At 45.9% G+C, this 288,358-nt stretch overlaps 1 long non-coding RNA gene across 8 annotated transcripts; it reads right to left on the minus strand.

Annotated features, from left to right (window-relative positions):
- Nucleotides 1-110,244: 110,244 nt before the first annotated feature.
- On the minus strand, nt 110,245-212,973 carry LOC144301696 (uncharacterized). 8 transcript variants are annotated; one of them, XR_013368430.1, is made up of 10 exons: nt 212,841-212,973; nt 196,592-196,727; nt 195,602-195,753; nt 195,008-195,353; nt 176,902-177,038; nt 173,768-176,772; nt 157,550-157,686; nt 154,486-154,575; nt 133,734-134,128; nt 125,412-126,281 (listed from the first exon to the last, which is right to left on the minus strand). It is a non-coding gene; the product is annotated as an uncharacterized LOC144301696 (long non-coding RNA). The 8 variants fall into 8 exon arrangements; XR_013368433.1 differs by lacking the exons at nt 125,412-126,281; nt 196,592-196,727 and adding an exon at nt 110,245-111,417 and having other exon boundaries at nt 212,841-212,934; XR_013368427.1 differs by lacking the exon at nt 196,592-196,727 and having other exon boundaries at nt 154,486-154,558; nt 212,841-212,934.
- Nucleotides 212,974-288,358: the final 75,385 nt, after the last annotated feature.

The raw sequence follows: 288,358 nt of genomic DNA on the forward strand, positions 1-288,358 counted from the left end.
CGGATCCTTCCCTGAGATTCTTCCCCTGTTTCAACTGACACTGAAACACTTTGAACTCTTTGGCAGACAAATGTCAAGGAAATAAATGTTATGCATTGCTAATTTTAAATGCACTTGCAATATGGTGTCTATTTTACTAGAAGTATTTTTATCTGATTTTTGCTATTTATTATCCTTTCCTGCTTTTCAGGTTGAGGAGGCATTATACGAGTTCTTAAGTGTTTTTCGTTCCTTTGATCTAAAATTCTTACTTTGTTTCCATCAAAGGAACTCTTTAAGAATAAGGCAAAAGTTAATTCAACAATTCTTTTTTTTTTATTTTTATTTATTGATGATAGTCAAACACACAGAGAGAGAGACAGAGACACAGGCAGAGGGAGAAGCAGGCTCCATGCACCAGGAGCCCGACGTGGGACTCAATCCTGGGTCTCCAGGATCGCACCTTGGGCCAAAGGCAGGCGCTAAACCGCTACGCCACCCAGGGATCCCTAATTCAACAATTCTTAAAATGTCTTCACACTTGGAGCCTGATTCATTTCAGTCAATTTTCAAAATAAATCTTATTTATTAGGAAAATAACAAAGATTTATAGGGAAACTGAGAAGATAGTACAGAGCATTCGCATGCACTTGCACTCAATTTCTCCAATTATTGATATCTTATATTGGTACGGTACAAATATGAGCTAATGAATCAATATTAAAAAATTCGCATTAAACTAAGACAAAAAAAAAAAACAAAGACCATAGTTTATTCAGATTTCCTTAGTTTTTGCTAAGTTACCAATCCTCAAATCACATTCCATTTGTCCTCTTTCCTTAGGCTCATCTGGATTGTGACAGTCTTTCAGCCTTTTCTTGTTGTTGAACTGGAACACTTTGACAAGTAGAGTATTTTGTAAAATTTCCCTCAGTTGGGACATGTCTGTTGTTTATCTCATGATTGAACTGTTTTTGTGGATTATATACAGAGATATACTGCCATTTTCATTATATCATATAAAGGATAGATACTATCAACATGATTTATCAGTCTTGGTATCGATCTGATCATCTTGCTGAAGTAGTGTTTGTCAGCTTTCTCAGTAGTAATCTGATTCTTTATTATTATTATTATTATTATTATTATATTATCATTATTATTTTAAGGTTTTCATATTATATTTTGTAGAAGGAAGTTACTATGTGTATTCCACACTTAAGAGTGGGAAGCTATGCTCATGAACTTGAGGGTGGAATGTCTTCACAAATTGTTTGAAATTATTCTACATGGGCAATTTCTCATCCTTGTGGATTTGTTTGTTTGTTTCTTTTTCAAAGATGTTTTTTATTTATTTGAGAGAGAGAGTAGAGATAAAGCATGAGCGAGGGGGAAGAGGGAGAGGGAGAAGCAGGTTCTCTGTTGAACAGGGAGCCTGCCTTGGGACCTGGATCATGATCTGAGCCTAAGGCAGAAGCTTAACTGACAGAGCCACACAGGTGCCACTCATTCCTTCCTTCCTTCCTTCCTTCCTTCCTTCCTTCCTTCCTTCCTTCCTTCCTTCCTTCTTTCTTTTCTTTCTTTCTTTTCTTTCTTTCTTTCTTTCTTTCTTTCTTTTTCTTTCTTTCTTTTCTTTCTGTTCAAACAGCAACATCTGAGGAATTCCTCCCTCAGATGGAAGCTACATACTAACTTCCAAACCTGAGAACCTACCTGAAAGCTCACTCTGGGGAACTTCCCTCTCGGAGATGAGCTGAAACGTGGTCCTTCCCAGTTCCACACTGCCTGCAGATACACTTATAAACATCCTCAGTAGACATGTTTGTCAGAAGCTCATGGGATGCAAGGGGCAAGCTGCAGGCTTCAAGGTTGTGTCTCCAGGTGCAGTAAAGCGGTATTCATGGAACATCCTGAATTACAATGCTGCCACGTTCTCATGCCCATCAGAACGCGGTTAGTAGAAAGCTGGCCTCCAGGCATGCCTCCTTTGAAAGCTGAGCTCAGGGCAGGAGCCTCCCGCATCCTGCCTGCCGGTAGTCGTAGCTGCTAACATCCTTATGTTAGGTGTTCGGAGAGGTTGGAGAAATGCCAGTGGAAGTGTCAGGACTGTACTCATATGTATCTGAGTTCAATAGAGCGATTTCCAATGTCCATGTTCAATTAGAGTGTAGCTCCTGTATACCTCGTCTCGATAAGTGTCTAGCAGACATCGGCCTGCAAAGCAAACACACTTCTGCGAGTTCAACTTATGGCCTGTACCTCCCCCATCCTGACTGCCTGTATGTTCCACGTCCACAGCATTTCGTTGTATGCGGGACAGTAGCAGAGTGAAAACCACGTGTCTCCCTTGTCAATTTTGTGTGTAGCGGACAGCTGCCATCAAGGCATGCACACTCCTTTGGATTGAGCGTATGGCTTGTACCTCCCACATGTTGATGGCCTGTACGCTTCACTTCCAAAGGATTTCGTCCAATACGGGACGCAAGTTTTGCGAGAGGCAAGGGTCTCTTAGTTCCATCCAGCGACTTCTGAGGAATTCCTCCCTCAGAGGGGTGCTACATACTAACTTCCAAACCTGAGTACCTAGTTGAAAGCTCTCTCTCTGCGGAATTTCCTTCTGCGAGATGAGCTGACACGCGGTCCTTCCCAGTTCCACACTGCCTGCAGATGCAGTTATGAACATCCTCACTAGACAGGTTTTCAGAAGCTCATGGGACACAAGGGCCAGCTGCAGGCTTCAAGGTTGTGTCTCCAGGTGCAGTAAAGCAGTATTCATTGTAAGCGTACCGCCTTACAATGCTGTCACGTTCTCACGGCCATCAGAACGAGCTAGTAGAAAGCTGGCTTCTAGGCATGCTTCCTTCTGAGAACTGAGCTCATGGAAGGACCCTCCAACATCCTGTCTGCCCATACACGTACCTGCTAATATGCTTATGTTAGGTGCTGGGAGAGGTCGGTGAAATGCATGTGGAAGTTTCTGGCCTGTACTCCCGATTATCTGAATTGAATACAGCGATTTCAAACAGCCTTCTTCAAAGAGTGTAGCTAGTTTCTAACTCCCATGTCCGAGTGGGTAGCAGACATCTGCCTCCCAGGCGTACACACTTTTGAGAGTTGAGCTTATGGCCTGTATTTCCCACATCGTGCCTGCAGGTACACTTCGCTGCTAAAAGGCCTAGGCTCGATGCATGACTGAAGTGTTGTGAGAGGTAAGTGGAAAGTCTCAGCACACAAGACTAGTGCCTCCAAGCTCAATCCAGCGACTTCCTAGTAATTCCTGTCTTAGACAGGTGCTACATACTAATTTCCATACGTGAGAAGCTAGCTGAACCCCGAGTCCAAAAGAGTCTCTCTTCTGAGAGTTGAGCTCACACCCAGTACCTCACAGTTCCACACTGCCTGCAGAATGAGTTTTGATCATCTTCACCAGAGACGTTTGTCAGAAGCTTGTGAGACGCAAGTGGAATAATGCAGGCCTGGAAGGTGTCTCCAGGTGCAGTAGAGTGGTAATCTTGGAACCTCTTGAATTAGAATACTGCTACATTATCACTGCCATAAGAACGCAGCTAGTTAAAGCTGACTTCTAGGCATGCTTCCTTGTACGAGCTGAGATCAGGGCAGGACCGTTCCGCATCCTGACTGCCTGTAGACATAGGTCCTAGCATCTTTATGTTAGGTGCTGGAAGAGGTTGTGTGAAAAGCATGTGGAAGTGACAGGCCTGACTCACGTATATCTGAGTTAAATGCAGCGATTGCCAACGTCCTTATTTAATTAGAGTGTACCTCGGTTCTACCTCCCATCAATAAGTGTCTAGCAGACATCTGCCTGTAAAGCATACACACTTCTGAGAGTTGAAATTAGGCCCTGTACCTCCCACGTGCTGACTGCAGATACACTTCGCTCCTATCAGGCCTAGGCTTGAATCGTGACAGAAGGGTTGTGAGAGGTTAGTGGAAGGTGCCGGCCCACACGCCTAGTGTCTCCAAGCCCAATCCAGAGATATGTGAGGAACTGCACTCTACGATTGGTGCTACATAGTAAGTCCCATACATGAGAAGCTAGTGGAACGCAGTGTCCAAAGGGTACTTTCTTCTGAGACTTGAGCTCACCTCCAGTCCCTCACAGTTCCACATGGCCTTCAGATGAAATTTCGAACATCTTCACTAGACGTGTTGGTCAGAAGCTCATACGACAAAAGGAGCTAGCTGCAGGCTTCAATGTTTGTGTCTCTAGGTGCAGTAGAGCGGTATACATGGAACCTCCTGACTTACAATGTAGCTACATTCTCACGGCCATATGAACGCAGCTAGTGGAAAGGTGCATTTGAGGCATGCTGCTGAGGATCAGAGTCACCCGTTCCAGGTGAGGCCCAGGTGGGGCCAGAGTCACATGGTACAGAAGAGGCCAAAGTGAGGACAAGAGTCACCGGGTCCAGGTGAGGCCAACCTGCAGGCCATGCAGAGGAACCATGTCCCGATGATGCCCAGGTAGGGACCAGAGTTACCAGGTCCAGGTGAGGCCAACCTGCAGGCCATGCAGTGGAACCATGTCCCGATGATGCCCAGGTAGGGACCAGAGTCACCAGGTCCAGATGAGGCCCAGATGGGGAGCATATTCACTAGGTCCAGGTGAGGCCCAGTTGAGGACCAGAGTCACCAGGTCTGGTTGAGGCCTAGAGGGGTACCAGAATCACCTGGTCCAGGTGACATCCAGATGGGGACCAGAGTCACCAGGTCAGGGTGAGGCCCAGACAGGTTCCAGAGCATCATGTCCAGGTGAGGCTCAGGTGTGGAACAGAGTAACCAGGTACCAATGATGCCCAGTTGAGGACCAGAGTCACCAGATCTGGGTGACGCACAGATAGGATCAGAGTCACCAGTTCCAGGTGAGGCCAAGAAGGAGTCCACAGCAATCAGGTCCAGGTGGAGAACAAAGTCACCAGGACTGGGTGAGGCCCAGATGGGGACCAGATTCACCAGGTCCAGGTGAGGCCCAGGTGGTGACCAGAGTCCCCGGGTCTGGGTGAGGACCAGGTAAGGACCAGATTCACCAGGTCCAAGAGGCCCACGTGGGGACCTAACTCACCAGGTATGGGTGAGGCCCAGGTGGCAACCCCACTCACCAGGTCCAGGTGAGGCCAACCTGCAGGCCAGAGTCACCAGATCCAGGTGAGTCCCTGGTGGGGACTGGAGTCACCAGGTAAATGTAATTCTACAAGAACACCACAGTTACCAGGTCCAGGTGTGGTTCATGTGGGAACGAGAGTCACCAGGTCCAGATGAGACCCAGGTGGGGACCACAGTCACCAGGTCCAGATTGAGGCCTAGGTCGGGGGCCCAGAGTCATCAGGGCCAGGTGAGGCCAAAGTGTGGAGCAAAGTTATCATGTCCAGGTGAGGCCCAGGTGGGGAAAAGAGTAACCATGTCCCATTGATGCCAGGTGGGACAAGAGTCACAAGGTCCAGATGAGGCAAGTGAGGAGTAGATTCACCAGGTCCTGTTGAGGCCCAGTTGAGGACCAGTGTCCCCAGCTCCGCGTGAGTCCCAGAGGGGGACCAGAGTCACCCGGTTCTGGTGATATCCAGGTGGGGACCAGAGTCACCACGTCAGGGTGAGGCCCAGAGGGGGACGAGAATCACTAGGTCCAGATGAGGCCCCGATGTGGAACTGAGAAACCAGGTCCCATGATGCCCATATGAGGACCTGAGTCACCAGGTCCAGGTGAGGTCCCTGTGGGAACCAGTCACCTCATCCAGGTGAAGCCCAGGTGAGACCAGAGTCACCAGGTCAGGGTGAGGTCCAGAGGGGGACCAGAGTCACCAGGTCCAGGTGAGGCCCAGGTATATAAGAGAGTAACCAGGTCCCAATGATGCCCAGGTAAGGACCAGAGTCAACAGGTCCAGGTGAGGCCCAAATATGGATCAGAGTCATTTTGTTCCAGGTGAGGCCAGATGGAGACCACAGGAACCAGGTCCAGGAGAGCCCCATATGGGAACCAGAGCCACCAGATCCAGGTGACGTCCAGGTGGGACCACAGTCACAAGGTCCAGGTGAGGCCCAGGTGGCAACAGGATTCACCAAGTCCAGGTGAGGCCCAGGTGGTGACCAGTCACCAGATTCAGGTGAGGACCAGCTAAGGACCAGATTCACCAGGTCCAAGTGAACCCCAAGGGGTGACCAGAGTCACCAGGTAAGGGTGAGGCCCAGAGGGGGAACCAGAGTAACCATTTTAGTTTGAGGCCCAGAATGGGACCAGAGGTCCCTGGTCAAAGTGAGGCCCAGGTGTGGAATAGAGTATCCAGGTCCCAATGATGCCTGGGTGAGGACCAGAGTCACTAGGGCCATGCAGGGCCCAGATGGGGATCAGAATCACTAGGTCCTGGTGAGGCATAGAATAAGAACACAGTCACCAGTATCAGGTGAGCCCCTTGTGGGAACAAGAGCCACTCTATCCAGCTGAGTCCCAGGTCCATGTGAGGCCCACGTGAGGACCAGATTCATCAGGTCGAACTGAGGCATAGCTGGGGACAAGAGTCACCAGGTCTGGGTGAGGCCTAGGTGGGGCATGATTCAGCAGTTCTGAGTTAGGTCAAAGTGGGGATGAGAGACACCAGGTCCAGGTGAGGCCAAACTGAGGACCAGAGTCACCAGATCCAGGTGAGGTCCATGTTGGAAAGAGAGTCACCAGGTCCAGGAGAGGTCCAGTTGGGGACCAGAGTCACCAGATCCAGGTGAAGTCCAGGTGGGGACCAGAGTCACCAGATCCAGGTGAAGCCCAGGTAGGGACCAGAGTCACCAGGTCCAGATGAGGCCCAGGTGAGGACCAGAGTTACCAGGTACACGTGAGGCCCCGGTGGGGATCAGAGGCAACAGGTCCATGTGAGGCCGGCTTGGGGACCATGGTCAACAGGTCTACTTGAGGCCCAGGTGTGGAACACAGTAACCAGGTACAGGTGAGTCCCCGGTGGTGACAAGAGTCACCACGTCCAGGTGAGGCCCAGGTGGGGACCAGGATCACCAGGTACAGGGGAGGGCCTTGAAAGAACCAGAGTCAACAGTTAGAGGTGAGGTGCAGGTGGCAACCAGGGTCAGCAGGTCCAAGTCAGGCCAAAGTGGAGTTCACAGTCACTAGGGCATGGTGAGACCCAGAGGGGGACCAGAGTCACCTCGTCCAGGTGAGGTCCAGTTGTGGAACACAGTCACCGGGTCCCAATTATGCCCAGTTGAGGACCATGGTCAACAGGGCCAGGTGAGGCCCAGATGGGGATCGGAGTCACCAAATCCAGGTGAAGCCCAGGTGGGGACCACAGTCACCAGATCCAGGGTAGTCTCAGGTGCAGACCAGAATCACCAGGTCCAGGTGAGGTGCAGGTGGCAACCACACTCACCAGGTCCCAGTGAGGTCCTGGTGGGGACCAGAGTCACGAGGTACATGAGAAGCTAGAAACACTGCAGCCACCAGGTCCACATGATGTCCATGTGGGAACGAGAATCACCAGTTACAGGTTAGGACCAGGTGGGGATCTGACTCACCAGGTCCAGGTGAGACCCAGGTGGGAACCAGTGTCACCATGTCCAGGTGTGGCCCAGGTGAAGACCAGAGTTAATAGGTCCAGCTGGGTCACTGTTAGTGAACAGTGTAAGCATATCCTGATGCTACCCAGGTGGGTACCAGAGACACCAGGTCCTGGTGAGGCCCAGGTGGGACCAGAGACATGAGGTCCAGGTGAGGTCCCGATGGGAACCACAGTCACCAGGTCAGGTGAGGCCATGCTGAGGATCAGAGTCACCAGTTCCAGGTGAGGCCCAGGTGGAGCTAGAGCCACCTGGTACAGAAGAGGCCAAAGTCAGGACCAGAGTTACCAGGATCAGGTCAGTCCCAGTGGGGAATAGAGTAACCATGTCCCGATGATGCCCAGGTAGAACCAGAGTCACCAGGTCCAGATGAGGCGCAGGTGGGGAGCATATTCACAAGGTCCCGGTGAGGCCCAGTTGAGGACCAGAGTCACCAGGTCTAGTTGAGGCCTAGAGGGGTACCAGATTCACCTGGTCCAGGTGACATCCAGATGGGGACCAGAGTCACCATGTCAGGGTGAGGCCCAGAGGGGATCCAGAGTCATCATGTCCAGGTGAGGCTCAGGTGTGGAACAGAGTATCCAGGTCATAATGGTCCACAGGTGAGGTCCAGAGTCACCAGATCTGGGTGAGGCCCAGTTAGGATCAGAGTCACCAGTTCCAGGTGAGGCCAAGAAGGAGTCCACAGCAATCAGGTCCAGGTGGGGAACAAAGTCACCAGGACTGGGTGAGGCCCAGATGGGGACCAGATTCACCAGGTCCAGGTGAGGCCCAGGTGGTGACCAGAGTTACCAGTTCTGGGTGAGGACCAGGTAAGGACCAGATTCACCAGGTCCAAGTGAGGCCCACGTGGGGACCTGTGTCACCAGGTATGGGTGAGGCCCAGGTGGCAACCCCACTCACCAGGTCCAGGTGAGACCAACCTGCAGGCCAGAGTCACCAGATCCAGGTGAGGCCCTGGTGGGGACTGGAGTCACCAGGTAAATGTGAGTCTACAAGAACACCACAGTCACCGGGTCCAGGGGTGGGTCATGTGGGAACGAGACTCACCAGGTCCTGGTGAGACCCAGGTGGGGACCACAGTCACCAAGTCCAGATTGAGGCCTAGGTCGGGGGCCCAGAGTCATCAGGGCCAGGTGAGGCCAAAGTGTGGAGCGAAGTTATCAGGTCCAGTTGAGTCCCAGGTGAGAACCAGTCATCTCGTCCAGGTGAGGCCCACAAGAGTAGTTCCTCCAAGCTCAATCCCGCGACTTTCTAGTAATTCCTGTCTTAGACTGGTGCTACATACTAAGTTCCATACTAGCTAATTGAACCCTGCATCCAACGGCAACTTACATCAGAGAGTTGGGCTCACACGCATTCCACACTGACTGCAGAATGTGTTTCCAACGTCTTCACCAGAGAAGCTTGTCAGAAGCTTGTGAGACGCAAGTGGAATAATGCAGGCCTGGAAGGTGTCTCCAGGTGGAGTAGAGTGGTATTCTTGGAACCTCCTGAGTTAGAATACTGCTGCGTTCTCAGGGCCAGAAGAATGCAGCTAGTTGAAAGCTGGCTTCTAGACATGCTTCCTTGTGAGAGTTGAGGTGAGGGCAAGACCCTCCCGCTACCTGACTGCCTGTAGACATAGGTCCTAACATCCTTATGTTAGGTGCTGGAAGAGGTTGTAAAAAGCATGTAGACCTTTCAGGCTTGTAGTCACGTGTAACTGAGTTCAATACAGCGATTTCCAACAGCCTTGTTCAATTAAAGTGTAGCTAGGTTCTAACTCCCATAAAAGAGTGGCTAGCAGACAGCTGCCTGCAAAGCATACACGCTTCTCAGAGTTGAGCTTATGGCCTGTACCTCCCACAATCTGACGGCCTGTACGGTCTGCTTCCACAGCATTCCGTTCTATGCGGGACTGTAGCCAAGTGAGAACCAAGTGTCTGCATTGTCAATTCGCGACTACCGGACACCTGCCTCCAAGTGATGCACACTCCTTTGGATGAGCTTATGCCTTGTTCCTCCCACATGCTGACCGCCTGTACCTTTCACTTCGAAAGGACGTCGTTTGATACGGGACACAAGTTTTGTGAGAGGCAAGTGCCTCCTAGCCCAATCCAACTTCTGAATAATTCCTCCCTCAGAAGGGAGCTACATACTAACTTCCAAACCTGAGTACCTAGTTGAAAGCTGTCTCTCTGGGGAACTTCCTTCTGAAAGATGAGCTGACACGCGGTCCTTCCCAGTTCCACACTGCCTGCAGATGCAGTTACGAACATCCTCACTAGACATGTTTTTCAGAAGCTCATGGGACGCAAGGGGCAAGCTGCAGGCTTCAAGGTTGTGTCTCCAGGTGCAGTAGAGCTTTATTCATGGAACGACCTGACTTCCAACGCTGTAAAGTTTGAGTTAGGTTACGGGTTAGGGTTAGGGTTAGGGTCCTGTTTAAGCTTAGGGTTAGGGTTAGGGTTAGGGTTAGGGTTCAGGTTAGGGTTAGGGGTAGGCTACAGGTTAGGATTAGGGTTAGGGTTAGGGTTAGGTTACGGGTTAGGTTACGGGTTAGGGTACGGGTTAGTGTTAGTGTTAGGGTTAGGGTACGGCTTAGGGTTAAAGTTAGGGTACTGTTTAGGGTTAGGGTTAGGTTACAAGTTAGGGTTAGGGATAGGGTAAGGGTTAAGGTTTGGATTAGGTTAGGATTAAGGTTAGGATTAGGGATTGGGTTTCGTTAGGTTTAGGGTCGGGGTAAGATTAGGGTTAGGGTATGGGTTAGGGTACAGGTGAGGCTTAGGGTAAGCGTTAGGGTTAGGGTTAGGATTAGGGTACGGGTTAAGGTTAGGTTTAGGGTTAGGTTTAGGGTTAGGTTTAGGGTTAGTGTATGGGATAGGGTTAGGTTTAGGGTACTGTTCAGCATTAGGGTTAGGGTTAGGTTACAGGTTATGGTTAGGGTTAGAGTACGGGTTAGGGTTAGAGTTAGAGTTTGGGTTATGTTTAGGGTTCTGGTTAGGGTTAGGCTACAGGTTAGGGTTAGTGTTTGGGTTATGATTAGGGTTTGGTTTAGGCTTAGGTTAGGGTACAGATTAGGGTTAGGGTACAGGTTAGGGTTAGGGTGAGGGTACGGCTTAGAGATATGGTATGGATTACGGTACGGGTTAAGGTATGGGTTAGTGTACTGGTAATGGTTAGGGTTTGGGTTAGGTTTAGGGTTAGGGTTAGGGTACAGGATAGGGTTAGGTTTACAGTGTTAGGGTTTGGGTTAGGGTACAGGTTAGGGTTAGGGTTAGGGTAGGTTATGGTTAGGGTTAGTGTTAGGGTTAGGTTTCGGTTAGGGTTAGGGGTAGGGTTAGTGTTTAGGGTTAGGGCTAGGGTTAGGGTACTGTTTAGGGTTAGGTATAGTGTTAGGTTTAGGTTACGGGCTAGGGTTAGGTTATGGGTTGGGGTTCGGGTTAGGGTATGGGATACGTTTTGGGTTAGGGTTAGGGCTGGGTTTATGGTTAGGCTTAGGGTACGGGTTCAGGTTAGGGTTAGGGGTAGGGTATAGGTTTGTTTATGGTTAGGGTATGGGTACGGTTACGGGTTAGTGTACGGGTTAGTGTTAGGGTTTGGGTTAGGGAACGGGATAGGATTAGGGTTTGGGTACGGGTTAGGGTACAGGTTAGGGTACAGGTTACGTTACGGTTTAGGGTTAGGGTACAGGTTAGAGTTAGGGTTCAGGTTAGGGTTAGGATTAGGGTTAGGTTTAGGGTACGGGTTAGGTTTAGGGTCACGGTATGGGTTAGGGTACGGATTAGGGTTAGGGTTAGGGTACGGCTTAGGGTTAGGTTTAGGGTTAGGGTTAGGGTTAAGGTACATGTTAGGGTTAGGGTTAGGGCACTGTTTAGGGTTAGGGTTAGGGTTAGGTTTAGTTTATGGGTTAGGGTTAGGGTTAGGGTTAATTTATGTGTTAGGGATACAGTTAGGGTGAGGGTTTCGGTTAGGTTAGGTTTAGGTTTAGGTTTAGAGATAGGGTTAGGGTTATGATTAGAGTTAGCGTTTGGTTTAGGGGTAGTTTTAGTGTTATGGTACGGGTTATGTTTAGGGTTAGGTTAGGGTACCGTATAGGGTTAGGGTACGGGTTAGGGTTAATTTTAGGGTTAGGTTTAGGGTACGGGTTAGGGTTAGTGTTAGGGTACCATTTAGGGTTAGCGTACACGTACGCATTAGGGTTGGGGTTAGCGTAAGGTTTAGGGCACAGGTTAGGATTAGGGTTAGGCTATTGTTTGGGTTTGGGTCAGGGTTAGATTTAGGTTATGTGTTAGGGTTAGTGTATGGGTAGTGTTAGGATACGGGTTAGGGTTAGTGTACGGGTTACAGTTGGGGTTAGGGTATGGTTCAGGGTTAGGGTACGGGTTAGGGTTAGGGTACGGGTTACGGTTAGGGTTCGGTTAGGGTTAGGGTACGGGTTAGGGTAAGGGTTAGGGTTAGGTTTAGGGTTAAGTGTTGAGTTTAAGGGTTACGGAGAGCATTAGAGGTTAGGGTTAGGGGTTAGGGTTAGGGGTAGTGTTAGCGTTAGGGTTAGGGTTAAGGTTTGGGGTTACTGTTAGGGTTTGGGGTTAGGGTTAGGGTTTGGGTTAGCGTTAGGGTTAAGGGTAGGGTTAAGGGTTAGGGTTAGGTGTTAGGGTTAGGGTTAGGGTTATGGTTAGGTACGTGTTAGGGTTAGGATACGGGTTAGGGTACGGGTTAGGGTATGGGTTAGTGTTAGAGTACTGGTTAGGTTAGGTTTAGGGGATGGGTTAGTGTATGGTTATGGGACGGGCTTAGGGTTAGGGTACGGGTTAGGGTCCGGGTTAGGGTTGGGGTAGAGCTTAGTGTTAGTGTACCTGTTAGGGTTAGGATATGGGTTTGGTTAGGGTACGGGTTAAGTTTAGGGTTAGTGTTCGGGGTAGGGTTAGGGTTAGGGTTAGGGGTTAGGGGTAGGGTTAGCGTTACGGTTAGGGTTAGGGTTAGGGTTAAGAATTAGGGTTATGCCTAGGGTTAGGATAGGTTTAGTGTTAGGGGTTAGGGATTAAGGTTATTGATTTGATTCGATTCGATTCTTTTTGTTTCGATTCGATTCTTTTCGATTTGATTCGATTCGATCATTTGGATTCAATTTGTTACATTTCGATTCGATTCTTTTCGATTACGTTTGATTCGACTCTTTTCAATTCGATTGGATTCTTTTCCATTCGATATGATTCCATTCGTTTCGATTTTTTCGATTCGTTTCGATTCGAATCTATTCAATTCTTTTTTTTAAACATTTTTTTAAATTTTTATTTATTTATGATAGTCATCAGAGAGAGAGAGGCAGAGACACAGGCAGAGGGAGAAGCAGGCTCCATGCACCGGGAGCCCGATGTGGGATTCGATCCCGGGTCTCCAGGATTGTGCCCCGGGCCAAAGGCAGGCGCTAAACCGCTGCGCCACCCAGGGATCCCCTATTCGATTCTTTTCTATTCAATTCGATTCGATTGATTCTTTTCGATTCATTCGATTCGATTCCATTCGATTCGATTCTTTTCGATTCGATTCGATTCTTTTCGATTCGATACGATTCGATTTGATTCTTTTCGATTCAATTTTTTCGATTCCATTCTTTTCAATTCCATTCTTTTCGATTTGATTCTTTTCATTTCAATTCGATTCGATTTTCAATTCGATTCGATTCGATTCTTTTCGTTTCGATTAGATTCTCTTCTATTCGATTCTTTTCGATTCGATTCGATTTGATACAATTCAATTCTTTTTGATTCGATACCATTCAATTCGATTCTTCTCGAATCGATTCAATTCAATTCGATTCTTTTCGATTCGATTCTTTTTGATTTGATTCGATTCGATCATTTGGATTCGATTTGTTATATTTTGATTCGATTCTTTTCAATTCGATTCAATTCGATTCAATTCTTTTGGATTTAATTGGATTCATTTAGATAATTTTTTTAAAGATTTTATTTATTTATTCATGATAGTCACACAGAGAGAGACAGAGAGGCAGAGACACAGGCAAAGGGAGAAGCAGGCTCCATGCACCGGGAGCCCGATGTGGGACTCGATCCCGGGTCTCCAGGATCACGCCCCGGGCCAAAGGCAGGCGCCAAACCACTGCGCCACCCGGGGATCCCTCGTTTAGATAATTTTTGATTCGATTCAATTCTTTTCCCCTAGCTTCGAATCGATTCTACTAGATTGAATTCATTTCGATTCTTCTTGATTCAATTCTTTTGATTCGGTTTGATTCTTTTCGATTCTTTTCGATTCGATTCAATTCAATTGTTTTTTAATCCATTTGATTCGATTCGATTATTTTCGATTTGACTCGATTTGATTCGATTCGATTATCGATTCGATTCAATTCCAATTATTTTCGATTCGATTTGATTCGATTGTTTTTTATTCAATTCGATTCAATTATTTTCGTTTCGATGCAATTCGATTCGATTCTTCTCATTTCAATTCAATTCGATTCTTTCGAATTCGATTCGATTCGATTCTTTTCGTTTCGATTCGATTCTTTTCGATTTGATTCAATTCTTTTCAATTTGATTTGATACTGTTCAATTCAATTCTTTTCGACTCAATTCAATTCGATTCGATTCTTTTCGATTAAATTCGATTCGATTCTTTTCGAATCGATTCGATTCTTTTTGATTCAATATGATTCAATCGATTCTTTTCGATATGAATCAATTCGATTCCATTCTTTTTGATTCGATTCGATTTGATTCTTTTAGATTTGATTTGATACGATTTTTTTCAATTCGATTCGATTCGTTTCGATTCGTTTCGATTCTCTTTGATGTTTTTTGATTTGATCTTTTCAATCAATTTGATTCGATTTGATTAATTTCGATTCGATTCGATTCGAATTTTTCGATTCTATTCTTTTCAATTCGATTCTTTTCGATTCGATTCGATTTTTTTCTATTCGATTCTTTTCGATTTGATTCAATTCGTCTCTTTTCGTTTTGATTCTATTCTTTTCGATTCGATTTGATTCTTTTCGTTTCGATTAGATTCTCTTCAATTCGATTGTTTTCGATTCAATTCTTTTCGATTTGATTCTTCTCCATTCGATTCAATTTGATTCTTTTCGATTCAATTCGATAAGATTCTTTTCATTCGATTCAATTCTGTTCGATTCTATTCTATTCGATTCGATTAGATTCGATTATTTTCAGTTCGATTCTATTCGATTCTTTTCGTTTCGATTCGATTCTTTTCGATTTGATTCGATTCGATCATTTGGATTCAATTTGTTACATTTCGATTCGATTCTTTTCGATTCAGTTCGATTCGATTCTTTTCAATTCAATTCGATTTGATTCGATTCTTTTCAATTCAATATGATTCGATTCGATTCTTTTCTATTCGATTCAACTCAACTCGATTCTATTAGATTCGATTTTTTCGATTCGATTCTTTTCAATTCAATTCGATTCTTTTCGTTTCAATTAGATTCTTTTCTATTTTATTTGATTCGATTCTTATCAATTCGATTCAGTACTGTTCGATTCGATTCTTTTCGATTCAATTCGATTGGAATCGATTCTTTTCGATTCAATTCGATATGATTCGATTCTTTTCGATTCAATTCGATACGATTCGATTCTTTTTGATTCAATTCGACATGATTCGATTCTTTTCGATTCCATTCGATACGATTAGATTCTTTTCAATTCGATTCGATTCTTTTCATTTTGATTCGATTCGTTTTGATGCTATTCAATTTGATTCTTTTCAATTCGATTCGATTCATTTCGATGCTATTCAATTCGATTCTTTTCGATTCGATTCGATAATATTTGATTCGATTTGATTCGATTCTTTTCGATTCATTTTGATTCTTTTCATTGTATTCGACTCGATTCTATTCGATTTGATTCGATACGATTCGATTCTTTTTGATTCGATTCGAATCTTTTCGATTCTATTCGATTTGATTCTTTTCAATTCAATTCGATATGATTCGATTCTTTTCGATTCAATGATACCATTTGATTCGATTCTATTCGATTCGATTCCTTTCTTTTCGGTTTGATTTGATTCTTTTCGATTCGATTCTTTTCAATTCGAATCGATTATGTTCCATTGGATTCTTTACGATTCAATTCGATTCAATACGATTCTTTTCTTTTTGATTTGATTCATTTTGATTCGATTCGATTCTTTTCGATTCAATTCGATTCGATTCATTTGATTCAATTAAATACGATTCTATTCTTTTCGATTCGATTCGATTTGATTTTTTTGATTCGATTAGATTCTTTTCGATTTGATTCAATATGATTATTTTCAATTCGATTTGATTCGATTTGTTTTGATCCGTTTTGATTCTCTTTGATTTTTTTGATTCGATCTTTTCAATCGATTTGATTCGATTCGGTTCTTTTCGATTCAATTCTTTTCGATTCGATTTGATTCTTTTCTATTCGATTCTTTTCCATTCGATTTGATTCTTTTCGATTCGATTCGATTTGATTCTTTTCGTTTAGATTCGATTCTTTTTGATTCGATTCGATTCGAATCTTTTCGTTTCGATTAGATTCTCTACAATTCGATTCTTTGGATTCGATTCTTTTTGATTCGATTCGATTTGATTCTTTTCGATTCGATTCGATTCTTTTCAATTCGAATCGATTCAATACGATTCGATTATTTTTGATTCGATGCAATTTGATTCGATTTTTTTCGAATTGATTTAATTCGATTCGATTATTTTCGATTCAACTCGATTTGATTCGATTCGATTATCGATTCAATTCAATTCCAATTATTCTCGATTCAATTCGATTCGATTATTTTTTATTCATTTCAATTATTTTCGATTCGATGCGATTCGATTCGATTCTTTTTTTTTTTTTTTTTTTAATTTTTATTTATTTATGATAGTTACAGAGAGAGAGAGAGGCAGAGACACAGGCAGAGGGAGAAGCAGGCTCCATGCACCGGGAGCCCGATGTGGGATTCGATCCCGGGTCTCCAGGATCGCGCCCTGGGCCAAAGGCAGGCGCCAAACCGCTGCGCCACCCAGGGATCCCGATTCGATTCTTTTTGATTCAATCAATTCGATTTGATTCTTTTCAATTTGATTCGATTCTTTTCGATTTGATTGCATTCGATTCAATTCTTTTCGATTCGATTCGATTCCATTCTTTTCGATTCGATTCGATTCTTTTCATTACGGTTCAATTCGATTCAATTCTTTTCAATTCAATTTGATTCTTTTCGGTTCGCTTCGATTCGATTCTTTACGATTCGATTCGATTCTTTTGTATTCTTTTCAATTCGATTTGATTCGATTATTTTCGATTCGATTAGATTCAATTCGATTCGTTTTTTTCGAATCGATTCAATTCTTTTCGATTCCACTCCTTTCGACTTGATTTATTTAGATTCTATTCTTTTTGACTCGATTAGATTCTATTCTTTTCAATTCGATTCGATTCTTTTTGATTCGTTTCTTTTCTATTCTATTCGAATATTTTTGTTTCGATTAGATTCTTTTCGATTCAATTCGATTCGATTCGAAACTCTTAGATTCAATTCTTTTTGATTCGATTCAATTCGATTCGATTGTTTTCGATTCGATTCAATTCAATTCTTTTCGATTCGATTCAATTCTTTTCAATTTTTTCCATTTGATTCTTTTTATTTGATGTTTCGATTATTTTCAATTCGATTTGATTCGATTCTTTTCCATTCGATTCGATATTTTCGATTCGATTCAATTCTTTTTTATTAGATTTCTTCGATTCTTTTCGATTCGTTTTGATTCGATTTTTTTCGTTTTGATTCGATAGTTTTTGGTTTGTTTCTTTTTGATTCGATTCGAATAGAATCTTATGATTCAAGTCTTTTTGATTCGAATTCCTTTCTTTACCAAACGATTCGATTCGATTAGATTCTTTTCAATTTGATTCGATTCTTTTCCATTCGATTCGATATTTTCGATTCGATTCTTTTTTATTAGATTTTTTCGATTCTTTCCTATTCGATTCAATTCGATTGTTTTCGATTTGATTTGATTCTTTTCTACTCGATACAATTCGATTCGATCCTTTTTGATTTGATTCGATTCTTTTCAATTCGATTCGATTCGATTCTTATATTCGATTCGATTTGATCTTTTTCGATTCAATTCGATTCTCTCTGATTCGATTCGATTTTTTTCATTTCCATTCGATAGTTTTCTATTCGTTTCTTTTCTATTCGATTCTTTTCGATTCGATTCAATTTGAATCTTTCTATTCGAGTGTTTTTGATTTGAATTCCTTTCTTTTCGAATCGATTCGATTTGATTCTTTTCGATTCGATTCGATTCTTTTTGATTCGATTTGATTCGATTCTTTTTGATTCGATTCGATTCAATTCGATTATTTTCACTTCCATTCGATTCGATTCTTTTGATTTGGTGCGATTCGATTCGATATTTTTCTATTCGATTCGTTTCGATTCTTTTCGATTCCAGCCTCTTCTATATGAATTTCTTTCTTTTCGAATCAATTTGATTCGATTCGATTCTTTTCGATTCGATTCGATTCTTTTCGATTCGATTCGATTCTTTTCTATTCGATTCGATGTTTTTCTATTCGATTCTTTTTTATTTGATTTGTTTCGATTATTTTCTATTCTATTCGATTCGATTCTTTTTGATTCGTTTCGATTCTATTTGATTCGTTTAGAATTGATTAGATCCTTTTCTTTTTTTATTTTTATTTTTAAAGATTTTATTTATTTATTCATGATAGTCACAGAGAGAGAGAGAGAGAGAGGCAGAGACACAGGCAGAGGGAGAAGTAGGCTCCATGCACCAGGAGCCCGATGTGGGATTCTATCCCGGGTCTCCAGGATCACGCCCTGGGCCAAAGGCAGGCGCCAAACCGCTGCGCCACCCAGGGATCCCGATTAGATCCTTTTCGATTCGATTCAATTCGATTTTTTTGATTCGATAAGATTTTTTTCTTTTTGATATGATAGTTTTCGATTAGTTTCTTTTCGATTCTATTCGATTCGATTCTTTTTGTTTCCATTAGATTTGATTCGAATCTTTCGATTCGAGTCTTTTTGAGTCGAATTCCTTTCTTTTAAAATCGATTCCATTCAATTCTATTCGATTCGATTCAATTCGATTCGTTTTTTCTGAAACAATTCGATTGTTTTTGATTCCACTTTTTTTCGATTAGATTCATTTGGATTCGATAGTTTTCGATTCGATTCGATTCGATTCTTTTCTAATCGATTCGATTCAATTCTTTTTGATTCGTTTCTTTTTGAAACCATTCGAATCTTTTCGGTTCGATCAGATTCTTTTCGATTCAATTCGATTCGATTCGAAACTCTTCGATTCAATTGTTTTCGATTCGATTGTATTCGATTGTTTTCGATTCGATTTGATTCTATTCTTTTCAATTAGATTTGATTCTTTTCAATTCGATTCGATTTTTTCTATGCGATTCTTTTTTATTTGATTTATTTCAATTATTTCCTATTCGATTCGATTCTTTTTGATTCGTTTAGAATTGATTAGATCCTTTTTGATATAATTCGATTCGATTTTTTTATTCGATACGATTTTTTTCTTTTCGATATGATAGTTTTCGATTAGTTTCTTTTCGATTCTATTCGATTCGATTCTTTTGGTTCGATTCGATTTGATTCGAATCTTTCGATTCGAGTCTTTTCAATTCGAATTCCTTTCTTTTAAAATCAATTCGATTCAATTCTTTTCAATTCGATTCACTTCGATTCGTTTTTTCTGAAACAATTCAATTCTTTTTGATTCCATTCTTTTTGATTAGATTCATTTGGATTCGAAACTTTTCGATTCGATTAGATTCGATTCTTATGAATCGATTTGATTCGATTCTTTTTGATTCGTTTCTTTTTGATTCCATTCGAATCTTTTTGGTTCCATTAGATTCTTTTCGATTCAATTCGATTCGAATGGAAACTCTTCGATTGAATTCTTTTCAATTCGATTCTTTTTGATTCGATTCGATTCTTTTCGATTCGATTCAATTCATTTCTTTTCGAATCGATTTTTTCTATTCAATTCCTTTTTATTTGATTTGTTTCAATTATTTTCGATTCGATACGATTCTTTTCAATTCGATGCGATTCGATCCTTTTGGATTCGATTCAATTCCATTTTTTTGTATCGATACGATAGTTTCCGATTCTTTCTTTTTGATTCTATTCGATGTGATTCTATTTGTTTCGATTCCATTTGCATGTGGAAGTATCAGGCCTGTACTCACCATTATCAGAGTTGAATATAGTGATTTCAAATGGCCTTCTTCAGAGTGTAGCTAGTTTCTAACTCCAATGTACGAGTGGGTAGCAGACATCTGCCTCCAAGGCGTACACACTTTTGAGAGTTGAGCTTATGGCCTGTACTTCCCACATCCTCCTCCAGGTACACGGCGCTGGTAACAGGCCTAGGCTCGATGCGTGACTGAAGTGTTGTGAGAGATAAGACGAAAGTCCCGGCACACAAGAATAGGGCCTCGAAGCTCAATCCTGCGATTTCCTAGTAATTCCTGTCTTAGACAGGTGCTACATACTAAGTTCCATACGTGAGAGCTAGCTGAACCCCAAGTCCAAAAGCATCTCTCTTCCAAGAGTTGAGTTCACACCAAAACCCTCACAGTTCCACATTGCCTGCAGAATGAGTTTTGAACATCTTCACCAGAGACGTTTGTCAGAAGCTTGTGAGAAGCAAGTGGAATAATGCAGGCCTGGAAGGTGTCTCCAAGTGCAGTAGAGTGGTATTCTTCGAACCTCCTGAGTTAGAAGACTGCTTTAGTCTCACGGCCATTAGAACGCAGCTGGTTGAAAGCTGGCTTCTAGGCATGCTCTCTTGTGAGAGTTGAGCTCAGGGCAGGACCCTCTCGCATCCTGCCTGCCCATAGTCATACCTGCTAACATCCTTAAGTGAGATGATGGGAGGGGTTGGAGAAATGCAAGTGGAAGTGCCAGGACTGTACTCACGTGCATCTGACTTCAATACAGCGATTGCCAACGTCCTTGTTCAATTACAGTGTAGCTTGGGTATACCTCGCTTCGATAAGTGTTTAGCAGACATCAGCCTACAAAGCATACACTATGCTGTGAGTTGAGCTTATGGCATGTACCTCCCCAATCCTGACTGCCTGAAAGTTCGGCTTCCACAGCATTTCGTTGTATACGAGAGAAGCGGAGTATAAACTAAGTGTCTCCCTTGTCAATATCGCGCCTAGCGGACAGCTGCCTACTAGGCATGCACACTCCTTTGGCTTGAGCTTATGTCTTGTACCTTCCACATGCTGACCGCATGTACGCTTCACTTCCAAAGGATTTCGTTCGATACAGGATGCAATTTTTGCAAGAGCCAAGTGTCTCTTAGTTCAATCCAGCGACTTCTGAGGAATTCCTCCCTAAGATGGGAGCTACATACTAACTTCCAACCTGAGAACGTAGCTGAAAGCTCTCTTGGGGAACTTCCCGCTCGGAGATAAGCTGAAACATGGTCCTTCCCAGTTCCACACTGCCTGCAGATACAGTTAGGAACATCCTCACTAGACATGTATGTCAGAAGCTCATGGGACACAAGGGCCAGCAGCAGGCTTCAATGGTTGTGTCTCCAGGTGCAGTAGAGTGGTAGTCATGGAACGTCCCACCTTACAATGCTGCTACATTCTCATGGCCATCAGAACGAGCTAGTAGAAAATTGGCTTCTAGGCATGCTTCCTTCTGAGGCTGAGTTCAGGGCAGGACCATCTTGCATCCTGCCTGCCCGTAGACGTAACTGCTAATATCCTTATGTTAGGTGCTGGGAGAGGGTGGCGAAATGCATGTGAAAGTGTCAGGCCTGTACTCACGATTATCTGAGTTGAATACAGCGATTTCAAACAGCCTTCTTCAAAGAGTGTAGCTAGTTTCTAACTCCCATGTATGAGTGGATAGCAGACATCTGCCTCCCAGGCTACACACTTTTGAGAGTTGAGCTTATGGCCTGTACTTCCCACATCCTGCCTGCAGGTACACTTCGCTGCTAACAGGCCTAGGCTCCATGCGTGACTGAAGTGCTGTGAGAGGTAAGTGGAAAGTCTCAGCACACAAGACTAGTGCCTCCAAGCTCAATCCAGCGATTCCCAGTAATTCCTGTCTTAGACAGGTGCTACATACTAAGATCCATACGAGAGAAGCTAGCTGAACCCCGAGTCCAAAAGCATCTCTGTTTTGAGAGTTGAGCTCACACCCAGTCCCTCACAGTTCCACACTGCCTGCAGAATGAGTTTTCAAAATCTTCACCTGAGACGTTTGTCAGAAGCTTGTGAGACACAAGTGGAATAAGGCAGGCCTGGAAGGTGTCTCCAGGTGCAGTAGAGTGGTATTCTTCGAACCTCCTGAGTTAGAAGACTGCTTTAGTCTCACAGCCATTAGAACGCAGCTGGTTGAAAGCTGGCTTCTAGGCATGCTCTCTTGTGAGACCGGAGCTCAGGGCAAGACTCTCCCCCATCCTGCCTGCCCATAGTCATAGCTGCTAGCATCCTTAAGTGAGGTGCTGGAAGAGGTTGGAGAAATGCGAGTGGAAGTGTCAGGACTTTACTCACGTGTATCTGAGTTCAATACAGCGATTGCCAATGTCCTTGTTCAATTAGAGTGCAGCTGGGGTATACCTCGCCTCAATAAGTGTCTGGCAGACATCGGCCTACAAAGCATACACACTTCTGAGAGTTGAGCTTATGGCCTCTACCTCCGCCATCCTGACTGCCTGTACGTTTCGCTTCCACAGCATTTTGTTGTATGCGGGAGAGTAGCAGAGTGAGAACCAAGTGTCTGCCTTGTCAATTTCGCGCCTAGAGGACAGCTGTCTCCAAGGCATGAACACTCCAATGGATTGAGCTTAGGACTTGAACCTCCACATGCTCACCTCCTGTATGCTTCGCTTCCATAGGATTTCTTTCGATACGGGACGCAAGTTTTGCGAGAGGCAAATGTGTCTTAGTTCAATCCACAACTTATGAGGAATTCCTCCCTCAGATGGGAGCTACATACTAACTTCCAAACCTGAATACCTAGCTGAAAGCTCTCTCTCTACGGAACATCCCTCTCAGAGATGAGCTGAAACAGTCCTTCCCAGTTCCTCACTGCCTGCAGATACAGTTACGAACATCCTCACTAGACATGTTTGTTAGAAGCTCATGGGACACAAGGGGCAAGCTGCAGGCTTCAAGGTTGTGTCCTCAGGGGCAATAAAGTGGTATTCATGGAACATCCAGAATTACAATGATGCCACTTTCCCATGGCCATCAGAACACAGTTAGTAGAAAGCTGGCTTCGGGGCATGCCTCGTTTTGAAAGCTGAGCTCAGGGCAGGACCCTCCTGCATCCTGCCTGCTCATAGTCGTAGCTGCTAACATCCTTATGTTAGGTGCTGTGAGAGGTTAGAGAAATGCAAGTGGAAGTGTCAGGGGTGTACTCACGTGCATCTGACTTCAATACAGCGATTGCCACGTCCTTGTTCAATTAGAGTGTAGCTCGTGTATACCTCGCCTCGATATGTTCTAGCAGACATCAGCCTGCAAAGCATACACACTTCTGATAGTTGAGCTTATGGCATGTACGTTCTGCTTCCACAGCATTTCGTTGTATGCGGGATAGTAGCGGAGTGAGAACCAAGTGTCTGCCTTGTCAATTTTGCGCCTAGCTGACAGCTGCCTCCAAGGCATGCACACTCCTTTGGATTGAGCTTAGGAATGGAATCTCCCACATGCTGACCGCCTGTACACCTCGCTTCAAAAGGATTTCGTTCGATACGGGACCCAAGTTTTGCGAGAGGCAAATGTGTCTTAGTTGAATCCAGCAAATTCTGAGGAATTGCTCCCTCAGATGGGAGCTACATACTAACTTCCAAACCTGAAACCTAGCTGAAAGCTCTCTCTCTGGGGAATTTCCTTATGTGAGAAGAACTGACACGCCATCCTTCCCAGTTCCACACTGCCTACAGATGCAGTTATGTACATCCTCACTAGACATGTTTTCAGAAGCTCATGGGACGCAAGAGCCAGCTGCAGGCTTCAATGGTTGTGTCTCCAGGTGCATTAGAGCAGTATTCATTGTAAGCGTACCGCCTTACAATGCTGCTACGTTCACAAAGCCATCAGAAGGAGCTAGTAGATAGCTGGTTTTTAGGCATGCTTCCTTTTGAGAGCTAAGATCAGGTCAGGACCCTCCCTCATCCTGCCTGCCCGTAGACGTAACTGCTAATATGCTTATGTTAGGTGCCGCATCCTAACTGCCTGTAGACATAGGTCCTAGCATCCTTATGTTAGGTGCTGGAAGGGTTGTGTGAAAAGCCTGTGGAAGTGACAGGCCTGCACTCTCGTGTATCTGAGTTCAGTACAGCGATTGCCAACGTCCTTGTTCAATTCGAGTGTAGCTCGGTTCTAGCTCCCCTGAATAAGTGTCTAGCAGACATCGGGCTGCAAAGCATACACACTTCTGAGAGTTGAGCTCATGGCCTTTACCTCGGCCATCCTGACTGCCTGTGCGGTCTGCTTCCACAGCATTTCGTTGTATGCGGGACAGTAGCGAAGTGAGAACCAAGTGTCTGCCTTGTCAGTTTCACGCCTAGCAGATGGCTGCCTCCAAGGCATGCACACTCCTTTGGATTGAGCTTATGGCTTGTACCTCCCACACGCTGACCGCCTGTATGCTTCGCTTCCAAAGGATTTCGTTCGATACGGGACGCAAGCTTTGTGAGCGGAAGTGTCTCTTAGCTCAATCCAGCTACTACTGAGCAATTCCTCCCTCAAAGGGGAGCTGCATACTAACTTCCAAACCCGAGTACCTCGTTGAAAGCTGTCTCTCTGGGGAACTTCCTTCTGCAAGGTGAGCTGACACGCAGTCCTTCCCAGTTCCACTCTGCCTGCAAATGGAGTTACGAACATCCTCAGTAGACATGTTTGTCAGAAGCTCGTGGGATACAAGGGGCAAGCTGCAGGCTGCAATGCTTGCGTCTCCAGGTGAAGTAGAGTAATATTGATGGAACGTCCTGACTTATAATGTTGCTACATTCTCACGGCCATACAACTCAGCGAGGGGAAAGCTGGCTTGCAGGCATGCTTCCTTTTGAGGGCAGAGCTCAGGGCAGGACCCTCCCGCATCCTGACTCAGTCTAGACGTAGCTGCTAACATCCTTATGTTAGGTGCTGGGAGACGTTGTGACAAAAGCATGTGGAAGCGTTTGGCCTGAACTCATGTGTATCTGAGTTGAATAGAGATTTCCAATGGCCTTCTTCAACCAGAGTGTAGCTAGTTTCTAACTCCCATGTACGAGTGGATAGCAGACATCTGCCTCCCAGGCGTACACACTTTTGAGAGTTGAACTTATGGCCTGTACTTCCCACATCCTGCCTGCAGGTACACTTCGCTGCAACCAGGCCTAGGCTCGATGCGTAACTGAAGTGTTGTGAGAGGTAAGCGGAATGTCCCGGCACACAAGACTAGTGCCTCCAAGCTCAATCCAGCGATTTCCTAGTAATTCCTGTCTAAGACTGGTGCTACATACTAAGTTCCATAGATGAGAAGCTAGCTGAACGCCCTGTCCAAAAGCAATTTACTTCTGAGAGTTGAGCTCACACTCAGTCCCTCACAGTTCCACACTGCCTGCAGAATGAGTTTCCAACATCTTCACCATAGACGTTTTTCAGAGGCTTCTGAGACGCAAGTGGAACAATGCAGACCTGGAGGGTATGTCCAGGTGCAGGAGAGTGGTAATCCTGGAACCTCCTGACTCAGAATACTGCTGCGTTCTCACTGCCATAAGAACGCAGCTGGTTGAAAGATGGCTTCTAGGCGTGCTTCCTTGTGAGACCTGAGGTCTGGGCAGACCCTCCCGCATCCTAACTGCCTGTAGACATAGGTCCTAGCATCCTTACGTTAGGTGCTGGAAGGGGTGGTGTGACAAGCCTTTGGAAGTGACAGGCCTGCACTCTCGTGTATCTGAGTTCAGTACAGCGATTGCCAACGTCCTTGTTCAATTCGAGTGTAGCTCGGTTCTAGCTCCCCTGAATAAGTGTCTAGCAGACATCAGCCTGCAAAGCATACACAGTTCTGAGAGTTGAGCTCATGGCCTTTACCTCGGCCATCCTGACTGCCTGTGCGGTCTGCTTCCACAGCATTTCGTTGTATGCGGGACAGTAGCGAAGTGAGAAGCAAGTGTCTGCCTTGTCAATTTCACGCCTAGCAGATGGCTGCCTCCAAGGCATGCACACTCCTTTGGATTGAGTTTATGGCTTGTACCTCCCACACGCTGACCGCCTGTATGCTTCGCTTCCAAAGGATTTCGTTCGATACGGGACGCAAGCTTTGTGAGCGGAAGTGTCTCTTAGCTCAATCCAGCTACTACTGAGCAATTCCTCCCTCAGAGGGGAGCTGCATACTAACTTCCAAACCCGAGTACCTCGTTGAAAGCTGTCTCTCTGGGGAACTTCCTTCTGCAAGGTGAGCTGACACGCAGTCCTTCCCAGTTCCACTCTGCCTGCAAATGGAGTTACGAACATCCTCAGTAGACATGTTTGTCAGAAGCTCGTGGGATACAAGGGGCAAGCTGCAGACTGCAATGCTTGCGTCTCCAGGTGAAGTAGAGTAATATTGATGGAACGTCCTGACTTATAATGTTGCTACATTCTCACGGCCATACAACTCAGCGAGGGGAAAGCTGGCTTGCAGGCATGCTTCCTTTTGAGGGCAGAGCTCAGGGCAGGACCCTCCCGCATCCTGACTCAGTCTAGACGTAGCTGCTAACATCCTTATGTTAGGTGCTGGGAGACGTTGTGACAAAAGCATGTGGAAGCGTTTGGCCTGAACTCATGTGTATCTGAGTTGAATAGAGATTTCCAATGGCCTTCTTCAACCAGAGTGTAGCTAGTTTCTAACTCCCATGTACGAGTGGATAGCAGACATCTGCCTCCCAGGTGTACACACTTTTGAGTGTTGAGCAATGGCCTGTACTTCCCACATCCTGCCTGCAGGTACACTTCGCTGCAAACAGGCCCAGGCTCGATGCGTGACTGAAGTGTTGTGAGAGGTAAGTGGAATGTCCCGGCACACAAGACAAGTGCCTCCAAGCTCAATCCAGAGATTTCCTAGTAATTCCTGTCTCAGACTGGTGCTACATACTAAGTTCCATAGATGAGAAGCTAGCTGAACGCCCTGTCCAAAGGCAATTTACTTCTGAGAGTTGAGCTCACACTCAGTCCCTCACAGTTCCACCCTGCCTGGAGAATGAGTTTCCAACATCTTCACCATGGACATTTTTCAGAGGCTTCTGAGACAAGTGGAAAAATGCAGACCTGGAGGGTATGTCCAGGTGCAGGAGAGTGGTAATCTTGGAACCTCCTGACTCAGAATACTGCTGCGTTCTCACTGCCATAAGAACGCAGCTGGTTGAAAGCTGGCTTCTAGGCATGCTTCCTTGTGAGACCTGAGGTCTGGGCAGACCCTCCCGCATCCTGACTGCCTGTAGACATAGGTCATAGCATAAATACGCTAGGTGCTGGAAGGGGTTGTGTCAAAAGCTTGTGGAAGTGACAGGCCTGCACTCTCGTGTATCTGAGTTCAGTACAGCGATTGCCAACGTCCTTGTTCAATTCGAGTGTAGCTCAGTTCTAGCTCCCCTGAATAAGTGTCTAGCAGACATCGGGCTGCAAAGCATACACACTTCTGAGAGTTGAGCTCATGGCCTTTACCTCGGCCATCCTGACTGCCTGTGCGGTCTGCTTCCACAGCATTTCGTTGTATGCGGGACAGTAGCGAAGTGAGAACCAAGTGTCTGCCTTGTCAGTTTCGCTCCTAGCAGATGGCTGCCTCCAAGGCATGCACACTCCTTTGGATTGAGCTTGTGACTTGTTCCTCCCCACAGCCCGAGGAGAAGGTGGAGGGTGACACTTTAAGCTGAATGACCTCTGTGTTCAGCTTTCTTTACTTGGGAAAGATATCATGCCAAAAAAAAATTAAAATTGAAAGTAAAAGAAAAAATTACGTATTATGGAAAGAGTATTATCGCTGAGACATATGTAGGAAGCTTTGCCACTGCCATCAAGGTGGGTGACACAAAAGGCAATCTGGAATGAAGAAGCAGGAACGCGTTAACTGTCTAATAAAATACATTCATTATGCAAATCTCCTACTTCCTGCTACTTGGACTCTCATTCTTATAGATTAGGAGGAGGTTCCTCTCTTTCACAATTGCTGCAGAATCGTTTTGTATGAAGTATGGTGGTGCCTCCCCGACCCCCTGAAAACCATGAGCATCGATGTTGACTGCTGGATCTGTCACCTCAGCAAACTGGATGTGACTTGTGCCTTGTTGGATTGCCAGAATGTAGAAAGAAATGTACTGTTCTTTTTTTTTAAACAATGTAATTGCTGCTTGATAAGGACCGAACATTATTTTAGTTTCATGTTTAATTTGAATTAAATATATTCTGTGGTTTAAAAAAAAGAATCGAATCGAATAGAAAATAATTGAAACCAATCAAATAAAAAGGAATCGAATGGAAAAAATCAAATCTAAAAGACATGAATTGTATCGAATTGAAAAGAATCAAATCGAATCGAATCGAATCGAAAATAATCAAATCGAAAAGAATTTAATCGAAGTATTTCGAATCAAATCGAATTGAATAGAAAAGAATTTAATCGAACCGAAAAGATTAGAATGGAATCAAAAAGAAACAAATCAAATATCATCGAATCGAATCGAATCGAAAAGAATCGAATCGAATCGAATAGAAAATAATCGAAACAAATCAAATAAAACAGAATCGAATAGAAAAAATTGAATCGAATCGAAAAGAATCAAATCGAATTGAAAAGAATTGAATCAAATCTAATCGAAAACAATCGAATCCAATCGAATCCAATTGAAAACAATTGAATCGAAGAGATTCGAATCGAATCGAATTGAATCGAAAAGAATCTAATCGAACCGAAAACATTCGAATAGAATCAAAAAGAAATGAATTAAATAGAATCAAATCGGAATGAATCAAAAAGAATCGAATCAATCGAATCAAAAATAATCGAATCCAAATAAATCGAGTCCAAAGGAGTGGAATGGAAAAGAATCGAATCATTTAGAAAGAAATGAATCGAATTGAATCAAATTGAATCCAAAATAATCGAATCAAATCGAATTGAAAAGAATCAAATCGAATCAAAAAGAATCAAATCGAATTGAAAAGAATCAAATTCAAAATAATCGAATCAGAGTCGAATTGAAAAGAATCGAAACGGGATCCCTGGGTGGCGCAGCGGTTTAGCGCCTGCCTTTGGCCCAGGGCGCGATCCTGGAGATCCGGGATCGAATCCCACGTCAGGCTCCCGGTGCATGGAGCCTGCTTCTCTCTCTGCCTGTGTCTCTGCCTCTCTCTCTCTCTCTCACTGTGTGCCTATCATGAATAAATAAAAAAAAAAAAAAAAAAAAAAAAAAAAAAAGAAAAGAATCGAAACGATTCGAATAAACCGAATCGAAGAGACTCGAAAAGAATCGAATCGAATCGAATCAAAAAGAATCGAATAGAATTGAAAAGAATCGAATCGAATCGAATAAAAAAGAATCGAATTGAATTGAAAAGAATCGAATCGAATCGAATCAAAAAGAATCGAATCATACCAATTTGAAAAGAAAGACATTCGAATTGAAAAGAATCGAATCGAAAAGATTCGAATCGAAAAAAATCGAATCAAATCGCACTGAATCAAATAATCGAATCTAATGGAAGTGAAAATAATCGAATCAAATCGAATCGAATCAAAAAGAATTGAATCAAATCAAATCGAAAGGAATCGAATTGAATCGATTCGAAAAGAAAGGAATTCAAATCAAAAACTTTCGAATAGAAAGATTCGAATTGAATCGAATCGAATAGAAAAGAATCGAATTGAATCGAGTAGAAAAGAAACGAATAGAAAACTATCGAATGGAAATGAAAAAAATCGAAGAGAATTGAATCGAATCGAAGAGAATCGAATCGTAAAGAAAAGGATCGAATCTAATTGTATCGAATAGAAAATAATCAAATCAAAACAAAAAGAATTGAATCGAATCGAAAAGGATTGAATCGAATCAAATTGAATAGAAAAGAATCGAATCTAATCGAAAAGAATCGAATCTAATCGAAAAAAATAAAATCAAATCGAAAAGAATTGAATCGAATCGAAAAGAATCGAATCGAATCAAATTGAAAAGAACCGAATTAAATCGATTCGAAAAGAAAGAAATTCAAATCGAAGAGACTCGAGTCAAAAAGAATTGAATCGAATCGGAAAAAATAGAATCGAATCACACCGAATCAAAAGAATCGAATCGAATGGAAGTGAAAATAATCGAGTTGAATCGAATTGAATCAGAAAGAATCAAATCGAATTGAATCAAAAAGAATCGAATCGAATCAAAAAGAATCGAATCGAATCGATTTGAAAAGAAAGGAATTCAAATAAAAAACACTCGAATAGAAAGATTCAAATTGAATCGAATCGAAAAGAATAGAATCGAATCGAATAGTAAAGAAATGAATAGAAAACTATCGAATGGATGCGAAAAAAATCGAATCGAATCGAATCGAAGAGAATCGTATATAATCGAAAAAATCGAATCAAATCGAAGATAAGAATCGAATCGAATCAAAAGTAATCGAATCGAATCGAAAAGGATTGAATCGAATTTTATCGAATAGAAAAGAATCAAATCAAATCGAAAAGAATCGAATCGAATCGAAAAGGATCGAATCGAATCAAATCAAATAGAAAAGAATCGAATCGAAAAGAATCGAATCGAATTGAATCGAAAAGAATCAAATCAAATCAAAAAGAATCGAATCAAATCGATTCGAAAAGAAAGAAATTTGAATAGAAGAGACTCGAATTGAAAAGAAACGAGTAGAATCGAATAAAAAAAATCGAATCAAATCGCACCAAATCAAAAGAATCAAAATCAATGGAAGTGAAAATTATCGAATAGAATCCAATCGAATCAAAATGAATCGAATCGAAAAGGATCGAATCGAATCGAATAGAAAAGAATCGAATCGAATCGAATAGAAAGTAATCGAATCGAATCGAAAAGAATCGATCGAATTGAATCGAAAAGAATCAAATCAAAAAAATCAAATCAAATCGAAAAGAATCGAATCAAATCGAAAAGAATTGAATCGCATTGAAACAAATCGAAAATAATCGAATCAAATCGATTCAAAAAGAAAGAAATTTGAATAGAAGAGACTCGAATTGTAAAGAAATGAATAGAATCGAATAAAAAAATCGAATCAAATCGCACCGAATCAAAACAATCAAAATCAATGGAAGTGAAAATTATCGAATCGAATCCAATCGAATCAAAAAGAATCGAATCAAAACGAATCGAATCCATTCGACTCGAAAAGAAAGGAATTCAAATCAAAAACACTCGAATAGAAAGATTCGAATAGAATAGAATCGAATCGAAAAGAACCGAATCGAATGGAATAGAAAAGAAACGAATAGAAAACTATCGAATCGAAACAAAAAAATCGAATCGAATCATATCGAATTGAATCGAAAAAGATCAAATCGAATCGAATAAAAGAATCGAATCGAAAAGAATTGAATCGAATCGAAAAGAATCGAATAGAATTGTATCGAATAGAAAAGAATCAAATCAAATCGAAAAGAATCGAATCGAATTGAAAAGGATCGAATCGAATCAAATCGAATAGAAAAGAATCGAATCAAATTGAATCGAAAAGAATCAAATCCAATCGAAATGAATCGAATCGAATTGGAAAGAATCGAATCGAAACGAAAATAATCAAATCGAATCGAATCAAAAAGAACTGAATCGAATCAAATTGAAAAGAATCGAAAATAATCGAATGAAATTGAAAAGAATCTAATCAAATCAATTCTAAAAGAAAGGAATTCGAATCGAAAAGACTCGAATCGTAAGATTCGAATCAAATCGAATTGAAACAAAAAGAATTGAATCGAATAGAATCGAAAAGAAACGAATCGAAACTATCATATCAAAACGTAAAAAATCATATCGAATTGAAAAAAATCTAATCGAATCGAATTGAAAAGGATCAAATCGATTCGAAATGAATCAGAAAGAATTGAATCGAAAAGAATCGAATTGAAAAGAAACGAATCAAAAAGAATCGAATCGAATCAAAAAGAATAGAATCTAATCGAATTGAAAAGAATCGAATCAAAATAAATCGAGTCGAAAGGCGTGGAATTGAAAAGAATCGAATCGATTCGAAAAAACGAATCGATTGAATCGAATCGAATGGAAAATAATTGAATTGAATCGAATTGAAAAGAATAGAAAAGAATCGAATCGAATCGAAAAGAATCGAATCGAACCGAAACGAAAAGAATCGAATCGAATTGAATTGAAAAGGATCGAATTGAAGAGACTCGAATCATAAAGAATCGAATCGAATCAAAGAGTCGAATCGAAAAGAATCGTATCGATTTGAAAAAAACGAATTGATTCGAATCGACTCAAAAAGAATCGAATCGAATCAAAAAGAATCAAATAGAATCAAAAAGAATCGAATCGAACCAAATCGAAAAGAATCAAATCAAATCGATTCGAAAAGAAAGAAATTCGAATCGAAAAGAATCGAATCGAATGGAATCGAAAATAATCGAATCGAATCGCACCGAATCAAAAGAATTGAATCGAATGGAAGTGAAAATAATCGAATTAATTGAATCGAATCAAAAAGAATTGAATCGAATCGAAAAGAATCGAATCGAATCGATTCAAAAAGAAAGGAATTCAAATCAAAACCACTCGAATAGAAAGATTCGAATCGAATCAAATCGAATCGAAAATAATCGAATCGAATCGAATAGAAAGAAACGAATAGAAAACTATCAAATGGAAATGGAAAAATCGAATCGAATCGAAGAGAATCGAATCGAATCGAAAAAGATCGAATCGATTCGAATATAAGAATCGAATCGAATCGAAAAGAATCGAATCGAATCGAAAAGGATCGAATCGAATCAAATCGAATAGAAAAGAATCGGATCGAATCGAAAAGATTCGAATCGAATCGAAACAAAAAGAATCGCATCGAATAGAATCGAAAAGAACGATTCGAAAACTATCGTATCAAAACCAAAAAAATCGAATCGAATCTAAACAAAAAGGATCGAATCAAATCGAATTGAAAAGAATCGAATCGAATCGAAAATAATTGAAATAAAAAAGAATCGAATAGAAAAAATCAAATTGAAAAGAAATGAATCGAATCAAAAAGAATCTATTTGAAAGGAATCTAATCGAATAGATTCAAATCGAATCGAGTCGAAAATTGACTCGAAACGAAAAGAATCGAATCGAAAAGTATCGAATCGAATTGAAAAAAACCAATCGAATCTAATCTAAAAGAATTGAATCGAATCGAATCGAATTGAAAAGATCATATCGAATCGAATAGAAAAGAATCGAATCAAATCAAATCGATTCGAAAAGAATGGAATTCGAATCGAAAAGAATCAAATCGAATCGAATTGAAAAGAACTGAATCGAATCAAATAGAAAAGAATAGAATTGTAAAGAATCGAATAGAATAGATTCAAATCGAGTCGAATCAAATCGAAAAGAATGGAATTGAATCGAAAAGGATCGAATCGAATCAAATCGAATATAAAAGAAACAAATCGAATCGAAATCGAATCGAATCTAATCAAATCGAAAGAATTGAAGCAAATTGAATAAAAAAGAATCGAATCCAAATGATTCAAATCGAAAAGAATCAAATCAAATCAAATCAAAAAGAATCGAATCAAATCGAATCCAATCGAAAATAATCGAAACAAATCGAATGAAAAAGAATCGAATCAAATCACAAAAATCGATTTGAACTGAAAAGAATCGAATCAAAAAGAACCGAATTGATTCAAATCGAAAAGAATCGAATTGAAAGGAATCTAATCGAATAGATTCTAATCGAATCGTATCAAAAAGAATTGATTCCAATCGAAAGGAATCAATCGAAAAGTATCGAATCGAATTGAAAAAAACGAATCTAATCTAAATCTAAAAGAATAGAATAGAATAAAATAGAATTGAAAAGATCATTTCAAATCGAATAGAAAAGAATCGAATCAAATCGATTTGAAAAGAAAGGAATTCGAATCGAAGACTCGAATCGAAAAGAATCAAATCGAATCGATTCGAAAAGAAAGGAATTTGAATCGAAAAGACTAAAATCGAAAAGAATCAAATCGAATCGATTCGAAAAGAATCGAATCGCATGGAATCAAAAGAATCGAACCTAATGGAAGTGTAAAGAATCGAATCGAATCGAAAAGAATCGAGTCGACACATTTGATTCGAATCGAATCAAATTGAAAAGAAATGAATCGAAAACAATCGAATCAAATTGAAAAAAATCGATTCGAATCGAATCGCATCCAAAAAAAATCCAATGGAATCGAATCGAAAAGAATCGAATCGAATCAAATCGTTTGGAAAAGAAAGGAATTCGAATCGAAAAAACTCGAATCGTAAGATTCGAATCGAATCAAATAAAAAAGAAACGAATCAAAAACTATCGAATCAAAACAAAAAAAATCGAATCGAATCGAATCGAAATGGATTGAATCGAATCGTATCGAATAGAAAAGAATCAAATCAAATCGAAAAGAATAGAATCGAATCGAAAAGAAAAAATCTAATTAAAAAATTATATTGAAAAAAATTATATTGAAAATATTGAATTGAATGGAAAAGAATCGAATCGAATCGAAAAGAATTAAATTGAATCGAACCGAAAACAATCGAATCGAATCGAATTGAAAGGAAACGAATCAAAAACTATCATATCAAAATGAAAAAAATCGTATCGAATCGAAATAAATCAAATCGAATCAAAAGGGACCGAGTTGATTCGAAACGAATCAAAAAGAGTCGAATCGAATGGAAAAGAATCGAATCGAATCGAATCGAATCGAAAATAATTGAAATAAATCAAATAAAAAACGAATAGAAAAAAATCAAATCGAATCGAAAAGAATCGAATCAAATAAAAAAGAATCGAATCAAATCTTTTGGAAAAGAAAGGAATTCGAATCGAAAAGACTCGAATCGTAAGATTCAAATCGAATCGAATCAAAAAGAAACGAATCAAAAACTATCAAATCGAAATTAAAAAAATCGAATCGAAAAGAATGAAATCAAATCGAAAAGGATCAAATTGAATCATATCTAATAGAAAAGAATCAAATCAAATTGAAAAGAATCAAATCAAATTGAATAGAATCAAATCGAATTGAATAGAAAAGAATCAAAAAATCTAATAAAAAAGAATCGAATCGAATCGAAAATATCGAATCAAATGGAAAAGAATCGAATCAAATGGAAAAGAATTGAGTGGAAAAGAATTGAATCGAATTGAATCGAGAGGAATCGAATCGAATCTAAAAGAATCGAATCGAATCGAATCGAAAGGAATCGAAAATAGAAAACTGTTGATTCGAATCTAAAAGAATCGACTCAAATCGAATCGAAGAGAATCAAATTGAATCAAAAAAATCGAATTGAACCTTAAAGAATAGAATCGAATCGAAAAGAATCAATTCGAATCGAAAAGAACCGAATCGAATCAAATCGAAAAGAATAGAATTGAAAAGAATCTGATCGAATAGCTTCAAATCGAATTGAATCGAATCGAATATAATGGAATCGAATCGAAAAGAATTGAATTGAAAAAATAGATTCGAATGGAATCAAAAAGAATCAAATTGAATCAAATCGATTCGAAAAGAAAGGAATTTGAATCGAATTGAATCGAAAAGAATCGAATAGATTCGAATCGAATCGAATTGAAAAAATTTGAAACGAATCTAATCAGATCGAATGGAAAAGAATCGAATCAAATAGAAAAGAATTGAATCGAATCGAACCGAATCAAAAATAATCAAATAGATCGAATCAAAAAGAATCGAATCGATTTGAAATGAATAGAGTAGAATCAAATCGAAGAGAAGTGAAAAGATTCGAATCGAATCGAAAAGAATTGAAATGAATCGAACTGAATCCAAAAGAATTGAATCCAATCGAACAGTATAGAATCGAATGCAAAGAATCGAATGCAAAGAATCGAATCAAATCAAAAAGAATTGAATCGAAAAGAATCGAATCGAAACGAAAAGAATCCAATTGTACCGAATCAAATCGTAAACAATCAAATCGAATCGAATCGAAAAGAATCAAATTGAATCAAATCGAAAAGAATCGAATGGTATCGAATTGAATAAAAAAGAATCGAATCATATCTAATTGAATTGAAAAGAATCAAATCGAATAGAACCGAAAAGAATCGAATCGAATCGAATTGAAAAGAATCGAATCGTATCGAATCGAATCTAAAAGAATCAAATTGAATAGCATCGAAAAGAATCGAATCGAATCGAAAAGAATCGAATTGAATCGAATCGAAAAGAATTCAATCGAATTGAATCGAATCGAAAAGAATTCAATCGAATTGAATCAAATCGAAAAGAATCGAATCGAACCGAAAAGAATCAAATCGAATGGAATCGAATAGAATTTAATTGAATCGAAAAGAATTGAATTGAATCGAATTGAATCGAAAAGAATCGAATAGATTCAAATCAAATCGAATTGAAAAAATTTGAAACGAATCTAATCAGATCGAATGGAAAAGAATCGAATCAAATCAAAAAGAATTTAATCAAATCGAACCGAATCAAAATAATTGAATAGATCGAATCAAAAAGAATCGATCGATTTGAAATGAAGAGTAGAATTTAATCTAAGCAAAGTGAAAAGATTTGAATCGAATTGAAAAGAATCGAAACCAATCGAATTGAATCCAAAAGAATTAAATCGAATCAAACAGTATCGAATCGAATCCAAAGAATCGAATTGAATCAAATTGAAATGAATCAAATAGAAAAGAATCGAATTGAAACGAAAAGAATCCAATTATATCGAATCAAATTGTAAACAATCAAAAAGAATCGAATTCAATTGAATCGAAAAGAATCGAATGGTATCGAATTGAATCGAAAAGAATCGAATCATATCTAATTGAATTGAAAAGAATCAAATCGAATAGAACTGAAAAGCATGGAATCGAATCGAATCGAAAAGAATCGAATTGTATCGAATCGAATCAAAAAGAATCTAATCGAATAGCATCGAAAAGAATCGAAATGAATAGAAAAGAATCGAATCTAATCAAATCAAAAAGAATCGAATCATATCGAATGGAATCAAAAAGAATTGAATCATATTGAATTGAATTGAAAAGAATTGAATCGAATAGAACTGAAAAGAATCGAATCGAATACAATCGAAAAGAATCGTATCAAATTCGAATCGAATCGAATTGAGTCGAAAAAAATCGATTCCAATGGAATTGAATCGAAAAGAATCTAATCGAACAGTACCGAATCAAATTGAAAAGAATCGAATCAAATAAAATCGAAAAGAATCTAATTGAAATGAAAATAATCAAATCGAATCGAATAGAATTGAAAAGAATCGAATCGAAACGAAAAGAATCAAATCGAAGAGAATCGAATCGAATAGAAAAGAATCGAATTGAAAAAATCGAATCGAAAAGAATCGAGTTGAGTTGAATTGAATCGAAAAGAATTGAGTCAAATCGTATCGAATAGAAAAGAATCGAATCGAATCGAAAAGAATCGAATCGAATGGAATTGAATCGAATTGAGTCGAAAAGAATCGAATCGAATTGAATCGAAAAGAATCGAATAGATTCGAATTGAAACGAATCGAAAAAAATTGAAACGAATTGAATCATATCGACTGGAAAAGAACGAATCGAATCGAAAAAAATCAAATCGAACTGAATCGAAAAGAATCGAATTGAACAGAACCAAAAAGAGGCGAATCGAACTGAATCGAAAAGAATCGTATCGAATTGAATCGAATTGAATGGAAAAGAATCGAATCGATTCCAATCGAATTGAATCAAAAAGAATCGAATTGAACAGTATCGAATCTAATTGAAAAGAATCGAATCAAATAAAATAGAAAAGAATCAAATCGAAAGGAAAAGAATTGAATCGAATCTAATTGAAAAGAATCGAATCAAATAAAATAGAAAAGAATTGAATCGAAACAAAAAGAATTGAATCGAATCGAATTGAAAAGAATCGAATTGAATCAAAAAGAATCGAATTGAAATGTATCGAATCGAAGCGAAAAGAATCAAATCGAATCGGAAAGATCGAATCGAATCGAATTGAATCGATTCGAATCAAAAAGAATCGAATCTAATCAAATTGAATCGAAAAGAATCGAATTGGATCGAAAAGAATAGAATCGTATAGAATCTAATTGAAAAGAACCAAATCGTATTGAAATGAATCGAAAAGAATCGAAATGAATAGAATCAAAAAGAATCGAATCGAAAAGAATCGCATCAAAACAAAAAGAATCGAATCAAATCGACTCAAAAAGAATCGAAACGAATCGATTCGAAAAGAATCGAATGAGATCGAATCGAAAAGAATTGAATCGATTTGAATTGAAAAGAATCAAATCAAATTGAATTGAAACGAAAAGAATTGAATTGCATCGAATCGAAAATAATTGAATCGAATTGAATAAAAAATAATCGAATCGAATTGAATATAATTGGAATTGAATCGAATCGATAATCGAATCGAATCAAATCAAATCTAGTCGATTGAAAATAATCGAATCAAATCAAATAGATTAAAAAACAATCGAAACAAATCGAATCGAATTAAAAATAATCGAATCAAATCGTAACGAATCAAATAAAAAAGAATTGAATCGAAAAGAATCGAACCGAATTGAAAAGAATCGAATAGAATCGAATCAAAAAGAATCGAATAGAATCGAATCAAAAAGAATCAAAATGAATCGAATCGAGTAGAATCAAATCGAAGCTAGGTGAAAAGAATCGAATCGAATCAAAAATTATCTAAACGAAAAATAGAAAAATTATCTAAACGAATCCAATTGAATCAAAAAGAATCGAATCGAAAAGAATCGAATAGAATCGAATAGAATAGAATCGAACAGAAATGATTCGAATGAAAAGAATCTTATCGAATCGAATCAAAAAGAATCTTATCGAATCAAATTGAAAAGAATCAAATATAATCGAAGAGAATTAAATTTAAAAGAATCGAATTGAAGAGAATCTGATCGAAAAGAAAAGAATCAAATTGAATCCAATCGAAAAGAATCGAATAGAATCGAAAAGAAAGAATTGAAAAGAATCAAATTGAATTGAATCAAATCGAAAAGAATCGACTCGAATCATATCGAACCGAAAAGAATCAAATCAAATCAAATCGAAAAGAATAGAATTGTATTGAAAAGAATCGAATCGCATCGAAAAGAATCGAATCGAATCGAATCAAAAAGAATTGAATCGAATGCAATCAAAACGAAAAGAATCGAATCGAATCGAATTGAAAAGAATCAAATCGAATTGATTGAATCGAAAAGAATCGAATCGAATTGAATCGCATCGAATCAAAAATAATTGAATCGAATTGAATAAAAAATAATCGAATCGAATCGAAAATAATTGGAATTGAATTGAAAATTGAATCTAATCAAGTCGAATAGAAAATAATCGAATCGAATCAAATCGATTCGAAAAAAATCGAATCAAATTGCATCGAATCAAAAATAATCTAATCGAATGGTGTTGAATCGATTCGAATTGAAAAGAATCGAATCAAATCAAATCGAAGTGAAAAGAATCAAATCGAATCGTATCAAATCAAAAAGAATCGAATCGTATTGAATCGGATCGAATCGAAAAGAATCGAATCGGAAAGAATTGAATTGAAGAGAATCTAATCGAAATGAAAAGAATCGAATCGAATCGAATCAAAAAGAATCGAATCGAAACGACAAGAGTCGAATCGAATCGAATCAAAAAGAATCAAATTGAAAAGAATCGAATCGAAAAAGTCGAATGGAAAAGAATCAAATTGAATTGAATCGAATTGAAAAGAATCGAATCGAATCATATCGAATTGAAAGGAATCAAATTGAATCGAAAAGAATCAATCAAATCGAATTGAATCAAAAAGAATCGAATAGATTCGAATCGAAAAGAATTGAAAAAAATCTAAACGAATCGAATCATATCAAATCGAAAAGAATCGAATCGAATCGAAAAGAATCGAATCAAAGTGAATCGAAAAGAATCGAATCGAACAGAACCGAAAAGAATCGAATCGAAAAGAATCGTATCGAATCGAATCAAATTGAATCAAAAAGAATCGAATCGATTACAATTGAATTGAATCGAAAAGAATCGAATCGAACAGTATCGAATCTAATTGAAACGAATCGAATCAAATAAAATAGAAAAGAATCAAATCGAAACGAAAAGGATCGAATCGAATTGAATTGAAAAGAATCAAATTGAATAGAAAAGCAACGAATCGAAAAGAATCGAATCGAAATGGAAAGAATCGAATCAAATGGAAAAGATCGAATTGAAAAGAATCAAACTGAATTGAATTGAATCAAAAAGAATCGAATCGTATCAAATCGAAAAGAATCAAATCAAATCGAATCGAAAAGAATAGAATTGTATTGAAAAGAATTGAATCGAGGGATCCCTGGGTGGCGCAGCGGTTTGGCGCCTGCCTTTGGCCCAGGGCGCGATCCTGGAGACCCGGGATCAAATCCCATGTCGGGCTCCCGGTGCATGGAGCCTGCTTCTCCCTCTGCCTGTGTCTCTGCCTCTCTCTCTCTCGCTGTGTGCCTATCATAAATAAATAAAAAATTTAAAAAAAAAGAATCGAATCGAATTGAAAAGAATTGAATCGAATCGAATCGAAAAGAATTGAATCGAATGCAATCAAATCGAAAAGACTCGATTCAAATTGAAAAGAATCAAATCGAATTGATTGAATCAAAAAGAATCAAATCGAATTGAATCACATCAAATAGAAAATAATTGAATCGAATTGAATAAAAAATAATCGAATCAATTCGAATTGAATCGAGAATAATTGAAATTGAATGGAATCGATAATCGAATCGAATCAAATCGAGTCGAATCGAAAATAATCAAATTGATTCGAAAAAATCGAATCAAATTTCATCGAATCAAAAGTAATCGAATCGTATTGAATCGATTCGAATTGAAAAGAATCGAATCGAATCGAAAAGAATCAAATTGAATCGAATCAAAAAGAATCGAATCCAAAGAATCTAATTGTAGAGAATCTAATCGAAATGAAAATATTCGAATCGAATCGAATCGAATCGAATCAAAAAGAATCGAATCTAAACGAAAAAATCGAATAGAATAGATCAAAAAGATCGAATTGAATGGAATCAAATCGAAAAGAATTGAAACGAATCGTATCAAATAGAAAAGAATCAAATTGAATTGAATCAAAAAGAATAGAATTGTATTTAATTGAATCGAAAAGAAATCGAATCAAAATGAATCGAATCAAATCGAAAAGAATCGTATCGAATTGAATTGAATCGAAAAGAATCCAATCGAACATAATCGAATCGAATTGAAACGAATCGAATCGAAAAGAATCGAATCGAAACGAAAAGAAAGGAATCGAATCGAAGCGAAAAGAATTGAATGGTATCATTGAATCGAAAAGAATTGAATCATATCGAATTGAATTGAAAAGAATCAAATCGAACAGAACCCAAAAGAATCAAATCAAATCGAATCGAAAAGAATCGAATTGTATCGAATCGAATAGAAAAGAATCAAATCGAATACATCAAAAAGAATCTAAACGAATCGAAAATAATCGAATCAAACCATTGAATTGAGTCAAATCAAAAATAATCGAATCGAATTGAAAAGAATCAAATTGAATTGAATCGAATCGAATCGATTTGAAAAGAATCGATCAAATCGAAAAGAATCGAATCGAATCGAATCGAAAAGTATCGAATCAAATCGAATCAAATTGAATCAAAAAGAATTGAATCGTGGGATCCCTGGGTGGCGCAGCGGTTTAGCGCCTACCTTTGGACCAGGGCGTGATCCTAGAGACCTGGGATCGAATCCCACGTTAGGCTCCCGGTGCATGGAGCCTGCTTCTCCCTCTGCCTATGTCTCTGCCTCTCTCTCTCTCTGTGTGTGACTATCATAAGTAAATAATAAAAAAATTTTAAAAACCTTAAAAAAAAGATTGGAATCGAATCGAAAGAATCGAATCAAATCAAAAAGAATAGAATCGAATCGAATCAAAAAGAATAGAATCGATTCGAAAAGATTCGAATCGAATTGAATCAAATCAAAAAGAATCGAATCTAATCGAAAAAGATAGAATCAAATCGAAAAGAATCGAATCGAAACGAAAGATTTGAATCGAATTGAATCGAATCTAAAAGAATCGAATCAAATTGAAAAAATCGAATCGAATCAAAAAGAATAGAATCGAATCGAAGAGAATCGAATCGAAAAGAATAGAATCGAATTGTATCGAAAAGAATCGAATCAAATCAAATGGAAAAGAATCGAATCAAATCGAAAAAAATCGAGTCGAATTGAAAAGAATCAAATCAGTTCGTAAAGAATCAAATTGAATCACATCGAAAAGATTTCAATCGAATCGAACTGAAAAGAATCGAATAGAAACGAATCAATCAAAAAGACTCGAATCAAATCGAATCGAAACGAATCGAATCGAATCAAATTGAATCGAATAGAAAAGAATCTATCGAATTGAAAAGAATCGAATCGATAAGAATCGAATTGAAAGAATTGCATCGAATCAATTCGAATCAAAAAGAATTGAATCGAATCGAATCGAAAAGAATCGAATCGAAACAAATCCCTAACCCTAACCCCTAACCCTAACACTAAACCTATCCTAACCCTAACTCTTTTTTTTTAATTTTATTTATTTATGATAGTCACAGAGAGAGAAAGAGAAAGGCAGAGACATAGGCAGAGGGAGAAGCAAGCTCCATGCACCGGAAGCCCGATGTGGGATTCGATCCCGAGTCTCCAGGATCGCGCCCTGGGCCAAAGGCAGGCGCCAAACCGCTGCGCCACCCAGGGATCCCCCTAACCCTGACTCTTAACCCTAACCCTTAACCCTAACCCTAACTCTAACCATAACCCTAACCCTAACCCTAACCCTAACCCCTATCCCTAACCCTAACCCGAACACTAACCCTAAACTGAACCCGTACCCTAACCCTAACCGTACTCTAACCCTAACAGGTACCCTAACACTAACCTGTACGTCAACCCTAACCCATACCCTAACCCGTACCCTAAACCTAAGCCCACACCCTAACCCATACACTAACCCGTCCACTAACCCTAACCCTAACCAGTACTCTAACACTAACCCGTACCCTAACCCGTACCCTAACCCGTATCCTAACCCTAACACTAACACGTACCTAACCATAACCCTAATCCTAACCCCTAACCCAAACCCTAACCCTAACATCTAACCCTAACCCTAAAACCTAACCCCTAACCCTAAACCTAAACTAAAAACAAACCCTAAACTTAACCCTAACCTTAATCCCTACCCCTAACCCTAATCCTAACCGGAACCCCTAACCACTAACCCTAAACCTAACCCTAACCCTTAACCCTAACCCTTAACCCTAACCCTAATCCTAACACTAAACCAAACCCTAACCCTAACCTTAACCCCTAAACTTAACACTAACACTAACACTATCCCCTAAACCTAACCCTAACCCCTAACCCTAACCCTAACCCTAAAACTAACACTAATACTAACCCTAACCCCTAACTCTAAACCTAACTCTAAACTTAACCTGAAACCTAACCCATACACTAAACCGCACCCTAACGCTAACACTCACCTGTAACCTAAACTGAACCCTAACCTGTACCCTAACTCTAACCTGTACCCTAAACCTAAACCTAACCCGTACCCTAACCCGCACCCAAACCCGTACCCTAACCCTAACCCTATCCCGTACAGTATCCCTAACCCTAACCCTTACACTAACCCTATTCCGTACCCTAACCCTAACCCGTACCCGTACCCTAACCCTAACCCATTCCCTAACCGTAACCGCAACCCATACTCTAACTGTAACCCGTACCCTAACCCCTAACCCTAACCCTAACCCTTAACCCTAACCCTTAACACTAACGCTAACCCTAACCCTAACCCTAAACCAAACCCTAAACCTAATTCCTAACCCTAACCGTAACCCTAACCCTAACCCTAACCCAAACCCTAACCCTAACCCCTAACCGTAACCCCAAACCTTAATCCTAACCCTAACCCTAACACTACCCCTAACCCCTAACCACTAACGCTATTTATTTACCCTGACCCTCAACACTTAACCCTAAACCTAACCCTAACCCTTACCCTAACCCTGCCCCCAACTGAAGCCTAACTGTAACTCGTACCCTAACCCTAACCCGTACCCTAACCCTAAACCATACCCTAACCCCAACCCTAACCCGTACACTAACCCTAACCTGTATCCTAACCCTAACCCGTACCCTAACTCTAACACATAACCTAAATCTAACCCAGACCCTAACCCAAACAATACCCTACCCATAATTCTAACCTGTGCCCTAACCCTTGCGCTAACCCCAACCATAATGCTAACCTGTACACTAACTCTAAATGGTACCCTAACACTAACCCTAACCCGTACCCTAATCCTAACCCTAAAACTAACCCTAACCCGTACCCTAACCCTATACCGTACCCTGCCCTAATTCTAACCATAACCCGTACCCAAACACTAAAACTACCCCTAAACCTAACCCTAACTAACCCTAACCCTAACCCTATCTCTAAACCTAACCCTAACCCTAATCCTAAACTAACCCTAACCCTCACCCTAACCGTATCCCTAACATGTAAACTAACCCTAACCCTAACCCTAACCCATAAACTAAACCTAACCCTAAGCCTAACCCTAGCAGTACCCTACCCTAACCCAAACATGTACCTTAACCCTAACCCTAACCCTAAGCTGTATCCTAACCCTAACCCTAACCCAAACCCTTACCCTAACTCCTAACCCTAACCGTAACCCTAACCCTAACCCTAACCCCTAACCCTAATCCTAAACCTAACCCCTAACCCCTAACCCCTAACCCTAACCCTAACCCTTAACCCTAACCCTTAACCATACCCCTAACCCCTAACCCTAACCCTAAACCAAACCCTAACACTAACTCCTAACCGTAACACTAACCCTAACCCGTACCCTAACCCTAAACCGTAAACTAACCTGTACCCTAACCAGTGCCCTAACCCGAACCCAAAACCCAATCCTATCCTGTTCCCTAACCCGAACCCTAACACTAACCCGTACACTAACCCGTAACCGTACCCGTACCCTAACCCATAAACAAACCCATACCCTACCCCTAACCCTAACCTGAACCCGTACCCTAAGCCTAACCCTAACCCCAACCCTAACCCTAACGCGTTCCCTAACCCTAACCCTAAACGTATCCCATACCCTAACCTAAACCCTAACCCATAACCTCACCCTAACCCTAACCCTAACCCTAACCCGTAAACTAAACCTAACACTATACCTAACTGTAAACAGTACCCTAACCCTAACCCTAACCCTAACCGAAACCTAACCCTAACACTAACCCTAACTGTAACCTACCCTAACCCTAATCTTAACCCTAACCCGTAACCTAAACCTAACCCTAACTCTAACCCTAAACAGTACCCTAAACCTAACCCTAACCCGTACCCTAACCCAAACCCTAACACTAACCCTAAACCTAACCCTATCCTGTACCCTAACCCTAACCCTAAACCTAGCCCTAACCCATACCCAAAACCTAACCCAAACCCTAACCGTTACCAGTACCCTAACCCATACCTAAACCCGTACCGTAATCCATACCATATCTCTAAACCGTACCCTCACCCTAACCTTAACCCATACCCTAACCCTAATCTGTACCCTAAACCTAAGCCTAAACCAACCCTAATCATAACCCTAACACTAACCCTAACCCGGAGCCTAACCCTAACCCGAACCCTAAACATAACCCGAACTCTAACACTAACCCTAACCCGTACTCTAACCCTAACCATAACTCTAACCTGTAACTTACCCCTAACACTAACCCTAACGCTAAACAGTACCCTAAAGCTAACCCCATCCCATACCCTAACCCTAAACCTAACCCTAAACCTAACCCAAAACCTAACCTTAACCTGTACCCTAATCCTAACCCGTACCCTAACGCTTACCCTAACCCTCACCTGTACCCTAACCCAAACTCTAACCCGTACCCTAACCCTAACCTTACCCCAACCCTAAACCTAATGAAACCCAATCCCTAATCCTAACCCTAACCCTAACCTAATCCTAACCTTAACCCTTACCCTATCCCTAACCCTAACCCATAACCTAACCCTAACCCTAACCCTGAACAGTACCCTAACTTTAACCCTAACCCGTACCCTAACCCTAATCCTAACCGTAAACCTAAACCGAACCCTAAACCATTCCCTAACACTAACCCTAACCCTAACCCGTACCCTAACCCTAACACTAACACTAACCCATACCCTAATCCATAACCTAACCCGTACCCTAACCCGTAACCTAACCCGTAACCTAACCCTAACCCTAACCCTACGCTAACCTGTAGCCTACCCCTAAACCTGAACCTACCCCTAACCCTAACCTGAACCCTAACACTAACCCTAACCCTAACCCTAAGCTTAAACAGGACCCTAACCCTAACACTAACCCATAACCTAACCCAAACTTTACAGCATTAAGTCAGTTCGTTCCATGAATAAAGCTCCACTGCACCTGGAGACACAACCGTTGAAGCCTGCAGCTTGCACCTTGCGTCCCATGAGTTTCTGACAAACATGTCTAGTGAGGATGTTCGTAACTCCATCTGCAGGCAGTGTGGAACTGGGAAGGACCGCGTGTCAGCTCATCTTTCAGAAGGAAGTTCCCCAGAGGGACAGCTTTCAACTAGATACTCAGGTTTGGAAGTTAGTATGTAGCTCCCTTCTGAGGGAGGAATTACTCAGAAGTCGTTGGATTGGGCTAAGAGACACTTGCCTCTCACAAAACTTGTATCCTGTATCGAACGACGTCCTTTTGAAGTGAAAGGTACAGGTGGTCAGCATGTGGGAGGAACAAGCCATAAGCTCATCCAAAGGAGTGTGCATCACTTGGAAGCAGGTGTCCGGTAGTCGCGAAATTGACAATGCAGACACTTGGTTCTCACTCCGCTACTGTCCCGCATAGAACGGAATGCTGTGGAAGCGATCCGTACAGGCCGTCAGATTGTGGGAGGTACAGCCCATAAGCTCAACTCTGAGAAGCGTGTATGCTTTGCAGGCAGATGTCTGCTAGCCACTCTTTTATGGGAGTTAGAACCTAGCTACACTTCAATTGAACAAGGCTGTTGGAAATCGCTGTATTGAACTTAGTTACACGTGACAACAAGCCTGAAACGTCTACATGCTTTTCACAACCTCTTCTAGCACCTAACATAAGGATGTTAGGACCTATGTCTACAGGCAGTCAGGTTGCGGGAGGGTCCCGCCCTCACCTCAACTCTCACAAGGAAGCATGTCTAGAAGCCAGCTTTCAACTAGCTGCATTCTTCTGGCCCTGAGAACGCAGCAGTATTCTAACTCAGGAGGTTCCAAGAATACCACTCTACTCCACCTGGAGACACCTTCCAGGCCTGCATTATTCCACTTGCGTCTCACAAGCTTCTGACAAGCGTCTTTGGTGAAGACGTTGGAAACACATTCTGCAGTCAGTGTGGAACTCTGAGGGACTGCGTGTGAGCCCAACTCTCAGATGTAAGTTGCCGTTGGATGCAGGGTTCAATTAGCTAGTATGGAACTTAGTATGTAGCACCAGTCTAAGACAGGAATTACTAGGAAATCGCAGGATTGAGCTTGGAGGCACTACTCTTGTGGGCCTCACCTGGACGAGGTGACTGATTCCCACCTGGGACTCAACTGGACCTGATAACTTTGATCCACACTTTGGCCTCACATGGCCCTGATGACTCTGGGGCCCCCACCTAGGCCTCAATCTGGACCTGGTGACTGTGGTCCCCACCTGGGTCTCACCTGGACCTGGTGACTCTCGTTCCCACATGTACCACACCTGGACCTGGTGACTGTGGTGTTCTTCTAGCCTCCCATTTACCTGGTGACTCCGGACCCCACCAGGGCCTCACCTGGATCTGGTGATTCTGGCCTGCCAGTTGGCCTCACATGGACCTGGTCAGTGGGGTTGACAACTGGGCCTCACCCATACCTGGTGACTCAGGTCCCCACGTGGGCCTCACTTGGACCTGGTGAATCTGGTCACCACCTGGGCTTCACCTGGACATGGTGAATCTGGTCCCCATCTGGGCCTCATGCAGTCCTGGTGACTTTGTTCCCCACCTGGACCTGATTGCTGTGGACTCCTTCTTGGCCTCACATGGAACAGGTGACACTGATCCTATCTGGGCCACACCCAAATCTGGTGACTATGGTCCTCACCTGGGCATCATTGGGACCTCGTTACTCTGTTCCACACCTTTGCCTCACCTGGGCATGATGACTCTGGAAACCCTCTGAGCCTCACCCTGACCTGGTGACTCTGGTCCCCATCTGGATGTCACCTGGACCAGGTGATTACGGTACCCATCTAAGCCTCAACCATATGTAGTGACTCTGGTCCACAACTGAGCATCACCTGGACCTAGTGAATATGCTCCCCACCTGGGCCTCATCTGGAACTGGTGACTCTGGTCCTTACCTGAGCATCATCGGGACATGGTTACTCTATTCCCCACTGGGACTCACCAGGATCTGGTAACCCTGGTCCTCACTTTGGCCTCTTCTGTACCTGGTGACTCTGGCCCCACCTGGGCCTCACCTGGAACTGGTGACTCTGATCCTCATCATGGCTTCACCTGACCTGGTGACTGTGGTTCCCACAGGGACCTTACCTGGACCTGTTGTCTCTGGTACCCACCTGGGTAGTATCAGGACATGGTTACACTGTTCCCTAACAGGAACCCACCTGGAACTGTCAACTCTGGTCTTCACCTGGACCACACCTGGACATGGTGACACTGGTTCCCACCTGGGTCTCACCTGGACCTGGTGAGTCTGATACCCACCTGGGCCTCACCTCTAACTGGTGACTCTCGTTCCCACATGGACCTCATGTGGACCTGGTGGCTGCAGTGTTTCTACCTTCTCATGGACATGGTGACTCTGGTCCCCACCAGGGCCTCACCGGGACCTGGTGAGTGTGGTTGCCACATGCAACTCACCTGGACCTGGTGACTCTGGTCTGCACCTGAGACTATCCTGGATCTGGTGACTGTGGTCCCCACCTGGGTCTCACCTGGACCTGGTGACTCTCGTTCCCACATGAACCACACCTTGACCTGGTGACTGTGGTGTCCTTCTAGCCTCACATTTACCTGGTGATACCGGTCCCCACCAGGGCCTCACCTGGATCTGGTGACTCTGGCCTGAAGTTTGGCCTCACCTGGACCTGGTGAGTGGGGTTGCCACCTGGGGCTCACCCATACCCAGTGACTCAGGTCCCCAAATGTGCCTCACATGGACCTGGTGAATCCGGTCCTTACCTGGTCCTTGCCCGGACCTGGTGACTCTGGTCACCACCTGGGCCTCACCTGGACCTAGTGAATCTGGTCCCCATCTGGGCCTCACCCAGTCCTGGTGACTTTGTTCCCCACCTGGACCTGATTGCTGTGGACTCCTTCTTGGCCTCACCTGGAACTGGTGAATCTGATCCTTTCTGGGCCTCACCCAGACCTGGTGACTCTGGTCCTCACCTGGGCATCATTGTGACCTGGTTACTCTGTCCCACCTCTGAGTCTCACCTGGACATTTTGACTCTGGAACCTATCTTCGCCTCACCCTGACCAGGTGACTCTGGTCCCCATGTGGATGTCACCGGACCAGGTGATTCTGGTACCTCTCTAGGCCTCAAAAAGACCTGGTGACTCTGGTCCTCAACTGGACCTCACCTATACCTAGTGAATATGGTACCAACCTGGGACTCATCTGGACCTGGTGATTCTGGTCTGCACCTGAGACTACCCTGGATCTGGTGAGTGGGTCCCCACCTGGGTCTCACTTGGATCTGGTGACTCTGATCCCCATCTGGGCCTCACCTGGCCCTGTTGACCATGGTCCTCAACTGGGCATAATTGGGACCCGGTTACACTGTTCCACAACTGGACCTCACCTGGACCAGGTGACTCTGGTCCCCCTCTGGATCTCACCCTGCCCGGGTGACTGTGAACCCCACATAGGTCTGACTTGGTCGTGCTGACTCTGGTTGCCACCTGCACCTCACCTCGAACTGTTGACTCTGGTTCTTTCAAGGGCCTCCCATGTACCTGGTGATCCTGGTTCCCATCTGGGTCTCACCTGGACCTGGTGACAGTTGTTACCACCTGGGACTCATCTGGACCTGGTTACAATGTTCCACACCTGGGCCTCACATAGACCTGTTGACCATGGTCTCCAGCCGGCCTCACATGGACCTGTTGCCTCTGGTCTCCACCTGGGCCTCACGTGTACCTGGTAACTCTGATCCATACCTGGGCCTCATCTGGACCTGTTGACTCTGGTCCCCACTTGGGCTCCACCTGGATCTGGTGACGCTGGTCCCCACCTGGACCTCTCCTGGACCTGGTGACTCTCTTTCCAACATGGACTTCACCTGGATCTGATGACTCTGGTCCTCAGTTTGGCCTCATCTGGACCTGGTGACTCTAGTCCTCACTGTAACCTAACTCAGACCTGGTGAGTCATTCCGCACCTAGGCCTCACCCAGACCTGGTGACTCTTGTCCCCAGCTATGCCTCAATTCAACCTGATGAATCTGGTCCTCACGTGGGCCTCACATGGACCTGGAACTCAGCTGGATACAGTGGCTCTGGTTCCCACATGGGGATCACCTGATACTGGTGACTGTGGTCTCCTTCTATGCCTCACCGGGACCTGGTGATTCTGATCCTCATCTGGGCCTTGCATGGTCCTAGTGACTCTGGTCCTCACCTAGGCAGCATTGCGACCTGGATACTGTATTCCACACCTGGGCCTCACTTTGACCGTGGACCTCTGGTCAAACTCTGGGCCTCAATCTAAACTGCTTACTTTGGTTCCATTTTTGGGTCTCACCCTTACCTGGTGACTCTCGTCCCTCCCTGGGATTCACTTGGACCTGGTGAATCTGGTCATTACCGGGTCGTCACCTGCACCTTGTGATTCTGGTCACCACCTGGGTCTCACCTGGACTTGGTGAATCTTGTTGCCACCTGGGCCTCACCTGGACCTTGTGACTGTGGTCCCCACCTGGATCTCCCCTGGATCTGGTGGTTCTGGTTCCCATATGGGTCTCTCCTGGACTTTGTTCCTGTGGTCTCCTTTGGCCTCACCTGGAACAACACGACCCTGATCCATATTTGGGGCTCACCTGGACCTGGTGACTCTGGTCCTTACCTGGGCATCATTGGGACCTGGTTACTCTCTTCTCTACCTGGGCCTCCCCTGGACCTGGTGACTCTGGTCACCCTCTGGACCTCACCCTGACTTGGTGACTGTAGTCCCACCTGGGCCTCACCTGGAGGAGGTGACTGGTTCCCACAGGGACCTCACCTGGACCTGGTGACTCTGGTCCTCACATGGGCATCATGGGACCTGGTTACTCAGTTCCACATCGGGGCCTCATCTGGACCTAGTGACTCTCGATCCCTCTTGGCCTCACCCTGACGTGGTGACTCTGGTCCCCACCTGTTTATCACCTGGACCGGGTGACTCTGGTCCTCCTCTGGGCCTTCACTGAAGCTGGGGACGCTGGTCCTCAACTGGGTCTCAACAGGACCTGGTGAATCTACTCCTCACTTAACCCTCGTCTGGACCTTGTGACTCTGGTCCCACCTCGGCATCAATGGGACATGGTTACTCTGTTCCCCACCTGGGACTCACCTGGAACTGATAACTTTGATCCACACTTTGGCCTCACATGGCCCTGATGACTCTGGGCACCCCACCTAGGCCTCAATCTGGACCTGGTGACTGTGGTCCCCACCTGGGTCTCACCTGGACCTGGTGACTCTCGTTCCCACATGAACCACACCTGGACCTGGTGTCTGTGGTGTCCTTCTAGCCTCACATTTACCTGGTGACTCTGGTCCCCACCAGGGCCTGACTTGGATCTGGTGACTATGGCCTGCAGGTTGGCCTCACCTGGACCTGGTGAGTGAGGTTGACACCTGGGCCTCACCCATACCTGGTGAGTCAGGTCCCCACGTGGGCCTCTTGGACCTGGTGAATCTGGTCCTTACCTGGTCCTCACCCGGACCTGGTGACTCTGGTCACCACCTGGGCCTCACCTGGACCTAGTGAATCTGGTCCCCATCTGGGCATCACCCAGTCCTGGTGGCTTTGTTCCCCACCTGGACCTTATTGCTGTGGAATATTTCTTGGCCTCACCTGGAACTGGTGACTCTGATTCGATTTGGGCATCACCCAGATCTGGTGACTCTGGTCTTCACCTCAGCATCACTGGTACCTGGTTACTCTGTTCCACACCTGAGCCTCACCTGGACATGATGACTCTGGACCCCCTCTGGGCCTCACCGTGACCTGGTGACTCTGGTCCCCATCTGGATGTCACCAGGACCAGGAGATTCTGGTACCCCTCTAGGCCTCAACCAGACCTGGTGACTCTGGTCCTCAACTGGGCCTCACCTGGACCTAGTGAATATGCTCCCCACCTGGGCCTCATCTGGACCTGGTGACTCTGGTAACTACCTGGGCATCATCGGGACATGGTTCCTCTGCATGGCCTGCAGGTTGGCCTCACCTGGACCTGGTAACTCTGGTCCTCACTTTGGCCTCTTCTGTACCAGGTGACTCCGGCCCCACCTGGGCCTCACCTGGACCGGGTGACTCTGATCCTCAGCAGCATGCCTCGAATGCACCTTTCCGCTAGCTGCGTTCTAAAGGCTGTGAGAATGTAGCTACATTGTAAGTCAGGAGGTTCCATGTATACCACTCTACTTCACAAGAGACACAAGCATTGAAGCCTACAGCTAGCTCCTTTTGTCCTATGAACTTCTGACGAACACGTCTAGTGAGGATGTTCGAAATTTCATCTGAAGGCCATGTGGAACTGTGAGGGACTGGGGGTGAGCTCAAATCTCAGAAGAAAGTACCCTTTGGACACTGCATTCCACTAGCTTCTCATGTATGGAACTTAGTATGTAGCACCAATCCTAGAGAGCAGTTCTTCACATATCTCTGGATTGGGCTTGGAGACACTAGTCGTGTCGGCCGGCACCTTCCACTAACCTCTCACAACCCTTCTGTCACGATGCGAGCCTAGGCCTGATAGGAGCGAAGTGTATCTGCAGTCAGCATGTGGGAGGTACAGGGCATAAGTTCAACTCTCAGAAGTGTGTATGCTTTACAGGCAGATGTCTGCTAGACACTTATTGATGGAAGCTAGAAACGAGGTACACTTTAATTGAACAAGGACGTTGGCAATCGCTGTATTGAACTCAGATACACGTGAGTACAGGCCTGTCACTTCCACATGCTTTTCACACAACCTCTTCCAACACCTAACATAAAGATGCTAGGACCTATGTCTACAGGCAGTCAGGATGCGGGACGGTCCTGCCCTGACCTCAGCTCTTACAAGGAAGCATGGCTAGAAGTCAGCTTTCAACTAGCTGCGTTCTTATGGCAGTGAGAATGTAGCGGTATTCTAATTCAGGAAGTTCCAAGATGACCACTCTACTGCACCTGGAGATACCTTCCAGGTCTGCATTGTTCCACTTGCGTCTCACAAGATTCTGACAAAAGTCTATGGTGAAGATGTTTGATACTCATTCTGCAGGCAGTATCGGACCGTGAGGGACTGAGTGCGAGCTCAACTCTGTAAAGTAAGTTGCTTTTGGACAAGTCATTCAGCAAGCTTCTCACCTATGGAACTTAGTATGTAGCACCAGTCTAACACAGGAATTACTAGGAAATCGCTGGATTGAGCTTGGAGGCACTAGTCTTGTGTGCCAGGACTTTCCACTTACCTCTCACAACACTTCAGTCACTCATCGAGCCTAGGCCTGTTAGCAGTGAAGTGTACCTGCAGGCAGGATGTGGGAAGTACAGGCCATAAGCTCAACTCTCAAAAGTGTGTACACCTGGGAGGCAGATGTCTGCTACCCACTCGGACATGGGAGTTATGGGCAGGCAGGTTGCGGGAGGGTCCTGCCCTGAGCTCAGCTCTCAAAAGGAAGCATGCCTAGAAGCCAGCTTTCTACTAGCTCATTCTGATGGCCATGAGAACATAGCAGCACTGAAAGGCGGGACTTTCCATGAATACTGCTCTACTGCACCTGGACACACAACCATTGAAGCCTGCAGCTGGCCCTTGCGTCCTATGAGATTCTGACAAACATGTCTAGTGAGGATGTTTGTATCTGCATCTTCAGGCAGTGTGGAACTGGGAAGGACCGCGTGGCAGCTCATCTCGCAGAAGGAAATTCCCCAGAGAGTGAGCTTTCAGCTAGGTACTCCGGTTTGGAAGTTAGTATGTAGCTCCCATCTGAGGGAGGAATTCCTCGGAAGTCGCTGGATTGAACTAAGAGACACTTGCCTCTCGCAAAACTTGGGTCCCGTATCGAACGAAATCCTTTGGAAGTGAAGCGTACAGGCAGTCAGCATGTGGCGGGTACAAGCCATAAGCTCAATTCAAAGGAGAGTGCATGCCTTGCAGGCAGGTGTCCGCTAGGCGCGAAATTGACGAGGCTGTCACTTGGTTCTCACTCCGCCACTCTCCCGCATACAACGAAATGCTGTGAAAGTGGATTGTACAAGCAATCAGGATGGGGGAGGTACAGGCCATAAGCTAAACTCTCAGAAGTGTGTATGCTTTGCAGGCTGGTGTCTGCTAGACACTTTTCGAGGCGAGGTATACCACTGCTACACTCTAATTGACCAAGGACTTTGGCAATCGCTGTATTCAACTCAGGTACACGTGAGTACAGTCCTGACACTTCCACTTGCATTTCTCCAACCTCTCCCAGCACCTAACGTAAGGATGTTAGCAGCTATGACTCTGGGCAGGCAGGATGCGGGAGGGTCCTGCCCTGAGCTCACCTCTCAGAAGAGAGCATGCCTAGAAGCCAGCTTTCAACTAGCTGTGTTCTAATGGCCGTGAGACCATAGCAGTCTTCTAACTCAGGAGGTTCGAAGAAGACCACTCTATTACACCTGGAGACACCTTCCAGGCCTGCATTATTCCAGTTGCTACTCACAAGCTTCTGACAAATGTCTCTGGTGAAGATGTTCAAAACTCATTCTGCAGGCAGGGTGGAACTGTGAGGGACGGGGCGTGAGCTCAACTCTCGGAAGAGAGATGCTTTTGGACTCGGGGTTCAGCTAGCCTTCATGTATGGAACTTGGTATGTAGCACCTGTCTAAGCCAGGAGTTACTAGGAAATCGCTGGGTTTAGCTTGGAGGCACTAGTCTTGTGTGCTGGGACTTTCCACTTACCACTCACAACACTTCAGTCACGCATCGGGACTAGGCCTGTTAGCAGCGAAGTGTAACTGCAGGCAGAATGTGGGAAGTAGAGGCCATAAGCTCAACTCTCAATAGTGTGTACGCCTGGGAGGCAGATGTCTGCTACCCACTCGTACATGGGAGTAAGAAAGTAGCTACACTCTTTGAAGAAGGCCGTTTGAAATCGCTGTATTCAACTCAGATATTCGTGAGTACAGCCCTGACATTTCCACATGCATTTCGCCACCCTCTCCCAGCACCTAACATAAGGATATTAGCAGTTTCATCTTCGGGCAGGCAGGATGCGGGAGGGTCTTGCCCTGAGCTAGCAAAGAATCGAATCGAATCAAAAAGAATCGACTCAAATTGAATCGAAAAGAATCGAAAAGATTTGAATCGAATCAAAAGAATCAAATCGAATTGAAAAGAATCGAATCAAATCGAATTGAAAAGAATCAAATCGAAATGAAAAGAATCGAATCGAATCGAATTAAATCAAAAGAATCAAATCGAATCAAAAAGAATCAAATCGAATCAAATTGAAAAGAATCGAATCGAATCAAAAGAATCGAATCGAATTGAATCGAGAAGAATCGAATCGAATCGAAAATAATCATATCAAATCGAATTGAATCAAAAGAATCGATTCGAATAAAATCGAATCGAATTGGAAAAATCGAATCAAATCAAAAAGAATCGAATCAAATCGAATCGAAATGAATCGAAAAAAATCGAATCCAATCGAATTGAAAAGAATAGATTCGAATCAAATTGAATTGAAAAGTTTCGAATCGAAAAGAATCGAATCGAATATAAAAGAATCGAATCGAATCGAATCAAAAATAATTCGAATCGAATCAAAAAGAATCGAATCAAATAAAAAAGAATCGAAAAAAATTGAATCGAAATGTCGAAAGAATCGAATCGAAAAGAATTGAATAGAATTGCATTGAAAAGAATCGAATTGAATCAAAAAGAATCGAATCGAATCAAATTGAAACGAAAATAATAGAATCGAATCGAATCTAATATAATAGAATCGAATAGAATCGAATTTAATCAAAATAATCGAATCGAATCGAATTGAATCGAAAAGAATAGAATCAAATTGAATAGAAAATAACCGAATCGAATGGAATCGAATCAAATCGAAAAGAATCAAATCGAATCGAATCGAAAATAATCGAATCAAATCGAATCGAATTTAAATGAAAATAATCAAATATAATCGATTCGAATCGAATTTAATAGAAAATAATGGATCGAATCGAATCGAATAAAATAGAATCGAAAAGAATAGAATCGAAAATAATCTAATCGAATCGAAAAGACTCAATTGAATTGAAAATAATTGAATCGAATCACTAATATTCGAATCGAATAGAAAATAATCGAATGAATTCGAATCGAATTGAATCGAAAATAATAGAATCTAATCGAAACGAACATAATTGAATTGAATCGAATCGAATCCAATCGAAAATGAGCGACTTGAATTGAATCAAAAATAAGAGAATCGAATCAAATAGATTAGAATAGAATAGAAAATAAACGAATCGAAAATAATCATATCGAATAGAAAATAATCGAATAGAATAGAAAATAATCGAATCGAATCGAAAAGAATCGAATCGAAAAGAATCGAATCGATTCGAATGAAAATAATCGAACGAATCGAAAAGAATCCAATTGAATAGAAAATAAGCGATTCAAATCGAAAATAATCGAATCGAATCGAATCGAATCCAAAATAATCGAATCGAATGGAATCAAATCGAATCAAAAAGAATCGAAATGAATTGAATAGAAAATAATGGAATAGAATTGAATCGAATAGAATCGAATCGAAAATAATTGAATCGAATCGAAAATAATCGAATAGAATCTAATCGAATCGAAAATAATTGAAATGAATAGAATCGAATAGAAAATAATCGAATCGAGGGATCCCTGGGTGGCGCAGCGGTTTGGCGCCTGCCTTTGGCCCAGGGCGCGATCCTGGAGACCCAGGATCGAATCCCACATCAGGCTCCCGGTGCATGGAGCCTGCTTCTCCCTCTGCCTATGTCTCTGCCTCTCTCTCTCTCTCTGTGACTATCATAAATAAATAAAAATTAAAAAAAAAAAAAGAAAGAAAATAATCGAATCGAATCGAATCAAAAATAATCGAATCGAATCGAATTGAAATGAAAATGAATCGAATCACAAATAATTGAATTGATTCGAATCAAATTGAATCGAAAATAATCGAATCGAATGGAACCGAATCGGATCGAAAAGGCTCGATCGAATCGAAAATAATCGATTTGAATAGAAAAGAATCGAATCAAATAAAAAATAATCAAATCAAATTGAATCGAATCAAATATAATCGAACCGAATCGAATCGAAAATAGTCGAATCGAATCAAATAGAAAATATCGATTCGTATCGAATCGAATGGAATCGAAAATAATCGAATCGAATTGAACGAAATATGATCAAATCGAATCGAAAATAATCGAATCGAATCTAAAATAATCGAATAGAAAAGAATGGAATGGATTCGAATCAAAAATAATTGAAACGAATCAAAAAGAATCAAATTGAATCGAAAATAAACGAATAGAATCGAAAATAAACGAATTGAATCGAAAATAATCGAATCGAATTGAATGGAATCGAATCGAAAATAATCGAATTGAATCGAATCGAATCGAATCGAATAGAAACAAATCGATTCGAAAATAATCGATTCACATCGAATCGAATCGAAAATAATGGAAACAAATAGAATCGAGTCGATTCGAATCAAAAATATTGAATCGAATCGAAAAGAATCGAATCGAAAAGAAAAGCATCGATTTGAATAAAAAAAATCGAATCGAATCGAAAGGATTCTAATCGAATTGAAAAGAATTGAATCGAAACGAATTGAATCAAAAATAAAGGAATTGAATCGAATCTAATCGAATCAAAAATAATAGGTTCGCATCAAATCGAATCGGAAATAATCGAATTGAATTGAATTGAAAATAAGCGAATCGAATTGAAAAGAATCGAATCGAATCTAAAATAATCTATAAGAATCCAATCGAATCGAATCGAAAATAACCGATTCGAAATGAATCAAATAGAAAATAATCGAACCGAATCGAACCAAATTGTATCTAAAATAATCGAATCGAATCAAACCGAATTGAATCGAAAATAATCGAATCGAATTGAACCGAATTGATTCGAATATAATCGAATCGAATCGAAAATACTTGAATAGAATCAAATCGAATTGAAAATAATCGAATTGAATCAAATTGAATCGAAAAAAATCGAATCGAATCGAAGAGAATAGAATTGAATCGAATAGAATCAAATTGAATAGAAAATAATCGAATTGAAAAGTATCGAATTTATTTGAATCGAAAATAATAGAATCGAATCGAATCAAATCGAATAGAAAATAATAAAATCGAATCGAAAATAATCGAATCGAATCGAATTGAATTGAAAATAATTGAACCGAATTGAAAATAATCGAATCGATTCGAATTGAATTGAATCGAAAATAATAGAATCGAGTGGAATCGATTGGATCGAAAAGACTCGATCGAATCGAGAATAATCGAATCGAATCGAAAATTATCAATTCAACTCGAATCGAATAAAAAATAATCGAATCGAATCAAATCGAATCTAAAATAATGGAACTGAATTGAAAATAATCGAATCGAAAATAATCGATTCGAATCGAAAATAATCGAATCGAATCGAAAATAATCGAATAAAATCGAATTGAATCTAATCAAAAATAATCGAATCGAATCAAATCGAAACTACTCGACTCGAATGGAATCGAATTGAAAATAATCGAATTGAAACGAATTGAATAAAAAATAATCGAATCGAATCGAAATTAATCGAATCGAAAATAATTGAAAATCATCAAATCGAATTGAAAAAAATCGAATCAAATCGAATTGAATTGAAACGAATAGATTCAAAAATAATCGATTCACATCGAATCGAATCGAAAATAATGGAAAAGAATAGAATTGAAAATAATTGAATCGAATCGAAAAGAATCGAATTGAATCTAAAATAATCGAATCGAAAAGAATCGAGGCAATACGAATAGAAAAGAATCGAATCAAATAGAATAGAATCAAAAAGAAAATAATCGAATCAAATCAAAAATAATCGAATCAAAATGAATCTAATCGAAAATAATCGAATCGAAAAATAGAATCAAATCAAAAATAATCAAATCGAATCGAATTAAAAGTAATCGAATCGAATCAGAAAGAATTCATTATAATCGAATCGAATCAAATTGAAACGAAAATAATTGAATAGAATCGAATTGAAAATGACCAAATTGAATCGAAAATAATCGAATCGAATCATATCAAAAAAATCAAATCGAATCGAATCGAATCGAATCGAATCTAAAATAATCCAATCGAATCCTTAGAATCGAAAACAATCAAATAGAATGGAAACGAAAACAATCGAATCGAATCGAAAAGTATCAAATCGAATCGAAAATACCGAATCAAATCGAATCGAGTAAAAAATAATCGAACCAAATCGAATCAAAAATAATCAAATTGAATCGAATCGAATAGAAAATACTGATTCGTATCGAATAGAATCGATCTAAAATAATCGAATCTAATTGAATCCAAAATAAGCAAATCGAATCAAAAATAATCCAATCGATTCTAAAATAATCGAATCAAAAAGAATGGAATCGATAGGAATCGAAAATAATCGAAACGAATCGAAAAGAATCGAATCGAATTGAAAATAATCGAATCGAATCAAAAATAATCGAATTGAATCAAATTGAATCAAAAATAATCGAATTGAATCAAATCGAATCGAAAATAATCGAATTGAATTGAATCAAATAGAATCGAATTAAGACGAATCGATTCGAAAATAATCGATTCACATCGAATCGAATCGAAAATAATGGAAACGAATAGAATAGAAAATAATCGAATCAAATTGAATAAAAATAATCGAATAGAATCTAAAATAATCGAATCGAAAAGAATCGAGTCGATTCGAATCAAAAATATTGAATCGAAGCGAAAAGATTCAAATCGAAAAGAAAAGAATTGGGATCCCTGGGTGGCGCAGCGGTTTGGCACCTGCCTTTGGCCCAGGGTGCGATCCTGGAGACCCGGGATCGAGTCCCACGTTGGGCTCCCGGTGCATGGAGCCTGCTTCTCCCTCTGCCTGTGTCTCGGCCTCTCTCTCTCTCTCTCTGTGTGACTATCATAAATAAATAAAAATTAAAAGAAAGAAAAGAAAAGAATCGATTCGAAATGAAAATAATCGAATCGAATCGAAAGGATTCGAATCGAATTGAAAAGAACTGAATCGAATCCAAAAGAATCGAATCGAATCGAATCAAATCAAAAATAATCGATTCACATCGAATCGAATCGGAATTAATCGAATTGAATTGAAAATGAAAATACTCGAATCGAATTGAAAAGAATCAAATCGAATCGAAAATAATCTAAATGAATCCAATCGAATCAAATCGAAATTAATCGAATTGAAATGAATCAAATCGAAAATAATCGAACCGAATCGAACCGAATTGAAATTAAATTAATCGAATCGAATCGAACCGAATTGATTCGAAAATAATCGAATCGAATCGAATCAAAAATAATCGAATCGAATCGAATCGAATCGAAAATAATCGAATTGAATCGAAAATAATTGTATCGAATCAAATTGAATCGAAAATAATCGATTCGAATAGAATCAAATAGAAAATAATCCAATCGAATTGAATAAAAATAATCAAATCGAATCGAAAATAATCAAATCGAATCGAAAATAATCCAAACGAAAAGAATCGAATCGATTTAAATCGAAAATAATCGAATCGAATCAAAAATAATTGAATAGAATCGAATCAAAAAGAATCGAATCGAATCAAATCCTTAACCCTAACCCCTAACCCCTAACACTAAACCTATCCTAACCCTAACCCTTAACCCTAACCATAACCCTAACCCTAACTGTAACCCTAACCCTAACCCCTAACCTCTAACCCTAACCCTAACCCTACCCAAACCCTACCCTAACCCCTAACACTAACCTTAACCCCTAACCATAACCATATCCCTAACATAACACCAACCCCTAAACCCTAACCCTAAACCTAAACCTAACCCTAACCCTAACTCCTAACCCTAACCCTAACCCTAAACACTCACCCTAACCCTAAACCTAAAGATAACCCTAACCCTAACCCCTAACCAGTAACCCTAAACCCTAGCCCTAACCCTTAACTCTAACCCTAACCCTAATCCTAACACTAACCCAAACCCTAACTCTAACCCCTAACCCTAACCTTAACCCCTAACCTTAACCCTAACCCTAACACTAACCCTAACACCTAACCCCTAACCTTAACTCTAACCCTTAACACTAACAATTAACCCTAACCCTACCCCTAACCACTAACCCTAACACTATCCCTAACCCTTAAACCTAACACTTAGCCCTAACCCTAACCCTAACCCTAAACCTAACTGTAACCCTAACCCTAACCCCTATACCTAACCCTAACCCTAAACCCTCACCCTAACGCTAACCCTAACCCTAAACCTAACACTAACACTAACCCTAACCCCTAACTCTAAACCTAACCCTAAACCTAACCCGAAACCTAACCCATAAACTAACCCGTACCCTAACCCTAACACTAACACTCACCCGTAATCTAACCCTAACCCTAACCTATACCCTAACCCTAACCCGTATCCTAAACCTAACCCTAACCCTAACCCATAACCTAACCGGTACCCTAACCCTAACCCTATCCCGTACAGTAACCCTAACACTAACCCTTACACTAACCCGTACCCGTACCCTAACCCTAAACCGTACCCGTACCCGAAACATAACCCTAAGCCGTACCCTAACCCTAACCCGTACCTTAACCCTAATCTTACCCGTACCCTAACACTAACCTGTACCCTAACCCTAACCCGTACCCTAACCCTAAACCATACCCTAAACCTAACCCATACCCTAACACGTACCCTAACCCTAAACCAACCCTAACCTGTACACTAACCACTACCCTAACCCTAACCCTAACCCGTTCCCTAACCCTAACCGTAACCCGTACCCTAACCCTAACCCGTACCCTTACCCTAAACCTATCCCGTACCCTAACTCTAACCCTTACCCTTACCCTAACCCTAACCCGTACACTAACCCTAACCCTTACCCTAACCCTAAACAGTAACCTAACCTTAACCCGTACCCTAAACCTAACCCGTACCTTAACCCTAATCTTACCGATACCCTAACCCTAACCCGTACCCTAACACTAAACCATACCTTAATCCTAACCCGTAACCTAACCCTAACCCGTACCCTAACCCTAACCCGTACCCTAACCGTAACCCGTATCCTAACCCTTAACCCTAACCCTAACCCTAACCCTTACCCTAAACATAAACATAACCCTAACCCTAACCCCTAACCCTAAACCTAATCCTAACCCTAACCCGAAACCTAACCCATACACTATCCCGTACCCTAAACCTAACACTCACCCGTAACCTAACCCTAACCCAAACCTGTACCCTAACCCTAACTGAACCCTAACCATAACCCGTACCCTAAGCCTAACCCTTACCCTAAACCTAACCCATAACCTAACCCGTACCCTAAACCTAACCCTAACCCATGCCCTAATCCTAACCGAACCCTAACCGTAACCCGTACCCTAACCCTAACCCGTACCCTACCCCTAAACCAGACTAACCCCAACCCTAACCGGTACACTACCCTAACCCGTATCCTAACCCTAACACATACCTAACCCTAAACCGTAACCTAAACCTAACCCATACCCTAAACCTAACCCGTACACTAACACTAGACTTAACCTGTACCTTAACCATAACCCATACCCTAACCATAACCCGTACCCTAAAACAAACCTGTACCCCAATTTTAACTAATACACTAAACCGTACCTTAAATAGTACCCTAACCCATACCCTAACACTAACCTGTACCCTAACCCATAACCTAACCCATACCCTTCCCTAACCCTAACCGTAAAGAGTACCCTAACCCTAACCTGTACCCTAACCCGTATCCTAACCCAAACCCGTACCCTAACCCTAACCCTAACCATAACCCCTAACCCTAACCCAAACCCCTATCCCTAACCCTAACCCTAACCAATAACATAACCCTAACCCTAACCGTAAACCCAACCCCAACCCTAAACCTAACCCTACCCCCTAAATCCTAACCCTAACCCTAAACCAAAACCTAACCCTAACCCCTAACCCTAACCTTAACCCCTAACCCTAATCCGAACCCCTAACCCCTAACCCTTAACCCTAACCCTAACCCCTAACCCTAAACCCTAACTTCTAACCCTAACCCTAACCCATAACCCATAAACCTAACCCTAACCCTAACCAGTAACCTTAACCCTAACCCTAACCTTAACCCAAACCCTAACCCTATCCCCTAATCCTAACCCGAACCCCTAACCCATAACCCTAACCCTAACCCTTAACCCTAAACCTTAACCCTAACCCTAAACCAAACCCTAACCCCTAACCCTAACCTTAACCCCTAACCTTAACTTTAACCCTACCCCTAACACTACCCCTAACCCCTAACCCCAAACCCCTAACCCTAAGCCCTAACCCTAACCGTAACACTTAACCCCAACACTTAACACTAACCCTAACCCTAACCCCAACCCTAACCCGTACACTAACCCTAACCTGTATCCGAATCCTAACCCGTACCCTAAACCTAACATGTAACCTAAATCTAACCCTGACCCTAACCCAAACAATACCCTAACCCTAACCCTAACCCGTTCCCTAACCCTTACCCTAACCCCAACCCTAAGGCAAACCCGTATACTAACCCTAAATGGTACCCTAACCCGTACCCTAACCCTAAACCATACCCTTCCCTAACCCTAACCATAACCCGTACGCTAACACTAAAACTACTCCTAAACCTAACCCTAACTATAATCATAATCCTAAACCTATCTCTAAACCTAACCCTAACTCTAACCCTAACCTAACCCTAACCCTCACCCTAACCCTATCCCTAACACGTAAACTAACCCTAACCCTAACCCTAACACATAAACTAAACCTAACCCTAACCCTAAACAGTAACCTAACCCTAACCCTAATGTGTACCTCAACCCTAACCTTAACCCTAAACCTAACCCTAAATCGTTGGATTGGGCTAGGAGACACTTGCCTCTCACAAAACTTGTGTCCAGTATCGAACGACGTCCTTTCGAAGTGAAAGGTACAGGCGGTCAGCATGTGGGAGGAACAAGCCATAAGCTCATCCAAAGGAGTGTGCATCACTTGGAGGCAGGTGTCCGGTAGTCGCGAAATTGACAATGCAGACACTTGGTTCTCACTCCGCTACTGTCCCGCATAGAACGGAATGCTGTGGAAGCGATCCGTACAGGCCGTCAGATTGTGGGAGGTACAGGCCATAAGCTCAACTCTGAGAAGCGTGTATGCTTTGCAGGCAGCTGTCTGCTAGCCACTCTTTTATGGGAGTTAGAACCTAGCTACACTTTAATTGAACAAGGCTGTTGGAAATCGCTGTATTGAACTCAGTTACACGTGACTACAAGCCTGAAACGTCTACATGCTTTTCACAACCTCTTCCAGCACCTAACATAAGGATGTTAGGACCTATGTCTACAGGCAGTCAGGTAGCGGGAGGGTCCTGCCCTCACCTCAACTCTCACAAGGAAGCATGTCTAGAAGCCAGCTTTCAACTAGCTGCATTCTTCTGGCCCTGAGAACGCAGCAGTATTCTAACTCAGGAGGTTCCAAGAATACCACTCTACTCCACCTGGAGACACCTTCCAGGCCTGCATTATTCCACTTGCGTTTCACAAGCTTCTGATAAACGTCTCTGGTGAACACGTTGGAAGGACATTCTGCAGGCAGTGTGGAACTGTGAGGGACTGCGTGTGAGCCCAACTCTCGGATGTAAGTTGCCGTTGGATGCAGGGTTCAATTAGCTAGTATGGAACTTAGTATGTAGCACCAGTCTAAGACAGGAATTACTAGGAAGTCGCGGGATTGAGCTTGGAGGCACTACTCTTCTGGGCCTCACCTGGACGAGGTGACTGGTTCCCACAGGGACCTCACCTGGACCTGGTGAATCTGGTCCTCATATGGGCATCATGGGACCTGGTTACTCAGTTCCACATCGGGGCCTCACCTGGACCTAGTGACTCTCGTCCCCCTCTGGGCCTCACCCCAAGGTGGTGACTCAGGTCCCCACCTGGATATCACCTGGACCGGGTGACCCTGGTCTCCTCTGGGCCTCACCCGGACTGGGGACTCGGGTCCTCAAATGGGCCTCAACAGGACGTGGTGTATCTACTCCTCACTTAGGCCTCGTCTGGACCTTGTGACTGTGGTCCCACATGGGCATCAATGGGAAATGGTTACTCTGTTCCCCACCTGGGACTCACCTGGATCTGATAACTTTGATCCACACTTTGGCCTCACCTCGTCCTGATGACTCTGGGCCACCCACCTAGGACTCAATCTGGACCTGGAGACTGTGGTCCCCACCTGGGTCTCACGTGGACCTGGTGACTCTCGTTCCCACATGAACCACACCTGGACCTGGTGACTGTGGTGTCCTTCTAGCCTCACATTTACCTGGTGACTCTGGTCCCCACCAGGGCCTCACCTGGATCTGGTGACTCTGGCCTGCTGGTTGGCCTCACCTGGACCTGGTGAGTGGGGTTGCCACCTGTGCCTCACCCAAACCTGGTGATTCTGGTCCCCACCTGGGCCTCACCGGGACCTAGTGAGTGTGGTTGCCACCTGCACCTCACCTGGACCTGGTGATTCTGGTCCCCACTGGAGCCTCACCCATACCTGGTGACTTAGGTCCCCACGTGGACCTCACTTGGACCTGGTGAATCTGGTCCTTGCCTGGTCCTCACCCGGACCTGGTGACTCTGCCCGGGTGTTGGGCTCCGTTTCAGTGAGACGTTTCCGAAGCTCACAGGCCTCAGCTGGAGCCTGGAAGGAGGCAGTTCGGCCCCAGGGAGAGGGACGCCTCCTCCTGCACGGCCTCCTGCAGTGCGTAAGCGTTCTGAAGATGGCGCCCGACCCCAGTCCCCGTGCAAGGTGCACGCATGCGCAGTAAGCCTCCTCCGCCTGCACTAACAGGAGCCTGCCTGTGCTTGGGAGGCCTGAGGAGGACGTGGGGTCACGTCCACGCTGATGACCCCAGCCTCCTCAGGACCCGCGGTGAGGCTTCAGGAGGACATTGGGCCGTGTTCATGCTGTCAGGAGCCCTGGTCTCCTTAGGACCCGCGGTGAGGCTTCAGGAAGATGTGGCGCCGTGTCCACTCTGGCAGTAGCTCCCGGGCTCCTCACGACCCAAGTTGAGGCTTCTGGAAGATGGGGGCCACATCCATGTTGACAGGAGCCCCGGCCTCCTCAGAACCCACGGTGAGGCTTAGGGAGGATGTGGGGCCACGTCCACACTGACAGGACGCTGACCTCCTCAGGACCCCTGGTGTACACTTCAGGTAATATGGGGATGTGTCCATGCGGACAGCAGACCCCAGGCTTGTCAGGGCTCGTGGTGAGGCCTAAGAAAGATGTGGGGACCGCATCCACACTGACAGGTCTCCGGCCTCCTCAGGACCCACTCTGAAGTTTTGGGAAGATTTGGGGCCACGTCCATGCTGACAGGATTCCCCAACCTCCTCAGGTCTTATGATGAGGCTTGAGGAAAATATGGGGCCACGTCAACACTGACAGGACCCCCGTCCTCCTCAGGACATGCTTCGGGACATATAGGGCTGCGTCTATGCTGACAGGAGCCCACAGCCTCCTCAGGACCCATAGTGAGTTTTCAGGGGGACAGGGGGCCATGTACAGGCTGACAGAAGCCCCCGGCCTCCTGAGGACCTGCTGTGAGGCTTCCAGAGGATGTGAGTCATAGTCTACAGTGACAGGAGCCCCGTCGTCCTCAGGACCCACTGACTCAGGAGCACATGGGGTCCCGTCCGCACTCACAGGAGCCCGGCTTCCTCAGGACCCCCTGGAGGACTCTGGAGGCGCTATTGGGGTCCACGTCCACAACAGAAGGGACTACTCAGAACCACAGGGTAAGTGAATGGGTAGAATGAATGGTAGGGTCAGGAGAGGGGAGGCAGTTGGTGGTTAGGCTTAGGTTAGATGTTAGGTGTTTGTGATTAAGCTTATGATTACAGAATACAGGTTAGGGTGAGGGATAAGGGTAAGGGTCAGTGGTTAGGAGTTAGGATGGGGGTTAGGGATTAGGGAAAGGGGTTAGGGTTAGGGTTAGGGACAGGATTTAGAGTTAGGGTTAGGGTTTAGGCTTTAGGGATTAGGGCAGGAGGTTAGGAGTTGGGGTTAGTGTTATGGTTAGAGTTAGGGTTGGGCTTAGGTTTGCAGTTAGGGTTAGGGGTAGAGACAGGCTCCCTAAAGGGAGGGCGATGTGGGACTCGATCCTGGGATCCCAGGATCACACCTTGAGCCAAAGGCAGATGCTCAACCACTGAGCCACCAGGTGTCCCCCAGGGTTTGTTTCAAATCTAGTTTGTCTGATATAAGTACGGGTCCTCCAGCTTTCTTTTGCTGTCCATTAGCGTGATAGATGATTTTCCATCCCCTGACTTTCTTTTTTTTTTTTTTTTTTTTTTCATCCCCTGACTTTCAATCTGCTGGTGTCTATAGGTCTAAGGTGAGCATCTTGTAGGCAGCATACAGATGGATCTTGTTTTTTAAATAAAGACTTTATTTGAGAGAGAGAGAGAGAGAGGGGCAGAAAATTAGGCAGAGAGAGGGGCAGAAAATTAGGCAGAGAGAGAAGCAGGCTCCCCACCAGGAGCCCAATATGGGACTCAATCCCAGACTCCAGGATCACACCCTGAGTCAAAGGCAGAGGCTCAACCCCTGAGCCACCCAGGCATCCTGGATCCTGTTTTTTAAGCCACTGATACCCTATATCTTTTGATTGGAGCATTTAGTCTATCAGCATTCAGAGTGATTATTGAAAGATATGAACTTAGTGCCTTTGTGTTACCTGTAGAGTTGGTGTTTCTTGTGATGTTCTCTGGTCCTTTCTAGTTTTTTGCTTTTGGTCTCTTTTTTTCCCCCACTAGAAGAGTCCCTCTTAAAATTCCTTACTGGACTGGTTTAGCGGTCATGAACTCCTTTATTTTTTGCCTCTCTAAGAAACTCTTTATCTCTCCTTCTATGCTGAATGACAGCTTTGCTGAAGAGAGAATTCTTACAAATTGAACTCCAATTAAAAAAAATTTAAAAACATAAAATAAATTTTTGCTATTATGATTGAGGAAAATGGCATTTTATGTTCAGAAATTTTTAGTTTCTACCTAGGGAGATTAAATAAATTTTGATGATTATTCTTAAAAAAAAAAACAAAAGAAAGAATTCTTGGCTGCATACTTTTCCCATTCAGCATATTGAATATTTCCTTCCACTTCCTTCTGGCTTGCCAAGTTTGTGGACAGATCTGCTGCAAACTGATTCATCTTCCCTTGTAGGTTAAGGACTACCCCCCCAAGCCCCACCTCCAATGCTTTCAAGATTCTTTTCTTGTCTGTGTATTTTGTGACTTTGACTCTGAGGTGCCTGGGTGATGGTCAGCTTCTGTTGAATTTATTGGGAGTTCTCTGTCTCTCGATTTCAGTGTCTGTGTCCTTCCTCAGGTTATAGAAGTTTATATAATTCATTCAAATAAAACTTCTACCTTTTCTCTCTCTTCATCTTCTGAGTCTCCCATGATATGAATGTTATTGTTTTAATAAGTGGCTGAGTTCCCTCAGTCTGTCTCTGTGGTCCATAACCTTTCTTGTTTTTAAGGCTTCCACTTGGGACTGCATCTCAGTTATAGCATTTTTAACGTTTGCCCAACTAGATTTTAGTTCTTTTATTTCTACAATAAGGGATTCTCTAATTTTCTTCTGTGCTCTTTTTCCAGCCCAGCTGCTATCTTTCTAATCATTGTTTTAAACTGTGGTTAGACATCATATATGTGTATTGATGAACTTCCTGGCTGTGAGTACTACCTCATGTTATTTTATGGAGGTGAATTTCTTCATCTCATTTTTTCCAGAAAAGAAAGAAGGAAGAAAAAGAAAAACCAAGAAAAACAATAACAACTGCCCTCCCCCAAAAAACACCAGATTATTTTGGCCTGCTTCTTAAAAGATTCTAAATCCCAAAATAAGAAACACAAAGTACCATGAAAGTAAAAATAAGAAATATATAAGGTACATACATAAAAATTAAAATAAGGCAATTAATAAAAAAGAATCAAAGAAAATAAATGAAAATAAAGCACAAAGTACAAAGGAAGCTAGACCCTACTTTCCAGGCAGAGCTGAAGCTCTGCAGCCTCTGTGGTCCAACAACTTGGTGGCAGCAAGTGGTCTGTGCGGGGTCTGGGGATGGGCCTTGGGGCTGATTCTCAGCTGCACATCTGCAGGGTCAGAGGCGGGGTGGGCGTCAGCGCCTCTGGCCTCCAGTGGGCAGTGCTGTGCTGTTCCCTGAGACTTGGCGCTGATGGGCGGGATGTGGGTGGGGACGCTGGGTCCTCTGGCTCTGGGGCTGAGTATCCTGACCCCCAGTCTGCAGGGGCCTCCACAGAAGAGTCCCCAAGCCCCCGGGTCTCCGCCGCTTCTCTCAGAACCCTGCGTTCACTCTGCCTGCGTCCCAGCTTCTTTTGGTTTTGTTTTTTTATCTCAGACTGTTGTGCCCAAGATTGCAAATCCGAGAAACCACTGAGAAGCCAACACCGATGCAAACGCACGAGGGTTTATTTACAAGCTGGAGCTTGCGTCCCAGTACACCCGACACAGCGCAGCAGGGACTTGGACCCCGAAGTGGGTTTTAGCTTAGTTTTAAGGGCTGGTCTCAGGGACCTCCAGAAGGGCTGGAGCAATTCCTCAAGTTCTGTTTACATTTTGATATGGGGCCTTCAAGGGCATTGAGCTCTGTTCTCATTCTAATAGGGACTTCCTGCCCTAGGCCTGGGCTCAGTTCCTATGCTAATGTGGGGCTTTCAAAGATATTAAGCTGTAAACTTTTGTTTTTTTTTGCTGTAACTGAAGTAATGGAAATTTCAGCTCTTCTTTGCAGGAGCCTGGGATGGCTGGACGTGTGCTAACACTGGACTTAAAGTGGAATGGCCTTAATTTTCTTGGCCTCCACGCATCCTGTCTTCCTATCTAGCTCCTTCCCCCTTCCTGGAGCTCCTAAGAGAGCAATTGCAAATGACCTCTGGTGGCAGCCTGTGTTGGGGGACAGGCCCAGGGATTTGGGATCAGGAAGACCTGGAGCACGGGTGTCCCTGCTGTGCAGCCGGATTCAATGCTGCAGACTCTTATTCCCTAAGGCTATCTTGACAACTGACTTTGTACATAGAAAAGCTCTCCTTTGTCTTTAAAAGATGGAGAGCAAGTCAAAGTGGTTTTTCTCTGCCCATCTGATTGCTCAGATTCCAAACTGAGACGTATTTCCTGTTAATAAGGATAATTTACTATCCGTAGTACTATGGTGAAAATATTCTGACACAAGTAATTCAGAGGGATGAGGGTTTCTCATCTCTTTCTTCACAGCTCAGTCACTCATCAGGAAATGCATCTTTATGGATTTGGAAAGAACTGAGAGACATTATTACCAATGGTCATATTATTAGGTTAAGGATTCTTCTCTGAGATCCCATCACTGGGACCTGGATACTCTATTCCACACCTGGGCCTCATTTTGACCAGGGACCTCTGATCCCACTTTGGGCCTCAAACTAAACTGGTTACTCTGGTTCCCCCTCTGGTCGCCCATCCCGGGTTTCACTTGGACCTGGTGAATCTGGTCCTTACCTTGTCCTCACCTGGAGGACCTATGTCTACCGTGGGTCCCACCTGGACTTGGTGAATCTTGTTGCCACCTGGGCCTCACCTGGACCTTGTGACTGTGGTCCCCACATGGACCTCACCTGGATCTGGTGGCTCTGGTTCCCATATGGGGCTCTCCTGGACCTGGTTCCTGTGGTCTCCTTCTGGCCTCACCTGCAACAAAACGACTCTGATCCATACTTGGGCCTCACCTGGATCTGGTGACTCTGGTCCTTACCTGGGCATCACTGGGACCTGGTTACTCTCTTCTCTACCTGGGCCTCACCTGGAGCTGGTGACTCTGGTCACCCTCTGGACCTCACCCTGACCTGGAGCCTGTGGTCCCACCTGGAACTCACCTCAATGAGGTGACTGGTTCCCACAGGGACCTCACCTGGACCTGGTGAATCTGGTCCTCACATGGGCATCATGGGACCTGGTTACTCAGTTCCACATCGGGGCCTCACCTGGACCTAGTGACTCTTGTCCCACTCTGGGCCTCACCCTGATGTGGTGACTCTGGTCCTCAACTGGGCCTCAACAGGACCTGGTGAATCTACTCCTCACTTAGGCCTCGTCTGGACCTTGTGACTCTGGTCGCACCTGGGCATCAATGGGACATGGTTACTCTGTTCCCCACCTGGGACTCACCTGGACTTGATAACTTGCTCTACACTTTGGCCTCACCTGGCCCTGATGACTCTGGGACCCCACCTAGGCCTCAATCTGGACCTGGTGACTGTGGTCCCCACCTGGATATCACCTGGACCAGGTGACACTCGTTCCCACATAAGCCACTCCTGGACCTGGTGACTGTGGTGTCCTTCTAGCCTCACATTTACCTGGTGACTCTGGTCCCCACCAGGGCCTCACCTGGATCTGGTGACTCTGGCCTGCAGGTTGGCCTCACATGGACCTGGTCAGTGGGGTTGCCACCTGGGCCTCAACCACACCTGGTAACTCAGGTCCCTATGTGGGCCTCACTTGGACCTGGTAAAACTGGTCCTTACCTTGTCCTCACCCAGACCCGGTGACTCTGGTCACTACCTGGGACTCACATGGACCTGGTGAATCTGGACCCCATCTGGACCTCACCCAGTCCTGGTGACTTTGTTCCCCACGTGGACCTGATTGCTGTGGACTCCTTCTTGGCCTCACCTGGAACTGGTGACTCTGATCCTATCTGGGCCTCACCCATATCTGGTGACTCTGGTCCTCACATGGGCATCATTGGGACCTGGTAACTCTGTTCCACACCTGAGCCTCACCTGGACATGATGACTCTGGAACCCCTCTGGGCCTCACCCTGACCTGGTGACTCTGGTCCCCATATGGATGTCACCAGGACCAGGTGATTCTGATACCCTTCTAGACCTCAACCCGACCGGGTGACTCTGGTCCTCAACTGGGCCTCACCTGGACCTAGTGAATATGCTCCCCACCTGGGCCTCATCTTGACCTGGTGACTCTGGTCCCTACCTGGGCATCATCGGGACATGGTTACTCTATTCCCCACTGGGACTCACCTGGACCTGGTAACTCTTATCCTCACTTTGGCCTCTTCTGTACCAGGTGACTCTGGCCCCACCTGGGCCTAACCTGGAACGGGTGACTATGATCCTCAGCAGCATGCCTCGAATGCACCTTTCCACTAGCTGCATTCTTATGGCCGTGAGAATGTATCTACAATGTAAGTCAGGAGGTTCCATGTATACCGCTCTACTGTACCTAGAGACACAAGCATTGAAGCCTGCAGCTAGCTCCTTTTGTCCTATGAGTTTCTGACAAACATGTCTAGTGAGGATGTTCAAAATTTCATCTGAAGGCTGTGTGGAACTGTGAGGGACTGGGGGTGAGCTCAAGTCTCAGAAGCAAGTACCCTTTGGACACTACGTTCCACTAGCTTCTCATGTATGAAACTTAGTATATACCACCAATCTAAGAGAGCAATTCCTCACATATCTCTGGATTGGGTTGGAGACACTAGTCGTGTGGGCCGGCACCTTCCACTAACCTCTAACAACCCTTCTGTTATGCATCCAGCCTAGGCCTGATAGGAGCGAAGTGTACCTGCAGTCAGCATGTGGGAGGTACAGGGCATAAGCTCAACTCTCAGAAGTTTGTATGCCTGGGTCACAGATGTCTGCCACCCACTCGGATATGGGAATTAGAACCTAGCTACAATCTGATTGAAGAAGGCCTTTGGAAATCGCTGTATTCAACTGAGATACAGGTGAGTTCAGGACCGGCGCTTCCACATGCTTTTCTCACAACCTCTCCCAGGACCTAACATAAGGATGTGAACAGCTACGTCTACAGGCAGTCAGGATGCCGGATGGTCCTGTCTTGAGCTCACCTCTCAAATGGAAACAAGCCTCGAAGGCACCATTCCACGAGGTGCGTTCTTATGGCCATGAGAACATAGCTACATTGTACGTCAGGACGTTCCATCAATACCGCTCTACCGCACCTGGAGACACAACCATTGAAGCCTGCAGCTTGCCCCTTGCGTCCCATGAGCTTCTGACAAACATGTCTAGTGAGGATGTTCGTAACTCCATATGCTGGCAGTGTGGAACTGGAAAGGACCGCATGTCAGCTCATCTCGCAGCAGGATGTCCCACAGAGAGACAGCATTCAACTAGGTACTCAGGTTTCAAAGTTAGTATGTAGCTCCCTTCTGAGGGAAGAATTCCACAGACGTCGCTGGATTGAGCTAAGAGACACTTGCCTCTCACAAAACTTGCGTCCCGTATCGAACGACATCCTTTAGAAGTGAAGCGTTCAGGCGGTCAGCATGTGGTCGGTATAAGACATAAGCTCAATCCAAAGGCGTGTGCATGCCTTGCAGGCAGCTGTCCACTAGGAGCGAAATTGTCAAGACACACACTTGGTTCTCATTCCGCTACTGTCCTGCATACAACAAAATGCTGTTGAAGTGAACCACACGGGAAGTCAGGATGTGGGAGATATAGGTCATAAGCTCAACTCTCAGAAGTGTGAATGCTTTGCAGGTAGATGTCTGCTAGACACTTATTAACGGGAGGTAGAACCGAGCTACACTCTAATTGAACAAGGATGTTGGCAATCGCTGTATTGAACTTAGATACACGTGAGTTCAAGCCTGTCACTTCCACATGCTTTTCACACAACCTCTTCCAGCACCTAACATAAGGATGCTAGGACCTATGTCTACAGGCAGTCAGGATGCGGGAGGGTCCTGCCCTGACCTCAGCTCTCAAAGGAAGCATGCCTACAAGCCAGTTTTCAACTAGCTGTTTTCTTATGGCAGTGAGAACGTAGCAGTATTCTAAGTCAGGAGGTTCCAAGATTACCCCTCTAATGCACCTGGAGATACCGTACAGGTCTGCAGTGTTCCACTTGCATCTCAGTATTCTCCGACAAACATCTCTGGTGAGGACGTTCGAAACTCACTCTGCAGGCAGTGTGGAACTGGGAGAGACTGAGTGTGAGCTCAACTCTCAGAAGTAAGATGCTTTTGGACAAGGCGTTCAGCACATTCTCATGTATGGAACTTAGTATGAACCACGAGTCTACCACAGGCTTTACTAGGAAATCGCTGGATTGAGCTTGGAGACACTAGTCTTGTTGCCAGGACTTTCCACATACCACTCACAACACTTCAGACACGCATCGAGCCTAGGCCTGTTAGTAGTGACATGTACCTGCAGGCAGGATGTGGGAGGTACAGGCCATAAGCTCAACACTCAGAAGTGTGCATGCCTGGGAGGCAGATGTCTGCTACCCCCTCGTACATGGGAGTAAGAACCTAGCTACACTCTAATTGAAGAAGCAGTTGGATATCGCTCTATTCAACTCGGATACACGTGAGTACAGGCCTCATGCTTCCACATGCATTCTCACAACCTCTCCCAGCACCTAATATAAGGATGTTAGCAGCTACGTCTACAGGCAGTCAGGATGCCAGACGGTCCTGTCTTCCACTCAACTCTCAAAAGGAAGCATGCCTCGAAGGCACCTTTCGACTAGCTGCGTTCTTATGGCCGTGAGAACATAGCTACATTGTAAGTCAGGAGGTTCCATGTATACCGCTCTACTGCACCTGGAGACACAAGCCTTGCATCCTGCAGCTAGCTCCTTGTGTCCTATGAGCTTCTGACAAACATGTCTAGTGAGGATGTTCGTAACTCCGTGTGCAGGCAGTGTGGAACTGGGAAGGACCGCGTGTCCGCTCATCTCGCAGAAGGAAGTTCCCCAGAGAGACAGCTTTCAACTAGGTACTCCGGTTTGGAAGTTTGTATGTAGTCCCTTTTGAGGGAGGAATTCCTCAGAAGTCACTGGATTGAGCTAAGAGACACTTGCCTCTCACAAAACTTGCGTCCCTTATCAAACGAAATCCTTTGGAAGCAAAGCGTACAGGCATTCAGCATGTGGTTGGTACAAGCCATAAGCTCAATCCAAAGGAGTGTACATGCCTTGCAGGCAGTTGTCCACTAGGCACGAATTTGACAACACAGACACTTGGTTCTCACTCTGCTACTGTCCCGCATAGAACGAAATGCTGTGGAGGCGAATCACACAGGCAGTCAGGATGTGAGAGATACAGGCCATAAGCTCAACTCTCAGAAGTGTGTATGATTTGCAGGCAGATGTCTGCTAGACACTTATTGACGGGACCTAGAACTGAGCTACACTCTAATTGAACAAGGATGTTGGCAATCGCTGTATTGAAGTCAGATACATGAGAGTGCAGGCCTGTCACTTCCACAAGCTTTTCACACAACCTCTTCCCGCACCTAACATAAGGATGCTAGGACCTATGTCTACAGGCAGTCAGGATGCGGGAGGGTCCTGCCCTGACCTCATCTCTCACAAGGAAGCATGCCTAGAAGCCAGCTTTCAACTAGCTGCGTTCTTATGGCAGTGAGAATGTAGCAGTATTCTAAGTTGGGCGGTTCCAAGATTACCACTCTACTGCACCTGGACATACCATCCAGTTCTGCATTGTTCCACTTGCATCTCAGTAGTCTCTGAAACGTCTCCGGTGAAGACGTTCGAAACTCACTCTGCAGGCAGTGTGGAACTGGGAGAGACTGAGTGTGAGCTCAACTCTCAGAAGTAAGATGCTTTGGGACAAGGCATTCAGCTAGCTTCTCACCTATGGAACTTAGTACGTAGCACCAGTCTAACACAGGAATTAAGAAGAAATCGCTGGATTGAGCTTGGAGGCACAAGTCTTGTGTGCCAGGACTTTCCACATACCACTCACAACACTTCAGTCCTGCATCGAGCCTAGGCCTGTTAGGAGCGATGTGTACCTGCAGGCAGGATGTGGGAGTTACAGGCAATAAGCTCAACACTCAGAAGTGTGTATGCCTGGAAGGCAGATGTCTGCTACCCACTCGTACATGGGAGTTAGAAACTACCTCCACTCTAATTGAAGAAGCAGTTGGATATCACTGTTTCAACTCGGATACTCGTGAGAACAGGCCTCACGCTTCCACATGCATTTCTCACAACCTCTCCCAGCAGCTAACATAAGGATGTTAGCAGCTACGTCTACGGGCAGTCAGGATGCCGGAGGGTACTGTCTTGAGCTCACTTCTCAAAAGGAAGCATGCCTCGAAGGCACCTTTCCACTAGCTGCGATCTTATGGCCATGAGAAGGTAGCTATATTGTAAGTCAGGAGGTTCCATGTATACCGCTCTACTGCACCTGGAGACACAAGCCTTGCATCCTGCAGCTAGCTCCTTGTGTCCTATGAGCTTCTGAAAAACATGTCTAGTGAGGATGTTCGAAATTCCATCTGAATGCCGTGTAAAAATGTGAGGGACTGGGGGTGAGCTCAAGTCTCAGAAGCAAGTTCCGTTTGGACACTGCGTTCAACTAGCTTCTCATGTATGGAACTTAGTTTGTAGCACTAATCTATGAGAGCTGTTCTTCACATATCTCTGGATGGGCTTGAAGACACTAGTCGTGTGGGCCGGCACCTTCCACTATCCTATCACAACCCTATGTCACGCATCGAGCCTAGGCCTGATAGGAGCGAAGTGTACCTGCAGTCAGCACGTGGGAGGTACAGGCCATAAGCTCAACTCTCAGAAGTGTGTATGCTTTGCAGGCAGATGTCTGCTAGACACTTATTGATAGGAGCTAGAAACGAGCTATACTCTAATTCAACAAGGACGTTGGCAATCGCTGTATTGAACTCAGATACATGTGAGTAGAGGCCTGTCACTTCCACATGCTTTTCACACAACCTCTTCCAGCACCTAACATAAGTTAGCTAGGACCTATGTCTACAGGCAGTCAGGATGTGGGAGGGTCCTGCCCTGACCTCAACTCTCACAAGGAAGCATGCCTAGAAGCCAGCTTTCAACTAGCTCCATTCTTATGGCAGTGAGAACGTAGCAGTATTCTAAGTCAGGAGGTTCCAAGATTACCACTCTACTGCACCAGGAGATACCATCCAGGTCTGCATTGTTCCACTTGCGTCTCAGAAGCCTCTGACAAACGTCTTTGGTGAAGACGTTCGAAACTCACTCTGCAAGCAGTGTGGAATGCTGAGGGACTGAGTGTGAGCTCAAATCTAAGAAGTAAGATGCTTTTGGACAAGGCGTTCAGCTACCTTCTCACGTATGGAACTTGGTATGTACCACCAGTCTAAGACAGGAATTACGAGGAAATCGCTGGGTGAGCCTGGAGGCACTAGTCTTGTGTGCCAGGACTTTCCACATACCACTGACAACACTTCAGTCACGCATCGAGCCTAAGCCTGTTAGGAGCGATGTGTACCTGCAGGCAAGATGTGGGAGGTACAGGCCATAAGCTCAACTCTCAGAAGTGTGTATGCCTGGGAGGCAGATGTCTGCAACCCACTCGTACATGGGAGTTAGAACCTACCTACACTCTAACTGAACAAGGAGTTTCATATCCCTGTATTGAACTCAGATACACGTGAGTACAGGTCCGACGCATCCACTTGAATTCCTCCAACCTCTCCCAACAACTAACATATGGATGTTAGGAGCTACGACTATGGGCAGGCAGGATGCGGGAGGGTCCTGCCCTGAGCTCAGCTTTCAAAAGGAGCCATGCCTCGAAGCCAGCTTTCTACTAACTGCGTTCCGATGGCCATGAGAACGTGGCAGCATTGTAATTCAGGATGTTCCGTGAATACCGCTTTACTGCACCTAGAGACACTACCTTGAGCCTGCAGCTTGCCCCTTGCGTCCCATGAGCTTATACAAACATGTCTAGTGAGGATGTTCGTAACTGTATCTGCAGGCAGTGTGGAACTGGGAAGGACCACGTTTCAGCTCATCTCCGAGAGGGATGTTCCCCAGAGAGAGAGCATTCAGCTAGGTACTTAGGTTTGGAAGTCAGTATGTAGATCCCATCTGAGGGAGGAATTCCTCAGAAGTTGCTGGATTGAACTAAGACACATTTGCCTCTCGCAAAACTTGCGTCCCGTATCGAGCGAAATCATTTGGAAGTGAAGCGTACAGGCGGTCAGAATGTGGGAGGTTCAAATCCTAAGCTCAATCCAAAGGAGTGTGCATGCCTTGGAGGCAGCTGTCCGCTAGGCGTGAAATTGACAAGGCAGACACTTGGTTCTCACTCTGCTACTCTCCCGCATACAACGAAATGCTCTGGAAGTGGAACGTACAGGCAGTCAGGATGGGGGAGGTTCAGGCCATAAGCTCAACTCTCAGAAGTGTGTATGATTTGCAGGCTGATGTCTGCTAGACACTTATCGAGGCGCGGTATACCCGAGCTACACTCTAATTGAACAAGGATGTTGGCATTGCTGTATTAACTCAGATACACGTGAGTACAGTTCTGACACTTCCATTCGCATTTCTCCAACCTCTCCCAGCACCTCAATTAAGGATGTTAGCAGCTATGACTATGGGCAGGCAGGACGCGGCAGGGTCCTGCCCTGAGCTCTGCTCTCACAAGAGACCATGCCTAGAAGCCAGCTTTCAACTAGCTGTGTTCCAATGGCTGTGAGACCATAGCAGTCTTCTAACTCAGGAGGTTCGAAGAATACCGGTCTAGTGTACCTGGAGACACCTTCCAGGCCTGCATTATTCCACTTTCATCTCACAAGCTTCTGACAAACTCTCTGGTGAAGATGTTCAAAACTCATTGTGTAGGCAGTGTGGAACTGTGAGAGACTGGGTATGAGCTCAACTCTCGGGAGAGAGATGCTTTTGAACTCGGGGTTCAGCTAGCTTCTCACGTATGGAACTTAGTATGTAGCACCTGTCTAAGACAGGAATTACTAGGAAATCGCTGGATTGAGCTTGGAGGCAATAGTCTTGTGTGCTGGGACTTTCCACTTACCTCTCACAACACTTCATTCACGCATCGAGCCTAAGCCTGTTAGCACCGAAGTGTACCTGCAGGCAGGATGTGGGAAGTACAGGCCATAAGCTCAACTCTCAAAAGTCTGTACACCTGGGAGGCAGATGTCTGCTACCCACACTAATATGGGAGTTAGAAACTAGCTACACTCTAGGCCGTTTGAAATCACTGTATTCAACTCAGATAACGTGAGTACAAGCCTGACACTTCCACATGCATTTCACCGCCCTCTCCCAGCACCTATCATAAGGGTGTTAGCAGGATATGTTTACGGGCAGGCAGGATGCAGGAGGGTCCTGCCCAAAGCTCAGCTCTCAAAAGGAGGCATACCTAGAAGCCAGCTTTCTACTGCCTCGTTCTGGTGGTCGTGAGAACGTAGCAGCATTGTAAGGCGGGACGTTCCATGAATACCGCTCTACTGCACCTGGAAACACAACTTTTGAGCCTGCAGCTGGCTCTTGCGTCCCATGAGTTTCTGACAAACATGCCTAGTGAGGATGTTCGTAACTGCATCTGCAGGCAGTGTGGAACTGGGAAGGACCGCGTGTCTGCTCATCTCGTAGAAGGAAATTCCCCAGAGAGAGAACCTTCAGCTGGGTACTCAGGTTTGGAAGTTAGTATGTAGCTCCCATCTGAGGGAGGAATTCCTCAGAAGTCGCTGGATTGAACTAAGAGACACTTGCTTCTCGCAAAACTTGCGTCCCGTATCGAGCGAAATCCTTTGGAGGTGAATTTACTGGTGGTCAGCATGTGGGAGGTACATGCTATCAGCTGAAGCCAAATGAGTGCACATGCCTTGCAGGTAGCTGACCCCTAGGCGCGAAATTGACAAGGCAGACACTTGGTTTTCACTCCCCTATTGTCCCACCTACAACGAAATGTTGTGGAAGTGGAAGGTACAGGCAGTCAGGATGGGGGAGGTACAGGCCATAAGCTCAACTCTCCGAAGTGTGTATGCTTTGCAGGCCGATGTCTGCTAAACACTTATCGAGGCGAGGTATACCCGAGCTACACTCTAATTGAACAAGGACGTTGGCAATCGCTGTATTGAACTCAGATACACGTGAGTACAGTCCTGACACTTCCACTTGCATTTCTCCAAGCTCTCCCAGCACCTAACATAAGGATGTTAGCCGCTACGACTATGGGCAGGCAGGATGCAGGAGGGTCCTGCCCTCAGCTCAGCTTTCAAAATAAGGCATCCCTCAAAGGCAGCTTTCTACTAACCGCGTTCTGGTGGCCATGAGAATGTGGCAGCATTGTAATTCAGGATGTTCCATGAATACCGCTTTACTGCACCTGGAGACACAACCTTGAAGCCTGCAGCTTGCCCCTGGCGTCCCATGAGCTACTGACAAACATGTCTAGTGAGGATGTTCGTAACTGTATCTGCAGGCAGTGTGGAACTGGGAAGGACCACGTTTCAGCTCAGCTCCAAGAGGGATGTTCTCCAGAGAGAGAGCTTTCAGCTAGGTACTCAGGTTTGGAAGTTAGTATGTAGCTCCCATCTGAGGGAGGATTTCCTCACAAGTAGCTGGATTGAACAGAAAGAAAGAAAGAAAAAAAAGAAAGAAAGAAAGAAGAAAGAAAGAAAGAAAGAAAGAAAGAAAGAAAGAAAGAAAAAAGAAAGAAAGAAGAGTGGCACCTGGGTGGCTCTGTCAGTTAAGCTTCTGCCTTATGCTCAGATCATGATCCAGGTCCCAAGGCACGCTCCCAGTTCAGCAGGGAACCTGCTTCTCCCTCTCCCTCTGCCCCTCTCGCTCATGCTTTATCTCTCCTCTCTCTCAAATAAATAAAAAACATCTTTGAAAAAGAAACAAACAAACAAACCCACAAGGAAGAGAAATCGCCCATGTAGAAGAATTTCAAACAATTTTTGAGGACATTCCACCTTCAAGTTCATGAGCATAGCTTCCCACTCTTAAGTGTGGAATACACATAGTAACTTCCATCTACAAAATATAATATGAAAAACTTAAAATCATATTGATAATATAATAATAATAATAATCAGTTTACTTCTGAGAAAGCTAACACTACCTCAGCAAGATGATCAGATCGATACCAAGACTGATAAATCATGTTGATAGTATCTATCCTTTATATGATATAATGAAAATGGCAGTATATCTCTGTATATAATCCACAAAAACAGTTCAGTCATGAGATAAACGACAGACAGGTCCCAACTGAGGGAAATTTTACAAAATACTCTACTTCTCAAAGTGTTCCAGTTCCACAACAACAAGGAAAGGCAGAAAGACTGTCACAATCCAGAGGAGCCTAAGGATATAGGAGGACAAAAGGAATATGATATGAGGGATGGTAACTTAGCAAAAACTAAGGAAATCTGAATAAACTATGATCTTTGTTGTTGTTTTTTTTTTTTTTTTTTTTGGTCTTTCTTTAATGCGAAATTTTTTTTTAATTTTTTTTTATTTATGATAGTCACAGAGAGAGAGAGAGAGAGGCAGAGACATAGGCAGAGGGAGAAGCAGGCTCCATGCACCGGGAGCCTGATGTGGGATTCGATCCCGGGTCTCCAGGATCGCGCCCTGGGCCAAAGTCAGGCGCCAAACCGCTGCGCCACCCAGGGATCCCTAATGCGAATTTTTTAATATTGATTCATTAGCCAATATTTGTACCGTACTAATATAAGGTATCAATAATTGGAGAAATTGAGTGCAAGTGCATGCGAATGCTCTGTACTATCTTCTCAATTTCCCTATAAATCTGTTTTTTTCATAATAAATAAGATTTATTTTGAAAATTGACTTAAATTAATCAGGCTCCAAGTGTAAGAGATTTTAAGAATAGTTGAATTAACTTTTGCCTTATTCTTAAAGAGTTCCTTTGATGGAAACAAAGTAAAAATATTAGATCAGAAGGAAATAAAAACACTTATGAACACGTATAATGCCTCCTAACCTCAAAAGCAGGAACGGATAATAAATAGCAAAAATCAGATAAAAATACTTTTAGTATAATAGACACCATATTGCAAGTGCATTTAAAATTAGCAATGTATAACATTTATTTCCTTGACATTTGTCTTCCAAAGAGTTCAAAGTGTTTCAGTGTCAGTTGAAACAGGGAAAGAATCTCAGGGAAGGATCCTTCACATAATAATAGGACCATTGGTACTAATGTCTCTCAGTTCTTTCCAAACCCATAAAGATGCATTTCCTGAGGAGTGACTGAGCTGTGAAGAAAGAGATGAGAAACCCTCATCCCTCTGAATTACTTGTGTCAGAATATTTTAACCATAGTACTACGGATAGTAAATTATCCTTATTAACAGGAAATACGTCTCAGTTTGGAATCTGAGCAATCAGATGGGCAGAGAAAAAATGCTTTGACTCACTCTTCATCTTTTAAAGACAAAGGAGAGCTCTTCTATGTACAAAGTCAGTTGTCAAGATAGCCTTATGGAATAAAAGTCTGCAGCATCGAATCCCCTGCACTGGCACGCGCCCCAGGTCTTCCTGACCCAAATCCCTGGGCCTGTCCCCCAACACAGGCTGCCACCCTGAGGTCATTTTCAATTACTCTCTTAGGAGCTCTGGGGAAGGGGAAAGAACTAGATAGGATGTGACTGGAAGCGTGGAGGCCAAGAAAATTAAGGCCATTCCAGTTTAAATTCAGTGTTAGCACAAGTCCAGCCATCCCAGGTCCCTGTGAAGAACAGCTGAAATTAACATTACTTCAGTTACAGGAAAAAAACAAAAGTTTACAGCTTAATGACCTAGAAAGCCCCACAATAGAATAAAAACTGAGCCCAGGCCAAGGACAGGAAGCCTCTATTAGAATGAGAACAGAGCTCAATGCCATTGAATGTCCCATATCAAAATGTAAACAGAACTTGAGGAATTGCTCCAGCCCTTCTGGAGGACCCCGAGACCAGCCCTTAAAACTAAGCTAAATCCCACCTCAGGGTCCAAGTCCCTGCTCCACTCTGTCGGGTATACTTGGACACAAGCTCGAGATTTTGAATAAACCCTCTTGTGTTTGCATCAGTGTAGGCTTCTCAGTGGTTTCTCGGATTCGCAATCTTGGGCACAACACTCTGAGATAAAAAAACAAAACCAAAAGAAGCTCGGACGCAGGTAGAGTAAACTGAGGGTTCTGAGAGAATTGGCGGAGACCCGGGAGCTTGGGGGCTCTTCTGTGGAGGCCCATGCAGACTGGGGGCAGGATGCTCAGCCCCAGAGCCAGAGGACCCAGAGACCCCACCAGCATCCCTACCCATCAGGGGGTCTCAGGGAGCAACTCTGCGCCGCCCACTGGAGGCCAGAAGTGCTGATGCCCACCCCGCCTCTGACCCCACAGGTGCATCTACCACGCCCATGTGCACCTGATAATCAGCGCCAGAGCCCATCCCCAGACCCTGTACAGACCACTCACTGCCACCAAGTTGTCAGACCACAGAGGATGCAGAGATTCAGCTCTGCCTTGAAAGTAGGATCTAGCTTCCTTTGTACTTTGTGCTTTATTATCATTTATTTTCTTTGATTTTTTTATTAATTGCCTTATTTTAATTTTTATGTATTTACCTTATATATTTCTTATTTTTACTTTCATGGTACTTTAATTGTGTTTCATATTTTGGGATTTAGAATCTTTTAAAATGCAGGCCATAACAATCTGGTGTTTTTGTTTTTGTTTTTTTTGGAGGGCAGTTGTTATTGTTTTCCATGGTTTTTCTTTTTCTTCCCTCTTTCTTTTCTGGAAAAGGTAATGAGATGGAGAAATTCACCTCCATAAAATAACATGAGGTAGTACTCACAGCCAGGAAGTCCATCAATACACATATGATGTCTAACTACAGTTTAAAACAATGATTATAAAGATAGCAGCTGGGCTGGAAAAAGAGCACAGAAGAAAACTAGAGAATCCCTTACTGTAGAAATAAAAGAACTAAAATCTAGTCAGGCCAATGTTAAAAATGCTATAACTGAGATGCAGTCCCATGTGGAAGCCATAAAAACAAGAAAGGTTATGGACCACAGAGACAGACGAAGGGAAGTCAGCCACTTATTAAAACAATAACATTCATATCTTCGGAGACTCAGAAGATGAAGAGAGAGAACAGGTGGGCCTTGCTCAGGCATCAGAAACGACAAATACCCAGCATTTGCTTCAACATGAATGGAAATGGAAGGTATTATGCTGAGTGAGGTAAGTCAATTGGAGAAGGACAAACATTGTATGTTCTCACTTATTTGGGGAATATAGATAATAGTGAAAGGGAATATAAGGGAATGGAGAAGAAATGTGTGGGAAATATCAGAAAGGGAGACAGAACATAAAGACTCCTTACTCAGGGAAATGAACTAGGAGTGATGGAAGGGGAGGAGGGCGGACGGTGGGGGTGAATGGAAGATGGGCACTGAGGGGGACACTTGACGGGATGAGCACTGGGTGTTATTCTGTATGCTGGGAAACTGAACACCAATAAAAAATAAAATTATTATTAAAATAAAATAAAGAAATAAAGAAATAAAGAAAGAAGAAAGAGAAAGAAAGAAAGAAAGAAAGAAAGAAAGAAAGAAAGAAAGAAAGAAAGAGTGGCACCTGGGTGGCTCAGTCAGTTAAGCTTCTGCCTTAGGCTCAGATCATGATTCAGGACCCAAGGCAGGCTCCCTTTTTAGCAGGGAACCTGCTTCTCCCTCTCCGTCTGCCCCTCTCGCTCATGCTTTTTCTCCTCTCTCTCTCATATAAATAAATAACATCTTTGAAAAAGAAACAAACAAAGAAACTCAGAAGGAAGAGAATTCTCCCATGCAGAAATTCAATTCGTGCAGACATACCACACTCAAGTTCATGAGCATAGCTTCACACTTTTATGTGTGCAATACACATAGTAACTTCCTTCTGCAAAATATATTATGAAAAACCTAAAATAATAATGATAATAAGAAAGAATAAGAATAAGAATAAGAATAAGAATAAGAATAAGAAAAGAATCAGTTTACTATGGAGAAAGCTGACAAACACTACCTCAGCAAGATGATCAGATCAATACCAAGACTAATAAATCATGTGGATAGTATCTATCCTTTATATGATATAATAAAAATAGCAGTATATCTCTGTATATAATCCACAAAAACTGTTCAATCATGAGATAAACAACAGACATGTCCCAACTGAGGGAAATTTTACAAAATACTCTACTTCTCAAAGTGTTCCAGTTCAACAACAAGAAAAGGCTGAAAGACTGTCACAATCCAGATGAGCCTAAGGAAAGAGGACAAATGGAATGTGATTTGAGGATTGGTAACTTAGCAAAAACTAAGGAAATCTGAATAAACTATGGTCTTTGGTTAATACGAATATTTTAATGTTGATTCATTAGCTCATATTTGTACTGTACTAATATAAGATATCAATAATTGGAGTAATTGAGTGCCAGTGCATGCAAATCCTCTGTACTATCTTCTCAATTTCCCTATAAATCTTTGTTTTTTTCCTAATAAATAAGATTTATTTTGAAAATTGACTTAAATGAATCAGGATCCAAGTGTGAAGACATTTTAAGAATCGTTGAATTAACTTTTGCCTTATTCTTAAAGAGTTCCTTCGGTGGGAAAAAAGAAATAATTATATATCAGAAGGAAAGAACAACACTTATGAACACGTATAATGCCTCCTCAACCTGAAAAGCAGGAAAGGATAATAAATGCAAAAATCAGATAAAAATACTTCTATTATAATAGACACCATATTGCAAGTGCATTTAAAATTAGCAATGTATAACATTTATTTCCTTGACATTTGTCTTCCAAAGAGTTCACAGTGTTTCAGTGTCAGTTGAAACAGGGGAAGAATCTCAGGGAAGAATCCTTCACATAATAATAGGACCATTGTAATAATGTCTCTCAGTTCTTTCCAAATCCATAAAGATGCATTTCTTGATGAGTGACTGAGCTGTGAAGAAAGAGATGAGAAACCCTCATTCCTCTGACTACTTGTGTCAGAATATTTTAACCATAGTACTACGGATAGTAAATTATCCTTATTAACAGGAAATACGTCTCAGTTGGAATCCCAGCAATTAGATGGGCGAGAAAAAAAACTTTGACTCGCTCCTCATCTTTTAAAGATAAAGGACAGCTTTTCTATGTACAAAGTCAGTTGTCAAGATAGCCTTAGGGAAAAAGAGTCTGCAGCATGGAATCCTGCTGCACAGCTGGGACGCCCATGCCTCAGGTCTTCCTGATCCCAAATCCCTGGGCCTGTCTCCCAACACATGCTGCCACACTGAGGTCATTTGCAATTGCTCTCTTAGGAGCTCCAGGGAAGGGGAAAGATCTAGATAGGATGGGACTGGATGCAGGGAGGCTGAGAAAATGAAGGCCTTTCTACTTTAAGTTCAGTGTTCGAACAAGTCCAGCCATCCCAGGCCCCTGCGAAGAAGAGGTGAAATTTACATTACTTCAGTTACAGGAAAAAAAAAACAAAAGTTTACAGCTTAATGTCCTAGAAAGCCCCACAATAGAATGAAACTGAGCCCATGCCAAGGGCTGGAAGCATCTATTAGAATGAGAGCAGAGCTCAATACCCTTGAAGGCCCCATATCAAAATGTAAACAGAACTTGAGGAATTGCTCCAGCCCTTCTGGAGGACTCCGAGACAAGCCCTTAAACCTAAGCTAAAACCCACCTCGGGGTCCAAGTCCCTGCTCTGCTGTGTTGGGTGTACTTGGACTCAAGCTCAAGTTTGAAAATCAACCCTTCTGTGTTTGCATTGGTGTCAGTTCCTTAGTGGTTTCTCGGATTCGCAAACTTGGGCACCACACCCCCATGTCCCCTCCCACCTTGGCTGAACCACTATCCCCTCCCACCCAGGGTGAGACTCAGTCACCTCCCTGCCTACAACAGCTGGGCACAGGTCGTCACACAGGTCCCATGGGCACGGTGGGCACTCCCACCATCCCTGGCCTCCCAGAGAAAGGAAGGAGGTTTTGGCAGTACACACTTCCATGGTGGCCCCAGGGCTCCCTGCCCAGGACAGACAGGTTGGGGTCTGTGTCCCTGATGCCAGGTCCTCCTCCCCAGTTTTCCCACAGGAAATGAAGGAGGAGGCCCTGGTCTCCTCTAGGGACATCATGCTGGAGGACCTGGACGTCAACAGGATGTTCAGCAGTCACGTCATGTTTTGGGAATACTATGGGTTAGGGTGAGGCTGAGGGGCCGGGGTATCGGGACCTGGGAGGACCGGGGGCTTCTGGTTAGGGAACACGGGGCTTCAGAGCCTGGGGGAAGAACAGCAGCCAACAACACACGGCTGCATGGTAGGGTGTTGGGGATGAACACCGTGCCCCCACCCTCGGGGTATCAGGGATAAGGAGGCCACTAGGACGGGGCCTCCAGGGATTGCCATGTGAGCTGAACCCCAAAGGGGTGAGGGACGGCCCCCTGTAAAGCAGGGGGCTGGGGTGGGGGCCGTGGGGCCAGTAAGGGGACATGGGGGCAGGGTGCATGGCCGTGACTGTAGGAGGACACACATCAATCTGATGAGGGTCGGACGGGTCAGGGTGATACCCACCTTTAGGACTTCATATATTTCTAAATTCTATGCATTAAATTTGAGACAATTTGCAATTTGTAAACATACATAGTATGATGACCCCCAGATAATGCCCCTGGTCCAGCCAGGGCCCTGCACTCACCACACGGGGCCCCAGGGGCAGGTGTCACAGCATACCCAAGACTGGGGTCGCCTTTATCTGTAGATGTCTCCGTGTGCATCTTAGAGAAAGAGGATGCCCTGTGTCCGCCGGCCCCCCACACCATCCTCCCATTCCCCAGACCCACACCATCCCCTAACATCATCATCCCCCATGGCATAGCCCCTACACCATCCCCCTCACACACACACAGCCTCACACAATCCCCACCTACACTATACCCCAACACCATCCCCCCTACACCATCCCCCACACCCCACCACCATCATACCCATGCCCCCACACCATCCACCCCCACACCATTGGCCCCAAGCAAGGACCCAGTGCAGCTGCACCCTGTGGGACATGCTCAGACTCCCCGGGGTTCTTTGGATACCCTGCTCCCATCAGAAGTCTGGGTGTCCCATTGAGTATCCAGGGGTTGCAGGGAGGAGGAAAGGCAGGGAGCCCCGGACAGTGTGTGTGCAGGAGAGTGGTGCAGAGGACACACTGTGCCCTGCCTCCAGCCACTGTCCCTCCTGGAGGGTGAGACACCCTGCACAGGACACCAGCCCCTAACCCAGAGGGACCTGGGCTGACTTGGGCCCAGGCTCTGTGGGGGCTGGGTTGATTTGAGTCCCCACCAGTCCCAACTCAAAGACTAATGGAATCAGGCCCCCATGGCCCTGGCCAACCCTGGATTCTGGCCATGGGCTGAGCGAGCCCTCTCAAAGCTGGATGTGGCCTCCTGGGCCCTAGGCGTGCCCCACAGATCCAGGTCGCTTATCTAGGGCAGCCCTGGGGATCCTGGGACACACCAGTGTGGGGAGTGGAGGGGTAAGCCGGTGGGCCACACCCGCACCCACACCATGAGGCAGGTAAGTGAGCACTATATATTGAATAGCAGTCTCTGGTGCTATCCTGCTTAGATTTGAATCCACATTACTGTGTGACATTGATCAATTCAAGTGTAATTTTTCTGTGTCTCAATTTCTTCATCTGTAGAATAGGAATGACAGTAATTACTTCACAGAGTTAAGGCAGGGACTAAATGAACTATACTTGTAAAGCATTTAAAATATGATCCTATGCAATGAAACGCCGGGACACCTGCACCCCGATGTTTCTAGCAGCAATGTTCACAGTAGCCAAACTGTGGAAGGAGCCTCGGTGTCCATCGAAAGATGATGGATAAAGAAGCTGTGGTCTATGTATACAATGGAATATTCCTCAGCCATTAGAAATGACAAATACCCACCATTTGCTTAAACGTGGATGGAACTGAGGGTAGTATGCTGAGTGAAGCAAGTCAATCAGAGAAGGACAAACAGTGTGTGTTCTCATCCATTTGGGGAATATAAATAATACTGAAAGGGAATATATGGGAATGGAGAAGAATTGTGTAGGAAATATCAGAAAGGGAGACAGAACATAAAGACTCCTAACTCTGGGAAATGAACTAGGGGTGCTGGAAGGGGAGGAGGGCCGAAGTGTGGGTGAATGGGTGATGGGCACTGAGGGGGACACTTGATGGGATAAGCACTGGGTGTTATTCGGAATGTTGGTCAATTCAACGCCAGTAAAAAATAAATTTATTTTAAAAAAAGATCCAACAACTAAATATTTATGCTGCCAACATGGGAGTACTTAAATATAGAAACGAATTAACAACAAACGTACAGGAACTCACTGATAATAATACAATGACAGCGGATTTTAACACCCACTTATGGCAATGGACCGATCATCTATGCATTAAATCAAAGGGGAACAATAGCCTTGACACACTGGACCACAGGGACTCAACAGATATAGTCTGAACATTTCTTCCTAAAGCAGAATACACATTCCTTTCAAGTGCACATGGGACATTCTCCAGAACAGATCATATCATGGGCCACAAATCAGCCCTCAACAGGTACAAGAAGGTTGATATCACACGCTGTACATTTTCAGAACACGATGCTGTGAAACTCAAAGTAGACAGTAAGAAAAAAAATTGGACAGACCAAAAATACGTGGAGATTATGAACATCCTACTAGAGAATGAATGGAGCAACCAGGAAATTAAAGAGGAAATTTAAAACAAATGAAAATGAAAACATGTTTCTTCAAAACTCTGGGATGTAGCAAAGGCAGTCCCGAGGGAAGTATATAGCAATACAGGTCTACCTGAAGAAACAAGAAGTCTCCAATACACAACCTAACCCTACACCTAAAGGAGCTGGAAAAGGAGTAGGAAACAAATCCTAAAGCCTACAGAAGAAAGGAAAAAATAAAGATGAGAACAGAAATAAACAATGCAGAAAAAACAAAACAGTAGAATGGAATAACGAAAATAAGATCTGGTTCTTCAAATAATTAATAAAACGGATCAAGCCCTAGCCAGCCTTATCAATGAGAAAAGAGAAAACCTAAATAAATAAAATCACAAAAGAGAGAATAGAGATCACAATCAACACCAGAAAAATAAGACAATTATAAGGGAATACTATGAAAGATTATACGCTAAAAAACTGGGAGACCTGGAAGAAATGGACAAATGCCTAGAAATGTGCAAACAAGCAAAACTGAAATAGGAAGAAATAGAAAATGTGAACAGACCCATGAGTAGCAAAGGAATTGAATCAGCAAGGCACCTGGGTGCCTCAGTGGTTGAGCATCTGCTTTGGCTTAGGTCATGATCCCGGGGAAGTGGCGGATCACGTTCCATATCAGGCTCCCCGCATGGAGCCTCATTTTCCCTCTGCCTATAACTCTGCCTCTCTGTGTCTCTCAAGAATACATAAATAAAATCTTTAAAAAAGAAAAAAGATAAAAAGATTTGAAAGGTCCCAAATAAAATCACAAATGAGAAAAGAGAAATAACAACCAACACTAGAGAAATACAAACAATTATAAGAGAACATTATGAAAAATTATATGCCAGCAACCAAGAACCTGGAAGAAATAGATCAATTCCTGGAAATATATAACATAACAAAAATGATAAAGGAAGAAATAAGAAACTTGAACAGACATATAACCAGCAAAGAATTTGAATCAGCAATCAAGAATCTCCCAACAGGAGATGCTTAGATCAATAGAACAGACTGGAAAGGGAAAACAAGATACAAACCTGTAACTCTATGATCCATTAATCGACAACAAGGCAGGAAGGAATATCCAAAGGCACAAAGACAGTCTCTTCAACAAACCTTAACCCTGACCCCAGGATAAGAAGAAATGGAAAAAAAAAACAAACAAAGGGTGTTGGGAAAACCAGACAGCCACATGCAGAAGAATGAAACTGGACCACTTTCTTACACCATATATATAAAAAATAAAAAAAATAAATTCAAAATTGATGAAAGACCTAAATGTGAGACCTGAAACCATACAAAGAAAAAAGAAGAAAAGATAGGCAGCAACGTCTTTGACATTGGCCATTGGATGTTCTTTCTAGATATGCCTCTGAGGTGAGGGAAGCAAAAGCAAAAATACTATTGGGACTTCATCAAATTGAAAAGCTTCCACACAATGAAGGAAACAACCAAAGCTAAAAGGCAACATAGAGGAGGAGGGGCAAGATGGTGGAAGTGTAGTGTCCCCAAATCACCTGTCCCCACGAAATTACCTAGATAACCTTCAAATCATCCTGAAAATGTACGAATTCGGCCTGAGATTTATACAGAGACCAGATCGAATGCTACAGTGGAAAAGTTCGTGATTCTATCAAGGTAGGAAGACGGGAAAAAGAAATAAACAAAAGGCATCCAAGGGTGAGGGTCCCTGTGAGGAGCCTGGCTAAGGCCGGCGTGAGTGCCCACAGGACAGAAGAGCTCTTTCCTGGGAGAAGGAGGAGCTTCACCAATCTTCCAGGGCAGAATGGCACCTTCAAGGAGTCAGAGCTGGACCCCAGGAGGGCGGGGATGCCCTAGGGCTCCCTGGGACACTAATAGACACCTGCACTCCCAGGAAGATTGCAGCAAGCTCCCTAAGGGCTGCAGGGCACATGCATTGACCCCGGACCAGCTCTGAGGGGCTAGGGTGGCGGCACAGAGGGGTTTGCACGGCCCTGGGAGCAGCTTGGCAGCGGCGCCTCCTGCAGAGGAAGAGGCTCCATTCGGAGGGGGATGTGAAGCACCGGGAGCAACTTGGAGGGGCTCGGGCGGTGGCTCCGCAGTGAGGTGGCTGTGCGGCTGGGAGCGAAAATCCAACATCGCAGGCCCCGGAGCACAGGGCACCGGGACACAGCCCAGGATTCGGCCTCCCCCGGGACAGGCAGAGGCCCAGAGGGCCCAGGATAGCAAGGACGCTCCTGTCGAGAGATGAGCAGATCAGCGCCCTGCCCCAGAGCCTCCAGGACTGCTCCCGAGTTACTGCTGGGGCTGAATACAGGTTTCCAGAGCTGGCCGCTGACACTGGGGTTGTTCCTCCTGGGGCCTCACGGGGTGAACTACCCCCATTGAGCCCTGCACCAGGCAGGGTACAGAGCAGCTCCCCCAAGTGCTAACACCTGAAAATCAGCACAACAGACCCCTCCCCCAGAAGACCTGCTAGACGGACAAGTTCCAGGGGAAGTCAAGGGACTTAAAGTATACAGAATCAGAAGATACTCCCCCATGTTTTTTTTTTATTTCTGATTGCTTCGCCCTCCACTTTTCCCCCCTTTCTTTCTTTTTCTTTCTCTTTTATTTCTTTTTTCCTTCTTTCTTCCTTTATTCTTTTTTCTTTTTCTCTTTTCTTTCCTTCTTTCTCTCCTCTCTTTTTCTCCTTTTCCCAATACAATTTGTTTTTGGCCACTCTGCACTCAGCAAAATGACTAGAAGGAAAACCTCACCTCAAAAGAAAGAATCAGAAACAGGTCTCTCTCCCACAGAGTTACAAAATCTGGATTACAATTCAATGTCAGAAAGCCAATTCAGAAGCACTATTATACAGCTACTGGTGGCTCTAGAAAAAAGCATAAAGGACTCAAGAGACTTCATGACTGCAGAATTTAGATCCAACCAGGCCGAAATTAAAAATCAATTGAATGAGATGCAATCCAAACTAGAAGTCCTAACGATGAGGGTTAACTAGGTAGAAGAACAAGTGAGTGACATAGAAGACAAGTTGATGGCAAAGAGGGAAACTGAGGAAAAAGGAGATACAATTAAGAGAGCAAGAAGACAGATTAAGGGAAATAAACGACAGCCTGAGGAAGAAAAACCTACGTGTAACTGGGGGTACCGAGGGCGCCAAAAGGGACAGAGGGCCAGAATATGTATTTGAACAAATCCTAGCTGAAAACATTCCTAATCTGGGAAGGGAAACAGGCATTCAGATCCAGGTAATAGAGAGATTCCCCCCTGAAATCAATAAAAAGCGTCCAACACCTCAACATTTACTAGTGAAGCTTGCAAATTCCAAAGATAAAGAGAAGATCCTTAAAGCAGCAAGAGACAAGAAATCCCTGACCTTTATGGGGAGGAGCATTAGGGTAACAGCAGACCTCTCCACAGAGACCGGGAAGCCCAGAAAGGGCTGGCAGGATATATTCAGGGTCCTCCATGAGAAGAACATGCAACCAAGAATACTTTATCCAACAAGGATCTCATTCAAAATGGAAGGAGAGATAAAGAGCTTCCAAGACAGGAAGGAAATGAAAGAATATGTGACCTCCAAACCAGCTCTGCAAGAAATTTTAAGGGGGACTCTTAAAATTCCCCTTTAAGAAGAAGTTCAGTGGAACAATCCACAAAAACAAGGACTGAATACATATCATGATGACACTAAACTCCTATCTGTCGATAGTAACTCTGAACGTGAACGGGCTTAATGACCCCATCAAAAGGCGCAGGTTTTCAGACTGGATAAAAAAGCAGGACCCATCTATTTGCTGTCTACAAGAGACTCATATTAGACAGAAGGACACCTACAACATGAAAATGAAATGTTGGAGAACCATTTAACATTCTAATGGTCCTCAAAAGAAATCAGGGGTAGCCATTCTTATATCAGATAATCTAAAATTTACCCCGATGACTGTAGTGAGAGATGAAAAGGGACACTAAATCATACTTAATCGATCTCTCCAACAAGAGGACTTAACAATCCTCAATATATATGCCCCGAATGTGGGAGCTGCCAAATATTTAAACCAATTAATAACCAAAGTGAAGAAATACTTAGATAATAATACACTTACACTTGGTGACTTCAATCTAGCTCTTTCTACCCTCGATAGGTCTTCTAAGCAAAACATCTCCAAAGAAACGATACCTTTAAATCATACACTGGACCAGATGGATTTCACAGAAATCTACAGAACTTTACATCCAAACTCAACTGAATACACATTCTTCTCAAGTGCACATGGAATGTTCTCCAGAATCAACCACATATTGGGTCACAAATCGGGTCTGAACCGATATCAAATGATTGGGATCGTCCCCTGCATATTCTCAGACCATAATGCCTTGAAATTGAACTAAGGTATCCCTGGGTGGCGCAGGAGTTTGGCGCCTGTCTTTGGCCCAGGGCGCGATCCTGGAGACCCAAGATCGAATCCCACGTCAGGCTCCCAGTGCATGGAGTCTGCTTCTCCCTCTGCCTATGTCTCTGCCTCTCTCTCTCTCTCTCTCTCTCAGTGTGGCTATCATAAATAAATTTAAAAAAGAAAAAAAAGAAATAAAGTAGACCTTCCCTACAATCCAACAATTGCACTGTTGGAGATTTACCCAAAGATTCAGATGCAATGAAACGCTGGGTCACCTGCACCCCGATGTGACAAACACTAGTTTATATTTGTACCGTACTAATATACCACCACCATCATATCACGGCCCCACATCATCCACCCCCACACCATTGGTCCCCAGCAAGGACCCAGTGCAGCTGCCCCCTGTGGGACATGCTCAGCCTCCCCGGAGTTCTCTGGATACCCTGCTCCCATCAGAAGCCTGATTGTCCCATAGAGAACCCAGGGTTTGCAGGGAGGAAGGAAGGCAGGGATCCCCGAAGGGTGGGTGCAGGTGAGTGGTGCAGAGGACACATTGGGCCCTGCCTCCGCCCACTGTCCCTCCTGGAGGTCGGCACACCCTGCACAGGACACCAGCCCCTAACCCAGAGGGACCTGCGCTGAACTGGCCCCACACTCTGTGTGGGCTGAGTTGATTTGAGCCCCACCCAGGCCCAACAAAAATACTAATGGGATCCAGGCCCCCATGGTCCTGGCCAGCCCTGGATTCTGGCCCCAGACTAAGCGAGCCCTCTCAGAGCTGGATGTGGCCTCCTGGGCCCAGGGTGTGTCCCACAGATCCAGGTCGCTGACCTAGGGCAGGCCAGGGGATCCCGGGACACCCCAGGGTGAGGAGAGGATGGATAGGCTGGTTGGCCCCACCCGACCCCACACCAGAAGGTAGGTATTGGTGCCCCAGAGGGCGCAAGGCCGGGGTCCAGCTGCCCAGTGGGGGCCCAGTGCAGGAGCCCATGAGCTGCAGGTCCAGGTCATCTCTTCTGTCCTCAGAACAGTCACTCAGGCTGAAATCTCAGGACACACGCTCCCACCCGGAATCCACACATGCTCCCACGATGTGGACTCTAGCACCCGCCCCCCCACACTGTGTGATTCTTGCCCTCCCCGAAGGGACAGAAAGGTCTTCCCCCCCAGGGGAAGGTGCGCAATAGGCTCTGAGCCCGTTTGCTGTAGAAAGTCAATAAAGTGTTGTGGTGTGAAAATGCACAGCCAGCCCAGTTCTGTGTCTCCCAGAACTCTGTGCATGGGGAGTGGAGAGATACCCAGAGAGGAGGAGGGGGCACCATCCAGGCCCCAAACAGCCCCAGCAGGGATGCCGCCAGGTACACACAGCTGACGTCCCCACGTGCATTCCAGGGGCAGCCAGATGCCAGGGTCAGGACCCCACAGACTTTACTTCTACTCAGGCTGTGCCCCCCGGGCCAGGAGGGGCTGGGACAGAGTGACAGCCAGGGAGCTTCAGATCACCAGGGTCTGTGCACAGCGACCTGGGAGGTCTGTGCTCCCTCTGTCCAGAGGGCCGAGGATGGCCGAGTTCTGGGGCACTTCCTCCCCTCTGTGCATCCCTGTGCCTGTATGCCTGAGGCACAGAGGGCCTGTGGGGTGGTCAGCGTGGCCCTGGAAGGGATGCCAGGACACCAGGCCCTGGTGTTGTGCCCAAGATTGCAAATCAGGGAAACCACCAAGGAGCCCACACCGATGGAAACTCCTGAGGGTTTCTTTACAAGCTGGAGCTTGGGTCTAATTGCACCCGACACAACAGAGCAGGGACATGGATCCTGAGACTAAGAGGCATAGCAGCTTTATAGGGGCCAGTGGCACATGGGATTCGCAGAAAGTTGCACAGTCATGCCGGGCCACACGCAGGTGGCTGATTGAATTACACCAACCCTATAGTATCCACTTGAGCTGGAATATTACTTTGGTCAGAATCGTCGCACAGTTTTGGGGGGCACAAAGAAAAGTTACATTGTTATGAGCCGATTTCTGATTAGGGTGAGCCCAGCGTCCTGACTAGGGTGGGGCAGCACCTTAAGCAATAAGCAGGTCATGTGGGGGTCATAGGGGAGGTGGTGGGTGTAGCACAAAATGGAATCAGTCCTGCTCTGCTTGTCCAGGGGTAGGGGAATTTGTTAACTTTCCTGGGTCCCACACTTGCAGCTCATGCACCGGGGTCACCCTCACCAGGTGGACTCAGCCTGCATACCTTGTGGTGCTGGATCTCTCATGCCAGCCTGTGGAGGACACCCTCCTTGCCCTAGTGAGTAGGGGCTGGGTGAGCATGGGGCTCGCCAGAAGGCCAGGCAGCACAGGGGATGGAGAACCCCACCCCTGACCCCAACTCGACTCCCACACACAGGCAACAACAGGGATCCCTGCCATGGGCAGCCAGCTCCTCAGTATCTCCCCCCAAGGCGCCGCTGATGTCTGGCTCCCTGCTGGAGAGGTATCGGGGAGAAGAGAAGCAGCCAGCGCTCAGCGGGACCCCCTGCTGGACATGGGAATTTGGCTGAGTGAGAACTTCAAGCTCAGCTGACCCTCCAGCGGAAAGTCACTGCAGGAGCAAGCCCCGAGTCGACAAGGAGAGCCCAGCTATCTGCCCAGCGCCACCACCAGAAATGATGTTGGGCCAACCATTTCGGCACTTGGGTGACCCAGCCAGAGGGTCAGATAGCTGCACGTGATAACTGCATGTGATAGACACACACACAACCCAAAACCAACAAAAGTCTGAATTCCCCCAATGTTGCCAAACAGCAGCCGGATGGTTACATACACGACGCTGTGGTCCCCAATAGGATACATGAAAAAAAAAAGGTTACATGGAAGACGCTATAAACCATGACTGCAGAGGTACTGGAGGCTCGGAGATGTGCCTGCTGGGTTTCTAAAAGGAGCACAGAGAGGCAGGAAGCATCCTACGGAGGGGGTGTCCCTCCTAGGAAAGGACACCAGGTCCCTGTGAATACAATGGATGGTGAAATCTGTCCTCCTCTCTTTCAGCTTCTGGTTTTCCTCCTCTTTTGTTCTTCCTAATTCTAGTTTAGCCTCCACCCTGCATCCAAGACAATGACCAAAGAGGCTTCCTTATGACATCGCGTCGTAAAAGGAGGACGACCCCTGGCTACCGGGTTGAGAAATGTTCATTGTCTAGGTGTATGCTGATCCTCCGAACTCGTGGCTTCACAGCTCTTCTCTCCCTGCAGAATGAGGGGAACCACAGGTCTTACAATGAAAGACGCCCACTTCCACTGGGGCGGGACTATCCCTTGTGGAGGATGTCATCTGGGCCAAGTAGTGCAAGCGGGGTGATCAAGAATAGTTCGCAGGTGAGACATAAGCAAACACTTACCTTTGATGTCATGCTTTATTTGTTCATCCATTTATTATTTGTTAAATATTTTCTTTTCATGTCCTCTCTATACCCAACATGGAGTTCAAACTCACAACCCTGAGATCAAGATCCCCCAACCAGGCCAGCCAGGCACCCCAGTGCCATGTTTCAAAACTCTTTGCTTCCTTGCCTATCTCTGCATCGAACTGGAACATTGAGTCCTTGACGGGAAGCTTTAGTTACCTCCGAATCCTAGAACGTTCTCACTGTATCCCAATCCTAGATTGACATTTACCATTGAATAGCACTTTAAATAAATAGTCAGTAAAATAACTACTACAGTAAAGGAAATTATCAACTTTTCACGTGTTTGGGCCCTGCTCCCTGGGCTCCCAGGGAAGCTATGGTTTCTCTCACATTGATCAGGTCCAAATGACTCCACCACACCTCAAAGCGTGGGCTCAGTTTCTGCCCTGACACATGCAAGACCCTGCTTCAATTAACATGTATCAATCAATCAAAGAGAGCCCGACCGGCTCAGTGTGGTTTGTAAGAACATGGGACTCTTGTTCTTGTGGTAGCAAGTTCAATCTCCTTGTTGGCTGTAGAGATTACAGAAAAAAAATATTAAAAAAAAATCAATTAGTCGATATTGGGGAGACACAGCCCCGGATCCCACAAGAGCAGAGAGCCAGCTGACGGTTCTACGCACAATATTATGCAGCAGTGCACAAAATCTGAACTTTCAGAAGTCTCCTAGAGTGGGGGACACACCAGCCTTAAGGTATTCAGGTGGAGAAGTGGGGGGCAGTCTTTGGAGGAACAGGGTGGGCTCAGGATCCCAGGGGTCCCAAGGACGGTGGCTCCAACTGTTCCCAGGCACAGGAGCAGGAACCCGGCTGAGAGCAGTGGGACTCGGGCCAGCTGTCTGCCCTGTGTGGCCATAAGCTACAAACCCCTGTGCAGTCACGGGGCCCAGTTCCTGGGACAGGCCAGCAAAGGACAGGAGTGCAAGGACACCCTCCTGGGCAGGAAGAGCACAGGTCTCCACCAGGGCAGCCCCTAAAATTTGAAGTTTTAAAATTCAGTCACTTGTCTGTGTGGAGGCTGAGAAAATTGAGGCCGTTGCACTTTAAGTTCACTGTTAGCACAAGTACTGCCATCCCAGGACCCTGTGAATAAGAGCTAAATTTTACATTACTTCAGTTACAGGAAAAAAAGAAAAAAACAGCTTACAGCTTAAGGTCCCAGAAAGCCCCATATTAGAATGAGAACAGAGCTCAATGCACTTGAAGGCCTCATGTCAAAATGTAAACAGGACTTGAGGAATTGCTCCAGTCCTTCTGGAGGACCCTGAGACCAGCCCTTAAAACTAAGCTAAAACCCACCTCGGGGTCCAAGTCCCTGCTCCACTGTGTGGGGTATACTTGGACCCAAGCTCGAGTTTGTAAATCAACCCTCCTGTGTTAGCATCAGTGTCAGCTCCTTAGTTGTTTCTCCGATTTGCAATATTGGGCACAGCACCCCCAAGTCCCCTCCCTACCTGGGCTGTTCCCCTGTCCCCTCCAACCCAGGCTGACTCTCAGTCACCTCCCGCCCACAACAGCTCAGCACAGGCCCTCACAGAGGTCCCACAGCCACGGTGGGCACTCTGGTCGTCCCCGGCCTCCCAGGAGAAGAAAGGACGTTTCTGCAGGACACACTCCCATGGTGTCCCCAGGGCTCCCTGCCCACGATGGCAGCTGGTGACAGGCCGGTGTCTGTGTCCCTGACGCCGGCTCCTCCTCCCCGGTTATCCCACAGGAAATGAAGGAGAAGGCCTCGTCCCCTCCAGGGACATCACGCAGATAGGCCTGGACATCAACAGGACGTTCGGCAGCAAAATCATGTCTTGGGACTGCTAGGGGTTGGGGTGATGCTGCTGAGTCAGGGGGCTTCAAGGCCCCGGGGGAGGCCCAGGGGCTTCTGGGTAGGGAACATGGGCCTTAAGAGACAGGGGGAAGCAACAGCAGCCAACAACACACCACTGTATGGCAGGGTGCCTGGGATGACCCCTGTGTCCCAACCCCCGGGGCTTCGGGGATGAGGAGGTCACTACATTGGCGCCTCTAGGGGTTTCCATGGGAGCTGAAGCCCACAGGGGCGAGGGACGGCCCCTTGAAAAGCAGGGGGCTGCGGTGGGGTACGTGGAGGGCAGTAACTGGACCTGGGGGCCAGGCGGCATGACCATGGCTGGGGCAGGACACACATCGGTCCGATGAGGGTCGGACGGGTCAGGGTGACACCCACACTCCGTGTTTATATATATCTAAATTCTATGCATTTAATTTGAGACAATTTGCAATTTGTAAACATACATAATATGATGACCCCCAGATAATGACCCCGGTCAAGCCAGCGCCATGCACTGACCACACAGGGCCCCAGGGGCAGGTGTCACAGCAAACCCCAGACTGGGGTCGCCTTTATCTGTAGACATATCCGTGTGCATCTGAGAGGAAGTGGATGCCCTGTGTCGGCAGGCCCCCCACGCCACCCCCTCATTCCCCACCCCCACACCATCCCCCTTCATCTTCATCCCAAATGGCATCCCACCTATACCATCCCCCTCACATCCATACTCCCTTACACAATCCCCACCCACACTATACCCCCCACCTTTCCCCCTACAACATTCCCCACACTCCACCACCATCATGCACCTGCCCCCACAACATCCACCCCCACACCAACAACCTCAGCAAGGACCCAGTGCAGCTGCCCCCTGTGGAACATACACAGCCTCACTGGGGTTCTCTGGATACCCTGCTCCCATCAGAAGACCGGGTTTCCCATAGAGTACCCAGGGATTGCAGGAGGGAGGGAAGGCAGGGAGCTCCCGACAGGGTGGGTGCAGGTGAGTGGTGCAGAGGACCCACTGTGCCCTACCTCCACCCAGTGTCCTTCCTGGAGGGCGGCACACCCTGCATAGGACACCAGCCCCTAACCCAGCGGGACATGGGCTGGTCTGGCCCCGGGCTCTGTGGGGGCTGGGGTGATTTGAGCTCCCCCCAGGTCCAACACAAAGACTAACGTGATCCAGCCCCCCATGGCCCTGGCCAGCCCAGGATTCTGGCCCCAGGAGGAGAGAGCCCTCTCACAGCTGGATGTGTCCTCTTGGGCCCTGGGTGTGCCAAACAGATCTAGGTCACTGACCTACGGCAGCCTTGGGCATTCCAGAACACCCCAGGTTGGGGAGACGAGGGGTAGGCTTGTGGGCCCCACCCGCACCCACACCAGGAGACAGGCTCCACCAGTTTCTGGGGCCCCAGGGCGCCCGAGACTGGGGTCCAGATGCCCTGCGGTGACCCAGCGTAGGAGCCCATGAGCTGCAGGTCCAGGTCAGCTCTGCTGTCCTCAGAACCGTCTCTCATGCTGAAACCTCAGGACATGTCCCCACTCGGAGTCCAAACATGCTCCCAGGTGGGGGACTCCAGCACCCGCCCCCGCCCCACATGTGATTCTTGAACTCCCCAAAAGGACAGAAAGGTCTCCCTCCCCTGGTAAGGCGCGCACCCGAGGCTCTGAACCCCTTTGCTGTAGAAAGTCAATAAAGTGTTGTGGTGCGAAAATGCACAGCCAGCCCGTTTCTGTGTCTTCCAGGACTTTGTGCAGAGGGCGTGGAGAGACCCTGAGAGAGGAGGAGGAGGGGGCTACATCCACGCCCCAAACAGCCCCTGCAGTTGCGCTGCCAGGCACACCCAGCTGACCTCTCCACGTGCCTTCTGGGGGCGGCCAGATGCCAGGGTCAGACCCCACAGACATTACTGGGACTCAGCCTGTGCCCCGCAGGCCAGGAGGGGCTGGGACAGAGTGACAGCCAGAGAGGTTCTGGTCACCAGGGTCTGTGAAAAGCGACCTGGGAGGTCTGTGCTCCCTCTGTCCAGGGACCCGGGGCTGGCCGGGTTCTGGGGCACTTCCTCCCCTCTCCGCATCCCCGTGCCTGTGTGCCTGGGGCACAGAGGGCCTGCGGGGCAGTAGCGTGGCCCTGGAAGGGATGTCAGGACAACAGGCCCTTGTGTTGTGCCCAAGGTTGCTAATTCGAGAAACCACCAAGGAGCCCACACCGATGCAAACTCCCGAGGGTTTCTTTACAAGCTGGAGCTTGGGTCCAAGTGCACCTGACACAGAGGAGTAGGGACTTGCACCCTGAGACTAAAAGGCGTAGCAGCTTTATAGGAGCTAGTGTCCCATGGGAACGCTGAAAGATGCATAGTCATGTCGGTCCACACGCAGGTGGCCGATTGAATTACACTTTACCCTATAGTATCGACTTGATCTGGCCTATTACTTTGGTCAGAATTGGCGCGCAGTTTTGTGGGGCACAAAGCAGTGTTACATTGTTATGAACCGATTTTGGATTAGGTTGTGCCCAGAGGCTTTGGTCGGGTGGGGCAGAACCTTAAGCCATAAGCAGGTCATGTGGGGTCATAGGGGAGATGGCAGGTGGAGTACAAAATTGAATCATTCCTGCTCTGCTTGTCCAGGGGAAAGGGATTTTTGTTAAATTTCCTGGGTCCCACACTGCAGCTCACGCACGTGTGCCACCCTCACAAGGTGTACTCAGCGTGCACACCTTGTGGTGCTAGATCTCTCACACCAGCCTGTGGAGGATACCCTCCTCACCCTAGTGACTAGGGGCTGGGTGAGCATGGGGCTCGGCCTGAAGACCAGGCAGCACAGGGGACTGAGGAACCCTAGCCCCGTCCCCACACACACTCCCAAACACAGGAAGCCCCAGGGCTCCCCCCCATTGGCAGCTGGTGTTTAAGAGCTCCCGCCAGGGTGGCCCGAGGTCTGGCTCCCTGCTGGAGAGGCATCAGGGAGAAGGTAAGCAGCCAGCGCATTATAGGACCCACTGCCCCACATGGGAATATAGCCAATCCGGACCTTCCACAAAGTGAAGGAAACAACCAAACCTAAAAGGCAACATACAAAATGAGAGGAGATATTTGTAAACAACACATCCAATAAAGATTTACTATCTAAAATACATAAAGCAAATATAAATCTCAACATCCTAAACACAAATTATCCAACTGCAGATGGGCAGAAGACATGAATGGACTTTGTCTCTGACAAGACATCCAGATGGCCACCAGACACACACGGAAAGACACTCAGCGTCACCCATCAGCAGAGAAATGCAAACCACATCCAAAATGAGATGTCACCTGACAGCCGTCACAATGGCTAAAATTAACAACACAAGAAACAACAGTGCAGTGCAGTGTTAGGTGTTGGAGAGGCTATGGAGAAAGGGTAGCCCCCTTAAACTCCTGGTGGGCATGCAAAGATGTGCAGCCACTGTGGAAAACTGTGGAAGGTCCTCGAAAATTTAAAAATAGGGGATCCCTGGTGGCGCAGCTGTTTGGCGCCTGCCTTTGGCCCAGGGCGCAATCTTGGAGACCCGGGATCGAATCCCACATTGGGATCCCGGTGCATGGAGCCTGCTTCTCCCTCTGCCTGTGTCTCTGCCTCTCTCTCTGTGACTATCATAAAAAATTTTTTTAAAAAGAAGTTAAAAATAGAGCTACCCTACGATTCCAAAATTGCACAGCTAGGTATTTATGCTGAGAATACAAAAGTAGTTTAGTAGATTTGAAGAAGGACACGCAGACCAGTGTTGGTAGCAGCGTTATCAACAACAGCCAATCTGTGGATACACCCAAGATGTCCATCGACAGATGAATGGGCAGAAAGATGTGGTAAATATACACACTGCGACATCACTGGGTCATCAGAAGGGATGAAATGAAGCCATTTACAATGACGTGGGAGAAGTGGAAAGGACTTATTCTAAATGAACTCAGTCAGAGAAAGACAGATACCAAATACCATACAATTGCATTCACATGTGAATTTTAAGAAACCAAACAAACTGGCAAAGGGGAGGAGGAGGGAATGAGAGAAGCAAACCAAGTTACACACTCTTAACCACAGAGAATAAACTAATCAATACCAGAGGAAGGTGGGGGGGAAGGGGAATCAGGGGATGGGGATAGTGGAAGTCACCTCTGACCAGTAACAGACGTTGTATTCAAGGGTTGAATCACTATGTGGTAAACCTGAAACTATATCATATCATACTGTGTTTACAAACAGGAATTCAAGTAAAACTTTAAAATAATAATTGGTAGTATTGATGAAACGTGCGCACAAGAGATAAAATCAGAAAAGCAACTGAAAATCCAAACAAAGAGTCTTTAGAGCCACAAATCCCCTCCTTAGCTCAGCTCAGGAGAAGCCTGCCATGCCTTCACCCCAGCAGAAGCCTGGATTTTGATTCTGTGGGGAGGCCACTGACTTGGTGGAGTCAGGCTATCTTTGAACCCAAAACCTAAATAGAGTGCATAAAACTAAACTGCCCAAGATACTAGGAGTCCCAGGGCAGGCACATGCTAAGACCCAAACTCTAACCATACACAGACATAACCCTAAACCTACACTTAAGCCTAATGTTAACCTAACCCTTAAACAAGACCTAACAGTAATCAAAACCAAGCACAAACCCCAAGACCGAAACGCATTCACTGAACCTTCCTGCCAACCCTCACCCTAACTCCTAAACCTATTCTAAACCCTTAAGCCTGACCCCTACCTTAAATCTTTTTTTTCCCTACCTTAAATCTAACCCTAACCTCTAAACCTAAGCTTAACTTAATGTACTCAAATCCTATTCCTAACCTTAACCTGTACCCTAATCCTAATGCTCTAATACTAATCCTATCTCATACCCCAAACTCTACCCTAACCCGTACCCTAAAACAAACCCCTAACCCACTCCCTGACCGTATCTCTAACCCTCTTCCAAAACCGTACCCTGACCCTGACCCTAACCCCTAACCAAACACTAACCCTAACCCTAGCCCTAACCCCTATCCTAAACCTAACCCTTGCCCTAACCCTAAACCTAGCCCTAAGTATAACCCTAACCCCTCACCCTAAACCCTAACGATAACTCAAACCCTAACCCCTAACCCTCACTGCAAACCTAAGCCCAACCCTAACCCTAACCCCAACTCCTAACCTCCTGCCATAATCCCTAGAGCGTAAACCCTAACCCTAACACTAAATCCTGTCCCTTACTCTAACCCCCATCCTAACTCTTAACTACTGACCATTACCCTTATGCCTCACCTAACCTCTAATCCGTAACCATAAGCATAATCACTAACCCCTATCATCTACCCTAAGGCTAACCACCAACTATCCCCCTCCGCTAACCCTACCATTCATTCTACCCTTTCACTTACCCTGTGGATCTGAGGAGTCCCTTCTGATGTGGACGTGGCCCCCAACGGCTCCTCCAGAGTCCTCCAGGGGGTCCTGAGGAAGCCGGGCTCCTGTGAGTGTGGACGTGGCCCCACGTGTTCCTGAGTCATAGTCAGCGGGTCCTGAGGAAGCCGGGTCTCCTGTCACTGTGTCCTATGCCTCACATCCTCTGGAAGCCTCACAGCATGTCGTCAGGAGGCCGTGGGCTCCTGTCAGCCTGGACATGGCCCCACGTCCCCCAGAAGACTCACCGCAGGTCCTGAGGAGGCTGTGGGCCCCTGTCAGCATCGACACAGCCCCATATGTCCCGAAGCCAAAGTGCAGGTCCTGAGGAGGACAGGGTTCCTCTCAGGTTTGACGTGGCCCCACATTTTCCTCAAGCCTCAGCATAAGACCTGAGGAGGCTGGGGGCTCCTGTCAGCATGGATATGGCCCCAAATCTTCCCATACCTTCACAGTGGGTCTTGAGGAGGCTGGAGACTCCTGTCAGTGTGGATGTGGCACCCACATTTTTCTTAGGCCTCACAACAGGCCCTGAGAAGCCTGGGGTTTTCTGTCCACATCGACACATCCCCATATTTCCCCAAATCCACACTGGTGATCCTTAGGAAGTCAACGTCCTGTTGTGTCTATGTGGCCCCAATTCCTCCCGAAGCGTCACCGAGGGTTCTGAGGAGGCCGAGGCTCCTATAACCATGAATGTGACCCCCAGCTTCCAGAAGCCTCAACTTATGTCCTGAGGGGCCCGGGAGCTCCTGCCAGAGTGGACGCGGCGCCACATCTTCCTGAAGCATCCCCGCAGGTCCTGAGGTGGCTCAGGGGCTCCTGTCAGCATGGATGCGGGCCCATATCTTCCTGAAGCCTCCCCGCGGGTCCTGAGGATGCTCAGGGGCTCCTGTCAGCGTGGATGCGGGCCCACAATTTCTTAAGCCTCCCCGCGGTTCCTGAGGTGGCTCAGGGCTCCTGTCAGTGTGGATGTGGGCCCACATCTTCCTGAAGCCTCCCTGTGGGTCCTGAGGCGGCCTTAGGGCTCCTGTCAGGGTGGATGCGGGCCCACATCTTCCTAAAGCCTCACCGCGGGTCCTGAGGAGACCGGGGCTCCTGTCAGCGTGAACGCGGCACAATTTCCCCCAAAAGACTCCCGCACGTCCTGAGGAGGCTGCAGCTCATCAGCGTAGATGCGTCCCCAAGTCCTCCTCAGGCCTCCCCAGCAGAGGCTGGCTCCTGTTACTGCAGGCAGATGAGGCCTACTGCACATGCACACCCCATGGGAGGGGCCTGGTCTCGGGCAGCCCCTGCTGGAAGCTCCGGCACTGCAGGAGGCTGTGCAGGAGGCAGCGGGTGCTCCATGGACCCCACCTGCCTCCTTTCAGGCTCCAAATGGGACAAGTTAGCTTTAGAAACCTCTCACTGAAAAGGAGCCCAACACCTGGCTTCCCCAGAAATACTTAAGGACAAGGAATTGCAGCCCACAGGACGTGAAATGAAATGTGGACCAGACTTTTACCACGTCCTGGAAATCTCACATACCCTCATCCACTGTGGGCGGGACCGCGGGCTGGTGCAGCAGCCCTGGAAACAGTGTGGAGGCCCCTGAGGAAGTTACAAATAAAGCCGCCCTGTGACCAGCAGTTGAAAGGCCTGGAGCTCACTCAGAAGATACAGATGCAGTGAGACTCGGGACACCTACACCCTAATGTCCACAGCAGCCGTGTCCACATTAGTCACACTGTGGGAGGAGCCTCGGTGTACTCCGGCTGATGATGGATAAAGAGGATGGGAAATAGATGATGGTCATAGAGAGAGGAATGGTACTCAGCTCTCAAAGAGAAGGAAATCTTGCCATTTTCAATGATGTGGATAGAACTAAAGGGATCATGTTAAGTGAAATAAGTCAGTCTGGAAAGAGAATGACCGTGTGGTGTCATTCATAGGTGAAATTAAAGAAGTAAAGCAGATGAACTACTGTGAAGGGAAGGAAAAACAAGTAAGATGAAAACAGATGTAGGACATACAGACTCTTAATGATAGGAAACAAACTGAGGGTCGCTGGAGGTGGGGGTATAACAGGGGACCGGCATGAAGGAGGGCACGTGATGTCACGGGCACTGCTGTTATCTCCAACTGATGAATCCCTGAATTCTTTCTCTGAAAGTATAATACAATATATGTTAATTAATTGGGTTTAAATTAAATTAAGTTAAAAAAATCAGTTGTATCAGAGCACATTTCCTTCTGGACTCTCTGTTTTGCTCATTCAGCTTATGCCGGGACCACCCCACGTGGGTCTGGTTTATCTAAGTAGGCTCCACGCCTCGTCCATGGCCCAGCCCACGGAGAGAACTCATGACCTTGAGATCAGGACCAGAGGTGAGGTCAGGAGTCAGATGCTTAACCGATGGAGCCAGCCAGGGGCCTGAGAACCACACTACTTTATCCTGTGTCTCTGTGATATCATTTGAAATCAGAAAGTGATGCGTCCTACTCTGTCGTGCTTCTCAAATACTGATTTGCTGTTCGGGGTCATTTGTTGGGGGGAATGGATGTTATGGGTTTTTTTTTTCTTATTTCTAAGATATGCCACCATGATTTGATAGGAATGACATTGAAACTGAGGGTCGCTTCAGGAACAGTGGACATTTTCACAAGATGAGGCTCCCACCCCACAAGCCCAGGACAGCCTCCCAGAGCCTGGTATGGCTCAGTGCACATGTCTTGTGCTCCTTTGGTTCAGTCTCATTATTTATTCTCCTTGATGCTCCTGAGAAGGGAGTCACGCCTTCCTTTCCTTCCTGAGTGCTCATTGTCGGGACACAGCAAGGCTACTCTGTTCTGTAGGGTCAGTTTGTGTCCCGTGACTTTACTGAACTCACTCCTTATTTCTAACAGGTTTTGGTGGAGGCTCTCGGGTTTCCTGTTTCTAGTACCGTGTCTTCAGCATATAGGGACAGTGTGACGTCCCCCTTCCAGGTGTGGAACCTTTGCTGTTTACAGCTCAATGTCCTAGAAAGCCCCACAATTGAATCAAAACTGAGCCCAGGACAAGAACAGGAAGCCCCTATTAGAATGAGAACAGAGCTCAATGCCTTTGAAGTCCCCATATCAAAATGTAGACAGAACTTGAGGAATTGCTCCAGCCCTTCTGGAGGTCCCCGAAACCAGCCCTTAAAACTAAGCTAAAACCCTCCTCGGGGTCCAATTCCCTGCTCTGCTGTGTCCGATATACTTGGACAGAAGATTGAGCTTGTAAATAATCCCTCGTGTGTTTGCATCATAATCGGCTTCTCGGTGGTTTCTCAGATTCTCAATCTTGGGCACAACAATCTGAGATAAAAAAACAAAAGGAAAAGAAGCTCGGACGCGGGCAGAGTGAAAGCAGGGTTCTGAGAGAAGCGGCGGAGACCCGGGGGCTTGGGGGCTCTTCTGTGGAGGGCCTGCAGACTGGGAGGCGGAATGCTTAGCCCCAGAGCCAGAGGACCCAGCGTCCCCACCCGCATCCTGCCCATCTGCGCCGAGTCTCAGGGAGCAGCACAGTACTGCCCGATGTAGGCCAGAAGTGCTGATGCCCACCCCGCCTCTGACCTCACAGGTGAATCTCCCAGGCAGATGTACACCAGGGCCCATCCCCAGACCTGGCACAGACCACTCGCTGCCACCAAGTTTTTGGACCACAGAGGCTGCAGAGCTTCAGCTCTGCCTGGAATGTAGGGTCTAGCTTCCTTTGTACTTTTTGCTTTATTTTCGTTTATTTTCTTTGATGCTATTTTATTAATTGCCTTATTTTAATTTTTATGTATGTACCTTATTTATTTCTCATTTTTACTTTCATGGTTCTTTAATTGTGATTCATATCTTGGGATTTAGAATCTTTTAACAAGCAGCCCAAAATAATCAGGTTTTTTTTTTTGGAGGGCAGTTGTTATTGATTTTCTTGGTTTTTCTGTTTCTTCCTTCTTTCTTTTCTGGAAAAAGTAATGAGATGGCGAAATTCACCTCCATAAAATAACATGAGGTAGTACTCAGAGTCAGGAAGTCCATCAATACACATATAGGATGTCTAACTACAGTTTAAAACCATGATTATAAAGATAGCAGCTGGGCTGGACAAAAAGCACAGAAGAAAACTAGAGAATCCCTTACTGTAGAAATAAAAGAACTAAAATCTAGTCAGGCCAATGTTAAAAATGCTATAACTGAGGTGCAGTCCCAACGGGAAGCCTTAAAAACAAGGAAGTTTATGGACCACAGAGGCAGACTTAGGGAACTCAGCCACTTATTAAAACAATAACATTCATATCATAGGAGACTCAGAAGATGAAGAGAGAGAAAAGGTGGGCCTTGTTCAGCCATTAGAAACGACAAATACCCACCATTTGCTTCAACGTGGATGGAAGTGGAAGGTATTATGCTGAGTGAAGTAAGTCAATCGGAGAAGGACAAACATTGTATGTTCTCATTCACTTGGGGAATATAAATAATAGTGAAAGGGAATATAAGGGACGGGAGAAGAAATGTGTGGGAAATAACAGAAAAGGAAAACAGAACATAAAGACACCAAACTCTGGGAAAAGAACTAGGGCTGAGGGAAGTGGAGGAGGGCGGGGTTGGGTGTGAATGGGTGAGAGGCACTGAGTGGGACACTTGATGGGATGAGCACTGGGTGTTATTCTGTATGTTGGCAAATTGAGCACCAATAAAATGTAAATTTATTATTACAAAGAAAGAAAGAAAGAAAGAAAGAAAGAAAGAAAGAAAGAAAGAAAGAAAGAGTGGCACCTATGTGGCTCAGTCAGTTAAGCTTCTGCCTTAGGCTCAGATCATGATCCAGGTCCCAAGGCAGGCTCCCTGTTCAGCAGGGAACCTGCTGCTCCCTCTCCCTCTGCCCCTCTTGCTCATGCTTTTTCTCTCCTCTCTCTCTCAAATAAATAAATAACATCTTTGAAAAACAAACAAACAAACCCATAAGGAAGAGAAATCTCCCATGTAGAAGAATTTCAAACAATTTGTGCAGACATTCCACCCTCAAGTGCATGAGCATAGCTTACCAATCTTATGTGTGGAATACACATAGTAAGTTCCTTCTACAAAATATATTATGAAAAACTTAAAATGATAATGATAATATAATAACTCATAATAATAATAATAATAATAATCACGTTACTACGAAGAATGATGACAAACACTACCTCAGCAAGATGATCACATCGATGCCAAGACTGATAAATCCTGTTGATAGTATCTATCCTTTATATGGTATAATGAAAATGGCAGTATATCTCTTTATATAATCCACAAAAACAGTTCAGTCATGAGATAAACAACAGACATGTCTCAACTGAGGGAAATTTTACAAAATACTCTACTTCTCAAAGTGTTCCAGTTCAACAACAACAAGCAAAGGCTGAAGGACTGTCACAATGCAGAGGAGCCTAAGAAAACAGGAGGAAAAATGGAGTGTGATATTACGGATGGTAAAGTAGCAAAAACTAAGGAAATATGAATAATGTATGGTCTTTGGTTACTGCGAATATTTTAATTTGATTCATTAGCTATTATTTGTACCGTATTAATATATCAATAATTGGAGAAATTGAGTGCAAGGTCATATGAATGCACTGTACTATCTTCTCAATTTCCCTATAAATCTTTTTTTCCTAATAAATAAGATTTATTTTGAAAATTGACTTAAATGATTCAGTCTCCAAGTGTGAAGACATTTTAAGAATCGTTGAATTAACTTTTGCCTTATTCTTAAAGAGTTCCTTTGATGGGAACAAAGTAATTTTATATCAGAAGGAAAGAAAAACACTTATGAACACGTATAATGCCTCCTCAACCTGAAAAGCAGGAACGGATAATAAATAGCAAAAATCAGATAAGAATACTTGTTTTATAATAGACACCATATTGCAAGTGCATTTAAAATTAGCAATGCATAACATTTATTTCCTTGACATTTGTCTTCCAGAGAGTTCAAAGTGTTTCAGTGTCAGTTGAAATAGAGGAAGAATCTCAGGGAAGAATCCGTTGCATAATAATAGGTCCATTGGTATTAATGCCTCTAAGTTGTTTCCAGATCCTTACAGATGCATTTCCTGAGGAGTGACTGAGCTGTGAAGAAAGAGATGAGAAACCCTCATCCCTCTGAAATACTTGTGTCAGAATACTTTAAGCATAGTACTACAGATAGTAAATTATCCTTATTAACAGGAAATACATCTCAGATTGGAATCTGAGCAATCAGTGGAGCAGAGAAAAAAGGCTTTGACTCGCTCTTCATCTTTTATTTATTTATTTTTTTTAAATTTTATTTATTTATGGTAGGCACACAGTGAGAGAGAGAGAGGAAGAGACACAGGCAGAGGGAGAAGCAGGCTCCATGCACCGGGAGCCCGACGCGGGACTGGATCCCGGGTCTCCATGATCGCGCCCTGGGCCAAAGGCAGGCACTAAACCGCTACACCACCCAGGGATCCCCATGCTCTTCATCTTTTAAAGAGAAAGGACAGCTTTTCTACCTATAAAGTCAGTTGTCAAGATAGCCTTAGGGAATAAGAGTCTGCAGCATCGAATCCAGCTGCACAGCAGGGATGCCCACACCTCAGCTCTTCCTGATCCAAAATCTCTAGGCCTGACCCCCAACAAACACTGCCATGATGAGGTCATTTGCAATTGCTCTCTCAGGACCTCTGGGGAAGGTGAAGGAGCTAGATAGGAGGGGAGGGGATGCAATGAGGCTGAGAAAATGAAGGCCTTTCCACTTTAAGTTCAGCGTTTGAACAAGTCCATCCATCACAGGCCCTAGTGAAGAAGAGCTGAAATTTACATTACTTCAGTTACAGTAAAAAAAAAACAAAAGTTTACAGCTTAATGTCCTAGAAAGCCCCACAATCGAATAAGAACTGAACCCACGCCAAAGGATGGAGGTGTCTATTAGAATGAGAACAGAGGTCAATGCCTTGAAGGCCCCATATCAAAATATAAACAGAACTTGAGGAATTACTCCAGCCTTTCTGGAGGTCCCCAAGACAAGCCCTTAAAACTAAGCAAAAACCCACCTCGGGGTCCAAGTTCCTGCTCTGCTGTGTCGGGTGTACTTGGACGCAAACTCGAGCTTGCAAATCAACCCTTGTGGGTTTGCATCAATGTCAGCTCCGTAGTGGTTTCTCGGATTCGCAATGTTGGTCACAACACCCCCATGTCACCTCCCACCTGGCTGAACCCCTATCCCCTTCCACCCAGGGTGACAGTCACATCCCCGCCCACAACAGCTGGGCACAGGCCCTCACACATGTCCCGCGGGTACAGTGGGCACTCCTGCCATGCCCGGCCTCCCAGAGGAAGGAAGGAGGTTTCAGCAGGACACACTCCCATGGTGGCCACAGGGCTCCCTGCCCAGCATGGCAGCTCGTGACAGGTCGGGGTCTGTGTCCCTGATGCCTGCTCCTCCTCCCCGGTTATCCCAAAGGAAATGAAGGAGGAAGCCCGGGTCTCCTCCAGGGACATCACGCAGGTAGACCTGGACGTCAGCAGGACGTTCGGCAGCCACACCATATTTTGGGATGGCTAGGGAGTCAGGTGAGGCTGCTGGGCCAGGGGGCTTTGGGACCCTGAGGGAGGCCTGGGGCCTTCTGGGTAGGGAAAACTGAGCTTCTGAGGCCGGGGGAGCAATAGCAGCCAAAAACACACTGCTCCATGATAGGATGCTGGGGATGACTCCCGTGCCCACACTCCCGGTGCCTCGGGGATGAGGAGGCCACAAGGATGGGGCCTCCAGGGGTTGCCATGGGAGCTGAACGCCAAAGGGGAGAGGGACGGCCCCATGAGAAGCAGGGGATGGGGTGGGGGTCGTGGGGGGAGGAACCAGACCTGGGGGCCAGGAGGCATGGCTACGGCTGGAGTAGGACACACATCATCCCATGAGGGTTGGCCGGGTCAAAGTGACACCCACTCTCGGTGCTTTATATTATTCTAAATTCTATGCATTTAATTTGAGACAATTTGCAATTTGAAAACATACATATTATGATGACCCCCAGATGATGCCCCCGGTCCAGCCAGGGCCCTGCACTAACAACACGGTGCTCCAGGGGCAGGTGTCACTGCAAACCCCAGACTAGTCGCTTTTAATTGAAGATGTCTCCTTGTGCATCTTAGAGGAAGGAGATGCCCTGTGTCCGCAGGCCCCCCACGACATCCCCCTCATTCCCCACTCCCACACCATCCCCCTACATCATCATTCCCAATGGCATCCGACATACACCATCCCCCTAACACCCACACAGCCCCACACAATCCCCACTCACACTATACCCCAACACCATCACCCCTACACCTTCCCCCACACTCCACCACCTTCATACCCATGCCCCCACACCATCCACCACCACACCATCGGCCCCCAGCAAGGACCTGGTGCAGGTACCCCTGTGGGACATGCTCAGACTCCCTGGGATTCTCTGGATACCCTGCTCCCATCAGAAGACCGGGTTTCCCATAGAGTACCCAGGGGTTGCACGGAGGAGGGAAGACACAGAGCCCTCAACAGGGTGGGTGCAGGTGAGTGGTGCAGAGGACCCACTGTGCCCTGCCTCCGCCCACTGTCCCTCATTTAGGGCGGCACACCCTGCACAGGACACCAGCCCCTAACCCATGGAGATCTGGGCTGGGCTGGCCCTGGGCTCTGTGAGGGCTGGGGTGATTTGAGCCCCCGCCCTAGGCCCAACACAAAGACCAATGGGACCCAGCCCACATGGCCCTGGCCAGCCCTGGATTCTGGTCCCGGGCTGAGCAAGCCCTCTCACAGCTGGATGTGGCCTGCTGGGCCCTGGGCGTGCCCCACTGATCCAGGTCGCTGACCTAGGGCAGCCCTGGGGATCCCAGGACACCCCAGTGTGGGTTGTGGAGGGGTAAGCTGGTGGGCCCCACCTGCACCCACACCGGGATGCGGGCTCCTCCATGTGCTGGGGCCCCAGAGGGCCCGAGGCCGGTGTCCAGCTGCCCTGCGGGGACCCAGCACAGGTGCCCATGAGGTGCAGGTCCAGGTCAGCTCTGCTGTCCTCAGAACCATCACTCAGGCTGAAACCTCAAGACAGCGCAAGCACCAGAAATGATGTTGTGCCAACCATTTTGGTGTTTTTTAGTGACCCAGCCAGCGGATCCGATAGCTGCACGTGATAGCTGCATGTGATAGACACACACACACCTCAAAACCAACAAAAGTCGGAATCCCCCAAATGTTGTCAAACAGCAGCCAGATGGTTACATACACTACACTGTGGTCTCCAATAAGATACATGGATAACGCTATAAGCCATGACTGCAGAGGTGCTGGAGGCACGGAGATGTGCCTGCTGTGTTCCAACAAGGAGGGCAGAGGGGCAGGAAGCATCCTCCGGAGGGAGGGCCCCTCCTTGGAAAGGACACCAGGTCCCTGTGAAGGCTACAGAGGGTGAAATCTGTCCTCCTCTCTTTCTGCTTCTGGTTTTCCTCCTAAATGCCATTTTCCTCAATCATATTAGAAGAATTTATTTTATGTTTTTAAATTTATTTTTATTGCAGTCCAATTTGTATGAATACTTTCTTCAGCAAGGGTGTCATATAGGACAGAAGGAGAGATAAAGATTTTCCCAGACAGGCTACATATAAAGGAGTTCATGACCACTTAACCAGTCCAGTAAGGAATTTTAAGAGGGATTCTTCTAGTGGGGGAAAAAAGAGACCAAAAGCAACAAAGACTAGAAAGGCCCAGAGAACGTCACCAGAAACACCAACTCTACGGGTAACACAAAGGCACAAAGTTCACATCTTTGAATAAGCACTCTGAATGCTGATAGACTAAATGCTCCAATCAAAAGAAATAGGGTATCAGAGTAGCTTAAAATGTGGATCTGGGATGCCTGGGTGGCTCAGGGGTTGAGCCTCTGCCTTTGACTCAGGGTGTGATCCTGGAGTCTTGGATCGAGTCCCATATTGGGCTCCTGGTGGGGAGACTGCTTCTCTCTCTGCATAATTGTCTGACTCTCTCTCTCTCTCTCTGTCTCTCTGATAAATAAAATTATTATTAAAAAAACAACTTCCATCTGTACGCTCCCTACAACATGCTCACCTTAGACCTATAGACACCAACAGATTGAAAGTCAGGGGATGGAAAATCATCTATCATGCTAATGGATATCAAAAGAAAGCCGGAGGACTCATACTTATATCAGATAAACGAGATTTGAAACGAAACCCTGGGGGACACCTGGTGGCTCAGTGGTTGAGCATCTGCCTTCGGCTCAGGGTGAGATCCTGGAATCCCAGGATCGAGTCCCACATCAGCCTCCCTTTGGAGAGCCTGCCTCTCACTCTGCTATGTTTCTTCCTCTGCTCCTCTGTGTATCTTTCATGAATAAATAAATAAAATATTTAAATTTCAAACAAGAAAGAACAAATACTGTAAGAAGAGATGAAAAGGGCATTATTTCATAATTAAAAAGACTCTCTATCAAGGTCAAACAACAAAATATTTATGCTGCCAACATGGCAGTATCTAAATATAGAAACAAATTAACAACAAACGTACAGGAACTCACTGATAATAATACAATGACAGGGGATTTTAACACTTATGGCAATGGACAATCGTCTATGCAGAAAATCAAGAGGGAACAGTAGCCTTGACAAACCGGACCACAGGGACTCAACAGATATATTCTGAACATTTCATCCTAAAGCAGAATACACATTCCTTTCAAGTGCACATGGGACATTCTCCAGAACAGATCATATCATGGCCCACAAATCAGCCCTCAACAGGTACAACAGGTAGAAGAAGGTTGATATCAAACGCTGTACATTTTTGGAACACGACGCTATGAAACTTGAAGTCAACAGTAAAAAAAAATTTGGACAGACCAAAAGTATGTGGAGATTATTAACATCCTACTAGAGAATGAATGGAGCAACCAGGAAATTAAAGAGGAAATTTAAAACAAATGAAAATGAAAACATGTTTCTCCAAACCTCTGGGATGTAGCAAAGGCAGTCCCGAGGGAAGTATATAGCAATACAGGTCTACCTCAAGAAACAAGAAGTCTCCAATACACACCCTAACCCTACACCTAAAGGAGCTGGAAAAGGAATAGGAAACAAAGCCTAAAGCCTAAAGAAGAAGGGAAAGAATAAAGATGAGAGCAGAAATAAACAATACAGAAACAACAAAACAGTAGAATGGAATAAGGAAACTAAGAGCTGTTTCTTCAAAATAATTAATAAAATGGATCAAGCCCTAGCCAGCCTTATCAATGAGAAAAGAGAAAAGACGGAGCAGCCCTGGTGGTGTGGTGGTTTAGTGCCGACTGCAGCTCAGGGCATGATCTGGAGACCCTGGATCGAGTCCCATGTCGGGCTCTCTGCATGAAGCCTGCTTCTACCTCTGCCTCTGTCTCTGCCTCTTTCTCTCTCTCTGCATCTCTTTGAATAAATAAATAAAATCTTAAAACTAAAGAGAGAAAAGTGAAAAGACCTAAAGAAATAAAATCACAAATGAGAGAAGAGAGATCACAATCAACACCAGAAAAATTAGACAATTAAAAGGGAATACTATGAAATTATATGCTAACAAACTGGGAGACCTGGAAGAAATGGACAAAATACTAGAAATGTGCAAAGAAGCAAAACTGAAATAGGAAGAAATAGAAAATGTGAAGAGACCCATAACTAGCAAAGGAATTGAATCAGCAAGGCACTTGGTTGCCTCAGTGATTGAGAATCTGATTTGGCTCAGGTCATGAACCCGGGGACATGGGGGATAAAGTCCCACATCAGGCTCCCCGCATGGAGCCTCATTTTCCCTCTGCCTATACCTCTGCCTCTCTGTGTCTCTCATGAATACATAAATAAAATCTTTAAAAAAGAAAAAATAAAAAGATGAGAAAGGACCCAAATAAAATCACAAATACGAAAAGAGAAATAACAACCAACACTAGAGAAATACAAACGATTATACGAGAACATTATGAAAAATTATATGCCAGCAACCAAGAACCTGGAAGAAATAGATCAATTCCAGGAAATATAGCAAAAACGAAGAAGGAAGAAATAAGAAACTTGAAGCGACATATAACCAGCAGAGAAATTGAATCAGCAATCAAGGATCTCCCAACAGGAGACGCTTGTCAATAGAACAGAATGGAAAGCCAAAACAAGATACAAACCTGTAACTCTATGATCCATTAATCGACAACGAGGCAGGAAGGAATATCCAAAGCACAAAGACAGTCTCTTCAACAAACCCTAACCCTGACCCCAGGATAAGAACAAATGGTGTTGGGAAAACCAGGCAGCCACATGCAGAAGAATGAAACTGGACCACTGTCTTACACCATATATATAAAAAATAAATTCAAAATGGATGAAAGACCTAAATGTGAGACCTGAAACCATACAAAGAAGAAAAGATAGGCAGCAAAGTCTTTGACATTGGCCATTGTATGTTCTTTCTAGATATGCCTCTGAGGTGCGGGAAACAAAAGCAAAAATACTATTGGGACTTCATCAAATTGAAAAGCTTCTGCAAAGTGAAGGAAACAACCAAAGCTAAAAGGCAACATAGAGGAGGAGGGGCAAGATTGCGGAAGTGTAGTGTCCCCAAATCACCTGTCCCCACGAAATTACCTAGATAACCTTCAAATCATCCAGAAAATCTACGAATTCGGCCTGAGATTTAAACAGAAACGAGATCGAATGCTACAGTGAGAAAAGTTCGTGATTCTATCAAGGTAGGAAGATGGGAAAAATAAATAAAGAACAAAAGACATCCAAGGGTGAGGGGCCCTGCAAGGAGCCGGCTAAGGCCGGGGCGAGTGCCCACAGGACAGAAGAGCTCTGTCCTGGGAGAAGGAGGAGCTGCACTAATCTTCCAGGGTGGAATGGCGCCTTCAAGGAGTCAGAGAAGGACCCCAGGAAAGCGGAGATGCCCTCGGGCTCCCTGGGTCACTAACAGACACAGCACTCCCAGAAGAGTGCACCGAGCTCCCTAAGGGCTGCAGGGCACATGCATTGACCCCGGACCAGCTCTGAGGGCTTGGGCGGTGGCTCTGTGCGGAGGGGTTTGCATGGCCCCAGGAGCAGCTTGGTGGCAGCGCCTCCTGCAGAGGAAGAGGCTCCGTGCGGAGGGGGCTGCAGGGCTCTGGGAGCAACTCGGAGGGGCTTGGGCGGTGGCTCCGCAGTGAGGCGGCTATGCGGCCGGGAGTGAGAATCCAACAGGGCAGGCCCTGGAGCACAGGGCGCCGGGACACAGCCCAGGATTCAGCCTCCCCCGAGACAGGAAGAGGCCCGGATGGCCAAGGACAGCAAGGACGCTCCTGCCCAGAGCTGAGCAGATCAGCGGCCCTGCCCCAGAGCCTCCAGGCCCTGCAGATGGACTGCTCCCAAGTTACTGCAGGGGCTGACTACAGGTTTCCAGAGCTGGCCGCTGACACTGGGGTTGTTCCTCCTGGGGCCTCACGGGTTAAACTACCCGCACTGAGACCTGCACCATGCAGGGGACAGAGCAGCTCCCCCAAGTGCTAACACCTGAAAATCAGCACAACAGGCCCCTATCCCAGAAGACCAACTAGACGGATAATTTCCAGGGGAAGTCAAGGGACTTAAAGTATATAGAATCAGAAGATACTCCCCCATGTTTTTTTCATTTCTGTTTGCTTCCCCACCCTTTCCCCCCCTTTCCTTCTTTTTCTTTCTTTTTGTTCTCTTTTCTCCTTCTTTCTTCCTTTATTCTTTTTCGTTTTCTCTTTTCTTTCCTTCTTTCTCTCCTCTCTTTTTCTCCTTTTCCCAATACAATTTGTTTTTGGCCACTCTGCACTCAGCAAAATGACTAGAAGGAAAACCTTACCTCAAAGAAAGGATCAGAAACAGGCCTCTCTCCCACAGAGTTACAAAATCTGGATTACAATTCAATGTCAGAAAGCCAATTCAGAAGCACTATTATACAGCTACTGGTGGCTCTAGAAAAAAGCATAAAGGACTCAAGAGACTTCATGACTGCAGAATTTAGATCCAATCAGGCCGAAATTAAAAATCAATTGAATGAGATGTAATATAAACTAGAAGTCCTAACGACGAGGGTTAACGAGGTGGAAGAATGAGGGAGTGACATAGAAGACAAGTTGATTGAAAGAGGGAAACTGAGGAAAAAAGAGACAGACAACTAAAAGACCAGGAAGACAGATTAAGGGAAATAAACGACAGCCTGAGGAAGAAAAGGCAACGTGTAATTTGGGTTCCCAAGGGCGCCAAAAGGGGCAGAGGGCCAGAATAAGTATTTGAACAAATCCTAGCTGAAAACTTTCCTAATGTGGGAAGGGAAACAGGCATTCAGATCCAGGAAATAGAGAGACCCCCCCTAAAATCAATAAAAACCGTCCAACACCTCGACATTTAATAGTGAAGCTTGCAAATTCCAAACATATAGAGAAGATGCTTAAAGCAGTAAGAGAAAAGAAATCCCTGACCTTTATGGGGAGGAGCATGAGGATAACAGAAGACCTCTCCACAGAGACCGGGAAGCCCAGAAAGGGCTGGCAGGATATATTCAGGGTCCTAAATGAGAAGAACATGCAACCAAGAATACTTTATCCAGCAAGGCTCTCATTCAAAATGGAAGGAGAGATAAAGAGCTTCCAAGACAGGCAGGAACTGAAAGAATATGTGACCTCCAAACCAGCTCTGCAAGAAATTTTAAGGGGGACTCTTAAAATTCCCCTTTAAGAAGAAGTTCAGTGGAACAATCCACAAAAACAAGGACTGAAGAGATATCATGATGACATTAAACTCATATCTGTTGATAGTAACTCTGAATGTGAACGGGCTTAATGACTCCATCAAAAGGTGCAGGGTTTCAGACTGGATAAGAAAGCAGGACCCACCTATTTGTTGTCTACAAGAGACTCATTTTAGACAGAAGGACACCTACAATCTGAAAATAAAATGTTGGAGAACCATTTACCATTTAAATGGTGCTCAAAAAAAAGCAGGGGTAGCCATCCTTATATCAGATAAACTAAAATTTAACCCAAAGAGTGTAGTGAGAGGTGAAGAGGGACACTAAGTCATATTTAAGGGATCTATCCCACAAGAGGACTTAACAATCCTCAATATAGGCCCCGAATGCGGGAGCTGCCAAATATTTAAACCAATTAATAACGAAAGTGAAGAAATACTTAGATAATAATTATCTTATACTTGGTGACTTCAATCTAGCTCTTTCTACCCTCGAGAGTTCTTCTAAGCACATCTCCAAAGAAACGAGAGCTTTAAATGATACACTGGACCAGATGGATTTCACAGATATATACAGAACTTTACATCCAAACTCAACTGAATACACATTCTTCTCAGGTGCACATGGAACTTTCTCCAGAATAGATCACATACTGGGTCACAAATAGGGTCTGAACTGATAACAAAGGATTGGGATCATCCCCTGCATATTCTCAGTCCATAATGCCTTGAAATTAGAACTAAATAACAACAAGAACTTTGGAAGGACCTCAAACACGTCGAGGTGAAGGATCATTCTGCTAAAAGATGAAAGGGTCAACCAGGAAATTAAGGAAGAATTAAAAAGATTCATGGAAACTAATGAGAATGAACATACAAGCATTCAAAATCTTTGGGATCAGCAAAAGCAGCCTTAAGTTGGAAATACATCACAATACAAGCATCCATTCAAAAATGGGAAACTACTCAAATACAAAAGCTAACATTACACATAAAGGAGCTAGAGAAAACACAGCAGATAGATCCTACACCCAACAGAAGAATAGAGTTAATTAACATTCGAGCAGAACACAAGGAAATCAAGACCAGAAGAACTGTGGAACAGATCAACGGAACGAGGACTTGGGTCTTTGAACGAATTAATAAGATAGATAAACCATTAGCCAACCTTATTAAAAAGAAGAGAGAGAATATTCAAATTAATAAAATCATGAATCAGAAAGGAGTGGTCACTACCAACACCAAGGAAATAAAACGATTTTTAAAACATACTATTGGCTATAATATTATTATATTATTGGCTATAATTATTATTATATTATTGGGTATACACCAATAAATTAGGCATTCTAGAAGAAATGGACGCATTCCTGGAAAGCCAGAAACTACCAAAAAATGGAACAGAAAGAAAGAGAAAAAATGAACAGGCCAATAACCAGGGAGGAAATTGAAGCAGTCATCCAAAACCTCCCAAGACACAAGAGTCCAGGGCCAAATGGCTTCCCAGGGGAATTCTATCAAACGTTTAAAGAAGAATTCATACCTATTCTACTAAAGCTGTTTGGAAAGATAGAAAGATGGAGTACTACCAAATTCGTTCCATGAAGCCAGCATCACCTTCATTCCAAAACCAGACAAAGACCCTGCCAAAAAGGAAAATTACAGACCAATATCGCTGATGAATATGGATGCAAAAATTCTCAACAAGATCCTAGCCAATAGGATCCAACAGTACATTAAGAAAATTATTCACCATGACCAAGTAGGACTTATCCCCAGGACACAAGGCTGGTTCAACACTCATAAAACAATCAATGTGATTCATCATATCGGCAAGAGAAAAACCAAGAACCATATGATCCTCCCATTAGATGCAGAGAAAGTATTTGACAAAATAGAGCATCCATTCCTGATCAAAACACTTCAGAGTGTAGGGATGGAGGGAACATTCCTCGACATCTTACAAGCCATCTATGAAAAGCCCACAGCAAATATCATGCTCAATGGGGAAGCACTGGAAGACTTTCCCCTAAGATGAGGAACAAGACAGGGATGTCCACTCTCACCACTGCTATTCAACATAGTACTGGAATTCCTAGCCTCAGCAATCAGACAACAAAAAGACATTCAGGGCATTCAAATTGGCAAAGAAGAAGTCAAACTCTCCCTCTTCGCCGATGACATGATACTGTAACTAGAAAACCCAAAAGCCTTCACCCCAAGATTGCTACAACTCATACAGAATTTGGTAGCGTTGCAGGATACAAAATCAATTGCCAGAAATCAATGGCATTTCTATACACTAACAATGAGACTGAAGAAAGAGAAATTAAGGAGTCAATCTCATTTACAATTGCACTCAAAAGCATAAGATACCTAGGAATAACCCTAAGGAGGTAAATGATCTATACCCTAAAAACTTTAGAACACTTCTGAAAGAAATTGAGGAAGACACAAAGAGATGGAAAAATATTCCATGCTCATGGAATGGCAGAATTAACATTGTGAAAATGTCAATGTTACCAAGGCAATGTACAGGTTTAATGCAAACCCTATCAAAATACCATGGACTTTCTTCAGAGATTTAGAACAAATTATTTTAAGATTTGTGTGGAATTGGGATCCCTGGGTGGTGCATCGGTTTGGCGCCTGCCTTTGGCCCAGGGCACGATCCTGGAGACCTGGGTTCGAATCCCATGTCAGGCTCCCGGTACATGGAGCCTGCTTCTCGCTTTGGTTGTCTCTCTCTCTCTCTCTGTGACTATAATAAAAAAAAAGACTTGTGTGGAATCAGAAAAGACCCTGAATAGCCAGGGGAATTTTAAAAAAGACAACCATATCTGAGGGCATCACAATGCCAGATTTCAGGGTGTACTACAAAGCTGTGGTTCAAGACAGTGTGGTACTAGCACAAAAACAGACAAATAGATGAGTGGAACAGAAAAGAGACACCAGGATTGGACCCTGAACTTTATGGTCAACTAATATTCGATAAAGGGGTAAAGACTATCTATTGGAAGAAAGACAGTCTCTTCAATACATGGTGCAGGGATAATGGACATCCACATGCAGAAGAATGAAACTAGACTACTCTCTTTCACCATAAACAAAGATAAACTCAAAATGGATGAAAGATCTAAATGTGAGACAAGAGTCCATCAAAATCCTAGAGATCAGAGGCAACATCCTTTTTGAACTTGGCCACAGTAACTTCTTGCAAGATACATCCACGAAGGCAAAAGAAACAAAAGCAAAAATGAACTATTGTGATTTCATCAAGATAAGAAGCTTTTGCACAGCAAAGGATACAGTCAACCAAACTAAAAGACAACCTACAGAATGGGAGAAGATATTTGCAAATGACGTATCAGATAAAGGGCTAGTTTCAAAGATCTATAAAGAACATCTTAAAACCAACACCAAGAGACAAACAATGCAATCATGAAATGGGCAAAAGACATGAAGAGAAATCTCACAGAGGAAGACATTGACATGGCCAACTTGAACATGGAAAAATGCTCTGCATTACTTGCCATCAGGGAAATACAAAACAAAACCACAATGAGAACCACCTCACAGCACAGAATGGGGATAATTAACAAGGCAAGAAACAACAAATGTTGGAGAGGATGCGCAGAAAAGGGAAGACTCTTACACTGTTGGTGGGAATGTGAACTGGTGCAGCCACTGTGGAAAACTGTGTGGAGGTTCCTCAAAGAGTTAAAAATAGACCTGCCCTACGACCCAGCAATTGCACTGTTGGGGATTTACCTCAAAGATTCAGATGCAATAAAACGCTGGGACACCTGCACCCTGATGTGTATAGCAGCAATGTCCACAATAGCGAAACTGTGGACGGAACCATGGTGTCCATCGAAAGATGAATGGATAAAGAAGATGTGGTTTATGTATACAATGGAATATTACTCAGCTATTAGAAATGACAAATACCCACCATTTGCTTCAATGTGGATGGAACTGGAGGGTATTATGCTGAGTGAAGTAAGTCAATCAGAGAAGGACAAACGTATGTTGTCATTCAATGCGTTAATATAAATAATAGTGAAAAGGAATATAAAGGAATGGAGAAGAAATGTGTGGGAAATATCAGAAATGGAGACAGAACATAAAGACTCCTAACTCTGAGAAAGTAACTAGGGGTGCTGGGAGGGGAGGAGGACAGGGAGTGCGGGTGAATGGGAGGGGGGCACTTGACGGGATGAGCACTGGGTGTTATTCTGTATGTTGGCGACATGAACACAAATAAAAAATAAAATTATTATTAAAAGAAGAAAGAAGGAAAGAAAGAAAGAAAGAAAGAAAGAAAGAAAGAAAGAAAGAAAGAGGAAGGAAGGAAGGAAGGAACGAAAGAAGAGTGTAACCTGTGTGGCTCAGTTAGTTAAGCTTCTGCCTTAGGCTCAGATCATGATCCAGGACCCAAGGCAGGCTATTTGTTCAACAGGAAACCTGTTTCTCCCTCTCCCTCTGCCCCTCTCGCTCATGCTTTTTCTCTCCACTCTCTCTCAAATAAATAAAAAATATATTTGAAAAAGAAACAAACCCACAAGGAAGAGAAATCTCCCATGTAGAAGTATTTCAAACAATTTTTGCAGACATTCCACCGTCAAGTTCATGAGCATAGCTTCCCACTCTTATGTGTGGAATACACATAGTAACTTCCTTCTACAAAATATAATGTGAAAAACTTAAAATAATATTGATAATATAATAATAATAATTAATAATAATAATAAAGGATCAGTTTACTGCGGAGAAAGGAGACAAACACTACCTCAGCAAGATCATCAGATTGATACCAAGACTGACAAATCATGTTGATAGTATCTATCCTCTATATGATATAATGAAAATGGCAGTATATCTCTGTATATAATCCACAAAAACTGTTCAATCATGAGATAAATGAGACATGTCCCAACTGAGGGAAATTTTAAAAAATACTCTACTTCTCAAAGTGTTCCAGTTCAACAACAAGGAAAGGCTGAAAGACTGTCACAATCCAGAGGAGCCTAAGAAAACATGAGGACAAATGGAATGTGATATGAGGGATGGCAACTTAGCAAAAACTAAGGAAATCTGAATAAAGTATGGTCTTTAGCTATTGTGACTATTTTAATATTGATTCATTAGCTAATATTTGTACCGTACTAATATAAGATATCAATAATTGGAGAAATTGAGTACAAGTGCATGTGAATGCACTGTAGTATCTTCTCAATTTCCCTATAAATCTTTGTTTTTTTCCTAATAAATAAGATTTATTTTGAAAATTGACTTAAATGAATCAGGCTCCAAGTGTGAAGACATTTTAAGAATAGTTTAATTAACTTTGCCTTATTCTTAAAGAGTTCCTTTGATGGAAACATAGTAAGAATTTTAGATCAGAAGGAAAGAAAAACACTTATGAACACGTATAATGCCTCCTCAACCTGAAAAGCAATAAAGGATAATAAATAGCAAAAATCAGATAAAAATACTTCTAGTACAATAGACACCATATTGCAAGTGCATTTAAAATTAGCAATGCATAACATTTATTTCCTTGACATTTGTCTTCCAGAGAGTTCACAGTGTTTCAGTGTCAGTTGAAACAGGGGAAGAATCTCAGGGAAGAATCCTTCACATAATAATAGGACGATTGGTAATAATGTCTCTCAGTACTTTCCAAATCCATAAAGATGCATTTTCTAATGAGTGACTGAACTGTGAAGAAAGAGATGAGAAACCCTCATCCCTCTGAACTACTTGTGTCAGAATATTCTAACCATAGTACTACGGATAGTAAATTATCCTTATTAACAGGAAATACGTCTCACATTGGAATCTGAGCAATCAGATGGGCAGAGAAAAAACACTTTGACCCGCTCTTCATCTTTTAAAGACAAAGGAGAGTTTTTCTATGTACGAAGTCAGTTGTCAAGATAGGCTTAGGGAATAAGAGTCAGCAGCATCGATTCCTGCTGCACAGCTGGGACACCCATACACCAGGTCTTCCTGATCACAATCACTGGGCCTGTCCCCCCAACACAGGATGCAAAGCTGAGGTAATTTGCAATTGCTCTCTTAGGAGCTCTTGGGAAGGGGGAAGGAACTAGATAGGATGGGACAGGACACATGGAGGCCGAGAAAATTAAGGCCATTCCTATTTAAATTCAGCATTCGCACACACGTCCAGCCATCCCAGGCCCCTGTGAAGAAGAGATGAAATTTACATTACTTCAGTTACAGGAAAAAAACAAAAGTTTACAGCTTAATGTCCTAGAAAGCCCCACAATAGAATCAAAACAGAGCCCAGGCCAAGGGCAGGAAGCCCCTATTAGAATGAGAGCACAGCTCAATGCCCTTGAAGGCCCCATATCAAAATGTAAACAGAACTTGAGGAATTACTCCAGCCCTTCTGGAGGTCCCTGAAACCAGCCCTTAAAACTAAGCTAAAACCCAACTCCGGGTCCTAGTCCCTGCTCCACTGTGTTGGGTGTACTGGGACGCAAACTCGAGTTTGGAATTCAACCCTTGTGTGTTTGCATCGGTGTCAGCTCCTTAGTGGTTTCTCGGATACGCAATCTTGGGCACAATACCCCCATGTCCCCTCCCACCTTGGCTGAACCCCTATCCCCTCCCAACCAGGCTGACACTCCGTCGCCTCCCCGCCCACAACAACTGGGCACAGGCCCTCACAAAGGTCCCACGGGCACGGTGGGGACTCCCCCCATCCCTGGCATCCCAGAGGAAGGAAGGAGGTTTTGGCAGGACACACTCCCATGGTGACCACAGGGCTCCCTGCCCAGCACGGCTGCTCGTGACAGGTCGGGGTCTGTCCCTAATGCCTGCTCCTCCTCCCCAGTTTTCCCACAGGAAATGAAGGAGGAGGCCCTGGTCTCCTCCAGGGACATCACGCAGATAGACCTGGACGTCAACAGGACGTTCGGCAGCCACATCATATATTAGGACTGCTAGGGGTCGGGTGAGGCTGCTGGGCCAGGGGGCTTTGGGGCCCCGGGGGGTTCTGTGTAGGGAAAACGGGCCTCTGACACCAAGGGGAGCAACAGCAGCCAACAACACACCACTCCATGGTAGGGTGATTGGGATGACCACTGTGCCCACCCCACTGGGCCTCAGGGATGAGGAGGCCACAAGGATGGGGCCTCCAGGGGTTGCCATGGGAGCTGAACACCAAAGGGGAGAGGGACGGCCCCTTGAGAAGCAGGGGATGGGGTGGCGGATGTGGCGGGCAGGAACCGGACCTAGGGGCCAGGTGGCATGGCCGCGGCTGGAGCAGGATACACATCGATCCCATGAGGGTTGGACGGGTCAGAGTGACACCCACTCTCGGTGCTTTATATATTTCTAAATTCTATGCATTTAATTTGAGACAATTTGCAATTTGAAAGCATGCATATTTTGATGACCCCCCAGATAATGCCCCCGGACCAGCCACGGCCCTGCACTGACCACACCGCACCCCAGGGGCAGGTGTCACAACAAACCCCAAACTGGGGTCGCCTTTAACTGTAGATGTCTCCTTGTGCATCTTAGGGGAAGGAGATACCCTGTGTGCGTAGGCCCCCCACGACATCCCCCTCATTCCCCACTCCCACTCCATCCCCCTACATCATCATCCCCAAAGGCATCCCACCTAAATGATCCCCCTCACACCCACACAGCCCCACACAATCCCCACCCACACTATACCCCAACACCATCCCCCCTACACCATCCCCCACACTCCACCACAATCATACCCCTGTTCCCACAGGATCCACCCCCACACCATTTATCCCTAGCAACGACTTGGTGCCCCCTGTGGGACATGCTCAGCCTCCCCGAGTTTCTCTGTATACCCTGATCCCATCAGAAGCCCGGGTGTCCCATAGAGTACCCAGGGGTTGCAGGGAGCTGGAAAGACAGGGAGCCCCCGACAGGGTGGGTACAGATGAGTGGTGCAGAAGATCCACCATGTCCTGCCTCCGCCCACTGTCCCTCCTGGAGGGCGGCACACCCTGCACAGGACACCAGCCCCTAACCCATAGGAACCTGGGCTGACCTGGCCCTGGGCTCTGTGGGGGCTGAGTTGAATTGAGCTCCCCCCCAGGCCTAACACAAAGACTAATGGGATCCAGCCCCTCATGGCCCTGGCCAGCCCTGGATTCTGGCCCCGGGCTGAGCAAGCTGTCTCACAGCTGGATGTGGCCTCTTGGGCCCTGGGCGTACCCCACCGATCCAGGTCGCTGACCTAGGGTGCCCTTTGGATCCTGGGACACCCCAGTGTGGGGAGAGCAGGGGTAGGCTGGTGGGCCCCACCCATACTCACACCAGGAGGCAGGCTGCTCCATGTGCTGGGGTACCTGGGAGCCCGAGGCTGGGGTCCCGCTGCCCTGCGGGGACCCAGCACAGGAGCCCATGAGCTGCAGGTCCAGGTCGGCTCTGCTCTCCTCAGAACCGTCTCTCAGGCTGAAACCTCAGGACACACGCCCCCACCCGGATTCCACACATGCTCCCAGGTGAGGGACTCCAGCACCCGCCCCCCAACCTGTGTCATTCTTGCCCTCCCCTAAAGGACAGAAAGCTCTCCGTCCCTAGGGGAAGGCGTTCACCCTCGGCTCTGAGGCCATTTGCTGTAGAAAGTCAATAAAGTGTTGTGGTGCGAAAATGCAGAGCCAGCCCTTTTCTGTGTCTCCCAGAACACTGCACGGGGCTTGGAGAGACCCCCAGGCAGGAGGAGGGGGCACCACCCAGGCCCCATCAACCCTGCAGGGGCGCCACCATCCACACCCAGCTGACCTCCCCATGTGACTTCCAGGGGTGGCCAGACGCCAGGTTCAGGACCTGACAGACTTTACTGGGACTCAGGCTGTGCCCCGCGGGCCAGGAGGGGCTGGGACAGAGTGACAGCCAGGAAGCCTCAGGTCACCAGTTTCTGTGCAAAGCTACCCAGATGTCTGTGCTCCCTCTGTCAAGGGGGCCGGGGCAGGCCGTGTTCCGGGGCCCCTCCTCCACCCATCATCCCCGTTCCTGTATGCCTGGGGATCCCAGGACCGAGTCCCACATCGGCCTCTATTTGGGGAGCCTGCCTGTACTTCTGCCTATATTTCTGCCTCTGCTTCTCTGTGTATCTCTCATGAATAACTAAAGTATTTACATTTCAAAAAAGAAAGAACAAATACTGTAACAAGCGATGAAGAAGGGCATTATTTCATAATTAAACAGACTCTATATCAAGATCAAACAACTATATATTTATGCTGCCAAAATGGCAGTACCTAAATATAGAAACCAATTAACAACAAACGTACAGGAACTCACTGATAATAATACAATGACAGCGGATTTTAACACCCACTTATGGCAATGGACCGATCGTCTATACAGAAAATCAACAAGGGAAAAATAGCCTTGACACACTGGACCACAGGGACTCAACAGATATAGTCTGAACATTTCTTCCTAAAGCAGAATACACATTCCTTTCAATTGCACATGGGAAATTCTCCAGAACAGGTCATATCATGGCCCACAAATCAGCCCTCAACAGGTACAACAGGTACAAGAATGTTGATATCACACCCTGTACATTTTTGGACCACGATGCTATGAAACTCGAAGTCAACAGTAAGAAAAAATTTGGACAGACCAAAAATACGTGGAGATTATGAACATCCTACTAGAGAATGAATGGAGCAACCAGGAAATTAAAGAGGAAATTTAAAACAAATGAAAATGAAAACATGTTTCTCCAAACCTCTGGGATGTAGCAAAGGCAGTCGTACGAGGGAAGTACATAGCAATACAGGCCTACCTCAAGAAACAAGAAGTCTCCAATACACAGCCTAACACTACACCTTAAGAAGCTGGAAAATGATTAGTAAACAAAGCCTAAAGCCTATAGAAGAGAGGGAAAATAAAGATGAGAGCACAAATAAACAATACATAAACAACAAAGCAGTAGAATGGAATAACGAAACAAAGAGATGGTTCTTCAAAATAATTAAGAAAATGGATCAAGCCCTAGCCAGCCTTATCAACGAGAAAAGAGAAAAGACCTAAATAAATAAAATCACAAATGAGAGAAGAGAGATCAAATCAACACCAGAAAAATAAGACAATTATAAGGGAATACTATGAAAGATTATACGCTAACATACTGGGAGACCTGGAGGAAATGGACAAATCCTTAGAAATGTGCAAACGAGCAAAACTGAAATAGGAAGAAATAAAAAATGTGAACAGACCCATAACAAGCAAAGGATTTGAATCAGTAAGGCACCTGGGTGCCTCAGTGGTTGAGCATCTGCTTTGGCTCAGGTCATTATCCAGGGGTCTTGGGGGAATCAAGTCCCACATCAGGCTCCCCGCATGGAGCCTCAATTTCCCTGTATCTATACCTCAGCCTCTCTGTGTCTCTCATGAATCCATAAATAAATCCTTAAAAAAGAAAAAAGATAAAAAGATGAAAGGACCCAAATAAAATCTCAAATGAGAAAATAGATATTACAACCAACACTAGAGAAATACAAACGATTATAAGAGAACATTATGAAAAATTATATGCCAGCAACCTAGAACCTGGAAGAAATAGATCAATTCCTGGAAATATATAACATAGCAAAAATGAAAAAGGAAGAAATAAGAAACTTGAACAGACAGATAACCAGCAAAGAAATTGAATCAGTAATCAAGGATCTCCCAACAGGAGATGCTTAGATCAATAGAACAGAATGGAAATCTGAAACAAGATACAAACCTGTAACTCTATGATCCATTAATCGACAACAAGGCAGGACGGAATATCCAAAGCACAAAGACAGTCTCTTCAACAAACCCTAACCCTGACCCCAGGAAAAGAACAAATGGTATTGGGAAAACCAGGCAGCCACATGCAGAAGAATGAAACTGGACCACTTTCTTACACCATATATATAAAAAATAAATTCAAAATGGATGAAAGACCTAAATGTGAGACTTGAAACCATACAAAGAAGAAAAGATAGGCAGCAATGTCTTTGACATTGGCCATTGGATCTTCATATATATATATATATATACAAATTTGTTTTTTTTAATTTTTATTTATTTATGATAGTCACATACACACACAGAGAGAGAAAGAGACATAGGCAGAGACAGAAGCAGGCTCCATGCAGGGAGCCTGACGTGGACTCGATCCCAGGTCTCCAGGATCGGGTCCTGGGCCAAAGGCAGGCGCTAAACCGCTGTGCCACCCAGAGATCCCCGGATCTTCTTTCTAGATATGCCTCTGAGGTGAGGAAACAAAAGCAAAAATACTATTGGGAATTCATCAAATTGAAAAGCTTCCGCAAAGTGAAGGAAAAAACCAAAGCTAAAAGGCAACATACAAAATGAAATGAGTAATTGGTAAACAACACATTCAGTGAAGAGTTAGTATGCAAAACACATAAAGGAAATATAAATCTCAAGATCCTAAAAACAAATTATGCAACTGGAGATGGGCACAAAAATGAATGGACTTTGTCTCTGACAAGACAGCCAGATGGCCATCAGACACACGGAAAGACACTAAGCGTCACCCATCATCAGGGAAATGCAAACCAAAGCCACAATTATATGTCACCTGACAACCGTCATAATGGCTAATATTAACAACACAAGAAAGAACAGGTGTTGGTGAAGCTATGGAGAAGGGGTAGCACCTTTACACTCCTGGTGGGCATGCAAAAAGATGTAGCCACTCTGGAAAACAGTGTGGAGGGTCCTCGAGAAGTTAAAAAAAGGGGATCCCTGGGTGGTTCAGTGGTTTGGTGCCTGTCTTTGGCCCTGGGCGCGATCCTGGAGACCCGAGATGGAATCCCACTTCGGGCTCCCAGTGCATGGAGCCTGCTTCTCCCTCTGCCTGTGTCTCTGCCTCTCTCTTTGTGACTATCATAAAAATTTTTTTTAAAAAAGAAGTTAAAAATGGAGCTACCCTACGATTCCAAAATTGCAGAGTTAGGTATTTACCCCGTGGATACAAAAGTACTTTAGTAGATTCTAAACACGCAGCACAGTGTTTGTAGCAGCGTAATCAACAACAGCCAAACTGTGGATACAGCCCAGATGTCCATTGGCAGATGAATGGGCAGAAAGATGTGGTAAATATACACACTGCGACATCACCCGGTCATCAGAAGGGATGAAATGAAGCCATTTACAATGACGTGGAAGGAGTGGAAAGGATTTATGCTAAATGAACTCAGTCAGAGAAAGACAGATACCAAATACCATACAATTGCATTCACATGTGGATTTTAAGAAACCAAACAAACTGGCAAAGGGGCTCAGGAGGGATGAGAGAAGCAAACCAAGAGACACACTCTTAGTCACAGAGAATAAACTAATAAATACCAGAGGAAGGTGGGGGGATGGGGAATCAGGGGATAGGGACAGTGGAGGGCACCTGTGACTAGTACCAGGCGTTGTATCCAAGGGTTGAATCACTATGTGGTAAACCGGAAGCTGTGTTTACAAACAGGAATTCAAGTAAAACTTTAAAATAATAATTGGTAGTATTGATGAAACATGGGCGCAGTAGAGATAATATCAGAAAGACAACTGAAAATCCAAATAAAGAGTCTTTAGAGCCTCAAATCCCCTCCTTATCTCAGCTCAGGAGAAGCCTGCCATGTCTATTCTGACCCCAGCAGAAGCCTGTATTTTGATTCTCCGGGGAGGACACTGACTTGGTGGAGTCAGGCTATCTTTGAACCCAAACGCTAGAGTGCATAAAACTAAACTGCCCAATACTAGGAGTCCGCATGCCAAGACCCAAACTCTAACCATACACAGACATAACCCTAACCCTATACTTAATCCTAATGTTAACGTAACCCTTAAACAAAACCCATCACTAATCGAAAACCAAACACAAACCCCTAGACCAAAACACATTCACTGAACCTTTCTGCCAACCCTCACCCTAAATCCTAAACCTATTCTAAACCCTTAAGCCTGACCCCTACCTTAAATCTAACCCTAACCTCTAACCCTAACCTTAACTTAATATACTCAAATCCTATTCCTAACCTTAACCTGTACCCTAACCTTAACCCGCTAATACCAATCCTATCACATACCCCAAACTGTACTCTAACCTGTACCCTAAAACTAACTCCTAAACTACACCCTAAACGTATCTCTTACCCTTTTCCAAAACCATACCCTGACCCTGACCTGACCCTAGTCCCTAACTAAACACTAACCCTAAACCTAGCACTAACCCCTATCCTAAACCTAACCCTCGCCCTAACCCTAAACATAGCCTTTTACCCTAAACCCTAACCCTTACCCCTAACCCTAACTCACACCCTAACCCCTAACCCTAAATGGAAACCTAAGCCCAACCCTAACTGTAACCATAACCCTAACCCCACCTCCAAACCTCCTGCCCTAATCCCTAAAGCCTAAACCCTAACCCTAACTCTAAATCCTATCGCTAACCCCACCCCGTTCCCTAATCCCTAACACCCATCCTAACTCCTAACCACTGACCCTTACCCTTATCCCTCACCCTAACCTGTAATCCGTAACCATAAGCTTAATCACAAACACCTAACATCTAACCTAAGCCTAACCACCAACTGCCTCCACTCCCCTGACCCTACCATTCATTCTACCCATTCACTTACCCTGTGGTTCTGAGGAGTCCCTTCTGATGTGGACGTGGCCCCCAACGGAGCCTCCAGAGTCCTCCAGGGGGTCCGGAGGAAGCAGGGCTCCTGGGAGTGTGGACGTGGTCCCACGTGTTCCTGAGTCATAGTCAGCGGGTCCTGAGGATGCTGGGTCTCCTGTCACTGTGAACTATGCCTCACATCCTCTGGAAGCCTCAAGCAGGTCCTCAGGTGGCAGGGGGCTCCTGTCAGCCTGGACATGGCCCCACATCCCCCAGAAAACTCACGGCGCATCCTGAGGAGGCTGTGGGCTCCTGTCAGCATAGACGCAGTCCCATAGTTCCAGAAGCCAAAGTCCAGGTCCTGTCAGGATTGACGTGGCCCCAAATCTTCCAAAAACTTCACAGTGGGTCCTGAGGAGGCAGGAGAATCCTGTCAGTGTGGATTGGCCACCCACATTTTTCTGAGGCCTCACCACAGGCCCTGACAAGGCTGGGGTCTTCTGTCCGCATGGACGTACCCCATATTTCCCCAAGTCAACACCGGGGGTCCTAAAGAAGTCAGCATCCTGTTGTGTAGATGTCACCCAACGTCCTCCCGAACATCACTGAGGGTTCTGAGGAGACCGGGGCTCCTGTCACCGTGAATACGGACCCCAACTTCCAGAAGCCTCTACTTAGGTCCTGAGGTGGCCCAGGGGCTCTGGTCAGCGTGGATGTGGGCCCATATCTTCCTGAAGACTCCCCGTGGGTCCTGAGTGGCCCAGGGGCTCCTTTCAGCCTGGATGCAAGCCCACAATTTCCTGAAGCTGCGGCTCATCAGCGTGGACGCTTCCCCACGTCCTCCTCAGGCCTCCCCAGCACAGGCTTGCTCCTGTTATTGCAGGCAGATTAGGCCTACTGCCCATTCATGCCCCCTGGGTGGGGCCTGGGCTCGGGCGCCCCCTGCGGGATGCTCAGGCGCTGTAGGAGGCTGTGCAGGAGGCAGCGGGCTCTTCAGGGACAGCACCTGCCTCCTTTCAAGCTCCAGCTGGGGCCTGTTAGCTCCGGAAACGTCTCACTGAAACGGAGCCCAACACCCAGCTTCCCCAGAAATACTAAAGGACAAGGAATTGGAGCCCACAGGACGCGAAATGAAATGTGGACCAGACTTTTACCACATCCCACAAAACTCACTCAACCCTCTTCCACTGTGGGTGGGACTGCGGGCTGGTGCAGCCACCCTGGAAACAGTGTGGAGGCTCCTCAGGAAGTTACAAATAGAGCCGCCCTGCGACCAGCAGGTGAAAGGCCTGAGCTCACTCCGAAGATACAGATGCAGTGAGAATCGGGATACCTGCATGTCCTGATGTTCACAGTATCCGGGTCAACAGTAGCCACACTGTGGGAGGAGCCTCGGTGCCCTCGGGCAGATGATGGATAAAAAGGATGGGAGATAAATGATGGTCATAGAGAGAGGAATGGTATTCAGCCATCAAAGAGAAAGAAATCTTGCCATTTGCAATGACGTGGATAGAACTAGAGGGATCCATCCCTGGGTGGCGCAGCAGTTTGGCGCCTGCCTTTGGCCCAGGGCACGATCCTGGAGACCCGGGATCGAGTCCCATATCGGGCTCCCAGTGCATGGAGTCTGCTTCTCCCTTGCCTGTGTCTCTGCCGCTCTCTCTCTCTCTGTGACTATCATAAATAAATTAAAAAAAATTAAAAAAAAAAAAGAACTAGAGGGATCATGTTAAGTGAAATAAGTCAGTCAGGAAAGAGAATGACCGGGTGGTGTCATTCATAGGTGGGATTAAAAAAGCAAAGCATATAACAACTGTGAAGGGAAGGAAAAACAAGATGAAAACAGTTGCAGGAAATACAGACTCTTAATGATAGGAAACAAACTGAGGGTCGTTGGAGGCGGGGGGGTGGGTTAACAGGAGACTGGCATGAAGGAAGGCATGTGATGTCATGAGCACTGCTGTTATCTCCAACTGGTGAATCCCTGAATTCTTCCTCTGAAAGTATAATACACTATACGTTAATTAATTGGGTTTAAATTAAATTAAGTTAAAAAATCAGTTGTATCAAAGCACATTTCCTTCTGGACTCTCTGTTTTGCTCATTCAGCTTATACTGGGACCACCCGCCGTGGGACTGCTTTGCCTACATAGGCTCCATGCCTCATCCATGGCCCAGCCCAGGGCTAGAACTCACCACCCCTAATATCGGGACAGGAGGTGTGATCAGGAGTCGAATGCTTAACCAACGGAGCCAGGTGGGGGCCCGAAAACCACACTGCTTTATCCTGTGTCTCTGTGACATCATTTGAAATCGGAAAGTGGTGCATCCCGCTCTGTCCTGCTTCTCAAATACTGATTGGCTGTCCCGGGTCATTTGTGGGGGCGGATGGATGTTATGGATTTTTTTTTTCCTATTTCTAAGACCTGCCACCATGATTTTGATAGGAATGACATTGAAACTGAGGGTGCCTACAGGAACTGCAGACATTTTCACAAGATGAGGCTCCCACCCCACGAGCCCAGGACGGCCTCCCAGAGCCTGGTATGGCTCAGTGCACAAGTCTTGTGCTCCTTTGGTTCAGTCTCATTATTTCTTCTCCTTGATGCTCCTGAGAAGGCGTTCACGTCCTTCCTTTCCTTCCTGAGTGCTCATTGTCGGGACCAAGCAAGGCTACTCTGCTCTGTAGGGTCAGTTTGTGTCCGTGACTTTACTGAACTCACTCCTTTTTTTTTTTTTAATTTTTTTAAATTTTTATTTATTTATGATAGTCACAGAGAGAGAGAGAGAGAGAGAGGCAGAGACACAGGCAGAGGGAGAAGCAGGCTCCATGCACCGGGAGCCTGACGTGGGATTCGATCCCGGGTCTCCAGGATCGCGCCCTGGGCCAAAGGCAGGCGCTAAACCGCTGCGCCACCCAGGGATCCCCTGAACTCACTCCTTAGTTCTAACACGTTTTGGTGGAGGCTCCCGGGTTTCCTGTTTCCAGTACCACATTTTCAGCATATAGCAACAGTGTGACATACCCCTTCCAGGTGTGGAACCTTTGCTGTTTACAGCTTAATGTCCTAGAAAGCTCCACAATAGAATCAAAACTGAGCCCAGGCCAAGGGCAGGAAGCCCCTATTAGAATGAGAACAGAGCTCAATGTCCTTGAAGGCCCCATATCAAAATGTAAACAGAACTCGAGGAATTCCTCTAGCCCTTCTGGAGGTCCCTGAGACAAGCCGTTAAAACTAAGCTAAAACCCACCTCGGGGTCCAAGTCCCTGCTCCACTGTGTCAGGTATACTCGGACACCAGCTCGAGCTTATAAATAAACCATTGTGTGTTTGCTTCGGTGTGGGCTTCTTGGTGGTTTCTCGGATTCGCAATCTTGGGCACAACAGTCTGAGATAAAAAAACAAAACCAAAAGCAGCTCGGACGTAGGCAGAGTGAAAGCAGGATTCTGAGAAATGAGCTTGGGGGCTCTTCTGTGGAGGGCCTGCAGACTGGGGGTGGGATGATCAGCCCCAGACCCAGAGGGCCCAGCATCCCCACCGGCATCATGCCAAACAGCGCTGAGTCTCAGGGAGCAGCACAGTGCCACCCGCTGGAGGCAAGAGTCACTGAAACCCACCAGGTCCCTGACCCTGCAGGTGCATCACTTAGGCAGATGTGCACCTGACAATCAGCACCATGGGCCATCCCCAGACCCCGCACAGACCACTCACTGCCAACAAGTTGTCGGACCACAGAGGCTGTAGAGATTCAGCACTGCCTGGAAAGTAGGCTCTAGCTTCCTTTGTAATTTGTGCTTTATTTTCATTTATTTTCTTTGATTCTATTTTATTAATTGCCTTATTTTAATTTTTATGTACGTACCATATATATATCTTATTTTTACACTCATGGTACTTTAATTGTGTTTGTTATTTTGGGATTTAGAATCTTTTAACAAGGAGGCCAAAATAATCTGTTTTTTTTTTGGGGGGGGAGGGAAGTTCTTATTGTTTTTCTTGGTTTTTCTTTTTCTTCCTACTTTCTTTTCTGGAAAAAATAATGAGATGGAGAAATTCTCCTCCATAAAATAACATGAGGTAGTACTCACTGCCAGGAAGTCCATCAATACAAATATATGATGTCTAACTACAGTTTAAAACAATGATTATAAAGAGAGCATCTGGGCTAGAAAAAGAGCACAAAAGAAAACTAGAGCATCCCTTACTGTAGAAATAAAAGAACTAAAATTTAGTCAGGCCAAGGTTAAAAATGCTATAACTGAGATGCAGTCCCTAGTGGAAGCCTTAAAAACAACGAAAGTTATGGACCGCAGAGACAGATTTAGGGAACTCAGCCACTTATTAAAACAATAACATTCATGTCATAGGAGACTCAGAAGATGAAGGGAGAGAAAAGGTGGGCCTTGCTCAGCCATTAGAAATGACAAATAGCCACCATTTGCTTCAACGTTGATGTAACTGGAAGGTATTATGCTGAGTGAAGTCAATAGGAGAAGGACAAACATTGTATGTTCTCATTCACTTGGGGAATATAAATAATAGTGAAAGGGAATATAGGGGAAGGGAGAAGAAATGTGTGGGAAATATCAGAAATTGAGACAGGGTTCCCTGGGTGGCGCAGCGGTTTGGCGCCTGCCTTTGGCCCAGGGCGCGATGCTGGAGACCCGGGATCGAATCTCACATCGGGCTCCCTGCATGGAGCCCGCTTCTCCCTCTGCCTGTGTCTCTGCCTCTCTCTCTCTCTCTCTGTGACTATCATGAATAAATAAATACAATCAAAAAAAAAAAAGAAAGGGAGACAGAACATAAAGACTCCTAACTCTGAGAAACGAACTAGGGGTGATGGAAGGGGAGGAGGGCAGGGGTAGGTGTGAATGTGTGTCGGGCACTGAGGGGGGCACTTGACGGGATGAGCACTGAGTGTTATTCTGTATGTTGGCAAATTGAACACCAATAAAAAGTAAATTTATTATAGAAAGAAAGAAAGAAAGAAAGAAAGAAAGAAAGAAAGAAAGAAAGAAAGAAAGAAAGAAATAGGGGCACCTGGGTGGCTCAGTCAGTTAAGCTTCTGCCTTAAGTCAGATCATGATCCAGGTCCCAATGTAGGCTCCCTGTTCAGCAGGGAACCTGCTTCTCCCTGTCCATCTGCCCCTCTCACTCATGGTTTTTCTTTCCTATCTCTCTCTCTCAAATAAATAAATAACATCTTTGAAAAAGAAAAAAAACCAAAGACACAAGGCAGAGAAATCTCCCATGTAGAAGAATTTCAAACAATTTGTGCAGACTTTCCACCCTCAAGTTGGTGAGCATAGCTTCCCACTCTTACGTGTGGAATACACATAGTAACTTCCCTCTACAAAATACATTATGAAAAACTTAAAATAATAATGATAATATAATGGTAATAATAATAATAATAATAATAATAAGAAGAAGAAGAAGAAGAATCACTTAACTACGGAGAAAGATGACAAACACTACCTCAGCAAGATGATCAGATCGATACCAAGATGGATGAATCATGTTGATAGTATCTATCCTTTATATGATATAATAAAAATGGCAGTATATCTCTGTATATAATCCACAAAAACTGTTCAATCATGAGATAAACAACAGACATGTCTCAACTGAGGGAAATTTTACAAAATACTCTACTTCACAAAGTGTTCCAGTGCAACAACAACAAGGAAAGGCTGAAAGACTGTCACAATCCAGAGGAGCCTAAGAAAACAGTAGGACAAATGGAATGTCATATGAGGGGTGGTAACTTAGCAAAAACTAAGGAAATCTGAATAAAGTATCGTCTTTGGTTAATGCGAATATTTTAATATTGATTCATTAGCTCATATTTGTACCGTACTGATATAAGATATCAATCATTGGAGAAACTGAGTGCAAGTGCATGCAAATGCTCTGTACTATCTTCACAATTTCCCTATAAATCTTTGTTTTTTTCCTAATAAATAAGATTTATTTTGAAAATTGACTTAAATGAATCAGGCTCCAAGTGTGAAGACATTTTAAGAATAGTTGAATTAACTTTTGCCTTATTCTTAAAGAGTTCCTTTGATGGAAACAAAGTAAGAATTTTATATCAGAAGGAAAGAAAAACACTTATGAACACGTATAATGCCTCCTCAACCTGAAAAGCAGGAACGGATAATAAATAGCAAAAATCAGATAAAAATACTTCTATTATAATAGACACCATATTGCAAGTGCATTTAAAATTAGCAATGCATAACATTTATTTCCTTGACATTTGTCTTCCAAAGAGTTCAAAGTGTTTCAGTGTCAGTTGAAACAGGGGAAGAATTTCAGGGAAGGATCCTTCACATAATAATAGGACCATTGGTAACAATGTCTCTCAGTTCTTTCCAAATCTATAAAGATGCATTTCCTGAGGAGTGACTGAGCTGTGAAGAAAGAGATGAGAAACCCTCATCCCTCTGAATTACTTGTGTCAGAATATTTTAAGCATAGTACTACGGATAGTAAATTATCCTTATTAACAGGAAATACGTCTCACATTGGAATCTGAGCAATCAGATGGGCAGAGAAAAAAGGCTTTGACTGGCTCTTCATCTTTTAAAGATAAAGGAGAGCTTTTCTATGTATAAAGTCAGTTGTCAAGATAGCCTTAGGGAATGAATCTGCAGCATCAAATCCCGATGCACAGCCGGTATGACCGCACCCCAGGTCTTCCTGATCCCAAATCCCTGGGCCTGTCCCCCAACAGACCCTGCCAAGCTGAGGTCATTTGCAATTGCTCTCTCAGGAGCTCTGGGGAAGGGGGAAAGAGCTAGATAGGATGGGAGGGGACGCAAGGAGGCCAAGAAAATGAAGGTCTTTCCTCTTTAAGTTCAGGGTTCGAACAGGTCCATCCATCCCAGGCCCCGGTGAAGAAGAGGTAAAATTTACATTACTTCAGTTACAGGAAAAAAACAAAAGTTTGCAGCTTAATGTCCTAGAAAGCCCCACAATAGAATAAGAACTGAGCCCACCCCGAGGGCTGGAAGCCCCTATTAGAATGAGAGCAGAGCTCAATGCCCTTGAAGGCCCCATATCAAAATGTAAACAGAACTTGAGGAATTACTCCAGCCCTTCTGGAGGTCCCTGAGACAAGTCCTAAAAACTAAGCAAAAACCCACCACGAGGTCCAAGTCCCTGCTCCTCTGTGTCGGGTGAACTTGGACGCAAACTCGAGTTTGCAAATCAACCCTTGTGGGTTTGCATCAGTGTCAGCTCCATAGTGGTTTCTCAGATTCACAATCTTTGGCACAACACCGCCATGTCCCCTCCCACCTGGGCTGAACCCCTATCCCCTCCCACCCAGGCTGACACTCCGTCACCTCCCCGCCCACAACAGCTGGGCACAGGCCCTCACACAGGTGTCACGGGTACAGTGGGCACTCCCGCCATGCCCGGCCTCCCAGAGGAAGGAAGGAGGTTTCTGCAGTACACACTCCCATGGTGGCCCCAGGGCTCCCTGCCCAGCACGGCAGCTCCTGAGAGTCGGGGTCTGTTTCCCTGACGCCTGCTCCTCCTCCACAGTTTTCCCACAGGAAATGAAGGAGGAGGCCCTGGTCTCCTCCAGGGACATCACGCAGGTAGACTTGGACGTCAACAGGACGTTCGGCAGCCACACCATATTTTGGGATGGCTAGGGGGTCGGGTGAGGCTGTTGGGCCAGGGGGATTCGGGGCCCTGAGGGAGGCCCGGGTCCTTCTGGGTAGGGAAAATGGGGCTTCTGAGGCCGGGGGAGCAACAGAAGCCAAAAACACACTGCTCCATGGTAGGATGCTGAGGATGACTCCCGTGCCCACTCTCCCTATGCTTCGGGGATGAGGAGGCCAGAAGGATGGGGCCTTCAGGTGTTGCCATGGGAGCTGAACACCAAAGGGGAGAGGGAGGGCCCCCTGAGAAGCAGGGGATGGGGTGGGGGACGTGGGGGGAGGAACCGGACCTGGTGGCCAGGCTGCATGGCCGCTGCTGGAGCAGGACAAACATCGATCCCATGAGTGTCAGACGGGTCAGAGTGACACCCACTCTCGATGCTTTATATTATTCTAAATTCTATGCATTTAATTTGAGACAATTTGCAATTTGAAAACATACATAGTATAATGATCCCCAGATAATGCTGCTGGTCTAGCCAGGGCAGGGGCAGGTGTCACTGCAAACCCCAGACTAGTCACCTTTAACTGTAGACGTCTCCTTGTGCATCTTAGAGGAAGGAGATGCCCTGTGTCCGCAGGCCCCCCACGACATCCCCCTCATTCCCCACTCCCACACCATCCCCCTACTTCATCATCCCCATTGGCATCCCACCTACACCATCCCCCTCAAACCCACAAAGCCCCACACAATCCCCACTCACACTATACCCCAGCACCATCACCCCTACACCATCCCCCACACTCCACCACCATCATAACCTTGCCTCCACACCATCCACCACCACACCATCGGCCCTCAGCAAGGACCCGGTGCAGGTGCCCCCTGTGGGACATGCTCAGCCTCCCCGGGTTTCTCTGGATACCCTGCTCCCATCAGAAGCCTGGGTGTCCCATAGAATACCCAGGAGTTACAGGGAGGAGGGAAGACAGGGAACCCCCAACAGGGTGAGTACAGGTGAGTGGTGCAGAGGACCCACTGTGCCCTGCCTCCGCCCACTGTCCCTCATTTAGTGTACACACCCTGCACAGGACACCAGCCCCTAACCCATGGGGATCTGGGCTGGCCTGGCCCTGGGCTCTGTGAGGGTTGGGGTGACTTGAGACTCCGCCCCAGGCCCAACACAAAGACTAATGGGATCCAGCCCTCATGGCCCTGGCCGGCCCTAGATTCTGACCTTGGTCTGAGCGAGCCCTCTCACAGCTGAATGTTGACTCCTGGACCCTGGGGTAGGATGGTGGGCCCCACCCACACCCATACCAGGAGGCAGACTCCTCCAGGTGCTGGGGCGCCAGGGAGTCTGAGGCCGGGTTCCAGCTGCCCTGCGGGGCCCAGCACAGAAGCCCATGAGCTGCAGGTCCATGTCAGCTCTGCTGTCCTCAGAACCATCTCTCAGACTGAAACCTCAGGACAAACGCCCCTACCCAGAGTCCACACATGCTCCCAGGTGGGGGCCTCCAGCACCCGCCCCCCAACCCATGTCATTCTTGCCCTCCCCTAAAGGACAGAAAGGTATCCCTCCCCAGGGGAAGGCGTGCACCCTCAGCTCTGAGCCTGTTTGCTGTAGAAAGTCAATAAAGTGTTGTGGTGCAAAAATGCACAGCCAGCCCAATTCTGTGTCTCCCAGAACACTGTTCACGGGACATGGAGAGAACCCCAGAGAGGAGGACGGGGTACCACCTAGGTCCCACCAGCCCCTGCAGGGGCGCCGCCAGCAACACCCAACTGACATCCCAATGTGCCTTCCACTGGACCAGATGCCGGGGTCAAGACGCAACAGACTTTACTGGGACTCAGGCTGCGCCCCGCGGGCCAAGAGCGCCTGGGACAGAGTGACAGCCAGGAAGCCTCAGGTCACCAGGGTCTGTGCAAAGCGACCCGGAGGTCTGTGCTCCCTCTGTCCAGGAGGCTGTGGCTGGCTGGGTGTGGGGCTCTTCCTCCCCTCACTGCATTCCCTTGACTGTGTGCCTGGGGCAGAGAGGGCCTGCAGGGTGGTCAGCATGGCACTAGAAGGGATGTCAGGACAGTAGGCCCTTGTGTTGTGCCCAACATTGTGAATCTGAGAAACCACTGAGGAGCCAACACCATTGCAAACTCCCAAGGATTTCTTTACAAGCTGGAGCTTGTGTCTAGGTGCACCTGACACAGCAGAGCAGGGACTTGGACCCCAAGACTAAAAGATGTAGCAGCTTTATAGGGGCCAGTGGCCCATGGGATACGCAGAAAGTTGCACTGTCATGTCAGTTCACACGCAGGTGGCCGATTGAATTACACCTTACCCTATAGTATCCACTTGAGCTAGCCTATTACTTTGGTCGAATCGGCGCATAGATTTGGCGGGCACAAAGCGGGGTTACATTGTTATGAACTGATTTCTGATTAGGGTGTGTTGAGCAGCCTGACTAGGGTGGGGCAGCGCCTTAAGCAACAATCAGGTCATGTCAGGGTCATAGGGGAAGTGGCAGGTGTAGCACAAAATGGAATCAGTCCTGCTCTGTGTGCCCAGGGGTAGGAGATTTTTGTTAAATTTCCTGGGTCCCACACTTGCAGCTCATGCACCTGAGCCACCTGCACCAGGTGGACTCAGCCTGCACACCTTGTGGTGCTGGATAACTCACACCAGCATATGGAGGGCATCCTCCTCACCCTAGTGAGTAGGGGCTGGGTGAGCATGGGTCTCGGCCTGAAGGCCAGGCAGCACAGCAGACTGAAGAACCCCAGCCCCATCCCCACCCCGACTCCCACACACAGGCAGCCCCAGGGCTCCGCCATGGGCAACCGGCTCCTCACGAGCTCCCCCCAGAGTGGCCCGAAGGTCTGGCTCCCTGCTGGCGAGGCATCGGGGAGAATAGAAGCACCCAGCGCCTGGCGGGACCCACTGCAGGTCATGAGAATGTGGTCGAGCCGGAATTTCCAGCTCAGTTGACCCTCCAGCTGAAAGTCATTGCACCAGCGAGCACAGGGTCGGCCAGGAGACCCCAGCTAGCTGCCCAGATCCAGCACCAGAAATGATGTTGTGCCAACCATTTTGGCATTTGGGTGACCCAGCCAGAGGATCCGATAGCTGCACATGATAGCTGCATGTGATAGACACACACACACACCAAAACCAACAAAAGTCAGAATCCCCCCAATGTTGTCAAAAAGTAGCCGGTTGATTCCATACATGATCCTGTGGTCCCCAAAAGGATACATGGAAGATGGTATAAACCGCGACTGCAGAGGTGTCAGAGGTATGGAGATGTGCCTGGTGGGTTCCAACGAGAGGTGCAGAGGGGAAGGAAGCATCCTACGGAGGGGGGGCCCTCCTTGGAAAGGACACCAGGTCCCTGTGAAGGCTACAGAGGGTGAAATCTGTCCTCCTCCCTTTCAGCTTCTAGTTTTCCTCCTAAATGCCATTTTCCTCAATGAAAATAGCAAAAATTTATTTTATGTTTTTAAATTTCTTTTTACAGGTGTCCAATTCATATGAATTCTTTCTTCAGCAAGGGTGTCATTCAGGAAAGAAGGAGAGATAAAGATTTCCCAGACAGACAAAGTATAAAGGAGTTCATGACCACTAAACCAGTCCAGTAAGGAATTTTAAGAGGGATTCTTCTAGTGGGGAAAAAAAGAGACCAAAAGCAACAAAGACTAGAAAGGACCAGAGAACGTCACCAGAAACACCAACTCTACTGGTAACACAAAGGCAATAAGTTCATATTTTTCAATAATCACTCTGAATGCTGATAGAAAAATTGCTCCAATCAAAAGATATAGGGTATCAGAATAGCTTAAAAAACAGGATCCGGGATGCCTGGGTGACTCAGGGTTTGAGCCTCTGCCTTGGACTCAGTCTGTGATCCTGGAGTCTGGGATCCAGTCCCATATTGGGCTCCTGGTGGGAACCATGCTTTTCTCTCTGCCTAATTTTCTGCCTCTCTCTCTCTCACTCCCTCATAAATAAAATCATTATTAAAAAACCAAGATCCATATGTATGCTGCCAACAAGATGCTCACGTTAGACCTATAGACACCGGGAGATTGAAAGTCAGGGGATGGAAAACCATCTATCACGGTAATGGATACCATACGAAAGCTGGAGGACCCATACTTATATCAGACTAACTAGATTTGAAACCAAACCCTGGGGGACACCTGTAGGGTCAGTGGTTGAGCATGTGCCTTTGGCGCAGGGTGTGATCCTGGGATCCCAGGACCGAGTCCTACATCGGCCTCCCTGTGTGGAGCCTGCCTCTCCTTCTGCCTATGTTTCTGCCTCTGCTGCTCTCTGTGTCTCTCATGAATAAATAAATAAAATATTTACATTTGAAAAAAGAAAGAACAAATACTGTAAGAAGAGATGAAGAAGAACATTATTTCATAATTAAAAAGACTATCAAGATGAAACAACTAGGGATCCCTGGGTGGCACAGCGGTTTGGCGCCTGCCTTTGGCCCAGGGCGCGATCCTGGAGACCCGGGATCGAGTCCCACATCGGGCTCCCTGCATGGAGCCTGCTTCTCCCTCTGCCTATGTCTCCGCCTCTCTCTCTCTCTCTGTGTGACTATCATGAATAAATAAATAAAATCTTTAAAAAAAAAAAGATGAAACAACTAAATATTTATGCTGCTAACATGGGGGTACCTAATATAGAAACCAATTAACAACAAATTTACAGGAACTCACTGATAATAATACAATGACAGCGGATTTTCACACCCACTTATGGCAATGGACCAATCATCTATACAGAAAATCAACAAGGGAACAATAGCCTTGACACACTGGACCACAGGGACTCAACAGATATAGTCTGAACATTTCAACCTAAAGCAGAGTACACATTCCTTTCAAGTGCACATGGGACATTCTCCAGAACAGATCATATCATGGGCCACAAATCAGCCCTAAACAGGTACAACAGGTACAAGAAGGTTGATATAACACCCTGTACATTGTCAGACCACAACGCTATGAAACTCGAAGTCGACAGTAAGAAAAAATTTGGACAGACCAAAAATACGTTGAGTTTATGATCATCCTACTAGAGAATGGAGCAACCAGGAAATTAAAGAGGAAATTTAAAACAAACGAAAATGAAAATATGTTTCTCCAAGCCTCTTGGATGCAGCAAAGGCAGTCCTAAGAGGGAAGTACATATCAATACAGGCCTACTTCAAGAAACAAGAAGTCTCCAATACACAGCCTAACCCTACACCTTAAGGACCTGGAAAAGGAATAGAAAACAAAGCCTAAAGCTTATAGAAGAGGGGAAAAATAGAGATGAGAGCATAAATAAACAATACAGAATCAACGAAGCAGTAGAATGGAATAACGAAACAAAGAGATGGTTCTTCAAAATAATTAATAAATTGAATCAAGCCCTAGCCAGCCTTATCAACAAGAAAAGAGAAAAGATCTAAATAAATAAAATCACAAATGAGAGAAGAGAGATCACAGTCAACACCAGAAAAATCAGACAACTATAAGAGAACACCATGAAAGATTATACGCTAACAAACTGGGAGACCTGGAAGAAATGGACAAATCCCTAGAAATGTCAAACGAGGAAACCTAAATAGGAGGAAATAGAAAATGTGAACAGACATATAAAAGCAAAGGAATTGAATCAGCAAGGCACCTGGGTGCCTCAGTGGTTGAGCATCTGCTTTGGCTCAGGTCATGATCCCAGGGTCCTGGGGGATCACGTCCCACATCAGGCTCCCTGCATGGAGCCTCATTCTCCCTCTGCCTATACCTCTGCCTCCCTGTGTCTCTCATGAATACATAGATAAAATCTTTAAAAAAGAACAAAGATAAAAAAGAGAATGGTCCCAAATAAAATCACAAAGGAAAAGAGAAATAACAACCAACACTAGAGCAATACAAACGATTATAAGAGAACATTATGAAAAATTATATGCCAGCAACCAAGAACCTGGAAGAAATAGATCAATTCCTGGAAATATATGACATAGCAAAAATGAAGAAGGAAGAAATAAGAAACTTGAACAGATAACCAGCAAAGAATTTGAATCAGCATTCAAGGATCTCCCGACCGTAGATGCTTAGATCAATAGAACAGAATGGAAATCTGAAACAAGATACAAACCTGTAACTCTATGATCCATTAATCGACAACAAGGCAGGAAGGAATATCCAAAAGCACAAAGACAGTCTCTTCAACAAACCCTAACCCTGACCCCAGGATAAGAACAAATGGTGTTGGGAAAACCAGGCAGCCACATGCAGAAGAATGAAACTGGACCACTGTCTTATACGATATGTATAAAAAATAAATTCAAAATGGATGAAAGACCTAAATGTGAGACCTGAAACCATACAAAGAAGAAAAGATAGGCAGCAACATCTATGACATTGGCCATTGGATCCTCTTTCTAGATATGCCTCTGAGGTGAGGGAAACAAAAGCAAAAATATTATTGGGACTTCATCAAATTGAAAAGCTTCTGCAAAGTGAAGGAAACAACCAAAGCTAAAAGGCAACATACAGGAGGAGGGGCAAGATGGCGGAAAAGTAGGGTCTCCAAGTCACCTGTACCCACCAAATTACCTAAGTAAAATTCAAATCACAAATTAGGCCTGAGATTTAAAAAGAGACCAGATCGAATGCTACAGTATGAAAAGTTCGCGCATCTATCAAGGTAGGAAGATGGGGGAAAAGAAATAAAGAAACAAAGGGCATCCAAGGGGAGGGGTCCTGCGAAGAGCCAGGCTATGGCCACAGCGAGTGCCCCCCAGTCAGGAGAGCTCTGTCCCAGAGAAGCAGGAGCTGAACCAACCTTCCAGGGTGGAATTGGACCCGCAGGGAGTCAGCACAGGACCTTGGAGGGCGGGGATGCCCTCGGGCTCCCTGGGACACTAACAGACACCTGCATTCCCAAGAGAGTCCACTGAGCTCACTAAGGGGTACACGGCACATGCATTGACCCTGGAGCAGCTCCAAGGGGCTCGGGCGGTGGCTCTGTGCTAAAGGGGCTGCACGAACCTGGGAGGGGCTTGGCGGCTGCGCCTAGGGCAGAGGAAAAGGCTCCGGGCAGAGGGGGCGGTGAGGCTCCAGGAGCAGCTCAGTGGGGCCGGCTTGGTGGAGACGCAGCTGCACGCCCGGGAGCTCGAATCCAACAGTGCAGGCCCCGGAGGACAGGACTCCGGTACACAGCCCAGGATCTGGCCTCGCCCGAGACAGGCAGAGGCCAGGGGGGCCCAGGACCGCAAGGACCCTCCTGCGCAGAGCTGAGCAGATCAGAGGCCTTGCCCCGGAGCCTCCTGGACCATCAGACAGACTGCTCTGGAGTAACTGGGGGGGCTGAATCCAGGTTTCCAGAGCTGGCCTCTGCCACTGGGATTGTTCCTCCTGGGGCCTCACGGGGTTAACAACCCCCACTGAGCCCTGCACCAGGCAGGGGGCAGAGCAGCTCTGAAAACACCTGAAAATCAGCAGAACAAGCCCCTCCCCCAGAAGACCAGCTAGACGGACAAGTTCCAGGGGAAGTCAAGGGACTTAAAGTATACAGAATCAGAAGATACTCCCCCATGTTTTTTTTTCATTTCTGATTGCTTCCCCCAACCTTTTCCCCCTTTCTTTCTTTTTCTTTCTCTTTTTATTCTCTTTTTTCCTTCTTTCTTCTTTTATTCTTTTTTCTCTTTCTCTTTTCTTTCCTTCTTTCTCTCCTCTATTTTTCTCCTTTTCCCAATACAACTTGTTTTTGACCACTGTGCACTGAGCAAAATGACTAGAAGGAAAACCTCACCTCAAAAGAAAGAATCAGAAACAGTCCTCTCTCCCACAGAGTTACAAAATATGGATTACAATTCAATGTCAGAAAGCCAATTCAGAAGCACTATTATACAGCTACTGGTGGCTCTAGAAAAAAGCATAAAGGACTCAATAGACTCATGACTGCAGAATCTAGATCCAATCAGGCAGAAAGTAAAAATCAATTGAATGAGATGCAATCCAAACTAGAAGTCCTAATGACAAGGGTTAACGAGGTGGAAGAACAAGTGAGTGACATAGAAGACAAGTTGATGGCAAAGAGGGAAACTGAGGAAAAAAGAGACAGACAATTAAAAGACCAGAAAGACAGATTAAGGGAAATCAACGACAGCCTGAGGAAGAAAACCCTACGTTTAATTGGGGTTCCAGAGGGCGTCGAAATGGACAGAGGTCCAGAATGTGTATTTGAACAAATCCTACCTGAAAACTTTCCTCATCTGGGAAGGGAAACAGGCATTAAGATCCAGGAAATAGAGAGATCCCCTCTAAAATAAATAAAAACCGTCCAACACCTCCACATTTAATAGTGAAGTTTCAAATTCCAAAGATAAAGAAAAGATCCTTAAAGCAGCAAGAGACAAGAAATACCTGACCTTTATGGGGAGGAGCATTAGGGTAACAGAAGACCTCTCCACAGCGACCTGGCAGGCAAGAAAGGGCTGGCAGGATATATTCAGGATCCTAAATGAGAAGAACATGCAACCAAGAATACTTTATCCAACAAGGATCTCATTCAAAATGGAAGGAGAGATAAAGAGCTTCCAAGACAGGCAGGAACTGAAAGAATAAGTGACCTCCAAACGAGCTCTGCAAGAAATTTTAAGGGGGACTCTTAAAATTCCCCTTTAAGAAGAAGTTCAGTGGAACAATCCACAAAAACAAGGACTGAAGAGATATCGTGATGACACTAAACTCATATCTGTTGATAGTAACTCTGAATGTGAACAGGCTTAATGACTCCATCAAAAGGCGCAGGGTTTCAGACTGGATAAAAAAGCAGGACCCATCAATTTGCTGTCTAAAAGAGACTCATTTTAGACAGAAGGACACCTACAGCCTGAAAATAAATGTTTGGAGAACCATTTACCATTCAAATGGTCCTCAAAAGAAAGCAGGGGTAGCCATCCTCATATCAGATAAACTAAAATTTACCCCGAAGACTGTAGTGAGAGATGAAGAAGGACAGTAAATCATACTTAAATGATTTATCCAACAAGAGGACTTAACAATCCTCAATATATTGCCCCATATGTGAGAGCTGCCAAATATTTAAAACAATTAATAACCAAAGTGAAGAAATACTTAGATAATAATACACTTATACTTGGTGACTTCAATCTAGTTCTTTCTACCCTCGATAGGTCTTCTAAGCACAACATATCCAATGAAACGAGAGCTTTAAATGATACACTGGACCAGATGGATTTCACAGAAATCTACAGAACTTTACATCCAAACTCAACTGAATACACATTCTTCTCAAGTGCACATGGAACTTTCTCCAGAATCGACCACATACTGGGGCACAAATCAGGTCTGAACCGATACGAAAAGATTGGGATTGTCCCCTGCATATACTCAGACCATAATGTCTTGAAAGTAGAACTAAGGTATCCCTGAGTGGCGTAGCAGTTTGGCGCCTGCCTTTGGCCCAGGGCGTGAATCTGGAGACCCGGGATTGAATCCCACGTCGGGCTTCCGGTGCTAGAAGCCTGCTTCTCCCTCTGCCCATGTATCTGCCTCTCTTTTTCTCTCACTGTGTGACTATCATAAATTAAAAAATAATAATAAAATAATGAAAAAAAGAAATTAGAACTAAATCACAACAAGAAGTTTGGAAGGAGCTCAAACACGTGGAGGTGAAGGATCATCCTGCTAAAAGACGAAAGGGTCAACCAGGAAATTAAGGAAGGATTAAAAAGATTCATGGAAGCTAATGAGAATGAACATACAACCGTTCAAAATCTTGGGATGCAGCAAAAGCAGTCCTAAGGGGGAAATACATCACAATACGAACAGGTGCAGCCAATGTGGAAAACACTGTGGAGGGTCCTCGAAAAGTTAAAAAAAGGGGATCCCTGGGTGGTGCAGTGGTTTGGCACCTGCCTTTGGCCCATGTCGCGATCCTGGAGACCCGGGATGGAATCCCATGTCGGACTCACAGGGCATGGAGCCTACTTCTCCCTCTGCCTGTGTCTCTGCCTCTCTCTCTGTGACTATCATAAAAAAATTTATAAAAGATGTTAAAAATAGAGCTACCCTACGATTCCAAAATTGCAGAGCTAGGTATTTACCCCGAGGATACAAAAGTCGTTTAGTAGTTTCGAAGAGGGACACGCAGCCCAGTGTTTGTAGCAACATTATCAACAAGAGCCAAACTGTGGATACAGCCCAGATGTCCATCGACTGATGAATGGGCAGAGACGATGTGGTAAATATAACCACTGCGACATCACTGGGTCATCAGAAGGGATGAAATGAAGCCATTTACAATGACGTAGGAGAAGTGGAAAGGACTTATGCTAAATGAACTCAGTCAGTCAGAGAAAGACAGATACCAAATACCATACAATTGTATTCACATGTGAATTTTAAGAAACCAAACAAACTGGCAAAGAGGCAGAGGGGGGGACGACAGAAGCAAACAAAAAAAAAAAACACACTCTTAACCACAGAGAATAAACTAATAAATACCAGCGATATGTGGGGGGGATGGGGAATCAGGGAATGGGGATAGTGGAGGGCACCTGTGACCAGTACCAGGCGTTCTATCCAAGGGTTGAATCACTATGTGGTAAACCTGAAACTATATCATACCATGTTAGAAACAGTAATTCAAGTAAAACTTTAAAATAATAATTGGTAGTATTGATGAAATATGTGTGCACTAGAGATAAAATCAGAAAGGCAACTGAATAAATGGTGCTGGGAAAATTGGACATCCACATGCAGAAGAATGAAACTAGACCACTCTCTTTCACCATACACAAAGATAAACTCAAAATGGATGAAAGATCTAAATGTGAGACAAGATTCCATCAAAATCCTAGAGAAGATCACAGGCAACACCCTTTTTGAACTCGGCCATAGTAACTTCTTGCAAGATACATCCACGAAGGCAAAAGAAACAAAAGCAAAAATGAACTATTGGGACTTCATCAAGATAAGAAGCTTTTGCACAGCAAAGGATACAGTCAACAAAACTCAAAGACAACCTACAGAATGGGAGAAGATATTTGCAAATGACATATCAGATAAAGGGCTAGTTTCCAAGATCTATAAAGAACTTATTAAACTCAACACCAAAGAAACAAACAATCCAATCATGAAATGGGCAAAAGAAATGAAGAGAAATCTCACAGAGGAAGACATAGACATGGCCAACATGCATATGAGAAAATGCTCTGCATCACTTGCCATCAGGGAAATACAAATCAAAACTACAATGAGATACCACCTCACACCAGTGAGAATGGGGAAAATTAACAAGGCAGGAAACCACAAATGTTGGAGAGGATGCGGAGAAAAGGGAACCCTCTTACACTGTTGGTGGGAATGTGAACTGGTGCAGCCACTCTGGAAAACTGTGTGGAGGTTCCTCAAAGAGTTAAAAATAGACCTGCCCTATGACCCAGCAATTACACTGTTGGGGATTTACCCCAAAGATACAAATGCAATGAAACGCCGGGACACCTGCACCCCGATGTTTATTGCAGCAATGGCCACGATAGCCAAACTGTGGAAGGAGCCTCGGTGTCCAATGAAAGATGAATGGATAAAGAAGATGTGGTTTATGTATACAATGGAATATTACTCAGCTATTAGAAATGACAAATACCCACCATTTGCTTCAACGTGGATGGAACTGGAGGGTATTATGCTGAGTGAAGTAAGTCAGTCGGAGAAGGACAAACATTATATGTTCTCATTCATTTGGGGAATATAAATAATAGTGAAAGGGAATATAAGAGAAGGGAGAAGAAATGTGTGGGAAATATCAGAAAGGGAGACAGAACGTAAAGACTGCTAACTCTGGGAAACGAACTAGGGATGGTAGAAGGGGAGGAGGGCGGGGGGTGGGAGTGAATGGGTGACGGGCACTGGGGGTTATTCTGTATGTTAGTAAATTGAACACCAATAAAAAATAAATTAAAAAAATTAAAAAAAAAATAAACAGTCAATCGAAAAAAAAAAAAAAAGAAAGGCAACTGAAAATCCTAATAAAGAGTCTTTAGAGCCTCAAATCCCCTCCTTAGCTCAGCTCGGGAGATTCCTGCCATGTCTATTCTGACCCCAACAGAAGCCTATATTTTGATTCTCTGGGGAGGCCACTGACTTGGTGGAGTCAGGCTATCTTTGAACCCAAAACCTAAATAGAGTGCATAAATCTAAACTGCACAAGATACTAGGAGTCCCCGTGGAGGCACATGCCAAGACCCAAACTCTAACCATACACAGACATAACCCTAACCCTACACTTAATCATAATGTTAACCTAACCCTTAAACAAGACCCATCACTAATCGAAAACCAAACACAAACCCCAAGACCAAAACACGTTCACTGAACCTTCCTGCCAACCCTCAGGCTAACTCTTAATCCTATTATGAACTCTTCACCCTGACCCCTAACTTAAATCTAACCCGAACACTAACCTCTAACCCTAACCTTAAAATAAGGTATTAAAATCCTATTCCTAACCTTAACCTGTACCCTAACCTTAACCCTCTAATACTAATCCTATCTCATACCCCAAACTGTACCCTAACCCGTACCCTAAAACCAACCCCTAACCCACTCCCTAACCCTATATCTTACCCTTTTCCAAAACCGTACCCTGACCCTGACCTGACCCTAACCCTAACCCCTAACCAAACACTAACCTTAACCCTAGCCCTAACCCCTATCCTAATCCTAACCCTCGCCCTAACCCTAAACCTAGCAGTAACTTTAACTCTAACTCTTAACTCTAACCCCTAACTTTAACCCCTAACCCTAACTCACACCCTAACCCCTAACCCTAACTGCAAACCTAAGCCCAACACTAACTCTAACCATAACCCTAAACCCAACTCCAAAACTCGTGCCCTAATCCCTAAAGCCTAAACCCTAACCTAACTCTAAATCCTATCCCTACCCCTAACCCACATCCTAACTCCTAGCCACTGACCCTTACCCTTATCCCTCACCCTAACCTCTAATCCATAACCATAAGCATAATCACTAACACCTAACATCTAACCTAAGGCTAACCACCAACTGCCTCCCCTTCCCTGACCCTACCATTCATTCTACCCATTCACTTACCCTGTGGTTCAGAGGAGTCCGTTCTGATATGGACATGGCCCCCAACGGCACCTCCAGAGTCCTCCAGGGGGTCCTGAGGAAACCGGGCTCCTGTGAGTGCGGACATGGCCCCATGTGTTCCTGTGTCATAGTCAGTGGGTCCAGAGGACGCCGCGTCTCCTGTCACTGTGGACTATGCCTCACATCCTCTGGAAGCCTCACAGCAAGTCCTCAGGAGGCCGGGGGCTCCTGTCAGCCTAGACATGGCCTCACATCCCCCAGAAAACTCACTGTGGGTCCTGATGAAGCTGTGGGCTCCTGTCAGCATAGACCCAGCCCCATATTTCCCGAAGCCAAAGTGCAGGTTCTGAGGAGGACGGGGGTCCTGTCAGTGTTGACGTGGCCCCACATTTATCTCAAGCCTCAGCATAAGACCTGAGGAGGCTGGGGGCTCCTGTCAGCATTGACAGGACTCCAAATCTTCCCAAAACTTCACAGTGTGTCCTGAGGAGACCGGAGGTTCCTGTCAGTGTGCATGCGGCACCCACATTTTTCTTAAGCCTCACCAGAGACCCTGACAAGGCTGGGGTCTTCTGTCCGCATGGACGCATACCCATATTTCCCAAAGACTAGACCAGGGGTCCTGAGGAAGTCAGCGTCCTTTTGTGTGGACATGACCACACGTACTACCAAAATGTCACTGAGGGTACTGAGGAGGCCGTGGCTCCTGTCACTCTGAATGCGGCCCCCAGCTTCCAGAAGCCTCAACTTATATCCTGAGGGGCCTGGGAGTTTCTGCCAGAGTGGACACGGTGCCACATCTTCCTGAACCCTCCCCGCGGGTCCTGAGGTGGCCCAGGGGCTCCTGTCAGCGTGGATGTGGGCCCACAATATCCTGAAGCCTCCCCGTGGATCCTGAGATAGCTCAGGGTTTCCTATCAGGGTGTATGCAGGCCAACATCTTCCAGAAGCCTCACCGAGGGTCCTGAGAGGACCGGTGCTCCTGTCAGCGTGAACACGGCCCAATATCCCCCTTTAGACTCCCTGCGCGTCCTGAGGAGGCTGTGGCTCATCAGGGTGGATGCGTCCCCATGTCTTCATCAGGCTTCCCCAGCACAGGCTGGCTCCTATTAGTGCAGGCAGACGAGGCCTACTGCACATGCGTGCACCCTGGGTGAGGCCTGGGCTTGGGCGCCCCCTTTGCGATGCTAGGCGCTGCAGGAGGCTGTGCAAGAGGCAGCTTGCTGGTGCAGGGGGCCGCACCTGTCTCCTTCCAGGCTCCAGCTGTGGCCTGTTAGCATTGGAAAGGAGCCCAACACCCGGCTTCCCCAGAAATACTTAAGGACAAGGAATTGGAGCCCACAGGCTGCAAAATGAAATGTGGACCAGACTTTAGCAAGTCCTGCAGAATTCACTCAACTCCCTTCCACTGTGGGTGGGACTGCGGGCTGTGTCAGCCGCCCTGGAAACAGTGTGGAGGCTCCTCAGGAAGTTACAAATACAGACGCCCTGCGACCCGCAGGTGCAGGGCCTGGAGCTGACTCCGAAGATACAGATACAGTGAGACTCGGGGCACCTGCACCCCAATGTCCACAACAGCCAGGTCCACAGTAGTCACACTGTGTGAGGTATCTCGGTGCCCTCAGGCAGATGATGAATAAAGAGGATGGGAGATAGATGATGGTCATAGAGAGAGGAATGGCGCTCAGCTATCAAAGAGAAGGAAATCTTGCCATTTGCAATGACGTGGATAGAACTAGAGAAATCATGTTAAGTGAAATAAGTCAGTCGGGAAAGAGAATGACCGTGGGGTGTCATTCATAGGTGGAATTAAAGAAGCAAAGCAGATGAACATCTGAAAGGGAAGGAAAAACAAATAAGATGAAAACAGATGCAGGAAATACAGACTCTTAATTATAGGAAACAAACTGAGGGTCGCTGGAGGGTAGGGGATGGGTGAGGGTATCACAGGGGACCGGCATGAAGGAGGGCACGTGATGTCACGTGCACTGCTGTTATCTCCAACTGGTGAATCCCTGAATTCTTCCTCTGAAAGTATAATACACTCTACGTTAATTAATTGGGTTTAAGTTAAATTAAGTTTAAAAAATCAGTTATATCAGAGCACAATTCCTTCTAGAATCTCTGTTCTGCTCCTTCAGCTTATGCCGGGACCACCCCCCTTGAGTCTGGTTTGTTTTAAGTAGGCTCCACGCCTCATCCATGGCCCAACCCACGGCTAGAACTCACGACCCGGAGATCAGGACGGGAGGTGAGGTCAGGTGTCGAATGCTTAACTGCCAGCCAGCCGGGGGCGCGAGAACAACACTGCTATATCCTGTGTCTCTGTGACATCGTTTGAAATAGGAAAGTGTCATGTCCCTCTCTGGCCTGCTCCTCCAATACTGATTTGCTGTCCGGGGTCATTTTGGGGGGCGGATGGATGTTATGGTTTTTTTTTTTTCCTATTTCTAAGATCTGCGACCATGATTTTGATTGGAATGACATTGAAACTGAGGGTGGCTTCAGGAACTGCGGACATTTTCACAAGATGAGGCTCCCACCCCCGAGCCCAGGAAGGCCTCCCAGAGACTGGTATGGCTCACTGCACAAGTCTTGTGCTCCTTTGTTTCTGTCTCATTATTTATTCTCTGTGATGCTCCTGAGAAGGGAGTCACGTCCTTCCTTTCCTTCCTGAGTGCTCATTGTCGGGAAACAGCAAGGCTACTCTGCTCTGTAGGGTCAGTTTGTGTCCCCTGACTTTACTGAACTCACTCCTTAGTTCTAACAGGCTTGATGGAGGCTCTCGACTTTCCTGTTTCTAGTACCACGTCTTCAGCATACAGGGACAGTGTGAGTTCCCCTTCCAGTTGTGGAATCTTTGCTGTTTACAGCTTAATGTCCTAGAAAGCCCGACAATAGAATAAAAACTGAGTCCAGGCAAAGGGCAGGAAGCCCCTATTAGAATGAGAACAGAGCTCAATGCCCTAGAAGGCCCCATATCAAAATGTAAACAGAACTTGAGGAATTGCTCCAGCCCTATGGAGGTCCCAAGACCAGCCCTTAAAACTAAGATAAAACCCACCTCGGGGTCCAAGTCCCTGCTCCGCTATGTCGGGAGTACTTGGACACAAGCTCGAGCTTGTAAATAAACCCTCGTGTGTTTGCATTGGTGTCGGCTTCTTGGTGGTTTCTCGGATTCGCAATCTTGGGCAAAACAGTCTGAGAAAAAAAACAAAACCAAAAGAAGCTCGGACGCAGGCAGAGTAAAAGCAAGGTTCTGAGAGAAGCAGTGGAGACCCGGGTGTTGGCAGGTCTTTTGTGTAGGCCCTTGCAGACCGGGGAGGGGGGGGGGTGAGGTGAGGGGGGGTGGGGGGATGCTCAGCCCCAGAGCCAGTGGACTCAGCATCCCCACCAACATCCCGCCCATCAGGGGAGTCTCAGGGTGCAGCACAGCGCCGCCCACTGGAGGCCAGAGGCGCTGACGCCCACCCAGCCTCTGACCCCACAGTTGCATCTCCCAGGCAGATGTGCACCTAAGAATCAGCGCCATGGCCCATCCCGAGACCCTGCACAGACCACTCACTGCCACCAAGTTGTCGGACCACAGAGGCTGCAGAGCTTCAGCTCTGCCTGGAAAGTAGGGTCTAGCTTCCTTTGTTCTTTGTGCTTTATTTTCATTTATTTTCTTTGATTCTTTTTTATTAATTGCCTTATTTTAATTTTTATGTATGTACCTTATATATTTATTATTTTTACTATCATGGTACTTTAATTGTGTTTCTTATTTTGGGATTTAGAATCTTTAACAAGCAGGCCAAAATAATCTGGTGTTTTTTATTTTGGGAGGGTAGTTGTTATTGTTTTTCTTGGTTTTCCTTTTTCTTCCTTCTTTCTTTTCTGGAAAAAATAATGAGATGGACAAATTCAACTCCATAAAATAACATGAGGTAGTACTCACAGCGAGGAAGTTCATCAATACACATATATGATGTCTAATTACAGTTTAAAACAATGATTATAAAGGTAGCAGCTGGGCTGGAAAAAGAGCACAGAAGAAAACTAGAGAATTCCTACTGTAGAAATAAAAGAACTAAAATCTAGTCAGGCCAATGTTAAAAATGCTATAACTGAGATGCTGTCCCAAGTGGAAGCCTTCAAAACAAGAAAGGTTATGGACCACAGAGGCAGACATAGGGAACTCAGCCACTTATTAAAACAATAACATTCATATCATAGGAGACTCAGATGATGAAGAGAGAGAAAAGGTGGGCCTTGCTCAGCCATTAGAAAAGACAAATGGCCACCATTTGATTCAATGTGGATGGAACAGGAAGGTATCATGCTGAGTGAAGTAAGTCAATCAGAGAAGGACAAACATTGTATGTTCGCATCCACTTGGGGAATATAAATAAGAATGAAAGGGAATATAAGGGAACGGAGAAGAAATGTGTGGAAAATATCAGAAATGGAGACAGAACATAAGGACTCCTAACTCTGAGAAATGAACTAGGAGTGATGGAAGGGGAGGAGGATGGGGGTGGGGGTGAATAGGTGACGTGTACTGAGAGGGGCACTTGACGGGATAAGAACTGGGTGTTATTCTGTATGTGGGTAAATTGAACACCAATAAAAAGTAAATTTATTATTAGAAAGAAAGAAAGAAAAAGCGGCATCTGGGTGGCTCAGTCAGTTAAGCTTCTGCCTTAGGCTCAGATCATGATCCAGGTCCCAAGGCAGGCTCCCTGAAGCAGGGAACCTGCTTCTCCCTCTCCATCTGCCCCTCTCGCTAATGGTTTTTCTCTCCTCTCTCTCTCAAATAATAAATAACATCCTGAAAAAGAAACAAACAGAAGGAAGAGAAATCTCCCATGTAGTAGAATTTCAAAGAAGTTGTCCAGACATTCCACCCTCAAGTTGATTAGCATAGCCTCCCACTCTTATGTGTGGAAAACACATAGTAACTTCCTTCTACAAAATATAATATGAAAATCTTAATATAAAAATAAAAATAATAAAAATAATAATAATAATAAAATCACTTTACTATGGAGAAAGCTGACAAACACTACCTCAGCAAGATGATCAGATCAATACCAAGACTGATAAATCATGTTGATAATATCTATCCTTTATATGATATAATAAAAATGGCAGTATATCTCTGTATATAATCCACAAAAACAGTTCAATGATGAGATAAACAACAGACATGTCCTAACTGAGGTAAATTTTACAAAATACTCTACTTCTCAAAGTGTTCCAGTTCAACGACAACAAGGAAAGGCTGAAAGACTGTCACAATCCAGAGGAGCCTAAGAAAACACGAGTACAAATGGAATGTGATATGAAGGATAGTAACTTAGCAAAATCTAAGGAAATCTGAATAACGTATGGTCTTTGGTTAATGCGACTATTTTAATATTGATTCAATAGCTAATATTTGTACCGGACTAATATAACACCACAATCATATCCCTGCCCCACACCATCCACCACCACACCACCGGCCCCCAGCAAGGACCCAGTGCAGCTGCCCCCCTGTGGGACATGCTCAGCCTCCCCAGGGTTCTATGGATACCCTGATCCCATCAGAAGCCCGATTGTCCCATAGAGAACCCAGGGCTTGCAGGGAGGAGGGAAGGCAAGGATCCCTGAAATGGTGGGTGCAGGTGAGTGGTGCAGAGGACACATTGGGCCCTGCCTCCGCCCACTGTCCCTCCTGGAGGTCGGCACACCCTGCACAGGACACCAGCCCCTAACCCAAAGGGACCTGGGCACACCTGGCCCCGTGCTCTGTGGGGGCTGAGGTGATTTGAGCCCCACCCAGCCCCAAAACAAAACTAATGGGATCCAGGCCCCCATGGTCCTGGCTAGCCCTGGATTCTGGCCCCAGGCTGAGTGAGCCCTCTCACAGCTGGATGTGGCCTCTTGGGCCCTGTGTGTGCCCCACAGATCCAGGTCACTGACCTAGGGCAGGCTGGGGGATCCTGGGACAACCCAGGGTGGGGAGAGAATGGATAGGCCGGTTGGCCCCACCCGACCCCACACCAGGAGGCAAGCTCCAGGTATTGGGTATTGGGGCCCCCGAGGGCCCAGGCCGGGGTCCAGCTGCCCTGTGGGTCCCAGTCAGGAGCCCATGAGCTGCAGGTCTAGGTCATCTCTTCTGTCCTCAAAACAGTCACTCAGGCTGAAATCTCAGGACACACGCCCCCACCCGGAATCCACACATGCTCCCACAATGTGGACTCTAGCACCCGCCCCCCCCACACTGTGTGATTCTTGCCCTCCCCTAAAGGACAGAAAGATCTCCCTCCCCAGGGGAAGCTGCACATTAGGCTCTGAGCCTGTTTGCTGTAAAAAGTCAATAAAGTTTTGTGGTGCGAAATAGCATAGCCAGGCCATTTCTGTGTCTCCCAGAACTCTGCATGGGGCGTGGAGAGATACCCAGAGAGGAGGAGGGGGCACCATCCAGGCCCCAAACAGCCCCTGCAGGGGCGCCACCAGGTACACACAGCTGACGTCCCCACGTGCCTTCCAGGGGCGGCCAGATGCCAGGGTCAGGACCCACAGACTTTCCTGGGACTCAGGCTCTGCCCACTGGGCCAGGAGGGGCTGGGACAGAGTGACAGCCATGGAGCTTCAGGTCACCAGGGTCTGTGCACAGCGACCTGGGAGGTCTGTGCTCCCTCTGTCCAGAGGGCCGAGGATGGCCGAGTTCTGGGGCACTTCCTCCCCTCTGTGCATCCCTGTGCCTGTATGCCTGAGGCACAGAGGGCCTGTGGGGTGGTCAGCGTGGCCCTGGAAGGGATGCCAGGACACCAGGCCCTGGTGTTGTGCCCAAGATTGCAAATCAGGGAAACCACCAAGGAGCCCACACCGATGGAAACTCCCGAGGGTTTCTTTACAAGCTGGAGCTTGTGTCTAATTGCACCCAACACAGCAGAGCAGGGACGTGGATCCTGAGACTAAGAGGCATAGCAGCTTTATAGGGGCCAGTGGCACATGGGATTCGCAGAAAGTTGCACGATCATGCCGGTCCACAAGCTGGTGGCTGATTGAATTACACCTTACCCTATAGTATCCAATTGAGCTGGCCTATTACTTTGGTCAGAATCGTCGCACAGTTTTGGGGGACACAAAGCAGGGTTACATTGTTATAAGCTGATTTCCGATTAGGGTGTGCCCAGCGGCCTGACTAGGGTGGGGCAGCACCTTAAGCAATGAGCAGGTCATGTGGGGGTCATAGGTGAGGTGGCGAGTGTAGCATAAAATGGAATCAGTTCTGCCCTGCTTGTCCAGGAGTAGGGGATTTTTGTTAACTTTCCTGGGTCCCACACTTGCAGCTCATGCACCTCAGCTACCCTGACCAGGCAGACTCAGCGTGCACACCTTGTGGTGCTGGATCTATCACACCAGCGTGTGGAGGGCACCCTCCTTGCCCTAGTGAGTAGGGGCTGGGTGAGCATGGGGCTCGCCACAAGGCCAGGCAGCACAGGGGACCGAGAACCCCAGCCCTCACCCCAACTCGACTCCCACACACAGGCAGCAACAGGCCTCTCCACCATGGGCAGCTCCTCAGGATCTCCCCCAGGCAGCGCTGAGGTCTGGCTCCCTGATGGAGAGGCATCGGGGAGAAGAGAAGCAGCCTGCACTCAGCGGGACCCCTGCTGGACATGGGAATTTGGCCGAATCGGAACTTCAAGCTCAGCTGACCCTCCAGAGGAAAGTCACTGCAGGAGCGAGCCCCGAGTCGGCAAGGAGAGCCCAGCTATCTGCCCAGCGCCAGCACCAGAAATGATGTTGTGCCAACCATTTCGGCATTTGGGTGACGCAGCCAGAGGGTCAGATAGCTGCACATGATATCTGCATGTGATAGACACACACACAACCCAAAACGAACAAAAGTCGGAATCCCCCAATGTTGTCAAACAGCAGTCGGATGGTTACATACACGACGCTGTGGTCCCCAATAGGATACATGGAAGACGCTATAAACCATGACTGCAGAGGTACTGGAGGCACGGAGATGTGCCTGCTGGGTTTCAAAAAGGAGCACAGAGAGGTTGGAAGCATCCTACGGACGGGGTGCCCCTCCTAGGAAAGGACACCAGGTCCCTGTGAAGGCTACAGATGGTGAAATCTGTCCTCCTCTCTTTCAGCTTCTGGTTTTCCTCCTCTTTTGTTCTTCCTAATTCTAGTTTAGCCTCCACCCTGCATCCAAGACAATGACCAAAGAGACTTCCTTATGACATCGCGTCCTAGAGGAGGCCGAGCTCTGGTTACCGGGTTCAGAAATGGTCATTGCCTAGGTGTATGCTGATCCCCCGAAGTCGTGGCTTCACGGCTCTTCTCTCCCTGCAGAAAGAGGGGAACCACAGGTCTTACAATGAAAGACGCCCACTTACACTGAGGCAGGACTATCCCTTGTGGAGGACGTCATCTGGGCTAAGTAGTACAAGCGGGGCGATCAAGAATAGTTCGCAGGGATCCCTGGGTGGCGCAGCGGTTTGGCGCCTGCCTTTGGCCCAGGGCGCGATCCTGGAGACCCGGGATCGAATCCCACGTCGGGCTCCCAGTGCACGGAGCCTGCTTCTCCCTCTGCCTGTGTCTCTGAGCCTCTCTCTCTCTCTGTGACTATCATGAATAAATAAATAAAATCTTTAAAAAAAAAAAAAAAAGAATAGTTCGCAGGTGAGACATAAGCAAACACTTACCTTTGATGTCATGCTTTATTTGTTCATCTATTTATTATTTGTTAAATATTTTCATTTCATGTCCTCTCTATACCCAACATGGAGTTCAAACTCACAACCCTGAGATCAAGATCCCCAACCAGGCCAGCCAGGCACCCCACTGCCATGTTTCATAACTCTTTGCTTCCTTGCCTATCTCTGCATCGAACTCGAACATTAAGTCCTGGACTTTAGCTTTAGTTACCTCCGAATCCTAGAACGTTCTCACTGTATCCCAATCCTAGATTGACATTTACCATTGAATAGCACTTTAAATAAATAGTAAAATAACTACTACAGTAAAGGAAATTATCAACTTTTCATGTGTGTGGGCCCTGCTCCCTGGGCTTCCAGGGAAGCTATGGTTTCTTTCACATTGACCAGGTCCAAATGACTCCACCACACCTCAAAGCCTGGGCTCAGTTTCTGCCCTGACACATGCAAGATCCCTGCGTCAATTAACATGTATCAATCAATCAAAGAGAGCCTGACCGGCTCAGCGTGGTTCATAAGAACATGGGACTCTTGTTCTAGGGGTAGCAAGTTCAAGCCCCATGTTGGCTGTAGAGATTACAGAAAAATAAAATCTTAAAAAAATCAATCAGTTGATCTTGGAGAGACATAGCCCCGGATCCCACAAGGGCAGAGAGCCAACTGACGAATCTACTCACAATATTATAAGCAGCAGTGCACAAAATCTGAACTTTCAGAAGTCTCCTAGAGTGGGGGACACACCAGCCTTAAGGTGTTCAGGTGGAGAAGTGGGGGGCAGTCCCTGGAGCGACAGGGTGGGCCAGGATCCCAGGGGTCCCAAGGATGGTGACGCCAACTGTTCCCAGGCACAGGAGCAGGAACCTGGCTGAGAGCAGCGGGGCTCGGGCCAGCTGTCTGCCCTGTGTGGCCATAAGCTGCAAACCCCTGTGCAGTCATGGGGCCCAGTTCCTGGGACAGACCAGCAAAGGCCAGGAGTGCGAGGATACCCTCCCGGGCAGGAAGAGAACAGGTCTCCACCAGGGCAGCCCCTAAAATTTGGAGTTTTAAACTTCAGTCACTTGTCTGTGGGGAGGCTGAGAAAATTGAGGCCGTTCCACTTTAAGTTCACAGTTAGCACAAGTATTGCCATCCCAGGACCCTGTGTATAAGAGCTAAAATTTGCATTACTTCAGTTACAGGAAAAAAAGAAAAAAATCTTACAGCTTAAGGTCCCAGAAAGCCCCATATTAGAATGAGAACAAAGCTCAATGCCCTTGAAGGCCTCATATCAAAATGTAAACAGAACTTGAGGAATTGCTCCAGCCCTTCTGGAGGTCCCTGAGACCAGCCCTTAAAACTAAGCTAAAACCCACCTCGGGGTCCAAGTCCCTGCTCCGCTGTGTGAGCTATACTTGGACCCAAGCTTGAGTTTGTAAATCAACCCTCGTGTGTTTGCATCGGTGTTGGCATGGACAATCTTGGGCACAACACCCCCAAGTCCCCTCCCCACCTGGGCTGATACCCTGTCCCCTCCCACCCAGGCTGACCCTCAGTCACCTCCCGCCCACAGCGGCTCACCACAGCCCCTCACAGAGGTCCCACAGCCACGGTCGGCACTCTGGCCATCCCCGGCCTCCCAGGAGAAGAAAGGAGGTTTCAGCAGGACACACTCCTATGGTGGCCCCAGGGCTCCCTGCCCAGGATGGCCGCTGGTGACTGGCCGGTGTCTGTGTCCCTGACGCCGGCTCCTCCTCCCCGGTTTTCCTGCAGGAAATGAAGGAGGAGGCCTCGTCTCCTCCAGGGACATCACGCAGATAGACCTGGACATCAACAAGATGTTTGGCAGCCAAATCAAGTTTTGGGACTGCTAGAGGGTGGGGAGAGGCTGTTGAGTCAGGGGGCTTCTAGGCCCCGGGGGAGGTCCAGGGGCTTCTGGGTAGGGAACACGGGGCTTAAGAGGCCGGGGGAAGCAACAGCAGCCAGTAACACACCACTGTATGGTTGGGTGCAGGGGATGACACCCATGCCCCAACCCCCGGGGCTTCGGGGTTGAGGGGGTCACTAGGTCGGTGCCTCTAGGGGTTTCCATGGGAGCGGAACCACACAGGGGCGAGGGACGGCCCCTTGAGAAGCAGGGGGCTGCGGTGGGGCCCGTGGAGGGCAGTAACCGGACCTGTGGGCCAGGCGGCATGGCCGTGGCTGGAGCAGGACACACATCGTTCCCATGAGGGTCGGACGGGTCAGGGTGACACCCACACTTGGTGTTTTATATATATCTAAATTCTATGCATTTAATTTGAGACAATTTGCAATTTGTAAACATACGTAGTATGATGACCCCCAGATAATACCCCTGGTCCAGCCAGCGCCCTGCATTGACTACACGGGGCCCCAGGGGCAGTTGTCACAGCAAACCCCAGACTGGGATCGCCTTTATCTGTAGACGTATCCATGTGCGTCTGAAAGTGGATGCCCTGTGTCGGCAGGCCCCCCATGTCATCCCCTCATTCCCCACCCCCACACCATTCCCCTTCATCATCATCCCCAATAGCATCCCACCTATATCATCCCCCTCACACCGACACAGCCCCACACAATCCCCACCTACACTATTCCACCCACTTTCCCCCCTAAACCATCCCCCACACTCCACCACCATCATGCCCCTGCCCCCACAACATCCACCCCCACAGCATCTGTCCCCAGAAAAGACCCTGGGCAGCTGCCCCCTGTGGGACATACTCAGCCTCACCGGGGTTCTCTGGATACCCTGCTCCCATCAGAAGACCGGGTTTCCCATAGAGTACCCAGGGGTTGCAAGAAGGAGGGAAGGCAGGGAGCCCCAGACAGGGTGGGTGCAGGTGAGTGGTGCAGAGGACCCACTGTGCCCTGCCTCCACCCACTGTCCCTCCTGGAGGGTGGCACACCCTGCATAGGACACCAGCCCCTAACCCAGAGGGACATGGGCTGGCCTGGCCCTGGGCTCTGTGGGGTTGGGGTGATTTGAGCCCCTCCAGGCCCAACACAAAGACTAATGGGATCCAGCCCCCCATGGCCCTGGCCAGCCCTGGATTCTGGCCCCAGGCTGAGAGAGCCCTCCCACAGCTGGATGTGGCCTCTTGGGCCCTGGGTGTGCCCCACAGATCCCGGTCGCTGACCTAGGGCAGCCCTAGGAATCCCGGGACACCCAATGTTGGGGAGAGAAGGGGTAGGCCGGTGGGCCCCACCCGCACCCACACTAGGAGACAGGCTCCACCTGGTTCTGGGGCCCCAGGGCCCCGAGACCGGGGTCCAGCTACCCTGCGGGGAACAGTGCAGGAGCCCATGAGCTCAGGTCCAGCTCAGCTCTGCTGCCCTCAGAACCGTCTCTCTTGCTGAAACCTCAGGACACGTCCCCACCCGGAGTCCAAACAAGCTCCCAGGTGGGGGACTCCAGCACCCGTCCCCACCCCACATGTGATTCTTGTCCTCCCCTAAAGGACAGAAAGGTCTCCCTCACCAGGGGAAAGCATGAGCCCTCGGCTCTGAGCCCCATTGCTGTAGATCGTCAATAAAGTGTTGTGGTGCGAAAATGCACAGCCAGCCCATTTATGTGTATCCCAGAACTCTGAGCAGAGGGCGTGGAGAGACCCTGAGAGAGGAGGAGGGGCTACATCCATGCCCCAAACAGCCCCTACAGTGGCGCTGCCAGTCACACCCAGCTGACATCCTCACATGCCTTCCAGGGGCTGCCAGACGCCAGGGTCAGGCACCATAGACTTTACTGGGACTCAGCCTGTGCCCAGCAGGCCAGGAGGGGCTGGGACAGAGTGACAGCCAGGGAGCCTCAGGGCACCAGTGTCTGTGGAAGAGACCTGGGTGGTCTGTGCTCTCTCTGTCCAGGGGGCCAGGGCCGGCTGGGTTCCGGGGCACTTCCTCCCCTCCCCGTATCCCCGTGCCTGTGTGCCTGGGGCACAGAGGGCCTGCGGGGTGGTATGGTGGCCCTGGAAGGGATGTCAGGACAACAGGCCCTTATGTTGTGCCCAAGATTGCTAATCCGAGAAACCACCAAGGAACCCACACCGATGCAAACTCCCGAGGGTTTCTTACAAGCTGGAGCTTGGGTCCAAGTGCACCAGACACAGAGGAGTAGGGATTTGGACCCCGAGACTAAGAGGTGTAGCAGCTTTATAGGAGCCAGTGGCACATGGGAATGCTGAAAGATGCGTAGTCATGTTTGTCCACACGCAGGTGGCTGATTGAATTACACTCTACCTTTTAGTATCGACTTGAACTGGCCTATTACTTTGGTCAGAATTGGTGCGCAGCTTTGTGTGGCACAATGCAGGGTTACATTGTGATGACCCGATTTCAGATTAGGGTGTTCCCAGCGGCTTGAGTCGGGTGGGGCAGCACCTTAAGCCATAAGCAGGTCACGTGGGGTCATAGGGGAGATGGCTGGTGGAGCACAAAATGGAATCAGTCCTGCTCTGCTTGTCCAGGGGTAAGGGATTTTTGTTAAATTTACTGGGTCCCACACTGCAGCTCACGCACGTGGGCCACCCTCACAAGGTGTACTCGGCGTGCACACCTTGTGGTGCTAGATCTCTCACACCAGCATGTGGAGGGCACCCTCCTCGCCTTAGTGAATAGGGGCTGGGTGAGCATGGGGCTCAGCCTGAAGGCCAGGCAGCACAGGGGACCGAAGAACCCCAGCCCCGTCCCCACCCAGAATCCCAAACACAGGCAGTCCCAGGGCTCCCCCCCATGGGCAGCTGGCTCCTCAGGAGCTCCCGCCAGGATGGCCCCGAGGTCTAGCTCCCTGCTAGAGAGGCATCAGGGAGAAGATAAGCAGCCAGCGCATGGCAGGACCCACTTCCGCACATGGGAATATGGCCAAGCCGGACCTTCCAGCTCAGCCTACCCTCCAGCGGAAAATCACTGCACGCGCGAGCCGTTGGTATGCCATGAGAGCCTAGCTAGCCGCCCAGCGCCAGCACCAGAAATGATGTTGTGCCAACCATTTCGGCATTTGGGTGACCCAGCCAGAGGATCCAATAGCTGCACGTGATAGCTACATGTGATAGACACACACACACCACACAACCAACAAAAGTTGGAATCCACCCAATGTTGTCTAACAGCACCCGGATGGTTACATACACGACGCTGTGGTCCCCAATAGGATACATGAAAGACGCAATAAACCATGACTGCAGAGGTGCTGGAGGCACAGAGATGTGCCTGCTGGGTTCCAACAAGGAGCACAGAGGGGCAGGAAGCATCCTACGGAGGGGAGGCCCCTCCTTGGGAAGGACATCATGTCCCTGTGAAGGCTACGGACGGTGAAATCTGTCCTCCGCTCTTTCAGCTTCTGGTTTACCTCCTAGATGCCATTTTCCTCAATCATAAGACCAAAAATTTATTTTATGTTTTTAAATTTCTTTTATTGGAGTCCGATTGTATGAATTCTTGCTTCAGCAAGGGTGTCATTCAGGAGGAGAGGAGAGATAATGATTTTCCCAGACAGGCAAAATATAAAGGAGTTCATGACCACTTAACCAGTCCAGTAAGGAATTTTAAGAGGGACTCTTCTAGTGGGGGAAAAAAAGAGACCAAAAGCAACAACTCTAGAAAGGCCCAGAGTACATCACCAGAAACACCAAATCTTCCGGTAACACAAATGCACAAAGTTCATATCTTTGAATAATCACTCTGAATGCTGATAGACTAAATGCTCCAATCAAAAGATATAGGGTATCAGAGTGGCTTAAAACACAGGATCTGGGATGCCTGAGTGGCTCAAGGAGTTGAGCAACTGCCTTTGACTCAGGGTGTGATCCTGGAGTCTGGGATCGAGTCCCATATGGGGCTCCTGGTGGGGAGTCTGCTTCTCTCTCTCCCTAATTTTCGGCATCTCTCTCTCTCTCTCTCTCATAAATAAAATTGTTATTAAAAAAACAAGATCCACCTGTATGCTGCCTACAAGATGCTCACCTTAGACCTATAGACACCAGCAGATTGATAGTCAGGGGAGGGAAAATCATCTACCATGCTAATGGATATCAAACGAAAGCTGGAGGACCCATACTTATATCAGACAAACGAGATTTGAAACCAAACCCTGGGGGACACCTGGTGGCTCAGTGGTTGAGCATCTGCCTTCGGCTCAGGGTGTGATATTGGGATCCCAGGATCCAGTCCCACATCGGACTCCCTTAGGGGAACATGCCTCTCGCTATGCCTATGTTTCTGCCTCTGCTTCTCTGTGTATCTCTCATGAAAAAATAAATAAAATATTTAAATCTCAAAAAGGAAGAAAAATACTGTAAGAAGAGATGAAGAAGAACATTATTTCATAATTAAAAAGACACTTTATCAAGATCAAACAACTAAATATTTATGCTGCCAACATGGGAGTACCTAAATATAGAAACCAATTAACAACAAACATACAAGAAATCACTGGTAATAATACACTGATAGGGGATTTCAACACCCAGTTATGGCAATGGACTGATCGTCTAGCAGAATCAACAAGTGAACAATAGCCTTGACACACTGGACCACAGGAACTCGACAGGTATAGTCAGAATATTCGATCCGAAAGCAGAACACACATTCCTTTCAACTGCACATGGGACATTCTCCAGAACAGATAATATCAAGGCCCACAAAACAGCTCTCAACAGGTACAACAGTTACAAGAAGGTTGATATCACACCCTGTACATTTTTGGACCACAACTCTATGAAACTTGAAGTCGACAGTAAGAAAAAATTTGGACAGACCAAAAATATGTTGAGTTTATGATCATCCTACTAGAGAATGAATGGAGCAACCAGGAAATTAAAGAGGAAATATAAAACAAACGAAAATGAAAACATGTTTCTCCAAACCTCTGGGCTGTACCAAAGGCAGTCCTAAGAGGGAAGTACATAGCAATACAGGCCTACCTCAAGAAACAAGAAGTCTCCAATACACATCATAACACTACACCTGAAGGAGCTGAAAAAGAAATAGCAAACATAGCCTAAAGCCTACAGAAGAAGGGAAAAAATAAAAATGAGAGCAGAAATAAACAATATAGGAACAACAAAACAGTAGAATGGGAAAACAAAACTGAGAGCTGTTTCTTTAAAATAATTAATAAAATGGATCAAGCCCTAGCAAGCCTTATCAACGAGAAAAGAGAAAAGACCTAAATAAATAAAACCACAAATGAGAGAAGAGAGATCACAATCAACACCAGAAAAATAAGACAATTTTAAGGGAATACTATGAAAGATTATACGCAAACAAACTGGGAGACCTGAAAGAAATGGACAAATCACTAGAATGAGCAAATGAGCAGAACTGAAATAGGAAGAAATAGAAAGTGTGAACAGACCCATAACTAGCAAAGGAATTGAATCAGCAAGGCACCTGGGTGCCTCAGTGGTTGAGCATCTGCTTTGGCTCAGGTCATGATCCCGGGGTCCTGGGGGATCAAGTCCCACATCAGGCTCCCCGAATGGAGCTTCATTTTCCCTCTGCCTATAACTATCCTTCTCTGTGTCTCGCATGAATACATAAATAAAATCTTTAAAAAAGAGAACAAATACATAGATGTGAAAGGACCTAAATAAAATCACAAATGAGAAAAGAGAAATAACAACCAACACTAGAGAAATACAAACGATTATAAGAGAACATTATGAAAAATTATATGCCAGGTACCTAGAACCTGGAATAATAGATCAATTCCTGGAAATATATAACATAGCAAAAATGAAAAAGGGAGAAATAAGAAACTTGAACACACAGATAACCAGCAAAGAAATTGAATCTGCAATCAAGAATCTCCCAACAGGAGACGCTTAGATCAATAGAACAGAATGGAAAGCCGAAACAAGATACAAACCTGTAACTCTATGATCCATTAATGTACAACAAGGCAGGAAGGAATATCCAATGGCACAAAGACAGTCTCTTCAACAAACCCTAACCCTGACCCCAGGATAAGAACAAATGGTGTTGGGAAAACCAGGCAGCCACATGCAGAAGAATGAAACTGGACCACTTTCTTACTCCATATATATAAAAAATAAATTCAAAATGGTTGAAAGACCTAACTGTGAGACCTGAAACCATACAAAGAAGAAAAGATAGGCAGCAAAGTCTTTGACATTGGCCATTGGATGTTCTTTCTAGATATGCCTCTGAGGTGAGGGAAACAAAAGCAAAAATCCTATTGGGACCTTATCAAATTGAAAAGTTTCCGCAAAGTGAAGGAAACAACCAAAGCTAAAAGGCAACATACAAAATGAAAGGAGATATTGGTAAACAACACATCCACTAAAGAGTTAGTATGTAAAACACACAAAGCAAATATAAATCTCAAGATCCTAAAAACAAATTATGCAACTGGAGATGGGCAGAAAAATGAATGGACTTTCTCTCTGAAAGACTGCCAGATGGCGACCAGACACAAGGAAATACACTAAGCATCACCCATCATCAAGGAAATGCAAATCAAAACCACAATGATTTTTCACCTGACAGCCGTCATAATGGCTAATATTAACAACACAAGAAAAAACAGGTTTTAGTGAGGCTATGGAGAAGGGGTCGCTCCCTTACACTCCTGGTGGGCATGCGAACAGAAGTAGCCACTGTGGAAAACAGTGTGGAGGGTCCTCTAGTAGTTAAAAATAGGTGATCCCTGGGAGGTGCAGTGGTTTGGTGCCTGTCTTTGGCCCAGGGCATGATCCTGGAGACATGGGATCGAATCCCACATTGGGCTCCCGATGCATGGAGCCTGCTTCTCCCTCTGCCTGTGTCTCTGCCTCTCTCTCTGTGACTATCATAAAAAAATTTTTTAAAAAGTTAAAAATAGAGCTAACCTACGATTCCAAATTTGCAGAGCTAGGTATTTACACTGAGGACACAAAAGTACTTTAGTAGATCGAAGGGGACACGCAGCCCAGTGTTTCTAGCAGCGTTATCAACAACAGCCAAACTGTGGATACAGCCCTATGTCCATCGGCAGATGAACGGGCAGAGACAATGTGGTAAATATACACACTGCGACATCACTGGGTCATCAGAAGGGATGAAATGAAGCCATTTACAATGATGTGGAAGGAGTGGAAAGGATATGCTAAATGAACTCAGTCAGAGAAAGACAGATACCAAATACCATACAATTGCATTCACAGGTGAATTTTCAGAAACCAAACAAACTGGCAAAGGGGCTCAGGGGGGATGAGAGAAGCAAGCCAAGATACCCACTCTTAACCACAGAGAATAAACTAATAAATACCAGAGGAAGGTGGGGGGATGGGGAGTCAGGGGATGGGGACAGTGGAGGGCACCTGTGACCAGTACCAGGCGTTGTATCCAAGTGTTGAATCACTAAGTGGTAAACCTGAGACTATATCACACTGTGTTTACAAACAGGAATTGAAGTAAAACTTTAAAATAATAATTGGTAGTATTGATGAAACATGTGTGCACTAGAGAAAAAATCAGAAAGGCAACTAAAAATCCAAATAAAGAGTATTTAGAGCCACAAATCCCCTCCTTAGCTCAGCTTGGAAGAAGCCTGTCATGTCTATTCTGACCCCATCAGAAGCCTGGATTTTGAGTCTCTGGGGAGGCCACTAATTTGGTGGAGTCAGGCTATCTTTGAACCCAAAACCTAAATAGAGTGCATAAAACTCAATGGCCCAAGATACTAGGAGTCCCAGTGCAGGCACATGCCAGGAACCAAACTCTAACCATACACAGACATAACCCTAACCCTACACTTAATCCTAATGTTAAACTAACCCTTAAAGAAGACCCATCACTAATTGACAACCGAACACAAACCCCAAGACCAAAACACATTCAGTGAACCTTCCTGCCAACCCTCACCCTAACTCCTAAACCTATTCGAAACCCTTATCCCTGACCCCTGTTTTAAATCTAACCCTAACCTCTAACCCTAAGCTTAACTTAATGTACTCAAAACCTATTCCTAACCTTAACCTGTACCCTAACCCTAACCCTCCAATACTAATCCTATCTCATACCCCAAATGGTACTCTAACTTGTACCCTAAAACTAACTCCTAAACCACTCCCTAAACCTATCTCTTACCCTTTTAAAAAACCGTAACCTGACCCTGACCTGACCCTAATCCCTAACTAAACACTAACCCTAACCCTAACCCTAACACCTATCCTAAAAATAATCCTCGCCCTAACACTAAACCTAGCCCTAACTTTTACCCTAACCCCTAACACTTACCCCTAACCCTAACTCACACCCTAAACCCTAACCCTAAATGCAAACCTAAGCCCAACCCTAATTGTAACCAAAACCCTAACCCCACCTCCAAACCTCCTGTCCTAATCCCTAAAGCCTAAACCCTAAACCTAACTCTAAATCCTGTCACTAACCCTAACCCCGTTCCCTAATCCCTAACCCCCATCCTAACTCCTAACCACTGACTCTTACCCTTATCCCTCACCCTAACCTGTAATCCTTAACCATAAGCTTAATCACAAACACCTAACATCTAACCTAAGCCTAACCACCAACTGCCTCCCCTCTCCTGACCCTACCATTCATTCTACCCATTCACTTACCCTGTGGTTCTGAGTAGTCCCTTCTGATGTGGACGTGACCCCCAACAACGCCTCCAGAGTCCTCCAGGGGGTCCTGAGGAAGCAGGGCTCCTGTGAGTGTGGACATGGCCCCACGTGTTCCTGAGTCATAGTCAGCGGGTCCTGAGGATGCTGGGTCTCCTGTCACTGTGGACTATGCCTCACATCGTCTGGAAGCCTCACAGCAGGTCCTCAGGTGGCCCGGGGCTCCTGTTAGCCTGGACATGGCCACACGTCCCCCAGAAAACTCACCACACGTCCTGAGGAGCTGTGTGCTCCTGTCAGCATAGACGCAGCCCCATATTTCCAGAAGCCAAAGTGCATGTCCTGAGGAGGACGGGGGTCCTGCCAGTGTTGAGGTGGCCTAACATTTTCCTCAAGCCTCACCATAAGACCTGAGGATGCTGGGGGCTCCTGTCAGCATAGATGTGGCCCCAAATCTTCTCAAACCTTCACAGTGGGTCCTGAGGAAGCTGGAGACTCCTGTCAGTGTGGATGCAGCACCCACATTTTTCTTAGGCCTCACCACAGTCCCTGACGAGCCTGGGGTCTTCTGTCTGCATGGACGCATCCCATATTTCCCCAAGTCAACACCAGGGGTCCTAAGGATTCAGCATCCTGTTGTGTCGATGTGACAGAACGTCCTCCCGAAGCATCACCGAGGGTTCTGAGGAGGCCGGGGCTCCTGCCACCATTAATGCGACCTGCAGCTTCCAGAAGCCTCAACTTATGTCCTGAGGTGGCCCAGGGGCTCCTGTCAGCGTGGATGCGGGCCCACATCTTCCTGAAGCCGCCCCGTGGGTCCTGAGGAGGCCCAGGGTCTCCTTTCAGCATGGATGCGAGCCCACAATTTCCTGAAGCTGCGGCTCATCAGCGTGGACGTGTCCCCACGTCCTCCTCAGGCCTCCCCAGCACAGGCTGGCTCCTGTTAGTGCAGGCAGAGGAGGCCTACTGCACATTCATGCCCGCTGGGTGGGGCCTGAGCTCGGGTGCCCCCTGCAGGACGCTCAGGCGCTGCAGGAGGCGGTGCAGAAGGCAGCGGCGCTCCAGGGGCCGCACCTGCCTCCTTCCAGGCTCCTGCTGGGGCCTGTTAGCTTTGGAAATGTCTCACTGAAATGGAGCCCAACACCTGGCTTCCCCAGAAATACTTAAGGACAAGGAATTGGAGCCCACAGGACGCGAAATGAAATGTGGACCAGAGTTTTACCACGTCCCGCAAAACCCACTCAACCCTCTTCCACTGTGGGCGGGATTGTGGGCTGGTGCAGCCACCCTGGAAACAGTGTGGAGGCTCTGCAGGGCGACTCTATTTGTAACATCCTGAGAACAGCAGAAGAACGGCCTGATTTCACTCCGAAGATACAGATGCAGTGAGACTTGGGACACCTGCACCCCAATGTCCACAGCAGCCGGGTCCACAGTAGCCACACTGTGGGAGGAGCCTCGGTGCCCTGTGGCAGATGATGGATAAAAAGGATGGGAGATAGATGATGGTCATAGAGAGAGGAATGGAACTCAGCTATCAAAGAGAAGGAAATATTGCCATTTGCAATGACGTGGATAGAACTAGAGGAATCATGTTAAATGAAATAAGTCAGTCAGGAAAGAGAATGACCGTGTGGTGTCATTCATAGGTGGAATTAAAAAGCAAAGCAGATAACAACTGTGAAGGGAAGGAAAAACAAATAAGATGAAAACAGTTGCAGGAAATACAGATTCTTTTTTTTAATTTTTATTTATTTATGATATTCACAGAGAGAGAAAGAGAGAGAGGCAGAGACACAGGCAGAGGGAGAAACAGGCTCCATGCACCAGGAGCCCGATGTGGGATTCGATCCCAGGTCTCCAGGATCGCGCCCTGGGCCAAAGGCAGGCGCCAAACCGCTGCGCCACCCAGGGATCCCCGAAATACAGACTCTTAATGATAGGAAACAAACTGATGGTCGTTGGAGGCGGGGAGGTTAACAGGGGACCTGTATGAAGGAGGTCACGTGATGTCACGAGCACTGCTGTTATCTCCAACTGGTGAATCCCTGATTCTTCCTCTGAAAGTATAATACACTATCCGTTAATTAATTGGGTTTAAATTAAATTAAGTTAAAAAAATCCATTGTATCAGAGCACATTTCCTTCTGGACTCTCTGTTTTGCTCCTTCAGCTTATGCCGGAACCACCCCCAATGGGACTGGTTTGCCTAAGTAGGCTCCACGCACCGTCCATGGCCCAGCCCAGGGCTAGAACTCACGACCCCTGAGATCAGTACCGGAGGTGAAGTCAGGAGTCAGATGCTTAACGAACGGAGCCAGCTGGCGGCCCGAAAACCACAGTGCTTTATCCTGTGTCTCTGTGACATCATTTGAAATAGGAAAGTGCTGCGTCCCACTCTCTCCTGCTCCTCCAGTACTGATTTGCTGTCCGGGGTCATTTGTGGGGGCAGATTGATGTTATGGTTTTTTTTTTTTTTTTTTTTTTTTTTTTTTTTTTTGCTATTTCTAAGATATGCCACCATGATTTTGATAGGAATGACATTGAAACTGAGGGTGGCTTCAGGAACTGTGGACATTTTCACAAGATGAGGCTCCCACCCCTCGAACCCAGGACGGCCTCCCAGAACAGAGCCTTGTATGGCTCAGTGAACAAGTCTTGTGCTCCTATGTTTCAGTCTCATTATTTATTCTCCTTGATGCTCCTGAGAAGGGAGTCACGTCCTTCCTTTCCTTCTTGAGTGCTCATTGTCGGGACATAGCAAGGCTACTCTGCTCTGTAGGGTCAGTTTGTGTCCCGTGACTTTACTGAACTCACTCCTTAGTTCTAACAGGTTTTGGTGGAGGCTCCCGGGTTTCCTGTTTCCAGTACCGCGTCTTCAGCATATAGGGACAGTGTGACGTCCCACTTCCAGGTGTGGAACCTTTTCTGTTTACAGCTTAATGTCGTAGAAAGCCCCACAATAGAATCAAAACTGAGCCCAGGCCAAGGGCAGGAAGCACCTATTAGAATGAGAACAGAGCTCAATGCCCTTGAATGCCCCATATCAAAATGTACACAGAACTTAAGGAATTGCTCTAGCCCTTCTGGAGGTCCCCGAGACAAGCCCTTAAACCTACGCAAAAACTCACCTCGGGGTCGAAGTCCCTGCTCCGCACTGTCAGGTATACTTGGACACAAGCTCGAGCTTGTAAATAAACCCTCGTGTGTTTGCCTCGGTGTGGGCTTCTCCATGGTTTTTCGGATTCGCAATCTTGGGCACAACAGTCTGAGATAAAAAAACAAAACCAAAAGCATTTCGGACGCGGGCAAAGGGAAAGCAGGGTTCTGAGAGATGCACTTGGGGGCTCCTCTGTGGAGGGCTTGCAGACTGGGGGGTGGGATGCTTAACCCCAGAACCAGAGGACCTAGTGTCCCCTCCCAAATCACGCCAAACAGCTCCAATCTCAGGGAGCACCAGTGCGCCACCTGCTGGAGGCCAGAGGCATTGAAGACCACCCCACCCCTGACCCCGCAGGTGCATCTCCCAGGCAGATGTGCACCTGACAATCAGCACCATGGGCCATTCCCAGACCCCACACAGACCTTTTGCTGCCACCAAGTTGTGAGACCCAAGAGGCTGCAGAGCTTCAGCGCTTCCTGGAAAGTAGGGTCTAGCTTCCTTTGTATTTTGTGCTTTATTTTCATTTATTTTCTTTGATTCTATTTTATTAATTGCCTTATTTTATTTTTTATGTATGTACCTTATATATTTCTTATTTTTACTTTCATGGAACATTAATTGTGTTTGTTATTTTGGGATTTAGAATCTTTTTACAAGGAGGCCAAAATAATCTAGTGGTTTTTTGGGGGGAGGGCAGTTGTTATTGTTTTTCTTGGTTTTTCTTTTTCTTCCTACTTTCTTTTCTTGAAAATATAATGAGATCGAGAAATTCACCTCCATAAAATAACATGAGGCAGTATTCACAGCCAGGAAGTCCATCAAAACAAATATATGATGTCTAACTACAGTTTAAAACAATGATTATAAAGATAGCAGCTGGGCTGGAAAAAGAGCACAGAAGAAAACTAGAGAATCCCTTACTGTAGAAATAAAAGAACTAAAATTTAGTCAGGCCAATGTTAAAAATGGTATAACTGAGATGCAGTCCCAAGTGGAAGCCTAAAAACAAAGAAAGTTATGGACCACAGAGGCAGATTTAGGGAACTCAGCCACTTATTAAAACAATAACATTCATATCATAGGAGACTCAGAAGATGAAGGGAGAGAAAAGGTGGGCCTTACTCATCCAATAGAAACGACAAATACCCACCATTGCTTCAATGTGGATGTAACTGGAAGGTATTATGCTGAGTGAAGTAAGTCAATCAGAGAAGGACAAACATTGTATGTTCTCATTCACTTGGGGAATATAAAAAATAGTGAAAGGGAATATAGGGGAAGGGAGAAGAAATGTGTGGGAAATATCAGAAAGGGAGACAGAACATAAAGACTCCTAACTCTAGGAAACTAACTAGGAGTGATGGAAGGTGAGGAGGTTAGGGATCTGTATGAATGGGTGACGGGCACTGAGGGGGGCACTTGAAGGGATGAGCACTGAGTGTTATTCTGTATGTTGTCAAATTGAACACCAATAAAAAGTGAATATATTATTTAAAAAAAAAGAAAGAGGGAAAGAAAGAAATAGTGGCACCTTGGTGGCTCAGTCAGTTAAGCTTCTGCCTTAAGTCAGATCATGATCCAGGTCCCAAGGAAGCCTCCCTGTTTAGCAGGGAACCTGCTTTTCCCTCTCCCTCTGCCCCTCTCACTCATGGTTTTTCTCTCCTCTCTCTCTTAAATAAATAAATAACATCTTTGAAAAAGAAACTAAAAAAAACAAAGCCACAAGAAGAGAAATCTCCCATGTAGAAGAATTTCAAACAATTTGTGCAGACATTCCACCCTCAAGTTGATGAGCATAGCTTCCCACTCTTACGTGTGGAATACACATAGTAACTTCCTTCTACAAAATATATTATGGGGGGGAGGAGCAAGATGGCGGAAGAGTAGGGTCTCCAAATCACCTGTCTCCACCAAACTACCTAGAAAACCTTCAAATTATCCTGAAAATCTATGAATTCGGCCTGAGATTTAAAGAGAGACCAGCTGGAATGCTACAGTGAGAAGAGTTCGCGCTTCTATCAAGGTAGGAAGACGGGGAAAAAGAAATAAAGAAACAAAGGCCTCCAAGGGGGAGGGGCCCCGCGAGGAGCCGGGCTGAGGCCGGGGCGAGTGTCCCCAGGACAGGAGAGCCCCGTCCCGGAGGAGCAGGAGCTGCACCGACCTTCCCGGGCGGAAAGGGGCTCGTGGGGAGTTGGAGCAGGACCCAGGAGAGCGAGGATGCCCTCGGGCTCCCGGGGACAGTAACAGCAACTGCGCGCCCAGGAGAGTGCGCCGAGCTCCCTAAGGGCTGCAGCGCGCACGGCGGGACCCGGCGAGACCCGGAGCAGCTGGAGGGGTTCGGGCGGCGGCTCCGCGGAGGGGGCTGCGCGGCCCCGGAAGCAGCTCGGAGGGGCTCGGGCAGAGGAGGAGGCTCCGTGCGGAGGGGGCTGCGCGGTTCCAGGAGCAGCTCGGAGGGGCTCGGGCGGCGGCTCCGCGGAGGGGGCTGCGCGGCCCGGGAGCGCGAATCCAACAGCGCAGGCTCCGGAGCACAGGGCGCCGGGACACAGCCCAGGATCCGGCCTCCCCCCGGGACAGGCAGAGGCCGGGAGGGCCCAGGACAGCAAGGACGCTCCTGCCCCAGCTGAGCACATCAGCGGCCCCGCCCCGGAGCCTCCAGGCCCTGCAGACGGAGTTCCTGCCGGAGCTGAATCCAGGTCTCCAGAGCTGCCCCGCCACTGGGGCTGTTCCTCCTGCGGCCTCACGGGGTAAACAACCCCCACCGAGCCCTGCACCAGGCAGGGGCACAGCAGCTCCCCCAACTGCTAACACCTGAAAATCAGCACAACAGGCCCCTCCCCCAGAACACCAGCTAGACGGACAACTTCCAGGAGAAGCCAAGGGACTTAAAGAACACAGAATCAGAAGATACTCCCCGGTGGTTCTTTTTTTGTTTGTTTGTTTTTGTTTTTGTTTTGTTTTGCTTTTTGATTTGTTTCCTTCCCCCACCCCCTTTTTTTTCTCCTTTCTTTTTCTTTCTCTTTTTCTTCTTTTTTTTTTTTCGTTTTTTTTTCTTTTTCTTCCCTTTTTTTTTCTCTTTCTCTTTTCTTTCCTTCTTTCTCTCCTCTCTTTTTCTATTTTTCCCAATACAACTTGCTTTTGGCCACTCTGCACTGAGCAAAATGACTAGAAGGAAAACCTCACCTCAAAAGAAAGAATCAGAAACAGTCCTCTCTCCCACAGAGTTACAAAATCTGGATTACAATTCAATGTCAGAAAGCCAATTCAGAAGCACTATTATACAGCTACTGGTGGCTCTAGAAAAAAGTATAAAGGACTCAAGAGACTTCATGACTGCAGAATTTAGAGCTAATCAGGCAGAAATTAAAAATCAATTGAATGAGATGCAATCCAAACTAGAAGTCCTAACGATGAGGGTTAACGAGGTGGAAGAACGAGTGAGTGACATAGAAGACAAGTTGATAGCAAAGAGGGAAACTGAGGAAAAAAGAGACAAACAATTAAAAGACCATGAAGATAGATTAAGGGAAATAAACGACAGCCTGAGGAAGAAAAACCTACGTTTAATTGGGGTTCCCGAGGGCGCCGAAAGGGACAGAGGGCCAGAATATGTATTTGAACAAATTCTAGCTGAAAACTTTCCTAATCTGGGAAGGGAAACAGGCATTCAGATCCAGGAAATAGAGAGATCCCCCCCTAAAATCAATAAAAACCGTTCAACACCTCGACATTTAATTGTGAAGCTTGCAAATTCCAAAGATAAGGAGAAGATCCTTAAAGCAGCAAGAGACAAGAAATCCCTGACTTTTATGGGGAGGAGTATTAGGGTAACAGCAGACCTCTCCACAGAGACCTGGCAGGCCAGAAAGGGCTGGCAGGATATATTCAGGGTCCTAAATGAGAAGAACATGCAACCAAGAATACTTTATCCAGCAAGGCTCTCATTCAAAATGGAAGGAGAGATAAAGAGCTTCCAAGACAGGCAGCAACTAAAAGAATATGTGACCTCCAAACCAGCTCTGCAAGAAATTTTAAGGGGGCCTCTTAAAATTCCCCTTTAAGAAGAAGTTCAGTGGAACAGTCCACAAAAACAAAGACTGAATAGATATCATGATGACACTAAACTCATATCTCTCAATAGTAACTCTGAATGTGAACGGGCTTAATGACCCCATCAAAAGGCGCAGGGTTTCAGACTGGATAAAAAAGCAGGACCCATCTATTTGCTGTCTACAAGAGACTCATTTTAGACAGAAGGACACCTACAGCCTGAAAATAAAAGGTTGGAGAACCATTTACCATTCGAATGGTCCTCAAAAGAAAGCAGGGGTAGCCATCCTTATATCAGATAAACTAAAATTTACCCCAAAGACTGTAGTGAGAGATGAAGAGGGACACTATATCATACTTAAAGGATCTATTCAACAAGAGGACTTAACAATCCTCAATATATATGCTCCGAATGTGTGAGCTGCCAAATATATAAATCAATTATTAACCAAAGTGAAGAAATACTTAGATAATAATACACTTATACTTGGTGACTTCAATCTAGCTCTTTCTATACTCGATAGGTCTTCTAAGCAAAACATCTCCAAAGAAACGAGAGCTTTAAATGATACACTGGACCAGATGGATTTCACAGATATCTACAGAACTTTACATCCAAACTCAACTGAATACACATTCTTCTCAAGCGCACATGGAACTTTCTCCAGAATAGACCACATATTGGGTCACAAATCGGGTCTGAACCGATACCAAAAGATTGGGATTGTCCCCTGCATATTCTCGGACCATAATGCCTTGAAATTAGAACTAAATCACAACAAGAAGTTTGGAAGGACCTCAAACACATGGAGGTTAAGGACCATACTGCTAAAAGATAAAAGGGTCAACCAGGAAATTAAGGAAGAATTAAAAAGATTCATGGAAACTAATGAGAATGAAGATACAACCGTTCAAAATCTTTGGGATGCAGCAAAAGCAGTCCTGAGGGGGAAATACATCGCAATACAAGCATCCATTCAAAAACTGGAAAGAACTCAAATACAAAAGCTAACCTTACACATAAAGGAGCTAGAGAAAAAACAGCAAATAGATCCTACACCCAAGAGAAGAAGGGAGTTAATAAAGATTCGAGCAGAACTCAACGAAATCGAGACCAGAAGAACTGTGGAACAGATCAACAGAACCAGGAGTTGGTTCTTTGAAAGAATTAATAAGATAAATAAACCATTAGCCAGCCTTATTAAAAAGAAGAGAGAGAAGACTCAAATTAATAAAATCATGAATGAGAAAGGAGAGATCACTACAAACACCAAGGATATACAAACGATTTTACAAACATATTATGAACAGCTATACGCCAATAAATTAGGCAATCTAGAAGAAATGGACGCATTCCTGGAAAGCCACAAACTACCAAAACTGGAACAGGAAGAAATAGAAAACCTGAACAGGCCAATAACCAGGGAGGAAATTGAAGCAGTCATCAAAAACCTCCCAAGACACAAGAGTCCAGGGCCAGATGGCTTCCCAGGAGAATTTTATCAAACGTTTAAAGAAGAAATCATACCTATTCTCCTAAAGCTGTTTGGAAAGATAGAAAGAGATGGAGTACTTCCAAATTCGTTCTATGAAGCCAGCATCACCTTAATTCCAAAGCCAGACAAAGACCCCGCCAAAAAGGAGAATTACAGACCAATATCCCTGATGAACATGGATGCAAAAATTCTCAACAAGATACTGGCCAATAGGATCCAACAGTACATTAAGAAAATTATTCACCATGACCAAGTAGGATTTATCCCTGGGACACAAGGCTGGTTCAACACCCGTAAAACAATCAATGTGATTCATCATATCAGCAACAGAAAAACCAAGAACCATATGATCCTCTCATTGGATGCAGAGAAAGCATTTGACAAAATACAGCATCCATTCCTGATTAAAACTCTTCAGAGTGTAGGGATAGAGGGAACATTCCTCGACATCTTAAAAGCCATCTATGAAAAGCCCACAGCAAATATCATTCTCAATGGGGAAGCACTGGGAGCCTTTCCCCTAAGATCAGGAACAAGACAGGGATGTCCACTCTCACCACTGCTATTCAACATAGTACTGGAAGTCCTAGCCTCAGCAATCAGACAACAAAAAGACATTAAAGGCATTCAAATTGGCAAAGAAGAAGTCAAACTCTCTCTCTTCGCCGATGACATGATACTCTACATAGAAAACCCAAAAGTCTCCACCCCAAGATTGCTAGAACTCATACAGCAATTCGGTAGCGTGGCAGGATACAAAATCAATGCCCAGAAGTCAGTGGCATTTCTATACACTAACAATGAGACTGAAGAAAGAGAAATTAAGGAGTCAATCCCATTTACAATTGCACCCAAAAGCATAAGATACCTAGGAATAAACCTCACCAAAGATGTAAAGGATCTATACCCTCAAAACTATAGAACACTTCTGAAAGAAATTGAGGAAGACACAAAGAGATGGAAAAATATTCCATGCTCATGGATTGGCAGAATTAATATTGTGAAAATGTCAATGTTACCCAGGGCAATATACACGTTTAATGCAATCCCTATCAAAATACCATGGACTTTCTTCAGAGAGTTAGAACAAATTATTTTAAGATTTGTGTGGAATCAGAAAAGACCCCGAATAGCCAGGGGAATTTTAAAAAAGAAAACCATATCTGGGGGCATCACAATGCCAGATTTCAGGTTGTACTACAAAGCTGTGGTCATCAAGACAGTGTGGTACTGGCACAAAAACAGACACATAGATCAGTGGAACAGAATAGAGAATCCAGAAGTGGACCCTGAACTTTATGGGCAACTAATATTCGATAAAGGAGGAAAGACTATCCATTGGAAGAAAGACAGTCTCTTCAATAAATGGTGCTGGGAAAATTGGACATCCACATGCAGAAGAATGAAACTAGACCACTCTCTTTCACCATACACAAAGATAAACTCAAAATGGATGAAAGATCTAAATGTGAGACAAGATTCCATCAAAATCCTAGAGAAGAACACAGGCAACACCCTTTTTGAACTCGGCCATAGTAACTTCTTGCAAGATACATCCACAAAGGCAAAAGAAACAAAAGCAAAAATGAACTATTGGGACTTCATCAAGATAAGAAGCTTTTGCACAGCAAAGGATACAGTCAACAAAACTCAAAGACAACCTACAGAATGGGAGAAGATATTTGCAAATGACATATCAGATAAAGGGCTAGTTTCCAAGATCTATAAAGAACTTATTAAACTCAACACCAAAGAAACAAACAATCCAATCATGAAATGGGCAAAAGACATGAACAGAAATCTCACAGAGGAAGACATAGACATGGCCAACATGCATATGAGAAAATGCTCTGCATCACTTGCCATCAGGGAAATACAAATCAAAACTACAATGAGATACCACCTCACACCAGTGAGAATGGGGAAAATTAACAAGGCAGGAAACAACAAATGTTGGAGAGGATGCGGAGAAAAGGGAACCCTCTTACACTGTTGGTGGGAATGTGAACTGGTGCAGCCACTCTGGAAAACTGTGTGGAGGTTCCTCAAACAGTTAAAAATATACCTGCCCTACGACCCAGCAATTGCACTGTTGGGGATTTACCCCAAAGATACAAATGCAATGAAACGCCGGGACACCTGCACCCCGATGTTTATTGCAGCAATGGCCACGATAGCCAAACTGTGGAAGGAGCCTCGGTGTCCAACGAAAGATGAATGGATAAAGAAGATGTGGTTTATGTATACAATGGAATATTACTCAGCTATTAGAAATGACAAATACCCACCATTTGCTTCAACGTGGATGGAACTGGAGGGTATTATGCTGAGTGAAGTAAGTCAGTCGGAGAAGGACAAACATTATATGTTCTCATTCATTTGGGGAATATAAATAATAGTGAAAGGGAAAATAAGGGAAGGGAGAAGAAATGTGTGGGAAATATCAGAAAGGGAGACAGAACGTAAAGACTGCTAACTCTGGGAAACGAACTAGGGGTGGTAGAAGGGGAGGAGGGCGGGGGGTGGGAGTGAATGGGTGACGGGCACTGGGTATTATTCTGTATGTTAGTAAATTGAACACCAATAAAAAAAATAAAAAAATAAAAATACAATAAAAAAATATATTATGAAAAACTTAAAATAATAATGATAATATAATAATAATAATAATAATAATAATAAGAAGAAGAAGAAGAAGAAGAAGAAGGAGAAGAGGAAGAATCACTTAACTACGGAGAAAGATGACAAACACTACCTCAGCAAGATGATCAGATCGATACCAAGACTGATAAATCATGTTGATAGTATCTATCCTTTATATGATATAATGAAAATGGCAGTATATCTCTGTATATAATCCACAAAAACAGTTCAATCATGAGATAAACGACAGACATGTCTCAACTGAGGGAAATTTTCAAAATACTCTACTTCTCAAAGTATTCCAGTGCAACAACAAGGAAAGGCTGAAATACTGTCACAATCCAGAGGAGCCAAAGAAAACAGGAGGACAAATGGAATGTGATATGAGGGATGGTAACTTAGCAAAAACTAAGGAAATCTGAATAAAGTATGGTCCTTGGTTAATGCGAATATTTTAATATTGATTCATTAGCTAATATTTGTACCATACTGATATAAGATATCAATAATTGGAGAAAATTAGTGCAAGTGCATGCGAATGCTCTGTACTATCTTCTCAATTTCCCTATAAATCTTTCTTTTTTTCCTAATAAATAAGATTTATTTTGAAAATTGACTTAAATGAAAAAAAAAAACAAAAAAAGAAAATTGACGTAAATGAATCAGGCTCCAAGTGTGAAGACATTTTAAGAATAGTTAAATTAACTTTTGCCTTATTCTTAAAGACTTCCTTCGATGGGAAGAAAGTAATAATTTTATATCAGAAGGAAAGAAAAACACTTATGAACACGTATAATGTCTCCTCAACCTGAAAAGCAGGAACGGATAATAAATAGCAAAAATCAGATAAAAAATACTTCTATTATAATAGACACCATATTGCAAGGGCATTTAAAATTAGGAGTGCATAACATTTATTTCCTTGACATTTGTCTTCCAAAGCGTTCAAAGTGTTTCAGTGTCAGTTGAAACAGGAGAAGAATCTCAGGGAAGAATCCTTCACATAATAATAGGACCACTGGTAATAATATATCTCAGTTCTTTCAAATCCATAAAGATGCAATTCCTGAGGAGTGACTGAGCTGTGAAGAAAGAGATGAGAAACCCTCATCCCTCTGAATTACTTGAGTCAGAATATTTTAACCATAGTACTACGGATAGTAGTAAATTACCCTTATTAACAGGAAATACATCTCAGATTGGAATCTGAGCATTCAGAAGGGCAGAGAAAAAACACTTTGAATCGCTCTTCATCTTATAAAGAGAAAGGACAGCTTTTTTATGTACGAAGTCAGTTGTCAAGATAGCCTTAGGGAGTAAGAGTCTGCAGCATCGAATCCCGCTGCACAGCTGGGACGCCCGCGCCCCAGGTCTTCCTGATCCCAAATCCCTGGGCCTGTCCCCCACACATGCTGCCAGGCTGAGGTCATTAGCAATTGCTCTCTTAGGAGCTCCGGGGAAGGGGGAAGGAGCTAGATAGGATGGGAAGGGACACAAGGAGGCCAAAAAAATGAAGGCCTTTCCACTTTAAGTTCAGCGTTCGAACCCGTCCAGCCATCCCAGGCCCCCGTGAAGAAGAGATGAAATTTACATTACTTCAGTTACAGGAAAAAAACAAAAGTTTACAGCTTAATGCCCTCAAAGCCCCACAATAGAATAAGAACAGAGCTCATGCCAAGGGCTGGAAGCGCCTATTAGAATGAGAACAGAGCTCAATGCCCTTGAAGGCCGAGACAAGCCCTTAAAAGCAAAACACCACCTTGGGGTCCAAGTCCCTGCTCTGCTGTGTCGGGTGTACTTGGACGCAAGCTCGAGTTTGGAAATCAACCCTTGTGTGTTTGCATCAGTGTCAGCTCCATAGTGGTTTCTCGGATTCACAATCTTGGGCACAACACCCCCATATCCCCTCCCACCTGGGCTGAACCACTATCTCCTCCCATCCAGGCTGACAGTCACCTCCCCACCCACAACAGCTGGGCACAGGCACTCACACAGGTGTCACGGGCACGGTGGACACTTTCGCCATGCCTGGCCTCCCAGGGGAAGGAAAGAGGTTTCGGCAGGACACACTCCCATGGTGGACCCAGGGCTCCCTGCCCAGCACAGCAGCTGGTGACAGGTCGGGGTCTGTGTCCCTGACGCCTGCTCCTCCTCCCCGGGTTTCCCACAGGAAATGAAGGAGGAGGCCCTGGTCTCCTCCAGGGACATCACGCAGGTAGACTTGGACGTCAACAGGATGTTCGGCAGCCACACCATATTTTGGGATGGCTAGGGGGTCGGGTGAGGCTGCTGGGCCAGGGGTCTTCGGGACACCAAGGGAGGCCCGGGGCCTTCTGGGTAGGGAAAACGGGGCTACTGAGGCCGGGGGAGCAATAGCAGCCAACAACACACTGCTCCATGGTAGGATGCTGGGGCTGACACCCGTGCCCACACTCCCGGTGCCTCGGGAATGAGGAGGCCACTAGGATGGGGCCTCCAGGGGTAGCCATGGGAGCTGAAGACCAAAGAGGAGAGGGATGGCTCCCTGAGAAGCAGGGGATGGGGTGGGGGACGAGGGGGGCAGGAACCGGACCTGGGGGCCAGGCTGCATAGCCACGGCTGGAGCAGGACCACATCGATCCCATGAGGGTCGGACGGGTCAGAGTGACACCCACTCTCGGTGCTTTATATTATTCTAAATTTTATGCATTTAATTTGAGACAATTTGCAATTTGAAAGCATATATAGTAAAATGACCCCCAGATAATGCCCCCGGTCCAGCCAGGGCCCTGCACTGACCACACGGATCCCCAGGGGCAGGTGTCACTGCAAACCCCAGACTAGTCGCCTTTAACTGTAGATGTCTCCTTAGCATCATAGAGGAAGGAGATTTCCTGTGTCCGCAGGCCCCCCACAACATCCCCCACATTCCCCACTCTCACACCATCCTCCTACATCATCATCCCCAATGGTATCCCACCTACACATCCCCTCACACCCACACAGTCCCACACAATCCGCACTCACACTATACCCCAACACCATCACCCCTACACAATCCCCCACACTCCACCACCATCATACCCCTGCCCCCACACCATCCACCACCACACCATTGGCCCCCAGCAATGACCCGATGCAGGTCCCCCCTGTGGGACAAGCTCAGCCTCCCCGGGGTTCTCTGGATACCCTAATCCCATCAGAAGCCCGGGTGTCCCATAGAGTACTCAGGGGTTGCATGGAGGAGGGAAGACAGGAAGCCCCCGTCAGGGTGGGTGCAGTTGAGTGGTACAGAGGACCCACTGTGCCCTGACTCCGCCCACTGTCCCTCATTTAGGGCGGCAAACACTGCACAGGACACCAGCCCCTAACCCATGGGGATCTGGGCTGGCCTGGCCCTGGGCTCTGTGAGGGCTGGGGTGATTTGAGCCCCCACCACAGGCCCAACACAAAGACTAATGGGATCCAGCCCACACGGCCATGGCTAGCCCTGGATTCTGGCCCCGGGCTAAGCCAGCCCTCTCACAGCTGGATGGTGGGCCCCACCCGCACCCACACCAGGAGGCTGGTTCCTACAGGTGCTGGGGCCCCAGGGAGCCTGAGGCCAGGGTCCAGCTGCCCTGTGGAGACCCAACACAGAAGCCCATGAGCTGCAGGTCCAGGTCAGCTCTGCTGTCCTCAGAACCGTCTCTCAGACTGAAACCTCAGGACACACGCCCCCACCCAGAGTCCACACATGCTTCCAGGTGGGGGACTCCGGCATCCATCCCCAACCCATGTCATTCTTGCCCTTCCCTAAAGGACAGAAAGGTCTCCATCCCCAGGGGAAGGCCTGCACGCTCGGCTCTGAGCCCATTTACTGTAGAAAGTCAATAAAGTCTTGTGGTGTGAAAATGCACAGCCAGCCCGCTTCTGTGTCTCCCAGAACACTGTTCACGGGGCATGGAGAGACCCCCAGAGAGGAGGAGGGGGTACCACATAGGCCACACCAGCCCCTGCAGGGCCTCGCCAGGAACACCCAGCTGACGTCCTCACGTGCCTTCCACGGGTGGCCTGATGCCGGTGTCAGGACCCAACAGACTTTACTGGGACTCAGGCTGTGCCCCACGGGCCAGGAGGGCCTGGGACAGAGTTACACCAGGAAGCCTCAGGTCACCAGGGTCTATGCAAAGCGACCCAGAGGTCTGTGCTCCCTCTTTCCAGGAGTCCGTGGCTGGCCGGGTACGGGGCACTTCCTCCCCTCCCCGCATCCCTGTGCCTGTGTGCCTGGGGCAGAGAGGGCCTGCCGGGCAGTCAGCATGGTCCTAGAAGGGATGTTAGGACAGTAGGCCTTTGAGTTGTGACCAAGATTGTGAATCCAAGAAACCACTGAGGAGCCAACACCGATGCAAACTCCCAAGGGTTCCTTACAATCTGGAGCTTGTGTCCTAGTGCACCCGACACAGCAGAGCAGGGATTTGGACCCTGAGACTAAGAGGTGTAGTAGTTTTATAGGGGCCATTGGCCCATGGGATACACAGAAAGTTGCACAGTCGTGTCGGTCCACATGCAGGTGGCCGATTGAATTACACCTTACCCTATAGGATCCACTTGACCTGGCCTATTTCTTTGGTCATAATCGGCGTGCAGTTTTGGCGGGCACAAAGCAGGGTTACATTGTTATGAGCCGATTTACGATTACGGTGTGCCCAGCGGCTTGACTGGGTTGGGGCAACGCCTTAAGACATAAGCAGGTCATGTGGGGGTCATAGGGGAGGTGGCGGTTGTAGCACAAAATTGAATCAGTCCTGCTCTGCTTGTCCAGGGGTAGGGGATTTTTGATAAATTTCCTGGGCCCCACACTTGAAGATCATGTACCTGGGCCACCCTCACCAGGTAGACTCACTGTGCACACCTTGTGGTGCTGGATCTCTCACACCAGTGTGTAGAGGGCACCCTCCTCACCCTAGTAAGTAGGGGCTGGGTGAGCATGGGGCTTGTCCTGAAGGCCAGGCAGCACAGAGGACCGAGGAACACCATCCCCATCACCACCCCTACTCCCACACACAGGCTGCCCCATGGCTCCCCGTAATGGGCACCCGGCACCTCTGGAGATCCCCCCAGGGTGGCCCCGAGGTCCGGCTCCCTGCTGGAGAGGCATCGGGGAGAAGAGAAGCAGGCGGCGCTTGGGGAGACCCACTGCCGGACATGGGATTGTGACCGAGCCAGACCTTCCACCTCAGCTGACCCTCTGGCTGAAATTCACCTCAGGAGCGAGCCCTGGGTCAGCCAGGAGAGCCCAGCTAGCCACCCAGCATCAGCACCAGAAATGATGTTGTACCAACCGTTTCGGCATTTTGGTGACCCAGCCGGAAGATCTGATAGCTGCATGTGATAGCTTCATGTGATAGACACACACACACCCCACAACCAAAAAAGTCAGAATCCCCCCAATGTTGTCAAACAGCAGCTGGATGGTTACATACACGATGCCGTGGTCCCCAATAGGATACCTGGAAGATGCTATAAACCATGACTGCAGAGGTGCTGGAGGCACGGAGATGTGCCTGCTGTGTTCCAAAAAAGAGCGCAGAGGGGCAGGAAGCATCCTACAGAGGGGGGGGCCCTCCTAGGAAAGGACACCAGGTCCCTGTGAAGGCCATGGATGGTGAAATCATTCCTCTTCTATTTCAGCTTCTGCTTTTCCTACTAAATGCCATTTTCCACAATCATAATAGCAAAAATTTATTTTATGTTTTTATATTTCTTTTTATTGGAGTCCAATTTGTATGAATTCTTGCTTCAGCAAGGGTGTCATTCAGGATAGAAAGAGAGGGAAAGATTTTCCCAGACAGGCAAAGTATAAAGGAGTTCATGACCACTAAATCAGTCCAGTAAGGAATTTTCAGAGGGACCATTCTAGTGGGGGAAAAAAAGAGACCAAAAGCAACAAAGACTAGAAAGGACCAGAGAATGTCACCAGAAACACCAACTCTATCGGTAACACAAAGGCACAAAGTTCATATTTTGAATAAGCACTCTGAATGCTGATACTAAATGCTCCAATCAAAAGATATAGGGTATCAGAGTGCCTTAAAAAACAGGATCCGGGATGCCTGGGTGGCTCAGGGTTTGAGCCTCTGCCTTTGAATCAGGATGTGATCCTAGAGTCTGGGATCGAGTCCATATTGGGCTCCTGGTGGGAAGCCTGCTTCTCTCTTGGCCTAGTTTTCTGCCTCTCTCTCTCTCTCTCTCTCTCTCTCTCTCATGCTCTCAAAAATAAAATCGTTATTAAAAAAACAAGGTCCATAGGTATGCTGCCTACTAGATGCTCATCTTAGACCTATAGACACCAGCTGATTGAAAGTCAGGGGATAGAAAATCATCTATCACGCTAATGGTTTTGAAAAGAAAGCTGGAGGACCAATGCTTATATTAGAAAAACTAGATTTGAAACCAAACCCTGGGGGACACCTGGTGGCTCAGTGGTTGAGCATCTGCCTTCAGCTCAGGGTGTGTTCCTGGGATCCCAGGATCGAGTCCCACATCGGCATCCCTTTGGGGAGCCTTTCTCTACCTCTGCCTATGTTCCTGCCTCTGCTTCTCTGTGTATCTCTCATGAATAAATAAATTATATATTCAATCTCAAAAAAGAAAGAACAAATACTGTAAGAAGTGATGAAGAATGGCATTATTTCATAGTTAAAAAGACTCTCTATCAGGATCAAACAACTAAATATTTATGCTGCCAACATGGGAGTACCTAAATATGGAAAACAATTACCAACAAACGTACAGGAACACACTGATAATAATACAATGACAGGGGATTTTAACACCCACCCACTTATGGCAATGGACCGATTGTCTATGCAGGAAATCAACAGGGGAACAATAGCCTTGACACGCTGGACCACAGGGACCCAACAGATATAGTCTGAACATTTCTTCCTAAAGCAGAATACACATTCCTTTCAAGTTCACATGGGACTTTCTCCAGAAAAGATCATATCATGGGCCACAAATCAGCCCTCAACAGGTACAACAGGTACAAGAAGGATGATATCACCCCTTGTACATTTTTGGACCACGACGCTATGAAACTCGAAGTCGACAGTAAGAAAAAAAATTGGACAGACCAATAATACGTGGAGATTATGAACATCCTACTAGAGAATGAATGGAGCAACCAGGAAATTAAAGAGGAAATTTAAAACAAATGAAAATGAAAATATGTTTCTCCAAACCTCTGGGATGTAGCAAAGGCAGTCCTAAGAGGGAAGTACATAGCAATACAGGCCTCACGAAACAAGAAGTCTCCAATACACAACCTAACCCTAAACCTAAAGGAGCTGGTAAAGGAATAGGAAACAAAGCCTAAATACTACAGAAGAAGGGAAAAAATAAAGATGAGAGCAGAAATAAACAATGCAGAAAAAACAAAACAGTAGAATGGAATAACGAAACTAAGAGCTGGTTCTTCAAAATAATTAATAAAATGGATCAAGCCCTAGCCAGCCTTATCAACGAGAAAAGAGAAAACCTAAATAAATAAAATCACAAATGAGAGAAGAGAGATCACAATCAACATCAGAAAAATAAGACGATTATAAGGGAATACTATGAAAGATTATACACTAACAAACTGGAGACCTGGAAGAAATGGACAAATCCCTAGAAATGTGCAAACGAGCAAAACTGAAATAGGAAGAAATAGAAAATATGAACAGACCCATAACTAGCAAAGAAATTGAATCAGTGAGGCACCTGGGTGCCTCAGTGGTTGAGCATCTGCTTTGGCTCAGGTCATGTTCCCGGGGTCCTGGGGGATCACATCCTACATCAGGCTCCCTGCATGAAGCCTCATTTTCCCTCTGCCTATAACTCTGCCTCTCTGTGTCTCTCATGAATACATAAATAAAGGTGCAGCCACTGTGGAAAACAGTCTGGAGGGTCCTCGAGAAATTAAAAATAGTGGATCCCTGGGTGGCGCAGTGGTTTGGTGCCTGCCTTTGGCCCAGGGCGTGATCCCTGAGACCCGGGATCGAATCCCACGTCGGGTTCCCAGTGCATGTAGCCTGCTTCTTTCTCTCCCTGTGTCTCTGCCTCTGTCTCTGTGACTATCATAAAAAAAAATTAAAAAAAGACGTTAAAAATAGAGCTACCCTACGATTCCAAAATTGCACAGCTAGGTATTTACCCCGAGGATACAAAAGTAGTTTAGTAGATTTTAAGAGGAACATGCAGCCCAGTGTTGGTAGCAGCGTTATCAACAACAGCGAAACTGTGTATAGAGCAAAAATGTCCATCGACAGATGAATAGGCAGAGACGATGTGTTAAATATACACACTGCAACATCACTGGGTCATCAGAAGGGATGAAATGAAGTCATTTACAATGACGTGGGAGAAGTGGAAGGGACTTATGCTAAATGAACTCAGTCAGTCAGAGAATACAGATACCAAATACCATACAATTGCATTCACATGTGAATTTTAAGAAACCAAACAAACTGGCAAAGGGGCAAAGGGTGGGATGAGAGATGCAAAGCAAGAAACACACTCTTAACCACAGAGAATAAACTAATAAATACCAGAGGAAGGTGGGGGGTGGGAAATCAGGGGATGGGGATTGTGGAGGTCACTTCTGACCAGTACCAGGCGTTGTATTCAAGGGTTGAATCACTATGTGGTAAACCTGAAACTATATCATACTGTGTTTACAAAGAGGAATTCAAGTAAAACTTTAAAATAATAATTGGTAGTATAGAGGATACATGTGCACACAAGAGATAAAATCAGAAAGGCAACTGAAAATCCAAATAAAGAGTATTTAGAGCCACAAATCCCCTCCTTAGCTCAGCTCAGGAGAATCCTGCATGCCTATTCTCACCCCAGAGAAGACTGGATTTTGATTCTCTGGGGAGGCCACTGACTTGGTGGAGTCAGGCTATCTTTGAACCCAAAACCTAAATAGAGTGCATCAAACTAAACTGCCCAAGATGCTAGGAGTCCCAGTGCAGGCACATGCCAAGACACAAACTCTAACCATACACAGACATAACCCTTACCCTACACTTAAGCCTAATGTTAACCTAACCCTTAAACAAGAACTATCACTAATCAAAAACCAAACACAAACCCCAAGACCAAAACACATTCACTGAACCTACCTGCCAAGCCACACCCTAACTCCTAAACCTATTCTGAGGTTTCCTTAACCCTGACCCTTACCTTAAATCTAATCATAACCCTAACCTCTAACCCTAACCTTAACTTAATGTACTCAAATCCTATTCCTAACCTTAATTTGTACCCTAACCCTAACCCTCTAATACTAACCCTATCTCATACCCCAAACTGTACACTACCCCTACCCTAAAACTAATCCCTAACCCACTGCCTAACCCTATCTCTTACCCTTTTCCAAAACTGTACCCTAACCCTACCCTGACCTGACCTGACCCATCCCTAACCCCTAACCAAACACTAACCCTAACACTAGCACTAAACCCTATCCTAAGCCTAACCCTCGCCCTAATCCTAAACCTAGGCCTAACTTTAACTCTAACCCTTAACGCTAACCCCTAACCCTAACTCACACCCTAACCCCTAACCCTAACTGCAAACCTAATCACAACCCTAACACTAACCATAATCCTAACCCCAACTCCTAACATCCTGCCCTAATCCCTAAGCCTAAACCCTAACCGTAACTCTAAATCCTGTCCCTAACACTAACCCTAACTCCTTTCCCTAATCCCTAACCCCCAGCCTAACTCCTAACCATTGACCCTTACCCTTATCCCTCACGCTATCCTCTAATCTGTAACCATAAGCATAATCACTAAACCCTAACATCTAACCTAACTTAACCACCACCTACCTCCCCTCCCCTGACCCTACCATTCATTCTACCCATTCACTTACCCTGTGGTTCTGAGTAGTCCCTTCTGATGTGGACGTGGCCCACAATGGCACCTCCAGAGTCCTCCAGGGGGTCCTGAGGAAGCCAGAATCCTGTGAGTGTGGATGTGGCCCCACGTGTTCCTGAGTCATAGTCAGCGGGTCCTGAGGACGCCGGGTCTCCTGTCACTGTGGACTATGCCTCACATCCTCTGGAAGCCTCACAGCAGGTCCTCAGGAGGCCGAGGGCTCCTGTCAGCCTGGACATGGCCCCATGGCCCCCAGAAAACTCACTGCGGGTCCTGAGGGGGCTGTGGGCTCCTGTCAGCATAGACGCAGCCCCATATGTCCTGAAGCCAAAGTGCTGATCCTAAAGAGGATGGAGACTCCTGTCAGTTTGGATTCAGCACCCACATTTTTCTTACACCTCACCACAGGCCCTGACAAGGCTGGGGTCTTCTGTCTGCATGGAAGCATCCCCATATTTCCTGAAGTCTACACCGGGGGTCCTGAGGACGTCAGCGTCCTGTTGTGTGGGCGTGGCCCCAAGTCCTCCCATAGCCTCACTGCGGATTCTGAGGAGGCCAGGGGTCCTGACACCATGGATGTGGCCCCCACCTTCCAGAAGACTCAAATTATGTCCTGAGTGGCCCGGGAGCTCCTGCCAGAGTGGACGCGGCACCACAGCTTCCTGAAGCCTCCCTGCAGCTCCTGAAGCGGCCCAGGTGTTCCTGTCAGGGTGGATGCGGGCCCACATCTATCCTGGGAATCTGAGCAATCAGATGGGCAGAGAAAAAACACTTTGACTTGCTCTTCGTCTTATAAAGAGAAAGGACAGATTTTCTATGTACAAAGTCAGTTGTCAAGATAGCCTTAGGGAATAAGAGTTGCAGCATCAAATCCCGCTGCACAGCTGGGACGACCGAGCCCCAGGTCTTCCTGATCCCAAATCCCTGGGCCTGTCCCCCAACACAGGCTGCCAGGCTGAGGTCATTAGCAATTGCTCTCTTAGGAGCTCCAGGGAAGGGGGAAGGAGGTAGATAGGATGGGAAGGGACACAAGGAGGCCGAGAAAATGAAGGCCTTTCCACTTTAAGTTCAGCGTTTGACATGTCCAGCCATCCAAGGCCCCTGTGAAGAAGAGCTGAAATTTACATTACTTCAGTTACAGGAAAATAACAAAAGTTTATAGCTTAATACCCTGGAAAGCCCCACAATAGAATAAAAACTGAGCCCGGGCCAAGTGCAGGAAGCCCCTATTAGAATGAGAATAGATCTCAATGCCTTTGAAGGCCCCATATCAAAATGTAAACAGAACTTGAGGGGGATCCCTGGGTGGCGCAGCGGTTTGGCGCCTGCCTTTGGCCCAGGGCGCGATCCTGGAGACCCAGGATCGAATCCCACATCGGGATCCCGGTGCATGGAGTCTGCTTCTCCCTCTGCTTGTGTCTCTGCCTCTCTCTCTCTCTCTCTGTGACTATCATAAAAAAAATAAAATCTTTAAGCAAAAAAAAAAAGAAGTTTAAAAAAAAAAAAAAGAACTTGAGGAATTGCTCCAGCCCTTCGGGAGTACCCCGAGACCAACCCTTAAAACTAAGCTAAAACCCACCTCAGGGTCCAAGTCCCTGCTCTGCTCTGTCGGGTATACTTGGACAGAAGCTCAAGCTTGTAAATAAACTCTCATGTGTTTGCCTTGGAGTCAGCTTCTCAGTGGTTTCCGGATTAGCAATCTTGGGCACAACAGTCTGAGATAAAAAGAGAAAACCAAAAGAAGCTCGGACACAGGTAGAGTGAACGCTGGGTTCTGAGAGAAGCCGCGGAGACCTGGGGGCTTGGCCGCTCTTCTGTGGAGGCCCCAGCAGACTGGGGTGGGGGATGCTCTGCCCCAGAGCCAGAGGACCCAGAGACCCCACCTACATCCCGCCTATCAGGGCCAGGTCTCATGAACAGGGCAGCACAGCCCGCTGAGCCCAGAGGCGCTGACGCCCACCCCGCCTCTGACCCCCGCAGGTGCATCTCCCAGGCAGATGTGCACCTGACAATCAGCACCATGGCCCATCCCCAGACCCCACACAGAGCATTCGCTGCCACCAAGTTGTTGGACCACAGTGGCTGCAGAGCTTAAGCTCTGCCTGGAAAGTAGGGTCTAGATTCCTTTGTACTTTGTGCTCTTTTTTCATTTATTTTCTTTGATTCCTTTTTATTAATTGCCTTATTTTAATTTCTATGTATGTACCTTATATATTTCTTATTTTTACTTTCATAGTACTTTAATTGTGATTCTTTTTTAATTTTTTTCAATTTATTTATGATAGTCACAGAGAGAAAGAGAGAGAGAGAGAGAGAGAGAGGCAGAGACACAGGCAGAGGAAGAAGCAGGCTCCATGCACTGGGACCCCGACGTGGGATTTGATCCAGAGTCTACAGGATCATGCCCTGGAACAAAGGCAGGCACTAAACCGCTGCGTCACCCAGGGATCACTTTAATTGTTTGTATTTTGGGATTTAGAATCTTTTAACAAGCAGGCCAAAATAATCTGGGTTTTATTTTGTTTTGTTTTGTTTTTTGGGAGGGAGGGCAGTTGTTATTGTTTTTCTTGTTTTTCCTTTTTCTTCCTTCTTTCTTTTCTGGAAAATATAATGAGATGGAGAAAATCACCTCCATAAAATAACATGAGGTCTACTCACAGCCAGGAAGTTCATCAATACACATATATGATATCTAACTACAGTTTAAAACAATGATTATAAAGACAACAGCTGGGCTAGAAAAAGAGCACAGAAGAAAACTAGAGAAACCTTTACTATAGAAATAAAAGAACTAAAATCTAGTCAGGCCAATGTTAAAAATGGTATAACTGAGATGCAGTCCCAAGTGGAAGCCTTCAAAACAAGAATGGTTATAGACCACAGAGACAGACGTAGGGAAGTCATCCACTTATTAAAACAATAACATTCATATCATAGGAGACTCAGAAGATGAAGAGAGAGAAAAGGTGGTCCTTGCTCAGACATTAGAAACAACAAATACCCACCATTTGCTTCAAAGTGGATGGAACTCGAAGGTATTATGCTGAGTGAAGTAAGTCAATCGGAGAAGGACAAACATTGTATGTTCTCATTCATTTGGGGAATATAGATAATAGTGAAGGGAATATAAGGGAAGTGAGAAGAAATGTGTGGGAAATATCAGAAAGGGAGACAGAATATAAAGACTCCTAACTCTGGGAAATGAACTAGGGGTGATGGAAGGGGAGGAGGGTGGGGGTGGGGGTGAATGGGTGACATGTACTGACGGGCTGAGCACTGGTTGTTATTCTGTATGTGGGCAAATTGAATACCAATAAAAAGTAAATTTATTATTAAAAAAAGGAAAAAGAAAGAAAAAGTGGCATCTGGGTGGCTCAGTCACATAAGCTATTGTCTTAGGCTCAGATCATGATCCAATTCCCAAGGCAGGCTCCCTGTTTGCAGGGAACCTGCTTCTCCCTCTCCATCTGCCCCTCTCGCTCTTGGTTTTTCTCTCCTCTCTCTTTCAAATAAATAAATGACATCTTTAAAAAGAAACAAACAAACAAACCCAGAAGGAAGAGAAATCTCCCATGTAGAAGAATTTCAAAGAAGTTGTACAGACATTCCACCCTCAAGTTGATTAGCATAGCCTCCCACTCATATGTATGGAATACACATAGTACCTTCCTTCTACAAAATAGAATATGAAAATGTGTATATAAAAATGATAATATAATAATAATCATAATCATAATAATCACTTTACAACGGAGAAAGCTGACAAACACTACCTCAGCAAGATGATCAGACTGATACCAAGACTGATAAATTATGTTGATAATATCTATCCTTTATATGATATAATGAAAATGGCAGTATATCTCTTTATATAATCCACAAAAAGAGTTTAATCATGAGATAACAGACATTTCCCAACTGAGGTAAATTTTACAAAATACTCTACTTCTCAAAGTGTTCCATTTCAACGACAACAAGGAAAGGCAGAAAGACTGTCACAATCTAGAGGAGCCTAAGAAAACTTGAGTACAAACGGAATGTGATATGAGGGATGGTAACTTAGCAAAAACTAAGGAAATCTGAATAAAGTATGGTCTTTGATTAATGAGAATATTTTAATATTGACTAAAGGCTAATATTTGTACCTTCCTAATATTCCACCAACATCATATCCCTACCCCACACCATCCACCCCCACACCATCGGTCCCCAGCAAGGACCCAGTGCAGCTGCCCCCTGTGGGACATGCTCAACCTCCCCGGGGTTCTCTGGATACCCTCCTCCCATCAGAAGCCCTATTGTCCCATAGAGAACCCAGAGGTTGCAGGGAGGAGGGAAGGCAGAGATCCCCGAAAGGCTGGGTGTAGGTGAGTGGTGCAGAGGATACATTGGGCCCTGCCTCCGCCCACTGTCTGTCCTGGAGGGCGGCACACCCTGCACAGGACACAGGACACCAGCCCTTAACCCAGAGGGACCTGGGCTGACCTGGCTCTGTGCTCTGTGGGGACTAGTTTGAATTGAGCCCCTCCCAGGCCCAACACAAAGACTAATGGGATCCAGGCCCCCATGGTCCTGGCCAGCCCTGGATTCTGGCCCCAGGCTGAGCGAGCCCTCTCACAGGTGGATGTGGCCTCCTGGGCCCTGGGCGTGCCCCACAGATCCAGGTCGCTAACCTAGGGTAGACTGGGGGATCCCGGGACACCCCAGGGTAGGGAGAGGATGGATAGGCCGCTTGGCCCCACCCAACCCCACACCAGGAGGCAGGCTCTTCCAGGTATTGGGGCCCCAGAGGGTCCAAGGCAGGGGTCCAGCTGCCCTGCGGGGCCCCAGTACAGGAGCCCATGAGCTGCAGGTCCAGGTCATCTCTGCTGTCCTCAGAACAGTCACTCAGGCTGAAATCTCAGGACACACGCCCCCACCCGGAGTCCACACATGTTCCCACAATGTGGACTCTAGCACCCGCCTCTCCACACCGTGTGATTATTGCCCTCCCCTAAAGGACAGAAAGGTCTCCCTCCCCAGGGGAAGGTACGCATTAGGCTCTGAGCCCCTTTGCTGTAAAAAGTCAATAAAGTGTTGTGCAAAAATGCACAGCCAGCCCGTTTCTGTGTCTCCCAGAACTCTGTGCATGGGGCGTGAAGAGACACCCAGAGAGGAGGAGGGGGCACCATCCAGGCCCCAAACAGCCCCTGCAGGGTCGCCACCAGGTACACAGAGCTGACGTCCCCACGTGCCTTCCAGGGGCAGCCAGACGCCAGGGTCAGGACCCCACAGACTTTACTTGGACTCAGGCTGTGTCCCCCGGGCCAGGTGGGGCTGGGACAGAGAGAAAGCCAGGGAGCTTCAGGTCACCAGGGTCTGTGCACAGCGACCTGGGAGGTCTGTGCTCCCTCTGTCCTGAGGGCCAAGGATGGCCGAGTTCCGGGGCACTTCCTCCCATCCCCGCATCCCCGTGCCTGTGTGCCTGGGGCACAAAGGGTCTGTGGGGCGGTCAGCGTGGCCCTGGAAGGGATGTCAGGACACCAGGCCCTGGTGTTGTGCCCAAGATTGTATATCAGGGAAACCACCAAGAAGCCCACACCGATGGAAACTCCCGAGGGTTTCTTTACAAGCTGGAGCTTCGGTGTAATTTCACCAACACAGCGGAGCAGGGACGTGGATCCTGAGACTAAGAGGCATAGCAGCTTTACAGGGGCCAGTGGCCCATGGGATATGCAGAAAGTTGCACAGTCATGATGGTCCACACGCAGGTGGCCAATTGAATTAGACCTTACCAAATAGTATCCACTTGAGCTGGCCTATTACTTTGGTCAGAATCGTCGCACAGTTTTGGGGGGCACAAAGCAGGGTTACATTGTTATGAGCCAATTTCTGATTAGGGTGTGCCTAGCGGCCTGACTAGGGTGGGGCAGCGCCTTAAGCAATAAGCAGCTCATGTGGGGGTCATAGGGGAGGAGGTGGGTGTAGCACAAAATGGAATCAGTCCTGCTCTGCTTGTCCAGGGGTAGGGGATTTTTGTTAACTTTCCTGGGTCCCACACTTGCAGCTCACGAACCTGGGCCACCCTCACCAGGTGGACTCAGCCTGCACACCTTGTGGTGCTGGATCTCTCACACCAGCGTGTGGAGGGCACCCTCCTCGCCCTAGTGAGTAGGGGCTGGGTGAGCATGGGGCTCGCCAGAAGCCCAGGCAGCACAGGGGACCGAGAACCCCAGTCCAGACCCCAACTCGACTCCCACACACAGGCAGCAACAGGGCTCCCCGCCATGGTCAGCCAGCTCCTCAGGATCCCCCCACAGGGCGGCGCTGAGGTCTGGCTCCCTGCTGGAGAGGCATCTGGGAGAAGAGAAACAGCAGGCGCTCAGCGGGACCCCCAGAGGACATGGGAATTTGGCTGAGTTGGACCTTCCAGCTCAGCTGACCCTCCAGTGGAAAGTCACTGCAGGAGCGAGCCCCGAGTCGGCAAGGAGAGCCCAGCTATCTGCCCAGCGCCAGCACCAGAAATGATGTTGTGCCAACCATTTCGGTATTTGGGTGACCCAGCCAGAGGATCATAGCTGCATGTGATATCTGAATGTGATAGACACACACACAACCCAAAACCATAAAGTCGGAATCCCCCAATGTTGTCAAACAGCAGCCGGATAGTTACATACACGATGCTGTGGTCCCCAATAGGATACATGGTAGACGCTATAAACCATGACTACAGAGGTACTGGATGCATGGAGATGTGCCTGCTGGGTTTCAAAAAGGAGCACAGAGAGGCAGGAAGCATCCTACGGAGGGGGTGTCCCTTCTAGGAAAGGACACCAGGTCCCTGTGTAGGCTACAGATGGTGAAATCTGTCCTCCTCTCTTTCAGCTTCAGGTTTTCCTCCTCTTTTGTTCTTCCTAATTCTAGTTTAGCCTCCACCCTGTATCCAAGACAATGACCAAAGAGGCTTCGTTATGACATCGCATCCTAAAAGGAGGCCGAGCTCTGGCTACCGGGTTCAGAAATGGTCATTGCCTAGGTGTATGCTGATCCCCCGAACTTGTGGCTTCACGGCTCTTCTCTCCCTGCAGAACGAGGGGAACCACAGGTGTTACAATGAAAGACACCCACTTTCACTGGGGCAGTACTATCCCTTGTGGAGGATGTCATCTGGGCCAAGTAGGACAAGAGGGGCGATCAAGAATTGTTCGCAGGTGAGACATAAGCAAACACTTACCTTTGATGTCATGCTTTATTTGTTCATCCATTTATTATTTGTTAAATATTTTCGTTTCATGTCCTCTCTATACCCAACATGGAGTTCAAACTCACAACCCTGAGATCAAGATCCCCCAACCAGGCCAGCCAGGCACCCCACTGCCATGTTTCATAACTCTTTGCTTCCTTGCCTATCTCTGCATCCAACTGGAACATTAAGTCCTGGACGGGAAGCTTTAGTTACCTCCGAATCCTAGAACGTTCTCACTGTATCTCAATCCTAGATTGACATTTACCATTGAATAGCACTTTAAATAAATAGTCAGTAAAATAACTACTACAGTAAAGGAAATTATCAACTTTTCATGTGTGTGGGCCCTGCTCCCTGGGCTCCCAGGGAAGCTATGGTTTCTTTCACATTGACCAGGTCCAAATGACTCCACCACACCACAAAGCGTGGGCTCAGTTTCTGCCCTGACACATGCAAGACCCCTGCATCAATTAACATGTATCAATCAATCAAAGAGAGCCTAACTGGCTTGGTGTTGTTCGTAAGAACATGGGACTCTTGTTCTTGGGGTATCAAGTTCTAGCCCCATGTTTGCTGTAGAGATTACAGAAAAATAAAATCTTAAAAACAATCAATCAGTTGATCTTGGGGAGACACAGCCCCGGATCCCACAAGGGCAGAGAGCCAACTGAAGGGTCTACGCACAATATTATAAGCAGCAGTGCACAAAATCTGAACTTTCAGAAGTCTCCTAGAGTGGGGGACACACCAGCCTTAGGGTGTTCAGGTGCAGAAGTAGGGGGCAATCCCTGGAGAAACAGGGCGGGCTCAGGATCCCAAGGGTCCCAAGGACAGTGGCGCCAACTGTTCCCAGGCACAGGAGCAGGAACCCGGCTGAGAGCAGCAGGACTCGGGCCAGCTGTCTGCCCTGTGTGGCCATAAGCTGCAAACCCCTATGCAGTCACAGGGCCCCGTTCCTGGGACAGACCAGCAAAGGCCAGGAGTGCGAGGACACCCTCCCAGGCAGGAAGAGCACAGGGCTCCACCAGGGCAGCCCCTAAAATTTGGAGTTTTAAAATTCAGTCACTTGTCTGTGGGGAGGCTGAGAAAATTGAGGCCGTTCCACTTTAAGTTCACTGTTAGCACAAGTACTGCCATCCAAGGACCCTGTGAATAAGAGCTAAAATTTACATTTCTTCAGTTACAGGAAAAAAAGAAAAAAACACGTTACACCCTAAGGTCCCAGAAAGCCCCATATTAGAATGAGAACAAAGCTCAATACCCTTGAAAGCCTCATATTAAAATGTAAACAGAACTTTAGGAATTGCTCCAGTCCTTCTGGAGGTCCCTGACACCAGCCCTTAAAACTAAGCTAAAACCCACCTCGGGGTCCAAGTCCTTGCTCCACTATGTGGGGTATACTTGGACCCAAGCTCCAGTTTGTAAATCAACTCTCCTGTGTTTGCATTGGTGTCGGCTCCTTAGTTGTTTCTCCAATTCAGAATCTTGGGCACAAGATCCCCATGTCCCCTCCCCACCTGGGCTGATCCCCTGTCCCCTCCAACCCAGGCTGACCCTCAGTCACCTCCCGCCGACAGCAGCTTTGCACAAGCCCTCACAGAGGTCCCACGGCCACGGTCGGCACCCTGGCTGTCCCCGGCCTCCCAGGAGAAGAAAGGAGTTTTCGGTAGGACACATTCCTATGGTGGTCCCAGGGCTCCCTGCCCAGGATGGCAGACAGGGACAGGCCGTGGTCTGTGTCCCTGATGCCAGCTCCTCCTCCCCGGTTTTCCTGCAGGAAATGAAGGAGGAGGCCTCGTCTCCTCCAGGGACATCATGCAGATAGACCTGGACATCAACAGGACGTTCGGCAGCCAAATCATGTTTTGGGATTGCTAGGGGGTGGGGTGTGGCTGCTGAGTCACGACACTTCAGGGCCCCAGGGGAGTCCCAGAGGCTTCTGGGTAGGGAACACAGGGCTTAAGAGGCCGGGGGAAGCAACAGCAGCCAGCAACACACCACTGTATGGTAGGGTGCTGGGGATGACCACCGTGCCCCAAAACCCGGGGCTTGGGGATGAGGAGGTCACTACGTTGGCGCCTCTAGGGGTTTCCATGAGAGCTGAACCCCAAGGGGGTGAGGGACAGCCCCTTGAAAAGCAGGGGGTTGCAGTGGGGCCCGTGGAGGGCAGTAACCGTACCTGGGGGCCAGGCGGCATGGCAGTGGCTGGAGCAGGACACACATCCATTCGATGAGGGTCGGAACGGTCAGGGAGACACCCACACTTGGTGTTTTATATATATCTAAATTCTATGCATTTAATTTGAGACAATTTGCAATTGGTAAAATACATAGTATGATGAACCCCAGATAATGCCCCCGGTCCAGCCAGCGCCCTTCACTGACCACACAGGGCCCCAGGGGCAGGTGTCACAGCAAACCCCAGACTGAGGTCGCCTTTATCTGTAGACATATCCGTGTGCATCTGAGAGAATGTGGATGCCCTGTGTCGGCAGGCCCCCCACGCCATCCCCCCTCATTCCCCACCCCCACACCATCCCCCTTCATCATCATCCCCAATGGCATCTCACCTATACCATCCCCCTCACAACCACACAGCCCCACACAATCCCCACCCACACCACACCCCCACCATCCTCCCTACACTTTACCCCACATCCACCACCATCATGCCCCTGCCCCCACAACATCCACCCCCACACCATCTGCCCCCAGCAAGGACCCAGTACAGCTGCCCCTTGTGGGACATACTCAGCCTCACCAGGGATCTCTGGACACCCTGCTCCCATCAGAAGACCGGGTTTCCCATAGAGTACCCAGGGGTGGCATGAAGGAGGGAAGGCAGGGAGCCCTGACAGGGTGGGTGCAGGTGAGTGGTGCAGAGGACCCACTGTGCCCTGCCTCCACCCACTGTCGCTCCTGGAGGGCGGCACACCCCGCATCGGACACCAGCCCCTAACCCAGAGGGACATGGGCTGGCCTGGCCCCGGACTCTGTGGGGGCTGCGGGGATTTGAGCCCCCCCAGGCCCAACACAAAGACTAACGGGATCCAGCCCCCTAATGGCCCTAGCCAGCCCTGGATTCTGGCCCCAGGCTGAGAGAGTCCTCCCACAGCTGGATGTGGCCTATTGGGCCCTGGGCGTGCCCAACACGTGCCTAGGTCGCTGAACTAGGGCAGGCCTGGGGATTCGGGGACACCCCAGGTTGGGGAGAGGAGGGGTAGGCGGTGGGCCCAACCCACACTAACACCAGGAGACAGGCTGCACCAGGTTCTGGGGCCCCAGGGGGCACAAGTCCGGGGTCCAGCTGCCCTGTGGGGACCCAGCACAGGAGCCCATGACCTGCAAGTCCAGGTCAGCTCTGCTGTCCTAAGAACCGTCTCTCAGGCTGAAACCTCAGGACACGTCCCCACCCGGAGACAAAACATGTTCCGAGGTGGGGGACTCCAGCACCAGACCCCACCCCACATGTGATTCTTGCCCTCCCCTAAAGGACAGAATGGTCTCCCTCCCCAGAGAAAGGCGCGCACCCTTGGCTCTGAGCCCATTTGGTGTAGAAAGTCAACAGAGTGTTGTGGTGCGAAAATGCACAACCAGCCCCTTTCTGTGTCTCCCAGAACTCTGTGCAGAGGGTGAGGAGAGACCCCGAGAGAGGAGGAGGGGGTACATCCACGCCCCAAACAGCCCCTGCAGTGGCGCTGCCAGGCACACCCAGCTGACATCCCCACGTGCATTCCAGGGGCAGCCAGATGCCAGAGTCAGGCCCTACAGACTTTACTGGGACTCAGCCTGTGCCCCGCAGGCCAGGAGGGGCTGGGACAGAGTGACAGCCAGGGAGCCTCAGGTCACCAGGGTCTGTGGAAAGTGACCTGGGAGGTCTGTGCTCCCTCTGTCCAGGGGGCCGGGGCTGGCCGGGTTCCAGGGCACTTCCTCCCTCCCCGAACCCCTGTGCCTGTGTGCCTGGGGCACAGAGGGCCTGCGGGGCGGTAGCGTGGCCCTGGAAGGGATGTCAGGACAACAGGGCCTTGTGTTGTGCCCAAGATGGCGAATCCGAGAAACCACCAAGGAGCCCACACCGATGCAAACTCCCGAGGTTTTCTTTACAAGCTGGAGCTTGGGTCCAAGTGCACCCGACACAGAGGAGTAGGGACTTGGACACCGAGACTAAGAGGCTTAGCAGCTTTATAGGAGCCAGTGGCCCATGGGAATGCTGAAAGATGCGTAGTCATGTTGGTCCTCACGCAGGTGGCCGATTGAATTACACTTTACCCTATAGTATCGACTTGAACTGGCCTATTACTCTAGTCAGAATTGGCACGCAGTTTTATGGGGCACAAAACAGGGTTACATTGTTATGAGCCATTTTCGAATTAGGGTGTGCCCAGCGGCTTGAGTCGGGTGGGGCAGCACCTTAAGCTATAAGCAAGTCATGTGGGGTCATAAGGGAGATGACAGGTGGAGCACAAAATGGAATCAGTCCTGCTCTGCTTGTCCAGGGGTAAGGGATTTTTGTTAAATATCCTGGGTCCCACACTGCAGCTCATGCACGTGGGCCACCCTCACAAGGTGTACTCGGCGTGCACACCTTGTGGTGCTAGATCTCTCACACCAGGGTGTGGAGGGAACCCTCCTCGCCCTAGTGAGTAGTGGCTGGGTGAGTATGGGGCTCATCCTGAAGGCCAAGCAGCACAGGGGACCGAGGAACCCCAGCCCAGTCCCCACCCAGACTCCCAAACACAGGCAGCCCCAGGGCTCCCCTCCATGGGCAGGGCGGCCCCAAGGTCTGGCTCCCTGATGGAGAGGCATCAGGGAGAAGATAAGCAGCCAGCGCATGGGAGGACCCACTGCCGCACATGGGAATATGGCCAAGCCAGACCTTCCAACTCAGCTGACCCTCCAGCGGAAAGTCACTGCACGAGGGAGCCCTGGGTCTGCCAGGAGAGCCTAGCTACCCGCCTAGCACCACCACCAGAAATGATGTTGTGCCAACCATTTCAGCATTTGGGTGACCCACCCAGAGGATCAGATAGCTGCACGTGATAGCTACATTAGATAGACACACACACACACACCCCAAAACCAACAAAAGTCGGAATCCCCCCCAATGTTGTCTAACAGGAGCCAGATGGTTACATACACGACGCTGTTGTCCCCAGTAGGATACATGGAAGATGCAATAAACCATGACTGCAGAGGTGCTAGAGATACAGAGATGTGCTTGCTAGTTTCCAACAAGGAGCACAGAGGTGCAGGAAGAATCCTACGGAAGGGAGGCCCCTTCATGGAAAGGACACCATGTCCCTGTGATGGCTACGGATGGTGAAATCTGTCCTCCTCTCTCTTAGCTTCTGGTTTTCCTCCTAAATGCCATTTTCTTCAATCATAAGACCAAAAATTTATTTTATGTTTTTAAATTCCTTTTTATTGGAGTCCAATTTGTATGAATTCTTGCTTCAGCAAGGGTGTCATTCAGGAGAGAAGGAGAGAGAAAGATTTTCTGGACAGTCAACATATCAAGGATTTCATGTCCACTTACCCAGTCCAGTAAGGGATTAAGAGGGACTCTTCTAGTGGGGGACAAAAAGAGACCAAAAGCAATAAAGACTAGAAAGGACCAGGGAACGTCACCAGAAACACCAACTCTTCTGGTAACACAAAGGAACAAAGTTCATATCTGTGAATAATCACTCTGAATGCTGATAGACTAAATGTTCCAATCAAAAGATATAGGGTATCAGAGTGGCTTAAAACACAGGATCCGGGATACCTGGGTGGTTCAGGGGTTGAGCATCTGCCTTTGACTCAGGCTGTGATCCTGGAGTCTGGGATTGTGTCCCATATTGGGCTCCTGGTGGGGAGTCTTCTTCTCTCTCTCCCTAATTTTCGGCCTCTCTCTCTCTCTCTCTGATAAATAAAATCGTTATTAAAAAAACAAGATCCATCTGTATGCTGTATGTATTGTATGCTGCCTACAAGATGCTCACCTTAGACCTATAGACACCAGCAGATTGATAGTCAGGGGAGGGAAAATCATCTACCACGCTAATGGATATCAAAAGAAAGCTGGAGGACACATACTTATATCAGACAAACGAGATTTGAAATGAAACCGTGGGGGACACCTGGTGGCTCAGTGGTTGAGCATCTGCCGTCGGCTCAGCGTGTGATCCTGGGATCCCAGGATCGAGTCCCACATCACCCTCCCTTTGGGGAGCCTGCCTCTCCCTCTGCCTATGTTTCTGCCTCTGCTTCTCTGTGTATCTCTCAAAAATAAATAAATAATATATTTAAATCTCAAAAAGAAACAACAAATATTGTAAGAAGAGATGAAGAAGAACATTATTTCATAATTAAAAAGACTATCAAGATCAAACAACTATTTATGCTGCCAACATGAGTACCTAAATATAGAAACCGATTAACAACAAACGTATAGGAAATCACTGATAATAATACACTGACAGAGGATTCCAACACCCACTTATGGCAACGGACAGATCGTCTATGCAGACAATCAACAAGGGAACAATAGCCTTGACACACTAGACCACAGGGACTCAACAGATATAGTTAGAATATTAGATCCAAAAGGAGAATAAACATTCTGTTCAATTGCATATGGGACATTCTCCAGAACAGATCATATCAGGGCCCACAAATCAGCCCTCAACAGGTACAACAGGTACAAGAATGTTGATTTCACCGCCTGTACATTTTCAGACCAAGGCGCTATGAAACTGGAAGTCGACAGTAAGAAAAAAATTGGACAGAGCAAAAGAACTTGGAGTTTATGATCATCCTACTAGAGAATGAATGGAGCAACCAGAAAATTAAAGAGGTAATTTAAAACAAATGAAAATGAAAACATGTTTCTCCAAACCTCTGGGATGTAGCAAAGGCAGTCCTAAGAGGGAAGTACATAGCAATACAGGCCTACCTCAAGAAACAAGAAGTCTCCAATACACATCGTAACCCTACACCTGAAGGAGCTGAAAAAGGAATAGCAAACAAAGACTAAAGCCTACAAAAGAAGGGAATAAATTAAGATCAGAGCAGAAATAAACAATACAGAAACAAAAAACAGTAGAATGGAATAACAGAACTAAGAGCTGGTTCTTCAAAATAAGTAATAAAATGGATCAAGCCCTAGCCAGCCTTATCAACGAGAAAAGAGAAAAGACCTAAATAAATAAAATCACAAATGAGAGAAGAGAGATCACAATCAACACCAGAAAAATAAGACAATTATAAGGGAATACCATGAAAGATTATACGCTAACAAACTGGGAGACCTGGAAGAAATGAACAAATCCCTAGAAATGTGCAAATGAGCAAAACTGAAATAGGAAGAAATAGAAAATGTGAACAGACCCATAACTAGCAAAGGAATTGAATCAGCAAGGCACCTGGGTGCCTCAGTGGTTGAGCATGTGTTTGGCTCACGTCATGATCCCGGGGTTCTAGGGGTTCAAGTCCCACACCAGGCTCCCCGCATGGAGCCTCATTTTCCCTCTGCCTATACCTCTGCATCTTTGTGTCTCTCATGAATACATAAATAAAATATTTAAAAAAGAAAAAAAGATAAAAAGTTGAGAAAGGACCCAAATAAAATCAGATGAGAAAAGAGAAATAAAAACCAACACTAGAGAAATACAAACGATTATAAGAGAATATGATGAAAAACTATATGCCAGCAACCTAGAACCTGAAAGAAATAGATCAATTCCTAGAAATATATAACATAGCAAAAATTAAAAATGAAGAAATAAGAAATTTGAACAGACAGATAACCAGCAAAGAAATTGAATCAGCAATCAGGGTTCTCCCAACAGGAGACGCTTAGATCAATAGAACAGAATGGAAGGCCAAAACAAGATACACACATGTATCTATGACCCATAAAGGATAACAAGGCAGGAAGGAATATCCAATGGCAGAAAGACAGACTCTTCAATAAACCCTAATCCTGACCCCAGGATAAGAATAAATGGTGTTGGGAAAACCAGGCAGCCACATGCAGAAGAATGAAACTGGACCACATTCTTACACCATATATAAAAAATAAATTCAAAATGGATGAAAGACCTAAATGTGAGACCTGAAACCAATCAAAGAAGAAAAGATAGGCAGCAACGTCTTTGACATTGGCCACTGATTTTTCTTTCTAGATATGCCACTGAGGTGAGGGAACAAAAGCAAAAATGCTATTGGGACTTCATCAAAATGAAAAGCTTCCGCAAAGTGAAGGAAACAACCAAAGCTAAAAGGCAACATACAAAATGAAAGGAGATATTGGTAAACAACACATCCAATAAAGAGTTAGTATGCAAAACACATAAAGGAAATATAAATCTCAAGATCCTAAAAACAAATTATGCAACTAGAGATGGGCAGAAAAATGAATGGACTTTGTCTCTGACAAGACAGCCAGATGGCCACCAGACTCACGGAAAGACACAAAGCGTCACTCATCATCAGGGAAATGCAAACCAAAACCACAATGATATGTCACCTGAGAGCCGTCATAATGGCTAAAATTAACAACACAAGAAACAACAGGTGTTGGTGAGGCTTTGGAGAAAGGGTAGCCTCCTTACATTCCTGGTGGGCATGCGAACAGATTTAGCCACTGTGGAAAACAGTGTGGAGGGTCCTTGAGAAGTTAAAAAAATTGGATCCCTGGGTGGTGCAGTGGTTTGGTACCTGTCTTTGGCCCAGGGTGCGATCCTGGAGACCCGAGATCGAATCCCACTTTGGGCTCCAGGGCATGGAGCCTGCTTCTCCCTCTGCCTGTGTCTCTGCCTCTCTCTCTGTGACTATCATAAAAAAAATTAAAAAAAAGAAGTTAAAAATAGAGCTACCCTACGATTCCAAAATTTCACAGCTAGGTATTTACCCCGAGGATAGAGAAGTACTTTAGTAGATTTGAGGAAGGACACACAGCCCAATGTTTGTAGCAGCGTTATCAACAACAGCCAGACTGTGGATACAGCCCAGGTTTTCATCAACTGATGAATGGGCAGAAAGATGTGGTAAATATACACACTGTGACATCACTCGGTCATCAGAAGGGATGAAATGACTCCATTTACGGTGACGTGGAAGGAGTGGAAAGGATTTATGCTAAATGAACTCAGTCAGAGAAAGACAGATACCAAATACCATACAATTGCATTCACATGTGAATTTTGAGAAACCAAACAAACTGGCAAAGGGGCGGAGGAGGCATGAGAGAAGCAAACCAAGATACAAACTCTTAACCACAGAGAATAAACTAATAAATACCAGGGGAAGGTGGGGAGGATGATGAATCAGGGGATGGGGATAGTGGAGGGCACCTGTGACCAGTACCAGGCGTTGTATCCAAGGGTCTAACCACTATGTGGTAAACCTGAAAGTATATCATACTGTGTTTACAAACAGGAATTCAAGTAAAACTTTAAAATAATAATTGGTAGTATAGAGAAAACATGTGCACACAAGAGATACAATCAGAAAGGCAACTGAAAATCCAAATAAAGAGTCTTTAGAGCCACAAATCCCCTCCTTAGCTCAGCTCAGGAGAAACCTGCCATGTCTATTCTCACCCCAGCAGAAGCCAGGATTTTGATTCTCTGGGGAGGTCACTGACTTGGTGGAGTCAGGCTATCTTTGAACCCAAAACCTAAATAGAGTGCATAAAACTAAACTGCCCAAGATGCTAGGAGTCCCAGTGCAGGCACATGCCAAGACCCAAACTCTAACCATACACAGACATAAGCCTAACCCTACACTTAATCTTAATGTTAACCTAACCCTTAAACAAGACCCATCACTAATCGAAAACCAAACACAAACCCCAAGACCAAAACACATTCATGGAACCTTCATGCCAACCCTCACCCTATATCCTAAACCTATTCTAAACCCTTAACCCTGACCCCTACCTTAAATCTAACCCTAACCTCTAACCCTAACCTTAACTTAATGTACTCAAATCGTATTCCTAACCTTAACGTGTACCCTAACCCTAACCCTCTAATACTAATCCTATCTCATACCCCTAACTGTACTCTAACCTGTACCCTAAAACTAACTCGTAAACCACTCCCTATACCTATCTATTACCCTTTTCCAAAACCGTACCCTGACCCTGACACTGACCTGACCCTAAACCCTAACTAAATACTAATCCTATCCCTTGCCCTAACCCCTATCCTAAACCTAACCCTCGCCCTAACCCTAAACCTAGCCCTAAATTTTACCCTAACCCCTAACCCTTACCCCTAACCCTAACTCACACCCTAACACCTCACCCTAACTGCAAACCTAAGCCCAACCCTAACTGTAACCATAACCCTAACCCCACCTCCAAACCTCCTGCCCTAAACCCTAAAGCATAACCCTAACCCTAACTCTAAATACTGTCACTAACCCTAAGCTCATTCCCTAATCCCTAACCCCCATCCTAACTCCTAACCACTGACCCTTACCCTTATCCCTCACCCTAACCTCTAATCTGTAACCATAAGGTTAATCACAAACACCTAACATCTAACCTAAGCCAAACCACCAACTGCCTCACCTCCCCTGACCCTACCATTCATTCTACCCATTCACTTACCCTGTGGCTCTGAGGAGTCCCTTCTGATATGGACGAAGCCCCCAATGTCTTGTGCTCTTTTTGTTCAGTCTCCTTATTTATTCTCTGTGATGCTCCTGAGAAGGGAGTCACATCCATCATTTCCTTCCTGAATGCTCACTGTCAGGACACAGCAAGCCCCACAATAGAATAAAAACTGAGCCCAGTCCAAGGGCAGGAAGCCCCTATTAGAACAGATCTCAATGCCCTTGAAGGCCCCATATCAAAATGTAAACAGAACTTGAGGAATTACTCCAGCCCTTCGGGAGTTCCCCGAGACCAACTCTTAAAAATAAGCTAAAACCCACCTCGGGATCCAAGTCCCCGCTCCACTGTGTTGGGTATACTTGGACACAAGCTCGAGCTTGTAAATAAACCCTCATGTGTTTGCATTGGTGTTGGCTTCTTGGTGATTTCTCAGATTCACAATCTTGGGCACAACAGTCTGAGATAAAAAAAGAAAACCAAAAGAAGCTCGGACGCAGGTAGAGTTAACACAGGGTTCTGAGCGAAGCCGTGGTGACCCGGGGGCTTCGGGGTTCTTCTGTGGAGGCCCCAGCAGACTGGGGGGCGGGATGCTCAGCCCCAGAGCCAGAGGACCCAGCGTCCCCACCGGCATCCCGCCCATCAGGGCCAGGAATCAGGGAGCAGCACAATGCTGCCCGCTGGAGCCCAGAGGCGCTGACGCCCACCCCGACTCTGACCCCCACAGGTGCAACTCCCAGGCAGATGTGCACCTGACAATCAGCGCCAAGGCCCATCCCCAGACCCCACACAGACCATTCGCTGCCCCCAAGTTGCCAGACCACAGAGGCTGCAAAGCTTCAGCTCTGCCTGGAAAGTAGGGTCTAGATTCCTTTGTACTTTGTGCTCTATTTTTAATTATTTTCTTTGATTCTTTTTTATTAATTGCCTTATTTTAATTTTATGTATGTACCTTATATATTTCTTATTTTTACTTTTATGGTAGTTTAATTGTGTTTCATATTTTGGGATTTAGAATCTTTTAACAATCAGGCAAAAATAATCTGGTGGTTTTTTTTTGGAGGGCAGTTGTTATTGTTTTTCTTGGTTTTTCTTTTTCTTCCTTCTTTCTTTTCTGGAAAAAATAATGAGATGGAGAAATTCTCCTCCATAAAATAACATGAGGTAGTACTCACAGCCAGGAAGTTCATCAATAAACATATATGATGTCTAACTACAGTTTAAAACAATGATTATAAAGATAGCAACTGGGCTGGAAAAAGAGCACAGAAGAAAACTAGAGAATCCCTTACTGTAGAAATAAAAGAGCTAAAATCAAGTCAGTCCAATGTTAAAAATGCTAAAACTGAGATGCAGTCCCAACTGGAAGTCTTAAAAACAAGAAAGGTTATGGACCACAGAGGCAGATGTAGGGAAGTTAGCCACTTATTAAAACAATAACATTCATATCATAGGAGACTCAGAAGATGAAGAGAGAGAAAAGGTGGGCCTTACTCAGCCATTAGAAACAACAAATACCCACTATTTGCTTCAAGGTGGATGGAACTGGAAGGTATTATGCTGAGTGAAGTAGGACAATCAGAGAAGGACAAACATTGTATGTTCTCATTCATTTGGGGAATATAGGTAATTCTTAAAGGGAATATAAGGGAAGGGAGTAGAAATGTGTGGGAAATATCAGAAAGGGAGGCAGAACATAAAGACTCCTAACTCTTGGAAATGAACTCTTGGTGACTGAGGGGAGGAGGGCAGGGTTGAGGGTGAATGGGTGACGGGCACTGAGGGGTCACTAGACGGGATGAGCACTGGGTGTTATTCTGATTTGGCAAACTGAACACCAATAAAAAATAAATTTATTATTTGAAAAAAAAGAAAGAAAGAAAGAGTGGCACCGGGGTGGCTCAGTCAGTTAACCTTCTACCTTAAGTCAGATTATGATCCAGGTCCCAAGGAAGACTCTGTTTTCAGCAGGGAACCTGCTTCTCCCTCTCCCTCTGCTTCTCTCACTCATGCTTTTTCTCTCTTCTCTCTCTCAAATTAATAAATAACATCTTTGAAAAAGAAACAAAAAAAAAAGAAACCCACAAGGAAGAGAATTCTCCCTTGTAGAAGAATTTCAAACAATTTGTGCATGTTGATGAGCATAGCTTCCCACTCTTACGTGTGGAATACACATAGTAACTTCCTTCTACAAAATATATTATGAAAAACAAAATAATATGATGATGATAATAACAATAATTAATAATAATAAAAAGAATCACTTAACTATGGAGAAAAATGACAAACACTACCTCAGCAAGATGATCAGATCGATACCAAGTCTGATAAATAATGTTGATAGTATCTATCCTTTATATGATATAATAAAAATGGCAGTATATCTCTGCATAAAATCCACAAAAACAATTCAATCATGAGATAAACAACAGACATGTCAGAACTGAGGGAAATTTTACAAAATACTCTACTTCTCAAAGTGTTCCAGTGCAACAACAACAAGGAAAGGCTGAAAGACTGTCACAATCCAGAGGAGCCTAAGAAAACAGGAGGACAAATGGAATGTGATATGAGGGATGGTAACTTAGCAAAAACTAAGGAAATCTGAATAAAGTATGGTCTTTGGTTAATGCGACTATTTTAATATTGATTCATTAGCTAACATTTGTACCGTACTAATATATCAATAATTGGAGAAATTGAGTGCAAGTGCATGCGAATGCTCTGTACTATCTTCTCAATTTCCCTATATATCTTTGTTTTTTTCCTAATAAATAAGATTTATTTTGAAAATTGACTTAAATGAATCAGGCTCCAAGTGTGATGACATTTTAAGAATAGTTTAATTAACTGTTGCCTTATTCTTAAAGAGTTCCTTTGATGGAAACAGAGTAAGAATTTTACATCAGAAGGAAAGAAAAACACTTAAAAAACGTATAATGCCTCCTCAACCTGAAAAGCAGGAACGGATAATAAATAGCAAAAATCAGATAAAAATACTTCTATTATAATAGACACCATATTGCAAGTGCATTTAAAATTAGCAATGCATAACATTTATTTCCTTGACATTTGTCTTCCAAAGAGTTCAAAGTGTTTCAGTGTCAGTTGAAACAGGGGAAGATTCTCAAGGAAGAATCCTTCACATAATAATAGGACCATTGGTAATAATGTCTCTCAGTTCTTTCCAAATCCATAAAGATGTATTTCCTGAGGAGTGACTGAGCTGTGAAGAAAGAGATGAGAAACCCTCATCCCTCTGAATTACTTGTGTCAGAATATTTTAACCATAGTATTATGGATAGTAAATTATCCTTATAAACAGGAAATACATCTCAGATTGGAATCTGAGCAATCAGATGGGTAGAGAAAAAAGGCTTTGACTCACTCCTCATCTTTTAAACATAAAGGACAGCTTTTCTATGTGAAAGTCAGTTTTCAAGATACCCTTAGGGAATAAGAGTCTGCAGCATCGAATCCCGCTGCACAGCCGGGGTGCACGCAACCCAGGTCTTCCTGACCCCAAATCCCTGGTCCTGTCCAACACACGCTGCCACGCTGAGGTCATTTGCAATTGTTCTCTCAGGAGGTCCGGGGAAGGGGAAAGGAGCTAGATAGGATGGGATGGGACGCAAGGAGCCTGAGAAAATGAAGGCCATTCCGCTTTCAGTTCAGCGTTCGAACATGTCCAGCCATCCCAGGCCCCTGTGAAGAAGAGATGAAATTTGCATTACTTCAGTTACAGGAAAAAAACAAAAGTTTACAGCTTCATGTCCTAGAAACCCCCACAATAGAATAAGAACTGAGCCCACGTCAAGGGATGGAGGCGCCTATTAGAATGGGAACAGAGGTCAATGCCCTTGAAGGCCCCATATCAAAATGTAAACAGAACTTGAGGAATTACTCCAGCCCTTCTGGAGGTTCCCGATACAAGCCCTTAAAACTAAGCAAAAACCCACCTCGTGGTCCAAGTCCCTGCTCCACTGTGTCTGGTGTACTTGGACGCAGGCTCGAGTTTGGAAATCAACCCTTGTGGGTTTGCATCAGTGTCAGCTCCATAGTGGTTTCTTGGATTCGCAATCTTGGGCACAACATCCTCATGTCCCCTCCCACCTGGGCTGAACCCTTATCCCTTCCCACCCAGGCTGACCCTCAGTCACCTCCTCGCCCACAACAGCTGGGCACAGGCCCTCACAAAGGTCCCACGGGCATGGTGGGCACTCCCGCCATGCCCGGCCTCCCAGGGGAAGGAAGGGGGTTTTGGCAGGACACACTCCCATGGTGGCCACAGGGCTCCCTGCCCAGCAAGGCAGCTCGTGACAGGTGGGGGTCTGTGTCCCTGACGCCTGCTCCTCCTCCCCAGTTTTCCCACAGGAAATGAAGGAAGAGGCCCTGGTCTCCTCCAGGGACATCACCCAGGTAGACTTGGACGTCAACAGGACATTTGGCAGCCACACCGTATTTTGGGATGGCTAGGGGTTGGGTGAGGCTGCTGGGCCAGGGGGCTTCGGGGCCCCGAGGGAGGCCTGGGACCTTCTGGGTAGGGAAAACGGGTTTCTGAGGCCGGGGGGAGCAATAGCAGCCAACAAAACACTGCTCCATGGTAGGATGCTGGGGATGACCCCGTGCCCACACTCCCGGTGCCTTGGGGATGAGGAGGCCAGTAGGATGGGGCCTCTAGGAGTTGCCATGGGAGCTGAACGCCAAAGGGGAGAGGGATGGCCCCCTGAGAAGCAGGAGATGGGGTGGGGGACGTGGGGGGCAGGAACCGGACCCGGGGGCCAGGCGGCATGGCCGCGGCTGGAGCAGGACACACATCGATCCCATGAGGGTCGGACGGGTCAGAGTGAGACCCACTCTCGGTGCTTTATATATTTCTAAATTCTATGCATTTCATTTGAGACAATTTGCAATTTGAAAACATACATAGTATAATGACCCCCAGATAATGCCCCCAGTCCAGCCAGGGCCCTGCACTGACCACATGGTGCCCCAGAGGCAGGTGTCACTGCAAACCCCAGACTAGTCGCTTTTAACTGTAGATGTCTCCTTCTGCATCTTAGAGGAAGGAGATGCCCTTTTTCCACAGCCCCCCCACGACATACCCATCATTCACCACTCCCACACCATCCCCCTACTTCATCATCCCCAATGGCATCCCACAGACTCCATCCCTGTCAAAACCACGCAGCCCCACACAATTCCCACTCACACCATACCCCAACACCATCACCCCTACACCATTCCCCACTCTCCACCACCATCATACCCCTGCCCCCACACCATCTACCACCACACCATTGACCCCCAGCAAGGACCCAGTACAGGTGCCCCACTGTGGGACATGCTCAGCCTCCCTGGGGTTCTCTGGATATCCTGGTCCCATCAGAAGCCCGGGTGTCCCATAGAGTACCCATGGGTTGCAGGGAGGAGGGAAGACAGGGAGCCCCCAACAGGGTGGGTGCAGGTGAGTGGTGCATAGGACCCACTGTGCCCTGCCTCCACCCACTGTCCCTCATTTAGGGTGGCACACCCTGCACAGGACACCAGCCCTTAACCCATGGGGATCTGGGCTGGCCTGACCCTGGGCTCTGTGAGGGCTGGGGTGATTTGAGCCCTCACCCCAGGCCCAACACAAAGACTAATGGGATCCAGCCCACATGGCCCTGGCGAGCCCTGGATTCTGGCCCCGGACTGAGGGAGCCCTCTCACAGCTGGATGTTGACTCCTGGGCCCTGGGGTAGGATGGTGGGCCCCACCCGCACCCAAACCAGGAGGCAGGCTCCTCCAGGTGCTGGGGCCCCAGGGATCCCGAGGCCGGGGTCCAGCTGCCTTGCGTGGCCCAGCACAGAAGTCCATGAGGTGCAGGTCCAGGTCAGCTCTGCTGTCCTCTGAACCGTCTCTCAGACTGAAATCTCAGGACACACGCCCCCACCCAGAGTCCACACCTGCTCCCAGGTGGGGGACTCCAGCACCCGCCCCCCAACACATGTCATTCTTGCCCTCCCCTAAAGGACAGAAAGGTCTCCCTCGTCAGGGGAAGGCGTGCACCCTCGACTCTGAGCCCGTTTACTGTAGAAAGTCAATAAAGTGTTGTGGTGCGAAAACGCACAGCCAGCCCATTTCTGTGTCTCCCAGAACACTGTTCACAGGGCCTGGAAAGACACCAAGAGAGGAGGAGGGGGTACCACCTTGGCCCCACCAGCTCCTGCAGGGGCGCCACCAGGAACACCCAGCTGACGTCCCCACGTGCCTTCCACAGGTGGCCAGATGCCGGGTTCAGGACCTGACAGACTTTACTGGGACTCAGGCTGTGCCCCACGGGCCAGGAGGACCTGGGACAGAGTGACAGTCAAGAAGCCTCAGGTCACCAGGGTCTGTGCAAAGCGACCCGGATATCTGTGCTCCCTCTCCAGGAAGTCATGGCTGGTCAGGTACGGGGCACTTCCTCCCCTCCCCACATCCCCTTGCCTATGAGCCTGGGGCAGAGAGGGCCTGCAGGGCAGTCAGCATAGCCCTAGAAGGGATGTCAGGACAGTAGTCCCTTGTGTTGTGCCCAAGATTGTGAAACCAAGAAACCACTGAGGAGCCAACACCGATGCAAACTCCCAAGGCTTTCTTTATAAACTGGAGCTTGTGTCCAAGTGCACCCGACACAGCGGAGCAGGGACTTGGACCCTGAGACTAAGAGTCATAGCAGCTTTATAGGGGCCAGTGGACCATGGGATATACAGATTTTTGCACAGTCATGTCAGTTCACACGCAGGTGGCCGATTGAATTGCACCTTACCATATAGTATCCACTTGAGCTGGTCTATTACTTTGGTCAGAATCGGCACACAGATTTGGTGGGCACAAAGCAGGGTTCACTGTTATGAGCTGATTTCTGATTAGGGTGTGCCCAGCAATCTGACTAGGGTGGGGCAGCGCTTTAAGCCATAATCAGGTGATGAGGGGGTCATAGGGGAGGTGGCGGATGTAGCGCAAAATGGAATCAGTCCTGCTCTGCTTGCTCAGGGGTAGGAGATTTTTGTTAAATATCCTGGGTCCCACACTTGCAGCTCATGCACCTGGGCCACCCGCACCAGGTGGACTCAGCGTGCACACCTTGTGGTGCTGGATCTCTCACAACACCGTGTGGAGGGCACCCTCCTTGCCCGAGTGAGTAGGAGCTTGGTGAGCATGGGACCCGACCTGAAGGCCAGGCAGCACAGGAGACTGAGGAACCCCATCCCCGTCCCCACCCTGACTCCCACACACAGGCAGCCCCAGGGCTCCCCTCTATGTGCACCCACCTCCTCAGGAGCACCCCCCAGAGCGGCCCTGAGGTCTGGCTCCCTGCTGGAGAGGCATCAGGGAGAAGAGAAGCACATGGTGCTTGGCAGGACCCACTGCAGGACCTAGGAATGTGGTCAAGCCGGAACTTCCATCTCAGCAGACACTCCAGCGGAAAGTCATTGCATGAGCCAGCACAGGGTCGGCCAGGAGACCCCAGTAGCCGCCCAGCTCCAGCACCAGAAATGATGTTGTGCCCACCATTTTGGCGTTTGGGTGACCCAGCCAGAGGATCCGATAGCTGCACGTGATAGCTGCATGTGATAGACACACACACACCCCAAAACCAACAAATCAGAATCCCCCCAATGTTGTCAAACAGCAGCCGATGATTCCATACACGACGCTGTGGTCCCCAAAAGGATACATGGAAGATGTTATAAACCACAACTACAGAGGTGTCAGAGGTACGGAGATGTGCCTGCTGGGTTCCAACAAGGAGCGCAGACGAGCAAGAAGCATCCTATGGAGGGGGGCCCTCCTAGGAAAGGACACGAGGTCCCTGTGAAGGCTACGGAGGGTGAAATCTGTCCTCCTCCCTTTCAGCTTCTGGTTTTCCTCCTAAATGCCATTTTCTTCAATCATAACACCAAAAATTTATTTTATGTTTTTAAATTTCTTTTTAAAAGAGTCTAATTTTTATAAATTCTTTCTTCAGCAAGGGTGTCATTCAGGAGAGAAGGAGATATAAATATTTCCCAGAGAGGCAAAATATAAAGGAGTTCATGACCACTTAACCAATCCAGTAAGGAATTTTAAGAGGGACTCTTCTAGTGGGGGAAAAAAAGAGACCAAAAGCAACAAAGACTAGAAAGGACCAGAGAAAGTCACTGGAAACACCAACTCTACCGGTAACACAAAGGCAGTAAGTTCATATCTTTCAATAATCACTCTGAATGCTGATAGACTAAATGCTCCAATCAAAAGATAGAGGGTATCAGAGTGGCTTAAAAAACAGGATCCGGGATGCCTGGGTGGCTCAGGTGTTGAGCCTCTGCCTTTGACTCCAGGTGTGATCCTGGAGTCTGGGATTGAGTCCCATAGTGTGCTAGTAGTGGGGAGCATGCTTCTCTCTCTCTGCCTAATTTTCTGCCTCTCTCTCTCTCTCTCTCTCTCTCATGCTCTCAAATATAAAATCGTTATTAAAAGAACAAGATCCATCAATATGCTGCCTACTAGATGCTCACGTTAGACCTATAGAAACCGGGAGATTGAAAGTCAGGGGATGGAAAATCATCTATCACGCTAATGGTTATGAAAAGAAAGCTGGAGAACCCATACTTATATCAGACTAACTAGATTTGAAACCAAACCCTGGGGGACACCTTGTGGCTCAGTGGTTGAGCATCTGCCTTCAGCTCAGGGTGTGATCCTGGGATCCCAGGATCGAGTCCCATATCGGCATCCCTTTGGGGAGCCTGTCTCTCCCTCTGCCTATGTTTCTGCCTCTGCTTCTCTTTGTATCTCTCAAAAATAAATAAATAAAAGAAATCTCAAAAAAGAAAGAAGAAATACTGCAAGAAGAGATGAAGAAGGACATTATTTCATAATTTAAAAGACTCTCTATCGGGATCAAACAACTAAATATTTATGCTGCCAACATGGCATTACCGAAATATGGAAACCAATTAACAACAAACATACAGGAACACACTGATAATAATACACTGACAGGGGATTTCAACACCCACTTATGGAAATGGACTGATTGTCTATGCAGAAAATCAACAGGGGAAAAATAGCCTTGACACACTGGACCACAGGGACTCAACAGATATAGTCTGAACATTTATTCCTAAAGCTGAATACACATTCCTTTCAAGTGTACATGGGACATTCTCCAGAACAGATCATATCATGGGCCACAAATCAGCCCTCAACAGGTACAACCGGTACAAGAAGGTTGATATCACACCATGTACCTTTTTGGACCACGACTCTAAGGGATCCCTGGGTGGCGCAGCGGTTTGGCTCCTGCCTATGGCCCAGGGCGCGATCCTGGAGGCCCGGGATCGAATCCCACGTCGGGCTCCTGGTGCATGGGGCCTGCTTCTCCCTCTGCCTGTGTCTCTGCCTCTCTCTCTCTCTCTCTGTGACTATCATAAATAAATAAGAATTAAAAAAAATTAAAAATCTTAAAAAAAAAAAGCATGGACCACGACTCTATGAAACTCGAAGTCGACAGTAAGAAAAAATTTGGACAATCCAAAAATACGTGGAGATTATGAACATCCTACTAGAGAATGAATGGAGCAACCAGGAAATTAAAGAGGAAATTTAAAACAAATGAAAATGAAAACATGTTTCTCCAAACCACTGGGATGTAGAAAGGGCAGTCCAAAGAGGGAAGTACATAACAATACAGGCCTACCTCAAGAAACAAGAAGTCTCTAATACACAACCTAACCCTACACCTAAAGGAGCTGGAAAAGGAATAGCAAACAAAGCCTAAAGCCTACAGAAGAGGGAAAAATAAAGATGAGAGCAGAAATAAACAATACAGAAATTAAAAAAAAACAGTAGAATGGAATAACGAAACTAAGAGCTGGTTCTTCAAAATAATTAATAAATGGAATCAAGCCTTATCCAGCCTTACGAATGAGAAAAGAGAAAAGACCTAAATAAATAAAATCACAAATGAGAGAAGAGTGATCACAATCAACACGAGAAAAATAAGACAATCATAAGGGAATACAATGACAGAATATATGTTAAGAAACTGGGAGACCTGGAATAAATGGACAAATCCCTAGAAATGTGCAAAAGAGCAAAACTGAAATAGGAAAAAATAGAAAATGTGAACAGACCCATAACTAGCAGAGGAATTGAATCAGCAAGGCACCTGGGTGCCTCAGTGGTTGAGCATCTGCTTTGGGACAGGTCATGATCCCGGGGTCCTGGGGAATCAAGTCCCACATCAGGCTCCCCGCATGGAGCCTCATTTTCCCTCTGCCTATACCTCTGCCTCTCTGTGTCTCTCATGAATACATAAATAAAATATTTAAAAAAGAGAAAAGATAAAAAGATGAGAAAGGACTGAAATAAAATCACAAATGAGAAAAGAGAAATAACAACCAACACTAGAGAAATACAAACGATTATAAGAGAATATGATGAAAAATTATATGCCAGCAACCTAGAACCTGGAAGAAATAGATCAATTCCTAGAAATATATAACATAGCAAAAATGAAAAAGGAAGAAATAAGAAACTTGAACAGACCGTTAACCAGCAAAGAAATTGAATCAGCAATCAGGGATCTTCCAACAGGAGATGCTTAGATCAATAGAACAGAATGGAAAGCCAAAACAAGATACACACATGTATCTATGATCCATTAATGGACAACAAGGCAGGTAGGAATGTCCAATGGCACAAAGACAGTCTCTTCAAGAAACCCTAAACCTGACCCCAGGATAAGAACAAATGGTGTTGGGAAAACCAGGCAGCCACATGCAGAAGAATGAAACTGGACCACTTTCTTACACCATATATATAAAAAATAAATTCAAAATGGATGAAAGACCTAAATGTGAGGGGATCCCTGGGTGGCGCAGCGGTTTGGCGCCTGCCTTTGGCCCAGGGCGCGATCCTGGAGACCCGGGATCGAACCCCCACGTCGGGCTCCCGGTGCGTGGAGCCTGCTTCACCCTCTGCCTGTGTCTCTGCCTCTCTCTCTCTCTCACTGTGTGTCTATCATAAATAAATTTAAAAAAATTAAAAAAAAAAAAAGACCTAAATGTGAGACCTGAAACCGTACAAAGAAGAAAAGATAGGCAGCAACATCTATGACATAGGCCATTGGATCTTCTTTCTAGATATGCCTCTGAGGTGAGGGAAACAAAAGCAAAAATACTATTGGGACTTCATCAAATTGAAAAGCTTCTGCAAAGTGAAGGAAACAACCAAACCTAAAACACAACATACAGGAAGAAGGGCAAGATGGCGGAAGAGAAGGGTCCCCAAGTCACCTGTCCCCACCAAATTACCTAGATAACCTTCAAATCATCCTGAAAATCTAGGAATTCGACCTGAGATTTAAACATATATCAGCTGGAATGCTACAGAGAGAAAAGTTCGCGCTTCTGTCAAGGTAGGAAGACCAAAAAAGGAATAAAGAAACAAAAGGCATCCAAGGGGGAGAGGCCCCCGAAGAGCCAGGCTAAGGCCAGGGCGAGTGCCCCCCGGTCAGGAGAGCTCTGTCCCAGAGATGCAGGAACTGCACCAATCTTCCAAAGTGGAATGGCACCCGCAGGGATTCAGAGCAGGATCCCAGGAGGGTGGGGATACCCTTGGGGTCCATGGGAAACTAACAGACACCAGCACTCCCAAGAGAGTGAACCGAGCTCCCTAAGGGCTGCAGGGCACATGCATTGACCCAGGAGCAGCACTGAGGGGCTCAGGTGGCGGCTGTGTGGAGGAGGCTGCGGGTCCCTGGGAGCAGCTAGGTGGTGGAACCTAGGGCAGAGGAAGAGGCTCCATGTGGAGGGGGTTGCGCAGCTCCTACAGCAGCTCAGAGGGGCTAGGGCGGCGGCTCTGTGGAGAGGTGGCTGCACGGCTGGGAGCGAGAATCCAATAGCACAGGCCCTGGAGCACAGGGCGCCATGACACAGCCCAGGATTCGGCCTCCCCCAGGACAGGCAGAGGCCCGGAGGGCCCAGGACAGCAATGACGCCCATGCCAAGAGCTCAGCAGATCAGCCGCCTCACCCTGGAGCCTCCAGGCCCTGCAGATGGACTGTTCTGGAGTTACTGTGGGGGCTGAATACCGGTTTTCAGACCTGGCCACTGCCACTGGGGTTGTTTCTCCTTGGACTTCATGGGGTAAACTATCCCCATTGAGCGCTTCCCCTGGCAGGGGGAGAGGAGCTCCCCCAAGGGCTAACACCTGAAAATCAGCACAACAGGCCCCTCCCCCAGAAGACCAGCTAGACGGACAACTTCCAAGGGAAGTCAAGGGACTTAAAGTATACAGAATCAGAAGATACTCCCCCATGTTTTGTTTATTTCTGATTGCTTCCCCCACCCTTTTTCTCCCCCTTTCTTTCTTTTTCTTTCTCCTTTTATTCTCTTTTTTGCTTTTTTTTAGTCCTTTTTCCTTTTTTCTTTTTCTCTTCTCTTTCCTTTTTTCTATCCTCTCTTTTTCTCTTATTCCCAATACACTTGTTTCTGGCCGCTCTGCACTGAGCAAAATGACTACAAAGAAAAGCTCACCCCAAAAGAAAGAAACAGTCCTCTCTCCAACAGAGTTACAAATCAGGATTACAATTCAATGTCAGAAAACAAATTCAGAAGCACTATTATACAGCTACTGGTGGCTCTAGAAAAAAGCATAAAGGACTCAAGAGACTTCATGACTGCAGAATTTAGATCCAATCAGGCCGAAATTTAAAAGTCAATTGAATGAGATGCAATCCAAACTAGAAGTCCTAAAGATGAGGGTTAACGAGGTGGAAGAACGAGTGAGTGACATAGAAGACAAGTTGATGGCAAAGAAGGAAACTGAGGAAAAAAGAGACAGACAATTAAAAGACCAGGAAGACAGATTAAAGGAAATAAACGACAGTCTGAGGAAGAAAAACCTATGTGTAAATGCGGTTCCCGATGGTGCCAAAAGGGATAGAGGGCCAGAATATGTATTTGAACAAATCGTAGCTGAAAACTTTCCTACTCTGGGAAGGGAATCAGGCATTCAGATCCAGGAAATAGATTCCCCCCCCCAAAAAATCAATAAAAACCGTCCAACACCTCGACATTTAATAGTGAAGCTTGCAAATTCCAAAGATAAAGAGAAGATCCTTAAAGCAGCAAGAGACAAGAAAATCCTAACCTTTATGGGGAAGAGCATTAGGGAAACAGCAGACGTCTCCACAGCAACCTGGCAGGCCAGAAAGGGCTGGCCGGATATATTCAGGGTCCTCCATGAGAATAACATGCAACCAAGAATACTTTATCCAGCAAGGCTCTCATTCAAAATGGAAGGAGAGATAAAGAGCTTTCAAGACAGGCAGGAACTGAAAGAATCTGTGAACTCCAAACCAGCTCTGCAAGAAATTTTAAGGGGGACTCTTAAAATTCCCCTTTAAAAAGAAGTTCAGTGGAACAATCCACTAAAACAAGGATTGAATAGGTATCATGATGAAACTAAACTCATATCTGTCCATAGTAACTCTGAACGTGAACGGGCTTAATAACACCCTCAAAGGCGCAGGGTTTCAGACTGGATAAAAAAGCAGGACCCAACTATTTCCTGGCTACAAGAGACTCATATTAGACAGAAGGACACCTACAATCTGAAAATAATGGGTTGGAGAACTATTTACCATTCAAATGGTCCTCAAAAGAAAGCAGGGGTAGCCATCCTTATATCAGATAAACTAAAATTTACCCCGAAGACTATAGTGAGAGATGAAGACGGACACTAAATCATACTTAAAGGATCTATCCAACAAGAGGACTTAACAATCCTCAATATATACTCCCCGAATATCGGAGCTACCAAATATTTAAACCAATTAATACCGAAAGTGAAGAAATACTGGTGACATCAATCTAGGTCTTTCTACCCTCGATAGGTCTTCTAAGCACAACATCTCCAAAGAAACGAGAGCTTTAAATGATACACTGGAGCAGATAGATTTCACAGATACCTACAGAACTTTATATCTAAACTGAACTGAACTGAATAAACATTCTTCTCAAGTGCACATGGAACTTTCTCCAGAATAGACCACATACTGTGTCACAAATCGGGTCTGAACCGATACCAAAAGATTCAGATCGTCCCCTGCATATTCTCAGACCATAATGCCTTGAAAGTAAAACTAAATCACAACAAGAAGTTTGGAAGGACTTCAAACACATGGAGGTTAAGGACCATCCTGCTAAAAGATGAAAGGGTCAACCAGGAAATTGAGGAAGAATTAAAAAGATTCATGGAAACTAATTGGAATGAGATACAAACGTTCAAAATCTTTTGCATGCAGCAAAAGCAGTCCTAAGGGGGAAATACATCACAATACAAGCATCCATTCAAAAACTGGAAAGAACTCAAATACAAAAGCTAACCTTACTCATAAAGGAGCTAGAGAAAAAAACAGCAGCTAGATCCTACGCTCAAGAGAATAAGAGATTTAATTAAAATTTGAGCAGACCTCAAGGAAATTGAGACCACAAGAAATGTGGAACAGAGAAACAAAACCAGGAGTTGGTTCTTTGGAAGAATTAATAACATACATAAACCATTAGCCTGTCTTATTAAAAAGAAGAGAGAGAAAACTCAAATTAATAAAATCATGAGTGAAAAAAAAATAAAATCATGAATGAGAAAGGAGAGATCATTACCAACACCAAGGAAATACAAACGATTTTAAAAACATATTATGAACAGCTATATGGAAATAAGTTAGGCAATCTAGAAGAAATGGAGGCATTCCTGGAAAGCCACAAACTACCAAAACTGGAACAAGAAGAAATAGAAAACCTAAACAGGCCAATACCCAGGGAGGAAATTGAAGCAGTTATCAAAAAACTCCCAAGTCACAAAAGACCAGGGCCAGATGGCTTCCCAGGGAAATTCTATCAAACGTTTAAAGAAGAAAACATACCTATCCTACTAAAGCTGTTTGGAAAGATAGAAAGAGATGGAGTACTTCCAAATTCGTTCTATGAGGCCAGCATCACCTTAATTCCAAAACCAGACAAAGACCCCACCAAAAAGGAGAATACAGAACAATATCCCTGATGAACATAGATGCAAAAATTCTCAACAAGATAAAGCCAATAGGATCCAACAATACATTAAGAAGATTATTCACCATGACCAAGTAGGATTTATCCCCGGGACACAAGGCTGGTTCAACACTCGTAAAACAATCAATGTGATTCATCATATCAGCAAGAGAAAAAACAATAACCATATAATCCTCTCATTAGATGCAGAGAAAGCATTTGACAAAATAGAGCATCCATTCCTGATCAAAACACTTCAGAGGGTAGGGATAGAGGGAACAATCCTCGACATCTTAAAAGCCATCTAGGAAAAGCCCACAGCAAATATCATTCTCAATGGGGCAGCACTGGGAGCCTTTCTCCTAAGATCAGGAACAAGACAGGGATATCCACTCTCACCACTGCTATTCAACGTAGTATTGGAAGTCCTAGCCTCAGCAATCAGACAACAAAAATACATTAAAGGCATTCAAATTGGCAAAGAAGAAGTCAAACTCTCCCTCTTCGCCAATGACATGATACTCTACCTAGAAAACCCAAAACCCTCCCCGTGAAGATTGCTAGAACTCATACAGCAATTTGGTAGCGTGGCAGGATACAAAATCAATGCCCAGAAATCAATGGCATTTCTATACACTAACAATGAGACTGAAGAAAGAGAAATTAAGGAGTCAATCTCATTTACAATTGCACCCAAAAGCATAAGATACCTAGGAATAAACCTAACCAAGGAGATAAATGATCTATACCTAAAAACTATAGAAAACATCTGAAAGAAATTAAGGAAGACACAAAGAGATGGAAAAATATTCCATGCCCATGGATTGGCAGAATTAATATTGTGAAAATGTCAATGTTTCCCAGGCAATGTACACGTTAAATGCAATCCTTATCAAAGTACCATGGACTTTCTTCAGAGAGTTAGAACAAATTATTTTAAGATTTGTGTGGAATCAGAAAAGACCCCGAAAAGCCAGGGGAAGTTTATTTTATTTTTAATTTTTATTTATTTATGATAGTCACAGAGAGAGAGAGAGGCAAAGACACAGGCAGAGAGAGAAGCAGGCTCCATGCACAGGGAGCCCTATGTGGGACTCGAACCCGAGTCTCCAGGATGGCACCCTGGGCCAAAGGCAGGCGGCAAACTGCTGCGCCACCCAGGGATCCCAAGCGAGGGGAATTTTTAAAAAGAAAACCATATCTGGGGGCATCACATGCCAGATTGCAGGTTGTACTACAAAGCTGTGGTCATCAAGACAGTATGGTACTGGCACAAAAACACTCATAGATCAATGGAACAGAGTAGAGATCCCAGAAGTGGACCTTGAACTTTATGGTCAAGAAATATTCAATAAAGGAGGAAAGACTATCCATTGGAAGAAAGACAGTCTCTTCAATAGATGGTGCTGGGAAAATTGGACATCCACATGCAGAAGAATGAAACTAGAGCACTCTCTTTCACCATAAACAAAGATAAACTCAAAATGGATGAAAGATCTAAATGTGAGACAAGAGTCCATCAAAATCATAGAGGAGAACACAGGCAACACCCGTTTTAAACTTGGCCACAGCAACTTCTTGCAAGGTACATCCATGAAGGCAAAAGAAACAAAAGCAAAAATGAACTATTGTGACTACATCAAGATAAGAAGATTTTGCACAGCAAAGGATACAGTCAACAAAACTAAAAGACAACCTACAGCATGGGAGAAGATATATGCAAAAGACGTTTTAGATAAAGGGCTAGTTTCCAAGATCTATAAAGAACTTCTTAAAATCAACACCAAAGAGACAAACAATCCAATCATGAAATGGGCAAAAGACATGAAGAGAAATCTCACAGAGGAGGACATTGACATGGCCAACATGCACATGAAAACATGGTCTGCATCACTTGCCCTTAGGGATATACAAATCAAAACCACAATGAGATACCACCTCACACCAGTGAGAATGGGGAAAATTACCAAGGCAGGAAACCACAAATGTTGGAGAAGATGCAGAGAAAAGGGAAGACTCTTACACTGCTGGTGGGAATGTGAACTGGTGCAGTCACTCTGGAAAACTGTGTGGAGGTTCCTCAAAGAGTTAAAAATAGACCTGCCTGACGACTCAGCAATTGCACTGTTGGGGATTCACCCGAAAGATTCAGATGCAAGGAAACGCCGGGACACCTGCACGCCGATGTTTATAGCAGAATGTCCACAATAGCCAACTGTGGCAGGAGCCTCGGTGTCCATCAAAAAATGAATGGATAAAGAAGACGTGACTTATGTATACAATGGAATATTACTGAGGCATTAGAAACGACAAGTACACAACATTTGCTTCAACGTGAATGGAACTGGAGGGTATTATGCTAAGTGAAGTAAGTCAATCAGAGAAGGACAAACAGTGTCTGTTCTCATTCCTTTGGAGAATATAAATAATACTGAAAGGGAATATAAGGGAATGGAGAAGAAACGTTTGGGAAATATCAGAAAAGGAGAGAGATCATAAAGACTCCTAAATCTGGGAAAAGAACTAGGGTTGCTGGAAGGTGAGGAGGGAGGGGGGTGGGGGTGAATGGGTGACAGGCACTGAGGGGGACACTTGACAGGATGAGCACTGCATGTTATTCTGTATGTTGGTGAATTGAACACAAATAAATAATAAATTTATTTTTTAAAAAAGATCAAACAACTACATATTTATGCTGCCAACATGGGAGTACCGAAATATAGAAACCAATTAACAACAAACGTACAGGAACACACTGATAATAATACAATGACAGGGGATTTTAACACCCACTTATGGCAATGGACCGATCGTCTATGCAGATAATCAACAGGGGAATAATAGCCTTGACACACTGGACCACAGGGACTCAACAGATATAGTCTGAACATTTATTCCGAAAGCAGAATACACATTCCTTTCAAGTGCACATGGGAAACTCTCCAGAATAGATTATATCATGGACCACAAATCAGCCCTTAACAGGTACAACAGGTACAAGAAGGATGGTATCACACCAGTACATTTTCGGACCATGAGGCTATGAAACTCGAAGTCGACAGTAAGAAAAAATTTGGGCAATCCAAAAATTCATGGAGATTATGATCATCCTACTAGAGAAGGAATGGAGCAACCAGAAATTAAAGAGGAAATTTAAAACAAATGAAAATGAAAACATGTTTCTTCAAACCTCTAGGATGTAGCAAAGACAGTCCTTAGAGGGAAGTACATAGCAATACAGGCCTACCTCAAGAAAAAAGACTCCAATACACAACCCAACACTACACCTAAAGGAGCTGGAAAAGAAATAGGAAACAAAGCCTAAAGCCTACAGAAGACGGGAAAAATAAAGATGAGAGCAGAAATAAACAATACAGAAACAACAAAACAGTAGAATGGAATAATGAAACTAAGAACTGGTTCTGCAAAATAACTAAGAAAGTGGATCAAGCCCTAGCCAGCCTTATCAACAAGAAAACAGAAAAGAACTAAATAAATAAAATCACAAAAGAGAGAAGAGTGATCACAATCAACACCAGAAAATAAGACAATTATAAGGGAATACTATGAAAGATTATACGCAAACAAACTGGGAGACCAGGAAGAATTGGAGAGATCCCTAGAAATGTGCAAACGAGCAAAACTGAAACAGGAAGAAATAGAAAATGTGAGTAGACCCATTACAAGCAAAGGAATTCAATCAGAAAGGTACCTGGGTGCCTCAGTGGTTGAGCATCTGCTTTGGCTCACGTCATGATCCCGCGGTCCTGGGGAATCATGTCCCATATCAGGCTCCATACATGGAGCCTCATTTTCCCCCTGCCTATACCCCTGCCTCTCTGTGTCTCACATGAATACATAAATAAAATCTTTAAAAAAGAAAAAAGATAAAAAGATGAGAAAGGATCCAAATAAAATCACAAATGAGATAAGAGAAATAACAACCAACACTAGAGAAATACAAATGTTTATAAGAGAACATTATGAAATATTATATGTCAGCAACCTAGAACCTGGAAGAAATAGATCAATTCCTGGAAATATATAACATAGCAAAAATGAAAAAGGAAGAAATAAGAAACTTGAACAGACAGATAACCAGCAATGAAATTGAATCAGGAATCAAGAATCTCCCAACAGGAGATGCTTAGATCAATAGAATAGAATGGAATGCCAAAACAAGATACAAACCTGTAACTCTATGATCCATTAATCGACAACAAGGCAGGAAGGAATATCCAAAGGCACAAAGACAGTCTCTTCAACAAACCCTAACCCTGACCCCAGGATAAGAAAAAATGGTGTTGGGAAAATCAGGCAGCCACATGCAGAAGAATGAAACTGGACCACTTTCTTACACAATATATATAAAAAATAAATTCAAGATGCATGAAAGACCTAAATGTGAGGCCTGAAACCATACAAAGAAGAAAAGATAGGCAACAACGTCTTTGACATTGGCCATTGGATCTTCTTTCTAGATATGCCTCTGAGTTGAGGGAAACAAAAGCAAAAATACTATTGGGACTTCGTCAGGGGATCCCTGGTTGGCACAGCGGTTTGGCGCCTGCCTTTGGCCCAGGGCGCGATCCTGGAGACCCGGGATCGAGTCCCACGTCGGGTTCCCGGTGCATGGAGCCTGCTTCTCCCTCTGCCTGTGTCTCTGCGCCTCTCTCTCTCTCTGTGACTATCATAAATAAATAAAAAATTTTAAAAAAAATTCAAAAGCTTCTGCAAAGTGAAAGAAACAACCAACGCTAAAAGGCAACATACAAAATGAAAGGAGATATTTGTAAACAACACATCCAATAAACAGTTAGTATGCAAAATATGTAAAGCAAATATATATCTCAGCATCCTAAACACAAATTATCCAACTGCAGATGGGCAGAAGAAATGGACTTTGTCTCTGACAAGACATCCAGATGGCCACCAGACATCGAAAGACACTCAGCGTCACCCATCATCAGGGAAATGGAAATGAAAACCACAATAAGATGTCACCTGACAGCCATCAGAATGGCTAAAATTAACAACAGAAGAAACAGGTGTTGTTGAGGCTATAGAGAAGAGGAAGCCCCCTTACACTCCTGGTGGGCATGCGAACAGGTGCAGCCACTGTGGAAAACACTGTGGGGGGTCCTCGAGAAGTTAAAAATAGGGGATCCCTGGGTGGTACAGGGGTTTGGCACCTGCCTTTGGCCCATGTCGCGATCCTGGAGACCCAGGATCGAATCCCATGTCGGACTCACAGTGCACGGAGCCTGCTTCTCCCTCTGCCTGTGTCTCTGCCTCTCTCTGTGTGACTATCATAAAAAAATTTTTAAAAAGAAGTTAAAAATAGAACTACACTACGATTCCAAAATTGCAGAGCTACGTATTTACCCCGAGGATACAAAAGTCGTTTAGTAGATTCCAAGTGGGACACGCAGCCCAGTGTTTGTAGCAGTGTTATCAACAACAGCCAAACTGTGGATACAGCCCAGATGTCCATCGACAGATGAATGGGCAGAGACGATGTGGTAAATATACCCATTGCGACATCACTGGGTCATCAGAAGCGATGAAATGAAGCCATTTACAATGACGTGGGAGAAGTGGAAAGGACTTATGCTTAATGAACTCAGTCAGTCAGAGAAAGATACCAAATACCATACAATTGCATTTACATGTAAATTTTAAGAAACCAGACAAACTGGCAAAGGGGCAGAGGGGGGATGAGAGGAGCAAACAAAAAAACACACTCTTAACCACAGAGAATCAACTAATAAATACCAGAGGAAGGTGATGGGGATGGGGAATCGGGATGGGGAATGTGGAGGGCACCTGTGGCCAGTACCAGGCATTGTATCCAAGGGTTGAATCACTATGTGGTAAACCTGAAACTATATCATTCTGTGTATACAAACAGGAATTCAAGTAAAACTAAAATAATAATAGGTAGTATTGATGAAACATGTATGCACTAGAGATAAAATCAGAAAGGCAACTGAAAAATCCAAATAAAGTCTTTAGAGCCACAAATCCCCTCCTTAGCTCAGCTCAGGAGAAGCATGCCATGTCTATTCTCACCCCAGCATATTCTCAGACCATAATGCCTTGAAATTAGAACTAAATCAGAACAAAAAGTTTGGAAGGACCTCAAACACGTGGAGGTTAAGGACCATCCTGGTAAAAGATGAAAGGGTCATTCAGGAAATTAAGGAAGAATTAAAAAGATTCATGGAAATTAATGAGAATGAAGATACAACCGTTCAAAATGTTTGGGATGCAGCAAAAGCAGTCCTAAGGGGGAAATACATCGCAATACAAGCATCCATTCAAAAACTGGAAAGAACTCAAATACAAAAGCTAACCTTACACATAAAGGAGCTAGAGAAAAAACAGCAAATAGATCCTACACCGAGGAGAAGGGAGTTAATAAAGATTGGAGCAGAACTCAACGAAATCGAGACCAGAAGAACTGTGGAACAGATCAACAGAACCAGGAGTTGGTTCTTTGAAAGAATTAATAAGATAGATAAACCATTAGCCAACCTTATTAAAAAGAAGAGAGAGAAGACTCAAATTAATAAAATCATGAATGAGAAAGGAGAGATCACTACCAACACCAAGGAAATACAAACGATTTTAAAAACATATTATGAACAGCTATACGGCAATAAATTAGGCAATCTAGAAGAAATGGACGCATTCCTGGAAAGCCACAAACTACCAAAACTGGAACAGGAAGAAATAGAAAACCTGAACAGGCCAATAACCAGGGAGGAAATTGAAGCAGTCATCAAAAACCTCCCAAGACACAAAAGTCCAGGGTCAGATGGCTTCCCAGGGGAATTCTATCAAATGTTTAAAGAAGAAACCATACCTATTCTCCTCAAGCTGTTTGGAAAGATAGAAAGAGATGGAGTACTTCCAAATTCGTTCTATGAGGCCAGCATCACCTTAATTCCAAAACCAGACAAAGACCCCACCAAAAAGGAGAATTACAGATTCTCTGGGGAGGCCAGTGACTTGGTGGAGTTAGGCTATCTTTGAACCCAAAACCTAAATAGAGTGCATAAAACTAAACTGCCCAAGATACTAGGAGTCCCAGGGCAGGCACATGCTAAGACCCAAACTCTAACCATTCACAGACATAACCCTAACCCTACACTTAATCCTAATCTTAACCTAACCCTTAAATAAGACCCATCACTAATCGAAAACCAAACACAAACCCCAAGACCAAAACACATTCACTGAACCTTCCTGCCAAACATCAACCTAACTCCTAAACCTATTCTAAACCCTTAACCCTGACCCCTACCTTAAATCTAACCCTAACCCTAACCTCTAAACCTAAACTTAACTTAATGTACTCAAATCCTATTCCTGACCTTAACCTGTACCCTAACCCTAACCCTCTAATACTAATCCTATCTCATACCCCAAACTTTACCCTAACCCGTACCCTAAAACTAACCCCTAGCCCACTCCCAAAACGTATCTCTTACCCTGTTCCAAAACCGTACCCTGACCCTGACCCGGACCTGTCCCTAACCCTAACCAAGCAATAACCCTAACCCTAGTCCTAACCCCTATCCCAACCCTAACCCTCGCCCTAATTCTAAACCTAGCCCTAACTATAACCCTAACCCCTCACCCTAAACCCTAACCCTAACTCACACTCTAACCCCTAACCCTAACTGCAAACCTAGCCCAACCCTAACTCTAACCATCACCCTAACCCCAACTCCTAACCTCCTGCCCTTAACCCTAGAGCCTAAACCCTAACCCTAACAGTAAATCCTGTCCCTTACCCTAACCCCCATCCTAACTGTTAACTACTGACCATTACCCTTATGCCTCACCTAACCTCTAATCCGTAACCATAAGCATAATCACTAACACCTAGCATATAACCTAAGGCTAACCACCAACTGCCTCCCCTCCCCTAACCCTACCATTCATTCTATCTTTTCACTTACCCTGTGGTTCTGAGGAGTCCCTTCTGATGTAGACGTGGCCCCCAATGGCTCCTCCAGAGTCCTCCAGGGGGTCCAAGCGAGCCGGGCTCCTGTGAGTGTGGACATGGCCCAACGTGTTCCTGAGTCATAGTCAGCAGGTCCTGAGGACGCCGGGTCTCCTGTCATTGTGGACTATGTCTCACATCCTCTGGAAGCCTCACAGCAGGTCCTCAGGAAGCCGGGGGCTCCTGTCAGTATGGACATGGCCCCGCGTCCCCTAGAAAACTCACCACGGGTCCTGAGGGGGCTGTGGGCTCCTGTCAGCATAGACGCAGCCCCATATGTCCTGAAGCCAAAGTGCTGGTCCTGAGGAGGACGGGGTTCCTGTCAGGGTTGACGTGGCCCCACATTTTCCTCAAGCCTCACCATAAGACCTGAGGAGGCTCGGGGCTCCTGTCAGCATGGATGTGGCCCATAATCTTCCCAAACCTTCACAGTGGGTTCTGAGAAGGCTGGAGAATCCTGTCAGTGTGGATGCAGCACCCACATTTTTCTTAGGCCTCACCACAGGCCCTGACAAGGCTGGGGTCTTCTGTCCCCATGGACGCATCCCCATATTTCCCCAAGTCTATACCAGGGGTCCTGAGGAAGTCAGCGTCCTGTTGTGTCCATGTGGCCCCAAGTCTTCCTGAAGTGTCACCAAGGGTTCTGAGGAGGCCGGGGCTCCTGTAACCATGAATGCAGCCCCCAGCTTCCAGAAGCCTCAACTTATGTCCTGAGGGGCCTGGGAGCTCCTGCCAGAGTGGATGTTGCACCACATTTCCTGAAGCCTCCCCGCAGGTCCTGAGGTGGCTCAGGGGCTCCTGTCAGCGTAGATGCGGGCCCATATCTTCCTGAAGCCTCCCCGTGGGTCTTGAGGCTGCTGAGGGGCTCCTGTCAGTGTGGATGCGGGCCCACAATTTTCTGAAACCTTCCCGCGGGTCCTGAGGTGGCTCAGGGCTCCTGTCAGTGTGGACGTGGGCCCACATCTTCTTGAAGACTCCCCGCTGGTGCTGAGGCAGCCCAGGGGCTCCTGTCAGGGTGGATGCGGGCCCACATCTTCCTAAAGCCTCACCGCGGGTCCTGAGGAGACTGGGGCTCCTGTCAGCATGAACGTGACCCAATTTCCCCCTGAAGCCTTCCTGCGGGTCCTGTGGAGGCTGCAGCTCATCAGTGTAGATGCGTCCCCACGTCCCCCTCAGGCCTCCCCAGCACAGGCTGGCTCCTGTTAGTGCAGGCAGAGGAGGCCTACTGCACATGCCTGCCCCATGGGAGGGGCCTGGCTTGGGCGCACCCTGTGGGACACCCAGGCGCTGCAGGAGGCTGTGCAGGAGGCTGTGCTGGAGGCAGCGGGTGCTCCATGGGCCCCACCTGCCTCCTTTCAGGGTCCAGCTGAGGCCTGTTAGTTTCGGAAACATCTCACTGAAAAGGAGCCCAACACCCGGCTTCCCCAGAAATACTTAAGAACAAGGAATTGGAGCCCACAGGTTGCGAAATGAAATGAGGACCAGACTTTTACCACGTCCTGCAAAACTCACTCAACCCTCTTCCACTGTGGGCGGGACCGTGGGTTCATGCAGCCGCCCTGGAAACAGTGTGGAGGCCCCTCAGGAAGTTACAAATAGAGCCGCCCTGTGACGAGCAGGTGAACGGCCTGGAGCTCACTCCGAAGATACAGATGCAGTGAGACTTGGGACACGTGCATCCCAATGTCCACTGCAGCTGGGTCCACAGTAGCCACACTGTGGGAGGAGACTCGGTGCCCTGTGGCAGATGATGGATAAAGAGGATGGGAGATAGATGATGGTCATAGAGAGAGGAATGGTACTCAGCTATCAAAGAGAAGGAAATCTTTCCATTTGCAATGATGTGGTTAGAACTAAAGGGAAAATGTTAAGTGAAGTAAGTCACTCGGGAAAGAGAATGACCGTGTGGTGTCATTCATAGGTAGAATTAAAGAAGCAAAGCAGATGAACATCAGTGAGGGGAAGGAGAAACAAATAAGATCAAAACAGATGCAGGAAATACAGACTCTTAATGATATGAAACGAACTGAGGGTCGCTGGAGGGGTGGGGGCATAACAGTGGAAATAGGAAAGTGCTGCGTCTCACCCTGTCCTGCTTCTCCAATACTGGTTTGTTGTCAGGGGTTATTTGTTGAGGAGGATGGATGTTATGGGGTTTTTTTTCCTATTTTTAAGGTCTGCCACCATGATTTTGATAGGAATGACATTGAAACTGAGGGTGGCTTCAGGAACTGCGGACATTTTCACAAGATGAGGCTCCCACCCCACGAGCCCAGGACGGCCTCCCAGAGCCTGGTATGGCTCAGTGCACAAGTCTTGTGCTCCTTTGGTTCAGTCTCATTATTTATTCTCCTTGATGCTCCTGAGAAGGCCTTCACATCCTTCCTTTCCTTCCTGAGTGCTCATTGTCAGGACACAGCAAGGCTACTCTGCTCTGTAGGGTCAGTTTGTGTCCATGACTTTACTGAACTCACTCCTTAGTTCTAACAGGTTTTGGTGGAGGCTCTGGGGTTGCCTGTTTCTAGTTCTGCATCTTCAGCATATAGGGACAGTGTGACGTCCCCCTTCCAGGTGTGGAACCTTTGCTGTTTACAGCTTAATGTCCTAGAAAGCCCCACAATTGAATCAAATCTGAGCCTAGGCCAAGGGCAGGAAGCCCCTATTAGAATGAGAACAGAGCTCAATGCTCTTGAAGGCCCCATATCAAAATGTAAACAGAACTTGAGGAATTGCTCCATCCCTTCTGGAGGTCCCCGAGACCAGCCCTTAAAACTAAGCTAAAACCCACCTCAGGGTCCAAGTCCATGCTCCGCTTGTTGGATACACTTGGACACAAGCTTTAGGTGGTAAATAAAACCTCGTGTGTTTGCATCACTGTCGGCTTCTCGGAGGTTTCTCGGATTCGCAATCTTGGGCACAACAGTCTGAGATACAAAAAAGAAAACCAAAAGAAGCTCGGACGCAGGTAGAGTGAACGCAGGATTCTGAGAGAAGCGGCGGAGACCCGGGGACTTGAGGGATCTTCTGTGGAGGCCCCTGCAAACTGGGGGGGCAGTGTGCTCAGCCCCAGAGCCAGAGGACCCAGAGACCCCACCCGCATCCCGCCCATCTGGGCCCGGTCTGAGAGAGCAGCACAGCGCAGCCCACTGGAGGCCAGACGCGCTGATGCCCACCCCGCCTCTGACCCACTGATGCATCTCCCAGGCAGATGTGCACCTGACAATCAGCGCCATGGCCAATCCCCAGACCCTGCACAGACCACTCGCTGACACCTAGGTGTCGGACCACAGAGGTTGCAGAGCTTCAGCTCTGCTTGGAAAGTAGGGTCTAGCTTCCTTTGTACTTTGTGCTTTATTTTCATTTATTTTCTTTGATTCTATTTTATAAATTGCCTTATTTTAATTTTTATGTATGTACCTTATATATTTCTCATTTTTAGTTTCATGGTACTTTAATTGTGTTTCTTATTTTGGGATTTAGAATCTTTTAACAACCAGGCAAAAATAATCTGGTAGTTTTTTTGGGGGAGGGCAGTTGTTATTGTTTTTCTTGGTATTTCTTTTTCTTCCATCTTTCTTTTCTGGAAAAAATAATGAGATGGAGAAATTCACCTCCATAAAATAATATGAGGTAATACTCACAACCAGGAAGTCCATCAATACAAATATATGATGTCTAACTACAGTTAGACACCCCAATTAGAATGAGAGGAGAGCTCAATGCCCTTGAAGGCCCCATATCAAAATGTAAACAGAACTTGAAGAATTGCTCCAGCTCTTCTGGACATCCCCGAGACCAGCCCTTAAAACTAAGCTAAAACCCTCCTCGGGGTCCAAATTCCTGTTCCACTGTGTGGCCTATACTTGAACACATGCTCGAGTTTGTAAAACAACCATTGGGTGTTTGCATCAGTGTCGGCTCCTTAGTGGTTTCTCAGATTCGACATCTTGGGCACAACACCCCCATGACCCCTCCCCACCTGGACTGGCCTCCTGTCCCCTCCCACCCAGGCTGACCCTCAGTCACTTCCCCGCCCACTACAGCTGGGCACAGGCCCTCACACAGTTCAACAGGCACGGTGGGCACTCCCGCCGTCCCCAGCCTCCCGGGGAAGGAAGGAGGTTTCGGCAGGACACACTCCCATGGTGGCCCCAGGGCTCCCTGCCCAGGACAGCACCTGGTGACATGTCGGGGTCTGTGTCCCTGATGCCAGCTTCTCCTCCCAGGTTTTCCCACAGGAAATGAAGGAGTAGGCACTGGTCTCCTCCAGGGACATCACGCAGGTGGACCTGGACGTCAACAGGACGTTCAGCAGTCACATCATATTTTGGGACTACTACGGGATAGGGTGAGGTTGAGGGGCCAGGGGGGATCAAGACCCAGGAGAGGACCGGGGGATTCTGGGTAGGGAAAACGGGGCTTCCGAGTCGGGGGGGCAGAACAGCAGACAACAACACACTGCTCCATGGTAGGGTGTTGGGGATTACCTCTGTGTCCCCACCCCCGTGGCCTCAGGGATGAAGAGGCCACTAGAATGGGGTCTCCAAGGCTTGCCATGGGAGCTGAACCCCAAAGGGGAGAGGGACGACCCCCTGAGAAGCAGGGGATGGGTTGATGGCGTGGGGGACAGGAACCGGACCTGGGTGCCAGGCGGAATGGCCGCAGCAGGAGCAGGACACACTTCGATCCCATGAGGGTCAGACGGGTCAGAGTAACACCCACTCTCGGTGCTTTACATGTTTCTAAATTCTATGCATTTAATTTGAGACAATTTGCAATTTGAAAACACACATAGTATGATGAACCCCAGATAATGCCCCCGGTCCAGCCAGGGTCCTTCACTGACCACACCACGCCCCAGGGGCAGGTGTCACAGCAAACCCCAGACTGGAGTCTCCTTTAAGTGTAGACGTCTCCTTGTGCATCTTAGAGGAAAGGGATGCTCTCTGTCCGCAGGCCCACCACGACATCCCCCTCATTCCCCACTCCCACTCCATCTGCCTACATCATCATTCCCCATGGCATCCCACCTACACCATCCTCCTCAAACCCACACAACCCCACACAATCCCCACCCACACTATACCCCCACACCATCCACCCCCACACCAACGGCTCCCAGCAAGGACGTGGTGCAGGTGCCCCCTGTGGGACATACTCAGACTCCCCGGGGTTCTCTGGATACCCTGCTCCCATCAGAAGACCGGGTGTCCCATAGAGTACCCAGGGGTTGCAGGGAGGAGGGAAGACAGGGAGCCCCTGAAAGGGTGTGTGCAGGTGAGTGGTGCAGAGTATGCACTGTGCCCTGTCTCCGCCCACTGTCCCTCCCAGAGGGCGGCTTACACTGCACAGAACACCAGCCCCTAACCAGGGGGATCTGGACTGGCCTGGCCCCAGGCTCTGTGAGGGTGGGTGTGATTTGAGCCCCCGCCCCAGTCCCAACAAAAAGACTAATGGGATCCAGCCCCCCATTGCCCTGTCCAGTGCTGGATTCTGGCCCCATGCTGAGCGAGCCCTCTCACAGCTGGATGTGGCCTCCTGGGCCCTGGGGGTGCCCCACAGATCCAGGTCGCTGACCTAGGGCAGCCCTGGGGATCCCGGGACACCCAAGGTTGGAGAGAGCAGAGGTGGGCCGGTGGGCCCCACCCGAACCCACACCAGGAGGCAGGCTCCTCCAGGTGCTGGGGCCCCAGGGGCCTTGCGGGGACCCAGCTAGGAACCCATGAGCTGCAGGTCAAGGTCAGCTCTGCTGTCCTCAGAACCGTCTCTCAGACTGAAACCTCAGGACACATGCCCCCACCCGAGGTCCACACATGCTCCCAGGTGGAGGACTCCAGCATTCACACCCCACCCATGTGATTCTTGCCCTCCCCTAAAGGACAGACATTCCCTCCACAGGGGAAGGCGCACACCCTCCACTCTAAGCCCGTTTGCTGTAGAATGTCAATAAAGTGTGGTGTGAAAATGCACAGCCAGCCCGTTTCTGTGTCTCCCAGAACTCTGTGCACGGGGCGTGGACAGACCCACAGAGAGGAGGAGGGGGCACCACCCAGTCCCCAAACAGCCCCTGCATGGGCACTGCAAGGCACACAAGCTGACGTCCCCACGTGCCTTCCAGGGGCGGCCAGATGACAGGGTCAGGACCCCACAAACTATACTGGGACTCAGCCTGTGCCCCCGGGCCAGGAGGGCCTGGGACAGAGTGATGGCCAGGGAGCCTCAGGTCACCAGGGTCTCTGTAAAGGGACCTGGGATATCTGTGCTCCCTGTCAAGGGGGCGGGGGCTGGCTGGTTTCTGGGGTACTTCCTCCTCTCCCCGCATCTCTGTGCCTGTGTGCCTGGGGAACAGAGGGCCTGTGGGGCCATCAGCATGACCCTGGAAGGGATGTCAGGACAGTAGGCCCTTGTGTTGTGCCCAACATTGTGAATCTGAGAAACCACCGATGAGCCGACATCGATGCAAACTTCCAAGGATTTCTTTACAAGCTGGAGCTTGAGTCCAAGTGCACCTGACACAGCGGAGCAGGGATTTGGACCCTGAGACTAAGAGGCGTAGCAGCTTTATACGTGCCAGTGGCCCATGGGATACACAGAAAGTTGCACAGTTGTGTCGGTCCACGTGCAGGTGGCCGATTGAATTACACCTTACCTATAGGATCCACTTTACCTGGCCTATTACTTTGGTCAGAATCGGCCCGCAGTTTTGGCGGGCACAAAGCAGAGTTACTTTGTTATGAACCTATTTCTGATTAGGGTGTGCCCAGCGGCTTGACTGGGTTGGGGCAGCGCCTTAAGACATAAGCAGGTCATGTGGGGGTCATAGGGGAGGTGGCGGGTGTAGCACAAAATGGAATCAGTCCTGCTCTGCTTGTCCAGGGGTAGGGGATTTTTGTTAAATTTCCTGGGTCCCACACTTGCAGATCACGCACCTGGGCCACCCTCACCAAATGGACTCACTGTGCACACCTTGTGGTGCTGGATATCTCACACCAGTGTGTAGAGGGCACCCTCCTCACCCTAGTGAGTAGGGACTGGGTGAACATGGTGCTCGGCCTGAAGGCCAGGCAGCACAGGGCACTGAGGAACCCCAGCCCCATCACCACCCCTACTCCCACACACAGGCTCCCCAAGGCTCCCTGTAATGGGCACCCGGCGCCTCTGGAGATCCCCCCAGGGCAGCCCCGAGGTCCGGCTCTCTGCTGGAGAGGCATCGGGGAGAGGAGAAGCAGGCGGCGCTTGGGGAGACCCACTGCCGGACATGGGAATGTGGCCGACCCAGACCTTCCACCTCAGCTGACCCTCCAGCTGAAATTCATGACAGGAGTGAGCCCCGGGTCGGCCAGGAGAGCCCAGCTAGCCACCCAGCATCAGCACCAGAAATGATGTTGTACCAACCATTTCGGCGTTTGGGTGACCCAGCCAGAGGATCCGATAACTGCACGTGATAGCTTCATGTGATAGACACACAAACACCCCAAAACCAACAAAAGTCAGAATCCCCCCAATGTTGTCAAACAGCAGCTGGATGGTTACATACACAACGCTGTGGTCCCCAATAGGATACCTGGAAGATGCTAAAACCATGACTGCAGAGGTGCTGGAGGCACGGAGATGTGCCTCTTGTGTTCCAAAAAGGAGCGCAGAGGGGCAGGAAGCATCCTCTGGAGTGGGGGGCCCTCCTAGGAAAGGACACCAGGTCCCTGTGAAGGCCACGGATGGTGAAATTTTCCTCCTCTCTTTCAGCTTCTGCTTTTCCCCTAAATGCCATTTTCCACAATCATAATAGCAAAAATTTAAGTTTTTAAATTTCTTTTTATTGGAGTCCAATTTGTATGAATTCTTTCTTCAGCAAGGGTGTCATTCAGGATAGAGAGAAAGATTTTCCCAGACAGGCAAAGTATAAAGGAGTTCATGACCACTAAACCAGTCCAGTAAGGAATTTTCAGAGGAACTATTCTAGTGGGGGAAAAAAGAGACCAAAAGCAACAAAGACTAGAAAGGACCAGAGTATGTCACCAGAAACACCAACTCTACCAGTAACACAAAGGCACAAAGTTCATATCTTTGAATAAGCACTCTGAATGCTGATGCTAAATGCTCCAATCAAAAGATATAGGGTATCAGAGTGCCTTAAAAAACAGGATCCAGGATGCCTGGGTGGCTCTGGGTTTGAGCCTCTGTCTTTGACTCAGGGTGTGATCCTAGAGTCTGGGATCGAGTCCCATATTGAGCTCCTGGTGGGGAGCCTGCTTCACTCTTGGCCTAATTTTCTGCCTCTCTCTCTCTCTCTCCCCCTCTCTCTCTCTCTCTCTCTCATGCTCTCAAAAATAAAATCGTTATTAAAAAAACAAGATCCATCTGTATGCTGCCTACTAGATGCTCACCTTAGACCTATAGACAACAGCAGATTGAAAGTCAGGGGATGGAAAATCATCTATCACGCTAATGGTTATGAAAAGAAAGCTGGAGGACCAATACTTATATTAGAAAAACTAGATTTGAAACCAAACCCTGGGGGACACCTGGTGGCTCAGTGTTTGAGCATCTGCCTTCGGCTCAGAGTGTGTTCCTGGGATCCTAGGATCGGGTCCCACATCAGCAGTCCTTTGGGGAGCCTGTCTCTCCATCTGCCTATGTTTCTGCCTCTGCTTCTCTGTGTATCTCTCATGAATAAATAAATAAAATATTTAATCTCAAAAAAGAAAGAACAAATAATGTAAGAAGTGATGAAGAAGGGCATTATTTCATAGTTAAAAAGACTCTCTATATCGATCAAAGAACTAAATATTTATGCTGCCAACATGGGAGTACCTAAATATGGAAACCAAATACCAACAAACGTACAGGAACTGACTGTATTGAAAATAATACAATGACAGGGGATTTTAAATCCCACCCACTTATGGCAATGGACCGATCGTCTATGCAGAAAATCAACAGGGGAACAATAGCCTTGACACACTGGACCACAGGGACTCAACAGATATAGTCTGAACATTTCTTCCTAAAGCAGAATACACACTCCTTTCAAGTGCACATGGGACATTCTCCAGAACAGATCATATCATGGGTCACAAATCAGCACTCAACAGGTACAACAGGTACAAGAAGTTGATATCACACCCTGTATATTTTTGACCACGACGCTATGAAACTCGAAGTTGACAGTAAGAAAAAATTTGGACAGACCAAAAATACGTGGAGATTATGAACATCCTACTAGAGAATGAATGGAGCAACCAGGAAATTAAAGAGGAAATTTAAAACAAATGAAAATGAAAACATGTTTCTCCAAACCTCTGGGATGTAGCAAAGGCAGTCCAAAGGGGGAAATACATAGCAATACAGGCTTACCTCAGGAAACAAGAAGTCTGGGATCCCTGGGTGACGCAGCAGTTTAGCGCCTGCCTTTGGCTCAGGGCGCGATCCTGGAGACCCGGGATTGAATCCCACATCGGGCTCTCGGTGCATGGAGCCTGCTTCTCCCTCTGCCTATGTCTCAGCCTCTCTCTCTGTGTGACTATAATAAATAAATAAAAAGTAAATAAATTGTTTTTTTAAAAAAGGAAACAAGAAGTCTCTAATACACAACCTAACCCTACAGCTAAAGGAGCTGGAAAAGGAATAGCAAACAAAGCCTAAAGCCTACAGAAGATGGGAAAAAATAAAGATGAGAGCAGAAATAAACAATACAGAAATAAAAAAAAAAACAGTAGAATGGAATAACAAAACTAAGAGCTGGTTCTTCAGAATAATAATAAAATGGATCAAGCCCTAGCCAGCCTTATCAACGAGAAAAGAGAAAAGACCTAAATAAATAAAATCACAAATGAGAGAAGAGAGATCACAATCAACACCAGAAAAATAAGTCAGTTATAAGGGAAAACTATGAAAGCTTATACACTAACATACTGGAAGAAATGGAGGAAATGGACAAATCCTTTGAAATGTGCAAATGAGCAAAACTGAAATAGGAAGAAATAGAAAATGTGAACAGACCCATAAATAGCAAAGGAATTGAATCAGCAAGGCACCTGGGTGCCTCAGTGGTTGAGCATCTGCTTTGGCTCAGGTCATGATCCCGGGGTCCTGGGGGATCACGTCCCACATCAGGCTCCCCACATAGAGCCTAATTTTCTCTCTGCCTCTCTGTGTCTCTCATGAATACTTAAGTAAAGGTGCAGCCACTGTGGAAAACAGTCTGGAGGGTCCTCGAAGAGTTAAAAATAAGGGATCCCTGGGTGGCGCAGCGGTTAGGTGCCTGCCTTTAGCCCAGGGCGTGATCCTGGAGACCCAGGATCGAATCCCACATCGGGCTCCCAGTCCATGTAGCCTGCTTCTCCCTCTGCCTGTGTCTCTGCCCCTCTCTCTGTGACTATCATAAAAAATTTTGAAAAAAGAAGTTAAAAATAGAGTTACCCTCTGATTCCAAAATTAAACAGCTAGGTATTTAACCTGAGGATACAAAAGTAGTTTATTAGATTCAAAGAGGGACATGCAGCCTGGTGTTGGTAGCAGCGTTATCAACAACAGCCAATCTATGGATACAGCCCAAATGTCCATCGACAGATGAATGGGCAGAGACGATGTGGTAAATATACACACTGCGACATCACTGGGTCATCAGAATGGATGAAATGAAGCCATTTCCAATGACGTGGGAGAATTGGAAAGACTTATGCTAAACGAACTCATTCAGTCAGAGAAAGACAGATACCACATACCATACAATTGCATTAACATGTGAATTTTAGGAAACCAAACTGGCAAAGGGGCAGAGGGGAGGGATGAGAGAAGCAAACCAAGATACACACTCTTAACCACAGAGAATAAACTAATCAATACCAGTGGAAGGTGGGGGGGGGAGCGGAATCAGGGGATGGGGATTGTGGAAGTCACCTCTGACCAGTACCAGGCGTTGTATCCAAGGGTTGAATCACTATGTGGTAAACCTGAAACTATATCATTGTGTTTACAAACAGGAATTCAAGTAAAACTTTAAAATAATAATTGGTAGTATTGATGAAAAATGTGCACACTAGAGATAAAATCAGAAAGTCAACTGAAAATCCAAATAAAGAGTATTTAGAGCCACAAAACCCCTCCTTACCTCAGCTCAGGAGAAGACTGCCATGCCTATTCTCACCCAAGTAAAAGCCTGGATTTTGATTCTCTGGGGAGGCCACTGACTTGGTGGAGTCAGGCTATCTTTGAACCCAAAACCTAAATAGAGTGCATAAAACTAAATTGCCCAAGATATTAGGAGTCCCAGTGCAGGCACATGCCAAGACCCAAACTCTAACCATACACAGACATAAGCCTAACCCTAAACTTAAGCCTAATGTTAACCTAAACCTTAAATAAGACCTATCACTAATTGAAAACCAAACACAAACCCCAAGACCGAAATGTCTACCAGACTTTTACCAAGTCCCGCAAAACTCACTCAACCCTCTTCCACTGTGGGCGGGACCGCGGGCTGGTGCAGCCGCCCTGGAAACAGTGTGGAGGCTCCTCAGGAAGTTACAAATAGAGCTGTAGGGTCAATTTGTGTCCCCTGACTTTACTGAACTCACTCCTTAGTTCTAACAGGTTTTGGTGGAGGCTCTCAGGTTTCCTGTTCCTAGTACCACGTCTTCAGCATATAGGGACAGTGTGAGTTCCCCTTCCAGTTGTGAAACCTTTACTGTTCACATCTTAATGTCCTAGAAAGCCCCACAATAGAATAAAAACTGAGTCCAGGTCAAAGGCAGGAAGCCCCTATTAGAATGAGAACAGAGCTCAATGCCCTTGAAGGCCCCATAACAAAATGTAAACAGAACTTGAGGAATTGCTCCAGCCCTCCTGGAGGTCCCAAGACCAGCCCTTAAAACTAAGCTAAAACCCACCTCGGGGTCCAAGTCCCTGCTCCGCTCCGTCGGGTATACTTGGACACAAGCTCGAGCTTGTAAATAAACCCTCATGTGTTTGCATCGGAGTCGACATCTCGGTGGTTTCTCGGATTCGCAATCTTGGGCACAACAGTCTGAGATAAAAAAACAAAACCAAAAGAAGCTCGGACGCAGGCAGAGTAAAAGCAGGGTTCTTAGAGAAGCAGCGGAGACCCGTGGGCCTAGCGGCTCTTCTGTCGAGGCCCCTGCAGACAGGTGGGGGGGCGGAAAACTCAGCCCCAGAGCCAGAGGACCCAGCGTCCCCACCCGCATCCCGCCCATCAGCACGGAGACTCAGGGAGCAGCACAGTGCTGCCCAGTGGAGGCCAGAGGCTCTGATGCCCACCCCGCCTCTGACCCCACAGGTGCATCTCCCAGGCAGATGTGCACCTGAGAATCAGTGCCAAGACCCATTCCAAGACCCTGCACAGACCATTCGCTGCCACCAAGTTGTCGGACCACAGAGGCTGCAGAGCTTCAGCTCTGCCTGGAAAGTACGGACTAGATTCCTTTGTACTTTGTGCTTTATTTTCATTTATCTTCTTTGATTCTTTTTTATTAATTGCCTTATTTTAATTTTTCTGTATGTACCATATATATTTCTTATTTTTACTTTCATGGTACTTTAATTGTTTTTCTTACTTTGGGATTTAGCATCTTTAACAAGCAGGCAAAAATAATCTGGTGGGTTTTTTTTGGGGGGGAGAGGGCAGTTGTTATTGTTTTTCTTGTTTTTTCCTTTTTCTTCCTTCTTTCTTTTCTGGAAAAAATAATGAGATGGAGAAATTCAACTCCATAAAATAACATGAGGTTCTACTCACAGCCAGGAAGTTCATCAATACACATATATGATGTCTAACTACAGTTTAAAACAATGATTATAAAGACAGCAGCTGGGCTAGAAAAAGAGCACAGAAGACAACTAGAGAAACCTTTACTGTAGAAATAAAAGAACTAAAATCTAGTCAGGCCAATGTTAAAAATGCTATAACTGAGATGCAGTGCCAAGTGGAAGCCTTCAAAACAAGAAAGGTTATGGACCACAAGACAGACGTAGGGAAGTCATCCACTTATTAAAACAATAATATTCATATCATGGGAGACTCAGAAGATGAAGAGATAGAAAAGGTGGGACTTGCTCAGACATTAGAAAGGACAAATACCCACCATTTGCTTCAAAGTGGATGGAACTGGAAGGTATTATGCTGAGTGAAGTAAGTCAATCGGAGAAGGACAAACATTGCATGTTCTCATTCACTTGGGGAATATAAATAAGAGTGAAAGGGAATATAAAGGAACGGAGAAGAAATGTGTGGGAAATATCAGAAAGGGAGACAGAACATAAAGACTCCTAACTCTGGGAAATGAACTAGGGGTGATGGAAGGGGAGGAGGGTGGGGGTGGGTGTGAATGGATGACGGGTACTGACAGGCTAAGCACTGTGTGTTGTTCTGTATGTGGGCAAATTGAACACCAATAAAAATAACTTTATTATTAAAAAAAAAGAAAAAGAAAAAGTGGCATCTGGGTGGCTCAGTCACTTAAGCTTCTGCCTTAGGCTCAGATCACGATCCAGGTCCCAAGGCAGGCTCCCTGTTCAGCAGGGAACCTGCTTCTCCCTCTCCATCTGCCCCTCTCGTTCTTGGTTTTTCTCTCCTCTCTCTTTCAAATAAATTAATGACACCTTTAAAAAGAAACAAACAAACAGACCCAGAAGGACAAAAATCTCCCATGTAGAAGAATTTCAAAGAAGTTGTGCAGACATTCCACCCTCAAATTGTTTAGCATAGCTTCCCGCTCTTATTTCCAGAATACACATAGTAACTTCCTTCTACAAAATATAATATGAAAATCAGTATATAAAATTGATTGACTAAAGGGATCCAGGTCCCCATGGTCCTGGCCAGCCCTGGATTCTGGCCCCAGGCTGAGCGAGCCCTCTCACAGGTGGATGTGGCCTCCTAGGCCCTGGGGTGCCCCACAGATCCAGGTCACTAATCTAGGGCAAGCCGGGGGATCCCGGGACACCCCAGGGTGGGGAGTGGATGGATAGGCCGGTTGGCCCCACCCGACCCCACACCAGGAGGCAGGCTCTTCCAGGTATTGAGGCCCCAGAGGGCCCAAGGCAGGTGTCCAGCTGCCCTGTGGGTCCCAGTACAGGAGCCCATGAGCTGCAGGTCCAGGTCATCTCTGCTGTCCTCAGAACAGTCACTCAGGCTGAAATCTCACGACACACGCCCCCACCCGGAGTCCACACATGTTCCCACAATGTGGACTCTATCACCCGCCCCTCCACACTGTGTGATTCTTGCCCTCCCCTAAAAGACAGAAAGGTCTCCCTCCCCAGGGGAAGGCGCGCAATAGGCTCTGAGCCCCTTTGCTGTAGAAAGTCAATAAAGTGTTTTGCGAAAATGCACAGACAGCCCGTTTCTGTGTCTCCCAGAACTCTGTGCATGGGGCGTGGAGAGACACCCAGAGAGGAGGAAGGGGCACCATCCAGGCCCCAGCCTCTGCAGGGGCGCCGCCAGGTACACAGAGCTGACGTCGCCACGTGCCATCCAGGGGCAGCCAGACGCCAGGGTCAGGACCCCACAGACTTTGCTTGGACTCAGGCTGTGTCCCCTGGGCCGGGGGGGCTGGGACAGAGTGACAGCAAGGGAGCTTCAGGTCACCAGGGTCTGTGCACAGCGACCAGGAGGTCTGTGCACACTCTGTCCTGATGAACGAGGATGGCCGAGTTCCGGGGCACTTATTCCCCTCCCTGCATACCCGTGCCTGTGTGCCTGGGGCACAGAGGGCCTGTGGGGCGGTCAGCGTGGCCCTGGAATGGATGTCAGGACACCAGGCCCTGGTGTTGTGCCCAAGATTGTAAATCAGGGAAACCACCAAGGAGCCCACACCGATGGAAACTCCCGAGGGTTTCTTTACAAGCTGGAGCTTGGGTGAAATTGCACCCAACACAGTGCAGCAGGGATGTGGATCCCAATAATAAGAGGCATAGCAGCTTTACAGGGGCCAGTGGCCCATGGGATACGCAGAAATTTGCACAGTCATGCTGCTCCACACGCAGGTGGTGAATTGAATTACACCTTACCAAATAGTATCCACTTGAGCTGGCCTATTACTTTGGTCAGAATTGTCGCACAGTTTTGGGGGGCACAAAGCAGGGTTACATTGTTATGAGCCGATTTCCGATTAGGGTGTGCCCAGCGGCCTGACTACGGTGGGGCAGCGCCTTAAGCAAAAAGAAGCTCATGTGAGGGTCATAGGGGAGGAGGCGGGTGTAGCACAAAATGGAATCAGTCCTGCTCTGCTTGTCCAGGGGTAGGGGATTTTTGTTAACTTTACTGGGTCCTACACTTGCAGCTCACGTACCTGGGCCACCCTCACCAGGTGGACTCAGCCTGCACACCTTGTGGTGCTGGATCTCTCATACCAGCGTGTGGAGGGCACCCTCCTCGCCCTAGTGAGTAGGGGCTGGGTGAGCATGGGGCTCGCCAGAAGGCCTGGCAGCACAGGGGACCAAGGCCCCCAGCCCAGACCCCAACTCGACTCCCACACACAGGCAGCAACAGGGCTCCACGCCATGGGCAGCCATCTCCTCAGGATCTCCCCCAAGGGCGACGCTGAGGTCTGGTTCCCTGCTGGAGAGGCATCGGGGAGAATAGAAACAGCAGGCGCTCAGAGGGACCCCCTGCCGGACATGGGAATTTGGCCACGTCGGACCTTCCAGCTCAGCTGACCCTCCAGCGGAAAGTCACTGCAGGAGCAAGCCCCCAGTCGGCAAGGAGAGCCCAGCTATCTGCCCAGCGCCAGCACCAGAAATGATGTTGTGCCAACCATTTCGGCATTTGGGTGACCCAGCCAGAGGATCAGATAGCTGCACGTGATATCTGCATGTGATAGTCACACACACAAGCAAAAACCAACAAAAGTCGGAATCCCCCCAATGTTGTCAAACAGCAGCCGGATGGTTACATATACAACGCTGTGGTCCCCAATAGGATACATGGTAGACGCTATTAACCATGACTACAGAGGTACTGGAGGCACGGATATGTGCCTGCTGGGTTTCAAAAAGGAGCACAGAGAGGCAGGAAGCATCCTACGGAGGGGGTGTCCCTCCTAGGAAAGGACACCAGGTCCCTGTGTAGGCTACAGATGGTGAAATCTGTCCTCCTCTCTTTCAGCTTCTGGTTTTCCTCCTCTTTTGTTCTTCCTAATTCTAGTTTAGCCTCCACCCTGCATCCAAGACAATGACGAAAGAAGCTTCGTTATGATATCGCATCCTAATAGGAGGCCGAGCTCTGGCTACCGGGTTCAGAAATGGTCATTGCCTAGGTGTATGCTGATCCCCCGAACTTGTGGCTTCACGGCTCTTCTCTCCCTGCAGAACGAGGGGAACCACAGGTCTTACAATGAAAGACGCCCACTTCCCATCGAGCGGGACTATCCCTTGTGGAGGACCTCATCTGGGCCAAGTAGTACAAGTGGGGCTATCAAGAATAGTTCGCAGGTGAGACATAAGCAAACACTTACCTTTGATGTCATGCTTTATTTGTTCATCCATTTATTACTTGTTAAATATTTTTGTTTCATGTCCTCTCTATACCCAACATGGAGTTCAAACTCACAACCCTGAGATCAAGATCCCCCAACCAGGCCAGCCAGGCACCCCAGTGCCATGTTTCATAACTCTTTGCTTCCTTGCCTATCTCTGCATCGAACTGGAACATTGAGTCCTTGACGGGAAGCTTTAGTTACCTCCGAATCCTAGAACGTTCTCACTGTATCCCAATCCTAGATTGACATTTACCATTGAATAGCACTTTAAATAAATAGTCAGTAAAATAACTACTACAGTAAAGGAAATTATCAACTTTTCATGTGTGTGGGCCCTGCTCCCTGGGCTCCCAGGGAAGCTATGGTTTCTTTCACATTGATCAGGTCCAAATGACTCCACCACACCACAAAGCGTGGGCTCAGTTTCTGCCCTGACACATGCAAGACCCCTGCTTCAATTAACATGTATCAATCAATCAAAGAGAGCCTGACTGGCTTGGTGTTGTTCGTAAGAACATGGGACTCTTGTTCTTGGGGTAGCAAGTTCTAGCCCCATGTTGGCTGTAGAGATTACAGAAAAATAAAATCTTAAAAACAATCAATCAGTTGATCTTAGGGAGACACAGCCCTATTCCCACAAGGGCAGAGAGCCAACTGACAGTTCTACGCACAATATTATAAGCAACAGTATACAAAATCTGAACTTTCAGAAGTCTCCTAGAGTGGGGGACACACCAGCCTTAAGGTGTTCAGGTGCAGAAGTAGGGGGCAGTCCCTAGAGCGACAGGGTGGGCTCAGGATCCCACGGGTCCCAAGGACAGTGGCGCCAAATGTTCCCAGGCACAGGAGCAGGAACCCGGCTGAGAGCAGCGGGACTCGGGCCAACTCTCTGCCCTGTGTGGCCATAAGCTGCAAACCCTGTGCAGTCACGGGGCCCAGTTCCTGGGACCGGCCAGCAAAGGCCAGGAGTGCGAGGACACCCTCCCTGGCAGGAAGAGCACAGGTCTCCACCAGGGCAGCCCCTAAAATTTGGAGTTTTAAAATTCAGTCACTTGTCTGTGTGGAGGCTGAGAAAATTGAGGCCGTTCCACTTTAAGTTCACGGTTAGCACAAGAACTGCCGTCCCAGGACCCTGTGTATAAGAGCTAAAATTTACATTACTTCAGTTACAGGAAAAAAAGAAAAAAATCTTACAGCTTAAGGTCCCAGAAAGCCCCATATTAGAATGAGAACAGAGCTCAATGCCCTTGAAGGCCACATGTCAAAATGTAAACAGAACTTGAGGAATTCCGCCAGCCCTTCTGGAGGTCCCTGAGACCAGCCCTTAAAACTAAGCTAAAACCCACATTGGGGTCCAAGTCCCTGCTCCACTGTGTGGGGTATACTTGGACCCAAGCTCGACTTTGTAAATCAACCCTCGTGTGTTTGCATCGGTCTCAGCTCCTTAGTTGTTTCTCCAATTCAGAATCTTGGGCACAACACCCGCAAGTCCCCTCCCCACCTGGGCTGATCCCCTGTCCCCTCCAACCCAGGCTGACCCTCAGTCACCTCCCGCCCACAGCAGCTCGGCACAGTCCTTCACAGAGGTCTCATGGCCACGGTGGGCACTCTGGCCGTCCCCGGCCTCCCAGGAGAAGAAAGGACGTTTCGGTAGGACACACTACCATGGTGGCCCCAGGGCTACCTGCCCAGGATGGCAGCTGGTGAAAGGCCGTGGTCTGTGTCCCTGATGCCAACTCCTCCTCCCCGGTTTTCCCACAGGAAATGAAGGAGGAGCCCTCGTCTCCTCCAGAGACATCACGCAGATAGACCTGGACATCAACAGGACGTTCGGCAGCCAAATCATGTTTTGCGACTGTTAGGGGGTGGGGTGAGGCTGCTGAGTCAGGGGGCTTCAGGGCCCTGAGGGAGTCCCAGAGGCTTCTGGGTAGGGAACAGAGGGCTTAAGAGGCCGGGGGAAGCAACAGCAGCCAGCAACACACCACTGTATGGTAGGGTGCCGGGGATGACCACCGTGCTCCGACCCCCAGGGCTTCGGGGATGAGGAGGTCACTACGTTGGCACCTCTAGGGGTTTCCATGCGAGCTGAAACCCTAAGGGGTGAGGGACGGCCGCTTGAAAAGCAGGGGGTGTGGTGGGGCCTGTGGAGGGCAGTAACCGGACCTGGGGGCCAGTCGTCATGGCCATGGCTGGAGCAGGACACACATCGATCTGATAAGGGTCGGACGGGTCAGGGTGACACCCACACTTGGTGTTTTATATATATCTAAATTCTATGCATTTAATTTGAGACAATTTGCAATTTGTAAACATACATAGTATGATGACCCCCAGATAATGCCTCCAGTCCAGGCAGCGCCCTGCACTGACCACACGGGGCCCCCGGGGCAGGTGTCACAGCAAACCCCATACTGAGGTCGCCCTTATCTGTAGACGTATCCATGTGCATCTGAGAGAATGTGGATGCCCTGAGTCGGCAGGCCCCCCACGCCATCCCCCTCATTCCCCACCCCCAGACCATCCCCCTTCATCATCATCCCAAATGGCTCCGACCCATACCATCCCCCTCACACCCACACAGCCCCACACAATCCCCACCCACACCACACCCCTACCATCCCCCCTACACCATACCCCACACTCCACCACCATCATACCCCTGTCCCCACAAGATCCACCCCCACACCATCTGCATCCAGCAAGGACCCAGTGCAGCTGCCCCCTGTGGGAGATACTCAGCCTCACCAGGGTTCTCTGGATACCCTGCTCCCATCAGAAGCCCGGGTTTCCCATAGAGAACCCAGGGGTTGCAGGATCGAGGGAAGGCAGGGAACCCTGACAGTGTGGGTGCAGGTGAGTGGTGCAGAAGACCCAATGTGCACTGCCTCAACCCACTGTCCCTCCTGAAGGGCGGTACACCCTGCATAGGACACCAGCCCCTAACCCAGAGGGACATGGGCTGGCCTGGCCCTGGGCCCTGTGGGGGCTGGGGGGATATGAGCCCCCTAGGCCCAAAACAAAGACTAATGGGATCCAACCCCCATGGTCCTGGGCAGCCCTTGATTCTGGCCCCAGGCTGAGAGAGCCCTCCCACAGCTGGATGTGGCCTCTTGGGGCCTGGGCGTGCCCAACACGTGCCTAGGTCGCTGAACTAGGGCAGGCCTGTGGATGCCGGGACACCCCAGGTTGGGGAGAGGAGGGGTAGGCTGGTGGGCCCCACCCACACCAACACCAGGGGACAGGCTCCACCAGGTTCTGGGGCCCCAGGGGGCCCAAGTCCGGGTCCAGCTGCCCTGTGGGGACCCAGTGCAGGAGCCCATGAGCTGTAAGTCCAGGTCAGCTCTGCTGTCCTAAGAACCGTCTCTCAGGGTGAAACCTCAGGACACGTCCCCACCCAGAGTCCAAACATGCTCCCAGGTGGGGGAATCCAGCACTAGCCCCCGTCCCACATGTGATTCTTGCCCTCCCATAAGGGACAGAATGGTCTCCCTCCCCAGGGGAAGTCGCGCACCCTTGCTCTGAGCCTGTTTGCTGTAGAAAGTCAATAGAGTGCTGTGGTGCAAAAATGCACAGCCAGCCCCTTTCTGTGTCTCCCAGAACTCTGTGCAGAGGGTGAGGAGAGACCCCGAGAGAGGAGGAGGGGGTACATCCACGCCCCAAACAGCCCCTGCAGTGGCGCTGCCAGGCACACCCAGCTGACATCCCCACGTGCATTCAAGGGGTGGCCAGACGCCAGGGTCAGGCCCCACAGACTTTACTGGGACTCAGCCGGTGCCCCGCAGGCCAGGAGTGGCTGGGACAGAGTGACAGCCAGGGAGCCTCAGGTCACCAGGGTCTGTGGAAAGTGACCTGGGAGGTCTGTGCTCCCTCTGTCCAGGGGGCCGGGGTTAGCTGTGTTCTGGGGCACTTCCATCCCTCCCCGCATCCCTGTTCCTGGGGCACAGAGGGCCTGTGGGGAGGTAGCGTGGCCCTGGAAGAGATGTCAGGACAACAGGGTCTTGTGTTGTGCCCAAGATGGCGAATCTGAGAAACCACCAAGGAGCCCACACCGATGCAAACTCCCGAGAGTTTCTTTACAAGCTGGAGCTTCGGTCCAAGTGCACCCAACACAGAGGAGTAGGGACTTGGACCCTGAGACTAAGAGGCATAGCAGATTTATAGGAGTCAGTGGCCCATGGGAATGCTGAAAGATGCGTAGTCATGTCGGTCCACACGCAGATGGCCGATTGAATTACACTTTACCCTATAGTATTGACTTGAACTGGCCTATTACTTTGGTCCAAATTGGTGCACAGCTTTGTGGGGCACAAAGCAGGGTTACATTGTTATGAGCCGATTTCGGATTAAGGTGTGCCCAGCAGCTTGAGTCGGGTGGGGCAGCGCCTTACACCTCAGCAAGCCATGTGGGGTCATAGGGGAGATGGCAGGTGGAGCACAAAATGGAATCAGTCCTGCTCTGCTTGTCCAGGGGTAATGGATTTTTGTTAAATTTCCTGCGTCCCACACTGCAGCTCACAAACGTGGGCCACCCTTACATGGTGTACTCAGCGTGCACACCACGTGGTGCTAGATCTCTCACACCAGGGTGTGAAGGGTATCCTCCTCGCCCTAGTGAGTAGGGGCTGGGTAAGCATGGGGCTCTGCCTGAAGGCCAGGCAGCACAGGGGACCAAGGAAACCCAGCCCCGTCCCCACCCAGACTCCCAAACACAGGCAGCCCCAGGACTCCCCGCCATGGGTTCTGAATCATCAGGAGCTCCCGCCAGGGCGGCCCCAAGTTCTGGCTCCCTGCTGGAGAGACATCAGGGAGAAGATAAGCAGCCAGCGCATGGCAGGACCCACTGCAGCACATGGGAATATGGCCAAGCCGGACCTTCCAGGTCAGCTGACTCTCCAGCTGAAAGTCACTGCACGAGCGAGCCCTGGGTCTGCTAGGAGAGCCTAGCTACCCGCCCAATGCCAGGACCAGAAATGATGTTGTGCCAACCATTTCGCCATTTGGGTGACCCAGCCAGAGGATCAGATAGCTGCACGTGATAGCGACATGTGATAGACACACACACACCCCAAAACCAATTACAAAGTCAGAATCCCCCCCAATGTTGTCTAACAGCAGCCAGATGGTTACATACACGACGCTGTTGTCCCCAGTAGGAAACATGGAAGATGCAAAAAACCATGACTCCAGAGGTGTTAGAGGCACAGAGATGTGCCTGCTGGTTTCCAACAAGGAGCACAAGGGGGGCAGGAAGCATCCTACGGAGGGAGGCCCCTCCTTGGAAAGGACATCATGTCCCTGTGAAGGCTACAGAGGGTGAAATCTGTCCTCCTCTCTCTTAGCTTCTGGTTTTCCTCCTAAATGCCTTTTTCCTCAATCATAAGACCAAAAATTTATTTTATGTTTTTAAATTTCTTTTTATTAGAGTCCAATTTGTATGAATTCTTCCTTCAGCAAGGGTGTCATTCAGGAGAGAAGGAGAGATCATGAATTCCCAGACAGGCAAAATATAAAGGAGTTCACTTAACCAGTGACCACTTAACCAGTCCAGTAAGGAATTTTAAGAGGGACTCTTCTAGTGGGGGGAAAAAAAGAGACCAAAAGCAACAAAGACTAGAAAGGACCAGAGAACGTCACCAGAAACTCCAACTCCTCCTGTAACATAAAGGCACAAGTTCATATCTTTGAATATCACTCTGAATGCCGATAGACTAAATGTTCCAATCAAAAGATATAGCGTATCAGAGTGGCTTAAACACAGGATCCGGGATGCCTGGGTAGCTCAGGATTTGAGTATCTGCCTTTGACCCAGGCTGTGATCCTGTAGTCTGGGATTGAGTCCCATATTGGGCTCCTGGTGGGGAGTCTGCTTCTCTCTCTGCCTAAATTTCTGCCTCTCTGTCTCTCTCTCTCTCTCTCTCATAAATAAAATTGTTATTAAAAAAACAAGATCCATCTGTATGCTGCCTACAAGATGCTCACCTTAGACCTATAGACACCAGCAGATTGATAGTCAGGAGAGGGAAAATCATCTACCACGCTAATGGATATCAAAAGAAAGCTGGAGGACACATACTTATATCAGACAAACGAGATTTGAAACCAAACCCTGGGGGACACCTGGTGGCTCAGTGGTTGAAAATCTGCCTTCAGCACAGGGTGTGAACCTGGGATCACAGGATCGAGTCCCACATCGGCCTCCCTTAGGGGAGCCTGCCTCTCCCTCTGCCTATGTTTCTGCCTCTGCTTCTCTGTGTATCTCTCATGAATAAATAAATAAAATATTTAAATCTCAAAAAGAAAGAACAAATACTGTAAGAAGAGATGAAGAAGAACATTATTTCATAATTAAAAAGACTCTCTATCAAGATCAAACAACTAAATATTTATGCTGCCAACATGGGAGTACCTAAATATAGAAACCAATTAGCAACAAACGTACAGGAACTCACTGATAATAATATCCTGACAGAGGATTTCAACAACCACTGATGGCAATGGACCGATCATCTATGCAGAAAATCAACAAGGGAACAATAGCCTTGACACACTGGACCACAGAGACTCAACAGATATAGTTAGAATATTAGATCCGAAAGGAGAATACACATTCCGTTCAATTGCATATGGGACATTCTCCAGAACAGATCATATCAGGGCCCACAAATTAGCCCTCAACAGGTACAACCGGTACAAGAAGGTTGATATCACACCATGTACATTTTCGGACCAAGGCGCTATGAAACTGGAAGTCGACAGTAAGAAAAAAATTGGACAGACCAAAAGAACTTGGAGTTTATGATCATCCTACTAGAGAATTAATGGAGCAACCAGAAAATTAAAGAGGAAATTTAAAACAAATGAAAATGAAAACATGTTTCTCCAACCCTCTGGAATGTACCAAAGGCAGTCCTAAGAGGGAAGTACATAGCAATACAGGCCTACCTCAAGAAACAAGAAGTCTCCAATACAAAACCTAACCCTACACCTGAAGGAGCTGAAAAAGGAATAGCAAACAAAGCCTAAGGCTACAGAATAATTTAAGATGACAGCAGAAATAAACAATACAGAAACAACAAAAACAGTAGAATGGAATAACAGAACTAAGAGCTGGTTCTTCAAAATAAATAATAAAATGGATCAAGACCTAGCCAGCCTTATCTACGAGAAAAGAGAAAAGACCTAAATAAATAAAATCACAAATGAGAGAAGAGAGATCAAATCAACACCAGAAAAATAAGACAATTATAAGGGAATACTATGAAAGATTATACGCTAACAAACTGTAAGACCTGGAAGAAATGGACAAATCCCTAGAAATGTGCAAACGAGCAAAACTGAAATATGAAGAAATAGAAAATATAAACAGACCCATAACTAGCAAAGGAATTGAATCAGCAAGGCACCTGGGTGCCTCAGTGGTTGAGCATCTGCTTTGGCTCAGGTCATGATCCCGGGGTCCTGGGGGATCAAGTCCCACATCAGGCTCCCCGTATGGAGCCTCATTTCCCTCTGCCTATACCTCTGCCTCTCTGTGTCTTGCATGAATACATAAATAAAATCTTTAAAAAAGAGAACAGATACAAAGATGTGAAAGGACCCAAGTAAAATCACAAATGAAAAAAGAGAAATAACAACCAACACTAGAGAAATACAAAAGATTATAAGAGAACATTATGAAAAATTATATGCCAGCAACCAAGAACCTGGAAGAAATAGATCAATTCCTGGAAATATATAACATAGCAAAAATGATAAAGGAAGAAATAAGAAACTTGAACACACAGATAACCAGCAACGAAATGAATCAGCAATGAAGAATCTCCCAACAGGAGACGCTTAGATCAATAGAATTGAATGGAAAGCCAAAACAAGATACAAACCTGTAACTCTATGATCCATTAATCGACAACAAGGCAGGAAGGAATATCCAATGGCACAAAGACAAGTCTCATCAACAAACCCTAACCCTGACCCCAGGATAAGAACAAATGGTGTTGGGAAAACCAGGCAGCCACATGCAGAAGAATCAAACTGGACCACTTTCTTACACCATATATATAAAAAATAAATTCAAAATGGATGAAAGACCTAAATGTGAGACCTGAAACCATACAAAGAAGAAAAGATAGGCAGCAAAGTCTTTGACATTGGACAATGAATTTTCTTTCTAGATATGCCACTGAGGTGAGGGAACAAAAGCAAAAATGCTATTGGGACTTCATCAAAATGAAAAGCTTCCGCAAAGTGAAGGAAACAACCAAAGCTAAAAGGCACCATACAAAATGAAAGGAGATATTGGTAAACAACACATCCAATAAAGAGTTAGTATGGAAACACATAAAGGAAATATATCTCAAGATCCTAAAAACAAATTATGCCACTGGAGATGGGCAGAAAAATGAATGGACTTTGTCTCTGACAAGACAGCCAGATGGCACCAGACACATGGAAAGACACAAAGCGTCACCCATCATCAGGGAAATGCAAGCCAAAACCACAATGATATGTCACCTGAGAGCCATCATAATGGCTAAAATTAACAACACAAGAAACAACAGGTGTTGGTGAGGCTTTGGAGAAAGGGTAGCCCCCTTACACTCCTGGTGGGCATGCGAACAGATGTAGTCACTGTGGAAAACAGTGTGGAGGGTCCTCGAGAAGTTAAAAAAAAGGGGATCCCTGGGTGGTGCAGTGGTTTGATGCTTGTCTTTGGCCCAGGGCGCGATCCTGGAGACCTGGGATCGAATCCCACATTGGGCTCCCGGTGCATGGAGCCTGCTTCTCCCTCTGCCTGTGTCTCTGCCTCTCTTTCTGTGACTATCATAAAAAAAATTAAAAAAAAAGAAGTTAAAAATAGAGCTACCCTATGATTCCAAAATTGCACAGCTAGATATTTACCCCGAGGATACAGAAGTACTTTAGTAGTTTCGAGGAGGGACACGCAGCCCAGTGTTTGTAGCAGCATAATCAACAACAGCCAAACTGTGGATACAGCCCAGATGTCCATCGACAGATGAATGGGCAGAAAGATGTGCTAAATATACACACTGCGACATCACTGGGTCATCAGAAGGGATGAAATGAAGCCATTTACAATGACGTGGAAGGAGTGGAAAGGATTTATGCTAAATGAACTCAGTCAGTCAGAGAAAGACAGATACCAAATACCATACAGTTGCATTCACCTGTGAATTTTTTGAGAGTAGCAAACCAAGATACACACTCTTAACCACAGAGATTAAACTAATAAATACCATGGGAAGGTGGGGGTGATGGTGAGTCAGGGGATAGGGACAGTGGAGGGCACCTGTGACAAGTACCAGGTGTTGTATCCAAGGGTCTATCCACTATGTGGTAAACCTGAAACTATATCATACTGTGTTCACAAACAGGAATTCAATAAAACTTTAAAATAATAATTGGTAGTATAGAGGAAACGTGCGCACACAAGAGATAAAATCAGAAAGGCAACTGTAAATCCAAATAAAGAGTCTTTAGAGCCACAAATCCCCTCCTTAGCTCACCTCGGGAGAAGCCTGCCATGTCTATTCTGACCCCAGCAGAAGCCTGGATTTTGATTCTCTGGGGAGGCCACTGACTTGGTGGAGTCAGCTATCTTTGAACCCAAAACCTAAATAGAGTGCATAAAACTAAACTGCCCAAGATAGTAGGAGTCCCAGTGCAGACACATGCAAAGACAGAAACTCTAACCATATACAGACATAACCGTAACCCTACACTTAATCTTAATGTTAACCTAACCCTTAAACAAGACCCATCACTAATCGAAAACCAAACACAAACCCCAAGACCAAAACACATTCACTGAACCTTCCTGCCAACCCTCACCCTAAATCCTAAACCTATTCTAAACCCTTAACCCTGACCCCTACCTTAAATCTGACCCTAACCTCTAACCCTAACCTTAACTTAATGTACTCAAATCCTATTCCTAACCTTAACCTGTAGCCTAACCCTAACCCTCTAATACTAATCCTATCTCATACCCCAAACTGTACTCTAACCTGTACCCTAAAACTAACTCCTAAACCACTCCCTAACGCTATCTCTTACCCTTTTCCAAAACCATACCCTGACCCTGACCTGACCCTAAACCCTAAATAAACACTAATCATAACCCTAGCCCTAACCCCTATCCTAAACCTAACCCTCGCCCTAACCCTAAACCTAGCCCTAAATTTTACCCTAACCCCTAACCCTTACCCCTAACCCTAACTCACACCCTAACACCTCACCCTAACTGCAAACCTAAGCCCAACCGTAACTGCAACCATAACCCTAACCCCACCTCCAAACCTCCTGCCCTATCCCTAAAGCCTAAACCCTAACCCTAACTCTAAATACTGTCACTAACCCTAACCTCGTTCCCTAATCCCTAACCCACATCCTAACTCCTAACCACTGACCCTTACCCTTATCTCTCACCCTAACCTCTAATCTGTAACCATAAGGTTAATCACAAATACCTAACATCTAACCTAAGCCTAACCACCAACTGACTCCCCTCCCCTGATCCTATCATTCATTCTACCCATTCACATACCCTGTGGTTCTGAGTAGTCCCTTCTGATGTGGACGAGGCCCCCAATAGCACCTCCAAAGTCCTCCAGGGGGTCCTGAGGAAGCAGGGCTCCTGTGAGTGTGGACATGGCCCCACGTGTTCCTGAGTGATAGTCAGCGGCTCCTGAGGACACCGGGTCTCCTGTCACTGTGGACTATGCCTTACATCCTCTGGAAGACTCACAGAAGGTCCTCAGGTAGCCGGGGGCTCCTGTCAGCCTGGACATGGCCCCACGTCCTCTGAAAACTCACCGCGGATCCTGAGGAGGCTGTGGGCTCCTGTCAGCATAGACGCAGCCCCATATTTCCTGAAGCTTTAGTGCAGGTCCTGAGGAGGACGGGGGTCCTGTCAGTGTTGAGGTGACCCACATTTTCCTCAAGCCTCACCATAAGACCTGAGGAGGCTGGGGCTCCTGTCAGCATACATGTGGCTCCAAATCTTCCCAAACCTTCACAGTGGGTCCTGAGGAGGCTGGAGAATCCTGTCAGTGTGGATGAGGCACCCACATTTTTCTTAGGCCTCACCAAAGCCCCGACAAGGCGGGGGTCTTCTGTCTGCATGGACGCATCCCATATTTCCCTAAGTCAACACTGGGGGTCCTAAGGAAATCAGCATCCTGTTGTGTCGATGTCACCCAACGTCCTCCCAAAGCGTCACCGAGGGTTCTGAGGAGGTAGGGGCTCCTGTCACCGTGAATGCAGCCCCCAGCTTCCAGAAGCCTCAACTTATGTCCTGAGGTGGCCCAGGGGCTCCTGTCAGTGTGGATGCGGGCCCACATCTTCCTGAAGACAACCCCTGGGTCCTGAGGCGGCCCAGGGGCTCCTTTCAGTGTGGATGTGAGCCGACAATTTCCTGAAGCTGCGGCTCATCAGCATGGACGTGTCCCCACGTCCTCCTCAGGCCTCCCCAGCACAGGCTGGCTCCTGTCAGTGCAGGCAGAGGAGGCGTACTGCACATTCATGCCCCCTGGGTGAGGCCTGGGCTCCGGCACCCCCTGTGGGATGCTCAGGCGCTGCAGGAGGCAGCAGGCACTCCAGGGGCCACACCTGCCTCCTTCCAGGCTCCAGCTGTGGCCTGTTAGTTTCAGAAACGTTTCACTTAAATAGAGCCCAACACCCAGCTTCCCCAGAAATACTTAAGGACAAGGAATTGGAGCCCACAGAATGCGAAATGAAATGTGGACCAGACTTTTACCACGTCCCGCAAAACTCACTCAACCCTCTTCCACTGTGGGCGGGACTGCGGGCTGGTGCAGCCGCCCTGGAAACAGTGTGGAGGCTCCTCAGGAGTTACAAATAGAGCCTCCCTGCGACCAGCAGGAGAACGGCCTGATTTCACTCCGAAGATACAGATGCAGTGAGAATCAGGACACCTGCATGTCCCGGTGTCCACAGCATCCGGGTCCATAGTAGCCACACTGTGGGAGGAGCCTCGATGCCCTCTGGCAGATGATGGATAAAAAGGATGGGAGATAGATGATGGTCATAGAGAGAGGAATGGTACTCAACTATCAAAGAGAAGGAAATCTTGCCATTTGCAATGACGTGGATAGAACTAGAAGGATCAGGTTAAGTGAAATAAGTAAGACGGGAAAGAGAATGACCGTGTGGTGTCACTCATAAGTGGAATTAAAGAACCAAAGCAGATAACAACGGTGAAGGGAAGGAAAAACAAATAAGATGAAAACAGATGCAGGAAATATAGACTCTTAATGATAGGAAACAAACTGATGGTCATTGGAAGCAGAGTGGGGGGGTTAACAGGGGACCGGCATGAAGGAGGGCATGTGATGTCACGAGCACTATGGTTATCCCCAACTGGTGAATCCCTGAATTCTTCCTCTGAAAGTATAATACTCTATACGTTAATTAATTGGGTTTAAATTAAATTAAGTTAAAAAATCAGTTGTATCAGAGCACGTTTCCTTCTGGACTCTCTGTTCTGCTCCTCCAGCTTATGCTGGGACCAACCCTCGTGGGTCTGGTTTGTTTAAGTAGGCGTCAGGCCTCGTCCATGGACCAGCCCAGGGCTAGAACTCACAACCAGGAGATCAGGACCGGAGGTGAGGTCAGGAGTCCAATGCTTACCCGACAGAGCCAGGCGGGGTCCTGAGGACAACACTGCTTTATCCTGTGTCTCTGTGACATCGTTTGAAATAGGAAACTGCTGCATCCGGATCTGTACTGCTTCTCCAATACTGACTTGCTGTCCGGGGTCATATTTCGGGGCAGATGGATGTTATGGGTTTTTTTTTCCCTATTTATAGGATCTGCCACCATGATTTGACAGGAATAACATTGTAATTGAGGGTGCTTCAGGAACTGCGGACATTTTTACAAGATGAGGGTTCCAACCCACGAGCCCAGGACGGCCTCCCAGAGCCTGGTATGGCTCAGTGCACAAGTCTTGTGCTCTTTTGGTTCAGTCTCATTATTTATTCTCTGTGATGCTCCTGAGAAGGGAGTCACATCCATCATTTCCTTCCTGAATGCTCATTGTCAGGACACAGCAAGCCCCACAATAGAATAAAAACTGAGCCCAGGCCAAGGGTAGGAAGCCCCTATTAGAACAGATCTCAATGCCCTTGAAGTCCCCATACCAAAATGTAAACAGAACTTGAGGACTTACTCCAGCCCTTTGGGAATTCCCCAAGACCAGCCCTTAAAAATAAGCTAATACCCACCTCGGGGTCCAAGTCCCTGCTCCGCTCTGTCGGGTATACTTGGACACAAGTTCGAGCTTGTAAATAAGCCCTCGTGTGTTTGCATTGGTGTTGGCTTCTCGGTGATTTCTCAGATTTGCAATCGTGGGCACAACAGTCTGAGATAAAAAAAACAAACAAACAAAAGAAGCTCGGATGCAGGTAGAATGAACACAGGGTTCTGAGAGAAGCGGCGAGACCCGGGGGCTTTGGGGCTCTTCTGTGGAGGCCCCAGCAGACTGGGGGGCGGGATGCTCAGCCCCAGACCCAGAGGACCCAGCTGCCCCACCGGCATCCCGCCCATCAGAGCCAGGACACAGGGAGCAGCACAGCGCCGCCCGCTGGAGCCCAGAGGCACTGACGCCCACCCCGCCTCTGACCCCCGCAGGTGCCACTCCCAGGCAGATGTGCACCTGACAATCAGCGCCAAGGCCCATCCCCAGACCCCACACAGATCATTCGCTGCCCCCAAGTTGTTAGACCAAAGAGGCTTCAGAGCTTCAGCTCTCCCTGGAAAGTAGGGTCTATTCCTTTGTAGTTTCTGCTCTAATTTCAATTATTTTCTTTGATTCTTTTTTATTAATTGCCTTCTTTTAATTTTATGTATGTACCTTATATATTTCTTATTTTTACTTTTATGGTAGTTTAATTGTGTTTCATATTTTGGGATTTAGAATCTTTTAACAAGCAGGCCAAAATAAATTGGTGTTTTATTTTGGAGGGCAGTTGTTATTGTTTTTCTTGGTTTTTCTTTTTCTTCCTTCTTTCTTTTCTGGAAAAAATAATGAGATGGAGAAATTCTCCTCCATAAAATAACATGAGGTAGTACTCACAGCCAGGAAGTTCATCAATAAACATATATGGTATCTAACTACAGTTTAAAACAATGATTATAAAGTTAGCAGCTGGGCTGGAAAAAGAGAACAGAAGAAAACTAGAGAATCCCTTACTGTAGAAATAAAAGAACTAAAATCAAGTCAGTCCAACGTTAAAAATGCTATAACTGAGATGCAGTCCCTTTTTTTTTTAAATAATTTTTTTTAATTTATTTATAATAGGCACACAGTGAGAGAGAGAGAGAGGCAGAGACACACACAGGCAGAGGGAGAAGCAGGCTCCATGCACCGGGAGCCCGACGTGGGATTCGATCCGGCGTCTCCAGGATCGCGCCCTGGGCCAAAGACAGGCGCCAAACTGCTGCGCCACCCAGGGATCCCTGAGATGCAGTTCCAACTGGAAGTCTTAAAAACAAGAAAGGTTATGGACCACAGAGGCAGATGTAGGGAAGTTAGCCACTTATTAAAACAATAACATTCATATTATAGGAGACTCAGAAGATGAAGAGAGAGAAATGGTGGGCCTTACTCAGCCATCAGAAATGACAAATACCCACCATTTGCTTCAAGGTGGATGGAACTGGAAGGTATTATGCTGAGTGAAGTAGGACAATTGGAGACGGACAAACATTGTATGTTCTCATTCATTTGGGGAATATAGGTAATAGTGAAAGGGAATATAAGAGAAGGGAGTAGAAATATGTTGGAAATATCAGAAAGGGAGGCAGAACATAAAGACTCCTAACTTGGAATTGAACTAGGGGTGACTAAAGGGGAGGAGGGCAGGGTTGAGGGTAAACGGGTGACGGGAACTGAGGGGGGCACTAGATGGGATGAGCACTGGGTGTTATTCTGATTTGGCAAACTGAACACCAATAAAAAATAAATTTATTATTTAAAAAAAAGAAAGAAAGAAAGAGTGGCACCTGGGTGGCTCAGTTACGCTTTTGACTTAAGCACAAATCATGATCCAGGTCCCAAGGCTGGCTCCCTGTTCAGCAGGGAACCTGATTCTCCCTCTCCCTCTGCCCCTATCGTTCATGTTTTTCTCCTCTCTCTCTGCTATAAATAAATAACATCTTTGAAAAAGAAACAAACAAACCCAGAAGGAAGAAAAATCTCCCATGTAGAAGAATTTCAAACAATTTGTGCAGACATTCCACCCACAAGTTCATGAGCATAGCTTCCCACTCTTAAGTGTGCAATACACAAAGTAACTTTCCTCTACAAAATATATTTAGAAAAACCTAAAATAATAATGATAATATAATAATAATAATAATAAAATAATAACAATAATGAATCAGTTTACTACGGAGAAAGCTAACATTACCTCAGCAAGATGATCAGATCGATACCAAGACTGATAAATCATGTTGATAGTATCTATCCTTTATATGATATAATGAAAATGGCATTATATCTCTGTATATAATCCACAAAAACAGTTCAATCATGAGATAAACAACAGACATGTCCCAACTGAAGGAAATTTTTCAAAATACTCTACTTCTCAAAGTGTTCCAGTTCAACAACAACAAGGAAAGGCTGAAAGACTGTCACAATCCAGAGGAGCCTAAGAAAACAGGAGGACAAACGGAATGTGATATGAGGGTTGGTAACTTAGCAAAAACTAAGGAAATCTGAACATAATATGGTCTTTGGTTAATGCGACTATTTTAATATTGATTCATTAGCTAATCTTTGTACCGTACTAATATAAGATATCAATAATTGGAGAAATTGAGTGCAAGTGCATGTGAATGCACTGTACTATCTTCTCAATTTCCCTATACATCTTTGTTTTTTTCCTAATAAATAAGATTTATTTTGAAAATTAACTTAAATGAATCAGGCTCCAAATGTGAAGACATTTTAAGAATCGTTGAATTAACTTTTGCCTTATTCTTAAAGAGTTCCTTTGATGGAAACAAAGTAAGAATTTTAGATCAGAAGGAAAGAAAAACACTTATGAACACGTATAATGCCTCCTCAACCTGAAAAGCAGGAACGGATAATAAATAACAAAAATCAGATAAAAATATTCTAGTATATAGACACCATATTGCAAGTGCATTTAAATTTAGCAATGCATAACATTTATTTCCTTGACATTTCCTTGTCTTCCAAATAGTTCACAGTGTTTCAGTGTCAGTTGAAACAGGGGAAGAATCTCAGGGAAGAATCCTTCACATAATAATAGGACCATTGGCAATAATGTCTCTCAGTTCGTTCCAAATCCATAAAGATGCATTTCCTGATGAGTGACTGAACTGTAAAGAAAGAGATGAGAAACCCTCATCCCTCTGAATTACTTGTGTCAGAATATTTTAACCATAGTACTACGGATAGTAGTAAATTATCCTTATTAACAGGAAATACGTCTCAGATTGGAATCTCAGCAATGAGATGCGCTGAGAAAAAATGCTTTGACTCGCTCCTCATCTTTTAAAGACAAAGGAGAGGTTTTCTATGTAGAAAGACAGTTGTCAAGATAGCCTTAGGGAATTAGAGTCTGCAGTATCGAACTCCGCTGCACAGCTAGGACGCTCCTGCTCCAGGTCTTCCTGATCCCAAATCCCTGGGCCTGTCCCACAACACAGGATGCCATGCTGAGGTCATTTGAAATGGTTCTCTTAGGAGCTCTGGGGAAGGGGGAAGGAGCTAGATAGGATGGGACAGGACACATGGAGGCCTAGAAAATTAAGGCCATTCCAATTTAAATTCAGTGTTAGCACACGCCCAGCCATCCCAGGTTCCTGTGAAGAAGAGCTAAATTTAACATTACTTCAGTTGCAGGAAAAAAAACAAAAGTTTACAGCTTAATGACCTAGAAAGCCCCACAATAGAATCAAAACTGAGCCCAGGCCAAGGGCAGGAAGTCCCTATTAGAATGGGAAGAGAGCTCAATCCCTTGAAGGCCCCATATCAAAATGTAAACAGAAATTGAGGAATTGCTCCAGCCCTTCTGGAGGTCCCAGAGACAAGCCCTTAAAACTAAGCTAAAACCTACCTCGGGGTCCAACTCCCTGCTCCGCTCTGTCGGGTATAATTGGACACAAGCTCGAGCTTGTAAGTAAACCCTCGTGTGTTTTCATCAGTGTCGGCGTCTTGGAGGTTTCCCGGATTCGCAATCTTGGGCACAACAGTCTGAGATAAAAAAACAAAAACAAAAGATGCTCGGACGCAGGTAGAGTGAACACAGGGTTCTGAGAGAAGCAGCGGAGTCCCAGGGGCTTGGGAGCTCTTCTGTGGAGGCCCCTGCAGACTGGGGGGCAGTATGCTCAGCCCCAGAGCCAGAGGACCCAGAGACCCCTCCCACATCCCGCCCATCAGGGTCAGGTCTCAGGGAGCAGCAGAGGGCCTCCTGCTAGACTCCAGAGGCGCTGACGCCCAACCCGCCTCTCACCCCTCAGGTCCATCTACCAGGCAGATGTGCACCTGATAATCAGCGCCACAACCCATCCCCAGACCCGGCACAGACCACTCACTGCCACCAAGTTGTTGGACCACTGATGCTGCAGAGCTTCAGCTCTGCCTGGAAAGTAGGGTCTAGCTTCCTTTGTACTTTGTGCTTTATTTTCATTTATTTTCTTTGATTCTTTTTTATTAATTGCCTTATTTAATTTTTATGTATGTACCTTATATATTTCTTATTTTTACTTTCATGTTACTTTAATTGTGTTTCATATTTTGGGATTTAGAATCTTTTAACAAGCAGGCCAAAATAATTTGGTGTTTTTTTCAGAGGGCAGTTGTTATTGTTTTTCTTGGTTTTCTTTTTCTTCCCATTTTCTTTTCTGGAAAAAGTAATGAGATGGAGAAATTCACCTCCATAAAATAACATGAGGTAGTACTCACAGCCAGGAGGTCCATCAATACACATATATGATGTCTAACTACAGTTTAAAACAATGATTATAAAGTACCAGCTGGACTGGAAAAAGAACACAGAAGAAAACTAGAGAATCCCTTACTGTAGAAATAAAAGAACTAAAATCTAGTCAGGCCAATGTTAAAAATGCTATAACTGAGATGCAGTCCCAAGTGGAAGCCTTAAAAACAAGAAAGGTTATGGACCACAGAGGCAGACATAGGGAAGTCAGCCACTTATTAAAACAATAACATTCATATCATAGGAGACTCAGAAGATGAAGAGAGAGAAAAGGTGGGCCTTGCTCAGCCATCAGAAATGACAAATACCCACCATTTGCTTCAACGTGGATGGAACTGGAAGGTATTATGCTGAGTGAAGTAAGTCAATCGGAGAAGGACAAATATTGTATGTTCTCATTCGTTTGGGGATTATAGGTAATAGTGAAAGGAAATATAAGGGAAGGGAGTAGAAATGTGTGAGAAATATCAGAAAGGGAGACAGAACATAGACTCCTAACTCAGGGAAATGAACTAGGGGTAATGGAAGGGGAGGAGGGCAGGCGGTGGGGGTGAATGGGTGATCAGCACTTGGTGTTCTTCTGTATGATGGCAAACTGAACACCAATAAAAAAATAAATTTATTATTAAAAAAGAAAGAAAAAAAGAAAGAGTGGCACCTCGGTGGCTCAGTCGGATAAGCTTCTGCCTTAGGCTCAGATCATGATCCAGGTCCCAAGGCAGGCTCCCTGTTTAGCAGGGAACCTGCTTCTCCCTCTCCCTCTGCCCCTCTCACTCATGCTTTTTCTCTCCTCTCTCTCTCAAATAAATAGAAAACATCTTTGAAAAAGAAACAAACAAAAAACCCAGAAGGAAGAAAAATCTCCCATGTAGAAGAATTTCAAACAATTTGTGCATACATTTCACCGTCAAGTTCATGAGCATAGCTTCCCACTCTTATTTCCGGAATACACATAGTAACTTCCTCCTAGAAAATATAATATGAAAAACTTAAAATAATATTGATAATATAATAATAATTAATAACAATAATAATAAAGAATCAGTTTACTACGGAGAAAGCTGAGAAACACTACCTCAGCAAGATGATCAGATCAATACCAAGACTGATAAATCATGTTGATAGTATCTATCCTTTATATGATATAATGAAAATGGCAGTATATCTCTGTATATAATCCACAAAAACAGTTCAGTCATGAGATAAACGAAAGACATATCCCAAATGAGGGAAATTTTACAAAATACTCTACTTCTCAAAGAGTTCCAGTTCAAGAACAACAAGGAAAGCCTGAAAGACTGTCACAATCCAGAAAAGCCTAAGAAAACAGGAGGACAAATGGAATGTGATATGAGGGATGATAACTTAGCAAAAACTAAGGAAATCTGAATAAAGTATGGTCTTTGGTTAATGCTATTTTTTTACTCTTGATTCATTAGCTAATATTTGTACCGTACTAATATAAGATATCAATAATTGGAGAAACTGAGTGCAAGTGCATGCGAATGCTCTGTACTATCTTCTCAATTTCACTATAAATCTTTGTTTTTTTCCTAATAAATAAGATTTATTTTGAAAATTGACTTAAATGAATCAGACTCCAAGTGTGAAGACATTTTAAGAATTGTTGAATTATCTTTTGCCTTATTCTTATAGAGTTCCTTCAGTGGGAACAAAGTAATAATTTTATATCAGAAGGAAATAACAACACTTAAGACGTATAATGCCTCCTCAACCTGAAAAGAAAGGATAATAAATGCAAAAATCAGATAAAAATACTTCTAGTACAATAGACACCATATTGCAAGTGCATTTAAAATTAGCAATGCATAACATTTATTTCCTTGACATTTGTCTTCCAAAGAGTTCACAGTGTTTCAGTGTCAGTTGAAACAGGGGAAGAATCTCAGGGAAGAATCCTTCACATAATAATAGGACCATTGGTACTAATGTCTCTCAATTATTTCCAAATCCATACAGATGCATTTCCTGATGAGTGACTGAGCTGTGAAGAAAGAGATGAGAAACCCTCATCCCTCTGAATTACTTGTGTCAGAATATTTTAACCATAGTACTACGGATAGTAAATTATCCTTATTAACAGGAAATACGTCTCAGATTGGAATCTGAGCAATCAGATGGGCAGAGAAAAAACACTTTGACTCGCTCCTCATCTTTTAAAGATAAAGGAGAGCTTTTCTATGTACAAAGTTAGTTGTCAAGATAGCCTTAGGGAATAAGAGTCTGCAGCATGGAATCCCGGTGCACAGCTGGGACGCCCAGGAGCCAGTTCTCCCTGATCCCAAATCCCTGGTCCTGTCCCCCAACACACACTGCCAAGCTGAGGTCATTTGCAATTGCTCTCTTAGGAGCTCTGGGGAAGGGGGAAGGAGTTAGATAGGATGGGACAAAATGCAAAGAGGCCGTTGAAATGAAGGCCTTTCTACTTTAAGTTCAGTGTTCGAACAAGTCCAGCCATCCCAGGCCCCTGTGAAGAAGAGCTGAAATTTACTTTATTTCAGTTACAGGAAAAAAACAAAAGTTTACAGCTTAATGTCCTAGAAAGCCCCACAATAGAATCAAACTGAGCCCATGCCATGGGCTGGAAGCACCTATTAGAATGAGAGCAGAGCTCAATACCCTTGAAGGCCCCAAATCAAAATGTAAACAGAAATTGAGGAATTGCTCCAGCCCTTCTGGAGGACCCCGGGACAAGCCCTTAAAACTAAGCTAAAACACACCTCGGGGTCCAAGTCCCTGCTCCGCTGTGTTGGGTGTACTTGGACACAAGCTCGAGTTTGGAAATCAACCCTTGTGTGTTTGCATTGGTGTCAGTTCCTTAGTGGTTTCTCGGATTCACAATCTTGGGCACAACACCGTCATGTCCTCTCCCACCTTGGCTGAAGCCCTATCCCCTCCCACCCAGGGTGATACTCAGTCACCTCCCTGCCTACAACAGCTGGGCACAGGCCGTCACACAGGTCCCATGGGCATGGTGGGCACTCCCGCCTTCCCTGCCCTCCCAGAGGAAGGAAGGAGGTTTCGGCAGGACACACTCCCATGGTGGCCCCAGGGCTCCCTGCCCAGGACGGCACCTCGTGACAGGTCGGGTCTGTGTCCCTCACGCCTGCTCCTCCTCCCCGGTTTTCCCACAGGAAATGAAGGAAGACGCCCTGGTCTCCTCCAGGGACATCACGCAGATAGACCTGGACATCATCAAGGAGTTCAGCAGCCACATCATGTTTTAGGACTGCTAGGGGGTCAGATGAGGCTGCTGGGGGCTTTGGGGCCCTGGAGGCTTCTGGGTAAGGGAAACGGGGCCTCTCAGGCCAGGGAGAGCAATAGCAACCAACAACACACCGCTCCATGGTAGGGTGATGGGGATGACCACACCCCCGGGGCCTCAGGGATGAGGAGGGCACAAGGATGGGGCCTCCAGGGGTTGCCATGGGACCTGAACACCAAAGGGGAGAGGGACGGCCCCCTGAGAAGCAGGGGATGGGGTGGGGGACGTGAGGGGCATGAACCGGACCTGGGGGCCAGGTGGTTTGTCCGCGGCTGGAGCAAGACACACATCGATCCCAAGAGGGTCAGACGGTTCAGAGTGACACCCACTCTCGGTGCTTTATATATTTCTAAATTCTGTGCATTTAATTTGAGACAATTTGCAATTTTAACCATACATACTATGATGACCCCCAGATAATGCCCCCGGTCCAGCCAGGGCCCTGCACTCACCACATGGGGCCCCAGGGGCAGGTGTCACAACAAACCCCAGACTGGGGTCGCCTTTATCTGTAGATGTCTCTGTGTGCATCTTAGAGAACGGGGATGCCCTGTGTCCGCTGGCCCCCCACGCCATCCCCCCATTCCCCAGACCCACACCATCCCCCTACATCATCATCCCCCATGGCATCGCCACTACCCCATCTGCCTCACACACACACAGCCTCACATAATCCCCACCCACAGTATACCCCAACACCATCCCCCCTATACCATCCCCCACATTCCACCACCATCATACCCATGCCCCCACACCATCGACCCCGAGCAAGGACCCGGTGCAGCTGCCCCCTGTGGGACATGATCAGCCTGCCCGGGGTTCTCTGGATACCCTGCTCCCATCAGAAGCCCGGGTATCCCATAGAGTACCCAGGGTTTGCAGGGAGGAGGGACGGCAGGGAGCCCCCAACAGTGTGAGCAGGTGAGTGAATCAGAGGACCCACTGTGCCCTGCCTCCACCCACTGTCACTCCTGGAGGGTGGGACACCCTGCACAGGACACCAGGCCCTAACCCAGAGGTATCTGGGCTGATTGGGCCCAGGCTCTGTGGGGGCTGGGTTGATTTGAACCCCCACCAGTCCCAACACAAAGACTAATGGAATCAGGCCCACATGGCCCTGGCCAGCCCTGGATTCTGGCCCCGGGCTGAGCAAGCCCTCTCACAGCTGGATGTGGTCTGCTGGGCCCTGGGCATGCCCCACAGATCCAGGTCGCTGATCTAGGGCAGCCCTGGGGATCCTGGGACACCCCAGTGTGGGGAGAGGAGGGCAAGCTGGTGGGCCCCACCCGCACCCACACCAGGAGACAGGCTCCTCCAGGTGCTGGGGCCCCCAGAGGGCCCAAGGCCGGGGTCCAGCTGCCCTGCGGGAACCCAGTGCAGGAGCCCATGAGCTGCAGGTCCAGTTCAGCTTTGCTGTCCTCAGAACCGTCTCTCACGCTGAAACCTCAGGACACGCCCCCAACCGGAGTCCACACATGCGCCCAGGTGGGGGACTCCAGCACTTGACCCCCAACCCATGTGATTCTTGTCCTCTCGTAAAGGACAGAAAGGTCTCCCTCCCCAGGTGAAGGCACGCACCTACAGCTCTGAGCCCGTTTGCTGTAGAAAGTCAATAAAATGTTGTGGTGTGAAAATGCACAGCCAGCCCGTTTCTGTGTCTCCCAGAACTCTGTGCACAGGGCGTGTAGAGACCCCCAGAGAGGAGGAGGGTGCACCACCTAGGCCCCAACTAGCCTGTGCAGGGGCGCCACCAGGCACACACAGCTGACGTCCCCACGTGCCTTCCAGGAGTGGCCAGACCCACTGCTGGACATGGGAATGTGGCCGAGCCAGAACTTCAAGCTCAGCTGACCCTCCAGCTGAAAGTCACTGCATGAGCGAGCCCCAGCGCTGCCAGGAGAGCCCAGCTAACTGCCCAGCGCCAGCACCAGAAATGATGTTGTGCCAACCATTTTGGGGTTTTTTGGTGACCCAGCCAGAGGATCCGATTGCTGCACTTGATAGCTGCATGGGATAGACACACACACACCTCAAAAGCAACAACAACAACAAAAAAGCAACAAAAGACGGAATCCCCCCAATACTGTCAAACAGCACCAGATGGTTACTTACACAATGCTGTGGTCCCCAATAAGATACAGGGAAAACGCTATAATAGACTGCAGAGGTGCTAGAGATGTGCCTGCTGTGTTCCAACAAGGAGGCAGAGGGGCAGGAAGCATCCTCCGGATGGGGGGCACTCCTAGGAAAGGACACCAGGTCCCTGTAAAGGCTATGGAGGGTGAAATATGTCCTCCTATCTTTCTGCTTCTAGTTTTCCTCCTAAATGCCATTTTCCTCAATCATATTAGCAAGAATTATTTTATGTTTTTAAATGTCCTTTTATTGCAGTCCAATTTGTATGAATTCTTTCTTCAGCAAGGGTGTCATTCAGGAGAGATAAAGGTTTTCCCAGACAGGCAACATATAAAGGAGTTCAGGACCACTTAACCAGTCCAGTAAGGAATTTTAAGAGGGACTCTTCTAGTGGGGGGAAAAAAAGAGACCAAATGCAACAAAGACTAGAAAGGACAAGAACGTCACCAGAAACACCAACTCTTCCGGTAACACAGAGGCACAAAGTTCATATCTTTAGTCACTCTGAATGATGATAGACTAAATGCTCCAATCAAAAGATATAGGGTAACAGAGTAGCTAAAAATCAGGATCCGGGATGCCTGGGTGGCTCAGGGGTTGAGCCTCTGCCTTTAACTCAGGGTGTGATCCTGGAGTCTGGGATAGAGTCCCATACTGGGCTCCTGGTGGGGAGACTGCTTCTCTCTCTGCATAATTTCCTGCCTCTCTCTCTCTCTCTGTCTCTCTGATAAATAAAATTATTATTAAAAAAACAACATCCATCTGTATGCTGCCAACAAGATGCTCACCTTAGACCTATAGACACCAACAGATTGAAAGTCAGGGGATGGAAAATCATCTATCACGCTAATGGATATCAAAAGAAAGCTGGAGGACACATACTTATATCAGACAAACGAGATTTGAGACCAAACCCAGGGGGACACCTGGTGGCTCAGTGTTTGAGCATCTGCCTTCAGATCAGGGGGTGATCCTGGGATCCCAGGATCGAGTCCCACATCTGCCTCCCCTTAGGGAGCCTGCCTCTCACTCTGCTATGTTTCTTCCTCCGCTCCTCTGTGTATCTCTCATGAAGAAATAAATAAAATATTTAAATTTCAAACAAGAAAGAATAAATACTGTAAGAAGAGATGAAGAAGGGCATTATTTCATAATTAAAAAGACTCTCTATCAAGATCAAACAACTAAATATTTATGCTGCCTACATGGCAGTACCTAAATATAGAAACCAATTAACAACAAACGTACAGGAACTCACTGATAATAATACAATGACAGGGGATTTTAACACCCACCCACTTATGGCAAAGGACCGATCATCTATGCAGAAAATCAACCGGGGAACAATAGCCTTGACACACTGGACCACAGGGACTCAACAGATATAGTCTGAACATTTCATCCTAAAGCAGAATACACACTCCTTTCAAGTGCACATGGGACATTCTCCAGATCAGATCATATCATGGCCCACAAATCAGCCCTCAACAGGTGCAACAGGTACAAGAAGGTTAATATCACACCCTGTACATTTTTGGAACACGACGCTATGAAACTTGAAGTCGACAGTAAGAAAAAAAATTGGACAGACCAAAAATACGTGGAGATTATGAACATCCTACTAGAGAATGAATGGAGGAACCAGGAAATTAACGAGGAAATTGAAAACAAATGAAAATGAAAACATGTTTCTCCAAACCTCTGGGATGTAGCAAAGGCAGTCCTAAGAGGGAAATACACAGCAATACAGGCCTAGCTCAAGAAACAAGACGTCTCCAATACACAACCTAACCCTACACCTAAAAGCGCTGGAAAAGGAATAGCAAACAAATCCTAAAGCCTACAGAAAGGAAAAAATAAAGATGAGAGCAGAAATAAACAATGGAGAAACAACAAAACAGTAGAATGGAATAACAAAACTAAGAGCTGGTTCTTCAAAATAAATAATAAAATAGATCAAGCCCTAGCCAGCCTTATCAGTGAGAAAAGAGAAATGACCTAAATAAATAAAATCACAAATGAGAGAAGAGAGATCAAATAAACACCAGAAAAATTAGACAATTATAAGGGAATACTAAGAAATTATATGCTAACAAACTGGGAGACCTGGAAGAAATGGACAAATCTCCAGAAATGTGCAAACGAGCAAAACTGAAATAGGAAGAAATAGAAAATGTGAACAGACCCATAACTAGCAAAGGAATTTAATCAACAATGCACCTGGGTGCCTCATTGGTTGAGCATCTGTTTTGGCTCAGTTCATGATCCCGCATACCTGGGGGATCAAGTCCCACATCAGGCTCCCTGAATGGAGCCTAATTTTCCCTCTGCCTATACCTCTGCCTCTCTGTGTCTCTCATGAATACATAAATAAAATCTTTAAAAAAGAAAAAAGATAAGAAGATGAGAAAGGACCCAAATAAAATCACAAATGAGAAAAGAGAATAACAACCAACACTAGAGAAATACAAACGATTATAAGAGAACATTATGAAAAATTATATGCCAGCAACCAAGAACCTGGAAGAAATAGATAAATTCCTGGAAATATATAACATTGCAAAAATGAAAAAGGAAGAAATAAGAAACCTGAACAGACAGATAACCAGCACAGAAACTGAATCAGCAATCAAGAATCTCCCAACAGGAGACGCTTAGATCAATAGAACAGAATGGAAATCTGAAACAAGATACAAACCTGTAACTCTATGATCCATTAATCGACAACAAGGCAGGAAGGAATATCCAATGGCACAAAGACAGTCTCTTCAACAAACCCTAACACTGACCCCAGGATAAGAACAAATGGTGTTGGGAAAACCAGGCAGCCACATGCAGAAGAATCAAACTGGACCACTTTCTTACACCATATATATAAAAAAAATATTCAAAATGGATGAAGGACCTAAATGTGAGTCCTGAAACCATACAAAGAAGAAAAGATAGGCAGCAATGACTTTGACATTGGCCATTGGATGTTCTTTCAGATATGCCTCCGAGGTGAGGGAAACAAAAGCAAAAATACTATTGGGGCTTCATCAAATTGAAAAGCTTCCACAAAGTGAAGGAAACAACCAAAGGTAAATGGCAACATACAGGAGGAGGGGCAAGATGGCAGAAGTGTAGTGTCCCCAAATCACCTGTCCCCACGAAATTACCTAGATAACCTTCAAATCATCCAGAAAATCTATGAATTTGGCCTGAGATTTAAATAGAGACCAGATTGAATGCTACAGTGAAAAAAGTTCATGATTCTATCAAGGTAGGAAGACGGGAAAAAGAAATAAAGAAACAAAAGGCATCCAAGTGTGAGGGGCCCTGCGAGGAGCCCGGCTAAGGCCGGGGCGAGTTCCCCCAGGACAGAAGAGCTCTGTGCTGAGAGAAGGAGGAGCTGCACCAATCTTCCAGGGCGGAATGGCACCTTCAAGAAGTCAGAGCAGGACCCCAGGAGGGCGGGGATGCCCTAGGGCTCCCTGGGACTCTAACAGACACCTGCACTCCCAGGAGAGTGCACCGAGCTCCCTGAGGGCTGCAGGGCACATGCATTGACCCAGGAGCAGCTCTGTGGGCCTCGGGTGGCGGCTCTGCGAGGAGGGTTTGCATGGCCCCAGGAGCAGCTTGGCAGTGGCTCCTCCTGCAGAGGAAGAGGCTCCGTGCGGAGGGTGCTGTGGGGCTCTGGGAGCAACTCGGAGGGGCTTAGGCGGTGGCTCTGCAGTGAGGCGGCTTTGCAGCCGGGAGCGAGAATCCAACAGCGCAGGCCCCGGAGTACAGGGCTTCGGGATACAGCCCAGGATTCGGCCTCCCCCAGGACAGACAGAGCCAAGAGGGCCCAGGACAACATGGACGCTCCTGCCCAGAGCTGAGCAGATCAGCAGCCCCACCCCAGAGCCTCCAGGCCCTTCAGATGGACTACTCCTGAGTTACTGCAGGGGCTGAATACAGGTTTCCAGAGCTGGCCACTGACACTGGGGTTGTTCCTCCTGGGGCCTCATGGGGTAAACTACCCCCACTGAGCCCTGCACCAGGCAGGGGACAGAGCAGCTCCCCCAAGGGCTAACACCTGACAATCAGCACAACAGGCCCCTCCCCCAGAAGACCAGCTAGAAGGACAAGTTCCAGGGGAAGTCCAGGGACTTAAAGTATACAGAATCAGAAGATACTCCCCCATATTTTTTTTTCATTTCTGATTGCTTCCCCCAACCTTTTCCCCCTTTCTTTCTTTTTCTTTCTCTTTTATTCTCTTTTTTCCTTCTTTCTTCCTTTATTCTTTTTTCTTTTTCTCTTTTCTTTCCTTCTTTCTCTCCTCTCTTTTTCTCCTTTTCCCAATACAATTTGTTTTTGGCCACACTGCACTCAGCAAAATGACTAGATGGAAAAGCTCTCCTCAAAAGAAAGAATCAGAAACAGTCCTCTCTCACAGAGTTACAAAATCTTGGATTACATTTCAATCTCAGAAAGCCAATTCAGAAGCACTATTATACAGCTACTGCTGGCTCTAGAAAAAAGCATAAAGACTCAAGAGACTTCATGACTGCAGAATTTAGATCCAATCAGGCAGAAAGTAAAAATCAATTGAATGAGATGCAATCCAAACTAGAAGTCCTAAAGATGAGGGTTAACGAGGTGGAAGAATGAGTGAGTGACATAGAAGAAAAGTTGATGGCAAAGAGGGAAACTGAGGAATAAAGAGACAGACAATTAAAAGACCAGGAAGACAGATTAAGGGAAATAAACAACAACCCGAGGAAGAAAAACCTATGTGTAATTGTGGTTCCCGAGGGTGCCAAAATGGACAGAGGGCCAGAGTAGTTATTTGAACAAATCATAGCTGAAAACTTTCCTAATCTGGGAAGGGAAACAGGCATTCAGATCCAGGAAATAGAGAGATCCCCCCTAAAATCAATAAAAACCGTCCAACACCATGACATTTAATAGTGAAGCTTGCAAACTCCAAGGATAAAGAGAAGATCCTTAAAGCAGCAAGAGACAAGAAATCCCTGACCTTTATGGGGAGGAGCACTACGGTAACAGCAGATGTCTCCACAGTGACCTGGCAGCCCAGAAAGGGCTGGCAGGATATATTCAGGGTCCTCAATGAGAAGAACATGCAACCAAAAATACTTTATCCAACAAGGATCTCATTCAAAATGGAAGGAGAGATAAAGAGCTTCCAAGACAGGAAGGAAATGAAAGAATATGTGATCTCCAAACCAGGTCTGCAAGAAATTTTAAGGGTACAATTAAAATTCCTCTTTCAGAAGAAGTTCAGTGGAAGAATCGACAAAAACAAGGACTGAATACATATCATGATGACACTAAACTCATATCTGTCAATAGTAACTCTGAACGTGAACAGGTTTAATGACCCCATCAAAAGGCGCAGGGTTTCAGACTGGATAAAAAAGCAGGACCCATCTATTTGCTGTCTACAAGAGACCCATTTTAGACAGAAGGACACCTACAATCCGAAAATAAAATATTGGAGAACCATTTACCATTCAAATGGTCCTCAAAAGAAAGCAGGGGTAGCCATCCTTATATCAGATAAACTAAAATTTACCCCGAAGACTGTAGTGAGAGATGAAGAGGGACACTAAATCACACTTAAGGGATCTATCCAACAAGAGGACTTAACAATCCTCAATATATGCCCCAAATGTAGGAGCTGCCAAATATTTAAACAAATTAATAACCTAAGTGAAGAAAATTTAGATAATAATACACTTACACTTGGTGAAATCAATCCAGCTCTTTCTACCCTCGATAGGTCTTCTAAGCACAACATCTCCAAAGAAACGAGAGCTTTAAATGATACACTGGACCAGTTGGATTTCACAGATATCTACAGAACTTTACATCCAAACTCAACTGAATACACATTCTTCTCAAGTGCACATGGAACTTTCTCCAGAATAGACCACATACTGGGTCACAAATAGGGTCTGAACTGATATCAAAGGATTGGGATAACCCCATGCATATACTGAAACCATAATGCCTTGAAATTAGAACTAAATAACAACAAGAAGTTTGGAAGGACCTCAAACATGTGGAGGTGAAGGATCATCCTGCTACAAGACGAAAGGGTCAACCAGGAAATTAAGGAAAAATTAAAAAGATTCATGGAAACTAATGAGAATGAACATACAACCATTCAAAATCCTTGAGATGCAGCAAAAGCAGTCCTAAGGGGGAAATACATCACAATACAAGCATCCATTCAAAAACCGGAAACTACTCAAATACAAAAGCTAAACTTACACATAAAGAGGCTAGAGGAAAAACAGCAGATAGATCCTACACCCAACAGAAGAATAGAGTTAATTAAAATTCGAGCAGAATTCAAGGAAATCGAGACCAGAAGAATGGTGGAACAGATCAATGGAACGAGGAGTTGGTTCTTTGAACGAATTAATAAGATAGATAAACCATTAGCCAAACTTATTAAAAAGAAGAGAGAATATTTAAATTAATAAAATCATGAATGAGAAAGGAGAGGTCACTACCAACACCAAAGAAATACAAACAATTATAAAAACATATTATGAAAAGCCATACACCAATAAATTAGGAAATCTAGAAGAAATGGACGCATTCCTGGAAAACCAGAAACTACCAAAACTGGAACAGGAAGAAATAGAAAACCTGAACAGGCCAATAACCAGGGAGGATATTGAAGCAGTCATCCAAAACCTCCCCAGACACAAAACTCCAGGGCCTGATTGCTTCCCAGGGGAATCCTATCAAACGTTTAATGAAGAAACCATACCTATTCTCCTCAAGCTGTTTGGAAAGATACAAAGAGATGGAGTACTTCCAAATTAGTTCTATGAAGCCAGCATCACCTTAATTCCAAAATCAGACAATGACCCCACTAAAAAGGAGAATTATAGACCAATATCCCTGATGAACATGGATGCAAAAATTCTCAACAAGATATTAGCCAATAGGATCCAACAGTACACTAAGAAAATTATTCACCATGAACAAGTAGGACTTATCCCAGGGACACAAGGCTGGTTCAACACTCGTAAAACAAACAATGTGATTCATCATATCAGCAAGAGAAAAACCAAGAACCATATGATCCTCTCATTAGATGCAGAGAAACCATTTGACAAAATAGAGCATCCATTCCTGATCAAAACACTTCAGAGAGTAGGGATAGAGGGAACATGCCTCGACATCTTAAAAGCCATCTACAAAAGCCAACAGCAAATATCATTCTCAATGGGGAAGCACTGGGAGCCTTTCCCCTAAGATCAGGAACAAGACAGGGATATCCACTCTCACCACTGCTATTCAACATAGTACTGGAAATCCTAGCCTCAGCAATCAGACAACAAAAAGACATTAAAGGCATTCAAATTGGCAAAGAAGAAGTCAAACTCTCCCTCTTCGCCGATGACATGATACTCTACCTAGAAAAACCAAAAGCCTCCACCCCACGATTGCTAGAACTCATACAGCAAATGGTAGCATTGCCAGATACAAAATCAATGCCCAGAAATCAATGGCATTTCTATACACTAACAATGAGACTGAAGAAAGAGAAACTAAGGAGTCAATCTCATTTAAAATTGCACCCAAAAGCATAAGATACCTAGGAATAAACCTAACCAAGGAGGCAAAGGATCTATACCCTAAGAACTATAGAACACTTCTGAAAGAAATTGAGGAAGGCACAAAGAAATGGAAAAATATTCCATGCTCATGGATTGGCAGAATTAACATTGTGAAAATGTCAATGTTACCAAGGCAATGTACAGGTTTAATGCAAACCCTATCAAAATATCATGGACTTTCTTCAGAGTGTTAGAACAAATTATTTTAAAATTTGTGTGGAATCGGGATCCCTGGGTGGTACAGCGGTTTGGCGCCTGCCTTTGGCCGAGCGCACGATCCTGGAGACCCGGAATCGAATCTCATTTCAGGACCCCAGTTCATGAAGCCTTCTTCTCCCTCTGCCTGTGTCTCTGCCTCTCTCTCTCTCTGTCTCTCTGTCTCTCTGTCTCTCTCTCTCTCTCTGTGTGTGACTATCATAAAAAATAGAGTTTTGTGGAATCAGAAAAGACCCTGAATAACCAGGGGAATTTTTAAAAAGAACAACGATATCTGAGGGCATCACAATGTCAGATTTCAGGTTGTACTACAAAGCTGTGGTTCAATACAGTGTGGTACTGGCACAAAAACAGACAAATAGATCAATGGAACAGAATAGAGAACCCAGAAGTGGACCCTGAACTTTATGGTCAACAAATATTCGATAAAGGTGGAAAGACTATCCATTGGAAGAAAGACAGTCTCTTCAATAAGTGGTGCTGGCATAATGGACATCCACATGCAGAAGAATGAAACTAGACCACTCTCTTTCATGATACACAAAGATAAACTCAAAATGGATGGAAGATCTAAATGTGAGACAAGAGTCCATCAAAATCCTCTCCTGTGTAGAGGAGAACACAGGCAACATACTTTTTGAACTTGCCCACAGTAACTACCTGCAAGATACATCCACGAAGGCAAAAGAAACAAAAGCAAAAATGAACTGTTGTGATTTCATCAAGATAAGAAGCTTTTGCACACCAAAGGATACAGTCAACCAAACTAAAAGACAACCTACAGAATGGGAGAAGATACTTGCAAATGACGTATCAGATAAAGGGCCAGTTTCAAAGATCTATACAGAACTTCTTAAAATCAACACCAAAGAGACAAAGAATCCAATCATGAAATGGGCAAAAGACATGAAGAGAAATCTTACAGAGGAAGACATTGACATGGCCAACATCCACATGAAAAAACGTTCTGCATCACTGCTATCAGGGAAATACAACTCAAAACCACAATGAGATACCACCTCACACCACTGAATGGGGATAATTAACAAGCAAGAAAGAACAAATGTTGGAGAGGATGCGGAGAAAAGGGAAGACTCTTACACTGTTGGTGGGAGTGTGAACTGGTGCAGCCACTCTGGAAAACTGTATGGAGGTTCCTCAAAGAGTTAAAAATAGACCTGCCCTATGACCCAGCAATTGCACTGTTGGGGATTTACCTCAAAGATTCAGATGCAATGAAACGCTGGGACACCTGCACCCCGCTGTTTATAGCACCAATGTCCACAATAGCCAAAATGTGGAAGGAGGCTTGGAGTCCATTGAAAAATGGATGGATAAGGAATATGTGGTTTATGTATACATGTATACAATGGAATATTACTCAGCCATTAGAAATGACAAATACCCACCATTTGTTTCAACAGGGATGGAACTGGAGGGTATTATGCTGAGTAAAGTATGTCAATCAGAGAAGGACAAACAGTGTATGTTCTCATTCATTTTGGGAATATAAATAATAGTGAAAGGGAATATAACGGAATGGAGAAGAATTGTGTGGGAAATATCAGAAATGGAGACAGAATATAAAGACTCCTAAATCTGGGAAATGAACTAGGGGTGGTAGAAGGGCAGGAGGGAGGGGGATGGGGGTGAATGGGTGATGGGCACTGAGGGGGACACTGGATGGGATGAGCACTGGGTGTTATTATGTATGTTGGTAAATTGAACACAAGTAAAAAATTAATTTATTAAAAAGAAGATTCATAAAAACTAATACGAATGAATATATTACCATACAAAATCCTTGGAATGCAGCCAAAGCATTCTAAGGGGGAAATACATCACAGTACAAGCATCCATTCAAAAACTGGAATGAACTCAAATACAAAAGCTAACCTTACTCATAAAGGAGCTAGAGAAAAAGCAGCAGATAGATCCTACACCCAACAGAAGAGAATTAATTAAAATTCGAGCAGAACTCAAGGAAATCAATACCAGAAGAAATGTGGAACAGATAAACAAAACCAGGAGTTTGTTCTTTGAAAGAATTAATAAGATACAGAAACCATTAGCCAACCTTATTAAGAATAAAAGAGAGAAGACTCAAATTAATAAAATCATGAATGAGAAAGGAGAGATCACTACCAACACCAAGGAAATACAAACGATTTTAAAAACATATTATGAACAGCCATACACCAATAAATTAGGCAATCTAGAAGAAATGGACGCATTCCTGGAAAGCCAGAAACTACCAAAACTGAAACAGGAAGAAATAGAAAACCTGAACAGGCCAATAACCAGGGAGGATATTGAAGCAGTCATCCAAAACATCCCAAGAAACAAAAGTCCAAACCCAGATGTCTTCCCAGGGGAACTCTATCAAACGTTTAAAGAAGAAACCATACCTATCCTACTAAAGCTGTTTGGAAAGATAGTAAGAGATGGAGTACTTCCAAATTCGTTCTATGAGGCCTGAATCACCTTAATTCCAAAACCAGACAAAGACCCCACCAAAAAGGAGAATTATAGACCAATATCCCTGATGAACATGGATGCAAAAATTCTCAACAAGATACTAGCCAATAGGATCCAACAGTACATTAAGAAAATTATTCACCATGAACAAGTAGGACTTATCCCAGGGACACAAGGCTGGTTCAACACTTGTCAAACAAACAATGTGATTCATCATATCAGCAAGAGAAAAACCAAGAAACATATGATCCTTTCATTAGATGCAGAGAAAGCATTTGACAAAATAAAGCATCCATTCCTGATCAAAACACTTCAGAGCGCAGGGATAGAGGGAATATTCCTTGTCATCTTAAAAGCCATCACTGAAAAGCCCACAGCAAATATCATTCTCAATGGGGAAGCACTGAGAGCCTTTCCCTAAGATCAGGAACAAGACAGGGATGCCACTCTCACCACAGCTATTCAACATACTACTGGAAGTCCTAGCCTCAGCAATCAGACAACAAAAAGACATTAAAGGCATTCAAATTGGCAAAGAAGAAGTCAAACTCTCCCTCTTCACCGATGACATGATACTCTACCTAGAAAAACCAAAAGCCTCCACCCCACGATTGCTAGAACTCATACAGCAATTTGGTAGCATTGCAGGATATAAAATCAATGCCCAGAAATCAATGGCATTTCTATACACTAACAATGAGACTGAAGAAAGAGAAATTAAGGAGTCAATCCCATTTACAGTTGCACCCAATAGCATAAGATACCTAAGAATAAACCTAACCAAAGTGGTGAAGCATCTATACCCTAAACATTATAGAATACTTCTGAAAGATATTGAGGAAGACAAAAAGAGATGGAAAAATATTCCATGCTCATGGATTGGCAGAATTAATATTATGGAAATGTCAATGTTACCCAGGACAATGTACATGTTTAATGTAATCCCTATAAAAATACCATGGACTTTCTTCAGAGAGATAGAAAAAATTATTTTTTAAGATTTGTGTGGAATCAGGAAAGATCCCGAATAGCCAGGGGAATTTTAAAAAAGACAACCATATCTAGAGGCATCACAATGCCAGATTTCAGGTTGTACTACAAAGCTGTGGTCATCAAGATAGTGTGGAACTGGCACAAAAACAGACACATAGATCAATGGAACAGAATAGAGACCCTGAACTTTATGGTCAACTAATATTCGATAAAGGGGGAAAGACTATCCATTGGAAGAAAGACAGTCTCTTCAATAGATGGTGCTTTGAAAATTGGACAACCAAATCAGAAGAATGAAACTAGACCACTCTCTTTCACCATACACAAAGATAATATCAAAATGGATGAAAGATCTCAATGTGAGACAGGAGTCCATCAAAATCCTAGAGGAGAACACAGGCAACACCCTTTCTGAACTCGGCCACAGTAAATTCTTGCAAGATTCATCCACGAAGGCAAAAGTAACAAAAGCAAAAATGAACTATTATGACTTCATCAAGATAAGAAGCTTTTGCACAGCAAAGAATACAGTCAACAAAACTAAAAGTCAAACTACAGAATGGGAGAAGATATTTACAAATGTCGGATCAGATAAATGGCTATTTTCCAAGATCTATAAAGAACTTCTTAAACTCAACAACAAAGAAACACACAATCCAATCATGAAATGGGCAAAAGACATGAACAGAAATCTCACAGACGAAGACATAGACATGGCCAACATGCACATGAGACAATGCTCAGCATCACTTGCCTCAGGGAAATACAAATCAAAACCACAATGAGATACCACCTCACACCGGTGAGCATGGGGAAAATTACCAAGGCAGGAAACAACAAATATTGTAGAGGATGCGGAGAAAAGGGAAGACTCTTACACTCTTGGTGGGAATGTGAACTGGTGCAGCCACTCTGGAAAACTGTGTGGAGGTTCCTCAAAGAGTTAAAAATAGACCTGCCGACGACCCAGCAATTGCACTCTTGGGGATTTACCCCAAATATTCAGATGCACTGAAACGCCAGGACACCTGCACCCTGATGCTTTTAGCAGGAATGTCCACAAAGGCGAAACTGTGGACGGAGCCATGGTGTCCACTGAAAGATGAATGGATAAAGAAGATGTGGTTTATGTATACAATGGAATATTACTCAGCCATTAGAAACGACAAATACCCACCATTTGCTTCAACGTGGA

Source organism: Canis aureus, chromosome 30 (assembly GCF_053574225.1).
Source record: "Canis aureus isolate CA01 chromosome 30, VMU_Caureus_v.1.0, whole genome shotgun sequence".
In the NCBI taxonomy this organism is placed as follows: domain Eukaryota; kingdom Metazoa; phylum Chordata; class Mammalia; order Carnivora; family Canidae; genus Canis; species Canis aureus.